The sequence below is a fragment of the Neovison vison genome, chromosome 1 (assembly GCF_020171115.1).
Source record: "Neovison vison isolate M4711 chromosome 1, ASM_NN_V1, whole genome shotgun sequence".
Taxonomy (NCBI): domain Eukaryota; kingdom Metazoa; phylum Chordata; class Mammalia; order Carnivora; family Mustelidae; genus Neogale; species Neogale vison.
In genome coordinates, this window is record NC_058091.1 from 139679852 (window position 1) to 139936197 (window position 256346).

The following is a 256346-nucleotide window of genomic DNA, read 5'->3' on the forward strand; positions in this document are numbered from 1 at the left end:
TCCTGTGCTTTTGTAACCTCGAGGTATGCTCACTGTGTGATTGAGGGAGGGGACACTGGTAGGTATCTCATGGGGGGACAGATTCCCAGATTGACTTCAGGGGCTCCTTAAACTAGTCATAGACCTCCTAATACAAGAATGGCTTCTGAGGCAACACCCTAGCCTTTGGTCCTTTCCTGCTTTCCTTCCCAAACTGAGGTATTTTAGGCTGTCCGGGGTCTTCTGGACTCTTCCTTTCCCCGAGCCTCTAACGCTGCTGGGTTTCATGTGCCTTCCAAACGTATTCCTAACCCTTGCCAGACTTTGTGTAGGGTTCTGATATGCCAGGGAACTCTGCACTCTCATTGGTTGGCATTATCGAATGAAAACTATTAATGTAAAATCAGTGCAGAGACAAGAGTCCTATAAGCAGCCCTCCCTATCTTCCAGTGCATTCCACACACACACACACACACACACACACACACACACAGACTTCATCTTGTCTTTTTGTAGGCTACACTTACTTTCAGTTACCAGCCTTCATTCAAAGATAACCTGGTACCCTCCCACGGTCCTTAGAACTTTGGGAGTACAGGGGTTAACGGTTCCGTATCAGGGAGATTCATACTGGCTGGACTTCGCAACTGATAGATGTTTTACTTTGGCCTTATAAAGACATTTTGCCCGCTGGAAACCCTTGTCGCATGACAGGATCAAAAATAGCCCGGCTGCAGCCCCTGCTGTCCATCACCACGTGTAAACTGCCTTGAGTGGAGGCTCTCTTGCCGCGTCTGCACATTGCGGACCCGGTGGCCTCCGGGGACCGGGTTTCATAAAGCCACACCTGTCGCTGTGAGTGAGTCAGTCACCTGACCTAGAGAAAAAAGTCTGGAGTGTGTGTATGACCGCGCGTCTGGTTTCTGACAAGTAGCTAAGAACATCTCTAAGTGTCCTCAGAAACACTTGATGACGTCTTTTCTCCTGGCACTGGGAAAGATCTACAAGTCTAGTAAAATTGAGTGTATTTTTATCATTGGGGTCAAAGTTCACCACCCTTTGTGATAAATTCATCTTTTCCATGGGTGTTGGTTAATAAGGACTTTCTGTGAAACTCTGAAAAGGCAAAGCAAAAATCTGTGTTTTCAGAAATCTGAATGTGAAGTTTTCGGTCTTGAGTTCTTTAAAATTTTTTAAAATAAGGATCGTTACTTGTTGCTTGTACTTCCTGTTAAGCTGGTTTTGCCAACAACCAGATGGCATTAGAGTGTCATATTTTTAGAAATATAGGGGATTCTGATGGAGATTGCTTTAAAGAAAGATGAAAATAAATCAGATATTCATGGTAGCATTTAAAAGGGGCAGTAATGAATCGCAAGAGTGAGAATTGAAATGCATGGTTTTTATTTAAATACCTCTTGTGATTTTTTTTTTAACAAAATTAACTTTTAAGTAAGGTCCTTGGAATGTGTCTTGTATGTGATCTCTGAATGTGTAATTTATAAAGGTATTTGATGTTGCTTCTTGAACTTTTACAGGATAATACATAATACAATTGATATGTATTAAAAATCTGTGAGTAGGGCAGATTTAAAACAAACATGCTGATCTACTTGTTGATTAGGAGGATATAACAAGAGTTAGTATTTGTGCAAAAAAAAAATGTTTCCTTACTCGTTTTGTTATGTAAACCTTTTAAGTTTATATGAATTTTAGAGCTATTCCTATTCCTACCTTTTCCCTCAACCTCATCATTTCCCCAAAACCCCTTCTGTCTGTCTTGCATAGAGATAAACAAGCTGGCTGACCTTCAGGTGCCTGATAGTCAAACAGGTTTGGTTGACCCTTGTGTCCTTACGAATTTTATGGAGAGAAAGAAAGAAAAGAAAGGCAAAAAGCGTGCTGCACATCTCTTTGGGAATCACTGCCATGAATGTTAATAGCATTTCTGTAGCTTCCCACAACAGCCTCTTGTGATAGTGAGCTGCACTACAGTTCGTTTGAGAAGTGTGATTCTGCTGTGTTTACCACACTTGTGAACTTTTAAACTCCTTTTTTTTTTATTTTGTCGCCTGCTTCTTTTATCATCATTATTTTTAATAAGGGTGACTGAGGTTGCAGAGAGATTAATGTGTGCTGAGTCTGCCAAGCAATTTCAAGTAGGGTTGCCATGATAATAAACATACGGATTTTGTGGGAAAATTTATTTCAGTTTTGGGAAATCGGCCAACCCCCTCCCCTCTCCCCCCACCCCGCCCTGAATTGAATGATCACAGATTACCTTTGGAGTCCTCTCCTATCCTATTCATCGCTGAGCATTTTTTTTTTCCTCTTTGCTGCACAGTTTTACGAACTCGCTGCAAAATTTTCCAAAAGTCTCAAAAATCAATTAAGCAGGTATCTATCCACCCGGTGCGCAGCCCTCCCGAACCTGCAACTGGTTTGCCAAACTTCTGCTGAACGGTCAGCGCCGGTGCTCTTAACCGATCCTAAATCCGACCTCCAGCAGGGAGGGGCACCCCGCCCCCCCCACCCCAGTTTCTGTTCGCTCAGTTCCTTTCGGGGCGCCCCGCGAGGCCGGCTACCGCCGGAGCCCTCGGGCGGACCCCCGGGCCGGGAGATATTGTGGCAACCCTATGCTCGTAATAACCACTAAATTTGAGTCTGTCTGATCTCCGGACGCGCCGCGCTGCGGGCGGGAGGCCGGCGGCGCCTGACCCGCGGTCCCGTTCCTCCGCAGGATCCCCGCCCACTACGTGTACCCGCAGGCGTTCGTGCAGCCCGGCGTGGTCATCCCGCACGTGCAGCCCACGGCCGCCGCCGCCTCCACCACGCCGTACATCGACTACACGGGCGCCGCCTACGCCCAGTACTCGGCGGCCGCCGCCGCCGCCGCCGCCGCCGCCGCCTACGACCAGTACCCGTACGCCGCCTCCCCGGCCGCCGCCGGCTACGTCACCGCGGGGGGCTACGGCTACGCCGTGCAGCAGCCAATCACCGCCGCCGCCCCCGGGACGGCCGCCGCCGCCGCCGCCGCCGCCGCCTTCGGCCAGTACCAGCCGCAGCAGCTGCAGACCGACCGCATGCAGTAGGGCGGCCACGTGAGCGGAGCCGGCTCGTTTCCCCTCCCCCTCCCCCCGCCCCCACCATTGCCCGGTGTGTCGTAGGTAAGGCGAGGGAACGTCGACCTCACAACTTTTCAGGAGGGACTAAAAAAAGAAAAAAAAAGAAAAAAAAAAACAACAAAGCTATGCTCTCGTAAAGCAGAATTCTTCTTCTTCTTTTTTTTTTTATACTCCAGTAGTGTCGTAGATGAGAGAGAGAGGGGAGTGGGCGCCGTTTTGGAAATCGATCCCAAAGAGAGCCTGAGTCGAGGAAAGTGGGAGGAAACCGTGGAACTTCACTTTGAACACGGGGTTTTTATTTTTTGCTCTTTTTATAGTATCAGGGAAGCAAACTGCCTTTTACAAGTTAGGGGATGCTCTTTGAATCTAGTCGAACCAGGGAATACAGAGCGAGCAATATGTAGCTTGAATGACTTTAAAAGCAGATTTAAAACATACATACACACACACACACAATGGTGAAAGCACTGATTGTCATTCTTTTAGCAGTCACTACGGCCTCTAGAACTTTTTCAGGTAAGAAGATCACGTTCTTACTCTCTCAAAAAAAAAATGGGCATCGAACAATCAAGCTGGGAGCGTGGCAGTGGGTGAAACGGTGGACAGGCACCAAAGCGATTTTCTCATCTCTCCTGCGGATGAGCGGGACTGTGGAGCAAGTGATGTGGAATTAATGGGTGCAGCAGCTGTACAGACAATCAATAACACACACAGTTCTGGAAAGAACACATCACTTGTGCTTGTTTGATGAGCTTGTCACATTCTAATCCCTCTCCCCATCCTGTTTCAATTTTGGGAAACTTGTATCTGCTGGTGTCAGCAGTTCTGATTCTGAACTAGGATCAGGCTTTTACTATAACAGCCTTCTCTTTCTATTGATTGTGTTGACTCGTGGCTTACGATTAAAGGCAGGCAAAGTTTGCAGACTCTAAACCCTTAAGAACTGTCTTAAGGACGTTTATCCCCCCCCCTCCCTTTTTAAATAATTTTACACTTTTTAGTATCTATTTCAGAGTCATATTTAAAACTATTTATTAGTGAACACAGTACACGAGACAACAAGGTGACTGAGATTACAGTTCTTCAAAGGTTAATGATAATGTGGTTTATACTGTGCCTTAATAGTAATGCTATTTAAGATATTTATTTTTAAGTTTTACTATGCTGCACTCTAAAGAAAGGAACTTTAGATGTGACACTGTAAAATTATGTATTCATCTCATGGCATAAATTATTTAGTAGGTCTAGATGTAGCATATTAAATATTAACCTATCCAACGAAAGATGTTGACTTGGATTTATTTAAATTCATATGTGCACTGTATAAGAGAATACTCTTACATTAACACATTTTAATTTATTTTGTTTTTAGGTTTTTTTTTTTAAACGAGAGATACTGCTAGTTTCATGCTTCCTTCTCTAAGTTTTGCTCGTGTAGATCTCATTTATTGGTATTTCATTAGCGTGACACTATTCTTACGTAGTTTGTGCAGTTTTAAAATGCTGCTTTACTTTTTTTCTTCCGAAACTGCAATATTTGCAATTTTTATTCTTAAACTAAATTGAATACTATTTTACACTGTATTGGATTTTTATACTTGAACAATTTCATACAAGGGAAGACAGGTTAGCATTTTTATGGACTTTCTCCATTATCACTGGATTTACTTTAAGTATTCCCGTACTAGACAGTGTTATGTAACGTAGACATGACTCTCCTGTGCAAATTATTTATTCATTGTGTATATTGCTTTATAACATTTCAGATCTTCTAATCTATTCACTTGTATTAAATATAATTTTTAAAAACTTCTGTTGCATTGATTGTTTCTAATTTTGTCATAAGGGTAGGATGATTTCTCCTTTTAACTTGCATTAATGACCATGATTTACATGTAACATTTTGGGTGAGCAGAAAGCTTCCCAGATGCCCTGTTTTTATACCTTTTAAGTAAATTTTATTAACCCAGCATCTTTCTTACATTCAGCAAACGATCTAGGTCCTCCTCCAGCAGCGAACCCTAAAGGACTATTCATGTCACTGGAAATCGCTGAACTAACGGTCGCTCAAAAGAGTGGGCTGCAGAGGGGGCCAGTCCATCCGAAGCTGGAGTTGGGTAAACTGAGGTTTGGTGTTAGAGTCCATCACTTGCCGGCAATATGAATGGAGTAGGTTGCTTTTTGTTATCCAGCTTTGGGGTGAGGTTTTCACTGATTTCTATAATATTGGGACAGGAATCCTGGTCTCACATGGTTATTTAGATATTAAAATACATCAACGACTTGGCCCAAAGCCAAATACGGAGTCAGCTCTTGAAATGATCACTGGTGGTACTCGTCATACCCTACAGTAAAAGCTAATCAAAAAGAAAGTCACCTTTCAAATGTGTTCATTTTTAAATTTTTGTGCACATCGATGTGGCAATCTCTGATAATGTGGATTAGAACATCAAGTTGACTTTGATGACAAAATTCATTTGACTGATTGTCAAATTCATATTGATTGTCTTAAAGTGTATATGTTACGTTAATTATGGAATGGATTGTTAGTCAGTCCCTTAGTCTTAGCATTTACCAAACCTGTGATACAATGTCTTTTATTGAACTCCATTCCTTTGCGAAAATTAGGAGCAGCAGAAAGTTGTGATAACAGACTCTATGGTGCTTTCTTCTTTATGATGACCAGTAGTACCCTATTTAGAGCCATCTTAATCTCAAATGCTAATTGTCTCTAATTTTCCAAAGAAAAATAAAGACCAACTTGTTCCCAGGCAGGAGTATTAACACAACTTCAAGGTACTGTCTTGGGATATGCAAAATAATTTCTAAGCTACTTAATTCAGTCAGTGCATCATGGGTTATTTTACTCCAAAAGACACATTCTACCTTTAATTTTTCAGATTTGTGAAAGGTCACTTTTGACCTCAATAAGCCATATATTGATTGCTGAATTCTAGAATGAAACTTGAATATATCAGTGAAGAATAGGTCAGGGGGTTCTGGGAAAAGCTTGTCAAAAATAGCCACACTCAGGAAAATGGAAAACCCACCTACTCTTGGCTGTACCTTTCCTGGAGATATTTCTGATCTATGCTAACATCAATATTAGCAGTAGGAAAGAGGGCAAGATTTTTACTTTCTAATACTAGGCTAAATATCTATAAATAAGTAAAAGTTCTTAATATCTAATTAAAAGGGGAGTGTAACCATGGCCTAATGTCCACAGTGGTCAGGCAGGCCGGTTGTATTTGAGGAGGTACAGAAACCAATGGATCTGAAAAGCAAAGAGCCAGCTGAGTCCTGGTTCCTCTGCCTACCAGCAGGGTGATCTTGAAGCAGTTCATGCTGGTAAGATATGAGTCGATAGCATCCAACACAGTGGCTCTGTCTACCTCTCACCTTGTTGATTAAATTAATTATATGAGAACATTCTAAAAATTCTGAACTATTAGGCAAATGGAAATTCTAGCGAGGGAATATATACAATATAAATTTGGAAGCTGGTCCTTTGTCCTTTTCTCATATGGAATGGCCCTTCCAAAGGAGGACAAAACCATCTCTCAGGATGTTAATGTTCATTTGGTCCCAACCAAGTAACAGCTAAAATTGCTGTGCAATAGCAATGGTACAAAAATAACACTGGAAGATGGCAAGATTGCCCAGAGAGGGGAAGGAAGGGGGAAAGAGAAGATTCTGGAATACATTTCTCTCACAGGGGAGTTATATTTAGCTCCTTCCTCTCTCCTGTCAAATATTGTTCTTCTTAATTTCGTCTGAGGCTTGAGAACGTTCATGAAGATGACAGCCTGAGGTTTGGAGGGGCAGAGGTGAAGAGGAACCAAAAAATAAATAAATGCATTTTCATGCTTACTTTTGTCCTCTCTTCTCTTTCAAGAATTCTAGGCTGTTTCCATGGAAATTCTAACTTGTTTTGCTTAAGCACTTTGTACAGAAGAGGTTTCATTTGGGGTACTTGTTCCGAGTTGAATATCACAAGTTCAATAACGGTTTAAGCCAAGTCCTTTAAATTCCAGGCGTTGAAGCCCCAGTCGTAAATCAAAATGAGAAAAAAGTCAGGCAAGACGTGTATAAGCACTTTAGAAATTTTAGATAAGTAATATACATTTATAGCTTTGATAACATAAATTAGTTATGTCTTACTGCACAGTATTTGGTCATTCTTGACCCTTGACCAATTTCCAAGGAGAGAAGGTCTATCAAGTCCCCTTTTTTCTAGTTACTCCTTTCCTGAAAGATGGAAGCCATTGGTTTATGTCCACAAGGATCGCACTGAGCTATTAATACCCTGTGAGTTGGAGGGTGTGCTTTCTTTTTCCATTTTGCCACTGTCAGAGATAATTCTGATTGTAGTCCCTACTGCAATCAGAATTTTTCTTTTTTCTCATTTTTTTCTCATTTTTCTTTCTTTTTTCTCATTTAATAGCTTAGATAATGTGTTCTCAAAAGGCCAAATACCTGAATCTGACGTCCCAAATGAGTTTGAAATACAAAAATAGTTTTGCCAAGTAGAAAGTGTGTTTTTGCTGTATCTTAAAACTGTGTTGCTCTGACAGCCCCAATCAGGTAAGAACTCATTTGCAAGTCCTCTGACCCCTGCCTCAGATGAGGTGCAAGAAGTATAGCGGGTGACTTTGGAGAGCCTTGGGGTATGCATTTCCATCCTGCACTCACCTGTGTACCTTTTATCACTGGAGAAAAGAGGGATGTGAAGATGTAGAAGAAAAAAGGCACAAAGGTTGAAAGCATCTCTTAACAGCATCCCTGAAAGAGGATGAGATGGTGGAGTGCGAGTCACGTGGGATGGACATGTGAGGCGAGGGCTGACCACGAAAGGGGCCACATGCGGGGCCACGTGCAGGAGAGAAGGAGAGCTGGCTTGCTAGGTGTCGGGACACTTCATCTGGGGACGGGGACTGGGGGAATCACTTAAAAGACAGTAATTGGGGGCACCTGGGTGGCTCAGTCTTCTATACACCTGACTCTTGATTTAGACTCCTGTCATGATCTCAGGGTCCTGGGATCAAGCCCCAGGTCGGGCTCCACACTGGGCATGGAGCCTGCTTAAGATTCTCTCTCTCACTCTCCCTCTGCCCCTTCCCGCCCCACTTAAACAAAAAAAGACAGTGATTGGATCTGTTTGCAAGTTAAATAAAAGACATTTAGGACAACAGCTGAGTTTTGAATTTGGAAAGGTTTAGATATTTTTAAAAAATAAGAGTATATTCTTTGTAGTGGAAACATTTTAGAAACAGGCAAATATGGTGCCCCTGGGAAGATTCGATGGGGCTTCGCCATGGACCTTGCATGTCCAGAGACAGGGAACACTGGTGTTCTTTATCTGTTGTGACTTCCAGTCTTAGGCCAAGAAGCGAGTCAGAAGAGAAAGGAGGATTAGAGAAAGTGTACTTGCTCTCCAGTATCCTTTCCTCCAACAGATTAAAACGTCATTTGTGGGGCACCAGGCTGACTCCGTCGGTAGAGCGTGTGACCCTTGATCTCAGGGTCATGAGTTCAAGCCCTGTGTTGAGTACAGAGATGACCTAAACATAAAATTAGAAAAATATAAAACATCATCTGCGGCTGAGAGTCAGGCTTGCATCATCAGTATTCACTTGTGCTGCGCTGCTTCTGTCCTGCTGCGGGTCCGTGCCTGTCGGTGGTGGACCTTTATAGAAATAATGGCAAGTTTGCAAGGGGAAGCGCGGGAACAGGCTTGCAGCACTAACCACATACCATGTACCATGTACTTGTATTTAATCCTCACAGCAATGTGAAGAAGGGGATAGTAAACCCATTTTTCAGAGGAAGAGAAGAGTGCAGACGCAAGAAGCAGCAGCCTGCCCAAGGTCACGATGTCCACATGGTGCACAACCAGGGTTTCAAGGGGGGGTAGGGGGGTGCTGAAACTGCGTCCTGTGTGCATGCCACCTCACCATGCTGCTTCCTGACTCATCCCTTCCCAGCGAACCCTTTGCCTTAACCCTGGGGCTCCTGAGACAGAGCCGCCCACCACTTCCCTGTCCTCCATCCCCTGTTACCTACGTGCCAGCAACCCCTGAATTAGTGGAGGGGAAAATCCCTACACACCAGTAGGAATTCTTGGAAACAACAGGGACAGCAGGTTCCAGAGGAGCTGAAAAAACCATCAGGATTGCCCTGAACCCGTCTTGACTCATTCCCAGTCACAGCTGAATCCACCCTTTGGACCTTTAGCCTGACATCTCACTGTACTCACTGTACCTGCTTATCATCGGGGCACCATATTAAAGAAAAGTGCCATTTTCCACCCTATGCCTACTTCATCAATAATATTTCAAAACGCTCCCTATGCTCTGTCATTGGCCATGAGCGGCCATGGGGGGGGTGGTGCATAAACCACCACCCAATGGAAACAGAATGTGTTGGGAGTGTGGCTGGCAAATGGAAAGCTAACATAAGAGTCAGAAGTCCCACAAGGACATAGAGGGGAATTCTCAGTACGAAGCCTTGACCTCATGGATCTTTTGTTTGATCCTTTCCCTGTAGCCCTTGCTTTCTCTTGTAAAGAGGCATTCCATCTCGTAGTTCCATATCTGAGAAGGAAGACTGGTAATAGTCGACGTCAGATGGAACATTCTTCTCTGTATTCCTGTCATTCGCTTCTTTGCTGTAAATGTCTGCATTTTGGCTGGGCATGCCTTGACCAGACACTGCATTGTCTTAATTCCTCACAACCTCACAGTAGCTTGGCATTACCATTTTCATTTGACAAAGAGGCTAATACAATTTGCCCAAAGTCATAACCGAAGGTGATAGCACTGGGAAAGGAGCCCTGAGTCTGGATGACGCCACAGAAATTACCACCACTGGACTATTTTTGCAACCTCCTGTGTCTGAAGGAATTGTCTCAGAAATTCTCAGGGAGGCTTTATAAATATGCCTTGGGTTCAGTAAACTGTGGGGCTAAAACCAAATTTAAGGACCCCTGAGGCAAATTATACGCATGATTAAAACCCTTCATACAAGTCATAGAACATAAATGTCTCCATGCTTCTATTTTAAGTTTAATTTCTGTGGTCAACATTTGTTTAGTCATAGTGCCAAGGATTGTACTGATTATTTATCATCTTGACCTCCATCCACTTGGGCTTTTATGGGAAGGATAATATACAGTGATTTATCATTATGAGCTACTATAAAACTGAACAAGTCTATGTCAAGGGATGTCAATTAATTATAAACTTTGAACACTGCCAATTTTAACAACAACCACGTTGTATTTAAATGCAGAATGTCATTATTAAATGGGTATAGTTCAAGACATGTGCCATTAAAAGCCTAGCTGTCTCCATGAAAACCGAGAAGAGATGAAGGAGAAAAAGAGAACTTGAAGAAGAAATAGTGCCAGAAACAGGAGCCAGGGCATCTTGAAAATGGCTGAGCGAGAGGAAGACACGCATCCTCACTTGAAGAGAGTTTGAGAGGGGAAGCTGGCTGGCCAAAGGAGTCATTGGGTTTGTCCCCGAAAGCGCACATGGGGACCCATCTTCACCGTGCAGGGCGGACCGAGAATCTGGACAATTCACGCTTTCGTAACAGCTGCATTCCTTATCATCTTTGGCATATTTCTTCGGCTTGCACAAAGCCTCTTATCTCGCAAACAGTCTCTCTCTGGACTGCTGTCTCCTTCAGCTGCTTCGAGGCCACGATCCCTTAAACCTCCCAGCTGTCTTTCTTACCTCTCAGCCCATGCTTCCTTTATCTGTCTCTATTTTTTTAAATCTTTCCCAGCTGCCACTTTGGGCACAGGGGTTGTCCCCTGGTTCTCTGAGAATGAGACATTTCAGCATGCTGATGTGGGGAAGAGATGGAACGGTCAAAACAATGTATTTTTCAAAATTAGCCCCGCCATCTATCAGGAAAAAAACATTTCATCGCAGCTTTCATACAACCTGTGCTCCGTGAATCAACCTGTACATTTCTGAAAGGATGCCAGACGCCCCAGAGTCTTGCACAAAGAAAAGCAAGAATGAACCACGGGAACCTTAATTGTTCCAAACAGGATATTTCTCCCCCTTAGAAATGCAGATTCTCTGTGGCTGCAGGCTCACCAAGTTTATGTAACACCCTCTCAGTTGGATAAAATGTTAACTGGCATCCCCACTGTGTACAGAAATGTAAATGCTACAAGCTGGAGAGAAATTTCATTTCATATTGGAAACTATTTTGTTTCACTTGCCAACTCCCAACACCTCTAGTTGATTCCAAGCTTGTATAATCAATGTAATTGTCTCTGTTCTGGGTAAGTCTTTTTTTTTTTTTTCTTATCATATAATGTATTATTTGCTTCAGAAGTACAGGTCTGTGAATCATCAGTCTTACGCAATTCATAGCACTCACCATAGCACATACCCTTCCCAATGTCCATAACCCAGCCACACCATCCCATCCCTCCCCACTCCAGCCCCCCAGCAACCCCCAGTTTGTCTCCTGAGATTACGAGTCTCTTATGGTTTGTCCCCCTCCTGATCCCATCTTGTTTCATTTTTTTCCCCTCCCTACCCTCCCTGATTCCCCGCCCTGCCTCTCAAATTCCTCACATTGGAGAGAGATCATGTGATAATTGTCTTTCTCTGACTGACTTATTTCGCTTAGCATAATACCCTCTAGTTCCGTCCATCTTATTGCAAATGGCAAGATTTCAGGGGTTTTGATGACTGCATAGTATTTCGTGTGCGTGTGTGTGTGTGTGTGTGTGTGTGTGTATGACATATTTTCTTTATCCATTCATCTGTTGATGGACATCTAGGTTCTTTCCATAGTTTGGCTATTGTGGACATTGCTAATATAAATATCTGGGTGCATGTGCCCCATTGGGATTACTACATTTGTATCTTTAGGGTAAATACCCAGTAGTGCCATTGCTGGGTCGTAGGGTAGCTCTTCTTTAAACTGTTTGAGGAACCTCCATACTGTTTTCCAGAGTGGTTGCACCAGCTTGCATTCCCACCAACAGCATAGGAGGGTTTCCCCTTTCTCTGCATCCTCGCCAATATCTGTCATTCCTTGACTTGTTAATTTTAGCTATTCTGACTGGTGTGAGGTGGTAACTCACTGTAGTTTTGATTTTGTATTTCCCTGATGGCAAGTAACGCTGAGCACTTTTTCATGTGTCTCTTGGCCATTTGGATGTCTTCATTGCAGAAATGTCTGTTCATGTCTTCTGCCCATTTCTTGATTGAATTATTTGTTCTTGGGGTGTTGAGTTTGATAAGTTCCTTATAGATTTTTGGATACTAGCCCTTTATCTGATATGTCATTTGCAAATATCCTCTCCCATTTTGTCAGTTGTCTTTTGGTTTTGTTGACTGTTTCCTTTACTGTGCAAAAGCTTTTTATTTTGATGAAGTCCCAATAGTTCATTTTCACCCTTGTTTCCCTTGTCTTTGGCGATGTTTCTAGAAAGCAGTTGCTGTGGCTGAGGTCGAAGAGGTTGCTGCCTGTGTTCTCCTCAAGGATTTTGGTGGATTCCTATCTCACATTTAGGTCTTTCATCCGTTTTGAGTCTATTTTGGGGTGTGGTGTGAGGAAATGATCCAGTTTCATTCTTCTGCGTGTGGCTGTCCAATTTTCCCAGCACCATTTGTTGACGAGACTGTCTTTTTTCCATTGGATATTCTTTCCTGCCTTATCAAAGATTAGTTCACCAAAGAAGTGAGGGTCCATTTCTGGGCTCTATTCTGTTCCATTGATCTATGTGTCTGTTTTTGTGCCAGTACCATACTGTCTGGATGATGACAGCTTTGTAATAGAGCTTAAACTCTGGAATTGTGATGCTGTCAATTTTCGTGTTTTTTTTTTTTTTTCAACATTCCTCTGGCTGTTTGGGGTCTTTTCTGGTTCCATATAAATTTTAGGATTATTTGTTCCATTTCCTTGAAAAATATTGATGGTATTTTGATAGGGATTGCATTAAATGTGTAGATTGCTCTAGGTAGCATAGATATTTTCACAATATTTGTTCTTCCAGTCCATGAGCATGGGACATCCATTTCTTTGTGTTCCTCCATTTCTTTCATGAGTACTTTATAGTTTTCTGAGTACAGATTTTTTGCCTCTTTGGTTAGGTTTATCCCTAAGTATCTTACAGTTTTGGGTGCAATTATAAATGGGACCGACTCCTTAATTTCTCTTTCTTCTATCGTGCTGTTTGTGTATAGAAATACAACAGATTTCTGTGCATTGATTTTATATCCTGATAATTTACTGAATTCCTGTATGGAGTCTTTTGGGTTTTCCACATAAAGTATCATATCATCTGCAAAGAGTGAGAGTTTGATTTCTTCTTTGCCATTTTGGAAGCCTTTTATTTCTTTTTGTTGTCTGATTGCTGAAGCTAGTACTTTCAGTACTATGTTGAATAGGGGTGATAGTGGACATCCCTGCCATGTTCCTGACCTTAGGGGAAAAGCTCTCAGTTTTTCCCCATTGAGAATGATATTCACTATGGATTTTTCATAGATGGCTTTGATGATCTTGAGGTATGTGCCCTCTATCCCTACACTGTGAAGAGTTTTGATCAAGAAAGGATGCCGTACTTTGTTAAATGCTTTTCAGCATTTAACAAATTAACATACTCTCATTAACATATGAGAGTATCATATGGTTCTTGTTCTTTCTTTTATTACTGTATTGTATCACACTAATTTGATTTGCAGATGTTGAACCAACCTTGCTGCCCTGGGATAAATCCCACTTGGTCATGGTGAATAATCCTTTTAATTTACTGTTGGATCCTAGACTAGTATTTTGGTGAGACTTTTTGCATCCGTGTTCATCAAGGACATTGGTCTGTAATTCTCCTTTTTGATGGGGTCTCTGTCTGGTTTGGGGATCAAGGTAATCCCTTGATGGATGGCCTCATCAGATGAGTTTGGGTGTTTTCCTTCCATTTCTATTTTTTGGAACAGTTTCAGGAGAATAGGTATTAATTCTTCTTTAAAGAACTAATTTAAATGTTTTTAAATTATATAAATGGAATATATGTTTGGTAGAATTTTTGGTAGAATTCCTTAATTCTTTAATGTTTGGTAGAATTCCCCTGGGAAGCTGTCTGGCCCTGGGTTATGTTTGTTGGGAGATTTCTGATGACTGCTGCAATCTCCTTACTGGTTACGGGTCTGTTCAGGTTTTCTATTTCTTCCTGGTTCTGTTTTGGTAGTTTATACTTCTCTAGGAATGCATCCATTTTTTCCAGATTGTCAGATTTGCTGGTGTATAGTTGCTCATAATATGTTCTTATAATTGTTTGTGTTTCTTTGGTGTTGGTTGTGATCTCTCCTCTTTCAATCATGATTTTATTAATTTGGGTCCTTTCTCTTTTCTTTGGGGTAAGTCTGGCCAGGGGTTCATCTATATATATATATGTATATATATTAAAAAATATATATTTTTTAATATTTAAACTTTATTTTATTTTTTCAGTGTTCCACGATTCATTGTTAATGCTTCACACCCAGTGCTCCATGCAATATGTGCTCTCCTTAATACCCACTACCAGGCTCACCCAACCCCCCACCTTCTCCCCACCAAAACCCTTGGTTTGTTTCTCAGAGCTCACAGTCTCTCACAGTTCATCTCCCCCTTTGATTTTCCCCAACTCCCTTCTCCTCTCCTTCTCCCACTGTCTTCTGTGTTATTTCTTATGCTCCACAAGTAAGTGAAACTATATGATAATTGACTCTCTCTGCTTGACTTATTTCACTTAGCATAATCTCCACCAGTCCCCTCCATGTTGATACAGAATTTGAGTATTCATCCTTTCTGAAGGAGGCATAATATTCCATTGTATATAAGGACCATATCTTTTTTATCCATTCATCTGTTGAAGGGCATCTTGGTTCTTTCCACAGTTTGGCGACTGTGGCCATTGCTGCTATGAATATTGGGGTACAGATGGCTCTTCTTTTCACTCCATCTGTATCTTTGGAGTAAACACCCAGTAGTGCAATTGCAGGGGCATAGGGTAGCTCTATTTTTAATTTCTTAAGAAATCTCCACACCATTTTCCAAAGTTGGCTGCACCAACTTGCATTCCCACCAACAATGTGAGAGGGTTCCCCTTTCTCCACAACCTCTCCAACACTTGTTGTTTACTGTCTTGTTCATTTTGGACATTCTATGTGGTGTAAAGTGGTATCTTAATGTGGTTTTTATTTGAATCTCCCTGATTGCTAATGAGGTTTATCAATCGTATTAATTCTTTCAAAGAACCAGCTCCTAGTTTTGTTGATCTGTTCTACTGTTCTTTTGGTTTCTATTTCATTGATTTCTGCTCTGATCTTTATGATTCCTCTTCTCCAGCTGGGTTTAGGCTTTCTTTCCTGTTCTTTCTCCAGCTCCTTTAGGTATAGGGTTAGGTTGGCTACTTGAGAACTTTCTTGTTTCTTGAGAAAGGTTTGCATTGCTATATACTTTCCTCTCAGGACTGCCTTTGCTGTGTCCCAAAAATTTTGAACAGTTGCATTTTCATTTTCATTTGTTTCCATGAATTTTTAAAATTCTTCTTTAATTTCCTGGTTGACCCATTTATTCTTTAGTAGGATGCTCTTTAGCCTCCATGTATTTGAGTTCTTTCCAACTTTCTTCTTGAGGTTGAGTTCTAGTTTCAAAGCATTGTGGTCTGAAAATCTGCAGGGAATGATTTCATTCTTTTGGTACCAGTTGAGACCTGATTTGTGACCCAGGATGTGATCCTTTCTGGAGAATGTACCATGTGCACTAGAGAAGAAAGTGTGTTCTGTTGCCTTGGGATGGGATGTTCTAAATATATCTGTGATGTCCATCTGGTCCAGTGTGTCATTTAAAGCCTTTCTTTATTTGTTCATTTTTTGCTTAAATGGTCTGTCCATTTCAATGAGGAGGTTGCTAAGTCCCCTATTATTATTGTATTATTGTCTATGTGTTTTTTTTATTTTGTTGTTAATTGGTTTATATAATTGGCTACTCCCATGTTAGGGGCATAGACATTTAAAATTGTTGGATTTTCCTGTTGGACTAACACTTTAAGTATGAGATAGTGCCCATCCTTATCTTTTATTATAGTCTTTGGCTTAAAATCTAATTTATCTGATATAAGGATTGCCACCCCAGCTTTCTTTTGCTGTCCATTAGCATGGTAAATTGTTTTCCACCCCCTCACTTTAAATCTGGAGGTGACTTTGGGTCAAAATGAGTTTCTTGTAAACAGCACATAGGTGGGTCTTGTTTTTGTTTTTGTTTTGTTTTGTTTTGTTTTAATCCATTCTGATACCCTTTGTCTTTTGATTGGGCCATTTTGCCCATTTACATTAAGGGTAACTATTGAAAGATATGAATTTAGTGCCATTTTATTGCCTAGAAGGTGACCATTACTGTATTTTGTCTCTGTTCCTTTCTGGTCTGTTACTTTTAGGTTCTCTCTTTGCTTAGAAGACCGCTTTCAATATTTCCTATAGGGCTGGTGTTTGCAAATTCTTTTAGTTTTTGTTTGACCTGGAAGCTCTTTATCTCTCCTTCTATTTTCACTGACAGCCTAGCTGGATATAGTATTCTTGGCTGCATATTTTTCTTATTTGATGCTCTGAATATATCATGCCAGTTCTTTCTGACCTTCCAGGTGTCTGTGGATAGGTCTGCTGCCAATCTAATATTTCTGCCATTGTATGTTACAGATTCTTACCCTGAGCTGCTTTCAGGATTTTCTCTTTGTCCCTGAGAGTTGTAAGCTCTACTATTAGATGATGGGGTGTGGACCTATTTTTGTTGATTTCGAGGGGGATCTCTGTGCCTCCTGTCTTTGATGCTGTTCCCTTCACCAGATTAGGTAAATTCTCACTATAATTTGCTCCAGTATACCTTCCCCCTCTCTTTCTGCTTCTTCTGCAATCCCAATAATTCTAATATTGTTTCATCTTATGGTATCACTTATTTCTCAAATTCTCCCCTCATGGTCCAGTAGTTTTTTGTCTCTATTTTGCTCAGCTTCTTTATTCTCCATCATTTGGTCTTTTATATCACCAAGTCCCTCTTCTGTCTCATTTATCCTAGTAGTAAGAGCCTCCATTTTTTGTTGCACCTCATTAATATCTTTTTTATTTCAACTTGGTTAGATTTTAGTTCTTTTATTTCTCCAGAATGGGATTCTATTTCTTCACAAAGGGATTCTCTATTATCTTCCAGGGTTTTTGGAGCCCAGCTAACACCTTGATAATCCTCATTCCAATGTCATATTGATTAGGTCTCTAGCCATTGGTGCTGCCTCTTGTTCTTTTTTTTGAAGTGGGTTTTTTCACCTTGTCATTTTATTCAGATAAGAATAGACGAATGAGAGAACAAAATACTAAAAGGGTAGCAATGTCCCCAGAAAAATATATACTAATCAAATCAGAAGAGACCTGAAACTGGGTGGGGGGAGGCAGGAGAAAGGAGGGTGGGGAAAAAATACATATATATATAATATATATAATATTATATTATATATAAATTATTCATATATATATGGATAAAACAGAGCCACACACTTGATTTTAGGTGTATTTTGGTCTGTTAGAAGAAACTGCCTCCCAAATTTTTAGAGGAAAAACAAAACAAAACAAACAAACAAACAAATATATATATATATGTAAACACAATGAAGAAATGAAATATGAGTGTAAAGATGAAAATTTTAAAAGATTCTAAAAAAGGAATTGAAAAGTTAAGAAGTTGATTGAAAAAAGAAGGAAAAAAAAGAGGAAAAAATATGATCAGGCTGGAGACTAGAACAAAGCCATGTGCTAGATTTAGGGTATATTTTGATCTGTTAAAAGAAACTGTATCCCAAAATTTCAAAGAAAGAAAAATCTATACATATACAAAAAATAAGGTTAAATACAATGAAGGGAGAGAGTATGACTATAACAATGAAAATTTAAAAAGATTTTTAAAAAGCTACTGATAAGAAAAAATAGTTTAAAACATTAAAATAGGAAAAAGGAAATTTTTTAAAAAATAGAATAAGAAAAAAATAAAATTAAAAAAATTTAACTATGAAAAACTAAAGAACCATGGGGAAAAAGCCTTGAAATTTATGGGTTGCATTGCCCTACCTCTTGAGTTCCGCAGTTCTCATTGATCAGTGAACTTGGGCTTGGCTGGGTGTTCTTGCTCATCTTCTTGGGAGGGACCTGTTGCCCCTGTGATTCTCAAATATCTTTGCCGGAGGTGAAATTGCACCGCCCTTGCCAGCGGGCCAAGCAATCTGCTCAGGTTCGCTTTTGGGAGCTTTTGCTTTCCAGTAGAGCTCTGGAGGAGGGGAATGAAGATGGCGGCCTCCCAGTCTCTGGTTGGAGGAGCCAGAGCTTGGGGCCCCACTCCTCAGTGCACCCTCCCCAGAAGAGCCTTCAATCCCTCCCCTCTCCCTGGTCTCCCGCCGCTGGCTGCTCTCCGAGCTCACCCAGCCTGTGAGCGAGTGTTTCTGTCTCTGGTGCTCGGTGCCCTTTGGAGTCTCCAAACCCAGCTGATTCCTGGCATGCGCTCCTCCCGGAGGAAGGTGAGTCTCCCTGGACCTGCCACGTGGGTCCCTGCTCCAAGAGCAGTGGCCCAACTGTGTTTTGGATCATGGTTTAAGGGAACCCCAAGCTGAGAGCCCCCTTCTCAGCTCTGTCTCTGCCACAGTCTCCCCCACTCTGATACCTGGGGTCTCTGCCACCCTCAGGCACTCCTGGTTTTTCTGTGACCCTGTGGGTCCTGAGATCCCACCGTCCTGGCAAGGGCTCCACCACCTGCTTAGCCTCTGGAGCCACGTCTCCCAGTAGAGCAGACTTCTAACAGTCCGGATTTTGTGCTCTACTGCTTGCCAGGAGCCAGCCCCTCCCGCCACGGTCTATTTTCCTGTATGTCCCCTTGGACTCACTTCTCTGCTGGTCCTACCTTCCAGAAAATGGTTGCTTTTCTGTTCCTAGAATTGACGCCCTTCTTCTCTCCGATCACCTGTTGAGTTTGTAGGTGTTCAGAAGGGTTTGATAACTATCTAGCTGAACTCCTGGAACCCCACGATATTTAGGTCTCCTACTCCCCTGCCATCTTGCTTGAGTCTCCTCAGGGTAACTCGTGTAAGAGAGTTTTAGTGGTTCTGTAGGTCTACCAGGTTTTTCTTAACATGATGGGTTCTGGGTGATTAAGAAAGTTAGTATAATCTTAGTTTGGGGGATTTTTTAAAAAGATGTATTTATTTATTTTGGAAGAGAGAGAGAGAGCGAGCCTGGGATGGAAGGGGGAGGAGGAGCAGAGAGATAGAAACTCAAGCAGAGCCTGGAGCCTGAGGAGGGACTTGATCCCACCACCCTGAGATCATGACCTGAGCTGAAATCAAGAGCAGGACACATAACTGACTGTGCCACCCAGGCACCCCTATGGCAGATTTTTTTTTAAAAAAACTGTATGACAAGGGCTTTAGGACCTCGGCAAAGCAGAGAGGGACAACTTCTGGGCGCCACGCTGCTAGGCACAGCTAGGAGATTCTAGCTTGGCACTTGAAACTCCTTTATTTCTCCTCAAAAACAAGCTCAAAAGGTACAAATGTCTTGGGTAGTCCCATAATTCCCTTTGAGGTTAACCAGTATGGCTCTCTTCTCCATTAACCCAGGAAATTTGGACAAATTTGTTAAATATCTTTGTGTTGCTAGTTTGCTGTGAAGATTATGGTTCCAAGAATGATATCAACCAATGTGAAAGGCAAATCTCTTAATCATACAAAAACACATGCCCACCATGCTCTGAAGTAAATGGTTACTTTATATACTTAATTAAGTCCAGGTTCTTGGGTGAGGGGAAAATCAAGAGGCAGGGTCTATCCAAGTTGGGTTTACTCATTTTGACCACTTTCTCATTCAGAATAAATAGCTGTGTCTGAATGGATTCTGATGGAGTCTGCATCCATGAAAGTCCACTAGAAAGAATGGTTGAACTGATACCCACGTGCACACACACATCTCCGGGTTATAAGGTACGAGCTCTTTCTAGAGAGTACTAATTAGATAAGAGTTTGTGTTCTGATAGAAATAGTTTGTGTTAGAATAGAACTCTATAACTCTGAAAGATGAATTGGGATCTTGCAGTTCGAGAAATGTATAATTTAACTGAATCAGTTCAGTGCTTCCTAGCCCTCGGACAGACAAATCATGCAGCTGATGATTTGGATGCTACAAATTACAATTTAAAAGTGAAAAGTGAAAAGTTGTAATTATTTTTCATTTTCAGAGTCATTCTTACTCTTTTTTTTTTTTTTGGTTGTAATTGAATTCCATTATCTTGTTTTATTCCAATGATGTCAACACTAAAATCAACACTTTATTGGGCATTTTGGGGCATTTACTATGGTTAAGACATGTGAAATACACTATGTTTCTTCAGTTTTGCTTCTAGGTAATAGCCAGTAGGTAGCAGCTAACATCCCCTTGACATTATTTTTAGTGAATCTCTGAATACATTACTTTTTAAAATCCCTCATAGAATAAAGTAGGAGTAACAAAAATGGTGGAAACAGCTTTCTTAAAATTAAACTTTTCACTGTTTTATAGATCAATTATCTTTCTCATAAATATTCCAGAGGAATGATTTGCAGTGGTCCTCGCAACAGTTTAATCATCTTCATGATTTCATTTGTGTCGAGTTACGTATACCTCGGACTTGTTTATAGAGAGGAGATGTCAGTTAATACAGACACGAATCTCAGCATGAACGCTATAAAAAGACTGTAGGAATATGCAAGCGCAGTGAAGAATGAGACAAAGTATTCTCTAAGGGTGGCAGAATAAAAATAATGTGCACCACGGTGTGAAGAATTATGAATTTGCACAAAGAGAAGCATTGAGCTATTGAAATGCCTCAGTGGCCTTTGCAGTATGCTAGGATCCCTCCCTGCCCCAAAAACCTTAGTGGCGTAAAATTAAAAAATAGCAAAAAACAAAAAAGAAATCTGTTTATACTCGCTGCCTGTGGGTCAGTAATTCAGAAAGGGCACAGTGATGACTTCTGTGCCCTGCAGTCAGCAGCCATGATTAGAATGGCCAGGCCAACTGGGAGGCCTGGTGGTCTCAACCATTGTAGCCTGGTGGGTTCCTTGAAGGATGGCCTCCAGCATGGTGGTCTCAAGGCTGGTGAGCTTCTTACACAAGAGCCCAGCACGGCAGTGAACAAGGTGGGGACCACAGGACTTTTCTTGGACTAGGCTGGAAGCTTCTGCCACATCCTGTGGCTTCCCAGTGAGTCAGGAAGTCCCACCCAGACTCAGTGGCAGGGAACTTGGGGGAGGAATCAAAACTAGTTGGTTCCATCTTTAAAACTGCCCCATTAACAACATTTTATTTTCGGTGTGAATTCGTTTATCTTTAATGCCTTTTTCATCCCAATAGCCAGTGTGTAAAACTCATCATTGTCGCACTAAGTTCTCTTCCTTTTCCTATAGCTATATTTGCTTATTTTTTGAAATGGAGGCATTGGTGTGTTGTAAGTGGTACCTTATACCCCCAGGGATATAAGAAAGGTGTAAGAGGTTTCTTCTGACATATCACTGATTTAGTTTTGGTAATAAAATAAAAATGTAGTTGTTGGGTATCTGGGTGGCTCAGTTGGTTAAGCGACTCAATTTGGCTCAAGTCATGATGCTGGGGTCCTGGGATCGATTCCCACATCGGGCTCCCTCTGCTCTGCAGGGAGCCTGCTTCTCCCTCTCCCTCTACCTTGCTACTTCCTCTGCTTGTGTGCACTTTCTCTCTCTCTCTCTATCAAACAAATAAATAAAATCTTTAAAAAAATGTAGATGTCAATAGGACATGTTAAATAATTATCACATGTAATTTATCACCCAACTTTTGAGGAGACCAACACTTTTCCTGAACTTGGTAATCAGTCTGCCACGTATTAGGATATAGGGATATAGGGCAGAGAAAAAAGAGCTAGATCTAAAGAGCAGAATGGTAGAGGGCAGGAACCCACGTCCAGAGGAAGCCCCCAGGCTGTCCAGTGAAAAGGACCCAGGACTGGGAGGCCAGAAGCTGCAACTGTTCAGTCCGTGCCCTCTGAGCCACCAGGATGGGCTTGGGCAAGCTGCTTGACTTCACGGTCTTGTTTCCTCATCTGTAAAGAGTTAGGCCAGGATGCCGTCCTTCCGGTTATAATAACACATGCCTGTAGTTCAAGACCCTCCTTATTGTGCTCTTCACAGAGCAGCTCTGAAAATATCTATGAAAAGAAGATAGGAAAATAATTGAATGAACAAATCCTTTGGTAACCAACTTTATTTTGCATGTACTTTGCATGTTTCGGTGCATTTTTACATGTAACAAAAATGCCTAAACTAAGAAAAGAAAGATCTAAGAGAGCTTGAAGGGAAGGTATTTCAGTGCAGATGGGTTACAATTAAGATTTTGAGTCCGGAGAGAGCTTCCGGGTCAACTTAAGAGACATTTGGTAATGATGTGTGTTTAGGGCAATGACAATTGCCAGTGTCCCTCCCCTCTCCTTTCCCTTTTTCATTTAGTCAAAGAAAAGGCTCTTTTATTTTGACATGTAGCTTGAACTACAGCCGTCCTCACATTGCCTTGGATAAGCATGCACATGGGTTGCTGCAAGGGGACATCTGTGCCGGCCGAACTGAGGCTGAGGAACGGTGTCATGTTTGTCTAGGGTGACAGGGGTCTTGCCTAACCATGAGCTTTATCAATAATCCATGGCCCTGTGGAGAAAGAGCCCTATGAATAAGAAATGTTGGCTGTTGGTAGAAGACAGAGCCAGTGATGCCCTCGTTCCAGGGAAACAGAATATGCTCAGACTGACACAGCACTCTCCGAACTTTCCAGTTACATCACCAGGTAGCTTAGATCAGAAGCAATTTTAGAAGATGCACTCAACATTCAACTCTCCTTTCTGCCAGCCTAATTTGTTAGGGTCAAAGTCCGGTCAGAAACACTCTTGACCAATTTGTCAATTATACCTCCTTAAGAAGGGAAGGAAGAAGGAAGGAAGATAGCAGACCAGAGTTTTGTTTGTTTGTTGTTAAGACCAGGCAAGGTCCCTAAGTTATTTTGGAGCTTTAGGCTTTATGTTAGGTCACTAAGTATGAAAACATTATCTGGGTGGTTTTACATACAAAATGGAAGACTGAGAATCAATAGAATTCTGAAATCTTTTTTTATTCCATTTAAAGCTCATAATCTTCTAGGTCTGTCTACTTCTTTTTTATGGTAACATTTAATTATTAATCCTTCCTTACTTTTGGGTTCTAATTTAAGAGTGCATTAACAGATTGCTCACCAGGGGATTTGCCAAAATCACACCAGGACAAGGTCATTAGCCTCTGATGGTTAGGATCATGGACTTGGAGGCAGACTGATGAGGGGCTGAGACCAGTCTCCACATTCTGCCAACTGAATGACCTTAAGCAAGTTACAGCCTGCTAAGTGTCTATCTTCTCCTCTGTAAGTGGAGATGATGCCTCATCAAGTACAATAATGTAAAGCATAAAGCAAGGCAAGGAGTAAGCACTCAATAAAGGTTAGATATTTTAGTTGTTTTTCTTAATTATCCATCTGACAAATACTTGTTGACTTTTTAATAGGTGTTAGGCATTGTTTTAGGCATTGGGGACATAGGACTCAGATTTGGTGCTCATGAAGCTTACATTCTGGGAGCAAGGGGGACCACAAGTAAAGAGTTTAATGACTATACTTTTCTAGGAGATAAAAAAAGTAATAACAAAGTATAAAGGAAAAAGGGAGATTAAGAATGATAGAGGTGGAAAGCAGGTAGTAGCATATTATCAGTTTCTCTGATAAGATTATATTTTAACAGGGAATAAGAGGATATAAGGGAGCAAGCCATGTAGACATTTGAGGGAAGACCATTTGTGCACAGAAAAGTAGATGTGCAAAGGCCCTGAGGCAAGTGTGTGCTTGGTGTGTTCAAGGAAGAATAGCTAGAGTGGGGACAGGAGATGAGGTCAAGGAGGTGGCAGGAAGCAGAATGTTATCGACCGTAATGACTTCAGATGTTACTGCAATGAACTAGGGAGCCACTGACAGGTTCTGAGCACAAGAGAGTCAAGATAAGACAGTTTCAAAAGGATTGCTCTTCTATAGAAGGAAGGATACAGGATATACATAGGAAGGCAACAAGGGAAATAGGGAATCCCATTCATACAAGAGATGATGGTAATTCATGCTAGAATGGCCATAATAAATGGTCAAGAAGAAGTCCTATTCTGTATATATTTTAATTAAAGTGCCAACAGAATTTACAGATAAATTGTGGATCTGGAAAACAGAAAGTAGTCAGAGAGGACTCCAAGGTTTTGGCCTGAGTAGCAGGTAGAATGGGGTTGTTACTATCAAGAAGTCAGTCAAAGGCAGTGACAAATTTGGCAATATGAGGTGAGGGTGAGCAAGAAGCCAGGGATTTTGGTTTAGATATATGAAGTCTGAATTATCTCCTATACATCCAAAAGATGTCAAGTAAGCACTTTGATCCACCCGTCTGGAGTTTAGCAGAGATGTTGAGAGCAAACTGTCACAGGTGCAACCATGAGAGACATTGACCAATATCCCGAGACCCATTGCGGGACTGTACTTTCTGTCTCCTTACCCTTTGGCAGAGCCATGTGACTCGAAATGGCCAATGACTCGGGAGCAGTAATGATTATGTCACTTCAGGCAGAAGCCTTAAGCGTTATGAGTGTGAGTCACGGTGGCCTCTTTCCCTGCCTAGGGGGTTGTGCACACGTGTGTCAGCCTGGGTCCCTGAGTGACAGACGCCTCTGCTGACTCGGGATGGAAATTGACAATGAAAGAGAAATCTTTGTTGTTCTAGCCCACTGAGACTTGAGGGTAGTTTGCAGAAAGACCTAACTTCTTCTGAGAATTGTGCACGAAGCTAAAAATGTCTTTACACCATGGATCTGGAGAAGACCACCCGCGGCATGAGCGTTGATGATAATGAGAGAAGGGCTGAGGCCTGAGCCCTGCAGAGTCCTGACACTGAGCGGCGAGGAAGGAAAGGGTGTTCCAGGGAAGGAGACCGAGGAGGAGAAGCTGCCAGGGGGAAGTAAGAGATCCCAGGACGAAAATGCCTCAAAAGGGAGGACCTCTCTGGTGCTACTGATCCGCTAAGAGCGGTGAGATTTAGGAAATTAACAATGGGTTCAGCAGCATGGTGGCTACCAGGACCCCAACAGGAGAGATTCTGGGAAGCCGTGAGAGCACGTGACAGCTTGTCCTGGGTTCAGGAATGGATGTGACAAAAGGAACGGAGATGGATAGACAAGACAGGCCAGGGAAATGTTTCTGTGAAGAGAAGCAAAGAATGGAGGGGTTCAAAGAGGGTGTTTAAAAACAGAAGATTGTAACAAGAAAGAATTGCCTGATAGACAGGAAAATACGAGCAGCGCAGGACAGTGAACAGCACTGGGAGTGATGTCGTAGGATCAGGCCTTCCGCTAGAGACACAGGAATATGGGCAGCCGTCCGAGGCAGGAAGAGAGAAGTGAAACTCTAAGGACACAGATGCAGATAGGCTGTAGATGTGGTGGTGAATGAGGTAAAAGTTCTGTTTTGATTGGTTCCTTTTTTTTTTCAGTGGAATAAGAATTGAGGTAATTAGCGAAGAGTGAGGATGATGGAGGTGAGGATGGTCTCCAAAATTCTAAGTGTGCTGGCTGCTCCTTGCCCCCTCTGACCTCATCTCCTACCACTCTCCCCTTACTTTTTCCACTTGTTCTTTTTTAAAGATTTTATTCATTTATTTGACAGACAGAGATCACAAGTAGGCAGAGAGGCAGGCAGAGAGAGAGGAGGAAGCAGGTTTCCTGCTAAGCAGAGAGCCCAATGTAGGGCTCAATCCCAGGACCCTGGGGTCAAGACCTGAGCTGAAGGCAGAGGCTTTAACCCACTGAGCCACCCAGGTGCCCCTTCACTTCTTTTTTTTTTTAAGCTGCACTTTCTTCCTTTCTCTTCCTTGATTAGAACCATCACACTGCAGTCTCAGGACCTTTGCACGTGTAATTCCTTATGCCTAGAAGGATCTTCCTTTGCATGTCCACATGGGTAATTCCTTTATATCCTCTTGTTCTTTGCTTAAATGTCATTTTATCGGAGAAACTTCTAGACTAGCCAGTCAAAAACAGCCCCTCCTCCTGCCCACCTCTGTCATTCATCTTCTGTCCCTTTTCCTACTTCATTCTTTGTCATTATCTCTTATCACCTATCTGAAAAATATATTTGCTTCTTTATTCATTTTTGGCCTTCCATGTCCCCAGAATTTAAGCTCCATGAGTACCCAAACTTTATGTATTAAGAAGGGAGGAGAAGGTCTACAATAAAAACTTAGAAGAGTGGGATTGTTGAAAAAAACAGAATAGAACTACTAGGCAGGACATCAAGACCTGTATCATGAATTTAAAGCACTGTATCTCTTCTTAAGTATGCTAATATTTACAATTATCTTTTCTACCTGGAAAAAATTCAGTTTCATGAGCAAAGAAGAGAGGTAAGAAGAAAAAAATGTAATGAGAGCTCTAATGAAATGCTTTGATTGTCATCCCAATAGAGTTGTAGAAGGTGTTCTGAGAACCCCAAAGCCTGGTATCTTAGCTAACTTCTTTGCTCCCAGATACATTTCCACATCATCCACTTCCTATTAGATGGTAGTGGGTTTTTTTTAGGAAATTCAAAGGAGCAGTCTGAACCGAGGAACAGCCTTTTCCTGTCTCACTTCTAAAGGCTGGATAACAAGAGATACTGCTTCATTTACAGCTCTTTGGGTCTCTCTGTGTGAAGTTGAGTGTTGGATTTGCCCCTTTTAGGAATGAGCCACCCTGAAGACAGGGACAGGTCTTGTTTACAGTATGGCTAATTTATGTATACGGTTAGTTTTGCCATCATGGCAACTGACTTCATGCACATCATGGCAGCTAAACTCCCTTTTTTAAAAAGAGGACTATGGCAGGAATTGTTTCCTTATCGCTTGCTGAAGGAGAAATGCATTGTCCCCTGCGACAGAGGTGAGCTCTCATAGAATGTGCTGTCCTTCCTGGTATCTATCTTGAGACTTCTCACCCATGAAGGATATGGTTTTGGTGCTCCTGGCCCCTAATATGTTAGTAAGTTATAGCCTGGCATTTCTTGGTTTGGAAGACTCAGCCCCCTGTCATTGATCAGCCACAACTGTGAGTGACTCAGGGACTTATTCTCACAAAGTTTGAATCCCACTCAAACTACAAGGCCATCATGGTTGCCCGACACCAGAATAACCTGGCCAAAACCATCTGGGATATTCATTGATGAGGGAAGACATGTAGCAATGCCCACACTATTCTGAAACTTGCATGAATGTGACACACATCGCTTCTCCTACTCCAGTGGCAAAGGTGTCTCATGACCAAGTGTGCCTTCAGTGAGTTGGGAACATGGAATTTTCTCCCAGGAAAAGCAAGCAGATATTATTGGTAAACTGTGATGGGGGCTACCAGAGAACTGCGTACCTCCTGTGTCCCCCTTCCCCCCTCCCCGGGCTTCCCAAACAAGCTCATCACTGCTTCCCCTGTTTGACCTCTAGGACCTCTGTATTATTACCGAGGGTATCATAACTGCTTGTGTGACTACATCTCCAACTACAAGGAGTCCTTGTGAGATTTAGGACCACCTTTTATTGTCTTGTCCCTTCCACGGTACCTGGGACGCAATAGACACGCTGTTGATTAAATGGTCTTGGATGAATTGAACAGAACTGGATGGATTGGATTAGAATGATATAAATCAGAGTATTTGAGTCCATGTGTTGATATGTGGTATAAATAAATAAGCCTGGATAGAATATGGCATCAGGTAAAATTCGTCTAGATAAGAATTTGAATATAGAGGTCCATTTGCTGAGGGATGATGCTTTGTGGTTAAGAAGATGAAAGCTAAAGCAGGAGAGAGGGCTGTGGCCCCACATCACACACACAGCCAGCAAGGAACTCAGGGCTCCATTCCCCCGGTTTAGCTCTCTTCCTGTCATCACCAGAAGCACCCTTTGAAAACACACAGCCACCACCACAATCACCACCATGGTATTTACTTACAAATTACATATTCAAAGTTAAATTTAAAATAATAAAAAAAGGATACGCAAAATCCATTCTCCCCATATCTTACCTCTACCCCACTTCTGGACAAGTAACTGTGTTGACACATGTTCATGTATCTTCTAGAAATTTGCCACCCATGCATAAGCATATAATGTGATTCTTTTTCACCCAAATCATACAACACATGCGCCATTTGCTTTTTTAACTTAATGCTATATCCTGGACACCTTTAGTATCAGTCTGAGTGAAGCTGTGCTGTTGTTCAGTGACTACTTGGGGTTCCGTTATGGATACTATAATTTATATCAGTAGCCAGCTTTGATAAACATTTAAACATTTCATATCTTTTAATATGACGGACGATGAAATATCACTATTTGCTCAGGACTCCCTGAGGTACATCTCAAGCCGTGACCTCTCCCCCAGATTGTTCTACTCTCGGTCTACTTGGAGTCTTCATTTTGAATATGTAGTACGTTATCAAAACCGTGGTAGTCAGAAAGAGAGTTCTTGCCTGCGCTCATCAAACTTTTCCTTTCCCAATCTACCTCTTCTCAGTGACATCTCCATCTACCCAGTCTTACAGACTGAAATAGTAGCAGCCCTTCCCATGTCCTATCTTCTCCTCAGATTTCAAATTCGATTTCTCATTGGCTCCAGCTCCAGAATGAATCATGAATTCAGCCACTTTCTCGGATCTCCATTACTGTCGCTGCAGGCTAAGCTCTTCTCCTGCTTCATTTGTTTTATTGAAAGAGCCTCCCCGTTACTTTCCCTGCTTCCACCCTGCAAAGTAGCCGGAGTGATCTGGTGGTGTTTTTATTATCAAATAACTATATATGTGTCAAATAAATATATATATTTATTATCAAATAACTATACACACATACACACACATGTAAATACATACACAAATACATAAATACCTGTATATGTGTATACACACACTAATGGTCAAACTATACTTGTTTTATAGATTATATATTTATTCATATATTGTTAAATTTGTATTATTTCAATATATATTTTTGTTGGATATTTATGTATGTACTATGTCTCATTAAATATAGATTTATCATTCCAGGGGGGCCTGGATGACTTAGTCCGTAAAGCATCTGACTTTTGATCTCAGCTCGGGTCTTGATCTCAGTGAGTTCACAGGGAGTTCAAGTCCTGTGTTGAGAAAAATATGTGTGTGTGTATTTATTTCTATATATTATAAATATTTATATTATATTTTATAAATTATTCTTAACACCAAATTTATATGTTGTAAATGTAATAAAACAAACACCAGATGCACCCATCACCCAGCTTAGGACAGAGAATATTACCAATAAATACTTTTGAAGAATACAGAGGTATGCCTTTCCTCAGTCATATATCCTTCTCTCCCCCAAAGGCAGCATTCTCTTGAATTTTTTGTTCCTAATTTGCCTTGCTTTTTACTGTTTTTGCCACCTCTGTAATTTGTTGTACATAGTCAAGTAGCTAATGGTAATCAAGATTTCTGATTCCCCTCTCCTGCTGGACACCCAAAAGTTTGATATGACGCATAATCATCTCAACTGATTTGGCCGGTGAAATGTGAGCAGAATGACACAGCTGGAAATGTATTTATTTTACACTCGTCCTGAAATATAGTTTCGCAATGCATATTAATCTGGGTTTTGCAACTGTGCTCTAAAAACACATAAGATATGTTTCTCTTGTCTTCTGGCTCCTAATCTCGCTGTGACGGAGTCACTGGTAAATCTCACTTATCATTCTTTTGTGGTAATCCACCTCTTCTCTTTGGCTTTCTGCAATTTTACTCCGATATAGTGAAGAATGCATTTCTTTTTAATTTATTCTACTTGGAATACTTGGGGTATCCTGAGTCCAAGGGTTGATATCTTTTAATAATTCTGTTGTCAGTTCTCAGCATTTGTTTCAAATCATTTCCTCCTCTGCCTTTTGCCTCTGCCTTTTTACAAAATGCTAATTTGGTGTATGTTGGACCTTCTCTCTCTATACTCCTCGACTTTGAATGTATTTATATATCATCTGTCTAGCTGAGGTGTAGCTATCTTCTTTTTAGCTCATACTCTCTTCAGGTCCTCCCAGTCTGTGTATCACTCCATCCACTGACTTTTAACCTTCTATTTTTTTTCCTTTTGTATCTAGATATCTTTTGATCTAACCTACTTGATAAAATCTTATAGTTTCTTGCTCTTGGCTCATAAGCGTACACAAATACCCGTATATGTGTATACACACACTAATGGTCAAACTATACTTGTTTTATAGATTATATATTTATTCATATATTGTTAAATTTATATTATTTCAATATATATTTTTGTTGGATATTTATGTATGTACTATGTCTCATTAAATATAGATTTATCATTCCAGGGGGGTCTGGATGACTTAGTCCATAAAGCATCTGACTTTTGATCTCAGCTTGGGTCTTGATCTCAGTGAGTTCACAGGGAGTTCAAGTCCTGTGTTGAGAAAAATATGTGTGTGTGTATTTATTTCTATATATTATAAATATTTATATTATATTTTATAAATTATTCTAAGCCTCTAAGCATCTCATACTTCTTTAAACATAGTAAACATTAAACATATTCTATGCCCTCATTCAAATGCTCTGTTTCTGAAATGTGGTTTTTTCTCCTGCTTCTCATTCATGGCCTCTTGTTTCCTTGTGTTCTGAGAGACTTGGGTTTATGAGCTCATCATCTTTAAAACTTTATCTATGAGAATCCTTTGAGTCCTGGGTTGAACTAGGATTCTTCTTGCCTTTGTTTCTCCCAGTTGTATTATGGGCACTGACAACCGAGGACCATTTAAATTAAACTCTTCCTTTGGGATACTGTGAATTATTTTTTATTTTCCACCTACCATCAAAGTCAAGATGGGCACATTTTCACACATTCTTTTCTTCTTCTCTCATTTTTATTATGAACACTTTTATTACACTCTATTTGTTTTATTTACAAATCTTCCCATGCATCCACTCCCTTATCTGTCCACCACCCCAAAGTGTTTTTGATGTGTTTGAAAGTACATACCACTTTGTCATACATGTATATTATTAATTGAGTCAATATTTGTTTATTGGAGAATAACATTTAAATTACATGACATGCACAGATTTAAAATTTTCTGTTCTATGGCTTTCAGTTTTATGAAGATATAGAACATTAACGTAACACCAGAAAGCCTTCTCCTACCCTTCCCATTGAGTCCATGTTCCCTATCTCTAACCCTAGAAGCATGAGTTGTTCTGATTTTTGCCTTCTAAGATTAGTTTAGTACATTCTAGAATTTCATATAAATAGAATCCTACATTTTGTGCTCTTTTGCGTGAGGCTTCTTTCACTTAGCATAATGTTTCTGAAATGTATTCATGATGTTAAGTGTATCAGTAGTTGGTTCTTTCTTTATTGCTAGCTAGTATTCTATTGTATACATACACCACAACTTGTTTATCCATTCTTGTGTTGGTGATCACTTGAGTTGTTTCCAATTTGGGGCTATTATAAATAAAGTTTCTATAAATATTCCCATACAAGTCAATTTGGGGGCATATGTTTTCATTCTTCTGGGTAAAGACCTCAGGAATAGAATTCCTGGGTCGTAGCATAGGATTATGTTTCATTTTATAGGAAACTTCCAGACCATCTTACAAAGTGTTGATACTGTTTTATATTCCCATCGACATTTCTGTGGGAGTGTCTGCTTTCTCCTTCTGCACCATGGTTTCTTTCCTTCTTCACTCTTTAAGATCTGTTCTTTTGGGAACTGAGCTTTATACTGGGGTGGGAGGTAGTTTTATTACCCTCCCAGCTTGGGTGGGCCCTAGACTTCATCTCTTTCTGCACACCTTGAACATCAAATAAAACAAAAATTAAAGTTCACTAAAGTTGAGCAAACACCCTTGGGACGAAAGCCATTTCCAAGGATGTACCCTCTAGGATTCCTGTTTTTCTTTCATTTGGTCATCTGGAAATTCCTGGCCTGTTTGCAATATTTTTAAATATTAGAAACATAAAATTATCCAGAATTTTTAGTTATTTTTAGGGCAGGGATTCATTTCCCATTTTGATGAGATTAGATTTCATTTAGGAAATCTGCCATGCTATCACTAACTGGAAGTCTCCAGAACATCCTTTTTAAAATGCAAATCAGATCACACTACACTAGTGATTAAAAATTTTCAGGGGCACCTGGGTGACTCAGTGGGTTAAGCCTCTGCCTTCAGCTCAGGTCATGATCTCAGGGTTCTGGGATCTAGCCCTCTCTGCTCAGCGGGGAGCCTGCTTCCTCCTCTCTCTCTGCCTGCCTCTCTACCTACTTGTGATCTCTGTCAAATAAATAAATAAAATGTTTAAAAAAAATTTTTTTTTCAGTGGTTTCCTATGGCACTTAGACCAAAACTTCAACTTCCTATTTTGACCTTCAGGGCCCTACATGATCTAATATGTATTTCCTACTCCTTTTTCACCTTAACACATGACATTCCTGCCACAACTGGCCTTCTCTGTGGTCCTCAGACATACCCAGCTTCACTCCATCGTAGGTCCCTGCTGAGACCTTCAGCTGGCCACCTCTTTCTCCTCTTCCAGGGTTCCAGAGAGACTCTCCCTGACTTTGCGTCTGGAGTAGTTCCCCTCCCCCACCAATCACCCTTCCTCCAAGGAGTCTGTCATTTCCTCAGAACTCTCATCACCGCAAACAATCATATTACTGTTAGGGCACCTGGGTAGATCACTCGGTTAAGCACCTGATTCATGATTTCAGCTCAGATCATGATCTCGGAGTCCTGGATTGAGCCCTGTGTTGGGCTCCAGGCTGGGCATGGAGGCTGCTTAAGATCCATTCTGTCCCTCTGCCCCTCCCAGCTTGCATGTTCTCTCTCTTGTCCCTCTCTCTTCTCTCTCTCTGTCTCTCTCTCTCTCTCTGTCTCTCTCTCTGTCTCTATCTCTCTTTCATAAAAAACACATTATTATTCACTTACATGTTTGCTTGTCTGTCCTGCCCTGGGAGAGAATGTAAATTCCATGAGAACAGAGACTGGGGTCTTTTCATTCCATGGCTGTTTTCCCAGTGCCTAAAACTGTATTTGAGAACTTGAAGACACTCGGTCAACAGCCGTTAAATGAATGAACAAATGAATGTGTTCTGCGGGAACTAATCTTATCTACATATTTTATACATACTTTCACTGTAAGTGTAGTCATGCCTGATTCTATAAATACTAAATTTTCATTTCAGAAAATAAACTGATTTCCTTTTATTGCTCCTTTACCTGGTGTTATTTGGATTCTTTTTTTTTTTAAGATTTATTTATGTAGTTTAGAGTGAGAGAGAGAGTGTTTGCAAGTGGGGGGAGGGCCAGAGGGAGAGAGAGAGAGAAGCTGACTTCCCACTGAACACAGAGCCCGTCACGGGGCTCAAGTCCACGAAACTGAGATCATGACGTGAGCCAAAACCAAGAGTCAGAAGCTCAACCAACTGAGCAATCTTGGCACCCCTATTATTTGGATTCCTAATATATATATATGATATATATATATACTATTTATTTATTGCAGGGGAATTACTATTTGTCACATAAAGGAGATGCCGGTTTTCAAAGGGTTGAGAACCACTGTCCTAAGTACTCGTGACTCTCTGTACTCTAAGCACCAGACCTACACTTGTCCATGTTCTACTGAACGTCTCGCCTCAGATATGGCTTGGCTTTCTAAATCAAACGTGTCCAAAGCAAATCTCATCATCTGGCTCAACAGAACTTCCTCCCTGGGCTAAGTTCCCCAATATCATGCTCTCACTCATCATCCTCCCTGCCTCTTCCCCTAACTGGTTGTCAAGTATTATCTCCTGCCGTCTTGGCATCACTTACCATCATCCCTTGCAACCCCATCCCCGTGTCTTAGTTCATCATCTTATCCCTGGAACCTTCAACATTCTCCATTCAGGTCTTTTGCTACCTTTCTGTCACTCTTAGTTATAGACTATATACACATGAATCATTTTATGGACATTAAATTACAGGGAGGTTACTGTGCCTTAGCCATTTTCCAAAATTCATATTACAAAGTGAACTTTCTAAAGTTTCGCATCTGATCCTGTCCCTGGTGCCACTTTGCCTACCAAAGAAGTTCATTCCCCTCAGCCTGGCTGTGCCACCCTCTATAACTAGACACCATCTTCATGCTCCAAACTGTTCCCCAGAGACCCCCCCCCACCCCCGACACCCCATGCTTCAGCATCCTGCAGTTCCCAAACTTGCATTACGTGCCTGAGTGACCCTGGACACATTTCCTCAGCCAGAGTCATCCCTGCCCTGTCTCCTTTTGGTTCTCTGTTGAAATCCGTAATCAAGTCTCTCAAAACTTAGCTCTCACTTCCACTGAGGAGCTGCCTGGGTCTTTTCTCTTTCTCTCTGTGTCCTTGTATCATCACACTCACTGTGCTGCCCTGGAAGTTTTTATGCACATCCCCCAAATGGAATGCCACCTTTTATAAAATCCCAACCAGCCGCCTGCTCATAAGAGACCAGACTCACGAGAGATACCCAACAAACATCCCTTGAGAAGATGAAGGCATCTCGTACTTGTAGGCTATCTTTCTTCCTAAGGAGTGTTTCCAGTCTCCAGTTGATGAGCTTGAATTAAGATTTCCTCATAACATTTCCCCATGGTACTTTAGGCCATCCTTTTTATGCTTCTATTATAGGTCTTTAGAGAGGAAGCTAATTAAACCATCCATACTCAATAAAATGACTGCCTCTCTGTCATGGGCAGAGCAACATGGGCTTGAAAACAGAGACACCATCCCTGGTGTTGTGAAGCTTACAGTCTTGTGAGGACATGACAGCAGCACTGGACTTTAGGACTGGAAGAGACTTTCATTTTACAGAAGAGGATATGGAGTGGAGGAGAGTCCTTGAGGGCAGGCTATAGTAGGACTAGGCTAGAATCTAACTTTTCTGGTAGGAATAATACAACACAGAGAGAGAGAGAGAGAGAGAGACAGACAGACAGACAGAGACAGAGAGAGAGAGACAGAGAGAGAAGAACCCTACAAGTGCATGAAAGCATTCATGTTTCGTCAGCAAATGAAACCTATGTGAAAAGTTGGAAACACTAGCAAAGTGATGAGACCATCGTGTAGTCTCAGACAAGCAATTTAAATGGTTCATGCCCCAGTTTCCTCATTTATAAAGTAGGCTTCCTTGCAGGGTGTTGTAGGAATTACAAAAGACACATGTAAAATACTCAATCAGCTCAGGATGCGGTGATTGCAAACAACATAAAGCTCCAGTTGTCGTATCTTAAAAATTTTTTCTTCATATTGAAGTTCTGGAAATGGATGAGTGCTGGCATTCATCCAGTGGCATGTGTTGTTGAAAGTTTCTTGGTCTTTTCTTATGATTGTGGACCCAGACATCATGCTTGCATTCAAGACAGCAATGAGGGGGAAGCACGAAAGTTCTTGCTAGGACATCTAGTCTTTAAAAGACAAGATAGGAAGTTTGACCTAGAAATGCCGGCAGAATTCTGCTTGTCACATGAGCCCTGTGCTATCATACCCTCCCTAGCTAGACAAAAAGCTCAAAAAGCAAACATTGAGCTTTTAAGCCTCTGTGGTAGGGGATGTCCAGGAAAAGTGAGTTGGGAATAACTTTTCAATAACCAATGAACAGAACCTTCCATAAGAACCTCCCATATAGAGGTGCCTAGGTGGCTCAGTGGGTTAAGTGTCTGACTTCATCATGATCCCAGGGTCCTGGGTTGGAGCCCCACATCAGGCTCTCTGCTCAGTGGGGAATCTGCTTCCCCTCCACCCCGTCACTCCTCTGTCTCAGCTCACTCTTCTCAAATAAGCACATAATCTTAAAAAAAAAAAAAAGAGTCTACTGTATAAGAAAGGGCTTAATTAAGGTTAATTAAGGGTGGGTTTTGGAATGCTGAATAAGCCTTTGAGGTTTGCTCTGAACCTGTGTAGTCGTCTTGACCTTTGTGCTCTCGATAATGACTTTCTCATTACAAAGAATGAACAAGAAAGTATTTGGTGGTTTTGGTGCGTGGTTTGTGTCTCCCATCACATCATTGGTGCTTCCCATCTTACATATTGTTTGAGATTATCCTGAGATTATGGTAATTTGGTGACTTGGGTCAAGAACTCCATTATGGTGGCATTAACCTTCAGGGTATGGATCCAATAGCAAGCTGGTCTTTGTATCTATTTTTAACATCTTGGATTTGGAAGTAGAAGGAGATAAGGTGAAACCCCCAAACACATTGAAGATTGTGAAGGAATGGGGATATTAAGTTGGAAGCATGAGGAATCAATGTGTTCTTTATCATCTTCAACGGCTTAAATAAAATGACTGACTATTCTCAGAGTCAAAAATAATTCAGGATTTAATTGGCAAAGGTATTTTAAGGTTCTGTCTTCTTCTATTTTTCTCCTGCCTTGGTGAAGCTATGAATTATGTTGCAAGCCCTGAGCATCTTGAAATAGGAGTTACTAAGACAACGTCTTGAATTAAGAATTAATTGAATTTTAAAATCCTCCCATATCTGCACACAAACAAACCCTACTGGTATTGTGCCTCTCCTTTTGCCTTGGCCCATCTTCCTAAAAGAAACCTATATAGTCTTCAAATTCTGAAAGGCAACATTTTCCCACCTCCGTATGTAAGCAGAATCCTTTAAACATGATAAAGGATCTTCTTCCTAAGAGAAAGCTACTTATTACATATTACGGAGTCCCATTATATCCTTGTTAGCAGGCCTCCAAGCTGGCTTCCACCAAATTATAGTAAATAGCTACTTTCACTTAAAAGTTGATTCCAGAGTTCCCAGGATTATCTGTCAGAGATGCTGCCTTGTTTTCTGCGTGCTTTCCTGAATTTCTCATTGTGAGTCCGTGAGGTTCTTCTAACACGGGAAATTAGGAATCTTGGTTTTGAGCTTTGAACATGCTGACGGGTTCTCCTGATACTATGAACTGAATATTCCAATAGGATGTTACTCTTCTCTCTGGAAACAGAAGCCAGATTCCTGTGGACACCAAAGGTTAAGGGCAAAGGCACTGCCAAGAACACACAATTCAGCCTACTTATGTGTCTCACAGAGAATCACAGCTCAGATCCACTCATTTTTCCAAGACCATAAACTCGTGGCAGAAGTAAAATTACATCTCAGATCCTCATAAGCTTAAAAATCTCTCACACCCTTTTACGGCAATAGTACGGCCATGGTCCTCTCCCCATGGCCACATTCCCCGACCCCCTCAGCTGGGTTCAGGCTCTGTTCTGGGATGCTTAGGATACAAAAGGGACCGAGATGTGATCTTGCTCTTAAAGAACCACCTGGTCTTTCTCCCTCAAACCATTTGCCCTGCAGGGCTACAAGAAAACTTGCCTCCATTCCCTTCCTCTTGTGTCTCTGGGATCTGGGGACTGCCAAAGCCGTTGACAATGCAAAACCCTTAGAAATCACCAAGAGTGCAGTGTGGGGAGGGATGAGAGGGGGGATGGCTCAGCAGGTCGTGTAGCATGGAGATGGGAGAGGCAAGTTGTAGCTGCGACCACCGTGCCCGCTGCAGAATCCTGGGGCCAGGACTGAGGGCGGGCTGTCAGCCCTTAAACCCAGGCCACCTCTAGAGCAGTCGATGAACAGGGAGGGGCTTTCCGCCCCAGTGTTCAGGATTTTCACTCCATCCTCCCTCTGGTCTCACTCCCTGCCCTGTGGGTAACCAACAGTGCCTGGGTTAGCATGTTTGGGACAGATGTCATTCTCTCTGATAGGACTAGCTGCGATCTTCCTTGATTTTCTCAAATTATAAAATAATACATGTCATTTTCTTTTAAGATTTCATTATTTATTTGAGAGAAAGAGAGAGAGAGCACAAGCAGGGTGAAGGACAGAGGGAGAAGTAGACCCCCCGCAAAGCGGGGAGCCAGACACAGGGCTGGATTCTGTGACTCCAGGATCGTGACCTGAGTGGAAGGCAGGAGCTCAACCCACTGAGCCACCCAGGCGCCCCAATACATGTCGTTTTTAACAGAAAAAGAAAAAATATCGAGTTATAAACACTGAGTATTTTGAAACGCCATCATCTTTTAAACGCCAAGCATGGCAGTGAATTGTTTTAAAAAGTTTTGATAAATGAATACCAATATTTTACCACTGTTTAATGAGAAATGCTTGTCTCGGCTTAAGCTTTAAACTATCACAAGAATCATAAATATATTCAGAGGATTCACTTGAATCATTTCAGGTATCTTGATTGGTTCGTGTTTTATTATATCTATTTAGTATTACATGTATATTTTGTGCCCATAAATTTGGAAAACGTAGGTATACCTTATGGCAAGGACATCTTTAATCTGTAATCGTAATAAATTAAGGTCTAGTACTCTATGCTTTCTGGACATTGTGCAAGACAAAAATAAATGCCCTCAAAGAGCTCACAGTCTAGTTGGGGAAGCAACCATTTCATTGCTGCCAGAAACTGACCTCATTGTCTTGCTAGCAGCTACTGACTGTCGTCCAAGATTCTAAAAAAAGACATTCCAACTCACAAGTCAGCTCCAAATTATAGAATAAATACAGTTGCCCACTTAGCCACTGATTCTATTGTCTTCTTTCTGTATTTCTTTTGCTACACACTGTATCGCGCCCTCACCAACAAACACAGAGCTGCCGAGATGTTCTACTGCTCACACATTAGGGTGTAAGATGGAAGAAATTATTCCCGTGGGTCAAGAAATTTAGGTTTTAAATTATTAGATTATGTATTCATAGACATTTTTGCCCTGAGTTACCTAAAGATCCGCCTTGGTCCTCTCATTCATTTTATAGCTACACCCATTGGAGAAGATTGAGTCATTTCAAAAGAATGTTTGTTTATCCACTTATCTGGTATACTAGAAAAAGGAGGCATATTTCTCCAAATCTGCGTTGCTTGGCAACTACATCAGCTTTCCATTCTAGTTAACCAGCAGTGGATGAAGCCTGTTAGAATCCAAGGTTTGAGCTCACACTCGCATATTCACAGGTGGCCGAGAGCCAAGGTCAGTCACAGAGCTACAGTTGCAAGAGAATTGCTGCTTCTTGCACTTGTAAGATAATAAGATATAAGGCTCTCGGGTTGCAAAAGAACCCAAAATGTTCTTTAACCTAAGTGCCATCCTGTCTGTAACTTCGATGTGGACTTCTGGACCAACCGCTGTATGAACATCTGCCAAGTTTAGTGAACTATTAAACTCAAAACGTTTTTCAACAATGTACTAGCACGCTGGAGTTTAAACAGATGGTGAGGTTTAAAAATATTAACAATGTTTATATTCCAACATTTTTTGTTTTCTAAAAGGACATGCATTCTTTTTTTCTTTATTTTATTTTAATTAATTTATTTATTTGACAAAGAGAGACACAGCGAGAGAGGGAGCACAAGCAGAGGGAGTAGGAGAGGGAGAAGCAGGCTCCCTGCAGAGCAGGGTGCCTGATGCAGGGCTCCATCCCAGGACCCTAGGATCATGACTGGAGCCGAAAGCAGACACTTAACAACTGAGCCACCCAGGTGCCCCCATGCATTGGTTTTACAGTGAAAAAACAAACAAACAAACAAAAAAAACACAACACTATTATTTACCCCATCAGCTTTTCCCCATCAAAATTCTTCCTTAGACTGAAACAAAATCTCTCTGTTAAATCTCCCCATCAAAGGGCGCCTGGGTGGCTCAGTGGGTTAAGCCACTGCCTTCGGCTCAGGTCATGATCTCAGGGTCCTGGGATTGAGTCCCGCATCGGGCTCTCTGCTCAGCAGGGAGCCTGCTTCCTCCTCTCTCTCTCTCTGCCTGCCTCTCTGCCTACTTGTGATCTCTCTCTGTCAAATAAATAAATAAAATCTTTAAAAAAAAAAAAAATCTCCCCATCAAAGATAGTTTACTTGGGGTCACCTAGGTGGCTCAGTTGGTTAAGCATCCTACTCCTGATTTCAACTCAGAGCATGATCTCAGTGTTGGGATCCAGCCCCAGTCTGTTGGGCTCTGTGCTCAGTGGGCAGTCTGCTTCTCTCCCTCCTCCTCTGCCCTTCCCCCAGCTCCTGCACACACACACACACACACACTCTCTCTCTCTCTCTCTCTCTCTCCTCTCTCTATCTTTTTCTCTCTCTCAAATAAATCTTAAAAAAAAAATGATAGTTTACCTGTTTGTACCTTGTTGATCAAATCTAATTTCTTTCTCATATGACAGCCCAGCAATAACTTAACCTCCTTGAAGATTTTCCTTCAGGCTAAATTTTCCATTTCTTCAATCAAACCTCACACACCTAGTGCCAAGTCTCTTCATGGTCCTGATCAGTCATCTCTAATCTCAAATTAATTTTTATATCTTGTTTTTGAACTGGGATTCTGAGAGTAGGATATAGCCTTCCAGGAATCACAAGGGAAATTGTGACCATGCCCTAACTTGAGTTGACACCATGCTTCCATCAATGCAACTCAACATCACATGACTCGTTTGATGCAAGCAGTATTTGAAGTTGGTATGTGTCCAGTTTATTGAAGACAAAAACTTCTGTGGCTTGTCCCCATACATAGCTATTAAACGCTGTCTCCCACATCCTGTACGTGAGTTTTAGGGTTTTGGGGGCCAAACGCAAGACTTTAAATATATCAAATTTAATTAAATTAATTTAGTCAAATCTCATTTAATTCTGTCCCTCAAGTTAATCAATCAAAGTTTATTAATAAAAGTTTATTTATAAATTAATTTAGTCAAATCTCATTTAATTCTATCCCTCAAGTTAATCAATCAAAGTTTCCTGATTCTTTTCTCCAGTATATCCTTTCTTACAGCTTAGAGTCATATAAATATGTGATGAACCATACCATTTATACTCTTACTCAAGTCAATGACAAAAATGTTTAATGGGGTAGAAAGGACAGAGTCTCATGGGAAGTCCTGAAACCCGTCACCAGACTGGCAGTTTCCCATTCATCTACCCTTGATCAGAGCCAGTGAAGAAGATACTCATCCTTGCCTCCAGCCCATAGTCCTCTATCTTCATGGGGAACAGATCAAGAAGAACCTTATCAATTGCTCTGCAGGACCAAAAAAGAAAAGTAATATACACTTGTCACCTCCTACATCTGAGTTGCCTTATATCACCACATTTCATATATTCAACAGCGATGTATTGAATACCTAGAGGCCCAGTGCTCTTCTGGGCTCTGGGAAAATATAGCAAAGCCAGGTATTTTGTTTTAGCACCCATTCAAGTATTATCACCCTCATCTTACTGAGTAGAAAAATGAGGCTTGAAAATGTGAGCTGACGCCCCAGGTGAACATGTAAGCATCAGAGCCAAGATCCAAACCTAATGTTGACCACAAAAATTCTTGATGTTATTGCCAACATCCACGCTCACCGTCGCTACCCAAACCTCTTTCACTTCAATTTCTTCACCTTTTGCCTTCCACGCGTAATGGTTTCCTCTTCATTAAAATCCTTGCCTTAACGCTAAGTGGTGACTATTGGTGAGAATTACAGGCATCACAGGAAACTGATTGGGAAAATGTCTGGGACAACCAGGCTATCAATTTATAAGGAATCACTGGCTTTACATGTTTTCCCTGTAGCAACTCACTTTCTGGTTCTGTTGTTCTCCTCTTAACAAGGATCCACATCTCGCAAATATGAACAAAACTCCTGAAGGAAGATAGACAGATGGAAGCACGTTCCATTCCATACCTAGAAGTCATCAAATGCACCTCAGGTCTAGTGAGTTACTCACTCTGCCATAGCCCCACATCGTGCCTGGGAGAAGAGGACGAGGATTGAGGATTTCCAGGGCCAACTTTCAGTTCCCGAAGAAAATACTAACGTTGTGTTTAAGGCAAACAAAACCAGCAAAGTAGTCTAGAATCTCCTGTTTGTCTTTATCCTTTTAGGTAAATTTAAGTTCACATTAAGTTCTTTCACGATTACTCTTTTTTTTCCTGAATAAAATCATAATGAACTACATTTTTATTGAGAAAGTAATAACCAAAACTGGATTAAATTGGTTTAGTAGAAGGATGGGTATCTAATGAAATAGAAGCCTTCTGGATTTCCACATCTCTCATTGTCACTCAGGAAAAATTGTTGATTATGGTTACCTGTGTGTTCTTCCGGACCTCATTTTCTATGTGCATATTTTATGTATGTGGGTTTTTTTTTCTTGAAGATCTTCCCATATTGAACAAGGGAACTTGCCATGCTCTTTTTGATATGTTCACTGTATGCTTCTGTACAAATGTAGTATATCTTATTTAATCAGCATCCTACTGAGGGGCATTTAGCTTGTTTCTAGACTTCACAATTGAAAGCAATTAGTTTAACTTTACTAACTAATTCAAAATATATAACATGTACCAAGCGCCAAGCTGTGATCTAAGCCCTTTCCAAAAGTCAGCTCACTGAATCTCTAAAATAACCCATGAAAAAATAATGAGAAAATAACCCTTTGAGGTAGGCACTCATGCCATGCCCCTGTTTCACAGATGAGGAAACAGAACAGTATGAAGTAACTCATCCCAGGTCACAGGGCTGTTAAGAGACAGAGCTGGATTCAAATCCAGCCTCTTCCGACTCAAGAATCCGTGTAACCTCCCATGAGAATCAAAATTCCTAAAAAAAAAAAAAAAAAAAATCCTCTCCTTTGCCGCAACACAATTGCCTGTTCCTGAAGCAAATCAGTTGCTAGGCATAAGGAATGAAAGATGCTTTTAGTAGCCCGCATTAGCATCTGAAAAAAAAATGAGAAAGAAGAGAAAAAATAGATGACAAAATGCCTCTAGAGCCTCTTCCATTCCTCTCTACATGCTCCTTCTCAGTGGCTTCTGCAAAGCTTTCTGAAAGGCAGACAGACCCAAGCGTCCTAAGTGATCAATTCCTCTGCAGGGTTAAGTCACTTCAACCAGGAGTGGAAGCGACAGCCCAGAGCATCAGCTTTTAGATCTTGCAGAAAAATAGCAGAGAGGCTAGTGCACTTTTGCACAAAGCTTCGCTGGCGTGCATGATTTTCAGTGAAAGGTAAACAATCCAATCAAGACTGTTAAAAAGAAGAATTTGTCTCAAGAAATCTTTCTATCAGAGCTACAATTACAGCTTCTCAGTCAGAAGAGAAGCAATTTCGTTGCTCTGAAAAGCTCAAAAGCCGAAACGCGCTCAATTCTTTCTCCCAGATGCAGAGCAACTGGTTCTTTGGTGCCAATTTTCGTATTTCTTAAAGATGATGTTGCATGCTGCCACTAGTGATTCTACTTGAATCTCGAGATTTGAGGGGAACCTTGTCAATGCTTTAGGTTTTAAACGTGACAAACCCCCTTCCCTTCTCAAGTGGTAAATAGGAAAACTAACTGCCAGTTTCTCTTAGTACACACAATGCTAATGAGTTCACTGCTCTAATTTTATTTCTAGTCTTGGATCCAGCTGAAGCTTTGCTGATATATTAACAATGACATAAATGTTTGCACCGTTTTTTGAGAGTCTGAGACTATGAATCACCTTGAGAGAACTAGCTTTGATCAGAATATGAGAGCTCCATCGGAAGTTGCTTTACTGTTATTATTGGTGGTAGGCAGGCCATTTGAACTTCAGGATGAAAAAATTACAGAGAATCAACAGAGGGAGAGAGTGTATGCCACATATATGCAACTCTTGGATCAGGCAGTCAAAAGAGAAAAATTCAGAAAATTCATCCTCCTCAGGGAAACACAAAGTAATTCGATGATCTGATAAAAGAAAAAGAGATAATACATTTTGCAGGGTTTAGAAGAATTTACAGATGGGTTTCTGGAAATACTGAAAATCTTTGAACTGCTTCTTGGTATTTCATTTGATGACCCCAGAGGGTAGACCCACCAAGGCTCCCCCCACTTCTCTCTCTCAGTTCTGACCCTTCTTCCCTGATACCTCCCCTTCTCTCTAGCATGATCTCATTATAATACCACATGAAAGGCACACTTCCACAGGGAATTAGAGGCCTCAATAGCCATCTTAATCTTCTGCTTCCTCAAATAAAAGATGACTCTTCCCCATTTGAAAATAAATGTACACCACTGCTCTTTTGGGTAGGACAAGGAATCTGACCAGGCTACATCTACATCAGAAATACTAAAAACTTTAGACAAGAATTAGGCATACTTGGGCACCAGGGTGACTCAGTGGGTTGGGCTGCTGCCTTTGGCTCGGGTCCTGGTCCTGGGGTCCTGGGGTCCTGGGATCAAGTCCCTCGTCGGGCTCTCTGCTCAGTGGGGAGCCTGCTTCCCCCTCTCTCTCTGTCTGCCTCTCTGCCTACTTGTGAACTCTGTCAAATAAATAAATAAAATCTTAAAAAAAAAAAAAGAAGAAGAAGAATTAGGCATACTTACGTTCGGTTTTACATCATCTATGTGGGAAAAAGTTGTGAAAGACTTTGAACTGTACCATGAGTTCACTGGGTGTTTTCCATGCAAAACTGTGTTCTGCTTGGAGAACATTCTTTTGGGTTATCTGTAGGGGGTCTCTGGGGCTTGTGTCTTTTATTGTCTTTGAGCTATTTTATTATTATTCAGTAAGTTGGAGGTAACAAATACAATGCAGTATTTTTTGTCAATAGACCTGCAACTAAATTCTGTCAGGGGAGAGACAGTTGCTCTCTCTCCTCTACCAGCAGAAAAAGCCAGTTTGGTCCACCTAAGCCTCCACTTTTTAAATTCTCCTTGAAACTGGTTGTAGCATCTTATTGGTCCCCTTATTCATCAATGACTTAAACTCTTTGATACTTATTCATTTTATCTGTACAAAAAAAAGTCAAGATTTTACATTTTATGAAAGTCATTTTGAAAAATTTAACAAACTGCTATATATTCAATTGTAATTGATTTTTAAAATTACCCAAGCCATCATTTGACTTTGCAAGAGACTCTCTAAGTTCTCTTTCCCAAGAACAGAATATGGAAATAAATTATTTCCCCCAGCTCTGCTCATCATCCTTACCTCGCAAGTGAATTTTTTTTTTGCATAATTTAGTAAGGTCTTTTGTTTCTCTTATAAATGTTTCACTCACAGACGTCCTTGGGGTCTTAAGTCCGGAAAACACATCAAAGAGGAATGTTATGGCATTCCATTAGTGAAATAGCTTTCCTTTTTTAATTTTTTTCTTTCCTTTTTGGGGGATAATTTTTATTTATTTAAGATATTTATTGATTTATTTATTTGAGAGAGAGCAAGTGAGTGGACAGGGGCAAGGAGCAGAGGGAGAGGGACAAGCAGACTCCATGCTGAACACATAGCCCGAGATGGGGCTCCATTTCAGGACCCTGAGGTCCCCACCTGAGCTTAAATCAAGAGTGGGACACTCAACTGACTGAGCCGCCCAGGTGCTGGGATAATTTTTAATATATACTTTATCTATCATTGCTATTCTTTCTTTTCTCTCTTTTTTAAAAAGATTATATTTATTTGACAGGCAGAGATCACAAGCAGGCAGAGAGGCAGGCAGAGAGACAGAAAGAGGGAAGCAGGCTCCCCGCCGAGCAGAGAGCCCGATGCAGGGCTCCATCCCAGGACCCGGAGATCATGACCTGAGCCAAAGGCAGAGGCTTAACCCACTGAGCCACCCAGGTGCCCCTCTTTTTATTTTATAATATGTAAGCCAATTGAACTAACAGAGTGAGCCTACCTAATATTTATGTAGAAAGTATGTTTATGATGGGGTTCAAATTCAAGAAATGCCTCCAAGGAGGCCTTCAAGTTATAAAGGCCTTGCACAATTTGTTCAGATTCTCTTGGTGCCTAAATTAATGCTGGGAGTCTATTGGCTATTTAGAAGAAGAGACTGTCTAGCTTTTGGGACATCTTTAATAAATGAATATCACCGATCTCTCAGCAATAATCACGAAGGTCTTATGCATTATGCTAAACACACATACCTATGCCTTCATCCCAAAAGTACCAAGAAGGAAATATGAAAGTTTTATTGAAGCTGATTTCAGCCCAAGACTTCCTTTGAAGTTGAAATCAGCACATCCCTGAAATGAGTGGAAACTTTGGGGCATGGCTGTAATCTCTGAGTCTCAGAAGCAGATAGAAGCCCAGCTGTTTGTAGTGATGAAACTGTATTCTATGTTCAATTTAAAACTGGGCTTATGGGACCTACAACTAAAGGGACGTAGAAGAGGGGGACTCACGGGCAACCGTGGAGGTTAGTGACCTCGAATGGTGAACCTGGCCCCTTGCAGCGGCAGCAACCTCTACAAGGATTGACAGTCATGAGTTTTTTTTTTTTTCCTTTAACTTACTCTTTCAGGAAATGTAGAAATAGGAAACTGTAGTCAACTCTGATCCTTAAGCTCCCCCAGGAAAGAGTATTTATAGGAACAAATAGACCCTGCTGAGTCCCTTTCTGACCCAGAGTTCCGTGGGTCGCCCGTAGGAGGTTTGGGTGTTATTTAGAAGCAAGTTCAGTTCTGCCATTCACTGTTGTTGGGTCAATCCCCAAATTCCCATTCTGGAAAATGACTAATAATGGTATCTGTCTTAGAGGGCTGCTTTGAGGATTGAGAAAATTGATGTGTGTAAACCTGGTATCTAGGAGGCAGTAGGCACTCAAGAAACATTTATTAGCAGCATGAAAGTCAAAGACTGACTCCTCAGGTTGCTGATATTTCATTTTAGTGAGGAAAAGACTGTATAGGGCAGTGCTTTTCAGACTTCAATGACCATGTGAATCACCTGGTTAAATGGTGGATTCCGATTCAGTGTGCCTGGCTGGGGCCTGAGAGTCTATGTTTCCAAAAAGCTCCCAGGCCGGCCAATTCCACTTGCCGGAGGACCAGACTTTGTATAGCTGGGCTGTAGGTTTACCAGGCTTACTCTTGAAAGAAATAGAAATTTGTTGAAAAATGTGTAGTATCCGTTAGGATTTTAAAGTGCGCATGTTTTTTAAGAGCGCAATTCCATGTCTGGGAGTCGACACTATCTAATTTCTTTCTCATATACCTAAAGATAAAAGGATGTTTGTAGCAGCATGGGTTATTAAAGCAAAAAATTGGCAACAACCTAAATGTCCCATAGTTGGGGAGTAGTAAATTGTGGTAAATTGAGGATTATTTTGAAGCCATTAAAGAGAATGTGTACCATCATGGGAGACCTCAGGAATTTTATTAAGTGAAGATATATAGAGCACCACCCAATATATATGTAAGGAAGTATGTATATTAATGCATATATATGGAAATGTGTAAGAAAGTAACCAGAAGGACACACATCGATTTTGCAGCGGTTTCCTCTAAGTAAATGATGTGGGAAACAAAGGCAGAAGAAAAATTAAATTTCCTTACTGTCTACAGCCCCTCGACAAGTTCCTGAAACAGACAGAGTGACCTTTGCCTTGATGTTAATACTTAGTTAAGGGCAAAAGGCAATCATAGTCCAACCCCCTAGGATCCTCTAAGTCTACTTTAACATGTAAAAATTCCTTTGGAGGGCACTTGGGTGGCTCAATAAGTTAAGAGTCCGTTTTCCCACTCTGGTTTTCATCTCAGGGTCCTGGAATGGAGCCCCACATCAGGCTCTCTGCTCGGCAAGGAGCCTGCTTCTCTTTCTCTCCCTCTGACGCTCCCCCTCCTAGTGCGCTCTCTCTCCCTCTCTCTCCCTCTCTTTCTCTTTCTCTGCCTCTTCCTGTCAAATAAATAAATAAAATCTTAAAAAAAAATTCCTTTGGAAACTTCCTTTATCTCCACCCTTCAACATGTATATTGGTAGTCCTCCCCCAAACAGATGACCCACTGATACACATCCGAAGGGTCTCATGATTAAGGTTTTATTAGACAGTAATAAATGACCTTTTCCCAACGACAGCTGGCCCCTTCACGATCCTGGAAACCTTGCTTCCAAAATTCCTTAGAAACTTACACTCTCCCTAACCCCCTCCCAACCTGAAAATAATCCGCCTCTCTTCATGACCCCAGTGCAGCTCTTTCTGCCCACAGGACCTATCCCCATGCTTGAATAAAACCACATTTTTGCACCGAAGACATCTCAAGAATTCTTTTTTGGCCATCAGCCCCAAATCCCAACATCTTTCCTCCATTATAAAGCCATGAAACTGGAGCAGGGAAATAAAAAGGGAAGCTTCACTTTTTAGACATTTTCATTCTATATTTTTACACTTCAACACAGACACAAACAACCATATACTTGTTTTTAATAGGAAAGCAAGAGGTGGGCAAGGGAAGTTGCCATGGGTTCATTAGAAGTATCCTCATGAATGAAGTCTAAAAGAAGACTTCTGGCTTCTCTACTGCTACTACGGCTCACGCCACTTTTTCTTTTTCTTTTTTTTAAGATTTATTTATTCAAGAAGGGGGGATGAGGGAGAGAGAGAGAAGCAGACTCCAGCTGTATGCAGAGCCCAATGGGGGGATTGATCTCATGACCCTAGGTCATGACCTAATCAAAAATCAGGAGTCAGACACTCAACTCACTGAGCCACCCAGGTGCCCTTCATGCCACTTCTGACAGCAAAGGCGTGGGTTATCCTGACACTGACTGCCTGGAGTTGGCATCAGACCCCACAGGTGAAGGGCTCAGTCCCATTCAGACTCGCCCCACTGCAGTGCTGAATCGCAAGTACAGGTCCCCAGTCTGAGTCCTGAATATAAATCAGAGGTTCCCAAGACCCCCTCCTAAGGTTTGAGAATTTGCCAGAAAAACTCACAGAACTCGGGAGAACAGTGTACTTACTATTACTGCTTTATTTTAAAGGCTGCAAGTCAGAAACAGACAGATGGGTAAGGGGTACAGAGTACAAGGGATGTGGAAGAGGTTTGAAGCTTCCATGCTTTCTCTGGGAGCATCACCCTCCCAGCCCCTCCATGTGTTCACCAACCCAGAAACTCCCCCAAGCCCCTTGGTTAGGGTTTTATATGGAAGCTTCATCAAGCAAGTGGGATTGATTAAATCATTGGCCATTAATGATTAACTCAACCTCCAACCCCTCTCCTCTCCCTAAAGGTCAGGAGGTGGGGCTGAAAATTCCTAGTCCTCAGATCTCCTGGTTGGTTCCTCTGGCAACCAGCCCACATCCTCACAAGCTTTCCAGAAGTCACCTCATTAGCATAAACTCAGGTGTGGCTTGTTACAAATAACAAAAGACACTCCTTTCTCTTTTCTTGCTTTGGAGCTATTTCAGGAACCAGGGATAAAAACCAAATATTTTAACAAAAGATGCTCTTATCACTCTATGCTTAGAAAATGACAAGGGTTTGAGAAGCTCTGTGCCAGGATCTGGGGACAAAAACCAAATATATAATCTCCTTATATCATAACATCACAATGTCCTTATGGATGGATTGGATTCAAGGACAACAAAGTGGATTTGTAATTGTTAGAAAAAACCAAATCCACAATCTATTCACCAACAAGAAGGAACTCTTGAGGCGTGCTCTGGGACTCTGCTCTGGTCCATAGAAAAATGTTAACTGACGGCTTGCATAGGGGGAAACAGGGTGTTCAATCAAATATTCAAATGATGTAAGGCTGGGGGAGAATAATTCTTTGAATGATAAAACTAGGAATTCAAAAACATCTTGACTGGGTGGAAACATTGATCAAATCTGAAAGAATGAAATTGATTTGAGATAACTGTAAAGTCCTACAGCTAAGTTTAAAAATCCAACAACACAAGTACAAAATGAGAGAAACGTGGTTTCATCAAATCTCACCTGATAAACTGGAGAGTTTAGCTGCCTGTCACTCTGAACAAGCTAGAATATAATGTGGCTGTCACAGATACCAAAGGTTAGATAGCTGGAAAAAAAATGTTTCTTAAGATCCACATCAGGACCAAAGAGGGGAACTTTCATGAAGACAAATTTCAGGTCAATATAAGGTAGACCTTTAGCCCGTCTAACAGTAGAGTACAGCATCCTGAGATCTTGCATTCCTGCTTTGTGGAAATGTTCAAGCAGAGATCAGGCTACCTCTTGCTGGACAAAGTGGGAAAAGATGAGGCAGACCACCTGAAAGTCCAATTCTGGGATTCCAGAAATGTACATTTGTATGACATGAAGCCCTAATCGACTTGTGATTTTTAATGTTCAAAGACAAGATAGGATACCATATCTTAAACAGAAGAATTTTGTTCATTTGATCAGTTCTGCCAAGAGTGAGTCTTTTGACAGGCACAGGAAGTATAATGGGGGGTCCAAAGGTTTTCTGCCTTGCTGGATGTGGTGCATACTCTCTTTATTAAAGGTACTTCCTTAAGTCCCAAACTTGAAAGAAATTAGGAGCATCTAGTCTAGAATCATCTCACTGAAAATGAAATAGAATCGTGTGCCTGATGTACATAGAATCCTTTGTGCTCAACCTCAGCCTCACACTCACATTTCTTCAAGCTTCTACCCTGGCCCCAATCATTCAAGGGCATCTAGGGTCAAAGAGAGCTGCTACCATCTGGGATACCAGGAGTAGTAGGAGCAGTTCCTCTACCATACTTCTATGCTCTGATAGTAGCTTTTAATGATATTCAGGAAACAAAATCCCTCATTCCTGGACACTGGGGACCAGGGCCATAGACTAATTTTCTGCCCTGGTCCCAGCCCCCTGTGGAGGACTTTACTTTGGCCTAAGTCTGCTGACTTGATAATACTAACCAGAGCTTTCCCACCAAAAGATTTCCATATTGCCCTTGCACAAATCCACTGTGCCATGAATTATTTTTTTTTAAGTATATCCTGCACACACACATGCAAAATTACCTCTCCCAGTATTTTCATGGCTTAATTTTTTAAAAGATTTATTTATTTGAGAGAGAGAGAATGAAAGCAGGGGGAGAGGGAGAGGGAGAGGGAGAGAGAATCTTAAAGCAGTCTCCCCATTGAGTGGTAGGCGAGCCAGACAGGGCTGGATCCCATGACCCTGAAATCGTGACCTGAGCCGAAATCAAGAGTCTGATGCTCAACAGACTGAACCACCCAGACACCCCTCCTGGCTTAATTTTTTTTTTTAAGGCCAGAAAATTGCCCCTGACCACCTTAATTCTGGTGTTAATGTCCGTGTTGCCAGTTAGGAAAAAAAATAATCCCGCAAAGAAAAAGCAAATAGATAATTTGGGGATTCATATTGTGTTACAGGAGGGGAAGAGTTTGTATGTGCGCATTATCCTGTCACCCCAGAATTGCTATAGGTGGACGGAAGTATGCTAGTCGTTTTTAACTGCTCTTCAGGAAGAAAAAAACACAGATATGTACATTGGCCAGTTTCTATGGTATAAATATTCCCACCATGCTTGGTTTTGAGCTTCCAGTACAGACACCCCTGGACTTGGGGGCAGAAGGAGATACACTGATAGACTCTGATAAGTCAAGCAAACCTCTTCTACTGGAAGTTTAGTTGGGTATTTAGAGTACAACAAATGCTTACGTTTGATACCTCATGTGACTCTTTCTTCATAAAAGATTTTGCAGACGTATTTAAGACTGGTTTGAGCCTGGCGCATTAAAATAAAGCAGTATTTGTTTCTTTTTTCTGTCCTTACGCCAACTGTTTTGATCATCTGTCTAAATTTCTTTCTTAATAAAGAATATTTAAGCATGAGAATTGCAGCTATTCTAATAGTTATCTTGAGGTCCTTCCCATTATTGTGACGCTTAATCTGTATTTTATACCAAAGAGGAAACTGCAATAATGATTAAAGCTGTGTGGTTGTAAGGAGAAACATAATTATATATCTTTAGGATAATTCACTTATTCTAAAGTGATATCACCTCTCCTCCACAAAATAGCTACATAAATGATTCGATCCCATTCAATGTAATGAAATCTGTTTTTTTAGGTTGACATTCTTTCTTTTTTTTTAAGATTTTATTTATTTATTTGAAAGAGAGAGAGCGATCACAAGTAGGCAGAGAGACAGGCAGAGAAATGGGGAAGCAGGCTCCCTGCTGAGCAGAGAGCCCAACATGGGGCTCGATCCCAGGACCCTGAGATCATGACCTGAGCTGAAGGTAGAGGCTTAACCCACTGAGCCACCCAGGCGCTCCTACTAGGTTGATATTCTTTGATGGAAAAGAAGACCCAGAAATTCTTGGCTGAATATCCTAATACCCATTCCCAAACCCTCTTCCTTGTCTTCCTACAGAGAGAGGAGACACGTAAATGAACACTTTCTCAGATTCCCTTGGGAATCCCGGGCAACTCCATGCTCAATGGAAGTCTGTTCAATAACATGCAAATGAAACCTACTTACAGCATATGGGAGAAAAGTGAATGGACACAACTGCCAGAATCCTGTTTCCTCCCACCCCCTTCTTTCCGAGTTGAGTGTGAACATAATGCCTACATCGATGGCAGCCGATGTCATAGGGTAGCTCACAGGAGGGTGAAGGCCAGCATGGGAAAGACGGCAGATTGGCAGGTGAGATTAGATGGATCCTGACAACACGGTCAAACCACTGATGGGACCTTGATGTCTTAAAATGAGAAAATGGCCCTATTATTTTTTTACAGCGTCACTGAAGTGTAATTTACATAACATAGAATTCACTTGTCATAAGTAAAAAGTTCAGTGAGTGTTAGTAAAAACTAACAGAGTGGTGTCCCATCATGATCCATTTTTCCCCTCAACCCATTTTCAGTCAGTCCCCATTCCTAGGACTGGCCCTGGGCAAACACTGGTGAGTTGTCTAAGTCTAAACTTACCCTCCCTGGACATTTCCTATAAATAGAATCATGCAACCAGCCACCTTTTGTGTCTGGCTTCCTTCACTTACAATGTTTTTGAAGTGTCCATGCTGTAGCCTCTACCAGTATGCTATTCTTTGTCAATGCTGAATCCCATTCTACTTGTATAGATAAATCTCAGTTCGTTTATCCATTAACTTATTGATTGATAATTGGGTTGTTTTTAGTTTGGGGCCATTATGAATAACGCCAATCAGAACATTTACCTATACACCTTTTTTGCAGATCTATGTTTCCATTTCTCCTAGGAATGAAATCTGGAAGTCACACAGGAAGTTTATGTCTCCCTTTTAAAAAAATTGCCGAACTGTTTCCCCAAGTGGCTGTACCATTTTATGTTTCCACCAGCAGCGTATAAGAGTTCCCATCTCTCTACATTCTTGCCAAAATACTTGGTGTTGTGTGTCTTTTTGATTATAAGCATTCTTAGTGTATAGTGACATCCGATTGTGGCTTTAACTTTTATTTCCCTAATAACTAATAATGTTGGGCACTTTCTCATGCAAATAAGCCATTCATGTCTTCGGTGGTAAAAATGTCTATTCAAGTCTCTTGTCTACCAGTAACTGGGTTATTTATCATCTTCTCAGTTATAAGAGTTTTTTTTAATAAATTCTCAGTTCATGTTCTTTATCAGACATATGGTTTGCAAATATTTCTTTCAGTCTCTGGCCTATTTTTTCATTTTCTTAATCTTTTCTTCTGAAGCACAAGTTTTTAATTCTAAAGAAATCCTTAATTTTAAAGAAATCCAGGGACACCTGGGTGGCTCAGTTGGTTAAGTGTCCTCCTTCGGCTTGGGTCATGGTCCGGGGGTCCTGAGATTGAGTCCCATACTGAGCTCCCTGCTCAGCTAGGAGCCTGCTTCTCCCCCTGCCTGCTGCTCCCCCTGCTTGTGGGCTCTCTCTCTCCGACAAATAAATAAATAAATAAATAAATAAATAAATAATTTTTTTTTAAGTCAAATTTATTCATTTTTCCTTTTACGGTTTGTGTGGTTAGTGTCATGTGTGATTCTTTGCTAACCCAAGGGCATGAAGATTAACTCCTGTGTGTTTCTATAGAGATTTAACCTTTTTATTTCTTTTAGGGCTAAAAAAAAAGTACTCTGGAGTTAAGTTTTCAGCATAGTGTGGTGAAGTTCTGTTTTCTGGTTTATATTATTTATTTATTCCATTGTTTTCTTTTCTACCTATGGATATCCTATAGCCTCATCGTTATTTATTGAAAAGACTGTCCTTTCTCTATTTAATTTCTTGGCATCTTTGTTGAAAATTAATTTACCATAAATGTAAAGGTTTATTTTTGAACTTTTTTTTAAAAAGATTTTATTTACTTATTTGACAGAGATCACAAGTAGGCAGAGAGGCAGGCAGAGAGAGAGAGGAGGAAGCAGGCTCCCTGCCGAGCAGAGAGCCCAATGCGGGGCTCGATCCCAGGACCCTGAGGTCATGACCTGAGCCAAAGGCAGAGGCTTTAACCCACTGAGACACCCAGGCACCCCTGAACCTTTAATTCTATTCCACTGATTTATAATAGGGGTCACAAAGTTTGGTCTGTGAGCCAAATCAGCCCACACATTTTTTTGTTAATGAAGTTTTATTGAACACAGCCATTCCCATGTGTTTACATTTTGTTTGAGCTGCTTTTGCACTATGACAGCTGTGTTGAGTCATTGCAACATGGACCCTAAAGTCTCAAGTATTTACTATATGGCACTTTATAAAATCAATTTGTCAAACTCTGATCTCCGTGCTATCCTTCTGCCGTAACCGCATTCTTGATCACTGCATCTTTACAATAAGTCGTGTTATCAGACAGTGGAAGTCTTGCAACTTAGTTCATATTAATCAAAATTGTTGAAAAAGAATTGTTTTGGCTATCCTAGGTACTTCGCATTTCCATGTAAATTTTAGGATCAGTTTGTCAGTTTCTGAAAAATCATGGTAAGACTTTGATAAGGGTTGTGTTGAATCTATAGATCAATTTGTTGACTCTATTGATCAATTATAGATCCATCAACCATCTGACAATATTGGGTCTTCCAATCCATAGGCTTGCAGTATATGTCTTTGATTTCATCAAATATGTTTCTCTGTATTTTATTATTTAGGATGCTATAATAAATGAAATTATTTTCTTTTATTTTCAGGCTTTTCGTTGCTACTATATAGATAAACAATTCATTTTTGCACACCAATTTTGTATTCTAGGAAGTAGCTAAATATTGTATTGCCTCTTTTATGTTCCCTGGATATTTAAAACTTTTCCACATGCAGGCTCATGATATATGCAAATAAACACAATTTTATTTCTTCCTTCCCAAACTGGACTAGATTCTTTTGTTGTTTTTTTTTTTTCTCAAACTTTTACACTGACTAGACCCTCTAATATGATGTTGAACAAAAGTGTTGATAGTGGACACCTTGCCTTTTTTTCCCCTGATCTTATATGTGGAAAAGTTTTCAGTCTCTCACCGTTAAGAGTGATTTTAGTTGTAAATTTTTCATAGATGATCTTCATAAGGTTGAGTAATTTTCCTTCTATTCATAGTTTGTTGAGATTTTGTTAAGTAAGAATGGGTGTTGGTGCTTTTTTCACATGCTTTCCTTGAAACAATTGCAGTAATCATGTAACTTTTGTTTCTTACTCTTCTACTCAGATGGTAGTCTGTATTACGTGACTTCGAGTTGTTAAATCATCCTTGAATTCTTCAAACAATCACACTTGTTGATGGTGTAAAACTCTTTCTTTAATTAATTTATTTGAGAGAGAGTGTGAAGGGGCAGAGGGAGAAGGAGAGAGAGAGAGAGCTTTAAGCAGACTCCCTGCTCAGTGGGGGCTCGATCTTATGACCCTGAGATCATGACCTGAGCCAAAATCAAGAGTCAGTCATTTAACTAAGCCATCCAGGTGTGCCTTCCACAGACGGTTTTTGACTCTACATTTCACATTCTTTTTCAAAGATTTTATTTATGTATGTATTTGAGAGAGAGCACGCAAACAGGGAGGGGCCCAGGGAGAGGTACAAAGAACCTGCAGCAGACCCCGACTGAGAGCAGAGCCTGACTGGGGGCTGGATCCCTGACGGTGAGATCATGACCTGAGTTGAAACTTAGAGTCAGATACTTAACTGACTGAGACACACAGGCACCCCTACATTTCAGATTTTGTTTTTCCTCCACTATACATGTTGTATAAACTATGACGTGTCCATGACACTGTCTCTGGCCGTGCGCCTGTGTGTCATAAAGTAGAGTGATTCAGTATGAAACAGCAGAAATATTCCTAAATTTGTATCACAACAGCTATCAATAACTCTACATGAAAGTATTATAAACCATATATAAATATAGCCTTCTAAACCTAAATTAAATGTATCCCTGACTCAGCTTCTCTCTGGCTGCATTCCAGAACTGGCTGCAACCATTGTATCCCCACCCAAATGAGGGAAGACGTAATGGAGGAAAAGTTGGAGTGGAAAGAGACAGCGATCTTGCCATAGCTGAAAATATCTTATGTTTGCAACATTTACAGAAATAGGTTTCTTTTGTGAACACATTGTGAGGACCCTACCCAGAGCCTTAGGAAGGACTCAAAAAACAGTCTTAAATCTTACGCTTCATGATATAGGATAAATGAGACACAATGAACATGCACTAGAGATTTGGGGACTAGGATGGTAGGGAACAAGGGTAAGAGAGAGACTTTCCATGGCATGCCTTTTTATTATTTGAGCATCTGTGTACCTATTAAAAATTAGAATGTCTATATAAACCATTAGAGACCTTTAATCTCACAAAACAAACTGAGGTTTGCTAGGGGCACGTGGGGGTAGGGAGAGGGTGGTTGGGTTATGGACACTGGGGAGGGTATGTGCTATGGTGAGTGCTGTGAAGTGCATAAACCTGGCGATTCACAGACCTGTACCCCTGGGGCTAATAATACATTATATGTTAATAAAAAATTTTTAAAAAATTAGAGTGTTTAATTGGGGCCAAATATTATAAACTAGAAATGAGTAGCAACTACACTGAACACTAAGTGAGCCTAACTTTCTGATAAAAAAGGAAAAAATCAGAAAAAACTGTGATTGTAAGTAAACAGTTTATACCAAAGACTATGAGGGCTGGCAATAGACCCCCAATACTAAGTAAATAGTGATAAAACCATTTCTCATTGACCCTCAGTCCTGCCCTTTCTGGAGGGTCTTCACAATTATTATGTTAAGATATAGCCAAGCATCCCATAATGTAATTTCATGGCTGCAAAAATTCTGTTATAAATTCAGTTAAGTGTAGACCTTTGAAGTTGTACCACAACCCAAGTTCCATGTTTTTATTGAGCACTCAAGTTGTGGCTAACACATCTTGAGATATGATGGCCACTTCTTGAGTAAAAGTATGTAAAGTGCATACTGTGTTTTAAAGATTTCATACAAACAAAAAGCTCAGAAATAAATTTCACAGAAAATTAAATGATTACAAGTTGAAGTAATATTTAGAATATGCTGAGTTAAACAAAACATTAAAATTAATTTCACCCTTTTTTTACTATTAAAAATATGACTACTGGTAAAGTTTAAATTAGATGTGTCTTAGGTTATATTTGTTTTGAAACATGCTGCTCCAAAGGCACACTGCCCAGCTCCTACCATTTGTAGGACTGTTGAGGACATCACTTGACACAATTATGCCAGCTTTATTACTTTTAAAGAGAAAGTTAAATTTCAAAATATCAAGAGCTTAAAAACTTCCAGAATGAGAAAATTACATATCTATCACCACAATTGAATAGATCCATTAAAGTGTTACATAATTACATTGTTTCACAAGTTTGAAATCATCTCAAGAGTTTTCTTTAAAGTAATAAGTAGTTTCTCCAAATAGTTCATTCTAGTTTTTTATTACCAATTCATTTTATGCCTTTCCAAAATACTTCAAGTTACATAAAATGAGAATAATGGACTTCCATAGTCATTAAAAATAATCTTATAAGAAAAAAATTATAATCGGGTGCCTAGGTGGCTCAGTGGGTTAAATCCTCTGCCTTCGGCTCAGGTCATGATCCCAGGGTCCTGGGATCGAACCCCAAATTGGGCTTTCTGCTCAGCAGGGAGCCTGCTTCCCTTCCTCTCTCTGCCTACTTGTGATCTCTGTCTGTCGAATAAATAAATAAAATCTTTTAAAAAAAATTATAAGCAAGAAAGACACATACAAAGTGGAATGATTTCTCAAGTAAACTAAATTATTTATTATGGTAAGTATTCTACTAGCTTGCCCTTCAATATCAGCTAGTTTTCAGATCAAACACTCATGTGAAATAGTTCAATATATGAAAATTAGTTAGTGTCATATAGTATACCACATTAATAGAATGAAAAAAAAATCCTCATCTCAACTGATGCAGAAAAAGCATTTGACAAAATTCAGCACCCTTTCATGAAAGCACAACTTTCAACATTCTAGGAATGAGAGGAAATTACCTAAACGTAATAAAGGCCATTCATGAAAACCCACAATGAGTATCATATTCAGTGATGAAAGACTGAAAGCTTTTCCTCCAAGATCAGGAAGAAGAGTAGGATGCCCATTTTTGCCACTTCTATTCAACATAGTACTGGGAATCTTAACCGGAGCAATTAGGTAAGAAAAAGAATTTAAAGGAATCCAAATTTGAAAAGAAGAAGAAAAATTGCTCCTGTTTACAGATATCATGATCTTAGATATCAAAAACCCTAACAATCTCTCTCTCTCACACACACACACACACACACACACACACACACACATTAGGACTAATAAATAAATTCAGCTAAGTTGCAGGATACAAAATCAACACTCCTAAATCAGTCATATTTCTATACACTAACAGTGAGCAATCTAAAAAGATAATTAAGAAAATAATTCCATGTATAAAATCATTAAAAAGAATAAAATACTCCGGAATAAACTTAACCAAAAGAATTGGACACAACTGCAAAATGCAGAAAGAAATTAGAGAAAACACCAATAAATAGAAAAGGATCCTATGTTCATGAATTGGAAAACTTGTTGTGCTGTTAATACTACCCAAAGTAATATTTGCAATTCTTATCAAAACTAAATGCAATTCATATCAAAATCCCAATGAAGGTGCCTGGGCAGCTCTGTCATTAAGTGTCTGCCTTAGACTCAGGTCATGATCACTGGGTCCTGGGATCAAGCCCTGCATCAGGCTCCCTGTTAACAGGAACTCTGCTTCTACCTCTCCCACTCCCCCTGCTTGTGTTCCCTCTCTCGCTATGTCTGTCTCTGTCAAATAAATAAGTAAAATCTTTTAAAAAAAGAAGAAGAAATCCAATATTTTTTCTAGAAATAGAAAAATCCACCCCAAAATTTGTATGAAACCTCAAAGAGAGCTAAAATAACCAAAATCATCTTGAAAAACACGGTTGGTCTCACATTTTCTGGTTTCCAAACTTATTATAAAGCTACAGTAATCAAAATAGTGTGGGGGCATCTGGCTGGCACACTTGGGAGAGCATTCGACTCTTGATCTTAGGGTCATAAGTTTGAGCCACACATTGGGTGTACAGATTGCTTAAAAAAAAAAAAAAGGTTAAAAAAATATCAGGGTAGCACTGACATAAAGACAGACATCTAGATGAATGAAAGAGAACAGAAAGCCCAGAAATAAATTATATATAATGTCAAATGATTTCAAAATGTGTACGAAGACCATTTAATGGGGAAAGACGAGTCTTTTCAGCAGAGGGTGCTGGGAAAATTGGATATCCAGAAGAAGAAAAAAATAAAGTTAAATCTTGGCATTGATCCATATACAAAAATTAACTCAAGAAAATTGAATCCTAGAAAACCCCCAAATAAACTCTATAGCCATTAACAATCATTCCCCATTTTGCCCTTCTCCAGTCACTGGCAACTACCAATCTAGTATCCGTCTCTATGGATTTTCCTGTTCTGAACATTTCACATTAATGCGATTGTACACTATGTGATTTTCTTCGTGTCTGGATTCTTTCACTCAGCATAGTATCTTCAAGGTTTATCCATGTTGTGTCCTGTATCTGTACTTCATTTATTTTTAGGGCTGAATAATATTCTATTGTATGTATACACAACATTTTGTGTATCCATTCATCCATTAATGGATATTTCGGTCATTTCCATTTTTTTGGATATTATGAATAATATTGTCATGAACATTAGCATGCAACTTTTTATACAACCATAGGTCTTCATATCCCTGGAGTAGATACCTAAATGTGGAATGGCTGGGCATGCAGAAAACTATACTTAGCATTTTGAGGAATTGCCAAACTATTTTCCAAAGTAGTTTTCATAATGTTAAATCTGTAGATTGATTTGGGAGTATTGTTATCTCAACAATATTGAGTTTTTTAATCCATGAACATGGGATGTCTTTCCATTTACTAAGATGCTCTGTAATTTCTTTCAATAATGTTTTGTGGTTTTCAGCATACAAATCTTACACTTTTTTGGTTAAATTTACTTCTAAATATTTCATTGTTTTTGATGCTATTGTAAATAGAATTAATTCCTTAATTTCATTTTCAGAATTTCCAGTGTTAAAAAATAAAATAGATTTGTGTATGTGTGTGTGTTAATACTGTATCTTTCAATCATACTGAACTTATTTATTAGTTATAATAGCTTTTTGTGTGTACCTTTCTTGGGATTTTCTATATACAAGATCATGTCATCTTCAAGTAGAGATAGTTCTACTTCAATTTGAGATACTGCTACTTCCTTTCTTTCTTCTACTCCTTCCCATCAATCTAGATGCCTTTTTGTCTTGTTGCCCTGGTTAAAATTCCCAGTACAATGTTGAGCAGAAATGGTGAGAACAGACATCTTTGTCCTTTTTTGGGTCTTAGAGAAGCTTTCAGTCTTTCATCACGAGGTATGATGCTAGGTGTTATTTGTGTTTATTTGTTTGTTTGTTTGTTCTTGTAGAAGCCCTTTATCAGGTTGGGAAAATTTTCTTCTATTCCTAGTTTGTTGAGTGTTTTTGTTTTTGTTTTTGTTTTTTTATCACAAAGGAGTTGGATTTAGTCAGATTTTTTTTTCATCTATAAAGAGGATCATATGCTTTAGTTTTTTTCTTTTTGAGGATAATATCTTTCTCTGCTTTTGGTGTTGAGTTCATACTGGCTTCATAGGATGAGTTGAGTAACGTTTTCTACCTAGCACTATTTTCTAAAAGAGTTTGTGAAGAATTTATATTGTGCGTATTTATATTGTATATGTATTTGCAGCTATTTGATAAAATTCACAGTTGGAGCCATCAGGACTCAGACTTTTCTTTGTGAGAAAGATTTTACATACTAATTCAATATCTCTTTTTATAGATCTATTTATATTTTTTTCTTATGTCAGCTTTGGTTGTTTGTGTCTTTCTAGGAACTTGTCCATTTCACCTAGGTTATTTAATTGGTTGGTATAAAATTGTTCACATGAGTCCTGTATAATCCTTTTTATTTCTGTAAGGTTGATAATAACATCTTCCCTTCCCTTCCCTTCCTAATTTCAATAATTTGAATAAATTGAGTAATTTGAGTCTTATCTCTTTTCATCTTTCCAAGGAAATTACTTTTGGATTTGTTGATTTCCTCTCTTATTTTTCTATTCTTTGTTTTCTTTCTTTTTTAAAAAGGGATTTTATTTATTTATTTGACAGAGAGAGAGCGAGGGAGAGCAAGAGAGAGAGCAGGGGGACAGTTAGAGGGAGAGGGAATTTCAAGCAGACTCCCTGCTGAGTGGGGAGCCACATGCAGGGCTTGATCTCACCACCCTGAGCCAAAAATTGAGTTGAATGCTCCATTGAGGGGCCCCATTTTGTTTATTTCTGCTCTAATCTTTATTATTTTCTTCTCTTCTTATTTTACATTTAGATTTTTTTTAACTTTCTTAAGGTAGAGATTTGATTATTGATTTCTTTTTTTTTTAATATGGACATTTACTACTATACATTTCCGTCGAAGAATTTCATTGGCTACATCCTTTAACTTTGGTCTTGTATTTTCTGTCTTTCATCCCAAAGTATTTTCTAATTTCCCTCATGACTTCTTCTTTGACTCGTTGGTTATTAAGGAGCAGAATGTTTAATTTTCATGTATATGTGGCAAATTCCTTCTTCTATTAATTTCTAATTTCATTCCATTGTGGCCAGAAAACCTAGCTTATATAATTTCAGTCTATTTAAATTCATCAAGCTTGGTTTTTCGTTTTTTGGGGTTTTTTTTGCCTAACATATGTTCTAGCCTAGATAAAATATCTTCTCTAGAAACACATTCCAAGTGTAATTGAAAAGTATGTGCATTCTATTCTCCTGGTTTTGGGTAGAGTGCTCTATAGGTATTTGTTAGATCAGGTTGTTGTTTTTGTTTTCTTTTCTTTTCTTTTTTAATTCATTTAAGAGAGAGACAGAGAAAGTGCGAGAGCACAAGGAGGGGGAGGGCCAGAGGGAAAAGGAGATCAGACTCCCTGTCAAGGAGGGAGCCTGTCATAGGGCTCAATCCCAGGACCCTGGGATCATGTCCTGAGCTGAAGGCAGATGCTTAACTGACAGCCACCCAGGCGCCCCTCAAGTTGGTTTATAGTACAGTTCAAGTCTTCTGTTTCCTTGTTCTCTAGTTCTCTCTGCTATTGGAAGTGGAATATTGAAGTCTCCAACTGTTGTTGAATTATCTGCTCCCTCCCATTCTAGAAAAAAATGTTAGTTTTTCTTCTCGTGTATTGGTGCTCTGTTGCCAGTTTTATATATTTTTTAAGATTTTATTTATTTATTTGACAGACAGAGATCACAATTAGGCAGAGAGGCAGGCAGAGAGGGAGGAAGGGAAGCAGTCTCCCTGCTGAGCAGAGAGCCCGATGTGGGGTTCAATCCTAGGACCCTGGGATCATGACCTGAGCCGAAGGCAGAGGCTTTAACCCACTGAGCCACCCAGGTGCCCCAGTATTGTATGTTTTTATTGGTTATATCTTCTTTCTAGATTGACGCTTTCCTCTTTAGAAAATTCCCTTCTTTGTCTTTAGTAACTATGTTTGTCTTGAAGTCCATTTTACCTGTTATTAGTATAACAATGACAACTCTCATTTGGTTACGCTCACACAATATTATTTTTTCCATTCTTTTATTTTCAAATTACTTGTGTATTTGAATCTGAGTGTTCCTCTTGTGGAAAACAGGTACTTGGATTATGTTTAAAACTCATTTTTCCAGTGGCACCTGGGTAGCTCTGTCGGTTAAATGTCTGCCTTTGGCTCAGTTCATGATCTCAGGGTCCTGGGATGGAACCCCCTGGTTAGGCTCCCTGCTTAATGGAGAGTCTGCTTCTCCCTCTCCCTCTGCTCCTCCCTCTGCTCTCTGCTTATGCTCTGTCTCAATCTCAAGTAAATAAATACAATCTTAAAAAAAAAAAAAACACATTTTCCAATATCTCTCTTTCGATTAGAATATTTGCTCCATATATATTTAATGTAATTACTGATAAGATAGGACTTATGGCTGCCAATTTGCCTTCATCAGTATATGCCTTATGTCATTTTTGGTTCCTATATTCATCCCCTGTTGCCTGCTTTTGCATGAAATAGGCATTTTCTTGTGTTTTATTTTAGTACTTTTTAAAAATTTTATTTATTTATTTGACAGACAGAAATCACAAGTAGGCAGAGAGGCAGGCAGAGAGACAGAGCAGGAAGCAGGCTCCCTGCAGAGTGGAGAGCCGGATGTGAGGCTCGATCCCAGGACCCTGGGATCATGACCCGAGCCGAAGGCAGAGGCTTTAACCCACTGAGCCACCCAGGCGCCCCTACTTTAGTACTTTTTAAACTATATATTTGCAGTTATTTTCTGTAGTTGCCCTGGGGATTATAATTAACATCTAATGGGTCTAGATCTCGGTAGTCCAAGTTTTAGCCTTCACCTCTGTGACTTCTGTCGGTGCTTCTCTTCTCCCTGAGTAAGACATAGATGAGCCAAGGCTCTAGACGGTCTCAAAGCAGGAAAGGCATAGCCGATCTGAGATCATCACCTTTTACCACTCAAACCACCTTCCTCTTTTCAGAGTTCTTGCCTCCTATTGCAACAGTCTCACAATTCACTTTCCATAACCTCCTCGAGGCTGGATTCCACCACCACCTCATCTCACCTTTGCCACAGAGTGATTAAGTGACCTATTAATGAACAAATCACAGGACTTTTTTCCACACAGCCCCCATCCTGAACAGACCTATTCTGTTGTGAAGCAATGAACTCGTTCCTCCCTCCCAGGACTCGTTCGGTTATAGGAATTCTTGTGCAACTTTCTCATTCTGAATGCTGCTCTGCCTAAGGTACTGCGGACTACTTCCTTTTTCCTTGAAATTCTCTGTCCCTGGTTCCTATAAGGCTGTTCTCTCCCGGTTCTTTTTTTCTTGTAACTTTGTGTTTCCTTTTCCTTTCCCTCGTTGACCTGCCGACTTGAATCCTTGAGGTTCAACTCTCAGTTATTTACATGTCTTCCGTTTATGCTTAAAGAGTTCATTGATCCTGGAAACCCAGTTCTGATACGGTGTTATGTTAATTATCACATCTCTTCAGCAATAGCTAAGGGACTTCTGTTTATGTCCCAGAACACTCGTTTGAGCTCAGACACACTTTTCTAATCGCCCATTAAACATGTCCATTTAGCTATTCTCCGCTCACCACAAATCCAACAGGTCTAAAAGTCAACTCATTTCCTTCCCTTCCTGTTACTAATCCCCCTCCATGCCCTCATGACTTTTTCTATTTCTGTGAACAGTGTCCCAATTTTCTCAGTCCTTCAAATTTCAGAATTAAAAACAAAACAAAACAAAACACGATTTTCTTTTGTTTTTAAATTATTTGGCTATTTGCCCTCTGTACATAATCATTTAATTTTGCTGAGTGTCCCTTTAATCTCTTGATTCACTTTTTTGGTGGGCGATTGGCAATATCTATTACATATTTTCATGTGCATGTTCTTTGGCTCAAAAATTATATTTAAAAGAATTTATCACATAATTTTTCTTAAACACCTGAAAAAAGACTTACACGTATAGGTATGCTTATTTCAATGTTGTCAAGTAGGAAAAAATTGGAAACAAGCTAAATGTCCCCCACTCACTGATTCTGGATGTAAGTTATCTAAAATACTCTTTTCATGAAAAAAGTAAGTGATGAGATTAAACTCATACTATTATTTTATTTTGCATAACAAAACCACAAAAAGATACATACATAAGCACACATACTTATATATATACATAAGCACTTTTGTAATATATTTTTCACCATTTAAAAAATAAAAATATAATTTATATTACAGTAAGATTTATGCTTTTTAGTGTATAGTTCTGAGTGTTTTTGACAAAGACGTACAATTGTGTGATCCCCTCATAGTGGAGATATAGAATAGTTGTGTCAGTCCGAAAATCTCGCCTGTGCCATATATGGTCCACTCCAATTGTCACCCTCAACCTCTGGCCACCAGTGATGTATTTATTTTTTTTGTCTTACATACTTTTATCTTCACCAGAATGTTGTACAAATGAAACTATGCAGTAGACAGCCTCTCGAATTTGGTTCCTTTAAGCTATCGATGCATATTTAGATCTACCCCTATTGCTAGGTATAACAGTAGTTCCTTTTTAATCACTCAGTAATATTTCATGATATAGAAAGACTACACTTTGTGTATCCATTCTCTGGTTGAAGGACTTTGTATGTTTCAGATTTTAGTACTTAGAAATAAACGTCCATGTAAATTGTAAACATCCATGTTTAGGTATTTGTGTAAATGCAAGTTTTATCTCTTTTGGGTGAGGAAACTCATGGGAATGATGGATAGATCATTCATTATCTTGACTGTGGGGATGGTTTTGTAAGTACAAAGAGATGTCCAAATGTATCAAATTATCCAGTTTAAATATGTGCTATTTAATTTGTGTCAATTATCCGTTGGTAAAAGCTGTTAACAAATTGAACCCTAACAATATCTGAAAAGCATTTTGCCTCTTTATCATATAAACATATTATGTAGAAAAGAAGCCATGTTGATGAGTTTAGTCTGCAGACCCGTGGATTTTAAGACTTAAGGCATCAGATGATGGTGATGATAAGAAAGGGTCTCAGAGATGTGCCATTTAAGTCATCAGGGATGGGGTTTTCTCCTCTCAACTCTTTTTCTCCTGCTGAATGGCCAAATACTGCACTGTCAGAACAGTAGCCCCTGGCCACATGTGGCTGTTGAGCACTTGAAATGGATCTAGTGAAGAAGTACTCCATTTATTTTATTTTATTTTCATTAAATCATAAATTTAGTTAACAGATTTAAATTATAATAGCACATGTGTCTAGTGGCTCCATACAGGACAGAGCAGCTCTAGAACACTTGTGGCTAGAAATCTGTTTCCTTGTCATTCTTTCCCCGTCTGAGCACCATCTGTGTTCTTCCGTCCTCACAAAAGGGAACTGTTAATATCAAGATGATTCCTGGCAATGGTGGTGGAGGCTTCTGCTCTGGGAGATGAAGCAGGAAGCCAGAAGCAGGGAGGAACACCTAAACTTTTCTTTCTTTCTTTTTTTTAAATTTCTTTTCAGCATAACAGAATTCATTGTTTTTGCACCACACCCAGTGCTCCCTGCAATCTGTGCCCCCTCTAATACCCACCACCAGGCTCCCCCGACCTCCCACCCCCCGCCCCTTCAAAACCCTCAGGTTGTTTTTCAGGCTCCATAGTCTCTCATGGTTCACCTCCCCTTCCAGTTTCCCTCAGCTCCTTCTCCTCTCCATCTCCCCATGTCCTCCGTGTTAAACACCTAAACTTTTCAAATCGAACTTAGATGAACACCTGCAACATGACAGAAAGTTCTTCCGGACAGCTCTGCTCCCTGGAGGGTTGCTGAAGCTGTTTGAACATGACGGTTTGAACTCACATGCAAAATGAAATTTGCTGTCTGCTTGCTTCTAAAGCCAGGGACAGGGACAGTCACTGAGTTCCACTGGCTACAGGTCTTCAGATGCAGAGAGCAAACGCTGTAGTGAATCAGACTTCATCAGATGGGCTCAGCACATAGCCTAGTCATCACTGCTCCAGGCACGAGGGAAAGATGAGCTCTGGGACTTTGGCTGCTAGAGCTGGATTTTATGTGGATGGTTGAAAAACTATCTACAGAATGTACTCTTACATAATGAATAAGCTTCACCACTGATAAATGCCAATTTTCCAGTGGACCATGGAAAATTGGCTATTTTTGGCCACTCTGTGGGAGGCCATGGAGCTCTTACTGGTGCTTTGAAGAATCCTGGAAAATGCAAATCTATGTCAGGACTTGCTCCAATTTGCAACCAGTTTTCTGTCTTTGGGGAGATGGGAGGGCACAAATCTCTCAATGGGTATTTGGAATTAGATCAGAATAAATGAAAGGCTTGTGGTGTTGCTGTACTTAGCAAGTTTTATTCAGGTTCTGGTTTAGATGTCATCCGGAAGACGATGACTAAACATGTCAGCAACTAGCGACTTCCTGACATTAATTGTTTTTAGACTGTAAGAGGGTTAGGACTAGAGTTACTTTTCATTACAATCCTCATTAATGACATCGGACTTCATGAAGAATTTCTGAATACAGGAAAAATCAGATACAGGAATGTCTTCTGAGTTAAAGAAGTTAGAATAAGGAGGGGCACCAGGGTGGTGCAGCGGGTTAGGTGACCAACTCTTGGTTTGGGCTCAGGTCATGACCTTAGGGTTATGAGATCGAGCCCAGCATTGGGATCAGGGCTCAGTGTGGTATCTGCTTGAGATTCCCTCTCTCCCTCTCCCTCTGCCCCTCCCCTCTGGGCAGGTGCATGCTCTCTCTCTAAAATAAATAAAGCTGGGGCGCCTGGGTGGCTCATTGGGTTAAAGCCTCTGCTTTTGGCTCAGGTCATGATCCCAGGGTCTTGGGATCAAGCCCCGCATCGGGCTCTCTGCTCAGCAGGGAGGCTGCTTCCTCCTCTCTCTCTCTGCCTGCCTCTCTGCCTACTTGTGATCTCTGTCTGTCAAATAAATAAATAAAATCTTTAAAAAAAAATAAATAAAGCTAGTTTTTAAAAGTTTAGAATAAAGAATAGTTATCAGATTTTAAAAGACGGGTTTTCATGCCTCTAAACGAAGCTTCATTCTGTAATCGAGTCATTTAAAGAAATGTGCCTAATCCAAACAAACAAATTTGAAGAGTGTAATTACAATTTCAGAACGCTATTGACCATCAGATATGTTTGGATGGCTCTGCACCATTATTCAGAATTTCTGTAGTTACTTTTTTAAAAATGTGGGCATCCTGGTCTTATTTTATAGATCTCCTTGACACTTTTTATGAGGTTATAGTAAATCATTCAAGACTTGTCTGAAGATCAGGTTTGTTAAATGAAGGATGAATTTTCATCGCTGCATCTGTGAGATCTAAGGTATTCATCCCTTTTGTTCCCAAAGCCAACTTAGATTTAAGCCCTCAGTCTTCTCCTTCTTCCTTATCATGTCAGAAACTGGAAATAGACACTCTGCCCCACTCTGTGCCATAGAATTCTCCCCCTTCCCATTTATGGCATTTGCAGAGGTGACATTGATTTTTTTTTTCATCCGCTATTATTTCATTACAACTAGGAGAAATTCACAAAATAGTCATGAGATACTTTTTTAAAGTTCCAAAAATGCAGACTTTCACCCATGAATGCTTTTATTATTCTTAAAACAGGAAATCTAAAGTAAAGGAGCCTAGCCTGTCCAGGCTCCTTTGGTTTCGATTCAGGACAACTTTCAGTGAGACCTGCCCTGTGGTCATGGATGGTGGACCAGAAAGGATTTCTTCTAGCCAGGTGTTGGTTCCATACCCCCTGTGGCACCTGCAGCCCATCCAGCCACTTTTCCCACCAATGCCGGCCACACGGGCTGGCCCCGGCTCTGGCTCTGCCAATCCTCTCCTCCCCGCACAGCACCCCACCCCTTTCCTGCTATCTCCTCCAGAGCGTCCCTGCACTGCCAGATGGATCCATGGGTCTCCTGGCCACTCCCTGTCATTCACTGCACCTCTACTCTCTCCAGCCTCTAGCCCTACTGATCCCCCAAAAGGAGAAGCTGGGAAAAGAACCCAGGCTGAGCAAGGTCCCACACCTCACTTAGAGCTGCCCCCTTCCTCCTTCCACCAGATGACTATTAACCGACTCAACAGGATGCAGAGAATTTCTGAAATGGTGTTAAGATGGGCAAGGTACGCTTTCTCTCTATCATATGAAACCCAGATGCTAATGGTTTCGTCCCACATGAGATCTCATTCAAAAGAATAGTAATGCAGAAGCTCAAAGAAAAAGCTAAGAAAGCCAAGCCTTTACTAAAGGTTCAGGCATCCTTCCGGGAGCACCGGTGAGTGCAGGCGAGGTACCACCCCCCCCCCCGCCCCCACTACTACCACCAGATGGTATAACCAAAAGTGTGCATGGTGACTCTGTTTCCTTAATTCAGGAATTTCCCTCTGTGTGATCAGGTTCTTGTGTTGGCAGCTGAGCAAGCCGCTGACAGCTGGGGAGTTATTTTCTCCTCCAGTCACAGGATGATGGAGATAATCTAGGATGGGAAGTGTGGGGGAGAGGAGGAGGAGACAAATGCTCCCTGCTCGGAGCAGAATTGGGAAAGATGGCTCATAGATCTTCCTTTCGTGGAGATCAGACACCTAAATAACTCATGACTCTATCCCTTACATCTGATGAGGACCAACGGGATCGCATTTTTGTCGATATCAGACATTTGAGGTGTCGGAAAGAAGGGTCAGATCTTAAACCAGCCTTATTATTCTTCTCGGGATCATTACAACACACCGAATCCAGATTGCATTGTTTCAAAAAACAAACCAACCAACCAGACCTCAAGAATGCGTGAAAACCAATAGAACACTATTTTCCAAGTATGCGTTCTGGCCAGGGAAATTACTTGAAGTTAATCCTTCCTGTTTTGTTGATGAGAGGTGAACTAAAACAGGCAGAAACTTGGACATCTACAGTTGTTCATTGTAAAGAGTTTTCCAGGATGAGTGTGTGGCTCAGTCAGTTAAGCACCTGCCTTCGGCTCAGGTCACGATCCCAGGGTCCTGGGATTGAGCCCCTTGGCAGTCTCCCTGCTCAGTGGGGAGCCTGCTTCTACCTCAGCCTCTCTTCCCTCCCCCACCCCACCCTACCCATGCTCACTCTCTAAAATAAATAAATAGGATCTTTAAAAAAAAAAAACAAAAAAACAACCCTTTCAGCTGCCCTGACTAGGAATATGCCTTCTTGGAAGGAAAGTTATTGTTTTGGATTTTTCCACTTGCCAGACTTAGAGATTCCATGAAATGGTGGGTCAACACACTCTTTATTTGTAGGTATTAAACACATTCTGTATTTAATACACATTAAATATACATTACATACATATATATCACATTAAATTCATAATGATGATTATTTTCTTGTTTAAAATTATTTTGAACAAGGAAAGTTTTTTCTAGATGATTGCATATTTTCGAGATTGTTCCCTTAGCACTGGGTGCCACAATATGCAGTCCAACCAGTATCCAGCGAGAGCCTTCCATGTGCCAGGTGGATGGAGAGATTAACATTTCTTTTTTTTTTTAACATTTTATTTATTTATTTGACAGAGAGATCACAGGTAGGCAGAGAGGCAGGCAGAGAGAGAGAGAGAGAGAGAGAGAGAGAGGGAAGCAGGCTCCTCGCTGAGCAGAGAGCCCGATGCGGGACCTGAGATCATGACCTGAGCCGAAGGCAGAGGCTCAACCCACTGAGCCACCCAGACGCCCAACATTTCTTTTATTTAACAGGTCGTTGTAATTTTGACAAAGTCCTGGCTAGACTTCTCCATATGCCTCGATTTTTCTTACTTTGCCATTGTTCACAGCCTTGTCATGTAGCAATAGTGTAAGTACTTACTTCTGCCATAATTAAATGAGAGAGGCAGGAGTATTCCACTTAATAAACAAAATCTTATTTTAAAAACTGAAATCTAGGGGCGCCTGGGTGGCTCAGTTGGTTAAGCCTCAGCCTTCGGCTCAGGTCATGATCTCAGGGTCCTCGGATTGAGCCCCGCATTGGGCTCTCTGCTCAGCAGGGAGCCTGCTTCCTCCTCTCTCTCTGCCTGTCTCTGCCTACTTGTGATCTCTGTCTGTCAAACAAATAAATAAAATCTTTAAAAAAAATGTATTATACATTTTAAAAACAACCTGAAATCTAATTCTCTATTGTAGCTATATATTATGGCTTCACTTTTAACTTACAACTGCAAAATATATCACATAGAAGATATGAAAAGAAATTAGAAGATAGAAAAATACTTGCATATTGTGTTAGAATGATGTAATTCTTTTTATCTGTTCTCTATTTTTATTATTTTAAGATACTACACCAAAATGAAGAATAAATAAGCTTGTCATCTTACTAATAAACTCTTGTCTAACCATTGGCATCTGGCAATTTCACCTTCCCAAATCTTTTTTATACTCAGAGTATAAGGCTTAAATGCAATATTGTGTTTTTTTCCTATTCACTCTGGATTCAAATGGGCCTCCCAGACTCTTAAATTCTCTTGGTTAGTCTCTCTCCCTTAGGCTGTCTCTAAACTTCTGAATCAGGCTTTTCTCTTACTCTGTTTTCAAAGTCATTATCTTATTTCTTCATAATAATAGGAATTTTTAATATTAAAACATTTAAAAATAATAGGAATTTTAAAAAACACTTTTTGCAAAACTTTGGTTATTTTCCCCCCCACACACTATTCTGGACAAACTTACCTATTTTTCTGAGCTCTGACTTTAGGTGTAGATTTGTTTCAGTAAGCAAAGCAATGAAATCGTGTTCTGACCACTGATTACACGTGATGCATGGTCCTCAGTTAGGGCCGCTGTGTATAGCTGCGCAGGTGTGCCCAACGTGAGGGTACCTGGCTAACAGGTAAACAGAGGTTGTTTGTTAACATGTTTCAGGAGAATAGACTATGGGCAGCCTTTTCCTTAGCATTGCATAATGATATAAAATAAATTTGAAATATGTAGGGTTCCACTTTTAAGCATTATAATACAGATAGAGAAGACTTGGAAAGTAGAAAGCAGAAAACAATTTTTAAGAGGGAAATTTCTTGGTGCGCCTGGGTGGCTCAGTGAGTTAAAGCCTCTGCCTTCATCTCGGGTCATGATCTCGGGGTCCTGGGATCGAGCCCCGCATCGGGCTCTCTGCTCAGCGGGGATCCTGCTTCTTCCTCTCTCTCTGCCTGCCTCTCTGCCTACTTGTGATCTCTGTCTGTCAAATAAATAAATAAAATCTTAAAAAAAAAAAGAGGGAAATTTCTTTCTACTTTAATGCATAAACTATCGATTTCAAAGATATTCAATGAAGGAAGAAATTAATGTGGACTGGAGTGTTTGGGAATAGCTCAGTGGAATATAAAAAGAATCCTTACGTTTAAGACCAGCGGTCTTCTCTATTTCTAGTTACATAAAATTTTCATGCAGAGTCATCTTATCCGCAAAGTGGGTTCTTAGAGGCATGCCCTGTGGTTTGAGTGGTGTCCACCAGCCCCCTTCATCCTCTCAAATGCGTCTGAACCTCACTCCACGCCCACCTCATTGCCTGGGATTAGCAAATTATCCTTTTGAGTTAAGGTCTGACCATCACAAGATGCTCTTTAAAAAAAAAAAAAAAAAGCTATTCCCAGAAGGTTAAACCTACCCAATATAATCTGCATGGATGATTCTGCTAAAACAAAGCAGCCTTGTGCCTGGGCTCTGGAGAGAACCAGAGCCTGTATTCACCTGACACTGAGGTGCTGACTTTGCTGTGGGGGACTCAGGTAGCAAAGGCGGGGAGGAATCATTTGTCTCTATTTTGCACTTCTGTAGATCCCTGATCTCTTGATCAATGATTAGACATGGATCTGAATTTTTTTCAGAGCTGACTCCAAAAAAAAAAAAAAAAAAAAGCAATGGATCACCTTCTCAGATAGATGCGGTAGCCTGAAACATCGCATCTAGTTCATGGGGCTCACGGAGGCCTGAAGCCTGTCTGGAGAACCCAAGTTAAAAATCTCTATTCACCGAACACATAACAAGTGGCATTTTGGGGGTCTGCGGTGCTAACGAAACTGATACTGTTCACCTGCCCTTTCTTCTAGTTAAGTTCATCACTCCTCTTCCATGCTTACCCTTCCCTCACCGCTCCCCCCGCATTTGTGGGTGGACAGACCAAGAAAGTCATGACTAAGGATCCTCACATTGGAAAAAAGATGGCTGTGTGCCATCTACCTCCAATTTGTTTCCAGGTGCTAGAACTATGAGACCAAGAGCAAGGTGTGGCCAAAGGAGGCGGGGGCTGCGTGGGGTTGGTGGTGGAGGGGAAGGTGGCGTGGAGGGGGTGTCTCAGAGGCTATGTGATGTGGCCGGCTCCTCCATATTTTGCAGCTGTTCAGTCAAAGGCAAGCTCAGTATAATTCTTCCATATCAGAGAAAATCAGACCATGTAGCATAGCCATCCAAGAGTTCTCTCTTTCATAGATGCTGGGTGGGGGCATATGGAGGGAGATGAGAGAGGAATCCTTACTAAGGATCTTCACATGGTGAAAGATGGGAATATTTAAAATTTGTTTCCAGGGTCTTTTACTTCTCTGGCACAAGCTCCCAATGCGTCAGTGCAAAGACAGAAGGTCAGGATGACAGAGCTGAGCTACCCTGGTTTCCTCTTTGAGAAGAAAGGATAAAGAATCCATTCATCCAAAGCAGCCGATGACACACTGTTACCTTGCCAAGGGAGTTCGTATCACAGAAATGGGGCGACATTTAACTTACATAATTTCTCTTTGTCCATAGCTCACGAACTTGAGGGAGTATTACTCACCTGCCCCTTTGTCTGCACGGCTCACTCCGTGATACTAGAAAGCTTCATCGTTTCCTTTGTCGGGTTTATTCATTCCTGATACATGAGCTCAGTGGAAGTGGGGTATCAGTTTTATTCCTAGATATTCTTGATGATGCGTAGACATTAACTTCTGTCACAACTCTTTAGACATCTAGTCTTATAGTAAGTATTTGTGTTATTATCCACTGCTACTTTTCTTTCATTTGTTTATTTATTTATTTAGTAATCTCTCTGCCTAATGTGGGGCTCGAACTCACAACCCCGAGGTCAAGAGTTGAAGGTTCTTTCAACTGAGACAGCCAAGCATCCCCCACCTCCACTGGTAATTTCCCATTCATTCCCATTTGTTCCTATGCATTCGTGTAAAGCATAGTGGTGAAGGGCACAAGGTCAAGCCAGATTCCCGAATTCAAAAATCGCGCTACCAATGTTGTGTTGGGATCCCGAGCAAATGGCGAAAGTTCTCTTTGCTTGGTTCTTTATTGATAAAGTGCAGACAAGAACATACCCACTTCACGAGACTGGGGAGTTAGTCTGTATAAAATGCTTGGAACAGATCTTGGCCCATGGTATGTGTTCAGAGTTAGCCGTGGACCAAGGAACGCTCCCCAAAAGGACATTGTGTTCGCTAGATGCTCTCCATTTGCCAGTCAAGGAAAGGGTATGAGGGCAGAAGAGCATGGGGGCGATAATCTCGTCTTAGGGGTCTCAGCAGCCATGTGGGTGGAGAGGGGCTCACAAAGACCTGGGGCCCTTGCATAACCTCATTTAGGGCACCACTTGGAATCCAGAGACCCATTCCCTTTCATGCACCAGCCTGGGTACTGCTTAGAAAGGAGGGTCTCTTCGGGTTCCTTGGTTTCCATTCATGATGCCCCTTTAGGGGAAACTTCATCAAGCCAGCTCAGAGACCGGTGGCCTCCTATATGTCAGACTGACACGCAGATACACTTGGACCTCACAAGTAGGTTCTAGCAGAGGAGCACGGAAGTCTGGATTCTGCCTGATATTTGTCTGAGTTTTATAGACTATGGATTTTGACATCCTGAGTCACCTACTTACTATCAAGATTCTAGCAAATTCCTTCACTTGAAGTACTTAATTTCAAGGTTTTACACTATATACAGAACGGCAGAAGAACAGTAGAATCATTCCAACAATGGGGCCCCTCCACTTGGCCGTGTGTCTACCATGTTATCAGCTCTCGGATACAGACATGGCTGGTGGCAACAGGAGTGTTGATCCAGGGGACCAAACCGATGGAGAGGAGGAGGCTCAGGTACAAGAGTACGAGCCCAAAGTGGAATAAGACAAGAAAATTATTAGCTTTGGCAAGGAAGGGGACGTTAATTCAAGTGAAATATAATGAGCAGAGAAGAGGAGGGGAGAAATTTGGGGGCAGAAGGGAGCTCACATGGCATCCGCCTGGTGGTATAGCAGATAACGAGATCATTGGCTAAGGAGAATGGCAGGTTTGGTTTGGAATCTCGAGGAAGGACTGAAAAGATTTAAGAGAGCCTAGCTGCCCTCCTTTTCCTTCCAACTCCACAACCTTCAGAACAAGTCCTGCAAAAGAAAAAATGTATCGGCAAATATGGACGCAATGGTCTTTCTGTGTCAGCCTTGGGGACATAGCCTTAAACATTTGAATAGACATGATCCTTGCTTTCTTGGAACTTTCTGGTCTAGATGGAAACTATAGACAGTAAAATTAGGGAATTATTTAGGAAAATGAGTTCACTGGGGGTTAACCCTGTTGGGACACAAATCCACAGACCTATGCTGTTGGTGAAATTAGTTCTAGGAAGAATTCAGGCACCGGGTTAAGACTATTTATTTTTCCTTTCAAACTAGTGAATAATTTCTTAGAGGAATTCCCTGCTTTTTATCTCTTTCCAATCCTAGATGACACCAAATTAACCATTATCAAGGCTCAGCTCCAAATCTGTGAATAGTTCCCCGATGCCTGCCCCCGTGGGGCTCAGTCATTTTAGGTTATGATTGAAGGCCTCCACCAGCTAGCATCTACCCTTCCTCCTCTATCCGACTCCTGCAGCTCTCCATCCCAGCTGAGGTCACTGCCTGTCCTTCAGACCTGTCCTGTCCTTTATCACTTCTTCACTTTTGTCCCTGCAGTTTCTTTCAATGTGAGTGTCCTCCCCAGACCCTCCACTTGTATTGTTTTATTTCTGCTTGAAAGTTCAACTTCAGTTCCACCAGGATGAAGTCTCTGATCCCAGTACTAGAAGCAACCTCCCTCTCTTCCGCAGGACCACAGATCTTCCAACGTATTTCTCTTGGGACATTTATTACAGCCTTCTTTATACTGTAGTTATTTGTGTATTCTCTTCTTCCTACTATATCATGAACGTAAGGGCAGGATTTGTGCCTTATTCACCTTTATATTCCATAATACATTACACTCAAATGCAAAATATACTCAGCTAAAGCAAATGCCCTGTTGGTATTTGTTGACATTAATGTTAGGGGGAAAAAGATCCTATCAGACAGGAACCTTGGATGTTTCCTATAAACCTTTACAAACTGGTTCTTACAGATGTATTACTTTTTATATAGTAATATATATAGTTTCTTGGAACATAAATATTCTAAATACAAATATACTTCATTCATCCATTTGTTCATTTATTCATTACTCAGTATCAGATACCTACCAAACGCAAGGCACAGGCATGATAGGGAGGGTTCTGGCTCTTGGATATACATAGTGTACGCATTCACATGTCAATGTTTTGTTTTAAAGATTTTATTTATTTATTTGACAGAGATCACAAGTAGGCAGAGAGGCAGGCAGAGAGAATGGGAAGCAGGCTCTCTGCTGAGCAGAGAGTCTGATGTGGGGCTCCATCCCAGGACTCTGAGATCATGACCTGAGCCGAATGCAGAGGCTTAACCCACTGAGCCACCCAGGCACCCCATCACACATCAATGTTTATGCCATTTTGTTTCCCTTCTTTTCAGACAAAGGGAACCAAAGAGGCATCTCCCTGTAGACTAAAAGCAATGTGTAATAGCAATGACCTTTATGTAAGTTGTGACTATTATAGGTCAGAATAAGCCTTGTAAGGCACAGAACCAAACTAAATGTGATTTTACCACTGACAGAAAATACTAGGTTTTTAGACATTCATCCTCTTATTTGTTTGAAAATTTTTGCTTTAAGAAGTATCAATTTCCACCCCCCTCCTTCTCTCCTCTGTAATTATTTTCCTGGCATTTATTCAATGAAGAGCTTCAAGTCCACTTTCTCAGATTGAAATCAATGATGAAAATTGAAAATCAATGTTTTCCTTCTACTCATGTTAACAAAAATGTAAGAGGCCTCTAATTTTATACTTATAATCAATCAACATATAAAGGGGAAATGGCCACAAATAGACATAAAAGTAGAGTGCTTTGGGATAGGTTTGCTTTTCAATAATTGGGCATTTATTCTCTTTTAAAGATGCTGTATGTTAGATGTATTTTTTAAAATATGCTAGAAAATGTCTTTACAAGACCTGAATGCATCTGAGCCTGATGGCTAGCTAGTGCGTCAGACGTCCACCTCCCTCTCCAGCCAGGACCCTTTTTGACGTATGGGGGTGTGGGGGCACACAGGCCCGTCTCCTGCTTCTTAAGTACCGGTCCTATCTCTGCAAAGTCTTGGCGGAACCAGCCTATTTGCGGCTCTTCGGCCCGGAGTCTCCCGGATCTTTCCAGACTTCGCGAGGCTGCCTGACGCGGTGAATCCATTTCTTCCATAGCCGGGCGCTTGGCAGGCGCTCTCTCCCCCTTCCCCTGCCTTCCCCGCGTCCCTCTGTCTCCCACGGCCCATCTGCCCCTCCTTCCCTCCAGCCCCCTCTCCTCCGGGCTCGCCTTTATTTCCACCCCGCACCCGCGGGGCTCTGCCCTCCCTCGCTCGCCCCCGCGCTCGTCTGTATTTGGAGCTCCCGGAAGCCGCCGGCGACTCTCCCCGGGAGCGGCGTGACTGACACCGGCTCCGACTCCGGGGGGAGGAGGGCGCGGGAGGAGGGCGCGAGTGGCCGGACTCGGATTTGCGGCGCCGGGGACTGGACCCCGGGACACCCGGCAGGTAACCGGGAGCTGCGGGCCGGCGCGGGCGGGGAGGGCCGGGGGCAGGTGCGGGGGGCGCCCCGCGGCCGGCCGCTCGGAAGTTGCGCCCCCGGGCGGGGGTGGGGAGGGGGCCGGGACGCGGCGGCGGCGCGCGGGCGGGGAGGCGGCGCGGGAGTCTTCGGGGCCGGGGGCCGGGGGGCCGGGGCCCGGGGCGGGGAGGGGGGCGGGGCGGGGGCGGCCGCCCCATCTGGGTCAGTGCCGCGCCGCCCTGCCCCCGCCCTGTCCCTGCTGCGGGCGCCCCGGGGCGGGCGCGGGGAGGCGGGGTGCGCGCGGGAGCCGGCCGGGGCCTACCCGCCCCGCGCTGCCGCCCCAGGCCCGCCTGAACTTTGGGGGTCCTCGCCCGCTGGGCTGCGAGCCGCACGAGGCGGGGGGGGGGGGTCTGGGGGGAGAGGCGGGAGAGGCGGGAGACTGTGACCGGGCCGGATCCGACCGGCACCGCGACTGGAAAGTGCTGGAAAGAAAAGGACCTGGCTTTTCTGCAGAACCTGTCTAGAGGCAATGAGTCACTTTGAAAAAATGCAAAGGCAACTGAGACATTGAGGGGACAGCCCGGAATAGGGCCTCTCCCCACCTGGGTCCCTAACTGCTTTGGGTCGAAGGCTGTCCGGCGGCAAGCAGCACTTTCAGGGCTAATGATTGCATATGCAGATGGCCTTTCCTTTATTCTCCTCGGAGTGCTGTCCGGCTTCACAAACAGGCTGCAAGTTTTAGCTGTATTTGAACTGATGCATTCTGTAGAGTAGATATGGGTGACAGCATTTAGGACATGGAGCTAGGATTGGGTCCAAACTGCCACATCGGAGCTTGAACGTTTAGCGAAACATCAAGAACCTTTGGTTCTGTTGAGTCTTGGCAATGCAGAAGCCTGTGGGACTCAGGCACCATGGTTTACCAGAATTATTGGCAGGTACTATTTCTTTACTGCGTATGTAGGTTTCTTTTAATTTAAGGAACGTGCCTTAGAATTCTTGGTAAAATACCTGAGCTCACTTAATGTAAGATTAAGGAAATTGTTCTTAAGTTACTAAAGTCTAACTAGACTATAAGCCTTTTGAGGGCAGGGGTGGGGTTTTTGGAACTTCTTTCAGGCGGAAACAGTATTTGACTCACAGCCTGTCCTGAGCAGGGAGTCAAAGTTTTTCAAAGTAATTGACTCAATAGCTTGAGTGTGGCTGAATCACGACTTGTTGAAGATAAAGTGTATTTTGCAAAGAAAGGCTATTCCGTGAATTCCCATATGTAAAAATCCTTAATAGAATTAGAATCAAGGTACCATATTTATTCAAGAGAAAAAGACATTGAGAAGTCAGGTGGGTGACCATCGAAGTGGCCATGACTTGTAGAAAAGAGGTTTTTGGTGCTTCTTGTTGACGTGGTGAAAATTGTATGAACTTCAAATTTCAGAGTCCATAAGTTTCAGCCGCACCATTCCTTTGTGTATTGTCTACGGCTGCCGTTTTTCACTGCAACAGTAGAGTTGAGTAGCTTCTGAAGAGATCACATGGCCAGCAAAACCTCTAGCCCTTGGCTCAAAAAATTTACCAACAAATTTGAAGTTCATATAATTTTCACCAGGAAAGAAATAGCCTTTTTTTTTTTCCAGGCATTTAAACATGTAAAAATAATTCTTAGCTTGAGAGAGGAAGGGGAGACATAAAGACAGGAGGAAATTGAGGCAGTTTCGTTCTGTTGGTAGGACTTTGCTACTTCCACGAGCCTAGTGATAGTTTGAGGAAGAGCTTTTGAAGGGATTCATGGGCCAGATTATTTGAGTGCCTGAGTCATACCCTAGAGTTTTTACATACCTTCAGAAGTAGCATTAACTGATTTGGGTATTAGAGTGTTTCATTTTGTCTTGAATATTTCCTAACAGACATCTTCGTATGTGAAGTTCTGTTTTTTTACTGTTATATAATATTTTATACATAAAAATAACAGCCTAAGCATATATAAGCTATAACCATTGTGTTCAAATGGCCACCATTACCTCATTAAAAACTAGGGTTTAAGAGCTAGATAATTGTGAAAAGATAACCTACAGAGTAGGAGAAAATATTTTAGAATTATGAATCTGATAAAGGGCTTGTATCCAAAATATGCAGCGAGCTCTTACAGTTCAGTAATAAAAAGATAAATAACCGATATAAAAATTGTCAAAACCTCTGGATAGACATTTCTCCAAAGAAGATAAACAGATAGCCAGTAAATAAGGAAAAGATGCTCAACATTATCATTCATCAGAGAAGTACAAACCAAATCACACTGAGATACCATTTCATACCCAATAGGATGGCTAGAATAAAAAAATCAGCTGGTAAGTGTGGGTGAGGATGTGGAGGAACTGGAACTCTTTTACTCATTGATGGTGGAATGTCAAATGGTGCAGCTGCTTTGGAAAACAGTTTGGCAGTTCCTCGAATTAAGCTGAATTACCATATGATAGAGCAATTTCACTTCACGGTATATACATCCAAGAGAAATGAAAGTCTATATGTGCACAAAATCCTATGCACAAATATTTATGCCAGCACCATTCATAATAACTAAAAGCTAAAAATGTCCATCGACTGATGAATGAATGTATACGATGTGGTTTACCCACGGAGTGGGACAGTAGTTAGCCATAGAAGGAAGTGAGGGGTGCCTGGGTGGTTCAGTGGGTTAAGCCTCTGCCTTCGGCTCAGGTCATGATCCCAGGGTCCTGGGATGGAGCCCCACATCGGGCTCTCTGCTCGGCGGGGAGCCTGCTTCCTCCCTCTCTCTCTCTGCCTGCCTCTCTGCCTACTTGTGATCTCTGTCTGTCAAATAAATAAATAAATCTTTAAAAAATATATTCTAACTTAAAGAAGCAAGTCACAAAAGATCACAGTTTGTTTAGCTCTGTTCCTATGAAAATGTCCAGAACAGGGCAATCTATGGAGACAGGAAGTAAATTAGTGGTGGAGATAGTTATAGGCTACAGGGTTTTTCTTTGAGCTGATGAAAATGTTCTAAGATTGACTGTGGTGATGATTACACATATCAATGAACTGTACACTTCAAATGGGTGAATTGTCTCCTATGTGTTACATCTCAGTAAAGCTGTTAAAGAGAACAAACAGCAAGTAGGCAAAACAAAAACCTACTATATTGTTACCTGTCCTGTTGCGTCTTCATGCTCCTCTCCTGTGCCATTCCCCAGGTCCCTCCAACCCTGAATTTTGTGTCAGTCAATCCCTAGTTTTATTGTAAAACTGCTTTATGACATATGTATGTATTCCTAAACAATGGGATGTTTAGGTTTTCTTGGTGTTTGACTTATGAAAGGGGTGTATATATTCTCACTTAAAAAAAACCTCAACCTTAAACTTTTAAGAATTGTCTGTATTGCTGCAGGTAGCTACGTAGCCCTTGTTGGCAAACATTCCACAAGTCATTTATCCATTCTCTTACTGGCGAGCATTTGGGATGGTTCCCATGTTTTGCAAGGTGCATTGCTGTGAAGACTTTTTCTTTGTGTCTTGGCACAGATGTGCAGGGGCTCTTCTGTGTGAATGTGACTGTATGTATTTTAATGACGAAAAGAAGAGATGAAGTTGATTCTTCTTCTGACTTGTACATTAATGGTATGTCTGCAGCTTCCTCATTCCCCCAAACCAAGTGAAAAGAACTGGGATCCTATTTACTTGTTCCATTTAGATTCTAATTGCAGTATCTATTATGTGATGTCCCAAGAAGTGTGGAAAAGCGTGGGTCTGAAACTGTACAGCTGATTTCACAGCAGGACCCGTGCCCCACGAGCATCTTCATTCCCTTTTATCACTTCCATTTAGGATGGGACAGAGAGCAATTTTATTAACTCAGAGGGACAAAACTTTCAGCAAGGTCCTAAGTGGTTTCTAAACCTTACTAACATTTTCCTTGTATGTGTCTCCCTGCTGGGCAGGCCAGTATTTCTGACATGACTTAGTTTGGTTATTCTAGTAACAAGGAGCCAATTGGAAACCTGGCATGTTAGCCCTGGGCACTTTCGAAGCCTGCCCTGATTCGGGCTGTGAGCTTTTGGATTTCATCCTGGGTATTTCTACTTTTACTTAGGAAGAGAGGAAGCAGGTCAGAGCAGGCCATTATAAGGGATTTTTCTAGGGTTTTCTTTTCCTGTTTTAATTATGGTAAACAACTTAAAACGTACCGTTTGTATCATTTTTAAGTGTACTACAGTTCAGCAGTATTGAGTACATTCACAAAGTTATGTGACTCTCACCACCGTCCGTCTCCAGAACTTTTTAATCACCTCAGACTGAAATTCTGCTCCCATCAAATGATAACCCCCATTCCTCCCTTCCCAGCCTCTAGTAACCACCATTCCACTGTCTGTCTCTAGGGATTTGCCTATTCTCAGTGCCTCCTGTCCGTGAAATCACGCAGTATTTATCTTTTCACATGAGCTTTTATATCAGGGGAATTTCATGTTGTTTTGTTTTTCCTAAGTAGACCCTTTTCTCACTTATGGAAAACATCTTCTTTTACTGAGCAGTTATGTCAAGAGGACAGTTTCCTTTTCAGGATACAGCCTTGTGGGGGGTATAGCCCAGGGGTAGAGCATTTGACTGCAGGATACAGCCTTGTGTACGAATTGACATAGCAAGTGTTCTAAAACCAGAGGAAGAACTTCTGATTATTATGGATTAGTAATAATAATTTCACCTGACCCGTCTCATCAGTTAGACATCTAATCATCCTAGCTTCTCATTGACCACTTAACCCAGTGAAGGAGGTCCAGTAGTCCCAAGATAGAAACTCACATCTATCTAATGAGAGGATAAATTAGGTAACTTGAAGTTCCCATAGTCCCCAGCTTCTCAAAATTTAAAGGCCATTCTACAATATATAAGTCTGATCCAAAATCACTCGAGTTTTGATAGGGTATTAAGGAGCAGGAGGGGGGCACCTGGGTGGTTCAGTTGGCTAAATGTCTGCTCAGGTCATGATCTCAGGGTCCCCAGATCAAGTCCCATGTTGGGTTCCCTGCTCAGCAGGGAGTTTGTGCCTCCCTCTGCCCCTCCCCCCTTCTCGTGTTTTCTCTCTCTCTCAGATAAATAAATAAAATCTTTAAAAAAAAAAATAAAGGAACAGGAGAGTTCTGGGAGTCTGGAGATTGAAGCTCGGTGATCTCTGTGTAGTTTTGAAGAGGCAGGTGGTCCCTGGAGAAGCTAGATGCTGGAGACGGCGGAGACAAACATAGTAGCACGTAGACGAGCACAAGGAGGGACAGTGAGAGAGAGAGAGAAACTCTAGCAGACTCCTTGTTCAACCTGGAGCCTGACGTGGGGCTCAGTCTCATGACCCTGAGGTCATGCCCTGGGCTGAAACCAAGAGTCAGATGCTTAACCTGACTATGCGACCCAGGTGCCTTCAGAGTCTCTGGATTTTGTTTTTTTAAAGATTTTATTTATTTATCTGACAGAGAGATCACAAGTAGGCAGAGAGGCAGGCAGAGAGAGAGAGAGAGGGAAGCAGGCTCCCCGCCAAGCAGAGAGCCCAATGTGGGGCTCGATCCCAGGACCCTGGGATCATGACCTGAGCTGAAGGCAGAGGCTTTAACCCACTGAGCCCCTCAGGCACCTCAGAGTCTCTGGATTTCTATGAGATAAATTGAGTACTTTATTTTAAGGCAATAAGAAGCAGTCAAAATGGACCACGCTAAGACAACTAGGGGATTGAATGTTTCCAGAATCAGGTGCAATAGGCTTTGTAGTGGCGAGAGCATATTTCTGTCTGATTACAGTCTGATGTGTCATGGAGGCTGTCCATTCTATGTATCCTCAGTTTAGAAGCCCGGAGCGTGTACGTAGGGGGCTGGTGAGGTAGGAGGGTGGCCTTTTCATCTACCGAACACTGTTTGGGCCTGTGCTCAGTCCCATCCAGTGTCAGGTGGCTAGTAGGTTGCTGGAAGAAGACTCCATCCAGTTGGCAGCTTGGCTTTCGGCTGACCACAAGTTTCTCCTGGTATCATCATCTAGCATGCTGGAAGCTGTGGCTGGAGATCGTCAGGGGTCCCATGCAGGTTCACAAGTATTGAGCCAAAATCCTTCAAGTTGTGATTCTGATTCCCCGTTCATTTCCATTTCGCTTCTTTGTCCCTCGGTGCTCTCGCGCTACGCTCCCTTGTTCAAAGTTCCCTCTGTGGACGTCCCTCCGGCCCCCCTTCTTCTGTCCTACTTCAGAAGAGTCTCTCCCTTCGTCCTTCCCTCAGTGTCTCGTCTGCATGGAAGGTGGACGATTATCTAATGAAAGTTCTCCAGCCACTGAAAACTTTGAAAAAGAGGTTTGCTCATGCCCATGAGTCTAGGAGGGCTGGCATTAGGGGTGGGGCTCATTATTGTGCTTCTTTAGGCCAAAAGTCTTCAAACTATGTACATTAACTGTATTCAGAGACTTTCCCCAAGGTACCTGCACACAAGTGTTTTGAGAAAGTAAATTTTCAAGTCCTCCTCTTCCTTTTGTCCTTTTTCCAAAGGAGTCTTCTTGAGAGCTGGCCTGCCCCAGAGATGAGGTTCTGTCTCCCGCCTTCTTTTCCATAAGCCCCTTTCTCTCATTCTGCCTAAGAAAATCCTGTATCTCTAATCCATCTTCCTAATTCATTTGACTAAGAAGTCCTATTTCTAACCTATTTTTTACTAAACTCCACTATCCAAGGATATCTTCTAGGGAGTGGGGAAGGAAGAAAAGGGGGACATTTCAGAATATCAGCCTTAGGGGTGTGAAAGTGAATGATTCCAATGCCCAGACATCACAGATCATATGTTTTCTAAATCTCTGGTGGGTACGTGCTATGCTGAGTGCTGTGAAACGTAAGCCTGATGATTCACAGACCTGTCCCCCTGGGCTAATAATACAGTATATGTTAATGAAAATAATTAAAACAAACAAAAACCACACACACACACACACATATTGAAGATCAATCTAACTAAATTGTAAACCGATATTAAAGGACAAATTTAGAAAGGGATGAAATCAGGACTTTCATACAAATGAAAAATGAACTTTTTTGAAAGATTTTATTTATTTGAGAGAGAGAGAGAGAGAGTATGCACAAGGAAGGGGTGGAGGGGCAGAAGGAGAGGGAGAAGCAGACTCCCTGCTGAGTGGGGAGCCCATGTGCAAGGGGCTGGATCCCAGGACCCTGGGATCATGACCTGAGCCAAAGGCAGACACTTAAATGACCAAGCCACCCAGGTGCTCCCAAATGAACATTTTTAAACATACTAAAAAATTAGAGAGCTGGAAAGGTCTGTAGTCTGTTCAAAGGAGATCATTTACGGGAAGGTTCAAATGAATTTGCTTAATGGGTGTTAAACCGGCTTCTTCCGCTGTGGGAGAAGGAAGTGAGTCCAACCTTCACAAGGCAAAACTCTTTACGTGCTTATAGACAGTAATTACCTGCTTTCCCATCAGTTTTCTACAAGTTAACTGCTATGTCTGCAGAGTTGTAACTGGCCCTCGTCCAAGACAGTGACGGGCAGAGAAAAGGCAGAGGGATGAGTGGGGAGGAAACTCACTCATCAGTCCTCCTGGCTTCTCCGTACACTGGTGACTCAAATAATTTTTGATGTTTCTTCACCATGTGATGTTAGTACACTCAGGAGTTCAAAGAACGGAGTGACATTTCTATGACAAAATGTCACCCCTTCCCATTTTCTCATTTATGTGAACATAGTTTCCCAGCATTTACTTTGATAAAAACAAAAATTGAGAAATTGATGTTCAACCTTGAATCATTCTGGTAATAAATTTATTCATCCACAGATGCATGAAAAAAAAACACTGAAAAATGAAAGTGCTCGAGAGAGAGGGTTTTCCAATAAAAATGACTTTTTACGTACATTTCGTAATTATTGGTCACCATTTGTAATATGTGTGTTGTCTTGATAAGTGGCATTCAGAGTTACGATGGTAGCAATCAGAAGAGCTTTTTTCTTTTGCCACTGAATTTAAAGATTTTATTTATTTGACAGAGAGAGAGATCACAAGTAGGCAGAGCAGCAGGCAGAGAGAGAGGGGGAAGCAGGCTCCCTGCAAAGTCTGATGCGGGGCTTGATCCCAGGACCCTGAGATCATGACCTGAGCTGAAGGCAGAGGTTTAATCCACTCAGCCACCCAGGCACCCCTTGCCATTGAATTTAAATTGAAGTTTATAAACATAGTTTTGCTGCAGAAGAGTATGATAGAGTAATGAATAAAAGACATTAAGGCATAAAATAAATAATACTGGGATACATTTCTACAGGGCAAGAAGAATGGAAATAAAAGTTTGAGGAGAAAATGTAATTATGCAAAATTTGTGATTGTCAAAAAGCAGCCTGTTCCTGTATATATTTTTTTTTTGCAGTGAGTGTGAATTCCAGTGGCTGAGAATGAGAATAGAAATAATTTTATTTTTATGCATCAATGGTAACAATGCTAAAGGTTACATTCTTTGCAGCCATTCATATTTTGGTGACATTTTTTACATGTCAATCTAAAAATGGGCAGGAGGGTTTTTAAAAAGTGGATATCTACTAGTGAAAATTTGGAAATCCCTTTTATAGCCTATCCTTCCTCTGTTTCCAGACCAAAAATCAAGGGGTCAGTAATACGGCAAACCTTTATGCACGTTCAGTGTTGGTAAAGGAACCAGTTTGCTGACTGACAGAGTTCTAGGGACTCCTGGTTCTGCTAGATTCAGGGAAGACATTTCAGAGCGAAAGGTCTTGATGCTTGTGACACCTCTCCAAAGGGGAATGATGGATAGCCCCTCAGGTTTTATTTATTTTTAAGCAGTTACGTCTTCACTTTACTGGTCTTTCTTGATCTCCCCTTTGGAGGCCCTCAGTGTCAATGATGTGTGTGCGTGCCTGTGTTTAATAACCAGACAGATCGTATTGTTTGGATCTGTCAACGTGTGGCTTTCACCAAGTTTGGGAAATGTTTGTTCATTATTTCTTTGGGTATATTTCCCATCTCAATCTCCTTGTCCTCGCCTGGGATCCCAAGGACACCATATTAAATTATTATTATATATACATATATAATATATAGAATATATAAAATATCCTATATATATATATAGTGAGATTATTTAATATCACCCCACAGACCTCTGGAGCTCTGTTCATTTTTTCCTTCAGTTCCTTTTCTGTCTGTCCTTCAGATAAATATCGCTACCACCAAGTACACAGTGATTTGCCAGGGCAGTCGCCATCCTGCTGTTGGGTTCATCCATGCATTGTTTTGCATTGTATTTTTCAGCTCTAAAATACTCACTTATTACTTTTTTATACGTTCTGTGCCTCTGCTGAGAATGTCTGTCGTTCCATTCATTTTAAGGGTGTTTGCCTTTATCTCCCAGAGCACAGTTAAAACAGGTCTTAGAAATCTATCTGGTGGGGCGCCTGGGTAGCTCAGTGGGTTAAAGCCTCTGCCTTCAGCTCAGGTCATGATCTCAGGGTCCTGGGATCGAGCCCCACATCGGGCTCTCTGCTCAGCAGGGAGCCTGCTTCCTCCTCTCTCTCTGCCTGCCTCTCTGCCTACTTGTGATCTCTCTGTCAAATAAAACACACACACACACACACACACACACACACAAACCATTAAAGAAAAAAAAAGGAAATCTATCTGGTAATTCCAACATCTGTGTCACTGGGGTGGGGGAGGGGTTGCCATCAATGGACCGTCTTTTCTCTTGAGAATTAATCACATTTTCCCAGTCCTTTGCATGCCAAATATTTTTGGGTTGGACTCTGGGCATTTGGGGCATTGCATTGTGAGACTCTGAGTCATTTTGAAATGCATATCTATATATTTTGTTTGTTTCTTTGTGGGTTTGTTTTCTTTTGTTTACCAGGCAGTCAGCCCAGTTCTAGCTTGCTTTCTGTGGGCAATGGTTCCAACATCAGTGCAGTTTTGCTGTGCTGCTTTGGGTCGCATGGAGAAGTGCTTTTTAGGGTTTAGTCCGGGCTTGAGGAGTGGATTATCCCACAGCCTGTCCCCCACAACACCCTGGACTTTCTGTTCATTTTTCCATTACAGAGTCTCCTTTCCAGGTCTTCTGGCCAAAAAGAGGAGGGTTCTCTCAGAGATTTGGTTGCCTGAACCCCCTGCATAGGTCAACCCTGGGGAGAAAAGAGGAAAAAAAAAAACAAAACAAAAAACACCCAGGAACACATTCCCAAATAAGTCTCCTTTTCAAGTTTTGATTACTTTCCTCAGTTCACCCAACTGTCATTTGTCTTTCTGAGTCTGGAATTTGCTACTTGAGTTTTGAACGCCGTCTAGAGAGAGGCTGGAGTGGGTGATTCCCTCTTGACCCACACCAGTAGCTCCCTCCTCCTTTTGATGCTTTCCTGTGGCCCCTTTCCCCGTGACCCCACACCCCACCGTTCTCTTTGTTCTGCCTCGTCCTCTTGGTATCCCCTTTACTTTGGGCTTCCTAGTCCAAAGAGGGGGGGATAAAAAAAAAAAAGAGAACCTGCAATCTTTTGGTGGTCCACCACTCTATTTGAAAACACCAGTTTTGTTCCAAGTAATAAATCAAAGTCAAGAATGGAAGGAGAGCTGGGTCTGGAGACTCAGGAAGAAGCGGGAGGGGCCTGGGGCCAAATCCATCACTGGGCTGTTCCAAGTCAAACCATCATGTTCACATTTGTTACAAATGTCCACGCACAAAACTGGCCCTTTTCTCGAGAACTGGTCCTTGGGGGTTTTCCTTTTAAGAGAGTTGCTGAATCTGCTCTTCGACCATCTATAAATCTCCCAGTGAAGGCTAGAAAGTTTTGAGATCAGAAGGAGTTTCAGCAAACCTTCTTGCCTTCGTTATTCCTGAGAGACAAGGTATTCTGAACACCGAAACGACGGGGTTTCAGGAGTGAGGGGGTTTTTGTCAGGTGGTGAGAAATAACTGACCATATAAGATGCGAGCCCCTTTTCTGCTTCCTGTCACTAGTGTCCCCGCCGTTGAGATGCACTATGGCCTCCCCCTTAGAACTGTGGTGCGCAAGATATCCTTGGTCGCCGTGTTTGGGGGACTGGAGACGCGGTGACCTGTGCAATCACTAACACGTCCCTGTGCGGGGCGCTGGGGCACGTTCAGAGATAAATTATAACAGTGGCACTCAGGCATCATTTTCTAGTTCTCAGAGCTCACCTCATCATCTCCTCCGAGCTCTTCAAAACTTCCGTGGCAGTTGTTATTATTAGGTAAGGTAAAACTTATAATCCCATCCCAGAAGCCCCTCTGGGCTTTCCCTTTCCCTACTTGCAGCCACCAGCTATCATCGCGGTAGGCACTTGGAACTCAGTGTCTAAAACTGAGGTCCTCCCCTTAGCCGGCCACCTGCGAGCCTTCTCTGGGTTAGCGCCTGCACCACCGGACCCGGAGGGAAGGCAGCCAAGACATCCTGCCTCTCTCTTCCCCTCCCCGCCCTGCTGATCCGCGTGGCCCTAGATCTCCAGCACCCCAGACCTGGTCTGACCTTCTCCAGTCCACTGCCACCTTGTAGTGAATTCCCACGTCTCCCCTCAGCCGCATCCGCTGCTCTGGCCAGCTACTACCATCCATCCTGGGTTTTCCCCTGTGCTCTTTCCCCGGTGCTCTTCCCTTCTGGCACAGAGTGAGCGCTCCGGAGATGTTTTCTAGCTGTAAGACCTCAGTGCCTTGGCACGTGCATCAGCCCAGAGATGCTTTTACCCTCACTTACTTCTCTTCTTCCGAACTATGCCTTGAGAAGGCAGTAATGCCTCCTCATCCTCTGAGATTCCGCTTAGCGCCTAACTGAACGTTAAGAGCTTCCTGACTTCCCGGGGCTCACGTGAGTACTTGCCCTTCTCTACCCCCACCCCGTGCACATGTGCTCCCGCAGCATTCCTCTGCACTTCTATTACAGGATTTTTCAACGTGTGGCTCCTTTTACTCTGAAGTGTGTTTCTGAGAAATGCAGATCGCTGGGAGTACCCGGAACAGCTGAGTTAGGATTGCTGAGCGTGGGGCCCAGGAATCTGCATTTTGAAGCACTCTCTGCGCCGCCCCCCCCACCCCCACTGCTTCTCCTCAATGATTCTTTTTTTTTTTTTTAAGATTTTATTTATTTATTAGACAGAGAGAGACACAGCGAGAGAAGGAACACAAGCAGGGGGAGTGGGAGAGGGAAGAACAGGCTTCCCGCTGAGCAGGGAGCCTGATGCAGGGCTCCATCCCAGGACCCTGGAACCATGACCTGAGCTGAAGGCCGCTTAACAACTGAGCTACCCAGTTGATTCTGTGATTCTGAGGCAGTGAAACCACTGTTCTCCTTTGCCCCCTATTATGGCCCCTAGCTGTGGCCTCTCAGAGCAGTCTTTGGTTAAGGTTCATTGCCACCTAGGTCTTCTCTGGGAGATGAGAGCAGCAAAGCCATTCAGATTTAACTGGTTTTCAACTATATCTTTGTAAAGAGGAGCAGTGCCCTTGAACCTTGCAGGGCCGCTTGGTGAAGATTTTTTTTTAATAAATACGTACACTGCTGTGACTATATTTCTCTTCACGGTTTTCTTTTCTTTTCTTTTTAAATTTTATTTCTTTGACAGAGAGAGAGAGATATCACAAGTAGGCAGAGCAGGAGGCAGGGGTGGGGGGAGGGGGGAAGCAGTCTGCCTACTGAGCAGAGAGCAATGTGGGGTTCTATCCCAGGACCCTGAGATCATGACCTGAGCGGAAGGTAGAGGCTTAACCCACTGAGCCACCCAGGCGCCCCTCTTCACAGTTTTCTTAAGGTTTTCTTTTCTTGAGCTTATATTATTGTAAGACTACAGTATATAATGCAAATAGCATACAATATATAAGTTCATCGACTGTGTATGTTATTCGTAAGGCTTCCAGTTGGTAGTAGGCTATTAGTAGTGAAATTCTGGGGGAACTCAAAAGGTATATGCAGATTTTTGATAGCATGGAGGTGTTGGCACCCCTAACCTCTGCATGGTTCAAGGATCCATTGTACTTGTTTGTTTTTGAAAGCTTTATCGAGGTACAATTTTGCGTAAAATTCACCCATTTTAAGTGCACAATTCAATGTTATTAGTGTATTTCCAGCATTGTGCACCTGCCACCATGATTCCATCTTAAATCCTTTTCCTCACGTCACATAGAGATTTTGTGCCTGTTGGTACTCACTTCCCATTCCCATCCCCAGCTTAGGCAACTGCTAATCTTCATTCAGTCTCTAGACATTTGCCTTTTCTGGATATTCATATAAGTGGAATTGAATTCTGGATAGTCATATAAGTGGGATATATTCATATAAGTAGAATATCTGCTCTTCCATGTCTGGCTTTTTGACTTAGCATCATGTTTCAGTGTTCACCCCTGTTGTAGAATGTATCAGTACTTCTTTCCTTTTTCTTGCTAAATGATACTCTGTTGTGTGGCAAAAATTTTTATCCATCCATGGGCTGATGGGCTGTTTCCTTTCATGTTTCGCTATTATGAGTGATGATGCCAGGAAGATCTGTGTGCAAGTCTTTGTGCGTGTGGACATACGTTTTCACTGCTCTTGAGTCACTAACGAGTGCAATGGCTGGGTCTTATAGCAAACGGATACTTGACTCTTGAAGAAACTTCCAAACCGTTTGGATAGCTGCTGCACCATTTTGCATTCCCCCTGGAGGTGTAGGAAGGTTCAGATTTGCCCGCGTCCTCACTGGCACTTGTTATCATCTGTCTTCCTGGTCACAGCTATCCTAGCGGGTGCAAAGTGGTATCTCATGGTGGGTTTGACTTGCATTTCCCTGATTGCTCTTGATGTCCACCGTGTTCACTTACACTGCTGGCTGTGTGCCTGTTTTCTTTGGAAAAATGTCTATTCAAATATTTTGACCATTTTTAAGTTGGAGTTTTTGTCTTATTTTTGAGTTGTAAGAGATCTTACAACTGCGCACAGGGAGAGCAATTCATTTCGTTTTATGGAGGGACGGAAGGTCCCTAGAAACCCTTCCTAGGCTGTGGTAGTCTAGTGGGGTTTCCAAGGTTCCTCTTTTCCCAGTGCCACGATATGGCCCTTGAAGTCCTCCTAGAGACACCTTTTTGAACTACACTTGCCCCATGGCCTAAGCAAGAGCAAACGGGCAGCACCCGTTTGTTTGCCCAGCACCACAGGAGCTTAGAAAGGGCCTGGAGTGAGCTGAGGAGGGAACTTCTCTTCAGTGAAGGGTCTTTGCCTCACATTTCGCTGAGAGTAGTTCACATTTCATGATAGGAGAATGAAATAAGGATCTGTCCTGGTCCCACTCAGTGTTCAGACTCTAGCATTTTATGGCTCTGTCCTTACCCGTAAACACCACCACCCCAAGTCAGGGCGCAGAGCCAGCCTTCAAGATAGACTTAGACCTCCCCCACGGCCTCGGTTCCCACTGGGCTCGTTCCTGCCGAGATGGCCCCGTTCCCTGCTGCCTGGCATCCTGGAGTGCTGGCCTGTCCCCAGCAGCCAAACCGTCCGTTCCTGAAGGAGATCATGACGCCCTGAGGAATCCGTGTCTTCCCCGTCTGTGTAGCTCCGGCAGCCAGCGCGGGACACATCTCAAAAACACATTTGCATACAGTTCTCTTAAACTGGTCAATGAAGAAGGAGGAAGGAATCCATGTATCAGACATGAATAAATTGAGACTCACATGGGTTAAGACGTCTGCCCCGAGTTATGGAAGCTGCCAGTTAAGGGGCTAGAATCTGAAATCAAGGATCTCGGATGCCAAAATACTTTTTCCACGAGATCAAGCTATGAGTTCTCGCCTCTAATCTTCAGAGATTCCAACTTAGAGGAAAGATATTTTTATCACAAGACTGATCAGGGACCCTCCTGAGAAGTGATACTGCCAGAGCAGAGAGGGCAAATGGAAAGGGGAGGTCCTTTCTACATATGGTTGGTTGTTTTGCCCTTCTCTGCCCCACTCTGGATTTGGTTGTGATGACAGGGAGTAAATGGCAGGTGGTGAAGAGAGGTTACCCCTGACCTGTGAGGCCGTGGGTGGCCTCGCGGAGGAGTTGAGTTGCAGAGTATTGGTGCAGCAGTGTTGGGAAGGACCCGGAGGCAGTGGGAACAGCACGGGCGGGGGGCATGTTTGGGGAGGCGTGACTTGTCTCTGTGAGTGGGTCTTTGGAACCCGCTGAGATGGAGGGGGCTGGGGTGAGGTCCTTTCCCAAGTCCAGCAGAAGACATTTTGCCTTTTTTCTCTGCTCTAGAACTTTATTAGAGGGTTTGGAGGAATCCATTAGCCATTCAGGATCTTGTGTTTTCTCCAGTTCTGTGAAACATTTAAGGTGTTCTTTTATTTATGTAACTCTCTGATCTTTCCTATTCTGGTTTTACTGTTTCAAAATTCAGAGACTCTTGAAACTTCTTAGCAATGAAGAGAAAATGATGGCTTTTTTTTTTTTTTCCTTTTTGGTCAGAAACTGGCTCCAAAAATGCCCAGTAGGAGAGTAAGCAAAAATATAAAGGCAGGCATCTTGGCAACACGAACATATCTTCTTAGAAAAACAATTCCCCAGCTTGACTGAGCAAGGTCTACTGCCGCCCCATCGCAAGACAGCTGGGCAAGAATTGCATTTTGATCCCCCTTTATTTTCTACCCATGCCCCTTGTGTTTGGCAGATAGTGGGAACTAACTGACTGAACGAAACCAGCATATTGAGTGAGCCAATCAATGAATGAAGGAGGGAAGACCATGGTTTTTTCCTTCTACGCGTAACTATTATCCCATGGTTACATGATGGTTAACCACACAATTCCTTCTCCAAGTGATTGATAGCTTCTGGAGAAAGGAAAGAAGGCCATTGCTACACTCATGATAAAGAGAAATTAACACCTAGGGCAGCCTGGTTTGATGGTAGTTCAACAAATATATGTATTTTTTAATCTGGGCGGATTTAGAGAGAAAGTAATCCATTGTGACCTTACTGGTTTGGGAGAGCTCACATATAACCAGCAGCCCAATCTCAACATGGGAGAAGGTTAAAAAGTCATCTCCTCCTGTCAGTTCAAGTCAACTTTCTGTTTAAGCTTAGACTCATGATCTTTGGAAGCCCTTGGATCTAGGTCTCCCTTATAGATTCTGAGGAGAAACGCTCACCACAGTTATTTCTGTACCTTCAGCCTAGTGAGGTTGACCTCAACCAGCAAGCTAGAACCTGGAAAACGCAGCCATTGTGAACATAAAAATATTATCATAGTTGGGTTCTCCCCTGCTTGTTTTATGAACTTGCTGTAAGGAATTTACAAAACCCTTCGGACAATGTGGACTTTTTTTTTTTTAAAGATTTTATTTATTTATTTGACAGACAGAGATCACAAGTAGGCAGAGAGAGAGAGGAGGAAGCAGGCTCCCTGCTGAGCAGAGAGCCCGATGTGGGGCTCGATCCCAGGACCCTGAGATCTTGACCCGAGCTGAAGGCAGCGGCTTAACCCACTGAGCCACCCAGGCGCTCCGACAATGTGGACTTTTAAACATTCCTGAAGCCCTGAAGAAAACAGGTGCTAATGGAAAACGCAAGGTTCACATTCCAGAGAACAGGGGCGCTCGTGTGAACCATGGGAGGAAGCCACTGTGGTGTTCAGTGGGGAAAACTAAGCCAGTGTCTTCTTCAAAATGGAAACTGCTCCTGTGAAAATCTGGCTTGCCACCTGATCTGGGATTATGCCAGTGAGTGGGCGGGCAAGGGAAGGCGGGGAGTGGTAGCCAATTAATTAGTCAATCAAAAAATATTTATAGAATTCCCTGTGTACACGGCAGCAGGCAGGACTCCGCGGGCGATGCAGGAAGAGCAAAAGGTGAGACATCAGCCCGGGAAGGGCTCAGACTCGTCTCCTGGGGAGGCATGGTGTGCACGTGCTAGCAGGAAGCATGGCCAGAGACTGTTTCTTGGTTTTTGGTTTTTTAAAGATTTTATTTATTTATTTGACAGACGGAGATCACAAGTAGGCAGAGAGGCAGGCAGAGAGAGAGAGAGGAGGAAACAGGCTCCCTGCTGAGCAGAGAGTCCGATGCGGGGCTCGATCCCAGGACCCTGAGATCATGACCTGAACTGAAGGCAGAGGTTTTAACCCCCTGAGCCACCCAGGTGCCCCAGAGAGAGAGACGGTGTTTTAATTGAGCCGGGTGTCTTACGGATGCCAGGAATGTGACCCAGACAAAGAGGCATTATTCTGGGCTTCTCACCACGTACTCCATTCCCTAGGGGGTCGGTTTTCAAGGCAGCTTTGAGAATTGCTTTTTATAACTTTTTATACCGAAGTAGCTGGGTCTTAGCGGACCCCTTACCACGGAGCACAAGGTGATCTGGATGAGGGATGAAGGAGTGTTGTCTTCGAAACATGCTTCTGCAGAGTTTGGGTTTGTGTCCTTAGCAGAGGACGGTGTAAAAAGCAAATGAGTCATTATGAAAATGCGTCGGGGCCTCCGGTTATAGGATCAGTAAGTCCTGGGGGTGTCACGTACCGCAGGGTGACTGGGATTAACAGTCCGGTGTTGTATCTTTGAAAGTTGCTAAGGGAGGAGATGCCAGAAGTTCTTACTGCAAGACAAAAACTTGTACCTGTGTGTGTCGAGGGTTCATTGCGCCTCTCATGGGGGCCGTTGTGCAGCGGACAGTGGTCACCCCTCACCTGCGGTTGTCGGTTGCCTGTGGTCAGTCGCGGTGGGGAAGCGGGTGATCCTCTTTCTGATGCTACAAGGTCTGCAGTCCCTCGTGCTGTCGTCCTGCGCCTGCGTCACGCACTCGCTTCGTCTCATCATGTACTTGGACACCTCGCGTCGTCACAGGGAGGAGGGTGGGTACCGTCCGAAAGACCTAATGAGAGAGAGAAAGGTCATAGTTACCTAACTTCTGTTATAGTACAGTATATTGTTGTACTTGTTCTATTTATTATTAGCTATTATTGTATTTTATTGTTAGCTATTGTTTTTTTTTAAATGAGCACTTTCTATTTTTTTAAAGATTTTATTTATTTATTGGGCAGAGAGAAATCACAAGTAAGCAGAGACGCAGGCAGAGAGAGGAGGAAGCAGGCTCCCCGCGGAGCAGAGAGCCCGATGCGGGGCTCGATCCCAGGACCCCAGGATCATGACCTGAGCCGAAGGCAGAGGCTTTAACCCACTGAGCCACTCAGGCGCCCCTTAGCTATTGTTCTTAATCTCTTGCTCCGATATGTATATCGGAGATATATATACTCTGATATATATATCAGATATATAGTAAACTTGGTCATAAGTATGGACCTCTAGGAAAAAGCATGGTATGTATAAGGCTTGGCACTCTCTGTGGTTCTAGGCTTCCACTGAGGGTGGAGGAATGTATCCCGGTGGATAAAGGAGGATGCAGGGTACACATACATCAAATCATTATGCGATGCGCCTAAAACTGATACACGATCTGTTGATTATTTCTGAATTTTTGAATGCTTGGGGGAATATTTATGACTACAAAACTACTGATTATGTACCCCAATTTTTGTTTTGTTTATTTTAAGATTTTGTTGATTTATTTTGGCGGGAGCAGAGGGGAAGGTGGAGGGAATGTAAGGAGAAGGAGAAGTAGGCTCCATGCTGAGCAGGAACCCTGATACCCAGCTGGATCCCAGGACGCCAGGATCATGACCTGAGCCTAAGGCAGACTCAACCATCTGAACCACCTAGGCACCCCTAAATTTTCATTTTATAGTAACCATTACGCGTTAGAAATCTCAGTGAAGGGGCACTTGGGTGGCTCAGTCAGTTAAGTGTCTGACTTTTGATTTCAGCTCAGGTCATGATCTTAGGATGGTGAGCTCAAGTCCCATGTCCGGCTCCAAGTTAGGTGTGGAGCCTGCTTACGATTCTCTCTCCCTCTTCCTCTTTCTTTCTCTCCCTTTCTAAAAGGAAAACAAACAAACAATAAAAAAAAAAACAAAAAAAACCCTCGGTAGAGTAAGTATGGGAACAGAGGAAAATGAAACACTGAAAAAAAAAAAACTTAAGGGTATAATTATAAGGTATACCTGAAATTTTTAGCTAGTCATTTCCATTGGCCAGGTTTTTTTTTTAATGTTATGTTATTTTACTTTACTTATTTTTTTAAAAATTTTTAACTGAAGCATAGTTAGCTTCAGGTATACACCCTAATGATTTAACAACTCTGTTGACCCAGTCTTTTAGGTGATTGCTCAGCATTTAAAATAAACAAAGACTTGATATAGTAGATCCATTTCCACTGAGAGCAAAACAGATGGGATGACTTCATAACAGTAGCTAACACGCTTGTCACCGACCATGTGACAGACTTTGTATGCCTTTCTACCCATGTTCTAGCAACTCTATGGACGGGTAGTAACTAAAGCATAGCAAAACTAAGCTCTTCCCCAAAGACCTGCAGCTGGTGATTCCAAAACCAGGGTCCCCTATGAACAGCCCTGGTTAAAAATGGACTAAATGGGGGCACCTGGGTGGCTCAGTTCGTTAAGCACCTGGCTCTTGATCTCACCTCAAGTCTTGATCTCTGGGTCTTGGGTTTGGGCTCCACATTGGGCTCCACGATGAGCATGAAGTCTACTTTAAAGGGGGGAGGCAAAATGATTGAGACCTTATAAAATGTTTGCAAGTGTGGGGAATTCTCCCTTTCTGGAAACTACTGTGGGAAAGAATAGGAATGCTATCTCTTACTGTGTTAGAGTAGTCATTGCCTATTGACAGAACACTGGACATAAAACTAGTATCAGGAACTGATTATCTATGCTTTAAGTATGGGTCTTATAAAATGACCAATGAGGCAAAAATAATTTTTTAAATGATGACAACTATCTTTTCTCCTAGGAAAATGCCTCCAGAACGCCTTAGCCTTCCAAGACAATATATGAGAGAAAATTCACTGGCTATGTTCTTACTGAAGTGCATGAAATATTTGTAAATGTGTGCCATTGCTGAGAAAGGAGTTTAAATTGTTTAAATATTTAGAATCCTAACTACTTTATTTGAAAAAAAAAAAAACCCCACCCCAAAATGTAGTTTTTAAACTCACCCAGAGGTACAATATTGCAGTGCCCATTTTCCTATCTTTCCCTCACCTCTGGAAAATCATGTTTAAAGAAAACATTTGAGGGGTATCTGGGTGGCTCAGTCGTTAAACATCTGACTTGATTTCAACTCAGGGTCATGAGTTCGGGCCCCGCGTTGGACTCCATGTTGGGCATGGAGGCTACTTAAAAAACAAAAAACAGGGGCGTCTGCGTGGCTCAGTGTGTTGGAGCCTCTGCCTTTGGCTTGGGTCGTGATCCCAGGGTCCTGGGATTGAGCCCCGCATTGCATCGGGGCTCTCTGCTCAGCAGGGAGCCTGTTTCCCTTCCTCTCTCTGCCTGCCTCTCTGCCTACTTGTGATCTCTGTCAAATAGATAAATAAAAAAAATTTAAAAAAAAAAACAAAAAACATCTGGTCAACCACAAGGTATATTGCTGTGAAAGCCCAAACCCCTGAGGACAAAGACCCCAGAAACTCCCTCCAGAAGGGAAAACAAAGGTTGTGTCAAAAGGATGAAGAATCAGAAAACCAGAACGGCTTTAGACCCGTCCACAGTAACCTAGGAAGCTAGAACCTGGTGGAGCAACCTCTTGAAAATTCTGAGGAAGCCTTCCAGCCTGGAGTTCTACAAACCACCAATCAAGTGTGAGGGAAAAATAAAGATAATTTCCAACTTGCGTGTTCTCCAATAAACAATTGTGCTTTCATGTACTTTTTCAGAAGACAGTGCTCTGAAATTAAGAAGACAGTTAAGGAAGTACAAGAAATAGGAGGCTACAGAATCCAAAAAGCAGGCGATACTACATAAGAGAGAGGGGGAGATGCCTCACGGGGGAAGGTATACGCAGATCTCTGGTCAAAGAGCCTACAGAGCGCCCAAGCCCTCAGAGTGACTCTCCAAAAGAGAAAACCTCTGAGAAGAAGGACCTAATAGCATTCCAGATGTGTTTGGCATTTCCACAACTGGGGGAAGTGTTCAGAGGTGAATCAGGATTAAGTATGTAGAAAACAGTGAAGCTGAACCACATGGCTATAGAAAAGCAGGTTGAGAAAACAAAACAAAACAAAAATGGAGACTGACCTTAAGAGACGTCATGACTCAGCTGTGAATGGTCATAATTGTGTTGACACCGATGATGGGTCACACAGACATTGTGACACCATAGTCCCGGGGCACAGGGAAGTATGTGCGCATGTGATGGTGGGGATTAGGCAAGCAGAATGTGAACCCTCTTGGTTTTGGTGGGAACTCAGTGAATAATGCCTAGAACGGAAGAAAAACAAGACGTAAAGAGAGGAGCATGTTGCATACATAAGAGGTAATTACTAAAAGCAATAGCTCAGCTGCTGGAGATAGGTTGAGTCTCACAACGAAAGTGGAAGGGGGCAGCCGGGGGGACTGTTGTGTTTTTGTAATAAGCCTTGTAGAACTGGTGACTCTTTAAATTCTGTGCATGTTTAAAAAGTTAAACTTTAAAAGGGGAAAAGGGAGGGGAGAATTCAAATGAGGAAAAAAAATGGTAAGATGAGTTATTCGTCCTATTCTAAGGGAGCTCAAAAAAGAGTACTCCCAAATTAATACAAAACAAGGAATTGAGATTCACGTCAAGTGTAATTTCCTACAACAGATCATTCAGAAGAGAAAGTTGTGGACTTTTGTGTTCCTCTCCTTTTTCCTTTCCAGATACCCTCACACCTGACCAGATGATTGTGTTTATCTGCTGTAATCCAGAGGTTGTAGGAGACCTCAGATTGGCGTTGGCTTTTGCCTGAATAGGAGGACTGGACAGTGGGGGCCAAGTTGGGGCTCATCGTCTCCCCTAGGCTCTTTTAAAAAAATTTATCTATTTGAGAGACAGAGAGCAGGGAGGGGGAGAGCAGAGAAAGAGGGAGAGAGAATCCCAAGCAGACTTCCTGCTGAGCTCCAGTGGATCCCAACACAGGGCTCGATCTCATGACCCTGAGATCAAGACCTGAGCTGAAACCCAAAGTCAGACACTCAACCAACTGAACCCTCCAGGTGCCCTTGACCTAAGTTCTTGATTGTCCAGCTGTGTGTCTGGCTTCTCTCTGCTTCTCATCTGATTCTTGGAACATCTTATGTCCAACTCTCTTGTATCCCCCTCTTCGGTTGGCTTCCTGGTCCGAGCTCATCTGTCCATGGGCCTGGCTTCGACTCATTCCTTACCCTGACCTTGCTGTCTCCAGCCCCTGCCCTGTCCCTTTCCTCAGCCTAATTCTTAATCCCGGACCCCACCTCTTCATGAAAACTTGGCTCAATCTACTTTGAAAAACCAAGGCAAATGGAACTGCCTGGGAAGAATTTGGAGAATCTGCTGCCTTGTTCTTTCTTCATTCTTGAGAGCCAGGATAGCAGCTGAGGGCACATGTGGGGAGAAGCACGTGCGTGTGTTTTGGGAGAGGAGGGCACAGCCATCTCGGGCCCCGTCCTTCTCCCTGGGAATGCTATCGTGCATGTTTCCGACATCCTGGTGCGTTCTTTCATTGATACGTTCTTCTATTTCTCTTAGAAACGGTTCTCAAATTTTAAATCTAGAGGTATCTTTACAGCTTCCGTGCATGAGCTGTGTTTTGGTCTCTTAAGAGGCTGTGACCAGACTCCACAGTCCGTGGTGATTTTACACGAAGTGACATCTGATTTGCTTTTAGACTGCATTCCATACCAATCAGCCCAGCCCTGCGGTTTGTGGACTAACTCCTGTTGTCTCTCAACATATGGAGTGCTATTAGATAGTGTGAGTTGGAGTCTTGTCAGGGAGGCTGATTAAGCCACAGTCGGGGACAGTCGTCCTAAGTGTGAAATGTAACAGGCCCTCCGAGACGGCGCTGGGAGCCTCTGGAGGTGGTTGGTGCCTCTCTGTTGGGGCATCGGGAGGTTCGCAAACAAAGCAAACAAATTTTTTCCCCCTAGTATGGGCTAGGTCTATGACAGTAACATTTGGCAAGTTGAGTAACAGGGAACATAGATAACTGTGAACAGATGGACAACTATTAAAAGATTTGAGGGGCTTTTATCATCTCTCAAATGGCCTTCACCCACCTACAGGATACCCAGTTCCTTGCAAGATTACGTAAAGGGCTCAATTAAATTTCTTCTTCCCTTTTTTTCTTCTTCAATTGCAATAGAATCAAAAGTTCTGACGTTAAGAGGAAAAGAATAGATGAGAAACTTCTAATTTTGAATCCCCTTGGGATTAGATGCTGATCTCAGCTGTGCAGAGAATACTGCCCCATATTTTGAAGGAATAGCTGTTGGCAGCTTTAGAGATGACTTCCAAAATAGACAGTGAACTCCCCCATCCGTATCTGATGACCGTCTGACATTTAGATGCAGAGTAACAGAGCTATCCACGTGTTTTGAGGAGTATAACCTTGTTTTTAAATATGGCCATGGCAAGTCGTTATGTTTAAGCTCAAAACTAGTGAAATACAAAATGCCAAACAAAAAAATGCATTACCTGGTTCCTTGCAGAAATAAGACATGTTGCACGTCTTAGAGCGATAATATTTATGCACCCTCTGGGGCAGCACTGTCTCTGATATGGGAGCATGCCAGTCCTCCTTGGCTCAAGATGATGCTTGGAAAGTTTGCAAGAGTGAGAACGAGAGATACTGATTAAGATGAGGCATGGGTTATTCTCTCTGAGGCAGGAAACTGATTTTGCCAAAAATAGTTATAAGGTGGTACAGTGGGAGCTGTGGTACCTCAGCATTGGATCTCATGAGCTCGGCCATATTAGATTGGGTTCCATTCCTCAGGGGTCGCCTCCGTAGCGTTATGTTATAGGGCCAACAAATTTCAAGGTACTGGGGCAGCTGGGTGGCTCAGTGGGCTAAGCCTCTGATTTCGGCTCAGGTCATGATCTCAGGGTCCTAGCATCGAGCCGTGCATCGGGCTCTCTGCACAGTGGGGAGCCTGCTTCCCCCACCACCCGCCTCCCTCTCTGTCTACTTGTGATCTCTGACTGTCAAATAAATAAATAAAATCTTTAAAACAAAATTTCAAGATACTACCTGTGTACACTCAGTGTAGCTCTTGAAGGAGTGTTTGGAAGTAGGAAGGATAGATACCCAACCCCACTTTTATCCAGTGTCCATTCCCTTATTCAGTGTCAAACCCAGTTGCTCCCCGCTGAGACTGCTGGGTCACTGAAGCTCCCTGCCTCCAGAAACCACCCCCTGCCCCCGGACCTAAATATTGTCCAAAAACAAACCGCAGCAAAAGGAAATAAACATTCTTGATATTTTAATTTAAAACCTCCACCCTTCAGAATAATTGTAATCTGAAATAATCCAGCAACAGCAATGCTAAAGGTAGTGGTATATAGAAAACAGGTAGCTCTTGGAGGTAAAAACCCATTTGCCTGCTAAACAATGCAATTTTATAAACTCGTAGTTTCGCACTGGGCTGTTCGACTTAAGGTAATTGAGTAAATAAACAATTGTCAGTAGGTTTAGTATCCCTTGGAGAGTTATACTTGCACAGAAAGAGTCATTGGAAGTAGTTAAAATATGTTCCTACCATTTAGTAGGATAAAAGTTGGCAACATTAACCGTGAGATACATGTTCACAGGCTTTTAAGTATATGCTAGACATAGATTGTATCATAGCCCAGGAAGCATCCAACCAGACACTTGTTAATGGCGTAGGGAGTGAATTTCTTGTGCATTACATATGGGGCTTATAAATGCCATTGAATTGAATGAATAATAAGAATATTTTCATTGAATTGAATATAAGATCAATATACTTGGTGGGGTTTTTTTGTTCCAAGTTCTATGTTTTTTGGAATTTCACCTGTTTTCCTGCTGTGTAGAAATACTGTCTAGGTAATTAAAGCCATTCCGAGCAATTTTTATTTTCCTTCTTGCTGCTGTTAAGTTTACTGGCGTCGGCTTGCTAATCCTCCCCGACATTCACACGGACTCCCGTTTGCGCCTGTGTTTTTCTAGAATGGCAGAGATGCAGGCACTGATGGAGAGGCTGGAGCAGGTGGTCGGCCGACTGGAGCTGCTGCTGTCTGCAGGGTCCCACCGGCCTCCTGGGGACTGCGGGGAGATTAATGGTGTCATTGGAGGTAGGGACACAAACTGTTGTCATTACTGGTCTCCGTGAGGGTCGCTTAATGTTTGTCCCCATCACTTAGTTCTCCAGAAATATTTTTGCCGACTTGCTTCAGCTTCTGTACCCCTTCCCTTATATGTGACCATGACATTAACCAGATGCAAGCCACCCCCGAAAAAGGGAAAGGCAGAATGTTCCAACCCACAATCCACAAAAATTAACCGGTTATCTGTGCCTATTAAGAGCATGATCTATATGCCAAATATCATTATTCTTTTGTTTTAGTGTTTATAATGTTCTGCATTCCATAGTGACTATAAATATATTATCTGAGTAATTATCAAAGAGAAATTAACGTTCTCAATTACAGTGTCAATGGGAAGGAATTATCATTCTGTCGATTTTAATTTTAAAGAGAACAAGTCATTAAATTTAAGTACTATAATTGGGAAGGAAAGGAGTCTGAGGTGAAGGCAAACATTGGTTTCAAGTAACGGTTACATCGCATTGTTTTACTTGTGCTTATTTCTAATCAAATATGCCTTTAACCTTATGTGCCAATGCCACATTTGAAAAAAAAAGATTTAAAAATATTATATGATCAAACATAAAAAGTTAACTACATAACATAAGAAGTTAACTCTAAGGACACATATATGGCAAACTCTCTAAGTTATCCACAGTCATTTTTTCAGTTCCTTCTTGTCTGAGGTCATACACTAGGCAAAATTAAAATACAGGACACCCAGTTACATTTGAATTTTAGATGAACTACTTTTTTTTTTTTTTTTTTTTGGCATAAGTGTGTTCCAAATACTGCATAGGATATACTGCATGGTTACACACTTATCCTAAAAATGTATTCATTGTTTATTTGAAATTCAAATGTAACTGGGGGTTCTGCATTTCATCTGGCAGCTCTATTCTTGTGTCAAGTACATTTCCTCCTTATCTGACCCATTTTGAATCCTATCAGGCTTTGGGGGCTGGGAAAAGCCTTGGGGAATGGGGGCTTCAGGAAAAAAAAAAAAAAAAAGCTTTCACCAGGCAAAGTTCACATTGGTGCTTCTAGAATTTCAGGCATATTTGGAACCTTGCCTTGTGTTGCACGCCTTGGGACAAAAATGACTGTGTGAGCACAAATGTAGAGGCTGGTCCCCTCCCCACCCCCCCGGAACAGAATGAAAATTAAAATGCTTTGAATGAGTTGAAAGGGGGTGTTGTTTAAAGGGAGGCTGCCAGGGGCCTGCAAGTTTCTTCCACATCAACTGAGATACATCTATGATTTCATTTTAAGCCTCTTTTTGTTAACGGTATGGTTGGTATATGAGATCCAGTCAACCTCCTTTGTAAGAAAATATTTTCATGTTCCCTTCAGTAACTTGGTTTCCTTATGTCTTTGACATAAGTGATCAAAAGACATTTCTTTACAAGTGCTGACCACGAATGTAGAGCCTGTGAATGCAGAAAATAAAAGTTAAACTCCAACTCTCAGGAGACCGTGAAGTGTTGTTGAATGAAGGGGGAAAGAAGTCCCTCCGTAGTTTGAACCTCACGTGACTTAAAGAGGTGCTGAGCTGCACTTTGTATTTTCTTTGTTAAAGAAATAATTTGGGGGGGGGGATTAATAGGTCAACAAAATCGGAAAGCAGGTAATTAAATTACTTAGGTATTTAAACAGGTACGTTCTGATACAGCAAATCATTCTCAACCATTTATTAAAGTTAGGTGTTTCAAAACAACTTAGCCAGTAATTTATTATCCTGCTTGAAATGGAGTAGGGTCGTTTGGGAAGAAGGATAAGTAGCGAAATACCTGGAAGATACCCGTCCTTTAAAGTTCGCTCATCCTCAGCAGCACTGGTTTCATTTCTTCTTAATTTCGTGAGCCTTGATGATCTCCTAAACTCTGTTTTTAACAAATCCTTGAGGACAGCCTCTTGTTTTAAACATAAACATCATTATAACAGTGATGTAACTAAAGTTTAAGGAAACATTTGAAGGTAAAAAGAAACTTTTAGATGAAATCCCATCCATTACACATCTGTAATGTGCACAGATCAGAGGACTGCCTCTGCATAAGCCTGGGGCTCTGTTGGGTTTTACGATGTGTTTTCTTTCTTTTTTTTCCCCCTGACAATCAGGTAAGTTTGGTTCAACCGCTGAAGAAGTATTTCTGCATGCCCGCCAAGTGACAAGTACTATGTGTTACGTGCGAGGAAATCTTAAGATGAATTACATACAGTCACAACCCTCTAGACTCTTTAGTCTCTGTGCATTGCCATTCATGGCCACAGATGCTTTGATTAAGGTGCTCACAAGGTGCATGTTGTAGGGAAAGACCGATCGTTAAAGGCTGCCCAGAGGAGGTCTGAGCTGAGCCGAGTGATGAAAGGAAACTGGAAAATAGTCCCTTTTCTCACCATTCCTTCTGCTAGGTAGAGTGCTTTGTCGTGTTCCTAAAACTCTCCCACTTTAGACACGTAGCAGATTCCTCTGAGGCATCTCCCCCAGCAACAAATGGGTTGATCTGTTTCCAGATGGATCCATAAGGAATCTTTGGGCATATCTCCCCTTTTATGTTCAGTAGTGGATAACGTACTATATTGTGAACATTAAGGTAACTCAGCTTCAGTAGCCTCCTTAGATGTTAGATCGTAGGTGCATAGCACTGTCGAAAACTGTTTGCATCACCCTCTGGGCCTCTGGGAAAGCAAGGAAGCTTTATCCTACACGTTTATGAGGAGGGATACTTCAGTAGAGTATGAGAAGGGAATCTTAGGTTTTGGTTTGGATATTTTTTTAAGATTTTACTTAATTTATTTATTTACTTACTTGAGAGAGAGAGAGAGAGAATGAGTGGGGGGCAGAGGGAGAGGGAGAACCAGACTGCCCACTGAGCAGGGAGCCTGATGCAGAGCTCCATTCCAGGACCCCAGGATCATGTCCTGAGCTGAAGTCAGATGCTTAACTGACTGAGCCACCTGGGCACCCCTGATTGGAATTTTAATTGTCTGTGGGGTTGAGTTTCTCAATATTAGGGTCCTGAAATCTGGGACTAAGACACAGTTTTTCTGTCAAAAGGCAGGAGAAGAGAAGCAGAGCATGCCAGGTTGGACTGATGTCACTTGGTTTTGACAATAAGTTGTCAGATCAAAACTTAATATGAGGGGCGCCTGGGTGGCTCAGTGGGTTAAAGCCTCTGCCTTCGGCTCAGGTCATGATCCCAGGGTCCTGGGATCGAGCACCGCATCAGGCTCTCTGCTCCGCAGGGAGCCTGCTTCCCTTCCTCTCTCTCTGCCTACCTCTCTGCCTACTTGTGATCTCTGTCTGTCAAATAAATAAATAAAATCTTAAAAAACAAAAAAAAAGGAGAAAAAAAAAACTTAATGTGAGTTAGCTCAGCAGTCCTTTCCATGCCTCCAACTCCACTTCCTACCCCCCCAGAAAGTGAGGACAGGGCAGAATGGAACATGTGACACTGGTGTTCTTTTCCCATTTATTTGCCCGGAGTTTGTTATTGCCTTTTCATTGTCCTGGGCAATCTTGGTAACTGTTTGCAAGGTCGTATCAATAAGGCTTGTGTCAGTTCTTGGATCTGCCGCTCAGTTTGACCTATAGCTTTGGTCAAGTCATGTGCCCTGATTGTATCTCCCATTTCTTCGTGGGTAAAAGTGTGATGCTACCTACCTCATGAGTTTGAGGCAGAAATAAATTAGTATGTAAGTGAAGGTGCTTACTCAAGTGGATGAAAAATAGCAAAGCATTGTTTTCTTGAGCCTTGAGCCGTTGAGAAATGTTTCCTAAGTACTGAGTGAATGAATTCCCGGTGAAAAGAATGAGCACGGCATGAGTGGTAGGAAGCTTCTGTAGTTCCTATGGCAAAGCAGTACTAGCTTTTCTTTAAACTCTTGGGAACTGACAAATGTGCTTCTTCCAAAGGTGTGGCACCCTCGGTGGAAGCCTTTGATAAGCTGATGAACAGCATGGTGGTGGAGTTTTTAAAGAAGAGTAGGATCCTTGCTGGTGATGTGGAGACTCACGTGAGTACTTTCCTCTCTTGTTGTCTGTGGAGAAGATGACTACTATTAAAAAAACCCAAAATGACAGAGGCGGGTGAAGATATGGGGAGACTGGGACCCTGGTGCCCTGCTGGCGGGAATGAAAAATGGTGCAACCAGGATGGAATCCCTGTAATCCCACTGCTGGGCATAGACCCAGAGAATTGAAAGCAAGATCTTTTTTTTTTTTTTTTTTAAACATCAGAAAGCAAGATCTTGAGGAGGTGTTTGTACACCCAAGTTCATAGCAGCATTGTTCACAATAGCCAAGAGGTGGAAGCTACCCGAGTGTCTGTTGGTGGAGGAAGGGTAAACACAATGCGGTCTATACATACAAGGGAATATTATTCAGCTTTGAAAAGGAAGGAAATTCTGACATGTGCTACCATGTGGATATACCGAGGATGTTATGCTCAGTGAAATAAGCCAGTCACAGAAGGACAAATGCTGTATGATTCTATTGCCATGAGGTATCTATGATCTCATTTATTTGAACTATCTGAGTAGTCAAACTCATAAATGCAGAAAGTAGAATGGTGGCTCCTCGGGGTTGGGGGAAGGGAGAAATGGGAACTTGTTTAATGGGGACAGAGTTTTCATTTTGCAGTGAAAACTAAACTCCAGAAAACGTTCTGGAGATCTGTTGTGAAGCAGCATGAATATACATAACACTACTGAACTGTATGTTTAAAAATGGTTAAAATGGAAGCTTTTGGATTATGTGTGTTTACCACAGTGAAAAAGTGCAACCCGAGGAAAAGCAAAGCCATGGAATTTAAAAATCCTTGGATTGGGAAAGACCTATAATGATATCTCGGCCATCTTCCCAGTTTTAGACATTTCTTTTTTACATTTAAAATGTTCAGCATCATCCTTGAGAGCAGTCATTATTTACATGCATTGAGTGAAAATCCAATGTAATAGCCAAACCAATTAGAAACCTAAAAGAAATCTATCACCAGGTTCTTCTTTTTTATTTGCCTTTGTTTCTCACAGAGGATTAAATTCCAAATCCATCTGCTTATGGATTTCTCAGCAATGGCAAAACCATTTTCAGTGTAGATTCACAGAAAATCTGATTCTTGAATAAAGCTGTGGTTTGTGGTAAAAGGAAAAAAAAAGTAAAACATAAAAAGGGACTCTCTCTTACTTGTCCCCCAATTAGACATTACCTGCAACACCCAACACCAGTCTTCCACACGATCTGGTGACTCGGGTTATACCAGAGTTTCCAGAATTGTAATTAATAGGTGCTTCTCTCATCACATTTGCAATGCATTTGTTCATCACATCTGAGAAAAATGAAGATTCTCCTCATGACCTCTGTTTTTATTAAATATGCCTATTGAAATGCCATTGGCAAAAGAGGGGAAGCTCTGATGTACATGAGTTCTAGAAAAGTCTGCGTAGTAAGACGTGTTCGCTTCATATGTGTCATAGAGGTCAGTAATTGCTCTGGCCTGCTCTCAAACTTGAATGGGTTTGTTCGTAAGAAACGGTGTACCCAGTAAGATAGTGGCTGAGCTGCTTCTGTTCTGAGGAGTGACGGTACCTGAAAACCACACATAAAGTGGACTATTGCTGCCAATACACTGAAAGAGATGCTCGAGTGACTGACAGACCTTTATTGTCTTGAACTGTATTACAATTGGGTCATTACTGTCACTATTTTTTAAAGATCTTATTTGTTTATTATTTTTTTAAGATCTTATTTAGGTATTTGAAAAGAAAGAGCCTGGTGGGAGGGGCAGAGGCAGAGGGAAATGGCGGATCCCAAGCTGACTGCACCAGGCGTGGAGCCCAATGCAGGGTTCAGTCCCACGACCCCGAGATCATGACCTGAGCCAAAATCAAGAGTCAGCCACTTAACTAACTGCACCACCCAGGTGTCCCTCATTATTATTATTAATTCACATTGACATTGCATTTCTGAGATGCAGAGTACATTATAACTCTCGTTAGTAATAGCTCCCAGAACCATGTAGAGAAGTGTTTTACTAAAGAATAAAGAGGCCTATTAATAGATATATTTAATTTTGCATTAGAAAACGTGTAGAGTTTGCATACTAAGTAAGTCTCTCCAAATTCCATAGTAAACAGTTCCTTCCTTTCAATTCCTTTCAGAACAAAGCAAGTTATAAATAAAGTGTAGCTTCATTCATATTAAGCTTTTTCTTCTCTCCACTCATCAGCCTGAAAACAGTATGACTTAGTTGGACTGTTCTTGATAACGGATGCAAAATGCTTTAAAAAATTATTTTTCACTAGTGGGTTTTTTTAAAGTGAAAGAAGGAAGGTAAGGAGAGAAAGAAGGAAAGAAAAAAGAGAGGGAGAGAGAGGAGGAAAAGAAAGGAGGTGGGGGGAGAAGAGAGGAAAGGAAGAGAAAAGAAGAAAAAAGAGAAAAGAAAAGGAAGAAGGGCAGGAAGGAAGGATGGAAGGGAAAAAAAGCTTGTCATCCAAAAGTTTAGCCTCTGATTCTACAACACAAAGAGAGCACAGGCAGCCGTTGTCCATCTGCCCATGACTTTCATACATTGAGCAAATGGTTTATTTTTTCTCTCTTACGGAACCATGTGTCATTGACATTGAGCTTGCAGCTGCTGCCTCTCACATAAGCCAGAAGTGGGGGGTTGAACTTTGTTCCAAGAACACACCTGTTGCCTAGAAAAGAAAAAAAAAAAAAAAACCCCTCACATACCTGATTGTACAGTATGGAAATTTGAGAATGACACAAATGTGCGTCACGCTAAATCCTAGCCCTGTGTTTAGAAGCTATCCCACAGATACTAATGATGAATAAGGGCAGCCGAGCTATGATTTAACGTCTGCTTCGATGTGTTGGCTGCTGGTTGGGCTTAATTTACTGATCACTCAATACTCTATTGACAGAACAGACCACAAAAAAGGGGAACTAATAGCTACAATTAGGAAGCTCTGCTGAACCAGAGAGCATAACAGGTTTAGAGAAGATTAGGTCTTGTAAAGCCTTCTTGGATGCAACATAAACCCACGGGCTTATTTAAACTGCTCTTCAATCCAGGGACACTGATGCAGCTTGCAACCCTTTTAAGAAAAAGGTGTAATTTTATAATAGAGGGTTAGATTAAATGGGGTCTTCAGTGTCAAAGGAAAGGGTCATCCGTAATACCAAGCCCTTGGTCAGACATCATTTATCTTTGACTGGAGTAATGCGATTGTTGCTTACAAAGCTGTCCTGTTGTTATTCATGGTCTACGGACCCAACCTCAGGCTAGTTCTAAATGACTTGACAGTCATGAAACAGCTACAAGCCATGTAGATCCTCATAATGCAAACCCTTTTTGGAGATTTATGGAATTTACATTTTTAAAATGTCTCTAGAAGTCTGGAACATTTATTTTCTGCCCTTGATTAAAATGGATAAGAAAGAAACACTCTTTTATTCATCGTTTCATAAAAATGAAAGAACCATAATTTGAACAAAAAGGCAATAAAATTCAATTAAGAAGTATAACACATTCAAGCATCGTGTGATTAACTCACTCTGCACAATGTTAGGACCTTGCCTTCCCTGCCATCATAAAGGATGCACATTTTTAGCCAGTTGTGGTAGCTGAACTCTGGGGTCACCGTCATGGCTCTAGATGTGTCTAGTCTTTGTCATTGATGCAAGTCATCTACAAAACCTTGTGTTCATTTTAAGCTGTGCTGGTGGAGTCACGTGTTCAAAGAGAGCCTGACGAGGACTAGCAGTCTGTATCTGGGTCTTAGAGCTGGCTCACCTTTTTACAGCGTAACCTTGAGCCTCATCCCTTACCCTCCTCAGTAATGAGGCTGCACGACCTCACTCCCAGGGGCCTTCCCTTTCTGGCAGCCGGTGGGAGTGACCACCTGTTGTGTCGGCATTAGAGCAGGAGGGAGGGGCTGGTTGGTTTCCAGACGGAGCTTGCCACAGGACATCATCACAAATATAAAAGCATCTTGGGCCATGCCAGGGAAAGTACTTCAGTCATCTGAACATTTGAAACAAACAGTAGGAAACATGTCAGGAAAAAGACACACAGAACACTAAAAGACAAACTATCATCCCGCTTTACTATGCTACAGAAGACACTCAGACGCCTTCATTGGAAGAGACCTTGAGGCCTCCCTGAGTCTGTCCTTCTTGGTCTTACAGGTTGTCACTTACTCCTTTATTGGACCTGTTCTCTGAAAGTAATAACTGTCTTTGGAATAAATAATACAAAATGTGTGCATATTTATGTTTCTAATTGTATCCTTTTCTTCCTTAATTCATACTCATTTAAAAAGTGATCTTTTGGGCTGCCCAGGGTGCTCGGTTGGTTAAACATCTGTCTCCTTTTTTTTTTTTAATAAATTTTTTAAAGGTTTTATTTATTTGACATACAGAGATCACCAAGTAGGCAGAGAGACAGGCAGAGAGGAGGGAGGGAAAAGCAGGCTCCTTGCTGAGCAGAGAGCCTGATGTGGGGCTCGATCCCAGGACCCTGGGATCATGACCTGAGCCGAAGGCAGAGGCCTAACCCACTGAGCCACCCAGGCGCCCCTAAACAACTGTCTCTTGATCTCAAGCTCAGGTCTTGATCTCAGGGTCCTGAATTCAAGCCCATGTGGGGCATGGAGCCTACTTTAAAAAATACATATTTTTTTGCATTTTAAGTGCTTTATAACCTGGGTCAATATAGGAACCCTTCTGCCCTCACTCCCCTCCCCCACAAAATCATCAGAAGCAGAGGTCAGGGGTTGACTCCACCAACACCCCATTCTACACAAACCTCCTTTACTCTCCTGCTTACCTTCAGCCAAGTCGTTTCTCCCACTAACTTCTGGTTCCTTGCTAATTGCTTCATTTGAAACATTTATTTTTACAGTAACTAGACATAGAGTACTTTGGCAATTCCAAGCCCGAAGGATCTGTAGGTCTTTCACATTCTCCAAATGGCAGAGATCCAAAAAATGACATGTGGCAAGAATTCTGCCCCGAGATTTCATACAGACTTCGAGTTGGGACTTTTCCTTCTTACTGGCTTAGCCAGTTAACGATTATCAGAATTATTAGAGAAGGAGATGCATTAAAATTATCGCTTCTAATATATATCCCTTTCCTTTTTCCTTCTCCCTCCCTCTCACCTTTCTTTCCTCCTTCCCTCCCTCCCTCCACACGCTGGAGAGGTTAGGTGACATCGGTGACGGGCTGAGTGATGAGCCATGGTGCGGAGTGGAGAGTCTGGTCTCCCCAGTTGCAATCCTTTGGGTGGAGAGACACCCGTCTCTTGACTCTCGGCAGCTGTGTCTCCCATCATCATTGTGGGAAATGAGCCCTAGTGAGAAGCACGTGGCACTGACTGCCCTCTTCCTCCGAGCGTCTGCACTCCATAGTGGTTCCCACTTCCCCCTACCCAATGCCCACTGTGCGAGGAAAGGGTGGCCAGACAGCTGACTCCGACGAGGGCTTAGGAGGGGGCGGCACACCGTCACTGCTCATGTACTTCAGGCTTCTCAGAGCAGTGCTGAGTGAGGCGACAGGGCAAATGGTGGCCTGCAGGACAGATGCATGGTGTCCCTCGAGGATCTTGGCTTCCGCCCCATCACACCAGCCTGGTCTCGGCCTGGTCCTCACTCACTGCGCTGTTGGGCATCAAATTTGCAGAATTCCAGAAGGTCACAGATAGATCCGTTTCTGTCCTCATTTCTTCCCAAGAATGTGAAGAATTTTTATTCTCAGCATTGGACATATACTTTGCAACCCAGCCCATGCTCTTGACACACAGCCCACTCCTGCTAGGTCGCTAGCCTTAGTGGGACCTCCCTGGGACCCCTTTTCAACTTAAGGACCTTGTTGTTTGGAGCGTAAACCCCTGTCTCTTCCCTTGCACATTCTCATTTCATGGTGCACTGAAGGCTTTGGGGACCAGCTGGTGAGAAACTGGTCTTAGAATCCAGACAATCTCCTGAAGGGCCCCCAGGCATCGCTAACCCCCGGGATCTCCCCATCTACCAAAAATAAAATGCCACCCAAAGTTTTTGCTGAAGCAATGAATTAGGTGCCGTGAATCTTGCAGGTTAAGATTTTTTTCTGCCTTTCTTTTTTCCTTCCTGAACAGTAAACAGTAAATTTGCTTTCACTAAACTTTTGCCTGAATTTTTTTTTTCTTCTTCTTCTTCTTGAAGGAGAACCATGGAATGCTACATTGGTTATCCCTGTCTGTTCCGTGTTTGCTAGTACGAACCACATGAAGAGCAGGGATGCCTTCTGAGCCTGCCCAGGCCTGCTGTGGATGGCGGGTGGGCTGGGGCACGGGCTGGGGAGTGCTGGGCAGACCTGTCCCCCAGCAGCTGGCTGCTCTTGGCCTCTACCTGGGGACAAAGTAGATGACTGAGTCTCACACGAACGGCACTACTCTGTGTAGAAGTCTAGCAAGAGTGTGCAGCTCAGGTCGCTTTGTTAGGAGTTCCCCAGGGTAACCAGCAACTTCTCTCTGGCCTTTTTTCTCCCGGGCAGCGCCCTCTCCGAGGATTCTTGCCATGTCAGAATGGAATCATGGTACCTAGAGCCACAAAAATTCATGTCCTTGTCGTCACCCTTCTCTTTCCCTGCCCTTCCTTCTTCCTAAAACTCTGCCAATAGTTGAAACATTTGTTGTTTGTTTTAACTTAATTGTCCGCCCAGAGGCTGCTTCAGCATCTGAAAATTAATACTTTGTCTAAAAGTAATGGACTGATTTCATTTAGATTATCTTGTTATTTCTATCCATGCTCCATCCCCACAAAGCACATGCACGCGCGCTCGTGCATATCCATTATGTGCCTAAGAATTCCTCGTCACGCTGTATTAGCTACGTATGAGAAAAAAATAGTCTCGGGCAAATATATCAGATGTCAGGCCCAAGACTCCCTCAGGTTGTAGGAAATGTTTGCAGCTTTGTCAGTTGTGTGGAAGGCAAATACAAAATGTGCTTTCTTGCCTTTACTAGTAGTATTTCTATTATTTTTTATTAGTATATTTAGTATATTTTATTAGTATAGTTAGGTTGTGGTTTACCAGTATAAGTCTCAAAATACGAGGGTTTAAAAAAAATACGAGAGCTTATACATTTTATAACATATTACAACCCAATTCTTTCTAATGTGTCAAATATAAGATCTTTTAGTGATGTAAAAGAAAAGAACGTTCTCAATGAATTCATAATTTATTGTCCATTAAAGGAGATGCATATATATAAAATAATCCATTGTATGTGTGTGCATATGCCTATATATACTGAGCCATAAAAAAAAAAAAAAGCGAAAGCGAAAGAAGTCAGATGGAAGGACAAATACCATAGGATTTCACTTACATGTGAAATTTAAAAGGAAAACAAACTAAGCAGAAGAGAAACAGACTGACAAATGCTGAGAACAAACTGGTGCTTGCCAGCGAGGACATGGGGAGGTAGGCAAACGGGGTGAAGGGGATTAAGAGGTACGAACTTCCAGTTAGGAAATAAATAAGACATGGGATTACGATGCACAACTTAGGGAATACAGCTAACTAATTTATTGCAGTGACCGTTTCCTCGTGTATAGATACCAAATCAGTATGTTGTATACCTGAAACTAACACAATATTCTATTTCCATTATCCTTCAAAAAAATAATCATTAATCACTCATATGTGTTTGCAGTAGAAATCTTTTCCCTTTCAGAAGACTCTTCTGTTTTCTTTTCCTTTTTTTCTAAGATTTTATTTTATTTACTTGTTTACTTATTTTTTTTTGAAGATTTTATTTATTTATTTGACAGAGAGAGATCACAAGTAGGCAGAGAGGCAGGCAGAGAGAGAGAGAGAGGAGGAAGCAGGCTCCCCACTGAGCAGAGAGCCCGATGCGGGGCTCGATGCCAGGACCCTGAGATCACCACCCAAGCCAAAGGAAGAGGCTTAACCCACTGAGCCACCCAGGCGCCCCTCTAAGATTTTATTTTTAAGTGATCTCTATGCCCAACAGGGGGCTCAAACTCATAACCCCAAAATCAAGAGTCACATGCTCTACTGACCGAGCCAGCCAGGCGCCCCAGGAAAACACTTTCCTAAGGCAACTGGAATATTGATATTTGAATTTCGGTCAGTTAATTTTATTAAAACCAGTTAATATACAGGAAAGGTCGTATGGTTTACTGATAATTCGGTGCTGGGGTTTAGGACAAGGTTCTAGAAGTACGCTGCTTTCCTCTGACCCTCTCAGCTCCTAGCACTGTACCCACAGGCTCATCCGTGCTTGCTAAGTGAATGAATGAAAATGAATGTTTGATAATGAATCAGATCATTAATTAATTATTGAACCAATGCATGGACGAACATACCGTGGCTGAAAGTGTAAATAAAATAATATCCCAGACTAACAGTTGAAAAGAGATCAAGGCCAAGTTTAAAGTCATGAATCATGTGAAATTTGGAGAAACATAGACTCCATAGATTTTTGTTTATCTCACACACACACGCTTGTATCCTGAATTTCTCAAAGACCTGACAGTTTATCTGGTACCTCCCTCATTCCCTTCATTCTCATTAAGAAAAGCTAGATGAGAATTTTCTGTAATTTATTTGAGGATAGTTGACTCACATGCTACATAGTTTTAGGTGTGCGGCCTAGTGATTCAGCATCTCTACTGGTTACACTGTGCTCACCACAAGTGCCCCTGCCATCTGTCCTAATCCATTGTAATGCCATTGACTATATTCCCTGTGCTGTGCTTTTTCTTCCAGTGACTTAACTCACTCCATACCTGGTAGCCTATATCTCCCACTTCCCTTCACCCATTTTGCCCATCCCCTCACTGGCCTTCCTTCCGGCAACCATCAGTTTGTTCTCTGGCTTTATAGGTCTGCTTCTGGTTTTTGTTTATTCATTTGTTTTGCTTTTTGGATTCCCTATATGAGTGAGCTCATATGGTACTCATTTTTCTCAGTCTGACTTACTTCATTTAGCGGAGTGCCTTCTAGGACCACCGCATCACAAATGGCAAGATCTCACCCCTTTTTATGGCTGTTTGATATTGCTTATGTGTGTGTACCTTCTTGGTCCATTCATCTATCAATAGACAGAGGTTGCTTCCATATCTTAGCTATTTATTGTAAATGCTGCAGTAAACATAGGGGTGCGTGTATCTTTTTGAATTCATGTTTTTGTTTTCGTTGGGTAAATACCCAGTGACAGAATTATTGGAGCACATAGTATTTTTATTTTTAATTTTTTGAAGACCCTCCATACTCTTTTCCTGAGTGGCTACCCCAATTTACATTCCCACCAGCAGTGTGCAAGGGCTCCCTTTTCTCCACATCCTCACCAACACTTGTTGTTTCTTGTCTTTTTTATTTTAGCCATTCTGACAGGTATAAGGTATAAATGAGAATTTATGAACATGCGAAAATCCATCAATGTAGTGACTTGTAGTCACTGCCAGTAGAAATCCCATGAGCTCTGAGACAAGATCTTTTTGTGAACTTTACTGTGTTTTAAACTAAAGCCCAGATTTTAAAAAGCAATAGAATGCTGTCTGTGTTCTCTGTTTGGATTGGGTTTTGGCATATTACTTTCCCCTTTGATCATGAACATTCGCAGTGATAGCGATCGGGTGAGAAGTAACTTTGTAGAGTCCTAAGAGGCCAGTTGGGACATTAAATTTTTGTATGGACTTCATCATATAATTCCCAATAATCAACTCTCCCAGGATCCAAGAGTCTTTAGCTGTCTTTTTATAATTTTAAACATCTGGATGAAAAGTAAAAAACTGACTGGATTGTCTCAATGTATCAAAATAATGACCATCCCAAACTTTGAAATGGGGACTCTCACCCCAGAGTTCACTTTTAAATTAGTTCATAGAAACTTGGAAGACATTTGCCCATAGGCCTATTGTAAGCAAAAGGGGGTTCAGTTCCTACTCAAAGACATGAAAGAACATTCTTCCAAGTGCAGTACTCGGACCACTGAGATCTACAGTCTCGTTGCTAACGGTCTGCCATGAGAAAGGACAGAAATTGTAGGATTTGAACACTTTTGCTAGCAATCCCACAGAGTAATTTTAAGTCTGCTAAATCCGGTAATTTAAAAAACTAGGACTTGTACTTTGTCTGGTTCTTCTTTTTATTTTTCCAGTAAGGCTCTTTTATTATTTTACAAAAGTATCAGTCTGTGACAGATGAGAAATTAAAAAGAAAAACCTTTAACCAAATGTTTTTTGAGCGGCACTTATGTAATGCAAAATGCTAGAAAAAGGAAAAAAATTCTTCCACTGTGCTTTTAGTTAAATGAAGCAGGAAAACAGTAATATAAACTGCAAAATGGTTAGTAGTTTCAAAGGCAGAAAAGTAAATTTTCTGAGGATAATTGAGCCGAAATTGAGGGGAGATTAAAGAAGTGGTACGTACACTTTAAGAAAGATTTGTCTTATTAAAAATAAAGTCTGAAAGGATATTCATTGAATTGCTGACAATGGTCATTGGGCTGGGGGGGTCTGAACTTAATGAAAACTTTTACTTCCTAAACATTAAAATCTTTTGAACTTTTTACATCATGTGTGTGTTACTGTTATCATCAAAAGAGAGGAAAAGGAATATTTGACAGTAATGGGAAAAAATCTTGGAATCAAGGTTTTGCCTGAAAGGGAGTTCACTGAGCTGCAAAAGACGAATGAAGAGAAAATGCAGGCACCAGGTGGCCCCCCTGATCCTGAGCCCTTGGCTGCAGAGCACCCTGTGGTCAAGGGTCCAGGGTGCCTGGGAATCCATGGGGAGTTGGGGACAGGTGTCAATCAAAGAGCATGCATGGATTGAGTGTTCCTAATAAGAGCTCAGTCTAGATTGATGTTGGCTAGATATGGTTGATGAATGAACAAAATCTGATTCTTAGCTAAATTTTGTAGTTGCTAGAAATCAATCTTACTTCCCTGACTTATTTTCATTTTCCATATTAGTGAGCTAGGCAGTGTAAAGAAGGGGAACGAGAACTAGCATTCGTTGAGAGCCTACTAGGTGAGGGCACTTTGCGTAGTGACTGACAAACATTCCTCGGTCAGTAGGAGAACCATTTAAGATGGAGAAAGATTGGATAACTTGCTTATGGCCATGCATCTAGGAAAGGATAGAGTTGGGTTCTATCTCAGGCCTGTCTAAAGGTCTAAAGCTCATGAGCTCTGCACTACACCAACCCACTATCCAGTAATTTAAATCATTCATTATTAAGCAGTAGTCACTGAGCTTCTGTACCATTTATGTAGGTACCCATGGGCCTCATCTTCAAGACCTACTCGGAGACACAAGGCATATACACATGCGTGGAAGCTAAATAAGAATATGGCTTACATAACACGAGTGAGGGGACACTGCTTAGTGTCACAGTGCATTGTAGAATAAGGATAACCTTGTTGTCCCTAATTTTTTGGAGTGATCTTAGAGCAACCAAGTGTCCTTCACAATCGTGTAGACCCAAAGTTCATTAACCATGAAGCAGTTCTGACTTACCAAGTCGAAAGATTTGGTTTAAACATGTTGATGCAATGCATTGGATTCCTTAAGTGTTAGGAAAAAAAATTAGAAAATTTGGAGAAGGGCGCCTGGGTGGCTCAGTGGGTTAAAGCCTCTGCCTTCGGCTCGGGTCATGACCAGGGTCCTGGGATCGAGCCCCACATCGGGCGCTCTGCTCAGCAGGGAGCCTGCTTCCCTTCCTCTCTCTCTGCCTGCTTCTCTGCCTACTTGTGATCTCTGTCTGTCAAATAAATAAATAAAAACTTTTAAAAAATAAAAAAAGAAAATTTGGAGAAGAGCCAATCTGCCAAGTATTTTTTAGCTACACAATGATTGAATTTGAAAATAAAGTTAATTTAGGAGAATGGTTCTGTGCAGAATACAAACTTGGAACAATATTCATACCTGTCAGAAAAGCAAATGGATTTAAACATACAGTGGTATTTTCTTTTTTCCCCTATTCCCATGCCTCGAGAAATACTGAATGTTTTTCTTTCAAATCTTTGGCCTTTTTAAATATAAACTGCAACAGTGGATTATTTAGAGGACTTTTTGTTGTTGTTTTTTTTTTTAAACCACAGCTATTATTTTTATATTAGAGATTTTGCAAAGTTTTCTGCACAATCTATTTTTGTACACTGCTTGTTTAATTTAGACCACATGTTCTGGACCTCTTTCCATGCCAGTGCGTTGGGGTCTCCATTTTCATTTTTAATGACTATGTAGTATTTCATTATACGGCTACACCATAGTTGATTTAAACAATCAAAATCATATCTAGGTGAAATAATGTACCTACAAGAATTCAGGGCCTGGACTAAGGTGACCCAGGTAAGATGCAAGTGAGGAGGGAACGTGCCGGCCCTCCTCACCAGTGTCGCCCTGGTCCCATCCCTGCAAGGCTGGGCATCCAGTATCTTCATTTATCGTTATTTTAAAAAGTAGTAACGTTTGACTTGTTTTCAGTTTTTCCCCATTAGAAACAAAATTTCAGTGGATATTATTTTCTGAAAGAAAATTCCTGCAGTTGGAAGTACCAGGTCAATGGCAAGCATTCCCTAATACTTCCTGTTCCTCTTTACCCTTCCTCCCCACCCCCGCCACAACACACATGGTTCTGATTCATACTCTCATGGTGTCTTAAAGTGCTTTATGAAATTTGGTGGTAGTTACAAACGAGGAAAATAAGAATTTTAGGGATGATTTGAATGCACGTTAATATTCATGGTATTGGCTCTTTAAAAATGCTTTGCCCCCTGCTGGATGTGCAGGGAGATAAAAGCAGAGCTATTCTTCCCCATATAAATCATCTTTTTTTGCAAAAGAAAACCATCTCTCAGTTCTTTTACATAGTATTTGACGTACCAAGTAATTTATTTAACTTCCCTCTTTGGGACTGGATATATGACGTGTTTTGGGTGGGGTTGGTTGAGTGTTGAGTCACTTGAACTGAGACCACTAAGGCAGCTGAACCATATAATAAAAGATTTCAGGCTTGGATGTAAGAAGGGACACGTTGGAGCTGTTCCCTAGCATCAGAACTGTGCACCATGGTTTATGTAAATACTTATGTGAGTTGGAGTTGCCAAGGCAACAATCCTATTAATGAAGAATAAACCTCTGTTATTATCAGTGCCTGAATGATTACTTTTTTTATAAACTGTGCCTGGTAGTCTAACATTGACATTCTTAATCTACCTCCTCATCTTCGCTTTCCAGACTGCAGAACTATTTAGCTCTATTCAATAAGCGTGCCTTCTTTCTCTGCCAATAGACGTGGAATTATTGGGGGAAAAAAATTAGCCAACTATAAGGGCAGTAAAAATACTAATTTATAACAATTATCTAATCTAAAATTATTGCCCTTTTGATATATACTTTGACAAAGGTAGAGCCTGAAATTGACTGAACTTGTTTGTATTTGAGTGGGCCAGTCTTGAAATTCACTTGTCTCTATGATTTAACAGAGCATTGCCAACATATTTTTAAATAAGTGGAGTGTGACATTACTGCTTCCTTCCCCTAGTCAGACTGTAAATTTAGACTCCATTTTATTGCATGCACACTGGATACTTGAAAAAGGCAGCTGTGGCTGAGTCATAGGGAGCTCTGTTGTCTTGAAGGGCCAGAGAACCATATTAAGGGGAACGGGAATGATACCTAGAAATGAGTGAATTTGAGGCAGTGTGCTTCTTGGGTTCTAGAGAGAAGGAAATCTTTTCTTCAAAAAAGAATACATTCCCTTTTAACGAGAATGCTTCTTGTGTGTTGTCGAGCTAACCAAATGTTGTCAAGCTTACCTTTTCAGTCGTGGGTTGGTGATATCAACAGTTCATTCCTTTCAAGACTGGATGTTTGTTTTCTGTTCCGTACCACTACCGCCTTAACACTTAACCACGCGTGTTCATTAACCATTCTCTGTATTCATGATCCATTTCCCTGATTTAAACTTGGTAGCACCCAGGCACCTAGTAGGTACTCAGAAAATACATTTTTTAAAAGATTTTATTTATTTATTTGACAGACAGAAATCACAAGTAGGCAGAGAGGCAGAGAGAGAGGAGGAAGCAGGCTCCTCAAGGAGCAGAGAGCTGGATGCAGGGCTCCATCCCAGGACCCTGGGATCATGACCCGAGCTGAAGGCAGAGGCTTGAACCAACTGAGCCACCCAGGTGCCCCCAGAAAATACTTTGATTGTGACATTCGATAATAAACTTCAGTCTTACTCAGTTATATCTGTTACATATTTTCCCGATAATAAAATTTTAATGTTTGTTGAAGAAAAATTTGACAACAAATGTATAAAGAAGAGAACAAAATCCACTCACAATTTCACTACTCAGAGATAACTGCCATTGATATCATGGCATAATTATTTCATAAGGACTTTGTTCAAAGTCCTGTTTTCTCCTCAGTAAGTTGGAATCAGCACTGTAATCTGTGACAGCCGTATGTATAAGGACAAATGACACATGCCAGGCCCTGACGTGCACAGGTAGTCCGGGTCAGACATTAAGATGTTGACTGAAATGTTGGGACCAGTCATAGTCCGAGCAAAGTTTGGCCCCTCTCCCATGTCACTGTGGCAGTTTGAGGTTCAACAACAAATAGTCGATCTGATTTCTCAAGTCTTCATTTTTAGCTTTAGATGACATCCCTAGCCAAGCAAATATGCCCGCAGAGCAGGTTTTAACATACACAGATATGCACGTTTCCTTATTAATGGCAACTCGGCTGGCTTGCGTTATTCCTCTTCCTGATGGCACATTGGGAAGAGACAAGGCTGTTCCCCAAACTTATATAGAAAGGCCAAAGGTCCGTGGGAACTCAAGAAGTCATAATGAAGAAACAACCCTTCCTCGCATGCTTTATTCTTGGCTGTGACAACATAAAGGGGCAGTTTGAGTGTTGCTTTCATTCCCTGCCTCAGTAATCCCTGTAAGTACCTCCAAGTACCCCAAGATAATTGTGATAAAAATAACCATAAGCACAAAGAATAAAATCTCATGTAATGAGGACAAAAGCATTCAACTTTGTTATTTTAACAAACAGAAACAATCCAAGTAAAAATAGTTTTTATCATGGTCTCTTAGTGACCCCTCCCCCCATCATCATCGTTCTGCTACCCTTGCCACCAGATAACTGTCCCCAGGCATTTCTCATGTAGGAGTTCATAACACCTCTGTGTTCATAACCCCACACACACACCTTACCTGCAATCCCATGTAAATATCAATATAGCAGGTGATGAGGAGATGCTCTGTCACCAAGAGGATGAAGTGGGATGAAGTTCAAAAATATCTGAAAATTTAAATAGAATAAGTTTTTTTCTTGCTTTTAAAAAAAAAAGTGGAAGGACTTCTAGTTTCTGATTCCTTGTGTAAAGAGCTTAAAAATCACCACACCATCCTGAACAAGTCAAAAGCTGAACAGACTAAAAGAACAGCAACTCTTTTTGGATCTATAAGAGAAGGGAGGACATAGGGCAAACTGCTGTGCCCAGGATCAGAGAAACAGGTGATACACGGAATGCCGGTGTATTGGAACAAAGACTCAGGAGGTGAAACTGCCACCAGTGCTTGGGTAGGAAAACAACGTGAACTGTAATTGGTGGATTGTTGCAAGCTCAGTGCAGACAACTCTGGGAGTTAAGAACTCCAGGAGGACCCAGTTGTTGAGGTCCCCCACAACACTGGGAGATATACCCATAGCATTTCAACCAGGTTCCCATCGTAAATGTGGAAGAAAAGTATCCCCAGACTTCTGGCAAGGGGAGGGGGCAAGTAAGCATTTTGAAATTAGCCAGAGCACTCTGTTCTCAATAAGGCCTGTCCTCAGTGGAAACTAATCAGGGCGTACCCTGGTGCAGGTTATTGTCAGGTTATTGTCAGAGCCCTGCTGACCTCAGAAAGAGAAATCCTCAACTCCAGCTAGCTCTAGTCTTCCACATAGGAAAGAGAAATCAAGTCTAGCTGACTATGGCCACCCTGTCCCATCTCAGGAGGAAGGGGGAAAAGTGAGACACACTTAGGAAGTTCACAGTCCAGAGGCATAGGCTCACTAAAAGATCAGGACCTAATTGTAGGATTAAAGTACACTTCCTCATCTTGCCTCACCACTCCGTTTCTAAAGTCCTATTGACAGCAGTTTCTTCCACTCAGTACATCATATCTGGCCATCCAAAAAAAAAAAAAATTATCAAAAAAATTACAAGGCATACCATTAGACAAAAACCAGAATTTGAAGAGACAAAGCACACACTGGAACCAAACGTAGTAGCAGTGTTAGAGCTACCAAATTGGGAATTTAAAATAACTGTGATTAATTTGTAAAGGACAATAATGGAAAAAGTAGAGAGCATGCAAAAACAGGTGGGTAATAAACAGAGAAATCCTAAGAAGGAATCAAAAAGAAATTCTGAAGATTAAAAGTACTGTAACAGAGGCAAAAAATGGCTTTGATGGTCTTATTAGTAGTCTGCACACCACTGAGGAAGAAATCTCTGAGTTATAAGATATATCAGTAGAATCTTCAAAAAACAGAGAGAACAAAGACCAAACAAAACAGAACAGAATATCCAAGGGCTGTGGGACAACTATGAAAGGTGTAGCATATGTTTAATGGGAATAACAGGAGACTAAAGAGAGAAGGGAATAGAAAAAAATACTTGAGGGCACCTGGGTGGCTCAATGGGTTAAGTCTCTGCCTTTGGCTCAGGTCATGATCTCGGGATCCTAGGATCAAGTCCCACAAGTCTGCTGAGCAGAGAGCCTGCTTCCTTCCTCTCTCTCTCTGCCTGCCTCTCTGCCTACTTGTGATCTCTTTCTCTGTCAAATAAATAAATAAAATCTTTTTTAAAAAATATTTGAAACAATGGTTACCAAGAATTTCCCCCAAATTGATATCAGAAACCAAACCACAGATCCAGGAAGCTTAAAGAATACCAAGCAGGATAAATACGCAAAAACTACACCCCAGTATATCATTCTTAAATTATAGGAAATAAAAAATAATGGAATAATCCTGCACGAAGCCAGATGAAAACACATTTTCTATAGAGGAACAAAGATAAGATACATCTGACCTTTCCTCAGAAACCCACAAGCAAGAAGAGAGTAGAGGGAAATAAAGTGTTAAGAGAAGAAACCTACCAATCTAGAATTTTGTACTCTGAAAAATTATTCTTCAAAAGTGAAGAAGTACTTTCTCAGACAAAAATTGAGGAAACTTGTTTCCAGTAGACTTGCCTTGCAGGAAATGTTAAAACAAGCTCTTCCAAGAAAAGGAGTATAATATAATTAGCTCAGAAACCTGTATCTATATAAAGACTAACATCAAAAAAGAAATAAATGAAGGTAAAATTAAATCTTATTTTTCATATTCTTGATTGATCTAGTGTGTAACGATTCATTCAAAATAATAATAATAGAAACAGTATATTGAATTACTACACTTCTGTATATATCATCTATATGCGTATGTATTGTATATATATGTATATAAGTGAAATGAAAAGACAGCAGTGATACTCAGGACAAGATGAAGAGATTAAGATTATTTTATTATAAGGTATTTATGCTACTGTGGTGTAATGTTGTTTGAAAGTGATCTTGGATTAGTTGTATATTGCAACCTCTCGGCCAACCACTTAAAAGGAAAAAAAATATGTAACTGATATGCTAAGAAAGGAGAGAAAGTGAAATCATCTAAAATGCTTAGTTAAAACCACAAAAGGCAGAAAAAAGAGCAGAAGACAAAAAAAAAATAGGAACAAATAACAAGGGCCACAAATGGAAAACAGCAATGAATATGGTAGATATTAATCCAGTGACAGCTGTAATCACTTTGAATGTCAGTGGTCTAAATGCACCAATTAAAAGATAGAGATTGTCACAGTGGGTCAAAAAACATGGCCCAACTACATGTTGTCTACAGGAAAGCCATTTTAAATGTAAAGACACATACAGATTAAAAATAAATGGATGCAGAAAATATACCATGCTAACATTAATCAGAAGAAAGTAAGAGTACCTGTATTAATTTCAGAAGAGCATACTTCCAAGTAAGGGAAGTTGCCAGGGATAAAGAAGGGCATTGTGTAGTGATAAAAGGTATTATAAGACAAGAAAACTACAGACCAATATCTCTCATGAACATAAGTGCAGAAATCCTCAAAAAAATTAGCAAATCAAATCCAAAAAAGTATAGAAAGAATTATACACCATGGTCAAGTGTAATTTTTCCAGGATCTACAAGGCTGGTTCAATATTGAAAAACCAATTAATGTGGGGCATCTGGGTGGCTCAGTCAGTTCAGTGTCTGACTCTTGGTTTAGGCTCAGGTCATGACCTTAGGATAGGAAGATCCAGCCCCATGTTAAGCTCCACATTCAATGGGAGTCTGCTTGAAGATTCTCTCCCTGTGTCCCCTGACTTGTGCATGCATTCTCTCTAAAATAAATAAATAAATCTTTAAAAAAATTAATGGTATTAGGGTAGTACTGGCCTCCTGGAATGATTTAGGAAGTGTTTCCTCTGATTCAATCTTTTAAGAGAGATTGTAGGAAATTGATATACTTGTTGGTGGTCTACGGCCATACCACCCTGAATGCGCCCAATCTCGTCTGATCTCGGATATACTTGTTGGTGGAATTCACCAATGAACCCATTGGGCCTGGTGGTTTCCATTTTCAAAAGGTTATTAATTATTAATTGAATTTTTTAACAGATAAAGACCTATTCAAATTATGTGTTTCTTTTTGTGTTACAAATGTAAGTTCTCGGGCTCACTTAAACCTACCAAATCTGAAACTTGGTTGTAAGGCTCAAAAATCTGTTTTAACAAACCATCCAGGTGATGGGGTGCCTGGGTGGCTCAGTGGGTTAAAGCCTCTGCCTTTAGCTCAGGTCATGATCCCAGGGTCCTGGGATCGAGCCCCGCATCGGGCTCTCTGCTCTGCAGGTAGTCTGCTTCCCTCTCTATCTGCCTACTTGTGATCTCTCTGTCAAATAAATAAATAAAATCTTAAAAAAAAAACATCCAGGTGAATATAATGCACACTTAAGATTGAGAAGCACGGTGTACACCCTCTTTATGGTTCTTAATATGTCAACCCAGATGCCTTTCATAATCTGACTTTATAGAGTTGGTGCCTTTGTTCATTTTTACAAAATTAGACATCTCCAATTTGTTTCCAGCAAAATTATGAAGTGGTGATATTTTGTCTTCATTATCCTATGACCTCTTGTCATCATTTCATTTTCTTGTTTTTCATTCGTCTCTCAGGTCCATCTTTAAAGGCTCTTCATTGGCTGAAACTCAAGGAACTTCCGCTTTAGAGTTCGAGGCCCCTGATTAGAGGTCCCTAAGGAATAAAATCTAAAAATACATTATCTCTAATTGTAAAATATAGGGCATTGGCAGATTAATTAGGGAGGAATATAGGGATAGCATTGACCATGACCTTCTCAGCAAGCATATTGCTCCCAAAGAACAGGTGCTCATTCCCCTGACCTTAGAAGAGGAGAACCCTCTACCCTTCACTGTCGGGTCTCAAGAAAAAGGATAATACTGTTTCAGAAGATCTGGAAATCCCTTCATTACAGGTACCCTTGCTGGATACTTTTTCATCTCTTCCGTGTCTCTTACAATTTTCCCCCAGTTGTGCCTATTCCCCTTTTTCATCCACATAGTACTTTGCAGCCTGTAGCATTCCCAGTGAAGCAATGCAAAGATCTGATGGCTATTTAGAGATCACTTAGGCTTCCCCCAGGAGCCAGCTCTCCTGAAGAGATTCAATGGAAATAAGTCATATTTGCCCAGATCTTCTAGTCCCAAGGTCTGCTTTAAATTGACTACCAAAATTCATTCTCCTACTCTGTCCCCTAGGAGCACAAAACAAGATGGTCCACCATTCCATCTATCCAAGAATCCCAGTTACCTAGATGATAATTGATTGAGTTTAAATAAAGTGTGTAGCCTTGACTCTTACTAAAGTCTCCCTCTTCTCTCTGCACACACGTGCTCGCAGGAAGATAGATGCACATAGACACCCACAAAGGTCACTGAGGCTCTTGAGCCTGGCACACATGTGATGGACAAACTCAGCAAAAACCCTCAATTATTTGTTGTTACTGAAAATCCCTACGTTTGGCTTTTTCTTTCACAATGTTTCGAACTGCCTGAGTGAGCCAAATTCTCCCTTTCAAGTTATCAGAACTCAGCAGGTTTAGTAAAATTGCTCCTAAATAGGATGCTGTCTGGTAGAGGGAACTCACAGAACTTTCCTGTAGAAGCAGGTGGACCAGGATATCTCAAGTGTGGAATGAAAATCCTTTGAAACATGGACCGATGAGGTTAAACATGAATGTGGTTTACAATCTGATAATTATGCCCAGAATTCCAGGGAACTGGAGGGAGAAATCTTTCTGAAGATTCTGTGGATTCTGTAGATTTCTCTGCATAAGCAAAGTGAAAGTTGAAGAGAGTTGAAGCAAGAATCTAGGTATTGAGCCATTCTCTGCTCCAACCTCCACCCCTTTTGTTGAGTGAAAGACTGTTTAGGGAAGAACTCTAATTAATGAAATTGGCCATTTTGCTAATCAGACCACCAGAAAATTACTAGCACAGGCTAAACATTCTTTCTAAGGAAAGTAAAAAAACGCTACTGATAGTGTTCATCTTAGGATAACTACAAAAATATTGTCAATGCCCCTCAGAGCTAGCAGTTATAACTACAGAAGTCAGGTAATCCTAAATTACTGTTCCACAGCAACTACAATTCAGTCAACTCTGCAAGGCTTGTCATAGATGAGAACAATACCTCTGTGTTATTGTGGCCAGGAGAGGTACAATTATTTTATTTATATCCAAGCTAGCTTTGCGCAGTGGCAGTATCGTAGCCAATGAGGTTTATCTGAGGCACGATTATTGCTAATTGAAAATTTATATCCAAGCTGTGGAAAGCTGTATCTCATAGTTTTCTTTCATTTCATCTTATTTTATTACTTTTCATTGTTCCAAAACTCATTGTTTATGCACCACACCCACTGCGCCATGCAATACATGCCTTCCATAATACCCACCACCAGGCTCACCCACCACCCTCCCCCTTCCCTCCAAAACCCTCAGTTTGTTTCTCAGAGTCTACAGTCTCTCATGGTTCATTTCCCCCTCCGATTTCCCCCAACTCACTTCTCCTCTCCAACTCCCAATGTCCTCCATGTGAAACCATATGATAATTGACTCTCTTTGCTTGACTTATTTCACTCAGCATAATCTCTTCCAGTCCCGTCCACGTTGATATAGAAGTTGGGTATTCATCCTTTCTGATGGAGGCATAATACTCCATTGTATATATGGACCGCATCCTCTTTATCCATTCGTCTGTTGAAGGGCATCTTGGTTCTTTCCACAGTTTGGTGACTGTGGCCATTGCTGCTATGAACATTGGGGTACAGATGGTCCTTCTTTTCACTCCATCTGTATCTTTGGGATAAATACCCAGTAGTGCAATTGCAGGGTCATAGGGTAGCTCAGTTTTTAATTTTTTGAGGAAACTCCATACTGTTTTCCAAAGTAGCTGCACCAACTTACATTCCCACCAACAGCATAAGAGGGTTCCCCCTTTCTCTGCATCCTCTCCAACACATGTTGTTTACTGTCTTGTTAATTTGTGCCATTCTAACTGGTGTAAGGTGGTACCTCAATGTGGATTTGATTTGAATCTCCCTGATGGCTAGTGATGATGAACATTTTTTTCATGTGTCTGTTAGCCATTTGTATGTCTTCTTTTGAGAACTGTCTGTTCATGTCTTCTATTTTTTGACGTGATTATCTGTTTTGTGTGTGTTCAGTTTGAGGAGTTCTTTATAGATCTTGGATATCAGCCCTTTATCTGAAGTGTCGTTTGCGAATATCTTCTCCCATTCCGTGGGTTGCCTCTTTGTTTCGTTGACTGCTTCCTTTGCTGTGCAGAAGCTTTTGATCTTGATGAAGTCCCAAAAGTTCAATTTCTCTTTTGTTTCCTTTGCCTTTGGAGTCGTATCTTGAAAAAAGTTGCTGTGGCCAATGTCAAAGAGGTTACTACCTATGTTATCCTCTAGGATTTTGATAGATTCCTGCCTCATGTTGAGATCTTTTATCCATTTCAAGTTTATCTTTGTGTGTGGGGTAGGAGAATGGTCAAGTTTCACTCTTCTAGACATAGCTGTCCAATTTTTCCAGCACCATTTATTGAAGAGACTGTCTTTTTTCCACTGTATATTTTTTCCTGCTTTGTTGGAGATTATTTGACCATAGAGTTGAGGGTCTATATCTGGGCTCTCTACTCTGTTCCACTGGTCTGTGTGTCTGTTTTTGTGCCAGTACCATGCTGTCTTGGTGATCACAACTTTGTAGAAAAGCTTGAAATCAGGCAACATGATGCCCCCAGTTTTGTTTTTCTTTTTCAACATTTCCTTAGCAATTCGGGGTTTCAGCAAAGGTGGTCCTAAGGGGAAATACATAGCCATCCAAGCCTCCCTCAAAAAAATTGAAAAATCCAGAATACACCAGCTCTCTTTACACCTTAAAGAACTGGAGAATCAAAAACAAATTAAGCCAACCCCACACACAACCCCACATAATAAAGATTAGAGCAGAGATCAATGAGATAGAAACTAGAGATACTGTAGAACACATCAATGAAACTAGAAGCTGGTTTTTTTTTGAAAGAATCAATGAGATCAATAAACCATTGGCCAAACTAATCCAAAATTAGAGAGGACCCAAATTAATAAAATTATGAATAAAAAGGGAGAGGTCACGACTAACACCAAGGAAATAGGAACAATCATCAGAAATTATTGTCAATAGTTATGTGCCAATAAGTTACGCAACCTAGATGAAATGGATGCATTCCTGGAAATATCTAGTAACGAGATTGAAGCAGTGGTCAAAAATATTCCAAAAAACAAGAGCCCAGGACGTGTCGGATTCCCTGGAGAATTCTACCAAATATTTAAAGAAGAAATAATACCTAGTCTCCTGAAGCTCTTTCAAAAAATAGAAACAGAAGGAAAACTTACAGACTCTTTTTATGAAGCCAACATTATCCTGATCCCCAAACCAGGCAAAGACCCCACCAAAAAGGAGAATTTCAGACCAATATCCCTGATGAATATGGATGCCAAGATTCTCAACAAGATCCTAGCTAATAGGATCCTACAGTACATTAAAAAGATTATCCACCATGACCAGGTGGAATTTATCCCTGAGATGCAGGGTTGGTTCAACATTTGTAAATCAGTCAATGTGATAGAACAGATCAGTTAAGAGAAGAGAGAAGAACCACATGGTCCCCTCAATTGATGTAGAAAAAACTTTTGACAAGATACAGCATCCATTCCTGATTAAAATGATTCAAAGTATAGGGATAGAGGGAACATTCCTCAACTTCATAAAATCTATGAAAAACCCAAAGTGAATATCATCCTCAATGGGGAAGAACTGACAGCCTTCCCTTTGAGATCAGGAAAATGACAAGGATGCCCTCTCTCACCACTGTTGTTCAACATAGTTTTCTTTTTGGAAATGTGGCCATTAGAGACTGACAGAAGTCCTACTGAAAATACACATTTTGATACATGGGTGAACTTTCATGCAGCTCAGAACTTGACATTCCTAAGATCATAATGGCCTCCAGAAGAGTAAATATTGAAAATCCTCTGTTCCTCCCTAAGGAACATCCAAAATTTTGAGCTTTTGAGCAATATAATCCCAGCATTCAGAGTACCAGGACAAATAATAGGAGATGGTATACTCCAAAATGGAAAATATATCTTCATTTAAATATTCATGAGACCAACTTCGGCTGCCGTGGTCGGGTCTGTGGCCTGCGTTGTAGCCCTCGCTGTTCCTTGGAAGCAGCAACTTCCCTCCCCCGCCCTGTTCCCGGTCCCCGTCCAGCCGCTGATATGAAGATGAGCAGCTCAGAGGAGGTGTCCTGGATTTCCTGGTTCTGTGGGCTCCGTGGCAATGAATTTTTCTGTGAAGTGGATGAGGACTACATCCAGGACAAATTCAATCTCACTGGACTCAATGAGCAGGTGCCTCACTATCAACAAGCTCTAGACATGATCTTAGACCTAGACCCTGATGAAGAGCTGGAAGACAACCCCAACCAGAGCGACCTGATTGAACAGGCAGCCGAGATGCTTTATGGATTGATCCACGCCCGCTATATCCTCACCAACCGTGGCATCGCCCAGATGTTGGAAAAGTACCAGCAGGGAGACTTTGGCTACTGTCCCCATGTGTACTGTGAGAACCAGCCAATGCTTCCCATCGGCCTTTCGGACATCCCAGGTGAGGCCATGGTGAAGCTCTATTGCCCCAAGTGCATGGACGTGTACACACCCAAGTCATCGAGGCACCATCACACGGATGGCGCCTACTTCGGCACCAGTTTCCCTCACATGCTCTTCATGGTGCACCCGGAGTACCAGCCCAAGCGGCCCGCCAACCAGTTTGTGCCCAGGCTTTACAGTTTCAAGATCCATCCAATGGCCTACCAACTGCAGCTCCAAGCTGCCAGCAACTTCAAGAGCCTAGTCAAGACAATTTGCTGATTCCCCATCCCACCTGACCCTCAGTCTTTGACACCTCCGATCCTTTGCTGCTACCCTTTCAGGATCCCTCTATGATTTTTAGTTTAAATTAAAGGAGTAAATATTGTGGTGGGAATATGAAATAAAGTGGAAGAAAAGGCAAAAAAAATATTCATGAGACCTATTATGCTGGTGATTGAATTTGTTGTTTTATTGAAATGGTCTAAGGATCTTGGTTTGAGCTGAAGCTTTGTATCTCAGAAAAAAAAAATCCTTGAATGAGAAATAACAAGAAAAATTAGAAACAAGAATAAGGTGCTCATGTCAGTAAAAATTATAGAAAATTTGTCAAATGTCAGAACATGTTAATGAAGTGGAATGACAAAAACTAGTCATTTCCCCCTACTTTAGTCACTTTTCTTCAACATAGTTTTGGAAATCCTAGTCACAGCAGTTAGGCAAGAAAAAGAAATAAAAGTCATCCAAAATGAAAAGGAAGAAATAGAACTATCAGTGTTCGCAGATGATGTGATACTATATTAAAAACACTAAAGACTTCACCAAAAACTATAAATGAATTCAGTAAAGTTGAGGACACAAAATCAATATACAGAAATCTGTTGCTTTTCTATATACTAATAATGAAATAGCAGAAAGTGAAATTAAGAAAATAATTTCATTTACAACTGCACCAAAAAGAATAAAATATTTGGGGATAAATTTAACTAGGAGGTGAAATTCCTGTAGACTTCAAAGACAGTCTCTTCAATAAGTGGTGCTGGGAAAACTGGACAGCCACATGCAAAAGAATGAAACTGGACCACTTCCTCACACACTATACAAAAATAAATTCAAAATGGATTAAAGACCTAGATGTAAGACCTGATGCCATAAAACTCCTAGGAGAAAACAAAAGTACTGAACTCTGACATTTGTGGTAGCAATGGATTTCAGATTTGGCTCCTCAGGAAAGGACAACAAAAGCAAAAATAAGTGGGACTATGTCAAACTAAAAAGGTTTGCACAGTGAAGGAAACCATCAATAAAATGAGAAGCAACCTACTGAATGGGAGATTTTCACAAATGATGTATCAAATAAGGGGTTCATGCCCAAAATATATAAAGAAAACTCATGCAACCCACTATCAAAAAAAATTTGATTAAAAAATGGGTGGAGGTCTTGAATACAGTAATTTTCTAAAGAAATACAGATGGCCAACAGGCATATGAAAAGATGTTCGGCATTACTAGGTACGAATAAAATGCAAATCAAAACCACCAGATATCACCTCACACCTGTCAAAATGTCTGTTATCCAAAAAAACAAGAAATAAGAGGTGTTGGCAAGGATGTGGATATAAAGGGAACCCTTGTGCACTGTTGATGGGAATGAAAATTGGTGTAACCACTGTGGAAAAGAGTATGGCTGTTCTTCAAAAAATTAAAAATAGAACTGTCATATAATCCAGCAACTTCCCTTCTAGGTATCTATCCAAAGGAAATGAAGACAGTAATTCAAAAAGACACATTCACCCCTATGTTCATCACAGTGTTATTTACAATAGCCAAGATGTGGAGTGAATCGTGGTTTAGGATACTCAAAATACAACCAGAAGATTGAGTAGCATCCAAATTCTCAAAGACTGGACATCTCCTCACTGAGCCATCCCTCTCCTGTCCCAGTCTATCAGGCCCTTAAAGAGTTTGATAGAGCACAAACCCTTGATTGAAAGGGAAAATCAAGAAACCCACAATATGATAGCGAAGGACTCATGGACACACCTTCATGGCAGTCAGAAATAGTGTGTCGGAAAGGAACATTGCATGCTAAGGGAAGGCATCGGCTCACGCTCAGAGAAAATGGAACGTAAGAAACAGAAACAGATTCCTCAAAATGGCTTAATTAGAGCATAACTTACACTCTCAGAATTAATGAGAGTATAAATGTATTTTTAAGTAGCTTAAAGATGGGGCGCCTGGGTGGTTCAGTGGATTAAAGCCTCTGCTTTCAGCTCAGGTCGTGATCCCGGGGTCCTGGAATCGAGCCCCTCATTGGGCTCTCTGCTCAGCGGGGAGCCTGCTTCCTCCTCTCTCTCTCTCTGCCTGCCTCTCTGCCTACTTGTGATCTCCGTCTGTCAAACAAATAAATAAAATCTTTAATAAATAAATAAAGAGCTTAAAGACAAGGTGATAAAACTTTGGTGGGAGTGAAATGCAAGAGAAGTTGAAGGTCTAACAAATGAAGAACAAAAATGATATCCATACAGAAATGATACATAGATTAGGTGAATGTATGTATAAGAGATCCTGTTGGAAATCTGTTCACTCACAGTAGAAAAATCGTATTCATGTGATCGCAGTAAATACAGATGAAGACAAAGAAATAGAAGGCAGAGAGAGAATGTAGAAGATATGAAGACACTCAAACATCACACGATCTGAAGATAATAATTGGAGTCCCTAAAGTTCTATTTGTAACTTTTTAAACTTGAAAAAGTAAAGCATTAATAGTGAAGGTGCCATCATCATTAGCCCTCAGGGAGATTCAAATTAAAACCACATTGAGATATCACCTTACACCAGTTAGAATGGCCAAAATTAACAAAACAGGAAACAACATGTGTTGGAGAGGATGTGGAGAAAGGGGTACCCTCTTACACTGTTGGTGGGAATGCAAGTTGGTGCAGCCTCTTTGGAGAACAGTGTGGAGATTCCTCAAGAAATTAAAAATAGAGCTTCCCTACGACCCTGCAATTGCACTCCTGGGTATTTACCCCAAAGATACAGATGTCGTGAAAAGAAGGGCCATCTGTACCCCAGTGTTTATAGCAGCAATGGCCACAGTCGCCAAACTATGGAAAGAACCAAGATGCCCTTCAACGGATGAATGGATAAGGAAGATGTGGTCCATATACACTATGGAGTATTATGCCTCCATCAGAAAGGATGAATACCCAACTTTTGTAGCAACATGGACGGGACTGGAAGAGATTATGCTGAGTGAAATAAGTCAAGCAGAGAGAGTCAATCATCATATGGTTTCACTTATTTGTGGAGCATAACAAATAGCATGGAGGACAAGGGGCGTTAGAGAGGAGTAGGGAATTTGGGTAAATTGGAAGGGGAGGTGAACCATGAGAGACTATGGACTCTGAAAAACAATCTGAGGGGTTTGAAGTGGGGGGGGTGGGAGGTTGGGGTACCAGGTGGTGGGTATTATAGAGGGCATGGCTTGCATGGAGCACTGCGTGTGGTGAAAAAATAATGAATAATGTTTTTCTGAAAATAAATAAATTGGAAAAAAAATAGTGAAGGTGCCGTGTATTTGAAACACACTCTCCCGCCTGGCTCCTTTCTAGAGGGGATTCAGTCCAGGTAGTGCTGAAATCTCTAGATCTGTCTTAATAATTGGAGAAGCCACTGCTCACAGTGAACACAGGTGTCTGGGGGTGATTTAAGGGACAACTTCCTTTCCAGCAGAAGGCATAGAAGAGGTTTGGGCACACTGCAAACAGACAGGGGAAATACCCTTTGAAAACAACTGCGTTTTGGGCTCAGACATTTTTCAACAGCTTTATTGAGATGTCATTCCCACAGATAACATTCACTCTTTTAAAGTGAACAGTTCAGTGGTATTTTAGTAGATGCCCCAAGCTGTAAAACCATCATCAGTCTCTGCTTCCCACTTCACCCCCAAAAGAAACCTCGTACTCCATTCCTCTCTCCCACCAGCCCCAGGCAAGCACCAATGTCCTTTCTGTCTCTGTAGATTTGCTTATTCTGGACATTTCATATCAATGGACTCATACACATGTGGTCTTTTTTGACCGGCTTCCTTCACTCAGCATGTTTTCAAGGGTCACCCACATGGTAGCACGGATCAGCACTTCACCTCTTTTTAATGCCGCGTAACATCCCATTGTATGGATATATCACATTTTGTTTATCCATTCATCCCTGGATGAACATTCTGGTTGTCTCTCCATCTCAACTATCGTGAATAATGCTGCTGCCAATATCCAGTAGCAAGGCTTTGTGTGGACGTATGTTTTCAGTTTGGGGTGTGTACCTAGGGATAGATTTGCTGGATCTTATGGTCATTCTTTGTTCTGAAGCTCAAACATCTAAACCTCCGTCGTCTTCTTTGTTCCCAGGCGGAGATGGTACACAGCGCTTTCCAGGCCCAACGGGCGTTCCTTCTGATGGCCTCGCAGTTCCAACAACCCCAAGAGGTAAGAGTGTATTTGGAGAGGCAGGGCTGCCTGGAGAACGAGCAGTAGTGTAAGAGAGGCAGGAGGCAGCAGAACCACTCACTTTGAGAGTCACGCCCGAGATGAGTTCTATAGCACGTAGATATGTTTCTAATCGAGGTCATGGTGTGGAACGTTCCTTCTGCTTCGTCATCTTATTGTGGTCAAATTCCTACTGTAACATCACCTTTTTAAAAGGTCAATTCATTTATGTCATCTGCAGCCTATTATTATTCTTTTATTGAAATATAGTTGACGTATATGATGTTATATTGGTTTCACGTATAGGACCCAATGAATTGACAATTCTGTGCATAACGCAGTGATCACCACGATTAAGTGCAGTTTCCCTCTGGCACCGTGATAAAGAAGATGTGCTGAGATAGATAACTGGATGGATGGATGGGTGGATGGACAGACGGACAGAGAGACACCATGGAGTACTAGCCATAAAAGAGAATGTATCCTGTTCTTTTTACTAGTCTCACAACCATTTTATAACCACGGAAGTATTTACTACTTTTTAGTTCACATTTTGTGCTATTTTGACATCAAAACTTATTCACATCTCTCATCATCTGTAAACTGCATGTACGGATTTGGTTAGCTACTATTTCGTAGAGTGGGTAGGCTAAGCCAGTGCTTCTGAAATGTATTGTGTATGTGGGTCATCCAGAGAGAGTCCGTGCAGTTTCTAACAACTTTTACTACTTTACTACTACCTACTGTCACATCGCCACATAAGGCCCAGAGTAAACCTGTATATAAACATAGTGGTGGGTATTAAGAGCAAAGTGGTGGTTGGCAGGGGTCCTTCCCATTCCCCAGGCCATTATAAACTTCCCACTTTCTAAACCAGTGCCCCCCACTCCCCACATGGCCCAAACTACAGACATCACATTGTGTAAATAATCCCATCATGCTCTCTACCAAGGCTTCATAACAATATTTTGACCTTGCCTATTGGGTTGTAAATGAAATTATCCATTAAAAAGTAGATCTATGACCAGCATACATTGCTAAAAAAGAAAAAAGAATTCTTTTTTTTTTTTAAGAATTCTTGTTTTGACTAAATATTCTGATTCTGAAGTTTGGTGACAAACTATCTAAAAGATAATTGGAGGGGTGCCTGGGTGACTCAGTGGGTTAAAGCCTCTGCCTTCGGTTTAGGTCGTGATCCCAGGATTCTGGGATCGAGCCCCACATCGGGCTCTCTGCACCGCGGAGAGCCTGCTTCCTCCTCTCTCTCTGCCTGCCTCTCTGCCTGCTTGTGATCTCTGTCAAATAAATAAATAAAATCTTAAAAAAAAAAGTCACTCATTAAATATTGGGTGAATGAGGACAAGTGAGCACACAAATGAATGCAGTGGAATCGTGGCTTCCCCAGATGAGCTGTAGTTGGGGACACGTGTGACTATGCAGATTCCTGGGTGTAGCCACTGTAGTTCCCCCTTCTTACCCTATTGCTTTCTTGATAAAAGGGGGTCACACCCAGGAAGTGTTTTCTATAGTACTCACCACAGTGCTCCAGCAGGCCCAGGGTAGCACAATGCAAAGCCATTTTTGTTGTCTGTCCCCTACATCTCTTTTTTTTTTAAATAATTTTTTTATTTTATTTTTTATAAGCATATAATATATTATTAGCCCTTAGGCTAATTAGGGGTACAGGTCTGTGAATCACCAGGTTTACACACTTCACAGCACTCACCATAGCACATACCCTCCCCAATGTCCATAACCCCACCCCCCTCTCCCTACCCCCCTCCCCCTGGCAACCCTCAGTTTGTTTTGTGAGATTAAGAATCTATTATGATTTGTCTCCTTCCCAATCCCTTCTTGTTTCATTTATTCTTTTCCTACCCTCCAAGCCCCACACATTGCATCTCCACTTCCTCATATCAGGGAGATCATATGATAGTTGTCTTTCTCCGATTGACTTATTTCGCTAAGCATAATATCCTCTAGTTCCATCCATGTTGTCGCAAGTGGCAAGAGTTCATTTCTTTTGATGGCTGCATAGTACTCCATATATATATATACCACATCTTCTTTATCCATTCATCTGTCCATGTTGATGGACATCTAGGTTCTTTCCATAGTTTGGCTATTGTTATCCCCTGCATCTTTATCCACAGCCTGTCCTAGCACATCCACTAGACAAAAAAGCAGATTGGAGAGGTCATCAGTGCAGTGGTGAATATCGTAGTCCACAGCCAGGCCTTGATATTCCCCATGTGCATTCTAGAAGATACAGCATAAAGGAAGTCACCGTGAACAGGTGGAATTTCTCATAGCAATGATGTGTTGTAACCATCCACATCTTCCTCTCTTCCTTCTTTTAGCAGAATAATAATCCTGTAATTTTAATTTGCTGGTTTGTGGCAGTAGCTCCAAAACGTTAGTGTGTATGAGAATCACATCTGGTGTTGTTAAAACACAGATTTCTGGGCCCCTTTCATAGTGTCTGATTCAGGAGCTCTTGGTCGAAACCCACGCATCCACAATTCTTTAAAAAGTTCCTGTGTGATGGCGAGGTAGCCTGTCCAGGGACCACACACCTGAGAAACCTGTGGAAGGTGGGTTGCAAATTTATTTTAGATGCTTCAGGCTTTCATTTCCAGTTGCCTCTTGGTCACTAATTCTCAATTTTAATCTTCCTTGGAATCACCTGAAGGTCTTGTTGAAGGGCAAAGTCTGGTTTAGTAGATCTGGGGTAGAACCTGAGAGTCCGCATTTCTAGCCAGCTCCTGGGTAATGGTAATACTGGTCGTTTGTTGCTAAACTGTGAATAGCAAGAATGTAGACATCACCACCTGACATCCTCACAAGCACAAAATCCTGTAGTAGTCAAATATCCAACCTTTGCTCTTTTCTCCTGACATTTCCGTATTAAAGCAGGCAGGGTTATGCGGCAGTAACAGACATCTTCAAAATCCTAGTGACTCACAACAGCAGTGGCTTATTTCTTACCCCACTACATGGCTGTTACAAGGTGGCTTACTTTCTACTGGCTGAATTACTAAGTAATGAATCCTGTATTTATTTCCTTAGAGTTGTAATAGCGATCCAGGAGAAAATGGTAGAGAATGAATCTTTAGTAGGAGTTTCAGGCATTGGGAAGGGAAAGTATGTTATTTCGTGTGTGTGTGTGTGTGTGTGTGTGTGTGTGTGTGTATAATTAACTACTTTATTATTTGAGGAAAGAATACTGTGGATTCCCTGTAGCATATCTCCAGGGGCATCATAGTTGATTAGTACTATTTTTTTATGTTTATATGTGTGTGTGTGTGTGTGTGTGTATATTTTATTGTGTTATGTTAGTCACCGTACAGTACATCATTAGGTTTTGATGTAGTGTTCTATGATTCATTGTTTTCATATAAAACCCAGGGCTCCCTGCAATCCGTGCCCTCCTTAATACCCACCACTGGGCTAACCCATCTCCCAACCCCTCTCCCCTCTAAAACCTCGGTGTGTTTCCTGAAATTCATAGTCTCTTATGGTTCTTCTCCCCCTCCTATTTCCGCCCCCCCTTCATTTTTCCCTTCCTTCTAATGTCCTCCGTACTATTACTTATGTTCCACAAATACGTGAAACCGTATGATAATTGACTTTCTCTGCTTGACTTATTGCAGTTAGCATAGTCTTCTCCAGTCCCATCCATGTTGATGCAAAAGTTGGGTATTCATCCTTTCTGATGGCTATGTAATATTCCATTGTATATATGGACCACATCTTCTTTATCCATTCATCTGTTGAAGGGCATCTCAGCTCTTTCCACAGTTTGGCTGTTGTGGCCATTGCTGCTATGAACACTGGGGTGCATATGGCCCTTCTTTTCACTCCATCTATATCTTTGGGGTAAATACCCAGTAGTACAATTGCAGGGTCATAGGGTAGCTCTATTTTTTAATTTCTTGAGGAACCTCCACACTGTTTTCCAAAGTGGTTGCACCAACTTGCATTCCCACCAATAGCTTAAGAGGGTTCCCCTTTCTCCACATCTTGCCAACACTTGTTGTTTCTTGCCTTGTCAATTTTTGCCATTTTAACTGGTGTAAGGTGGTATCTCAATGTGCTTTTGATTTGAATCTCCCTGATAGCTAATGATGATGAATATTTTTTCATGTGTCTATTAGCCAGTTGTATGTCTTCTTTTGAGAAGTGTCTGTTCATGTCTTCTGCCCATTTTTTTACTTGATTATTTGTTTTGTGTGTGTTGAGTTTGAGAAGTTCTTTATAGATCTTGTGGCTATCAGCCCTTTGTCTGTAGTATCATTTGCAAATATCTTCTCCCATTCTTTGTTTTGTTGACTGTTTCCTTTTCTGTGCAGAAACTTTTTATCTTGAAGAAGTCCCAAAAGTTCATTTTCACTTTTGTTTCCCTTGCCTTTGGAGATGCATCTTGAAAGAAGTTGCTGTGGCTAATGTTGAAGAGGCCTGTGTTCTCATCTAGGAGTTTGATAGATTCCTGTCTTCTGCTGAGGTCTTTCATCCATTCTGATTTTATCTTTGTGTATGGTGTCAGAGAATGGTTGACTTCCATTCTTCTGTATGTAGCTGTCCAAGGGAAAATATGTGATTTCTAACTCACAAGCATGAAAAACAAAGTTCAGGGACACATTAATGACCAGGCCACCAGACCTAGTTGTGGGCCTATTCCCTTACTCACCATACAAAGCCATTTTCATAGACACCACATGCAAGAAGAACCACCCTGCACAATCATTTATAGGAGATGTTTGTCAAACTAAAACCTTAGAAGACATCAACTTGAATTGGGAGATGTGGGGGTTTTTTGGCATTGAAACATCTCACATTACCTGGGAAAGATGTGGAAACATGAGCTAAATTTAATCATCTCCACTCTGGGTGACCCCAAAACTCTGCCCTGAACTGAAGATATAATCTCCAGTAGACCAGTGCTTCTGAAGCCATGGATAGGTATCACCCCCAAGGAAGGTTATCACCACAGGCTTACCAGGAGGCTGCCCTCCCAGCTCACCCCCTGTAGGCCTGGTTAACTTGCAGGAGCATTTGGTAAGCAGTGGGGTAGTGAACTGTAGCTGCTGTGGGTAACTACAGCAGGCATTCTTGTTCCCTCCCAGATATACTTTCCTTATTTCCTCCAACATTTCTCATGCTACTAAGGCCAGACAATGAAATGGGGTGTTTATGTGTGTGTGTGTGTGTGTGTGTGCGTGCGTGTGCACGCATGTGCACTCAAATGGAATTAATATCCATCAGTACATGGGAAAAAATTAAATCTAAGTTTCCAAGGTCAGGAAACATGGCTTATAGTCATTGACTGCCACTATGGACTTTATTCTATGGAAAAGACCAGAAAGTCTGGGTTTTTTGTGCCTCTGGAAGTAGGAGAGAGAGAGAATTTCTTCTGATTGCTTTTCTTTTCTATCTCTATTTGGACTTGCACTTTGAAAGGAAATATGTATAGAGCAGGAATCTAGAACTGATGGTTTGTCCTTTCATTGTTTATACAGTCTGAAAATTAGTAGGAAAGGGAGATGAGAGATTCTTCTGGCCACTTCTCCATCTATGAGTGAATATGCATGGCCCCACCTGGTGTTCTGCTTAAAGCACTCATTTAATGGATTTTCTTTTTTTTTTTAAGATTGTATTTATTTATTTGAGAGAGAGAGACAGAGAGAGTGAGCATGAGCAGGGGGAGGGGCAGAGGGAGAGGCCCTTGAGGTCACAACACAAGCCAAAGGCAGGCACTTAACCAACTGAGCCAGGTAGGTACCTGTCACTTAACATATTTTTTAACACATGAAGAAGGAATCTAATTTATTAATAACTTGTTCATCTTAAATTAAGCAAGAAAGCTTCGTGTAGTAACCTTAGGACTTTAGATAATTACATGGTGCATGACAGATCCAGACTGCTAGTGAGTATAAATATATTTGACGCTTCCATAAAACGTATTAATTTGTGAGGGTCATCAGCAGTAGAAACTTTGGACGTGGATCTTCTCATTAGCAATCTAAATCCAAATGCAAAAAAAAAAAATCCAAATGCAAGACAAATTCATCAGCGTCTCCTCTTTCTTTCTACTCTCTCTTTCTGAGTGACCACCAGCAAACTAATCTGGTAGAGCCTACATTATGTTTCCGCTGAGCCATTCTAACCAAACCAGCATGTTAAGTTGCCCACCTGAGGGAAGAGAAAGTTAAACTCAGCCATGTTTCCTTCTCTTTAAAATGTGGGGAGCTTCTGGCTGGCTCCGTTGGTAGAACATGTGGACTCTTGATCTCAGGGTCATGAGTTCGAGCCCCACACTGGGTGTGGAGCCTACTTAAAAAAAGTAAGAAATAAAATGGGGATGACCATTGCTACTTCAGAGAGGAATTGTGAGAATTAAATGAGAAAAAGCATGGGAGTGTCAGGGGACTGAGTAGAAGAATTTGGTGTTAGTCAAGGGAGTCCAACCACTTTAGGAAATAGTCCCCAAATCTCAGAGACATACTATAGTGGACATTTTTTTCTTGCTCATGAGAGATCTGCTCTGGTGGTTTTGGCTGACAGTTTTCTACACGGCTATTCAGGGATCCAAGTTTCTTTTATCTTGTGGTCCCACATCCTATAGGTCCTCAGCCATTAAATTGGAAAGGAGAAGGCTGGACCATTCCTGGGAAGGTTTGATGGGCCAGGCCTGGAAGGAGCATAAGTCACCTCCACCATCATTGAGCTCCCTGACCATTCCCGCTCCAAGGGATGCTGGGGAAATGTCATCACCCTGTATGCCAGGAAGGAAGAATTCATAGGTTTGGGGGTTGTCTAGCCAATCAGCCAGCATGAGTAACTTAATTTGGCTAACATGAAGTCTAGCTCAGTGTCTTCCTAAACACTCATTTGGGCTTTTCCAAATTAATCCCCCAGTAACCATCCAAAGAAGGACAAGTAAACTTTCAGATGTTTTTATTGTATCTGGATATATATAGAGAGAGCTAAAGATGTAGATACATGTACATAAATATCTTAAAGGTTTTTTTATTAGACTGATTTCATCCTTTTTCCTTTGTAGTGTTTTACCCTAACTACAAGGTGTCAAATTATGGTCCGATATTCTAACAGGCCAAACAAAACACTTACGTGACTTTGATCTCAGAGCATGCCTTGGGTGAATTAGGTGGTACTGGTGGCAAGTCTGGAAATTGTAAAAGAAAAGCAAATGAGTGAACAATGCCAAGCTCACAAGTGTTCCCTAAGTCCATGCCCAGAAAATGTCACCGCGTTGCTCAATCGAAGTTGCTTGATTTTCTTGAGAGATTTGGCCATGATTAATGCTGCTAAGTTCTATTGTTAGGGGGCATATGACAGATAACATAATGCAATAAAGTAATTCTGGCCCTAATGTAAAATGAATGCCTGCTTTAAAATATTGCTATAAAGCTCCCCCCCACCCCAAGGACATTTAGAAATCAAGACATCAAGAAAATATTCTGCTGAGTAACCATTGTTAATATATGTGCCAAGCAAGTATTTCCAATGGACTTTTAATATGCAATTCTACATTTATCTTGAAAATAGAAAAAAAGCCAGAAGAGAAATAAAAGATATAAAAAGTTTCTATTCTTTGTATCAAACTCAGCTATGTTTTCATTGAGTAGTGGTGTCTCCCCTTGTGACCTGGGCAGAGGAACACTTTAGAATCTAATCAGCGGCTTACCCTATAGCCTTTTCCAAATTAACTCTATATTCACACTTTATAAATATGCATAAGTTTCTGCTCTTTCTGATGTTGCTAAATGGACTGGTCCTCTCTTCACTAAGAACTCAAAGGCAACCATAGGCAATATATGCTTTTAATCTCTGGAGAAGCGTGTAGACGTAAGTCCAACTAAAATCTTCCAACTAAAAACTTCATTGCTGCTGGCACCCTCCAGGTTGCTTTCTTGTAACCAGCAGCTTTCTGAGTTGCATTTTGTGTTGTAGCTGGAGAAGTGGGGGCAAAAAGAAGCCTTTGCTTTCCGTGTGAGCCTTTCCATGGCAAGAAAATTAACCCGGTAATTAGTACCACTGCCCCTCCCAGTCCAGCCAGCGTGTGTGAAGTCTGGACATGGATGCTCGTTCACAAGAAATAGAGCACCAGGGAAGGAAGGGGAGGAAGAGGTTTATGTGATATCATCAGGGTCTGCTTGAGCTGACAGCCTGAAGCTACGCAGTCAGTGCTGAATGCCCACAGGAAAGCTAATCATTAGTTATCAGGATGCAGAGAGGAGGATAATCAGAAAGGAGAGTAATTCTGTCATTCTTCTGCCCAGACTGTTTATTTTAGCAACATAAAGCTGTGAATGGGCCTGTGAGTTAGTAGCTTTAAAGGTATTTAGAAACCCAGGACTTTGGAGGCAGAAAGGATTTGCTAAGATCCTGTCCTGTTGGATGTCACTCATGGTGACTTTTTTTTTTTTTTAATCTGATAAGGCACATTAGCTCATCTCTCTTTTTGTAAGACATGAATTAGATAATGAATGGCTGCCCAAAGGAAGTGAGGTGGTTATCACACACAGGGGATTTGGGGGATTATCTGAGGGGTAAAGGTTAATAAAGAAGGATAACAGTCCTTTGTTTTATCAACTATTTCATATAAAGTTTGTGCCATTCCAGACTGCCTTGAAGGCAAATTCTCCATCAAGGCCAGAACTCTGTGTATGTCCAGGGAAATGTTTCATTCTCCTTCTGTCCAGTGTTGGGATCACTTTGCATCTTTAATGAAATAGTTACTATTTACCATTCTCCATTGTGAAGCTAAATATTTGGTTGCTGGGGCGCCTGGGTGGCTCAGTCCTTAAGTGTCTGCCTTTGGCTCAGGTCATGATCTCAGGGTCCTGGGCTCGAGCCCCGAATTGGGCTCCCTGCTCAGCGGGAGGCCTGCTTCTCCCTCCCCCACTCCTCCTGCTTGTGTTCCTTCTCTTGCTCTCTTTCTCTCTGTCAAATAAATAAATATTTGGTTGCTAGTCACCATAAATCTGCTGGGGAAAAAAAAAAAAAAAAAAACCTCGCAGGCTTTTCTTATAGTACTTGAATCAGAAATTAATTTAAAAGCAAGTGGTTGAGCCATTCGACAGACCTTTTAAAAAACCACAAGTGTCTTGGCCTGCAGATTTGCCATTGCTCACGGCTTTGGGAGTCTCGCGGGAGCCCCCTTTGCAAGACCCTGCTTCTGTCAGCTTGTGTGTGTGGACAGAGCGGACAGGGAGAAGGTAACTGCAGCTGGCATTCCAGTTTGGGTGCGCCGTCATAAATTACTCTGTAGAGGGCATGGGCCATTACTTTTTATGGTCATGTTCTATATTTGTATGTGCCGGGGGACGGATCACATGATAAAACCATCATTTGATATTAGTGTTTATGTGCACCGACAAGCGAGAGGGCTAGATTTAAGCTTCACTGTGCAGTACTTTTAATTTGTGCAGTTGGCTCTTAATTGAAAACGCAGGGGCTTCCCTAAGTACTAACACTACAGATAATCCAGAATAAAGTTGACGTAGTCGTCCCTGGAAGACAGGTTACCACCCATCCTTTCTGAAATGCCCAGTGCCTTCCAGAGGTTGTAAAACTTAAATTTTGAACATGAGCAAGTCAGCCCTGCTAGAAAAATAAGCTAAAAATTCACCGATTTGCATCCTCTAGCCCCTCTCCTAACTTGAGCAAGAGAGCATCTTATGAATGGCAGTTTATTTTGAAGGAGATGCAATTCCCAGACATGGAAAGAGAAGAACACACACAGGCTTTTTTCCTTTTCTTTCCCACATTGTTTCCCCCGCTGTAGCTTCATACCTGGGTTTGCAGTGGCAAACACCTAGAGAATGTACTTCTTCCAGGGCACCTGGGGGGCTCTTTTGGGTAAGTGTCTGCTTTTGGCTCAGGTCATGATCCCAGGGTCCTGGGATCGAGCCCCGCATCGGGCTCCCTGCTCCACGGGGAGCCTGCTTCCCTCTGTCCCCTCCCCTTACTCATGCTATCTCTCAAATAAATAAAATCTTAAAAAAAAAAAAAAAAAGAATGTACTTCTTCTTTAATGATTATTTCTTTTTACAAATTAAACACGAAGAAGATGTTCTTTTCTTTTTTTAAAGATTTTATTTATTTATTTGACAGAGAGAGATTACAAGTAGGCAGAGAGGCAGGCAGAGAGACATAGGAGGAAGCAGGCTCCCCGCTGAGCAGAGAGCCCGATGCGGGACTCGATCCCAGGACCCTGAGATCATGACCTGAGCCGAAGGCAGCGGCTTAACCCACTGAGCCACCCAGGCGCCCGTTTTTGTTTTTGTTTTTGTTTTTGTTTTTGAAGAAGATGTTCTTGTCAGGTTTTGGCGGCTTGGCTGCTGCGGGAACTCGTGTGTTCGTATCCTGAATCACTTATTCCATCAGGTGGCCTGTGAGTAGTTGCTTCGGATCTTCATTATGGCCCATTCACCTAATGTACTCAGGCCCTTTTTAATTTTTATTTCTTTGGGCCCTTTTTTTTTTTTTTTTTTTTTTTTAGCCCAGCATTAACTGAATACCTGCTATCTAGCCATCATAGCATTTGGCACTTCTGTACCTACCATCAGCTCATTTCTATATGAAAATGTATTTTGGAAAATCATGTTGTGAGTGCTGCTGTTTGTCCTGATTCACGGATTCCGGTCATTCACGCAGGTCTCAGCTGTTACCACACTCCTGCCCCCACTACGACCACCATTCCAGGTTCCTTGCCCACTCTCCCCTATGAAGATACTTACTAACTATGTCTTCTTTTTTTTTAAGATTTTATTTATTTATTTGTCAGGGAGAGAGAGAGAGAGCGCAAGCGGGCAGAGTAGCAGGCAGAGGCAGAGAGAGAAAGAGGCTTCCCTCTGAGCAGGGAGCCCGATGCAGGACTCGATCCCAGGACCCTGGGATCATGAGAGCCTAAGGCAGTGGCTTAACCGACTGAGCCACGCAGGCATCCCTAACTATCCCTTCTGATGGTCTCTTCATAGCTTTCAACTTCCTGAGCGCCTGTAGACTAGTTTCTATCAAAGCACAGGGAACTTAATACTTTTATTTTTTCAGAAACATTCCCCTGTTATTTTTTATGCATATCTTCCATCCCCTCAACAAGATTCTAAGAGCTTCAGAAATCTTTAGAGTTGATGTCTCTTTGCTTTTAGGACGAAGTGTGGTCCTAACTATATATATTTTTTAAAGATTTTATTTACTTACTTGAGAGAGAGAGAGAGCACAAGCAGGGGGAGCAGCAGGCAGAGAGAAAGGGAGAAGCAGGTTCCCCACTGAGCAGAGATCCCAACATGGGACTAGATCCCAGGACCCTGGGATTGTGACCTGAGCTGAAAGCAGATGCTTAACCCACTGAGCCACCCAGGCACCCAGTCCTAACCGTATTTTATTTGAGGTCTCATTTGCTCAGAAGGGAGGCCCAAAAAGAGCTCAATATGTGGAGTTCTGTTGGGTGGGGATTGAGATACCACTGAAGGGTATAACTGGGAAAACATAAGTCATGGGTCAGCCATGTAGAATTAGCCTTGAAAAAAGTATTCCTAACGGGAATTTTGGGGAAGGTAAGTTAGAGGAAGAGCAGGTGATACAGTGTTGGTAAGGCATTTTATTTCAAAAATAACCACTTCCTTTATCTACCCTTTCACAAAATGAGTGCCTTTGAGGCCTACCACAGAGTGGTTCGTTCTTGGGTTGTGTGGAGCATTTAATGACAAGAAATGATCACAACTAGATTTGGGTGACAGATGTAGCTCAGGCATTCAATGATTCTAGAATATAGGTTCTGGGAAGAATGAGCTGATTAAATTCACAGAGGCTGTGGAGATCCAGCTGGCCTGATATTTAAATGCTGGTGAAAAATGTTCCAATTAGGTGGCTTCTTCTCAGTTCAGAGTTTCCATGTAATTGTGAAAAATGGTCCTTTCTTGAGGCTGTGAAGTTGTCCTAAGTGTCCACGGTCAGCCCTCTGAAGCCGGTCACAATGCATTTGGAACCAAAGGCTGCAGTGCAGAATTTCCAGCTTTATCCCATCTCTGCACCAAAGGATCCTCTCTACAGAATAATGGGCTAAACATCCCACAAATTGGATTTAAGTGATTCGGACAACAGGAGTCCCATCATTTTCTTTGGCTGAACAGCCTGTGGTAGACTGTGTGCAGGATTCCTCTTGGAAGGTCATAAATTGGATTCTCTTTTCCCATAGGAACAGGGATATCATTTGCAACTTCATATTTTACAAACTTGACAGCAAATAAACCACAGACAGGACAAACTGTACCTCATAAAAGCCCAGATACAACTAAAACATTAGAATTATTTAAAATGGGAAAATGTGGCTCCAAGTCCTGTCGAGTGGTCATAAATATACTGTTCACTTTAATTACAAGTCCCAAATGAATTCTTACTGCATAGACAGCTCATAAAAAAGTCCATATCATAACTTACCTATCTGAAATTGACGGTAGCTATAGTAGAGATTCATCAGTAATGATCTTGCTTGACTTTATAGAATTTGGAGGGTCTTGCTTTTTTGGTAGAAATATGCTGGATAATCCACATCTTTAAAGGACATTGTGTGGGAAAATGAAAGGTCTTGACTTTTCTTTTCCTTTGTTGGCAGCATTTCTCTGGCCCAAAGACATGCAGAAACCTTCTGTAATTCTCTAGGACGATCCTTGAGATTGAAGTTTCCTTTTCAAAAATAGCAAACAAAGAATCACAGCCTTCAGAGAGCTTACCAAGAAATCCACTTGGGACCATTCTTTTGGCCCTGGTTTTCTCAGTCAACTTTTCTTTGTTCTTCCATCTCCCCAGATTTAAGCAGGGGTAGGCACCTGGGTGGCTCAGTCGGTTAAGCATCTGCCTTCAGCTCATGTTATGATCCCATGTGAGTCCCCCATCGGGCTCCCTGCTCTGTGGGGAGTCTGCTTCTCCCTCTGCTCATGCGCTCCAAATAAATAAATAAAATCTTTGAAAACTTTCTATAAAAGAGAAAACGATGTAAGGTGGGAAAGGAGTCCACGAAGAGCAATGGGAGGGACGTGAAGAAAGAGGACAGAGAAAGACGACAACATCCCTGTGGTTGATCAGTTAAAAGCTGGGGACGGAGCTGGGAGCCGAGCATGTGACTGTACACCTTAGAACTTTCTAGCCCTCTGAACCACTTGGCTCTCATTTTCTTCTTTGTACCTTTGTCCACCATCCGTAGCCTCCAACATGGGGGGAAGGAAATCGTTGGTGTTACTCAATAAGAAGGCAGGGGTGGAGCTGTAAGATATGGGGCCACCTGTGCTGTTCCAGGGTGTCATCGAAACACCTGTGCTGTTCCAGGGTGTCATCGAAACACTTTAACTTCCTTTGATTTGTTTTTAATGTCTTTATTTTGAGTCGGGTTACCCCCCCCCCCACTTAGTGGTTTTCCCTGTATTCATGGAGTCTTCATGTTCTCATGTTGTCCCTGGTGCGGAATCTGTTTGATTGTTGATGTAGGTCGTGAGTAATCGCTTGGTCCCAGGGAAGATCTAAGATAGTAGCATGTGATTATCGGGCGGTTCTGAGCAATGACTACCCCCCCGCTGCCCGTGCCCAGTGCCGATAGTCGGTGTTCTGTAGGACAGAGTGAGTAAACCACGTAAAACCACCCGGGCCCTGGATATTCAGAGCCTTAAAACCTTCCTCTCTGAGAGCCTTCTCTTATCTTTGTGTTTGTGGAAAAAATACATAGAAAGTCAACCCTAGTCACTTTTTACAGATTTTTCTTTCCATATTTATGGAATGTATGTTTTCTAGCAAAAAGGAGATTCACTCTCAACAAGACCATCGTGAAAGGCCTTAGCATGATTATCCCTGCCTGTGGATTGGTAATGAACAAATACACTTATTCCCATGTAGATAAGGAATAAAACACAGAATGATTACTTGTCTGGTATCCTTCAGTAAGAGACAAAAAGTAAAAAGCCAAGGTTTTCCAGTTCTGAGCATGAATGTATCATCCCAGTCTCTCTTTGGTTTGTTTTTTTGTTTTGTTGTTTTGTTTTGTTTTCTTTAAATGCTAATTAAATTTTATTCTTCCCACCTGAACATCAAGATAACTGGCTTATATGGTTTTCCCAGTAGATATCACTACAAATTTCACCAGTGAGCTATTCATTTGCTCTGAGATGCTTTATGTGGTTTTAATCTTGTTTGGATTGTCTAAGTGGAACATTTATTTTACTATCGATGGGACCTGGAGATTGATTTCTTCCACTTAAAAAGAGTACTTTTGCTGACTTTTTCCAGAACCTGTCAATTTTCGAACACCATGTTATAAGGACTTAACAGCACTTCACATTCTCCTCAGTTCTGTGTCAAAGTACTTTTTTTGCTCTTTGTATATAACATAACTAAAAATTGACATTTTCTCTTATCACCCTAATCTATGTATTTGTCATTGTAGTAGACATTCTGTATTAAGTAATTATATATGACATGATTTGATTAGGCATTCTATTTTTGAGTTACTTTTGGTTAATCATAACCAAAAGATCTGTTATGATCTGTATCTTCCTTTTTTGATTTGAGAAAGAAATCTGAGCCCATGTATATAAAACATAATTTACATTTTTAAAGAAGATTGACTAGAGAAGACCATCAAACAGATCATCCTTTAAAAAGAGCAAACACCACCCAATGCCCTTAGCCAAGCATGGGGAAAAATCCTGAAGAATTGGGACCAAAAAAAAAAAGTTTAAGGAATCAGGTTCTAGAAGAAATGTAGGGACAGAAAAAAAAATTAAAAATTAAAATAGAAGAAATGTAAGCGCACAGGGGTTGGACTGTGGCTTGCTTCTTCTTATTGCTAAGAAAAAAAATTTCTAGTTGTACGGTATTACTTAAGAAAGATTCAGTAGGCTTAATGTGTTTATTAAAAGTGACTTTGTCTCCTTTATTTAACAAGTGGTGGGGAGACGTCTGTTTTTAGTGAAAAAATATTTTTAATTCTGTCACTTAGGTTGTTTCCTAGGTCTGTTAGTTTTTCCTTAACTTTTGTAAATTTTGATTTCTCTATCCTTTGTCCAGGCATGTCCTGAATATAGTTTGTTTATGCCATTACTCATTCATTTATTTCTCTTTGCTCCCCCCCCATCGACTTCTCTTACATACTTTTTTTTATGTTCCTTAAGGATATAAACATTAACTATTTTAGGTAGGTTGTGTCTATGGCAACCTCTCATTTTTGTTCATTTTTGTTCTCATTTTTGTTCAGAATCCTCTTTTTAATCTGGTAACATCGTAAGTACCCCATTTGTGTGACCACCTCCTAATTTCTCTGGAAGCTTATCTAATCAGTCATTCCCTTCTTCTCCCTACTGGCTCCTTCTGTTTGGTCTACAAATCAAATCAGGATTCTTTCTCCTTTAAAACAAGCAAACAAAAAAACCTGCCAAAATCCTTGACCACCTAAACCATCTCTTTCCTTCCCTTCGTCGCCAAACTTCTTAGGAACTCTGTGCTCCCTGATTTCGTGTCCTCACTTCCCTGTCACTCTTCAGTCTCCTGTCATCTGTCTTCCCTCCTTATCATTTTACCAAAAAAAGACTCTCAGTGCCCTGGTATCTTCCTGATTGTCTTCAGTCCATTCAACTTCCTGAAGGAAATTTTACCACTGGCCATCACCCTCCTCAAAGTACTTTCTTCCCTCGCAGATGAAACTCCATTCTTTGTAAGTTGTCTACTTTGTTTAAGTTCTTTTCTGACTTCTCTTTCTAACTCTACCTCTGAATTGCGTGTATTCCCACAAGATTTCATTCTTCATCATCAGAAGAGGATTTTCTAGAACCTACTCTTGCCCTGATCAGTATTGTCAGTTTCCATGGTGGTACCCATCACCCCTGTGGTAATGGTATCAGACTTGGCACCTCCAGACTCAGGCCCTTAATCCTTAATCCTTAGCTCCAGGCCTGGATGCTGCATGTGGACCTCAGTGCGCCCAGTCCAGAACCACACATACACACTTTAACCAAACTGTGCCCCTCTGCAGTTCTTTCTCTCAAATGATAGAACCATGAACCATCTGTCGCTTGAACTCGAAATTCCTAGCTCTTTGGACTCTTCTCCTTTTCCTTCAGCCCCCACATCTACCCAATGACAATACCCTGACCACAAGAGTCTACAGGATCTGAAACCTTTGCTCCTTTCCCATTACCCCAGTGCAGAGAGGAAGAAAGGATGGGAGGGTGGGGAGGGGGGAGGTGGTGCAGGTGCAGAGAAGAGGATTTAAAAATTTTAATATAAATGTATTCCAGGGTGCCTGGGTGGCTCAGTGGGTTAAGCCGCTGCCTTCGGCTCAGGTCATGATCTCAGGGTCCTGGGATCGAGTCCCGCATCGGGCTCTCTGCTCAGCGGGGAGCCTGCTTCCTTCTCTCTCTCTCTCTGCCTGCCTCTCTGCCTACTTGTGATCTCTCTCTGTCAAATAAATAAATAAAATCTTTAAAAAAAAAATAAAAATAAAAATAAATGTATTCCAAGCTTGCTCTTTAAACAGTTGTGAATAAAGGACAGAGGAGAGAAATGCCGTTGCTCACTGACACACACTATAGGAATGGACTGGCCTAGCTAGTCTCCCTGTCTGTGCCCCACTCTGTCATTGTAGGTACTGTGACAAAGCCAACACGCAGGAAAGAAATAGTCAATCCCATAGATTGCAGTCAACCCCATAGGACTCATTCGGGGCCCCTTGCAACTGACTGTTTCAGCATCTGAGTCCCCTCCCCTCCCCAAGCCCTTTTCCTGAACAAATGTAATACCCCCATCACACTGGGAAACCAAAATTCTCCAGAACAGTGTACTTTTATGTCTGTGTTAAAGCAATGAGAAGCCCAAAAGTCCATCTTTCTCTTCCTGATTCATTTATGTTTCCATCATTTGACTAGCTCTGCTTAGAGACACCAAGAGTGTCTTTCTCCAGGAGCTCAAGGTCTCGTGAAAGCCAAAGATCCGTCTGATGTGATGCGCTGTAATCAATGCTGAGCTGATGGGGCCCCTCAGTAGCAGACTTGAGCACTGCCTAAGGGTGGGGTCATGGAGAAGGGGCCTTTGGACCCAGTCTTGCAAGATAGGCAGGATTTGAGTGTGTGAAACTGCATCTAACGAATGGAAAAGCCCAGAGTATCTCTGCTCTTGTGGTTAAGTGGGTTAAATCTCAGACCATCCCCCCCGCACCCCATTGATCAAAATGACTTGGTGCTAAATATATTTCTTTTCAGCAACAGATTGCTCAATTTTATTTTTTTTTATCTCGTCAACTACTTTTTTGTTTTTATAAGCAAGTTCAGGCTGTTCATATTTATCTTTGAGACAGGATGTATCCTTAAGCCCAAGTCACTTTGTCTTTTGTTGTGGTCATTTACTGCTTTCTCTTTTCATTGCTTCGTTTTCTGTCATGGATTTTACATTCTTTGTTTCTTTTTGAGCTCGGCCAAAGGCTAACCTTAAGTGGTCTGTTTGTGAACATCTTAACATTAATGAATTTCAGAGAAACCATTTTAATTGCTTCTATTTATTTCTACTATTAACTAAATAAACTTTGATTCCCTTTTAGGAATCAGAAGGAGACTTTTTGTTCCCCCTCCTACTTTGTAGCTATTATCTGAGATCCTTTTGAGGTTCTGCTAATACCTGATTGCTCCAAGAATGTATTTGCTAACTTACCAAATGTTTTCATTATTAGTGAAAGGAGTATTAATTAATCCTTGCTTAATACTCCAGTTCATTTGTTTCTCAAAGAGATCTTTAAATCTCTGTCTAGCCTTAATTATCCCCTGCAGTGACATAATGGGTATGAGTCTTTGTGACCCACTGTTTCTATTTTTAGGTGACCAATTGTTTCAAGTCCACGAAATCTTAAAATATTCTACTCTGCCCTCAAAGAGCAAGGTGACCCTGGTCAAGTATTTTTTCTCGGCTTTGTCATAGTTTCTCCACCCAGGTCTATTCTCTCCCAAAGTCTAAGGAGGGAAATCGAATTGCTTGTTATCCTTACAGCATTAAGTACTAATTTCCTTATTTGTGGTCACTCTGATACTTTGCCTTCGTCTTCATATATTTTTTAAGTGATAGGCAAGCCTGTGAAGGGGAATTTGGGCACAGCAGGTCACTCACGACTGAGCAGATCTGTCTGGATTCTCATCCTATCCATGCCAAAGGTCTGTTTCCAGTCAGGAAATTTTGTTATCTCTGTTCCTAATTTTGTGCTCATTCCATCCTCTCCTGACTCCACTGTGGGCCTGTTCTTCAAAGCTTGAAATTCTCTCTCCGATCTTCTAGGTGTGAGTCGGCTAGGGCAGCCGTAACAAATACCACAGACCGAGTGGGTTAAAGAGCAGAAATTTATTGTCTCACAGTCCTGGAGGCTAGAAGTCCAGAATCAAGATGTCGGCAGAGCCACACTAGGGAAGGGTCTTCTCCAGACCTCTGTCCTGGCTTGCAGTGATTCGCCGGCGACCTGGTCGTCCTTTGCTAGTCGACACATCCCCTCGATGTCTTCGTGTTCACATGGCATTCTCCCAGAATGTGTGTCTCCCAGTATCCAAATTTCCCCTTCTCATGAGGACCCCAGTCAGAACGGATTAGGAGCCCACCCTGCTCCAATGTGACCTCATCTTAACCAGTTACATCAGCAACACCGCTGCTTCCAGATACGGTCATGTGCGGTGGTACTCATGGTTAGGACTTCAACATCTGAATGTAGGGGAGACGGTTCAGTGGTTAACACCAGGTTGGTAGGTGCGGCTCCCTTGTTGCCATCTGTGTAATGCAGCCGTAGCGTGGGCCCATTATTCCGGCATGTAAGGTAATAACACTCATCACCGGGGCTGTACCAGTGCTCCTCTTTGGGTTTTTATTCATTTATAATATTTCCAAGTTTTTTTTTTTTTAAAGATTTTATTTATTTATTTGACAGAGAGAGATCACAAGTAGGCAGAGAGGCAGGTAGAGAGAGAGAGAGAGGAGGAAGCAGGCTCCCTGCTGAGCAGAGAGCCCGATGCGGGCCTCGATCCCAGGACCCTGAGATCATGACCTGAGCCGAAGGCAGCGGCTTAACCCACTGAGCCACCCAGGCGCCCTATAATATTTCCAAGTTTTGCCGAGCTTCGTATCGCTCCTGATTCCTTTGTAGTGATAACTGTATCTTCTGCCTCTCGGTAGCTGTTGTCATTGGCTCACTCAGACTTCTTTAGGTGAATGGCCCCAGGTCCCCCTTTAAATTGTTATGTAGGACTCAGGCTGCTAATCGGTGAATTCTATCTGTTTGACTTACCTATTATTTATGAAGCCCGTTATATTGCAGTGTCTTGTTTCTCTATTTTAAATCTTTTTATTGGGGTGGGGGGATGCTACCATCCCCAAAATTCCTTGTTGAGAGTGCAGGGTACTTAGTAAGCAGCTCTTTCATTTTTTTTTTCCCCCTCCATGGTTTCTTTTCTAATTTTCTTTTTTTTTTTTTAAAGATTTTATTTATTTTTTTATTTACTTGACAGCCAGAGATCACAAGGAGGCAGAGAGGCAGGCAGAAAGAGAGAAAGGAGGAAGCAGGCTCCCTGCTGAGCAGAGAACCCGATGCGGGACTCGATCCCAGGACCCTGAGATCATGACCTGAGCCGAAGGCAGAGGCTTTAACCCACTGAGCCACCCAGGCGCCCCTCTTTTCTAATTTTTCTGGACGGTTCTGTAAGAATCTTTGTGACTCCTCTAAGATGTCATGTGTACACACTTGGAAATGTGCAGAAAGAGCCTGCTGCTGTGCGGGGGGCCACACCCTGCGGAGACACAGCCCACAGCAGACCAGCTCCGTGGAGTGCAGATAAGCAGAGATAAAAGATCCAGTTTGACTGGGATTCATCATTACAATGGATATGGTTAGGCTTGGGCCTCTGTGTGGAAGAACCAAATACTACTCCGTAATGGGAGGGCATGGAAAGATGGAAATTCAAGCCTGCGTGGAACGCTGGGGCCCTCTGATATAGCCTTTGTCACATCCCCAGCTCTTGCCCCTGGAGCTCGAAGCCCTCAGGAAGGCCACCCCTCCAAGCAGGTTAGAGGTCTTTCCCATACATTTCATGTTTCAGGAACCACCAGCTCATTGGTCAGTAAGAGAAGTGGGCCACGCTCAGGCTCATTAACTATGGACAAGGGGACCCTGGAAAGAACCAGTGGCACTTGCCCTAGACTGTCACCCTCTGGGTTCTCTCCTGTGTCTCCCCTCTGTGCCATCCGGACACATACAAGTCACTCTTATTTGGAGTTGTGGGAAGAGAAGTCTCGTGAGTCCAGTAGGAGGAACTGACCGTTTCCATGTTTATGTCCCTGGGGACATATATCGTCTGCTAGTCCGAGACAAGAACCATTTTTGCAAACCCAGATCCAAGAGGATGATGCATTTGTTTTCTTCCCAGAACTCTGCCCTGACAGTGAAGATGTTGGTGGGCAGGGAACGGTAGAAGAGAATCCTTTCTGTACCACGTCCAAGAGTCGGCTCCCATGCATTCGACCCCTCCCTCTCAGGCAAGCCCTGGTAATGAGCTCCCTCTGTCTGAATTGTTGGAACCCTCTGCCTGGCTCAAATGACCACGGGCTGCCTCTTTGTCAGACACACACTGTGCATCTGGCGGCCTCGCCGGGGGTAATGTGATCCGGCTCACAATTTTAATTTTAACCAAAAATACATCTGTCAGGCTCATTTCAGCTGACAGGATAAATATCATATTTCTTTACTAGTTTGTAAACACCTTGCTTTTTATCTGAATCTAACATGTTCCCAGGTGCTTTACCAATGGGAAAACTGAACAGAATACATATGGGGCTGAGGGTGTGTGTTTTAAGTATCTGTCACGTGTGGGGGTAGCGTTATGGGCAACTAGGTCCCGCGCATGCAACACACAGGTGCCTGACCAGGAGGTCTGACCGTAACAATACCAGAGAATTGTCTTTTGAGTCAGAAAACTCAGTAGGCAAGTGGTTCTGAGACGACCCCAGCTGCCTGTAGACGCCTGGGGTTTTCCCTAGTACAGGGGAAGGAAGAATATGTCATTGTCTCGGGATCCACGTCCCCATTGTTTCTCTGGACACAGACTGTTCTTTTTTTGTTTGTTTCTTTGCTTGGACATTTTTTTTTAATAGGCTCCATGTCTAGCGTGGAGCCCAGTGTGGGGCTTGAACTCATGACCCCGAGATTCAGACCTGAGCTGAGATGATGAGTCAGACTGTTAGTTTGTTTTTTTTTAAGGTTTTATTTATTTTAGAGAGAGAGAAAGAGCATGAGCATGAGCAGAGGAGAGAAGACAGAGGGAGAAACAGACTCCCTGCTGAGCTGGGAACCCGATGCGGGACTCGATCCCAGGACGCTGGGATCATGACCTGAGCTGAAGGCAGACGCCTAACAGACTGAGCCACCCAGGTCCCCTCATGAGTAGGACTGTTAACCAGCTAAGCCACCCCGGTGCCCCAGGACACACAAGGTTCTTAACCAAAACCAGCTTTCTTTCACTGCCTTTGAAAATCATTCTTTCTGATTTTCTAGTGTGAAGATTCTTCTAAATGAATCCAAAATGCAAGACCAAATGCTATTGTCCCATATCTCTGCTCACCGTGAGAGTGCAGATACAGCAGGGACAGTACCCGTTTTGTGGAGGAGTTCAGCAGGGAAAGAGTTGGAGAGAAGTAGAACAGCAAATAGAAATAGTAAAATACACAGATTTCCCAGTCCTGAGGAACTCCCCTTCCCCAGTCCTAATATAAACAGCATAAATACTGATGGCGTGCTATGTGGCTGTGGAGAAAGAACCTTTCAATTCAAGGATCTCAGAATGCTTTTATCACCTCTTAGTTTGTATAATGTCCCGCCGGAGCACATGCACAGTCATGTTACACACCATCCACAGATGGAGACACCAGAGCCCAAAGATGTCCTATCACAGAACTTGCCAGAGACCTGCAGTGATCGATGAGGCTTTTACCAGCCTAGGGCACAGGTTTCTGGTCACCAGTGCCACCAGCTTCCCCCAGCCAGGCTTAATAGCCAGGGACACTCTGGCCCAAGACAGCAAGGGAGCTAGTCCTGAGAACTGGGCCCAGGGCTAGCCCCGGGTACAGCGGGAACAGTGAGTGTGGGTCTCACTCTCTCAGCAACCATCATCGTTACCCTTTTCCCGCCAGGCAAGCTCCCACCTCCCGTCTGCTTGTCCTCTCTTCTTGTCAACCCTTTTATTGCTCTTGGTTGATTTCCAGGAACCCTGAAAAAGGGCTAATTGATCACTAAAAGGGTTAATGATTACATTTTAAAAATCTTTTATTTATTTGCAAGAATCTCAAGCCAACGCCTTGCTGAACAGTAGAGCTCGACTCGGGGCTTGATCTCAGGACCCTGAGATCTTGACCTGAGCCGAAATCAAGAGTCAGATGCTTCCCCGACTGACCCACCCGGATGCCCCAAGGGGCTAATAATTATTAACAAAGTCATACTTTTCCAAAAAGCATATGTATTTTGAAAGAACAGTAGGAGACAGCCATGTCTCCCCAGTCTTGCCTCCTATTCCCTGTTCCAAATGCTCTTTCTCTTCAATGTCAGGAACCGGAGACTTCTAGAACCTTCAATTGAAGTAGCCCACAAACCCCACTTCCATGACAGGCTCTTCTGCTGTAGTGCAGGGCTTCTGGCAATAAAGAAGGAGAAAGGAAGAAGGGATGGGGGAGGGTGAGCTCTGCATCTTGCCACCATCCACAGTGCCACACTGCCCACAGAGTGAGGGAGTATAAATGGGGCGTGCCAGTTCTGAGAACATAAAATTCCTCATCTTACAGCAGTGTGCCATGTTTATGGCCAAACATGTTCTAAGAAGGAAAAAAAAAACAAAAAAACAAAAACAAACAAACAAAAAAAAACCCCTACAAAACAATAAGAAGTAAAACTCTAGGAATGTGTGAGTGTTTGTAATTTAAATTTCTTCAGGTGAGAAATCTAAGTAAATAACATAATATTTGAGCATGGCCAAGGATATCATAAAAACACTATAGACTGCTTATAAAAGATCCCTAATTGAGGGGGTACCTGGGGGCCTCAGGCAGTTGAACATCTGCCTTCAGCTCAGGTCACGACCCCAGGGTCCTGGGATCGAGCCCTGAGTCAGGGTCCCTGTTCAGCGGGGAGTCTGTTTCTCCCTTTCCTTCTGCCCCTCCCCCTCCGCTTGTGCTCTTGCTCTCTCTCGCTCTCTCTCTCTAATAAATAAATAAAATCTTAAAAAAGAAAAAAAAAAAAGATCCCAAATTCCATCACATGGGAAGATGAAAGGCTCGGGAATCTAAAAATATTTTCCCTTATCAACTTGACCATAACCCAGAGGCTAGCTGAAGTCACTCTGCGCCTTTGGTCAGGCAAGATGGGCTCGAATTCTCATTCCGGGTCGTGCAGAAAGCCCAGCGTGTCTGGAAGTCCTTGTGGGCCATATTGTCATGGTCACGCCTGGCTTGCAGGATGCGCTGCTGCGGACAGAGGGTGCCGTGTCTTTGGTGCTCATGGGATCCAGCAGTTTCCCTTGATTTGATCAGCTGGAGGCAGCTGCGGTTTTAAATAGCATCCCCAGGAGGGAGCCTCGGAAGCCTCCATTCTCCCTCTGGCCCTACTTCTCGTTTCATCTCATCCGTCAGCTCAGTGATTGAGCGCCTACTGTGTGCCGGCTGCTTCCGACATGGCAGAAAAGAGACAGAATCCATCCTGTCTGACATTCGTCTCAGATGTGTCCCCTTCTCCTGGTGGCCCCAGCTCCTGCCTTCCTCCCTCCCTTATCAATACCTTATAAGCGCCCCCTACTGGCCGTGCTGCGTCTGCCTTGGCTCTGCCCTCACCACCCCCAGTCTTGCTCTGAACCTCTCCTCCCTGTCAGGTCGGTTATTCCAAGCTTCCTGTTGGGGCCCTGCTCTGCCTAAAATCCTCCCAAGGATCCTCACAAAATCCGCGTTTCTCAGCACCCCATGGAGCAGATCCCTCCTTGTGTAGCTGGACAGCCTCATCACCCCAACTCCCCCACCCGATTCATGTTCCATGCCACCCTGGAAGATTTGCTGTTCTCTACACACTGTGACTTTGAATGCCTCTGTTTTTGGTTTTGGGGAGGGGTTGTTTTGTTTTAGAATGCCTTCACCCCTCACCCCTCCCATTTCTTCTCATTCTCTCTTTTTTTTTTTAAGATTTATTTATTTATTTATTTGACAGAGAGAGATCACAAGTAGGCAGAGAGGCAGGCAGAGAGAGAGAGGAGGAAGCAGGCTCCATGCTGAGCAGAAAGCCCCATACGGGGCTTGATCCCAGGACCCTGAGATCCCAGGACCCTGAGATCCCAGGACCTGAGCCGAAGGCAGAGGCTTTAACCCACTGAGCCACCCAGGTGCCCCTCTTCTCATTCTTAAAGAATAAGCAAACATGGCCCTTCTGGATTGTCCCACCTGCCCCCCACCTGCCTCAGACCCACTCCTCCCCAACCCCACCATGGACCACATCTCACTGCGTGTAACTGTGCATTCAAGGCACCGTCTCACCGCTGTTAACAGTACGGTGGTGGGAATGTGGTCATTGAGGCAATTACTGGTAACTGTTCAGTGAATTTCATTCCCTTTTTTAAAAATCATTCTTGATACGGGCCAACATTAACTTCAGAGATAAAATACGAAGTGTGCCTCGGTCTCAGTCTTGTCTGCTGAAACATGGGATAATAGTACTTCGCTTCAAAGTCATTACGAGGGCGCCTGGGTGGCTCAGTGGGTTAAGCCGCTGCCTTCGGCTCAGGTCATGATCTCAGGGTCCTGGGATCGAGGCCCGCATCGGGCTCTCTGCTCAGCAGGAAGCCTTCCTCCCTCTCTCTCTCTCTGCCTGCCTCTTTGCCTACTTGTGATTTCTCTCTGTCAAATAAATAAATAAAATCTTTAAAAAAAAAAAACAAACAGTCATTACGAGAATGAGCCTCTATCAAGGCAGAAGCCATAGTACGGGTCGCTAGGTGGCATCTCACTAAAGAGTAGCTCTTGTTGGTCATTGGAGTTTGCACTCCGAGTTAGTGCAGTTGGTCTCAAATTATACCTTCCAGAAGTGTCAGGAGGAAGGCCTTAATGACTGCAGCACCTGTGGCTTCACATCTGCTCTCTGAGGCGACTGGCTTAAGAAGGGGCGGAGTCAGGACTAAAATCCAAGACTGACTCTGGTGCCAGCGGCATGTGGGAACTCCACTGTCCGATGGATCCGAAGCAAACGGGGCCTTCAGCCCCTGGAGGCGGACCTCCATCCTCTGCCCGTGGCCCGCTCTTGCAAACACAGGAAAACACAGACGCCAGAAAGCTTAGAAATGACATTAATTCTAAAATTTATAAAACCGAAGGCCATGAGAGAAATCATCTCAAAGAGAATCAGCAAGACAGTAACGACCCGTCAGCGCTGACAGCAGGGAGTTCTCAGAGTCTGGCGTGGCATCAACCGCTGAGAGGTGGTATGGTCACGCCTGGCATTGAGCTTGGGTGGTTTCTCCCAACGACTGTTCCTCCGTGCTCCCGAGATTGTCAGGGTGCCCCATCTGTGCTCCAGCGTGTGGAGTCGGTACCAGGCGCACAAGAGTCAGTTGCATGGGAGGCTCCAGAAGAGAAGACCCCATCCAGGGGGCCTGTTCTTGTGGGCAGTTTAACGGAGCCACACCATCCTGTGGGGCCATCAGTGACCTACCGTTTCTTCGGTGTCTGAAGTCCGTAAAAATGTTCAGATGACTGTGAAAATGGCAGCAGCTCCCGTGTTTCGGCTTCTTTGGTCTGTCCGATGTTCTACACACACTGTCTTATATGGGCGTCATCAGAGCTTCATGGATGAGTCTTTCTTACTCCTTTCCTAGAAGAATTCTGGGGCTCACAGAGGGGAGTTAACCCCAACTGGTGTGAAAGATGCGGTTTAAACCCAGATGTGTTCAGCTCCAAAGTCAGTGCTTTTTTTGTTATGCCTAATGACAAGCTTTGAGCGCCATATATATCTGTGTTCAGATCCCACTTCTAGCCAGGTGACTGTGAGCGAGTCGCTAAGTATTTATTGACCTTATTCCCTCGTTCATAAAACAGGAATAATCATGGCAGCTTTTCCAAGTTTTTGTGGTGTTTTTTAAATGAGAGGTGGAATGCAGAGTACAGTGCCTAATCGATAGGAGGCAATCAATAAGTCGTGGTCTTTGTCCCCCTGAAACTGGTTTCCAGATGATGCTCACCACCAAGGTCTTAGGCAGACTTTCGTGGGCTTCCTAACATGGCCTCCTGATGAGGAGGAACAAGTCCCATTGGCTGTCTAGCTCAGCTGCTCTTGGCTTCAGCCTGTCCCTATCTTTATTCTAGAAGGAGCATTGAATGTGCAGGAAGGAAAAAAATATCCCAAAGAAAGAACCTTTCATTTGCAGAAATTGCGTTTTGTAGTTTGCAGTGGGAACGTGTGATGTTGGAAAGAGAAATCTCCTAAAACCAACCAAGGGAAATGTTTGCATGTTTTCCCTCTCTGTAAGTGTACCAACATCTTATGATGTTGCCCAGTGGTAAGGATACATGTATTCACATTTTAATTTTGCATGTTGGGGGTCGCCAAAAAAAAAAAAAAAAAAAAAAACCCTGAGTATATTTAACATGATAAAGTAATGCTACGGACTGAAGTCAGAAGGGCCCAGAGCTGACCAAATGTACTTCAATAATGAAAATGATGACGATTGGTAACACACTAGTGTTAACACAAGGTGGTCAAGCAAGTGGGACTATAACTCGCATATTCTATTCTGTAATACTCGTCAGTAGCAAGCGTGCTGTCCTCTACTGCGTGCCAAGGTCAAGGGTGTCTGGCATTGAAAGTGAACGGTAGCTTATGAGTGTAGCTTACGAGCAGCTGAAGTCAGGTTAGCCAGTCGGGTGGAGTGTGGGGGTGGTAGTGGCAACTTTGATCCCTTCCAGTTCCTGTTTTCTCCTCACTGATGTTTCATATTCCACGCTGATCGGCTGCTACCTTGTGAGCAACTGACTAGAACAAGCAGAATTAACCCGATTCTCGGTCATATATTTCAATCAGCCAAATATTCTCACCCAAGCCTTTTTACGTTAATAAAACTCCCCAGCACCAACCCCATTCCTTTTTACTGCTTTATTCCTTTTTTTCATAGTATGATGTGTTGATTACGTGTATTTTTATGATCAGTTTACCACTTTTTTTTAAGATTTTATTTATTTATTTGAGAGAGAGAGAATGAGCATGAGAGGGGAGAGGTCAGAGGGAGAAGCAGACTCCCCGCTGAGCAGGGAGCCTGACGTGGGACTCGATCCCTGGACTCCAGGATCATGACCCGAGCCGAAGGCAGTCACTTAACCAACCCAGGAGCCCAGTTTACTACTTACAAACCTAGAGGAAGTCTTTCTTGTCCACTAATGTATTCCGAATAGCTAGGATTATAACTGGCCCTTATCGGGGGCTTGAGATACATATATATATTTTTTAAGATTTTATTTATTTATTTGACAGAGATCACAAGTAGGCAGAGAGGCAAACAGAGGGGGGGGGGGAAGCAGGCTCCCTGCTGAGCAGAGAGCCCGATGTGGGGCTCGATCCCAGGACCCTGAGATCATGACCCGAGCTGAAGGCAGCGGCTTAACCCACTGAGCCACCCAGGCGCCCCTACTTGAGATATATTTTAATGGATAATAAGGACAAAAAAGCTTGATAAGGTCAAGATGGATGCTATGCAAGAAAAAGAGGAAGAAGACATGAAAGAAAATATCTGATAATTTTGTTCACTTATGAATTAAAAAAACATATCAAAATAGGATAAACTATTGCCACCTTAGGTAGATATGTTTATTTCTACTATCCAGATCACATCTCACGTCTCAGAAGGTTCGTTTTTACTTATTACTTCAGCATTAATTTGTCTGTTCATTCATAATGTGACGAGCGCTGTGGCATCAAAGTGTGAGGGGCGCCTGGCTGGCTCAGTCGGTCGAGGGTGCACCTGTTGATCTCAGGGTTGTGAGATCAAGCCCCATGTTGGGTGTTGAGACTACTTAAAAATAAAATCTTAAAAAAAAAAAAGCAAGCTAGATCATCAGCACACACTCCTACAACATGATTGGGTCTGCCCCCAAATCAGCCATATTTAACAGTAGGTCTCCATCCATGACTCTGATTAGTTAAAATACAGTACAGGGGTGCCTGGGTGGCTCAGTGGGTTAAAGCCTCTGCCTTTGGCTCAGGTCATGATCCCAGGGTCCTGGGATCGAGCCCCAGATCGGGCTTTCTGCTCAGCAGGGAGCCTGCTTCCTCCTCTCTCTCTGCCTGACTCTCTGCCTGCTTGTGATCTCTGTCAAGTAAATAAATAAAAAAACAAAAAAATAAAAAAAATAAAATTTTAAATAAATAAATAAAATACGGTATAGATGCAGCTAAGCCCAAAGGTTTAATCTCTCTGTGGGCCAACTAGTTTCAGGATGTAATGAGTAATTGACCTTGGAAATTAATAATCTTTCCACCAACCACAGAGTGTACCCATTATCCAGGCTAATTGTGTCACAAACATTTGCTGCTGGTCAGAGTGGATGACTCAGACAAGCCATCTCCACGAGAGAAATGGCACAGAGCTCACCTCCTGCTGATTGTGAACCAAGGGCACCATCCTTATTTCTGAGCAGCAACACCGTTATACCCTGTGTTGCCCTGACCTGAGATGGAAGGACATGCTTCCAACCAAAGGCAAGTTGAAGAATGGAAAGCAAAAGGGGATCGAGCTTGGGAGTGAGGAGAAGAGTTAAGGACATCAAGAGCCACTTTGCAAACCATATCAGTGAATTGTGGCCCCTGGGAAAGCATGGTTAAGGGTAGACTCAACAGTGTGTCAGATTTGAACTTCGGGTCTCCCTCCCAACATCTTTTCCTTCTCAGTGTCTGCTTCTCAAGTGACCACGTCATCCTAGTTGCTCAGGTCAAAAACCAAGGAGTTATTCTTGACTCCTTCTGTGCTCGGGCAGCCCACATCCCTCCCGGAATCTAGTTCTCACAGTCTCCCCTACAGTCACCCTGGCCCCAGCTGCTTCCATCCCTCATCCACACTGCTGCAAACAGGATCTCCCTGCTCCCGCCCTCCCCAACCCTCCGGCCTTCTATTCTCAGCACAGCGGCCAGAGTGATCCTTAGAAAAGAAAAATCACATCATGTCATCCCCCCAATCAAAAAACTCTGTGGTGATTTCCACTTCATTCGAGATAGAAGCCAGAGTCCTTTCAACAGCCTGTGTGAATTGCTCCCCTGCGCCCCACTATTTCCTCTTTGACCTCTTGCCCCACGCCTTCCTCCCACTCCTTCCAGCCCCACGGGTCCGCTGGCTGTTCCTTGAACACCACAGACACATCCCAGCCTTGGGACCCCCGCAGCGGTGGTTTCCTCCGGCGACGGTTGTATCTGCTTCCCCCAGACAGCCCCATGGCTGATGACTCCTACAAGGATTTATTCAAATGTCACCTTCCTCATGAGACCAACTCTGGTCGCCCTATTTTATTTTCTTTTAAAATTTTTTAAAGATTTTATTTATTTGAGAGAGAGAGAGAGCAAGCACAAGGTCGGGAGGGGGGGGGCAGCAGGCAGAGGAAGAAGCAGACTCCCTGGTGAACTAGTAGCCGGCCTTGGGGCTCCAATCCCAGGACCCTGAGATCCTAACCTGAGCCGAGGGCAGCCACTTGACTCCTGAATCACCCAGGCACCCCGGTCGTCCTGTTTTAGACTGAAACTCATCTTCACGTGTATTTCTGATCCCCCTGACTTGACTCCAGCTTTTCCCCCAGTGGCTTTTAATACCTAACATCCTATATAATTTAGTCATTTATTACTCTTTGTTCTTACTGATACTTTCTCCAATCATCCTTAATCAGAAATCTGCTTCCCACAGAGTGTATTTGCCCCCTGCAGGGCTTACTGTTGTCCGTGTCCTCTCGTTATGGTTAATTGTATATGTCAGCTTCACTAGGCCATAGGGTGCTCAGATATTCGGTCAAACATTATTCTAGCTGTTTCTGTGAGGGTGTTTCTGGATGAGATTAACATGTAAATCAGTAGGTTGAATAAAGCACCCTAGTGTGGGTGGGCCCCATCCACGAGTTGAAGGCTTAAATGGAACAAAAATCGTGACCCTCTCTTGAGTAAGGAAGAATTCCCGCTGTCTGCCTTCCTTCAAACTGGGACATCAGCTTTTCTCTGCCGTTGGACTCAAACTTAACATGAGCTCTTCTTTGTCTCAAGCCTGCTGGCCTTCTGACTGGAACACTGCCATGAGCCCTTCTGGGCCTCTGGCCTGCCAACCCATCCTGCAGATCCTGGGACGTGTCAGCCTCCAACATTCTGTGAGCCAGTTCCTTCCCCACCCCACTTGAACAAAAGAGGGCAGGGACAGAAAAGTCTCTGTATCGTTCGCTGCTGCATATGGTCCGTTGTATCTGTTGCGCCACCCCGACATGTCTGACCAGCCCTAGCACATACATTTGTTGAATAAATGAAGAAACAAACACGTAACAAGGGGACTCTCTCTAGAAGTATAATGAAGACAATCATCTCCGTATCTCCTAGTCAAGATCTATGGGCTTTATACCTTCCAACTGAGTCAAAGGTAAAAGAATGGTCTTCCTAGCTTTGCGCAGTGGCAGTATCATAGCCAATGAGGTTTATCCGAGGCGCGATTATTGCTAATTGAAAAGAATGGTTTTCCTGCATATGTTTCATAGAAAGCCATCCTGGCTGTATAGTTTTATGCTAGCTTCACACACTTTCACACACTTTCCCTTGGGGGTCATTGTGAAAAACCAGGCTCAGCAATCTCCAAGCACGGGTAAGACTGAACCCAGGAGATGTGTGGTATAAGGAAACCTTAAATCAGGAAAAGCTCGGGGACTTCTCTGGACCTGGAAGTAGCCAGAAACCTGTCCTGGATACCAAGAAGCTTCCCATGGCCGTGGGGCAGCACAGGGAGGAAAAGACAGCTTGAGACATGAAGCAAACGTCATTCACCATCATTTTGCTCTGCAGAAGGAAAAGAATGCTTTTGTTTGTAAATAGTCTGCCTTTGTGCACCATGGTTTCACGGGCCAGGGGAGAAAGACGATGAGGAGAAGGGAGAGGAATGAGACTGGTGGGAGCGATTAGAAGTGGGCATGGGGCTGGTCAAAAAAAGCCTGGCGGGGGGTACGGCAGTAGAAGACAGCAGCTCAGTGCAGAGGGGGCGCGCTGCATCAACAGCCCTCCCAGAGATTATTCTAGCTCCTGAAGACGGAGTGTGTGTGTGTGTGTGTGTGTGTGTGTGTGTGTGTGAGGGAGGGAGATGAGGAGAAGAGGCTTCTTCACCTCCGTTAAATGCCCTGGGAAGTGTTCCCATGGTAATGAGCAAGGCTGACTGGAGAGGAGGGGACCGTGGATACCCAGTGAGCAGCCCCGCAGACTTCTGGGAGTCCTGGAAGCCTCCCACCCAGACTTCCTGGAGCAGGATTTCCCACGCTCTGTCCCACAGAATATCAGATTCCCTAGAAGAGGGCATGGGGGAGAGCAAAGGTTCCGTGGGCAAAAAAAAAAAAAAAAAAAGCTTTAGGAACATCAGGTTAAACAAAGCTAAATAGATTCCTTCAGTACCTCTTTTAGTATCCTGAGATGAATGAATCATGAAGTGCCCAAAGGGGGATACCATATGTGGAATTCTCCCAATCTCCCTGGACCAAGAAGCACTGTTGGTGCAGAGCTGTTCCCCATACTGGGGCCAGTGGTCTGTTGGATTCCCAGCGGGAAGCATAATTCTTGATAAAAGCAGACAGTAGAATCTTACAGAGATTGTGCTAATCTTAAAGAAAAAGCTGGTTTCTAATTAAGAATGATTGGAACTGGGGCGCCTGGGTGGCTCAGTGGGTTAAAGCCTCTGCCTTCAGCTCGGGTCGTGATCCTGGGGTCCTGGGATCGAGCCCTGCATCGGGCTCTCTGCTCAGTAGGGAGCCTGCTTCCTCCCCTCTCTCTCTCTGCCTGCCTCTCTACCTACTTGTGATCTCTCTCTCTCTGTCAAATAAATAAAAAATTAAAAAAAAAAAAAAGAATGATTGGAACTAAGCATCAGTACCTTGATACAGTAATGGTTCACTTACCAGATGGGTTACCTTAAGACTTCCTGGGTAGTTGTTGAAAGACTTTGCATCTCTTGAGTTTGTAATGGAAACGATGGGTTTATGTCATCTCAGCAACATTCTGCATAAATCAATCTCAGGGAGATCTGGCCAGCCTTCTACCATGGGCTGCTTATCCAGGGGGAAGACAGTGACCCAGTAGATGCTGCTGACTGGGCTAGGATTTTTCACATAGAGCTTGGGTAGTTTAAACTAAGAGTTAGTGGCCCCGGGTGGCTCAGTCAGTTACGCATCAGGATATGATCCCAGGGTCCTGGGATTGAGCCCCACATCAGGCTCCCTGCTCAGTGCTCTCTCTCGTCAAATAAATAAATCTTAAAAAAAAAAAAAAGATACTTTAAAAACTGAGATTTATCATGGCAGAGTAGACCCAAGTGGTATGGTGTTGGCATATAGTCAGTGCTCAACAAATGTTGGTAGAGAAACTAATGGCAGTACAGTATCGTATGTTTATGTTTTTGTTTTTAGCAATTCAAAGAACGAATTTCTGGTCACCGTATATTTTAGATTTTATAAAGCTGGTGAATTCTAACAGTTTTGGTGATTTTCTCCAGGTTTTATACCCCGTAGAGATTGTTGGTGAAGTCCCTGTGCTTTTAAGTAGAGCACAAAATGAGATCTGCTGTTCAGCATTGATGTTCAGTATCCTGTACAGTAAAATTATAGGTGATTACAAAAGTTGTCACTGTCACAAGCCAGGTGATGCCTCCCCAGATAGGTTAAGAGCTGGTATCTTCTCAGCTGGGCCCATAAAATAAGCCGAAAACATGACAAAGTGCAAGATGAGATCGTTCCTGGTCTCCCGGTCTACTGTCTCAAGCTTGTTGTGGATAACCATCTTAGGCTGTTGCTTTTCAACTTAGTGTGTTTTTCTGGTTTCTCTCTGCCATGATTTAGTATGTCATTGCCCATTGTTGACCCTCTACTTTCTTTCTGTATCTCAAATAATGCAGCTAATCCCACATCCCTGCCATGAACCCAGCCTTTTCGAGGAACCCATTTTGTCGAATCCGATCGAACAGGAGAGATACACTAGAGCTTCCTGGGTATCCCACGTTCGTTTTTCAGCCTGCACACCCACGCGTAAATGCAAAAGACGTGTTTTCTCTGGCTCAACTGATCTCTTTTTGCGCTACCAGTGAAAGAAAGACTACCTATCAGAACAGCTATAATGAAAACAATAAATCTCAACCTGAGGGAACAGTTAACAGTTTTTTGGTTGGTTGGTTGTTTTGTTTTGCTGTTGTTTCCCTCTCCTGACTCCCACTGTTGCAGCGGCATTCAGGATTTCTAAGGTATTATAAGGACACAAGCTGTTGTGGGTCATTGTGTAAACAGTGAGATTTCTACTGAACTCTGCTTTTCATATGGCGCAGCTCCTCTTCTGAGACATGTCAAAACTGAGAGCTTAGCGAAAACTATGGCCCGCATATCATGTCAGCAGAACTGTGCTCTTGTTCTGATGAATCAGTTGTAGGTTTTAAAGTGAAGACTCCTTCAGCTACTGCACACAGAAACTAGAGATGATGAGAGCTAAGGTTCACACGCGTGAACAGTGCCAAAGACAGAAACTCTAAGTGGGGATTGACAACGTATCTATCGCCCAGTGTCAGTGGCCCTGAAATCATAAATAAGGCTTTGAGTGTTAAAATATATCATTTAAAAATATATTGGCAACAACAGTGTAAACTCTTACTTGTATTATTATCTGAACAGTTAAAAAAAAAAATGACTTTGGAGAAAGCTCGTTAGCCAGGGGTTTGCTGAATGCTTTGGCAGGAAAAACTTTACATTAAAAATGCCCAATTTGGGGGCACATGGGTGGCTCAGTGGGTTAAGCCTCTGCCTTTGGCTCAGGTCATGATCTCAGGGTCCTGAGATCAAGCCCCACATTGGGCTCCCTGAGCAGGGAGCCTGCTTCCCCTTTTCTCTCTGCTGCCTCTCTGCCTGCTTGTGATCTCTCTCTCTCTCTCTCTGTCAAATAAATAAATAAAATCTTTTTTTTTAAATGCCCAATTTGGGGGCGCCTGGGTGGCTCAGTTGGTTAAGCATCTGCCTTGGGTTCAGGTCATGATCCCAGGGTCCTGGGATGGAGCTCTGCATCGGGCTCCCTGCTCCACAAGGAGTCTGCTTCTCCCTCTGTTTGTCACTGCCTCTGCTTGTGTCAGATAAGTAAATAAAATCTTTTTTTAAAATTCTAATTAAAAAATGCCCAATTTGTGGGAATGTAAATTGGTGCAGCCACTGAACAGTATGGAGGTTTCTCAAAAAATTAAAAATAGAATTACTATATGATCCAGCAATCCCACTTCTGGGTATTTTTCCAAAGGAAACGAAAACATTAATATGAAGAGAAAGCTGCACCCCCGTGTTCATTGCAGCATTATTTACAATAGTCAAGGCTTGGAAACGGCCTGAGTGTCAATCAGGACAGATGAGCAAATTGAAATCTGTATACAGTGGAGTATTATTCAGCCATAAACAGGAATGAAATTCTGACGTTTGTAACAACATGAATGGACCTTGAGCCCGTATGCTAAGTGAAATAAATCAGGGAGAGAGAAATACCAAATGATCTCACTTATATGTAGAATCAAAAAACAAAAACAAAACAGAACAAAAAAAAACCACACAAAACCGAAACATGAAGCTCATAGAGAAGACACACTGGGAGTTGCCAGTGGGGGAGGGGAGGAGGGGGGCAAAACCAGTGAAGGGGATTAAAAGATACAAACTTCCAGCTCTATTATAAGTAAGTCCTGAGAATGTAACAAACAGCATGGTGACTACAGTTAATAATACTGCATTGCATATTTGAATGTTGCTAGGAGAGTAATCTTAAAACCTCTCATCATAAGAAAAATATTTCATAACTATATATGGTGATGGTTATGAACCAGACTTGGGGCGATTTTTTAGCAATATACAGAAATATCACATCATTGTTACACACCTGAAACTAATATGATGTTTCACATCCATTATACCTCTGTTTAAAAAATGTGCAATTTGCAACCTCAAATGCCCTGTTCTACCTTTATGAGAAAAATAGAAAGTTTGACATCAAGCTTCAGTGCCTTCCCTGGGGTTCAGTCTAAGTAGTTTGTCCCGGGCTCCAGAACTCTGTATTTGCAGCTGTTCCCCAGCAAATGTCAGTAAAGGAATAGCATAGTGATGATCCTGGACCCTGATGCAATATTTTTTTAAAGATTTTATTTATTTATTTATTTATTTATTTGAGAGAGAGAAAGGGAGAGAGAGAGCAGGGACACGGGGAGAGGGAGAAGCAGATTTCCCGGTGAGCAAGGAGCCCAACATGGGTCTCGATCCCAGAACCCTGGGATCATGACCTGAGCCGAAGGCAGTTGCTTAACGAACTCAGCCATCCAGGCTCCCTGCTATGCAATATTAAATTATGTTTCATATACATGGATGCCTTTCTTTTAGCCTCTATGCTATTATGTATGTCTGAAATTGTTTGCTTTTAAAAAAAACTACTGAAAAAGAAAGTGCTGATGAGTATAATGGATGTTGAAAGATTCGCATTAAAAATTTAAGTAGGAGTTTTCAAACGTTGGAAGCTTCTCTCTTAGGTATCAGAACAATGCAACTCTCCGAAACAGTTCATTCCCCCAAGGAGACCAAGTCTTTATGGCTTTACTCTTTAAAAATGATTTTTAAGAAATACAAGCAAAAAAGCCTTTGGGATTCTTAGGTATATTTTTAAAGAGAGTTTAGCAAACCCTAAAATGAGATATACGCGTGGAATGTAAATCCTTATGAGCATATAAAAATATTTTCTAAGGAATATAATGCAGTATATTCCATTATAGTGCAATATAATGACAAATGACAATAATATAATGACAGCTAACATGGCATCGGGTACATTTGCAGGCTTCATGAGTTTTGTTTATTGAGGTTCACTCCTGTGACAGTTTTGCAGATGTTTTAAATGGACAAGTTGTCCTAAATGTAGAGACATTTCTAAAGTCTTTCCATGAGGTATATTCTTGAACCTCCAAAGTGTTCCTGGACAGTGGGAAACTTTTATGTAAGAGAAACATGAAAGGAAATGTCTGTAATTGCACCAAAGCAGATTAGGCCGAATTGATGATTCTGAGAAAAAAATACTTGCTCCTAACTTAAAATGGTGAAAACAATCACTTCATTTATTAGCACGTCCCAAATAAATATATTTTTAGAAGCAAATACTGTTCCTGGTTTGGTTAACTTTTGCCTGTTCTTCATCTGCATAATTCATTCTGGTAATTTCTGATAATGTTTTCCTGAAGCTGCTTTTCTCCTAGGAAGGAAGAGGCTAAATACTTTCTGATGTGTGTAAATTTAATAGTCCCTATTTTTTTAAAAAAAGATTTCATTTATTTATTTGACAGAGATCACAAGCAGGCAAAGAGGCAGGCAGAGAGAGAGGGAGAAGCAGGCTCCCTGCTGAGCAGAGAGCCCGATGCGGGACTTGATCTCAGAGCCTGAGATCATGACCTGAGCTGAAGGCAGAGGCTTAACCCACTGAGCCACCCAGGCGCCCCCAATTTAATAGTCCCTATTAAAATTTTTTTCTATCACTGAAGGTACAAAAGTGGACAATGTGTTTTAAAATGTTTCCCTTCATCACAGAAGAAATGCATGTATGGATTGAAAAATGTAGAATATATGAATAAGCCAATAAAATTTGATTAAAAAATCTTTGTTACCTCTTTGATATATATCTTTCCATAAATATCTTCTAGGCTATAATTCATCCACATGTAGAACGAGCTGATAAAACTTTGCACAAGAACACATTAGCCAGTAATAATGATTGATAATTGACAGTATGGTTGGCTAAGAATTACTGTTTGGTGTGAGTTTTCTTGAATTTTAAATGTAAGTGGGATTCGAGTTATTTAAGATCCAATTTTTTCTTTGATGCTGTTGAGTTTGCCTGAGTCATAACAGTAATGCTTTTATAGTATTTACATTTAAAACATTCTTTCTAAAATTACAGAGTTCTCACAGTACTTGCCAAGAATATATATTAATGGGATTTTATTTGTTTTAATGCTTGCTTGTTTTAATTGAACTGCTCGAATTCAAGGACTCTTGTTTATGTTCTTAATAACCAGTGTTTTTAAAGTAAATTATTCTTATTTTTGAAGAAATCTCTAATAAGCATATCCACCAGGAAAAAATAAACATTTAGCATGCTTTTTTTCATGTGGTGGAATTAATTATGTTTATTGTCACTTACGTTTTCCCATCTGGTTTTTTCCCCCCAGTGTTTCACAAACAGCATCTCTATGTTTTATAATCCAAAAAAAAATTATTTAAAAAGAAGTAACGATGGATGGATCCATTCTCTACCTGATGTAGAACCACATAAAAACCCTGGATTCCAGAAACAGGCTTATTTCCTTTCACTCAGTGACACTTCTTTGAGGTCAAAGTCCCAGAGTTTACTCCATCCCTTACAAAACAGCATGTGTGGAAATTTGGTTTTCCTTTTTGGGTAAAGTTTCTCCAGCGCTTGCTGATAAAGCTCTTTAATTTTACTTTCTGCAAAACAATTATTTCTGGAGCTAAACTGAGATGAAGCAGATAATGGGTCTCAATTCTTCAACCTTAACCCACTGAGCCACCCAGGCGCCCTCAATTCTTTAACCTTAAAGCAGACACTAGGGTCATAAAGACATTGAATCTTGAAATGTTCTCTCATTCTGTGGAAGCCCAGAGAACCAAGGGGAAGGACAGGCAAGACTTTCCACTTACTCTTCCTTTGAGTCTTGCAAAATGGTTTCCTTTCTTTCCGAGGTCCTCCTTGCAGCGCAGTAACTGCTAGATGTTTCTGAGGGGCCATCGCCAGGACGTCCATTTAAAAAAAAATAAAACAAAACCAGGACGCCTGGTAAATGTATCTCCTCCTGTGATTGGAAAGCCCTTTTGCAGTGCTGATTGACATCTGTCTTTCAACCTGTATCTATCAAGTGTGCCTGATACAGGCTCACTCCCCAAACAGGTGGAAATACCTCTAATTAATCTCCTCTCCTGTTTGCATTTCCTCTGACATCCCCACATGATCAGCCTTGACAGAAATCTACACCATCACCCGAATATTCTCTCTGTGTTTGATTCCAGCTGTGAAAGTTCAGGATGAGCTGGAGAATGTAAGCCTAGTTCGAAGTAGGGGAGAAATCTACTGGCACAGAATTAAAGCTATACTGTTTATCGAGGTTGTGCAAATAGCCGTCGTACTTAGATCTCTGAGCCTGGCTTTTTTCCTTTTCTTTTCTTTCTTTCTTTCTTTTTTGTTTTCTTTCTTTTTAATGAGGACAGTTCTTAGAGCAATTCCCAAACTAAGGCACAAGAAAACTTTCTCAGTCTTTATGATGCTTTCATCAGCTAAGCAATATAAAATATCTTCCAGAATACCCTGTCTCCTCAGACCTTAGAGTTTGTTCTTAGGAAGTTGAAGATAAACGAAGATGGCCTTAATAAATCTATCTAACATTGTAAATACAGTGTTTCTGGTTATTTTTCCCCTTGAGGCAATAAGCCAGTTATCACCAATGATTCAGATATTCTGGCCTTTCTCAAAATTGTCACTGCAGCAAGAATATCATAACTTAGCCAACTGTTAGACAAAATCAGAATAATGCTTTTTAATAGTTATGCCATAAATAAAAATCAGCTGCCTTCTGGAAGTACCTATAACACACCTTCAAACGGGTATTGAATTTGGACTAAAAAGGAGCCCTTGAAGAGGGAAATGTTTCCCTTCTCAAAGTGGATTTCCAGGGGCACCTGCCTGGCTCACTCTATAGAGTGTGCAGCTGTTGATCTTGAAGTTGTGAGTTGGAGCCCCACGTTGGGGGTAGTGTGTACTTAATTTTTAAAATGTTGTAATAAATCAATAAAAAGTGAAATTCCAAGGAGAGCTTTCAAACCTGACTTTTGGCAGCCATTAAGAAGCAAACAGGGAAGAGTTGTGTTTGGGCAGGGAATGTTTGGGAGGGGGTTGTTTCATGGAGAGGTTTGTTTGCTGTTGAGGGTTCAGAGTACCTGTTCTCCTCTCCTGTAGAGCCGTTATCCCCTTACACTAGTTTGCTAGAACTGCCAGAATGAAGTACCACAGACTGGGTGGCTTAAACAATAGAAATTTACTTTCTCCCACTTCTGGAAGCTGGAAGTGGGAAATCAAGATGGCGGTTGATTTCTTCTAAAGCTTCTCTCCTCAGCTTATGGAAGGGGGGCATCTCCCTGTGTCTTCTCATCATCTTCCCTCATCCACGTCTATGTCCTTTTGGGTTAGGGTCCACCCTAGTGACCTCATTTTAACCTAATTAACTCTTTTAAGACCTCACCTCCAGGAGTGCCTGGATGGCTCAGTGCATTAAGCCTCTGCCTTCTGCTCAGGTTATGATCTCAGGGTTCTGGGATCGAGCCCTGCATCAGGCTCTCTGCTCAGCGTGTAGCCTGCTCCCCCACCCCTCTGCCTGCCTCTCTGCCTGCTTGTGATCTCTCTGTCAAATAAATAAATAAAATCTTAAAAAACAAAAACAAAAACAAAAACAAAAAAAAAAACCTTACCTCCAAATGCAGACATGTCCTGAAGTACCAGGGTTAGGACTTAAACATCTGGATTTGTGAAGGACACAGTTCAGCCACTAACAACTCTGAGTCAGGGTCTCCCTGCCAGATCTATAAAATCTTTTCTTTTGAATGGTTCTAAGGGTAAGCAAGAAAGCAGAAAGGTATTCTTGAATTTTCCACAAGACCTGGCTAGCTTCTACTGCAACCTTTTTTGTTTTTCTTCTCCTCCAACATGGATAAATGTAAAAAGTACATATCCCAGCTAGGAAATCTCTCTCCCTGTGTTTGCATATAAGTGATAGGAAGGAGCTGGTCAGTGAATCTGGTCAGTCAGAGGCTTCACTGGCAGATACCCAGGATCACCCCCCACCTCGTTTGCTGAACACCCAACATACCTAACTCTGTACCAGGTGCTGACGTGTCCTCTCATTTACTTCTAACAGTCTTGTGAAGTAGGGACCATTCCCAAGACTATTTTGCAGAGGAGATCATGGAATCACATGTGTGGAAAGGCCTAATACCCTGGCCAGGAAGGACTTGAACCCCACTGGTCTCATTCCAGACCTGAGCCCTTAATATCTTCACAATACCTTTCCTTAGTCTTGCTGGCAGAGAAGAAACTTGTGTTTGGGGAGCGAACCGTATTTTTCTGAGCACCCAATGCAGAGAATTTTCTCGGGGCTTCTTAGAAGGCCTGGGTTCCAGCTTCAGCTCAGCCAACGCTTGCTAGCTAATCTTGTCTCCTAGTTATGTGAGATCAGGGAATTGGATTCGATCCATGCTTATGAAACTTTCAGACTGAAATTCATAACGAGAAATACATTGTACTGTGTGGTTCAGTACACACATGCACACACACCAGTACACGCACACACACACGGCCACATACCTATGCAAACAGACCAGTACACACGCATACATGTGTGGGCCGTGTAACTGAAACAAATGTTCACGAATCACGCACCCACGTGAAATACATGTGAACGACCCTCTGGTCGTTTCTTTTCTCTTTCAGTTACTTTTGGAAACACTGATGGTGACCTACTCGAATGGGTCGGTCAAAAGCTAAACTAGATGACCCGGTTTGGACTTCCATAATCCTAAAACCCTGTTAGCCTAAGTGGATATTTCTTGGGAGCCTCTCTTATCTTGAATGCACAGACATTATTTGAGTGTTACCTATTAGAGAGAGGACAGCCCTTTTGCCTCCAGTCTGAGCGAATTGCATAATAGTAATAATAATCATATCCACTTATTGTGTACCTCCCATGTGCCAGAAGCTTAAAATGCTGTATCTCCTGTAGCTATGGGCTATAGGTATTACTATCTCTGACTTACAGATGAGGAGACCAAGACTCAGATTAAGGAATTTGATCAAGGTCGCTTGGGTAGTAAGTGGAAGAGCTGAGATTTGAACTGATGTCATTCTAATTCCAAAGCCCTTACATGCATTTCTTATAGGGGAAGGGATAAAGAAGGAAAGTGAGGTCTGGAAACGGCTGTGGCTGAAAGCGATTTCTTCCCTAATGGTCTGTCCCTGGCAGAAAAAACTGTCTTTGGGGTCCTAAGCCACCACCATAGCAGTGATTAAAATCTGCACCTGGGGAACGTTTCCCAGCACCGTCCCCCCCCACGCCCCCCCACACCCTAGGCCACCTCCAGACCAGTTAAGTCACAGTCTCGGGGGGTGGGACCCAGGCCTCTGTTTTTCAAAGCTCTCAGGTAATTTCAGTGTGTGGCCGAGGTTGAAAACCTTTGCTGTAAATTCTCAGTTAAAGACAGGAAGGAGTTTTAAGGACTTTTCCACTTTTCTTCCTGCAAACGAGATTTAGTGAAATATTGCCAGAACGTCTTCAGTGACTTTTACGAAGCTGAAGTACAGACCGTTTCTAGTTCTTTGGAGCACATTAAAAAACAATTGTATATATATATATATATTTGCTAGAAGGATGGATGGGGAGGTGTTCCAGTCACCTCTTTACCTCAGCTCACATAATTTTGAAAATTGTTTTTTATATGACTAAGGAAGTTAGTTTTTGAATTAATTAATCAGAAGCCAGAGTAACCAGTGGTCATTGGCCAAGTTCATGGGGCACAACGTAGAAAGCCAAACCAGACCCAGATAACAGTAAATATAAGCAAATCCATTTTCTTGAAAAGAACCTCATGGAAGATTTCCAGCTTCTCACATGGATTACAGGAACTGTGGTCCAACCGAGGACGTTCCCTCACATCGGTGCCCCCAGGAACGAGAACACACCTTTTGACTAACCTCTCACCCAGCCTGGTTTTCGACCAGTGTCATTCCAGCATGTGATCTGTGCATTTCATTTGGAAATAGGACTGACCATGCTCCGTGTCCCTGTGGTCCCTTCCGGATTCTCTAAAACAGGGGCTGTCTCATAGGGCTGGGTTTCGTCCATGTCTCCAGAGGACAGTTGTAATAATCTTAAAAATATGCACCATTTTCGTACTTCTGAGAATGAAAATACAGTATTCCCCCTAACAACAACAACAGCCCATCCTATTCTGTAAGCCCCTGACAGATAGATGACAGGTCCCAAGCACTCCTGCTGAGGCCATGCTGGGTAGATGCCCGAGCTTCTGTTCTGCCCTTAGTCACAGTGCTCAATGTTTGCTTGCAGAAGGACGTAGCTGCGCTTCTGAAACCGATATCCGAAAAGATTCAGGAAATCCAGGCTTTCCGAGAGAGAAACCGGGGGAGTAAAATGTTCAATCATCTTTCAGCCGTCAGCGAAAGCATCCCTGCCCTCGGCTGGATAGCTGTGGTGAGTCCTGTCCCCGTGGAATGGCACCCCATTCCAAAGTGCAGTGTTTCAGAGATCTCCTAGCTACCTTCGGGCTCCTTCTGTCTGTTACACTGCAGGGAATTCCTCTCAGGGTGAATGCCCCAGACCTTTCTTACCATGTTACAGTTCAGGACTTTGTGTTCTGAGATGTGGAAATGTCTCACCCCCCACCCCTTTACAGAGCAAAATGTTTGCCTCCTGACTTTCACTTAATATTTCCATGGCTTTTCTTCATCTTGAAGGCATGTTCTTTCTTATCCTATTTTTCTTTTTCCTTCTATGCTTGGGTGATGGTCCTGTTCTCTCAGTCCCCTAAGCCTGGTCCTTATGTCAAGGAGATGAATGACGCCGCCACCTTTTACACTAACAGGGTCCTAAAGGACTACAAACACAGGTACGTACCTTCCTTTACTAGCCAAATTCTCAGGTGCTTGCTTTTCAGACATTTGTCCCAAAGCTTCACGTAGTTCACCCCTGATTCCTTTCAAAGGTGAGTTTATGGTAAATGTTAAGGAAATATTCCATCTTTGGCCAAAGCCAAGTGGGAAGTGAGATCCGTTATCCAGATAATGTATGTGCGTTAGAAAGTCTGGCTCAGTTCTCTTGTGATGATAAACTCCCTACTTGAGTCCGTGTCGCCCCATGTGTGTTTCCGCAACAGCCACAGAGCTCTGTGATGGCTCGGGAGGGACCCGCCCTAAAGGGTCACAACTCTTTATGCTGCCCAAGACAGGGTTGGTGAGTGCAGAGAGAAGAAAGGAGACATCAGGAAATGAAGTGTAAATGAGCAGCAGAAAGGAGATGTGACAATTAACCAGGCCACTGGAAAGGGGACCAGCGAGTGCGTTAAAACGAAATACAATTGGGGTGGACAGAGAGACGTCTATAAAAAAAAGCAGTGCAGATGAGTCCAAACCAAGCTGGAGAACCAGCTTAAAAAGACATCACATTCTACAGTACGAATAATAGATCCTAGAGACACTTAAACTGGTATTGGAATGGAAAATGGGATCAAGTAGCGACCTATGCTGTGTCTCTCAATTACTCAGGGGACGTCATAGGATTTCTTCCCCTCTCCTACTTAATGTCATGGCTGGCCCTGTGAACACCTAGCTAAATGTGATGTGGCTGATGGCTAGTCACTCTGGGCAGGAATGGGACAAAAATAAAAGCAATAAAGTTTCATCCCCTGGGCACCGGGCTCAAGAGTGGATTCCCCTTTGAGTCCTTGGTGGTAGAAGCGGCAGTGCTCCTCGTCCAGCAAATGCATGGGCTCCTGCTTCTCACTCGCTGGCCCAGGTTGAAGGAAACTTGAGGGCCAGGTCATTAACCAATATTACATATTCAAAATTTTGCGTAACTATTTCTCTTTTAGGTTATTTTTTTTTAAGATTTTATTTATTTATTTGACAGAGATCACAAGTAGGCAGAGAGGCAGACAGAGAGAGATGAGGGGAAGCAGGCTCCCCGCTGAGCAGAGAGCCCGATGCGGGATTCGATCCCAGGACCCTGAGATCATGACCTGAGCCGAAGGCAGAGGCTTAACCCACTGAGCCACCCAGGCGCCCCTAGGTTATGTTTTATTTTAATAAACACAGAGTAGATGTGAAAGAATATTTGTAAAATATACAAAAGATACCGCTGAAATGCAAAAAAGACTTCTATGCCCACCACTCAGTTTAAGAAATATGTACCGATATTTTTTACTGCAAAAAGCAGACACACTCAGCAGTTCTACTCCCAGGTGTATTTCCAAAAGAAATGAAACATGTTCGGGGCGCCTGGGTGGCTCAGTGGGTTAAGCCGCTGCCTTCGGCTCAGGTCATGATCTCAGGTCCTGGGATCGAGCCCCGCATCGGGCTCTCTGCTCAGCAGGGAGCCTGCTTCCCCCTCTCTCTGCCTGCCTCTCCATCTACTTGTGATTTCTCTCTGTCAAATAAATAAATAAAATCTTTTAAAAAAAACAAAAAAACAAAAAAAAAACATGTTTACACAAAACCTTGGACACAAGTGTTCGTAGCAGCTTTATTTATGATAGCCAAAAAGTGGAAACAATCCAAGTGTTAGTCAATGGCAACAGATAGATAAAATGTATAGCCATAAAATGGTATGTTATTCAGTCATTAAGAAAATGAAGTATTGATACAAGAGCAACATGGATATACCTTAAAATATCCTAAGTGAAAGAAGTCAAATGCAAAAAAAAAAAAAAAAAACCAACACCAAAAAACCACATATTGAATGATTTCATTTATACGAAATTCCAGAACAGGCGAATCTAGAGAGACAGAAAGTAGCTTAGCACCTCTCTGGGGCTGGGAAAGTTTGGGGAAAATGTGGAGTAACAGTTGATGGATATGAGATTTCTTTTTTGAGGTGATGTAATGTTGTAAAATTGACCGGTGATGGTTGCATGACTCTGTTGACCTAATCTATTGGATTATACACTTTAAATGGGTAAATTATATGGGACTTGAATTATATCTCAATAAAGCTATTATTAAAGCAAACAAACAAACAAACAAACAACAACAACAACAAAAAACACAGCCACAATGCTGAGCTCCCCTCCTAGAGTTCAGTCATTCTGTGTTTGGGAAACACGTGTTTGAGCGATTGTGCCCAGCCCTACAACTCCATGTTGAATTAGGGACTGGGTGTTCCCTGTTTGTAGGAAACCTTCTCCTTGCAACAGCACCCTCCTTACCGCTCTAAAATACTCTAATTTCATGACTCTCTTGGCCAAATAATTCAGTCAGATTATTAGAAAACCAGGGGTGCATGGGCGGCTCAGTGGGTTAAAGCCTCTGCCTTCGGCTCAGGTCATGATCCCAGAGTCCTGAGATCGAGCCCCGCATCGGGCTCTCTGCTCAGCAAGGAGCCTGCTTCCTCCTCTCTCTCTCTGCCTGCCTCTCTGCCTACTTGTGATCTCTGTCAAATAAATTAATAAACAAATCTTTAAAAAAAAAGAAAGAAAGAAAACCAGCCAAGGGACTTTTTTTTTTCCAATGCCATTCTCCTTTCTCAAAGCACTTTGCTTTTCATTTTGCATCAGAAACAGTACAAAAGGAAGTGGCCTCCCTCCATATTCATCTCCCTGTGAGAGATCACGTGAGGACGCATGGCCTGAATTGCCGGGTCCGCTCCCAGTGGTCCTCTCTGCCCCATGCCTGGAGCTCGGGGAGGACACTTGGCTCATCTCAGGAGAGACCTGGGTCACCGGCCTGTCGGGTCCTTTTTAGAATTGGTTCACGGGGACTGAACCGGAAGGACTATTGGCCCAGCATCCTCCAGGGTCTTAGTTACTGGATTACCATGTTCCCACCAATCTTGTTTAAATTTTATTTTCTATCCTAACTCTACTCTTTTCCACCCTCTTTTACAACAAAGTGATTTGCGCCACGTGGACTGGGTGAAGTCATATTTGAGCATTTGGAGCGAGCTGCAAGCGTACATCAAGGAACACCACACCACCGGCCTTACTTGGAGCAAAACCGTAAGTGCCACACCTTCTGCTGCCCAGGGAAAGAAACTCTGTAGAAATATTCATTCCTGGTAGCCTGGAAATGTCACACCTTAGAATTGACCTCAAGGAAAGCGTAAGATAGAATAGGTATGTGGAAACTGTGCAAGTGTCATTTGTCATGGAACAATCTGGAGATTGCCTACAGGACAGCAGAAAGAAGGTGGTTATGCTGTCCATGGTAAGAACCCAATATTCTTCAGCCGTTGAAGGTAACATATAGGACAGGCACCTGGCTGGCTCATTCGGTAGAATCAGTAGACTCTCGATCTTGGGCTCATGAGCTTAAGCTCTGTGTTGGGTGTGGAGATTACTTAAGTAAATAAACATTTAAAATCTAATATGTATGATGTCTATATGGGAAATGATTGACCAGCCAGTGTGATAGAATGCAGAAGGGTTTGAGCACTAAGATGGATGTATATTAAGAAACTGTGATAAACATTAAAGGAAACAGGAAGGTTTTGAAAAAGGTTTGAAAATTTTTAAGGAGATAGAATAACTAATAAAAATGTCTTTTTATATGTTTTAAATTTCTCTTTTGGCGTTCAAGATTTTTTTAATAATATTTTTGAATATTACTTGGGCAGTCCTGGTGCTTTGAGTAGTATCTGGGTCACAAAATAAAGTCCCAGCCTTTGAGATGTTGCCCATGACCTTGGCCCTGCCCTCATCTTCAGCCTCGTCTGTCCTCTCTTCCCGCCTCTAACTGCTTCCCAGCACTGCCAGACAATTATGGAACCCTGAATACACGCAGATCAAATCAGATTGTTATCGTTTCAAAGTCTGCAGATCTCAGATGGTTTAGCCCTTTTTGCAATGTCCCAAACATATGTCGTGCTGTATGACCTTCCTGGGAATGGATGCTTCTCCTCTGTGCTTCCTTCGTATCTTGAGTATAGCTCAGCCATAGCCGTGAGCTCATACGGTTGTCGTTTGTATGCGTGTGTTTTGGAGGCTCTCCCACTCGGTTGGAAACTCATCTCTGTCTCCAGCCCCTAACATAGTACCTGGCACAGAGCAAGTACTCAGTATATGGTTTGAAATGGTTTGAGGGGCGCCTGGGTGGCGCAGTCAGTTAAGCATCTCACTCTTGATTTCAGCTCAGGTCATGATCTCAGGGTCGAGATCGAGCCCCACATGGGGCTCCACACGCAGGGCAGTCTGCTTGTGATTCTCTCTCTCTCCTCTCCATCCCCCCCTCCCCCGCCCTCAGGTGCACACGCATTCTCTCTCCCTTTAAAATAAATAAATAAAATAAATATAATCTTTAAAAATTTTGGAAGTCGGGGACTCTTAGACTCTTCCTTGTCCTTTTAAGTGTCTGCACTTGTTGTAGAAAGCCTTCCCATGGAAACTTCCTTCCGTTAGAAATGAATGTTACCTTTAAATGGTCAAAGTGGATGGTCCGACTGGAGTTAATATTGAGAAAACAAAGTGGCAAACTTGTGAATTCCCTTCAGGGGTAGGGCTCTCGTTCTCCCAGTGGTCGTGGTCTAGGTCCTAACTCTCATCTGGAATGTTGATGTCTGTGAGGTTGGCTTAATACCAATACCAAGTCTGTGACTTTTCAAAGGAGCATGGGACTTCTGCCTTTGCTCCCCAACACTTGTACAAACATTAACACTGACCTCCGTAGACTAATACTTCCTCTTATTTTCTACTCTGTTTTCTCCATAAGCAAAAATGCACAGTTGCAAAGTACAACTAAATTGATTATTTTTCATCTGCCTATGATATTATGATTTTTTTAAAGATTCCACTTATTTGACAGAGATCACAAGCAGGCAGAGAGGCAGGCAGAGAGAGAGGAGGAAGCAGGCTCCCTGCTGAGCAGAGAGCTCGATGCGAGGCTCGATCCCAGGACCCTGAGATCATGACCTGAGCCAAAGGCAGAGGCTTTAACCCACTTGAGCCACCCAGGTGCCCCAGATATTATGATTTTTGAGAAGAGTTCATAAACACTTTTAAGTGTTTTAATATGGAAAAGTATAATGGGGATGCAGGTGTGTGTTTGGGTGGATGGATTAGAATTATTTTTCTTACACTTCCAATGAGATACTGTCTTGTTACAGATCAGTTTGTCATAAAGGGGAATTGTCGTGTGGTTGCCGTGGAAATAGGTCATCACTAGAGAGTAGTAAACTAAACAGCGAGAGTCCTTGGATGTCTTCTCATTATACTCATAGTAAATAAATGGAAAAGGAAAGAGAACCCACTTGTGGGAAATAGTCATGTTGACAAAAGCTAGGCAATTAATTTTCTTTTTTTTTTTGGCAATTAATTTTCTAATGGCACCCATAGAAAAGAAAATTACTTTTAAATGGTTTCAGTACCTTTTACCACACTGTACAAAGCTGAGTAATGGTGTTTTGAATATATAAGATAAGAATCAAATATTAGGGGCACCTGGGGGTCAGTCGATTGAACGTCTGACTCTTGATTTCTGCTCTTATCATGATCTCAGGGTCATGAGCTTGAGCCCCATTTCGGCTCCATGCTGAACACGGGGCCTGCTTAAGATTCTCCCTCTCTCCTTCTGCTCCTGCCCCCTCTAAAAAGAAAATCAAATATTAGTTATTGAAAAATAAGCATCGATGCTTTCCTTTATTCTACAGTGAATACTTACGTTTTTACTATTTTCATTAGAAATATAAGCCTTGTAACAATAGCTTTCAAATTTTTAAAGGCAACTAACAGTGAGAAATACAGTTCATTACTACATACACACCAGACACAACCAATTCACAACACTAAAACAGGTTTTACAGAACACTTCTGTCTCTTAACATGTGAAATGTATTCAAATATTTTTTTTCTATTTCATTTCGTTTCTTACAAAATTCTGGCTGAGACCCACTGAACCGATTTCATGACCTGACACATGGTATATTTTTAAAAACATGTTATAAAACATAAATGGCATATTTATACATGTGTGTATATATTTTACATAAAATATAATCCTTGGAGCAGGCATTGGGTGGCGTGGATTGCCATAAGAGTAGTGGCAGCTATTATGTATGGAGCACATGTTATGCTAATGGGAGAATATGATTTAAAATGGTAATTGTGGGCGCCTGGGTGGCTCAGTGGCTTAAGCCACTGCCTTCGGCTCAGGTCATGATCTCAGGGTCCTGGGATCGAGTCCCGCATCGGGCTCTCTGCTCAGCAGGGAGCCTGCTTCCTCCTCTCTCTCTCTGCCTGCCTCTCTGCCTACTTGTGATCTCTCTCTGTCAAATAAATAAATAAAATCTTTAAAAATAAAATAAAATAAAATGGTAATTGTAAAAATATAAAATAAAATAGTAATTGTAGGGGCACCTAGGTAGCTCAGTCAGCTAAGCGTCCAACTCTTAATTTTGGCTCAGGCTGTGATCTCAAGGTGGTGGGATTGAGCCCCGTGTCGGGCTCTGAGCTGGGCACGGAGCCTGCTTAATTAAGGTTCTCTCTCTCCTCTGCCCTTCTCCCCCCGTGCTCCTGTGTGTGCACACAGGTGCTCTCTCTTTCTCTCCCTCATAAATAAATAAATAAATAAAATAGTAATTGTTATAAACCAGAGCACCTGCTTCACTTCTTTAATGGGAAGGTTGTGGCCAGATATTAAAAGTGGAGAAGGATTACAGTAAGAAAGTGTTGGTTCAGAGAACATCCTATATGTAAAATCTTTTTTTTTAAATAAATACTTTATTTATTTATTTGACCGAAAGAGACAGTGAGAGAGGGAACACAAGCGGGGGAGTGGGAGAGGGAGAAGCAGGCTCCCTGCAGAGCAGGGCGCCCATACGGGACTCTGGGATCATGACCTGAACCAAAGGCAGACACTTAATGACTAAACCATCCAGGTGCCCCTGCAAAATACTTTAACAAGCTTTAAGACATACATATAGAAATACATTTCCTAATATGTTAGTCCTCTTCTTCTAAGGTTTGGGGTTAAAAAAAAAAAAAAAACACATGTATTACAAAGTATATTATAAAAATCAAAGATTTTGGGATGCCCGGGGGCTCAGTCAGTTAAACATCCACCTTCAGCTCAAGTCATGATCTCTGGGTCCTGGGATCAAAGCCACATTGGGCTCCGTGCTCCACGGGGAGCCTGCTTCTCCCTCCCCCTCACCTCCTCCCCCTGCTTGTGCTGTCTCTCTCTCTCTCTTTCTGACAGACAAATAAAATCTTAAACAACAAAAAAAAGTTTTTAATTTTAAATCCAAATGACTAAAAACTATTTAAAAGATTCCATAGTCCGAAGTAAGCTCGGACAGACCGTAGTCTATCAACATAGTGGCAAAGTGAATGGTAAACGTCTACAGCCAGAATCACAGCGTTCTTGCGAAGGCTGTTAGAATGCTCTGATCAGATGGCCTTTGGGAAGAAAAAATAAGTAGGAATAACTTCACGTCTTTGCCCGCTGATCACAGCCACACAGAATGTATTTATGAGACGACGGGGATCCAAGGGGACGTAGCAAGACGGGGTGTTGGCACTCATTGACACCCCCGTGCTCAGAAGGTTGAAGAGACACGTTCTGTTGTAAGGGACACAGTCAGAAAGCTTAGGGTGACTTAACATCTCAGTATTTGGAGCAACCCTTGTGTTTTCTTCATTTTCAAATCAGATGTGGAGGGTTGAGCCCTCTGGGGGTTTGGGGGCCCAGCAGCAGCTGCTTGAGGCTCCGGGCTCTTAGAAGTCATCGCTCCGCCTGAGCTCACGGCTGGGACCGGCCTTGCCAGCTCCCACCTCCTGACATTCGCCCTCAGACCACAGCTGTGTCAGGCAACTGTTGTTCCCTTCAGTTGTCAGGGCGAAATGTCAGACTCGGAGGCTGGCAATTCTTGGGGCGCGTGCCCGGAGCCAGGGTCTGTGCACAAGTGTGCGGGCGCGGCGGGGCGAGCAGCAGCTGTGGGCTCACCTCTGTGGAACGTCCTGGGACGTTGACTGCGGGAAATGACATCTCATTTCTGCAAACTGTCCCTTTCCAGGACCGTGATCCAGAAGGACCCGGCGCCAGAAGCAACCTGCAGTTCTCCATTTAATTACTGGCGACCCTTTACAGTATTGATTCATGTGGTGTCCCCAGCGCTGCATCTCACACGCACTTTGTCGAATAAATCGGCCCTTTGGCAGGAGCCCAGGGGAGACCCTGTTACTTGTCATCCCTCGCAGTTGGTCAGATTTGTAATATCGTTGGCAGTTCCTGTAGGTCAGATAACAAGCGCTGAACAGCCAAGGCCTTGTCCTTACACTGAAAACTACCAAAAGAACTGATTTTTTTCTATGAATTGGCCAGATCGACTTGGAGACAGTTACTGTGTTCTGTGTGGCTCTGGCCAGGAGGGGGTCATGGAAAGGATTCCATGAATCGGACAAAACGTGTTTGTCGTCTTAACTTTTTGGTATTAAACGTGTTGACTTCTTTCTGTCCTTTTGTAGGTCTCCCTGGGTTCCTTTGGCTTTGGGAACCAGTGGGGTGTAACGAGTCGTAGAGAGGAATAAAAGTGCACGTAAGGGACCGTGCACGAAGCCTTATGTAACGGGGACGGGACTCCTGTTAGGAATGTGCCTTTAATCCATCTGTGCTCTACCCCAGCTGCCAGGCATCGAACCTCCAAAAAAACACAAGTAGTTGGGAGTGGCCCAGTGACAGACGAGGGGGCTTTTATTTTTCTCAAAGCAAAACATTTTGCCATCACTCCCTTTTCTGGGCGCCGAGCTTTCTCTTCGGCCTCTTCCTCAGCGTTAAAGGCCAAACGTCCGTTAACAAAACGCAAGCGTAACAGTTCGCTGTGAGCAAATTAAAACTCAGCCAGAGGGCGTTCTGACTTATAAATAATGTAGGCCCTGTCGCATGTCATTAAATATGTATGTCTTGTAAGTTTTCCCGTCTTCTGGCCTCTCTGGCTCCCTCTTGATTCTTACAGAAGGAAACTGTTCTCAATCTTTTATATCAAAATTTTTATCGAGAGCTTGTACCCAACCCGTGCCTTAGGTTTATTGATCAAAGTGAGTCGGTAGTGTCATTCACGGTGTGTCTCTCGCCTGGGTCACAGAGCTCCTTGATCTCCTCCGCGGGGCTCCGGGCCTCGGAAAGTGGCTCCTTCCAGCCTACCTGACCACAGCTGTGTTCAGTCGACTTAATTGCTCCTGGGTTTTTAGGTCCCTTTTGGGGCTTTGGGTAACCAATTACTTTTGTTCTCCTACGGAGAAGATCCAGACTGCTCTGAGGGAGTCAGGAGTATCATTGACTAGCAGAGTCGTTCCAAATGCACAGATAATGAAGGAAGCCAGGCATTGGCTTTGAACAGCCTCAAAGAAACTAGTAATTAAACAAACATAGCTTAAGCACCTACCATGACCCAGGTTCTGGGCAAGGTGCCGAGAATGCAGAAGCGGATATAAGACGTGGTCGACACCGTTCCTGTCCCCTGAAACTCACACTCTTGCTGAAGGACGTATGAACGGATGCAGCCCCGCTGGAAGTAAGCACGAAGCGCGGCGCTCACACAGAACGTGGGGCAGGAGCAGAATTCAGGCCCCACCCCAGGCCTCCCGAATCAGAACCTGCATTTAACAAGATTGCCCCAGGTAACTTACCTGCGTGTTAAGATTTGAAAAACATTGCTGTAGTATATTCAAGTTGGACCCGAGGAGTCCAACTGGAGGGAGACTCAGGAGAGATCTTTCATTTTTACTCTTCCATTTATTTAGCAACTCATTTACTTAATAACCATGTGTTGGCTACCTACCAGGGACAAGGCACACACCAGACATTCTATTTATGCTACAGTCTCTGCTGGCAAGCGGCATGTTCCAATTATGATGTGAAAATAAGTAACAATAATATAAGGCTCTGTTGGAAACTAAACCTTGCTAATTAGACTTCCTAGGTGAGAGGAATGGACAACAAAAGGGCTGACATTTGGTTTGGGTCTTGAAGGATGAGTAGGAGTTCGCAGAGCCCTAGAAAGATAGTAAAGGAAAGAGCAGTTCTTAACAGGGAATTTGGCTTATGCGCATAGGACATGAACAAAATACTTTGAGAGAAAACCTGTGAATTTTGCAGAGCTGAACATGGCAAGAGTTGAGGCCAGAAAGACAGGCGGGGGCCAGGTGGTGAAGTCTGTCTGCATGTCTTAACCCTAAGAAGATAAGTCCATATGTAGTATGCAGGGTTTTTTCCTTCACCACAGGTTTTTGAGCAAAAAGCAAGCACACCATAGATGGTGATTCAGGAGTTGTGAAAGACAGATGGGAAAGAGAAGAGATCAGAGGCCCTGATCCATGTTGGGAAGCTTTAATGGATGGCTGGGGCTGTGGCAATCACTTTGTGACCTGGTGAGTGGGGGCGAAAGTGTAAAGAAAGAGAGTGGACACCAAGTTGAGGACAAAGCTGAGAGAGAGAGATCAAACCTAAACACGAAGTTTCCAATTTAGAAATCTGGGAGAATCCTAGCAACATTAGTACAGACGGGGAAATCCACACGAGGACCCAGGAGAGGAGCAAGGAAGCCTTGACAGGAGCCTTCACTGTGTCTTTTCAGGGCAGGTGAGATGCTCTTCGTGGAGGGGCGTAGCAGGCAGGTGGAGTCACTAAGCAGGGGTAGGGTCTGAGGACCACAGTTAAATGGATGCAGGGACCAAAAAAAGAGGACCTGATGGAGGAGAAACCCTGGGGGGCAGCATTGTCTGGGAACATGAGAAGAGTAAGGACTGGGAAGAGGCGGCCATCATCCACCTTATTGGTGGCCTTCATGTTATTATTTTATTGCAGCATAGTTGACACACAGTCCTCTGTTGGTTTCGGGTATACAACACGGTGATTCAGTGTTTATGTACATTAGGAAGTGATCACCACCATGTCCAGTGACCACCTGCTGTCCCACAGAGTTAACGACATTAGTGACTATATTCCCTGCTGTGCTTTTCATTCCCAAGACTTACTTGTTTTATAACCGGAAGCCTGTACCTCCTAGTCCCCTTCACTTGTTCTGCTGATCTCGTGCCCACACCCATCAGTTTCTTCTGTATGTATGTATTTTATTTTATTTTTTTATTTGTTTTCTGTATTTATGAATCTGTTTCTTTTGGTTTGTTCCTTAGATTCCACATGTAAGTGAGATCATATGGTATTTTTCTTTCTCTGTCTGACTTACTTCATTTAGTTAAATACCATCTAGGTCCATCCATATTGTCACAAATGGTAAGCTCTCATTTTTTTATGGCTCAGTGATATTCCTCTGTGTGTGTGTGTGTACCACACATTCCTCATCCATTTGTCTGCCAGTGGACAGTCCGGTTGCTTCCGTATCTTGGCTATCCTCGAGAATGCGGCAGTGAATCAGTGATCTCTAGAAAACAGCTGCTGGGGGTTGGAGGTAGCTGCAGTTTTATAGAAGGAAGGAGTATGCTTGACTTTGTGTTATGAACTCTGGATGGTTTGTAGACCAGTTGTCTGATTGGATGAATTATTGCTTCTAACTTCGATTTCTGCCTTTTGAAGCTTAGGGATTATTTGAGGATTTTATTTGTACTTGAGCTATATCTTCGGTGGAGTAAGTATAGGTCAAAAATAAACATCTACAGGAGCGCCTGGGCAGCTCAGGTAAGTGTCCAACTCTTGATCTCAGCTCAGGTCTTGATCTCAGGGTCATGAGATCAAGCCCCATATTGGTCTCCACGCTGGGTGTGGAGCCTATTTAAATAAAAAAATAAAATAGATAAATAAATATCTACAATTTCACACACAGTGGCTCAGTGTTAGCTACACTATAACACTCTACATGTTTTATATTTAAAACCATGTTTATTATGTCAAATACCTGAGTTTTATTAGTGGTTAATAAAAATATGTAAATTTTTTAGAGTTTTTAAATTTTTCCCTTCCTAAATCAAAAGAGTAATAGCTTTTAAAAGTGCCAACCTTAACGATCAAGATTATTTTAGGGGTGCCTGGGTGACTCACTGAGTTAAGCATCTGCCTTTAATTCAGATCTTGATCCTGGGGTCTTAGAATCAAAACCCACATGGGGCTCCTTTCTCAGCAGAGAGCCTGCTTCTCCCTCTACCCCTGCCGCTCCCCCTGCCTGTGCTCGCTCTCTCTGTCAAATAAATAAATAAAATCTTTAAAATTAATTAATTAAAATTTTAAAAGGTTATTTTATTTACTAGCACTTTTTCTCAATAAGAACTTTGAACTCTCTTAACCTGAGGGCTAGCAAGTTAATACACCTTCCTAATTTATTTAAACCATCACCTTGGGAATATTTTAATTAAGGTGTGGGCTTTTAAAATTCTTTTGTGTGTAACGTTGAAGGCAATGGTGCAACTGACAATGTCCTGTTCCTTACCCTCTCCTGCAGCAACTCTTAGGAAAATGAGAAGGTGGTGGATTAGGCTTGCAGGCAGAGGTGCTCCCCAGAACAGAACCGGGGGTGCCTGAACCAGAGGAGACGTTGAGTGAGCTCAGCTGTCACTCCAGCCCAGAGTTGAACAATGCTGGGTACCCCGGGGTTCACATTCATCGCTGAGGAGCCGCTCCTCTGGGTCGAAGTTCAGCCCTCATCGTTCCCCCGGGGGGACTTGCCCACTTCCTGAGACTGGGCCCCCCATTAATCATGACCGTGGTTGTATTTTTTGTCCATCTCCCTGTCCTTCCCGGCCAGGGCAAGAGCCAGTAAAGCCTTCCTTCAGCCCATCTCTTTTAGGGTATTAAATGATAGCAAATCCTCCTTCTTTAAAAGTGAATTTTATCTTTTCAAATGGCCAAAAGCCATTAAGACCCTTTTGGGGGGGGATTAATTCAAGTAATACTCTTTTCAATCAAAAGGAACAGAGTATAGAGCATGAGTGATTGCTTGGTTTGTATGTTTTTGTAAATAGATCTGAAGGCAATCTTCAAAGATAGTTTCAAGCAGTGGTAGTTTGATTAAACAAATGTGCCACATGAGAAGGTAATGCCTACAGGGGCGCCTGGGTGACCCCGTGGGGGAAGCATCTGACTCTTGGTTTGGGCTCAGGTCATGATCTCGCGATGGTGGGATCAAGCCCCACATCTGGCCTCATCCTGAGCTGGAGTCTGCTTCAGCTTCTCATTCTCTCCCCCTCTGCTCCTCCCCCTGACTTGCCCACTTGCTTGCTATTTCTGAAATAAATAAGTAAAATCTTTAAAAAAAAAAAAAAAAAAAAAAGAAAAGGAGGTAATGCCTAGAAAGACATCACTCACGTGGGTCTGTAAATTCTTGCATGATGCTAACACTCAAGTTGCAAATAGTTGTTGTAATGACAAGGCTCGTGTCCCCTCCCCCTTCCTCTTGCTTCCTTGTGCCAAATCCAGTCCAGGCAACCTTCAAAGCCTATTTCAAATGGTCTCTCCAAGATCCTCTCCCGTCTCCTCTGCTTGTGTCCCAAGCTGGAAGTTCCCCTTTCCCCCACAGAACCTCCACAGCACCCCTTAACATTTGTGCTGCTTTTATGATGCCTAGCACTTTCCGCGTTGTGAAGCAGTTCCTTATTCACGTCAGTAAATATTTATGAAGCACCTGCCATGTTTCGGGCACTGAGTCACATTACCGGGGACCTGCAGATGAAGAATGAGTAGCTCTCCTGTGCTCAGGCTCATGACCAAATCTGAACTCACTGACAGATTGGCAGATAACTGCCGTATACCAGGAACAACCCTAACACGGGGGTTCCTAACGGGGGCTCGCAATAGAGAAACAGGAAATCTGCACTTGGGAGAGAAAAACCTACGAAAAGGAGGAGACGTTTGAGGTGAGCCTTGAAGGATAGGCAAGGGTTTTCCAGACTGGTAATTGGGGAAGTCTTCCAAACAAAGGCACAGCCTGAGCAAAGACACAAAGGCTGAGAGCTGAGAGCCTGCCGTCTGGGAACACCGAAGTGCTTCTCTCTTTCCTCTCTTTCCCCTCTTTTCCAGGGCTGGGAGCTCATGAAAGCAGGGCTTTCTACCCACCCCCTCACCGACCTCTCCCACCCCCCCACCCCCGATTCAGCCTGGAATCTGCAGCAGGGACTGGTACGGGACCTTAAACGCCATGCCCGGTGGCATTGGCTACATTGAACACATTAATTTGTAATTACAGTTCTTCAGGATGAAATTCCCAGCATGTTACTCCATTACCCACAGACTCTGTTCCTTGTGCAAGAGCTGCATAAGTAATATCTCTTTGCTTCTTCTCTCCAAAGGTGGTAACCAAAATGGACAATGCATTTTATAACAGGCAGCAGACTATTGGTCCCAAACGCCTCCCCTGCACCTGTCCCTTGCCACCTGCTCGCCACTAATTCCCAGCTGGTGTAAACTCAGTAAATGCACGCTAATATTAGATGAAGCCAGAAGGATTTCTTAAGGAAAGGGAGGAAGGTGCAGGTAGGACAAACCCTGCCCGGAATGTAGCAAATGTAGCACAGAGCCCCGCCCAGACCACAGTCCACTGGTCTGGGTTGCATCTCATGATGCAAGCAGAGCTCCCCACAGACCTCTTCCCAGACTTGAGCACCAATTAAACTTCCCTGTGAATTTTGGAGCCTGCGGTTGAGACAAAAGCTACTCTTCGTGTGTTTCAACGATAAAGTTCAGGAGATGCTAAAGCTTCTTTTTAAAAAAAAAAAAAAAAAAAAAAACTCTTTCATAGAGCCAAACGTCAATCATTTTTCTAACAACCGTTATTTCCCTCACCCCATCATTTACCAAGCATATACTATAGGCTTGATATAGAAATATAAGAAATTTATATAAATTTAAGGAATATCAGAAGTTATAAGAAATATTATCATTTCATCAAGACCCTAACATCTGAAAGAAAAGCAAACACTTTAATTCGATGAGAGTTCAGACCTAGGATTTTCTGGCCAAATGAAATAGTTGAACAGATAATTCAAGTCACATGTCACTCTCAGTCTTCCTATAACTATTGGCTATCTATAGTTTGCCTCTTTGATGGGTATACTCTGCTATCTTTAACTCTGGAAAATTTTCCCATGGAAAATTTATCTTTCTTTTTTTTTTTTTTTTTTGTTTGATGAGAAATTATATTTTCAAGCTGCCAGTGCTGGCAAACAAGAAGACAAGACAATCTGGAAATGCCAGATTTGTTCCAGATAGCAGTAGCAAAGCAAGGGCAAACTAATAATTAAGGCTACTTACCAAGACAATTTATGCAAAATAGCTGCATCAGTTGAGCAAATTAGATGGTGCTCAATAGATCCTTCTAGACTCTGCTGCTCTGAAGGCTTGGTCTGCTTTCACTAAAGCATTTCTGCTTCGCACGTGTAAAGCAGAAAACATCACCTTTTTGAAGGGCCACATCTGGATACATAAGTTAGGAGTAGAACAGGCATAAAAACCATAAGTTACTGGTTTTTACAAACTAATATAGACTGTGCATGTTATTCCCAGGCTGTGTTCCCACTTAACCCTGTTACTCCTCCTCTGAAGGGACTTTCTTCTGTTCTGTTTCTTCTTCATCGGCTTCCATAGCTCACATCCCTCCAGTTCGTCAAAGGAATGATGAGAGGTCACGTGAGGCGGGAAGAGTGGGCAAGACAGAGACCATCAGAAGTCATTGACGAAACCATGCAATGTATCTTCATGACCCTTCTTCTTGTGCTTCTTGAGATGAGGGTGTTTGGAACCTTGCCTCTGCAGAAAAGTGATCAAAACAGGCCCCACATTTCCTTTAGAATTGTGGGACCATCTTTGTATTTCATCCCTAAAATTCAAGTAGTGTTCTGTTACCAAAAATGAAATAGGAAATAGTCCCAAAATTGACTTTTTAAAAAATTATTAATAAACATATGCTTAAAATATTATACAGCACTTCATTGTAATATTTTTAACTTTTCATGGAAGGGTCCCCAGAAACTTTGTTTTCATTGGCAGAAGAAGTCTCAGAATTATAGGAAGTGATAAAAATAAGAAAATAGAGGCGAAAGTCATAATTCCCTTTGGCTTCTACTTATATTGTGCAGGATGATCATCTGTTAGTTTATGTGCAATCTTTTTTCTTGATTATAGTTGTCTGCCAATGAAAGCGTGATATAAATATGAAAGTAAAATTCACAAGCACTTATAGAAATTGACAAATTTGGAAATGTATCAATTCACTAAGTTCTTGATCAAAGTACATCTTGCAAAAAATAGAAAGAAATTAGTTTTGATTCTAAAATATAAACAAACCCTAAATCATGAATTTGTGAAGTATTTTTTTTTTTTGCAACAAGAACAGTTGGTCATGTGTATAGGAAGTCTTTAGTTCTGAAACTGGTATTTCCTTCATTTAGCCCCTCCCTCCTATTGTGGTATATGAGTGGCTCTTCACCCTCATATCTAATTTTATTTTGTTTTATTCTATTAAGATCTTATTTATTTGGGACGCCTGGGTGGCTCAGTGGGTTAAAGCCTCTGCCTTCAGCTCAGGTCATGATCCCAAGGTCCTGGGATCAAGCCCCACGTCGGGCTCTCTGCTCTGCGGGGAGCCTGCTTCCTCCTCTCTCTCTCTCTGCCTGCCTCTCTACCTACTTGTGATTTCTCTCTCTGTGTCAAATAAATAAAATCTTTAAAAAAATTTTTTTTCCAATTTATTTATTTTCAGAAAAACATTATTCATTATTTTTTCACCACACCCAGTGCTCCATGCAAGCCGTGCCCTCTATAATACCCACCACCTGGTACCCCAACCTCCCACCCCCCCCCCCGCCACTTCAAACCCCTCAGATTTTTTTTAAAAAGATCTTATTTATTTGAGAGAGAGAGAGAGCAAGGGCACAAGCAGGGGGGATGAAGGAGGAGCAGAGGGAGAAGCAGACTCCCCCCTGAGCAGGGAGCCCAACATGGCTCCATGCCAGAACTTCAAGGTCATGACCAGATGTTTAACCAACTGAGCCACACAGGCACCCCATCACCTTTGAATTTTAGATGCTATATTAGGAAATTAACAAACAGCATTTGAACAAAAATTTCAGTTGTAAAACAATTAGAATTCCCGCAACTGTGGCACGTTAACGTAAGCGTATTTGTGACTAAAATGGCTTTGCGATTTTTACACTACTTCTGAAGTGTGTAATTAGGCACATGTACATTGTCACTGCTACCTAGAGGTCACTAACTGTAAACCAGGGGATGGATGGGTCAGATTGGCTCCAAGGAGGGCAGCTAGAGAAAGAATCTGACCCAGAATCAGAAGGCAGCTGTGTGTGTGTAAGTGTGAAGGGGACCTGGGGTGGGGGCCATAAGGAAAGGATGGCTGGCAAGGGACGGGGGGGGGGGGGCATAAATAGTACCACTGCATGGCAGATGTTTCATTTTGTAGCTTTATCTGTGACCTTCACAAATACTTGGCCAGACAGGTGGCTCACTAAGCTAGTTTCATAGAGGAGACATTGTAGCAGAAACTGTGTTGTATGGGTCATAGTCCACTGGTTCCAAGAGTCTGTTGCCTGGTATTTTTATTTTCTTAGTCTCTGCTTTTTTAAAAACTGGTAAAAACATGGGCCAAGATGTAGGTTGGCTGACCTATTCTTAAAGGTGGATGTTATCCACTTTCATGTTATCTGCATGTACGTTTCTCCCTCGGCATCTCTCTTTATAGGAACCCATCCTCTCCCACACATGGGATGGTGCAGCCCAGGCATAGGCCACAACAGCCCTTCTCTGGCTCCCCTAACCGCACTGTCCTGGGGAGAGTCGGTCATGCCCTCGTTTGTACCTTTCACGCCCCAGTTCCTTTTACACATGGCCCACATCAGGCTGCGTCGTCTGTGATTACTTACTTTTGCATGTGACACCCCTGCTACATTACGTGTTTCTTAATAACAGGGTGCATGCTGACCTCACCGTATACCAGTTCCTTGCAAGGAGGCACTCGGGAAACGTGTGCTGAGTGGACTGACCGATGAGGCTACTCAGCCTAATTCACTTTCAATCTATCTGTTACAGAGTTAGGTTCTATGGAGACCAAACCATCTGCTACTATTATTGTTGGCTTTGAAAAATCTTGGAATTTAAAGTGTAAGATTTGAAAAGTTCCAAATCCGTTATTTAATAAATTTATTTATTTTTAAAGGTTTTATTTATTTATTTGAGAGAGAGAACACATGAGTAGGGGGAGGGGCAGAAGGAGAGCAGACTCCTTGCTGAGCAGGGAGCCCAATGCAGGACTCAATCCCAGGACCCTGAGATCATGACCTGAGCCGAAGGCAGATTCCTAACCAACTGAGCCACCCAGGCGTCCCCAAACAAATCAATTATGAAGCAGAGAAATTTTAGATGGAAAACTTAGGGCCAAGAGACAGACAAACAGAGATGATGTTGGTAGGTTTGGTTTTTGTTTTTTGGGGTTTTTTTACTTAAGCAGCTATGTTTCACTTTTTTGCCTAATTTTTCACAAAGATAGAAAACCTCTGTCTAAAAGTATCCCCATTAGACCCACTTTCTACAAATCTAGCAAAATGGATAATCGGAGTGGAATCTTTTTTGTAAATTATTTAGATCCAAAGCTAGACTGTAACCTAACTAACTAGATCACTACGGCAATGGTTTGCCATTGGGGATAAAAATGGGTTGTTAATGACATCGTAATTGCCACCAGCAAAACAATAAGGAGGTTTCATTTAAGAACCAGAAGTAGTTTCTTCTGCAGAATAAAATCTAAATTCTAAAGTAATAAAATGATTAGTAGCTAATTTCAAGTAACATTTAATGAAAAAAATGCAGTGTATATTAGTTCATAACTGTATTGCACGTTATATGTATGGCATCTATATCCAAAACATTACAAGCCTTCCACATGCTGCATACAATGGTTTCATTATTTTATAGTTCGTATATTTAAAATCAGAGGAAGCAGCTGTTCCCAGGACAGTTGAAATTAATTTAGAGGACGAGATTCACAGATAGTCCTTGTCCATCCCCCCCAAAAAGTATAAATCAAACATCCGCTCTCAAAATTAATCTTAATAGCTCTCAAAAACCAGCATTTCTAGGTTTTGTGCTGTGCTATTGCTGCAACAGAAGCGAACTTTTGCACCTTGAATATGGCCATGTAAAGTCATAAATATGCTGCTTTTCTTTCTTTCTTTTTTTTTTTTTTTTAAGTTGCAGGTCATTTTTAACAATGACTTTAGTAAAATGGGTTTTCATTTGTTTCCAGTCTGGGGCTCTAAGTTATTTGAGACTTGGTTCATCAACATATCAAAATAGTATTTTTTTTTAAGATTTTATTTATTTTAGAGAGAGAGTGAGCAAGTGGGGGGAAGAGCAGAGAGCGAGGTCAGGTCCCCATGCCAGAAAAACTTGACCATTAGGCAAGGAACCAAGATTTGGGTGCAGATGCCCCATTAATGGAACCAAGTACTCGGGAAAGATGAATAAGGCAAGAGGCCGGTTTCTCGAACCAACGGCATAGAGTCACAACAAACCCGTACCAAGAATGACTTGATGCTGAGATGTGGGGTTCAACACCCAAGGCTTCCAGAGCAAGGCATAGTGGAGATAAAGATTAACCCAGTTACGACAACACCCCCCGTACTTCCGTTATGTGTCTTTGAGCCAAAACCCCAAGAGCAACATACTACATATGTGCTGAGGTAGCCTATGTCTCTGGTTCTTAAATTATACTAGTGACTTTTTTCTTTTTTTTTTTTTAATTTATTTATTTATTTATTTATTTATTTATTTATTTATTTTTAAGATTTTATTTATTTATTTGACAGAGAGAGATCACAAGTAGGCAGAGAGGCAGACAGAGAGAGAGAGGAGGAAGCAGGCTCCCTGCTGAGCAGAGAGCCCGATGCGGGACTCGATCCCAGGACCCTGAGATCATGACCTGAGCCGAAGGCAGCAGCTTAACCCACTGAGCCACCCAGGCGCCCCCGTGACTTTTTTCTTTAATCCCGAAAATAATATTCAGGATTTTGCTGAAGAAGACTTTGGAATCAAGCAGATATGTGCTTGAATTCTGTCTCTGCCGTTTACTGGCCATTTACTGTTGGGTCAGTCTTCCTCATTTCCTGCTTTGTCTTCAGTTAAATAGGGATTTCAAGGCAGTCCTAGTAATATTATTATGAGGACTAAGATTAATCTCAGCAGGTAGCCTGGAATGATTCTTCCCACACTTGAAGGCCTATTGGAATCGCCTCGGGAGCTTCAACCGATAGAGATGCCCGTGTCGCACCTTCCCAGAGTGTGTTTCTGGGATGAGGGCTGGGCTTTCAAATTTCTAACAGATCCCCTCAATGATTCTAATGTTCCCACAGGTTTGGGAACCTCTGGCATAGAGCCTCTCCTATGTCCTATATCTGTTAAATGAATGGAAACAGTCAGCACTTGGCAAACACTAGACTTTCCAGAATTCTTGGCTCCCTTCCCTTCCCCGACCATCTTCCCTCTCTTTTCACTTGGGACGCCTGAAGATCCGTGCTGGGCTGTGATTCCAGTGGGTGGGGCTGGCCCTCAGGAGGGTGCGGAAGTCCCTGGTACCCTGTGCTGGGACATGCAGTGAGGGAGAAGGAGAGGAGGGAGAGGCCAAGACCGGTTGCACAGCAAGGGACAGCCCCCGGAGCCCTGTCAAGGGAAGGGCTAACCCGTTTGCTTTTGAGGATGCTGTCTGCAGTGGGGGCTGAGCACTCACTGTTAAGCCTCTTGGAAACCAGAGCCTCGTTCTGTGCCCTCACTGGGCGGGCAGCAGGAATGTGCCAGAAGCTACGAAGAATCAGTGGAGTTTCAGCTGCTCCTGAGTTCTCTTCGTTTTTGGCTTTTATATCCAGCCATTGTTGTAGTAAATCCTTTGTTTGGTTCCTGGTCAGTCCTCTGAAGGTATCGAAGTTCCAGAAAGTTGTATGGGACGTATTGGTTTCAGTGTCCCCTAATGGCTCTTGGAAGGAGACTCTGAATTCTGAGAACAGGGCACCATCCCAATCATTCTAAGATGTAGAAACCAGTATCCTCTCTCCTTTCCTCAAAATAGGAGGACTAGAAAGCTGTGGTGTTTCAGATGTGAGGAGAGGGTCTGGCCTTTCACTCCCTGTATTACGTGTTTAGGGGTAAAAGTAATATTTGGGGGCTCCTAGCATCTGGAACGAAGCACCAGAACACATTTGGTGTGCAAAACTTAGATTATACGCTGTTCATGATTCAGAGCAAATTCTCAGATTTCACCCCAGCGAAATAACAGTGAACATTTAAGAGACTTTGAAAAAAAAAAAAATTGGCCAGTCTCAGGAATTGGGTAGTGGTTCTCTGCATGACCCAAGGATCCTGTTGGAGTCAGGCTGAGGCTAATCTTAGAAACAAGAAAACATCACAAATTATCGCTTCAGGAGACAAGACCTCCAGCCTACTCCATTTTTAAGACATACATTCTGAAGAAGAGAAGAATCTTTTATCTTTAATACGAGTAATTCTGCACGTAATAAGGATTAAATAAGTACTTTGAAAATAGCACTTTTTTTTATTTGAACTGGAAACTACTATAGATTAAAACTTCCCGATATTGATACATTGAAACACTGAGTTGTTCGTGCAAATTAAGAATATGCCATCTTTGTTAATATTTAGCACTTACATGTTTTATATTTTGTACTTGGTGTTGGAAATATATGAACCTAAACCACATTTCCTTCACTCTGAATTTTTTAAATTTTCTTGACTATTGTTGAAAGATTTGTATTTATTTGAGAGAGAGAGAGAGAGAGCACACAAGCAGATTTCCTCCTGAGCACAGAGCCTGATGTGGGACTCGATCTCACAGCCCTGAGATCATGATCTTAGCCGAAACCAGATCGGACACTTGGAGGTGCCTGCGTGGATCAGTGGGTTAAGCCTCTGTCTTTGACTCAGGTCATGATCTCAAGGTCCTGGGATTGAGCCCCGCGTTGGGTTCTCTGCTCAGTGGGGAGCCTGCTTCCTCCTCTCTCTCTGCCTACTTGTGATCTCTCTCTCCATCAAATAAATAAATAAAATCTCAAAAAAAAAATTTTTTTTAAGTCAGACACTTAACCAACTGAGCCTCCCAGGTGCTCCTAATTTTCCTGACCATTTTTTACTTGATCTAACTTATAATTCCTTATCATAGGTCTACTGTTCTACTTCAGGTTGTAAAGTAAAGTGCTGTTTCACCCAAGTTTGTGGCATACGTGTGCTTCTATCCTACTAGTTTTAAGTTCCTCTATTGTCTAGCACCTTTTACTGTCATGTAAACTTTATTAGAACTTCCTACTGAAAACAGTATTTGAATTTCATGGGACACCTGGGTGGCTCAGTCGGTCAAGCATCCAACTCTTGGTTTGTGCTCAGGTCGTGATCTCAGGGTCATGGGACCGAGCCCAGCTAGCACCCGTGTCGGGCTCCCTGCTCAGCAGGGAGTCTGTGGGAGATTATCTCCCTCTGCTCCTTCCCCTGCTCATGCTCTCCCTCTCTCTCTCTCTCTCTAAAATAATTAAATATATTTTTTAAAAATTTGAATTTCACACAGCAGCAAAACTGAGAGTAAGCATAGCTCTTGCTCAGAAAGGATTCAGGTTCTAGTCAGTTCACTGTCAGCATCAGATGAACGAAGCCATCAGGTGGGTCCTGGATGCTGATCACCTTCAGATCTGATGGGCGTCCAGGTCATACAACGCCCTTCCTTGAAGGTCAGTTCGAGGCATTAAAAAATGAGCTCCAGAGGAAGAGTTGGAGTATCTCTTTCTTAGGCTGCTCCAAAAGGTTTCAAAAACACCTAATAACCACTGAGTATTTTCCACGACTCTCTCTCTCTCATTGGTGTTTGCAGTTCCCAGTGGCCCAGAAAGTCAGATCCTCTTGTCAGTCGGATTACATTTTTCTTACAATTCTCAACTGGCCAAGGCTGGTTTGTTTCACGTCCTGAGCTTTGGACATGACCCTGGAAATGAGGCTTGGCTTGCCCCTACGTTGGCGGCATGAACCCCATTTCCACCAACAGGGCTGTACCTCTCAGTCATCTCCACTCCCAGGGTAGATCCCCACCTCGGTCCCAGAGCTCCCAAACAGACCCAGGATGCGCAGATGTGCCCCCTCAGTGCCCGTTTGTGAATGTTGAACCCCGTTTCCTCACCGGTAACAGGTTCTGAGTGACATTAGCAAAATCCCAACTCAAGTGAGGGCATCAGTCTGAAGGCAGCGCTTCCCCTTTTCTCTCTTCCCGCAGGGTCCAGTGGCCTCGACAGCATCCGCATTGTCAGTCCTCTCCCCTGGGCCTGGCCTTCCTCCACCCCCTCCTCCTCCACCTCCCCCCGGGCCACCGCCACTCTTTGAGAATGAAGGCAAAAGAGAGGAGCCCTCCCCTTCACGCTCTGCTCTATTCGCCCAGCTTAACCAAGGAGAAGGAATTACAAAAGGTGAGAAAACTGGACCTTGATGCTGTCTCCCTCTGGCTCCAGGCACACAGATCCCCAGAGCCCATAATGCATCATTCCATCCCCATGCCAACACACAGGGAGCTGCTGCTGGGAAAGCAGAAGCCTGCAGCCTTCTTCACCTTGAGGCAGATGGGCTCAGTGGGCTGTTGCATGGACCAGAAAGAAAAACTCAGAGACTCTGGGTTCTAAGTGGACCACTGCACTGCATCACCACTTAAGCCTCCAACGCTCCAGCCCCATCTACAACCAAGGCATTAAGATGAAGTGAAATAAAAAAATAAAATAAAATAAAAAGATGAAGTGAAATAAAATGTCAAACAATCACATCTCTGTCCTCAGGCAGTGTACAGGCTTGCCAAATAATTCTATCACTAAAGTACTTTTGTTCTCACCATGAACAGTTTTGTTTTAAATCATACAACATTTAAAGTATGTGAGGATGTACATGCATTCTATACAATAAGGTTTATACAAATGCATTTTTGCTTTAGACAGGTAATAGGAGTTATTTTACAGTTGTCCTTGTGCACTGGGCTAGGAGCTAAGAGCACCAAATTCTAAATTTTTCTCTGGCTTCAGTTGGCTGGACTGTTCCCTTATCTGCAAAGTAAGAGAATGGATTCATAACCCTAAAGTCAATTTTGTACTCTGACATATACCTGCTGGGATGCCATATCCTTGCAGGTTATACCTGGGGAATGATTTAGCCATGAGAAAAGAAGTAAATCGTGTCATCCCATTTGTCCATGTGCTTTGCTTTTTGTAGGATTTTTATCTGTCATCTCCTTAAAGAAGAGGTTCCTCCAATTTAAAAAAGTGTTTACAGAGCTTCTAATTAATACTATGTTTATAAGGTCTTAGACTCTGCCTGTCATTAACCTTGAGAGAACACTAGACTACTAGGAAATTATCAAAATTCCTTGTGCTCTTTGCATCACATTGATCTAAGGAGTGAGGGACATTTCCCTTTACGTAAAACACAAAGACACGTGGCTGTGTGTTACCTTCCCAGGGCTCCGGCACGTCACAGATGACCAGAAGACGTACAAGAATCCCAGTCTACGGGCTCAAGGAGGGCAAACTCCATCTCCTACCAAAAGCCACGCTCCAGGCCCCAGGACCCCCCACTCTCATTCTTCTCAGAAACATGCTCCTGTGTTCGAGTTGGAAGGAAAGAAATGGAGAGTAGTGAGTGAAGCCCTTTCTTCTTTATTCCCGACGTGCTCCTGGGACAGGACCGTTGCTAAACCGTGGGACTAAGGTGGAAGGGTTACCGAGGCTGAACCGTTGACTGAGGTCTTAAGGGTTTCTGAGAGACGCGACAAAGACGCAAGCCACCGGCTACAGTAGAAACCAGGGCATTTCTGAAAGCTTCCATCGACTTGTTTTGGGTGTTTTTTGCTTATTTTTTGTACATTGTTTTCCGCAGTGTTTTAAAATTATTTTTTTTAATTGTGGTAAAATCACAAAACGTATCATTTGCCATCTTAACATCTAAGTGTATCTAATGATACATGAAGTGCATGTCCATCAGCCCACCATCGGCGGCCATCAGCCCGCGGCCATCAGCCCGCGGCCGGGCTGTGCGGCCATCAGCCCGTGTCCGGCCGGAGAACTCCTCCCATCTTAGAAAACGGGACCCTTGTGCCCCTCAAGTAACCACTCCCCATTCCCTCCTCACTTCAGCCCGGCACCCACCTTTCTATTTCTTTCTCTCCTTGACCACTCTTTCCATCAACTTCTAACCTGCAGTTGGAGGTTGGCGGACGTCTGTCCCACTGACAAAGAAAGAACGGAACCTACCGCACCACCCAGCACTTCCAACCTTTGTGCAAACAGGACCGAGACCCTTCAAATGTGCATGAAAGCTGGTGCCTCCTGCCAGGCCGGGGAGCTTCCCCGAAGTTGGAGGGCCAGAGTCCCCAGTATAGTGACAGTACACACAGGCTTACACCAACATCGTCCCAGCCCGTTTGCCCAGCTCGTTTTTGAAGCTGCTGCATGAAGTCCAGATTCAGCGTAGAGACTGAACGGAAAGCTCCCACCCCGCCCCACCAGCCCGGGTGCCTGATATTTGACTGTTTGCAGACAGACCCTGACCCCCTTCTAGGCCGTGGTTCCATCCATCCCCATCATTACAATAACAGAGGAAGACCTGGGTTTGCTCTGTTAAAAAAAAAAAAAAGGAAAAAAAGTGATTTGGAAAGAACATGTCAGAAAGCTGTAATGACTGTTGAACCACATGGTAATTTCAGCTTGTCAGGGACCTCATCTGTCTGTACGTCCTTAGATTCCGTATGTGCGTGTGTTTTCATTTTAGGAGTACCAAGAGGACAGGAATGACCTGGTGATTTCAGAGACGGAACTGAAACAAGTGGCTTACATTTTCAAATGCAACAAGTCCACTCTGCGGATAAAAGGAAAAATCAACTCCATTACAATCGGTATGGCAGCGAGTCGGGGGGTGGGAGGGCGCGGGTGGTCACTGTGGGCCCCCTCTGGTCACTGTGGTCGCTTTGCATAAACATCCTGTGGGCGTTGAATGGAGCTTTGCTTTGTTTTGTTTCTCCTAGACAACTGTAAGAAGTTCGGCCTCGTGTTTGACAACGTGGTAGGCATCGTGGAGGTGATTAATTCCAAGGATATTCAAATGCAGGTACGGGGCCTTTTCTTTCCTTCCAAAGATTTTATTTATTTATTGTTATTTATCTATTTCCTCACAAGTGAGTTGGGGGAGGGGCAGAGAGAGAATCTTAAGGAGAGTGTTTGCTGAGCATGAGCCTGACGCGGGGCTCGATCTCACGACCCTGATAACCATGACCTGAGCAAAAACCAAGAGTCAGATGCTCAGCCAACTGAGCCACCCAGGCGTCCCCATATTAGTGGCCTTTTCAACCCTGCCTTATGCCCGCTTTGCAGCTTTATTCAGACCATCCAGCTGCCTGCACAGGACTGGCCATGTCCATCTAGAGAGTTCCTCTTCCCGTCCCATCAGACACAGCTCTGTCATCCGGCCGTCTCTTGGACCGTGTTAATTCCGCCTCTTCAGTCTCTTACAGCACACCCTATCTTGTACCACCGTCGCTGTTTACCGTGCCTGTTCCAGGAGCACATAATTCGTCTTTACGGCCACAGAAACTGGCACAGCACCCCTGCACACAGCCGGTGTCCAATAAATGTTTGGGGAGGTGGTGATTGGGAGGCGTCCACTAATGAATGAACACAGATACTAAGAGATGCTCCCAGCCTAACAGCACCATCCCAAAGAGAATTTTCTTTGCTCAGGGAGCATTGGCTCTGGGTAAGAAGGAGGAGGAGTTTGTCTGAAGTCAGTGAGGTAATCAGACCAACAACCTGGAAAGTAGGTTTGGAACGGAACTTGCAAACTAGGGAAAAACGTGCATTCCTTTAGTTAATTTTTATTTAACCCAGTGGGATTTTACAGTATGCCAAAAGCTAAAGGACCTCCTGCCTTTGGCCAACTCTAACTTCCACCTTTGATTACACTCTCTTTGTACTGTTTTTTTTTTCTTTTTTTAAGATTTTTTAAAAGTGATCTCTGTACCCACCGTGAGACTCAAACTCACAACCCTGAGATCAAGAGTCCCATGCTCTACCCACTGAGTCAGCCGGGTGCTCCTCTCTTCGTATTGTTAATTAACCCCTTACGATCCCATGTTTCCTGATAACGTTGGTTAAAACTGGATTCTGGTTTTATAGATCTCTCCCTCTTATTTCACCGGGCTTTTTACTGCTGTCACTTTTAACTAGAGTGCGTTCGAGTGTTCATTTTACATTGCACTCGCTTCTAGTTAAGACATTGGTCTGTGTGTCCGGTTAATGCACTGGGCAGGTGAGCCCCGGCTCTGTCCTCACTCACCACGTGCACTTGGGCGGCTGGCTTCACCTCTGACCCCGAGTTCCCTGCCCTGAAACACAAGGTTAGCTGGGGCTGGGGGTCTCAGTCCTCTGCAGCCCAGATTCCCAGTGGTCTTGCCGCCCAGGCTCTGTGGGGACCTGTGACACTTTCCCATTCCAGTTGCTTGTGTTCTCTGCGGCGCATCTGCATATTGCCTTGCCCCCTACCCATTCTGCTCCCGCTGCTTCCCAAATCCCCCTCCTGGACAGAGAGCCACTTTGGGAGAGGGCAGCCAAGCAAGCCCACCCAGGCCTTTACCATATCATTGTCTTCGCGGTGGAAACCAGAAACTCGACCATCCTGGGCTCCTGCTTTAGGTCCTAAAATGTGAGCCATAGCATAGAGCACGCCCTTGGTCATTCATTTGCCAGATGTTTACTGAACGCAGCTGATGGGCGGGGTCCTGCTGTCATCTCTACAAAGAGCAGGAAGCAAACGAGATAAACATCCTCACCCTCATGAAGCTTGTGTTCCGTAATACCAGCTCCCAACTTAGCATTTCTGCCAACCACATATATTCACTAATTGGACAGTCCTGCTTCTCCCGGAGTACCATCCATGAAAATTTTAAGGACATCACTCATCAGAAGAAGTCCAGTTCCTCAAGGAGAAATACAGCTTACATAAACCTAATAATGAGGCCACAATTTCTGAAGAACTCTTTTGGATACTGGGAGTTCCTGCATCAAAGATCCGCGCTTTCTCCCACTTCACATTATTTTTAACCAACATCCCCTCCACCCCACCAGCAAAGTCACAGAAATCATATTCTGTGACCAAGGTGAGAATACCTGTTTATTTCATCAGGTGAAAAGTATCCTAGACATACTCTCATTGATCCATCCAGGTGCCCCAGGAGTCAGCATTTTTCAATGAAAATATATCACATTCAAAATTAAAAACCAGTTGAATGACGTATAAAATATGAAGCTATACAGAAGTAGAAGAAAACAGTTCTAAATATTCATCAGATTTCTGGAGGGAAAAATAATTCTAAATTGAGAAGTAATAGAAATTATCCAAAAAGATATGTCTACTTAAAAATTCTAAATTCCTGAATTCTAGACAAAAATAGTTACCAGGTAACCATTTTTAAAAGCGATCTAAAAAGAGGGGCACCTGGGTGGCTTAGTTGGTTAAGCATCCAACTCAGTTTTGGCTCAGGGTCGGGAGATCGAGGCCCGCATCGGATTCTCCCTCTCTGGGCACCTGGGTGGCTGAGATGGTTAAGCATCTGCCTTTGCTCTGTTCCTGGTCCTGGGGTCCTGGGGTCGAGTCCTGCATGGGGCTCCCTGCTAAGCGAGGAGCCTGCTTCTCCCTCTGCCTCATTTTCTCTCTCTCATGAATAAATAAATAAAATCTTAAAAAAAAATATTCTCCCTTTCTCTCTGCCCCTCCTGCCCGGGGCACTTGCATGTTCTTGCTCTAAAAAAAGAAATAAATAAGATAAAATAACTCTAGTTTTATGTACAAAAATGACTGTAGTTTTATGAATAATAATAGGTAGATCTCAAAAAGCAGCACTGAGCAATGAAGACAGATGACAGAATGGCAGGCACTAGACAATCTGTCCCTTTATGTAAAAGACTGAAGGGGCGCCTGGGTGGCTCAGTGGGTTAAGCCGCTGCCTTCGGCTCAGGTCATGATCTCAGGGTCCTGGGATCGAGTCCCACATCGGGCTCTCTGCTCGGCAGGGAGCCTGCTTCCTCCTCTCTCTCTCTCTGCCTGCCTCTCTGCCTACTTGTGGTCTCTCTCTCTTTCAAATAAATAAATAAATAATCTTTAAAAAAAAAAAAAAAGACTGAAAACATGGAAAATACACACCTGTTAAGTATACTTGTGAGGACCTGAACAAATATCACGCTGTATGTTAACTAACTACAATTTAAATAAAAACTTAAAAAGAAAGAAATTATGCTTCTGAGGGCTCCAGGTCACTTGACTCAGGGGTAGTCCTGGGTGTGAATGGTTAGCACAAAATTCAGAAGAGCGGTTTCATCTAGGGAAGGAGAAGGGAGTGAATGAGGTGCCGGATGGTACAGGGAGGCCTTAACCGTGCTGTAAGATAATTGTCCTAAAAAAAAGGCCAATAAGCCAAAATGTTAAACTCTGATAAAGCTGTTTGACACATATGTTTAAGTATTTGGTGTATTTCTTATGTTTCTAAGTTTGAAATACATCCTCATTTTCTTAAGGATGGGCATGTGTTCTAAAAACAATCTGGTTAAAAAATAATAATAATAAATAAATAAATAAAAACAATCTGGAAGGATATGCCGTGGTTATCTGTCCAAGAGGGAGAGGAACTTGACTGCAGGGTTCAGAGGTGAGAGAGGTATTTTATTGAATACTTTTCAAGGTTTGGGTGTTCAAACCAAGTGAATGTCATTGCCTGTTTAAGACATTTCATACATTGTTTCAAAAGGGCTGCACACAACAGAAATCAGTGTTTGCTCTCGGGGTGAGGACAGGTATTGACTGGGCATTAGGGATATCTAGGGAGTGATGGAAATATTCTAGAACCGAAGGGATAGCTTCACAGCTCTGTAAACCTACTAAGTATCATTAAATTGTACACGTAGAACAAGTGAATTGTAGGGGCGCCTGGGTGGCTCAGTCGGTTAAGCATCTGCCTTCTGCTCAGGTCATGATCCCAGGGTCTTGGGATGGAGCCCTTCCTCATCGGCGGAGCAGGGAACCTGCTTCTGCCTCTGCCCCTCCCCCTGTCCCTCGCCCCTCCCCTGCTCCTACTTCCTTGCTCACTCTCTCAAAAATCTTTAAGAAAAAAAAGTGAATTTTATGTTTGCAGATTTTACCTCAATTACTTAAAAGACTGAAAGGAGGAAAAGGGCATGCACCAAAGTTCACATGATTTGGGCCAGTTATTCTGTTTTTGGCAAACTACCCTCAAAAAAAAGGACAAATGATGAGGAAGAGAAGAGACTAAGGATAACATGGAAATTCTTTAAATTTTTATAGAGAAATAGGGGCGCGTGGTGGCCCAGTCGTTGGAGCATGCGACTTTTGATCATTACGTTGTGGGTTCAAGCCCCACATTGAGTGTCGAGTTACTTAAAAATAAAATATTTTTTAAAAGCCACTTTTTTAAAAGATGTATTTATTTATTTGACACAGAGAGAGAAAGCACAAACAGGGTGAGCAGCAGAGGGAGAGGAAGCAGCAGACTCCCCGCCGAGCAGGGAGCCCAACACAGGACTCCATCCCAGGACCCTGGGGTCATGACCTGAGCCGAAGGCAGATGCTTAACCCACTGAGCCACCCAGGCGTCCCCTAAGAAAAGCTTGTTATAGAGAAACAAATTTCTGAAAACCCTAACTAAACTAGAAACATATCACATGCTAGAGCATTGGCTTGGGCAAGGTCACACATCACCTGTCACGCAGCAGAGGAGATACTCTTTGGCCCAGTTCTCTTGACAAGAAACCAGTTCTGTTCGCAAAGTGTTCCCAGACCACCAGGGGCAAAGCGCGTGGAGATAAGCTCATCTCGTGCAGCACTGACCGAAATGCTGTGGAAAACCCCATTCTCACCGTTTATCAGGGCGATTGTTTTAAAGTCTGCTCTTGCTTTTTCAGACTTTCAGGTCCATGGGGTATTGAGGCATTTTTAATATAGCATAGCAGTATATAAATACAAATAAAGTGTATTAGCGTCATGCACTTGCCTCACGTGTCCCCATTCTGCCTCACGAACAAATCACCCAAGGCAGTTTATCCTTTCTCTTGTCTTGCCTCGCTCCCCATACTGCTCTGGCAGCGTGTAGATGCTCTTCCTCACTCTAAGATAAACAAATCTAGAAATTACCAAAACATTACTGCTGACACATTCTTGTAATACAGCTACATGTATTATTACTGTAGTCGTGTATTTATGGCAAAGCCCTGGGCTTACCTGACCTTGAACTACCTTTACCTTTTTTTTTTTTTTGGGGGGCCCTGGGGCTCATTTCTAACTCAATGTCCAGTTTCTATGGAGAGAGGAGAAAACAGAGAAGTGTGGCAATCTGGCTAGACTCCCCCTAAGGAATTCCTTACATCATCTGCCCCATCAACGGGAGTTGCCCCTTGGGTTTGCAAACCAGCCTTTTCTTTGGGGTGAAAGAGGAGAGGTCTTTATCACGTCAATTACCATGACAAGAAGGAAAATCATAGAGTTGTAATATGGTCATTGGGGGAACAGTTGACCCCTATAGAGACTGGGGGAGAGAGGAATGTCTGAAACCTGTTCAAAGAGAAATGTGAAACGGGACCGGGACTGAATTTTTATAGCACATAGATATTTGTAAACAATATAAAGGAGGTTATTCTTTGTCTATGTCTATATTTGTCTATGGTCCTGTTTATCCATGCAATGAGCGGCGTGAACCAAGTCCCCACTTCTGGGTCCTGCAATTAATACATTTCAAAATACCTAGACACTCATTGTCTTACTCAAGCTTCACATTGAGCCAGTGAGTGAGATTTTTATCTGGCGAAAGATTTCTATGAAAAGAACCGTACTGTTTCTTATTTAGGTTCAAGAAAAAAAATCTACTCAATTACAGAATAATGTATTTACTCTGAAATGACAGTATTAGGATTGTTTTAACCCAAGATTCATAGATTTGTCAGAACTAACATTTTCAGCAAAGAAAAGCAAATGCGTCTTGTTACTTTTATCCATGAAATCAAATACATGTTTCAAATCCACTAGAGGGTTGTGAGACTTTTTCTGAACACTTAGCTGCTGTTTTCGCATTAATCCCTTCCCTTGGTCTCAGGAAAAGAGACCCTGAGGCTTGAGAATCCCTTTGTGTGGTCCTTTCATTCTGTCCCCAAATGACACCCACCGGTTCAGCCTGGAGACGAGGCTACTCACCAGCCTTTCCAGCGCTGACCGCGCCCTTCCTAGAGCCGCGGGCAGCCCACGGACTGTGCTGTTTTTCTGTATGGTGGTGCCAGGCTGTTCTTTTGCCTGTTTCAGGTAATGGGGAAAGTGCCAACCATCTCCATCAATAAGACAGAAGGCTGCCACATATACCTCAGTGAGCATGCGCTGGGCTGTGAGATCGTGAGTGCCAAGTCTTCTGAAATGAATGTCCTTATTCCTCAGGATGGGGATTACGTAAGTACCTTTTCAAAGCCTGGGAGCTTCGTTGGTGGGTTGATGCGCAGGCAGGAGAGGAATTCGATTTGTGATTGTCCTCATAACTGACCTACATGGGCTAGCCTTGGTCAGATAGGACCTCCCGCATATGAGTTCATGGTATTTAGGACTGAAGATTGTCTTTTGCTATGGTGGAGGCAAACATGAGGGAGAAATCCGAGGGAGGGGGTGATAGTAAGTCGACCTATTTCTGTAGGTATACTTGGGTCAGGGGTTCTCAAACTCAGCGGAAGGACCCGCCAAGAAGCTCCAAGGAAATGCCAACTCCCAGAGTCTGCGCCTTAGGGGCTGGATTCAGGAGGCTTCGGGTGGGGTCTGGAGAATCAGTATTTTAATAGGCATCCTGGAGGATTCCGACGATGGCAGTCCACCCAGCCCTTCTGAAGTGGCCACCACTTGCTTTCTGGGCCTCCTCTCCTGCAACAAAGCAGCTTCTAGGAGAAGCATGCAGATACCCTCCCACGCTGAAAAGGAAATCCAGGGGCGCCTGGGTGGCCATGGGTTAAACGTCTGCCTTTGGTTCAGGTCATGATCTCAGGGTCCTGGGATGGAGACCCCTGTTGGGCTCCCTTCCCTGTGGGGAGCCTGCTTCTCCCTCTCCCTCTGCTACTTCCCCTCCGTTGTGCCCTCCTACTCTCGCTCTCTCGCAAATAACTGAACAAAATCTTTAAACGGCAAACAAACAAACAAAAAAAAAAAAGAGAGAGAAGGAAGTCCAAAAGAATCCATCGTCTACATCGCTCAGTGTGTCGGACTTGCCAGCTGCGGCTCTCTGGAAGCAAGTCGTTACTTCCCACTCACTGTCCCTTCTTGGACGTGCAGATAAACCCAGAGGTGATTCCCTCTGATTCTGACTGTGGAAGCGACTTCGAAGACACAGCCGTCAGCCTGTGGGCCAGTCACCATCCACATCCTTAGGCAGACAGCAACCGTGCTCGAATGTTCTCTCCCCGTCCGTAAATTCCTCCGCATTACCCTCGTGCCACGGGATGCAGCCTAGAATCCATCACATAAGGCTGAAAAGCAAAAGTCTGCCAGCACTGAGCCACGCTTCACGGCTATTTGCTTAACCTAACCCCGAGCTTGGGAAGAGCCCTCTCACCTTCTCTACCTAAAAATTACTGAGCAGTTAGAGCTGATACAGAGCAGCTTTGCACAGGAGAGCCAAATCTTAGGCTGGTCCCTGGCCTTTGCAGCTGTTCCGGCAGAAGGCTCCGCTACATGGGAGCTGGATCCGCTGAGAGAAGCCGTGGGTCTGGACCAGCATTCCAGACTAAGTCAGCTAGCCTCCCTGGGCGCAGTCCCAGGCATCTGTGCTTGGTAGAGCTTCTCAGGGCATGCCACTATAGGGCCAAGCTCCAGATCCCCGGACCAAAGGTGGGAGTATGGGTCAACACCCGAGCTTTTATGCTGAAAAAGGAGTCTTTCCCCATCAGTAGGTTATCCTGTGTCCTCATCCCATGGTTCTCTTGATACATTTTCTAGTGGGAGCTAGTAGGGAGCAGGCAGAGGTCCTACCATGGACCTTGTAATCTGGGAGTGGGTGGTGGGGAGGACTCATCCTGAAGGAAGTCCGTCGCCCAGAGAAGAATGTCATCATATTACTGTCATCATATTACTTCACCGCCAAAAGAGATGGGGAACGGCTATCTGTAGTATGGTTAGCTGTCAAAGAAATACCTTCACTCTGGGGCATTCTCTACCTGGTACTTGACAGCAAGCACCAAGCCTTGATTACTTCCAGAAGAGGCAGGTGGATCCCACATCTAAGAAAATACGTACTCGTGGGTGGGTTCCACGGCAGGATGGCATCGTGCTGATGGAGGAGCTGAGACATGGCTTATCAGACACTTGGGGCTTCAGCCGTGCTGTGTGCACATAACATCCCAGGAGGGCCCAGAAGCCGGGGCCAAGGGGACTGCCTCCCAGCTTCCTCGGGGATCCTTTTCTTAAATGACTGCAGAACCACTTTCTGGGGACTCGAGAGATCCCAACCTACTTTTACTTTGGCTCCGCCCCCTGCCCCCCTGCCAACCCCCACCCTCTCTCTCCCTCTGTGATGCTCATGCGTGTCTTACTCCAAAGGGAGGAGTGAGGTGGCAGGATGCAGGGTAACACGTCGGTATATAACCCAAAGCACATCTTCATAGTTCATTGGAGAGTCTACAGAGAACGCCAGAGCGTTCAGTGTGACTAGGATCCGCAGCCTCAGTGTCCCCTCGGAACTGGTTGGAAATGCAGATTGCCATTCTCTTCCCCAGATCTATGGAATCAGAATCTGCATTTTAACAGGCTCCCCCAGATGATCCTGTGCAAGTTTGCATGTGGCGGAGAGAGGGTTGAGAGGCAGGCTTCAAGTCTGGCTGCTCCCGGCCATACCATCTTTGGCCATCGGTTCAACTTCTCAGACCTGCGCCCCGTAGATGGCATCTCAGGAATACCCAGCTTCTGGGGCTATAGACTAACGGAGCCCATATATATCTCGTAGTTAGAAGAATGGTTGGTTCTTAGTCGATTCTAGCTTTAATGATGATGCTAGCAGTCAGTCACAGACCCGAAAGGCAATGATGCAAATCTCCACGGGACCCGGAAGACCTCGCCACAGCACAGGTTTGGATTCCATAAAATGTCTTTGTCCACCATGTGATACAAGTTAGCCTTTCCTCTGTCTGTTTAAGTAAATTCGTTCTTCTGCATTTTTTCCAGAGAGAATTTCCTGTTCCAGAACAGTTCAAGACAGCCTGGGATGGATCCAAGTTGGTCACTGAACCTGCAGAAATTATGGGCTAACCTCCGGAGAGACCGACCCCTTGACCTGCATCAACTTAAAAAAAAAAAAAAAAAAAAAAAAGGCAGCATTAAACACCTAGAAGTGGCAGTTATACCTACGGCTTTAGTTTTGGCCTCCAACAATTCTGTGTTCTAGAAACGACATCATTTCTGGCATGTCTTCATGGGCATTTCGAAGTATTTAACGGGTCTTCATGATTTGCCTTTGTGTGTGATTTGAGTTCCACATGATGACTTGTGAGCATTACACATTTAAAGGGGGTAAAAATAGTATTCTGTCCCCCTCATATTATTAACACGGTAGCTGATAGGTAAAAATACTGCATGATTCAATTTGACACTTAGGTTTAATTGCTACTTGGAAAATAAAACCTCTGAGAATCTAAGATGTACATTTTTACCTTTAGGCAATTTCTATATGATGTAGTACTAGTTGTGCTCTGAAAAATCTAACATTTTTTTCTCATTTTTACCAAATGTTCACCTTTATTAGCACGGATACATCATCAGCATGAATACATATTTCAACCCAGTTTTTACAAAACATGAGAAAATTCCATCCCAAGGACGATATCCAGTTACCTGGTCCTTACAAGACTTGTTTTCTTTATAGTTACTAAACACTGAAAGTAGATTCTAATGATTTATCTTAAAATATTCTTCTGCCATGTCACACGGAAAACTTTTACTTCTCTGCAGAAAGGTTTTTATGCCAAAACATGAGTAGGAGGAAGCAGATGTATGTAGTACCTCGAAATTTTTCTCGAAGATCAAGCTCAATTCTTTGTTTCCCAATTTTGAACCTGTTGAATATCAGATGCCTTGTAAATTATGTCATTAATGTTGTATTATAGACTTTTCTTTTTCACTTGCCAGACTTCTAACCAGTCTCAAAAAACAAAAACAACAACAAAAAAAATGAATGAATGTTAAAAAGCCATAGCTGTAATACTTCTTTCAAAACCTGAATTCTTTGTTGGTTTGACTTGCTGCTCCTATTTTGTAGTCTTGAGTACCTGCTTTTTCAACATAAAAGAAATAGGATATTCCTTTATACCTTTTCAGTACATAGTGCTGAAAAATCTGCAACTTATTGCATCACATGTAATGAATTTTAGTATAATGCTTGCAGACCCAATACAAGCATATATATTGTGCCTACTACAGCCTTTGGAATATGTCATTTCCGTTTTTTAAATATCTTCTATATCCATATAGTATTCAGATTACTAATGCTCATGTACCAAGGTTTTGCTATAAAAGTTTTATTCATATGAATAATGTGGCTTTAGTAAATATCTTTTTTTTCAACTGTAAACATTCTGAAATAAAGTAAAATTCTAATTGTTTAAATACTGGGATGAATTCTGCTTGTTAAAATTATTTTTTTCCACTCTGATTTGTCCCCTGATCATATGTCAGATATATTACATTCAGGAGAGACAGCTGAACCCTTCCGGTTGGCTTGAAGAATGTATCCAGCGTGCCATCAGCTTCCTTGAAGAATAGCTTCTTTTAGATTCCAGATGAAGCCATTTGCAGTTGGCATGACTGTCAGAAATTCTGGAATCCAGTTGCATAATTCAGGTCCACTGAGAAAATGCTCTGCATAGATCTTCATTAATGTAAATATCCCAGAAAATAAATTTAGCTTTTTTGTTGTTGTTGTTGTTAAGATTTTATTTACTTGACAGCGAGAGAGGGAGCACAAGCAGGGGGGTGATGTAAGCCAAAGGCAGACACTCAATCACTGAGCCACCCAGGTTCCCCTAGTTTTTAATAGGATACAGTATGTATACTATGTGTTTTAATGTACAATAAAAATAACAGATTTGTAAATAAGCTTCCGGAGGAAAGATTTTAAGTGGGAAGAAAAGACCCTAAAAAGGACATGCTACATACCCATTAAATAGTAATAATTTTATATTGAAGAAGTTCACTCAAAATTCATAGACTCTGTCGACTGTCCTCGGGCTTGCATCAGGCTTTCAAAATGCTTCATCGTAGATATTGAAAGTCTGGACTTGAGGTTCAATTACTTTCTCACCCCTCGGTCCTTAAGTCACCTAACTGGTTTTATGAGTAGTAGGTTGACTTTGTTGAAAAATGGGGTGGGGTGGGGAAACCAGTTTTGGCAATGTATAAGAAAATGATTAACCAGACAATGCTGGAAATGCAGTATGCTTTCCTTCTTGCACATTATGGAATTCCAAAGTAACCAATGCTATAACCTAAAAAAATAAATAAATAAAAAACAAGGATAAGAGATCCATATGAGCAGAATTGCATGTCTTGTACATTGACTAAAAATCAAAACAAACGTGTCAGAACATTAAGTGCCAAGGGTCTCCTGTACCTGTCTGCTTTGCAATGTTACAAAGTATCATTTTATAGGATTGAATGATAAAATAATCAAGAATCTGTTGTTTTGAAAAACCTTTTCTTGATAGTACAGTTTCCACCAAATAATCTATTACTGATTGATTTCCTTTCACAATAAGACATCTTAGAGTGAAGGATGGATATTAACCACTTTTTATGTACAGAAATTCTTTCTAGAACTGGTAGGAAGTAGATACAGTGTTATTCATTTATTCTTTCATTCATTTCATTCATTGAAAATGTCTACTTCAACTTCTTAGAGTCTGGATGAGTTTCTCTAAAGAATCCCTTCATTTTAAATACGACAGAGCTGAAGTCTAGTGACATTAACAACTTGCATAAAGCAACTCGTTAGAGATAAAGCAAGGACTAGAACACACACGCAACCTTTTTATAACTACTGTAATTTGGCATTGAGTCGCACCATGTTTCTGAAACTCTCAAGGACACAAATCTAGTGGCTTTCTGTCATTCCTCATCCGCTGAGATTTGGACACTGCTGTTTTCTTGTTAAACTCCATTTGATTTTGCAATGCACAGTAAAGTTCTCTGACTCCTCTTCCTTTTTTTCCTCCCCCTGTCAAATGCTCACTTATCTCCCTTCATCTATCACTCTTATGTAGCTGACTGCCAAATCCACATACCTAGTTGGAATCCATCTCCCCAGTCTTCACTCCCAGTTGCCCAGACAGTATTTCTACCTGCCTGTCCCCACTGCATTCCACATGGCGAAAATGAACACACATTTGCCAAACATATCCATGTTTTCTTCATCAGCCTTTCTAGCTGCTGTCATTTGTCCTCTTAGATCTACAGCCAGACATTTCCCTTGATGGGAACCGCTGAAAGAGAACCAGATCTGGAGGGAACCATGGTTTAGTCTGAACGTGTTTAATTCAGGATATCTTTGTGACATTTAATTGGAAGAAGAGTGCGCCGTTGGATGTGGTCTCTTCCATTGCCTCTGACATGAAATCTTTAGGAAGCATTTCTAAGTTTCATATTCCAAAAATGACTTCCATTAAACATGTTCGTTTCAAAACAATTATTTTTAAACCATTGGCACTTTCGGTACCATTTCAGATACAGAAACAACTTAAGGGCTTTAATTGCTTTGACTGAGACAAGTCAATTTAATAGCATTCACAGACTTCTTTGGCAAGTTTAACCATTTCAGTGTTTCTGTGTGTGTTGCAGCTTATATCTGTACTACAAGGGAAATGTAAGCCAGCTCAAATTAGCCAGTGATAATCCAATCAGATTTCTCCAAATGGTTTTTGTTCTTTTATTGTTTATTTAGGGACTTGGCAGAGAATATGCAATTAACAGAGGGTAACAGTTGCCTATCAGTAGAGAATCACTTTCATGTTTCCCTCTAGTACAATCTATCACTTTATATTTAAAAAATGATTTTGGCCCAGGGACACGTGGGTGGCTCAGTTGGTTGAGTGTCCTACGCTTAGTTTCAGCTCAGGTCCTGATCTCGTAGTGCTGGGACCGAGCCCCGAGTGGGGCTCTGCGCTCCGTGCTGGAGTTGGCTTTGGATGCTCTCTCCTTCTTATTCTTGCCCTCTCTCTCTCTCTCTCTCAAATAGTCTTTTAAAAAAAATTTTAAAAGGTGATTTTTGCCCAAAGGTACAACTTTGAATATTTGAGTTCTAAGTCCACTTTATTTCCAAAGAATTTTTCTTATTTTTGCATCTTTTTAAAAAATATTTTAAATTTATTTTCAGCATAACAGTATTCATTGTTTATGCACCACACCCAGTTCTCCATGCAATCCGTGCCCTCTCTAATACCCACCACCTGGTTCCCCCAACCTCCCACCCCACCCCCCCGCCCCTTCAAAACTCTCAGATTGTTTTTCAGAGTCCATAGTCTTTCATGGTTCACCTCCCCTTCCAATTTCCCCCAACTCCCTTCTCCTAACTCCCCATGTCCTCCATGCTATTTGTTATGCTCCACAAATAAGTGAAACCATATGATAATTGACTCTCTCTGCTTGACTTACTTCACTCAGCATAATCTCTTCCAGTCCCATCCATGTTGCTACAAAAGTTGGGTATTCATCCTTTCTGATTGAGGCATAATACTCCATAGTGTATATGAACCACATCTTCCTTATCCATTCGTCCATTGAAGGGCACCTTGGTTCTTTCCACAGTTTGGCGACCGTGGCCATTGCTGCTATAAACATTAGGGTACAGATGGCCACTTTATTTCAATATCTTGCTTTTTAAGGCCATCATGGTCAAAAAATGGTGTCACATACTCACATGAAGATCCAGATGAAAGAAATGCATTCTTGACCACACTTAATGAACCGTGATACATATTTTTAAGTCCCGTTTGCCAGTGTCACAAAGGTTTCTTTCAGTCACATTCAGTTTACAATTTCCCATGATGTCAATAATTCATCTTCGAAACTAATCAAAAGGTGTGCATTTAATAAGTATTTTTTGTTATTTTTTAATAACCGTATGGCCTCATTTCTTCAACTTGTAAGTCAATAGTCTTACCGTGGAAAGTCTTCCCATGAACGTAACAGTTTTGCAGATTTATTTGGGAAAGTGATATTTGTTTGGGAAGACTTTTTCACCCCTGCTTACTGCCCCTGTGGGGCAGAGTCATGTTTACGCATCATGAGTGGTTCACATCTCCTAGCAGGGGGGAGCCAATGACACATGTCCCCCAGCAGCCTGTCCTTCAGGGAGCCAGTATCATGAAACCTCTGCTTTAGGCATTCTTCTTCACTTTAAAAGCCATGGAGGAAATATCCCAGTTACGGAGGTGCAGACTGCTAGTTTCCAGGGAAGTTACTGCCTTCTGCCATCAAGCACAATAGAATCCATGATCCTTTACGGATATTTAGAGAGACAGTCCTACAGCATTACTGAAAGACGTCCAGAGATCTAGAGAAAGATTTTACAAGAGCCACGTATAATATGTATTTTCAGGAAAAGGACCTAAGTGTATGGCAATATGGTATTTATGGGAGCCGTAATTTACATGTATCCCATATCCTAGGATAAAGAGAACCTGGAGGAAATCATCAGGAATTTTCCTCCCTATTAGAGATCTTATTTCTTTAGATCTGACTGCAATGATGAATTGAAACAGAAATTTTTCTATTTATTGAATTGAGACAAAACAATTGGTTAAGCCTATTGGGAAAAAATCATATTTAAAAGCCTAAATTATCCAAATTATCTGTCCACATTCACTAAATAAGTGGCCGAGACTTACCTATACATCCTCAGTCACGCTGATATGCCAGGATCTGAAGAAGAAAGAGGGAATATTTTAATGTAAGCCCATTCAGTGGATGTGGAATTCAGGGAATGATGTCCCATTCATTAACAACTAAAATCTAGCTCTCTAGAGAGTCATCAAAATGTTCTCTCATTTGCTAGCATCTAAAATAACTACCCCAGCAATATGGTCTACATTCTGCATGCTGCTTCTTCCAAATGGCTACACAACTATTTTATCAAATTAATTCCATACTCTAGTTTTCAGAAATAATTCTCTCCTCAACATCTCACCAGATAGGCATATTTCCAGTAGGGTTTATCTTCTGAGGAAGAAAAAAGCTCCAATTTCGTTAACCCTTCAAGATAGTAAAGTAGGTCTTACACTAATTAGAAGGAACTTTGGAATGGAAGTCAGATCTGGTTTCCATTTGGGATCTGCTACTAAACTGAGGTGTGTCCATTTGAAAACTCTGGTGACACTTTTAATGACGTGTCATTTTTTAAAATTTTTTTATTATTTTATTAATATATAATGTATTATTGACATGTCATTCTTTTAAAATGAGATCAGTGTGTTACATTTTTTCAGACAGGATTAAACAAATATACAACAAAACTGCCAGTGATAAAGTCTCTAGCTGCCCTCCAAAATCTATTCTTTCATTAGCAGACTACATTTCCCAGCCTCTTTTGCAGTCCAATGGTCATGTGACCAGGTTCTCTTTGAAGGAAGGTTGAGTAATGTAAATCCCACTTCAGGACTCGGTCTTCTAAGACAGCGTATTTTCTCAGTGTTCCCTTTCCCTTCCACCAGTCAGATCCTGGACACAGCAGCCAGCCTCAATAATGCCGATGACAATACACTCTGAACAATTCAAAAATACCAAGTTAGAAAGTTGTGTCCCTGAGCCACAATATGGAATTCAGCCGCTCACTGACTCAAACCTGTTTGAGGTAGTTAAATGAGAAATAAATTTCAGCCCAAGTGTCCACTGATAGATGCACAGATAAAGAAGATGTGGTATGTGTACACAATGGACTATTACTCAGCCGTAAAAAAGAATGAACTCTTGCCATTTGCAACAACATGGATGGATCTAGAGGGTATCATGCCAAGCGAAATGTCAGTCAGAGAAAGACAAATACCATATGATTCCATTCATGTGAAGAGTTTAAGAAACAAAATAAACAACCAGAGACAAACAAAAAAACAGACACTTAACTATAGAAACTGTTGTTACCCGAGGGGCAGTAGGTAGGGGGGATGGATGAAACAGGATGAAGATTAAGGAGTGCCCTTCACCAGGATGCACACTGAGTAATGTGTAGAAGTGTTGACTCACTATATTGTTTGCCTGAAACTAATATAACACTGTATGTTAACTCTACTGGGATTAAAATTTTAAGTATATATATATTATATATATACACACACTTAACTATATATATATATAATATATATATAACTATATATATATTGTGTTAACTATATAAAGTGTGCGTATATATATAATATATAATATATATATAGTTAAGTATATATAGTTAAGTGTGTGTATATATATAATATATATAAAATTTAAGTATATATGTATACTTAAAATATATATAAGTATATATACTTAAAATTTTATATATATATGTATACTTAAAATATATATAAGTATAAAATTTAAGTATATATGTATACTTAAAATATATATAAGTATATATACTTAAAATTTTATATATATTATATATTATTTATATATTTGTCTATATTATTTATATATTTATATAAATAAATGTATATATTATTTATATATTAGCTATATATCTAATTACTTATATATATAAATATATATATGTGGTGAATTAAGGAATAAAATAATTCTTGCCAATGATTTTTAAAAAGCAATGTTTATATTGTGCTTAACTATTACATATTTGAATTTACTTATCACAAAATTTGCCTACCAAAACTTACATGCCACCTAATGAACCCTTTGATTTACTAGTTCAAGCACCAGAAACACCTTCTAGTAATTTGGAAAGATGTGCACATTAAGTCAAGTGAGCATATATCAGAAAAACAGATTGTAAGAACATTTTTATTAAAATGTTATAAAATGAATAAGTCACAGAGATGAAAAGCCAGGGAATACAGTCAATAGTGTTGTAATAAGGTTGCTTGGTGACAAATAGTGGCTACATCCATTACAGTGAGCATTGGGCAATGTATAGAACTGTCGGGGGCATCTGGGTGGCTCAGTTGGTTAAGCCTCTGCTTTTGGCTCAGGTCATGAACCCCCCCACGTCCGGCTCCCTGCTTCTCCCTCTCCCACTGCTGTTTCCCCTGCTTATACTCTCTCTCTCTCTCTCTGTCAAATAAATAAATAAATAATCTTTTTTAAAAAATAGAAGTGTTGAATCATTACGTTGTACAGCTGAAACTAATAAAGCACTGTATGTAATTATACTTCAATTTAAAAAATTAAATAACAAAACAAAGGTTACCCGAAGGATCTTTTGACAGCCCAGCTAAAACAATGTAAAATCAGTTTTAAAATCTTAAAAACTAAAAATGTATGCTCATTAAAAGAACTATGTTTAAGGGGCACCTGGGTAGCTCAGTGGGTTAAAGCCTCTGCCTTCGGCTCAGGTCATGATCTTAGGGTCCTGGGATCGAGCCCTGCATCAGGCTCTCTGCTCGACAGGGAGACTGCTTCACCCCCTCTCTCTGCCTACCTCTGCCTACTTGTGATCTCACTCTCTATGTCAAATAAATAAATAAAATCTTTAAAAAAAAAGAACTACGTTTTGTTTCTATAGAGAGGTATATAAATATATATGACAAGAAATCATTTAGTATAGTGTCTAAAACATGGATCATAATTTTATAACTTTTTAAATTTTTTTGAAAAAATTACTTCTCTGCTCTTCAGTTTGTTCATCTTTAATATAGAGATGATGATAATAACAGTATTTACTCACCAGATTGTTTTGAGGATTAAATTAATATTGATATAGCACATAATCAAGGTTATATAAGTGTTAGTTAATATTATCATCATCATTATAGCCTTAAGACAAATATGGAAAGATACCAAAATGGCAGCAATGGTTATCTGAGTAAGGGGTTGAAGGAAAAGACATTTTCTCTTTCTATTCTTCTTTATTGTTTGAATTTTCACAATAAGCTTATATGCATTTCATTACTAAAATTCCCATAATTCTCTATTATTAAAGACTCATTAATTTTTTCAGAATTTTATTCTTGAGTAATCTCTACACCTAATGTGGGGCTTGAACTCATTATCCTGAGATGAAGAGTCACACCTTCCACTGACTGAGCCAGCTGGGTGCCTCTAAACACCCAATAATTTTTTTTATTAATGTTTAATGTATTATTTGCTTCAGGGGTACACGTCTGTGAATCATCAGTCTTACACATTTCACAGCTCTCACCATAGCACATACCCTCCCCAGTGTCCATAACCCAATCACCCTATCCCTACTCCCCTACCCCCCAGCAAACCTCAACTTGTTTCCTGAGTCTCTTATGGTTTATCTCCCTCCTGATCCCATCTTGTTTCATTTTTTCCATCCCTACCCTCCCACAACCATTTGCCCTGCCTCTCAAATTCCTCATATCAGAGAGATCATGTGATAATTGTCTTTCTCTGATTGACTTATCTCATTCAGCATAATACCCTCTAGCTCCATCCACGTCATTGCAAATGGCAAGATTGGGGGTGGGGGTTTGATGGCTGCATAGTGTTCCATTATATATACATGGAATATATATATTCCATATGTGGAATATATATGGAATGTGATATATATATCTCATATATATATACATATATATATGTATATATATATATATAAAGAAGATGTGATATTGATACCACTCATCTGTTGATGGACATCTAGGATCTTTCCATAGTTTGACTATTGTGGACATTGCTGCTATAAACATTCGGGTGCATATGCCCCTTCAGTTCATTATATTTGTATCTTTAGGGTAAATACCCAGTAGTGTGATTGCTGGGTCATAGGGTAGCTCTATTTTCAAATTTCTTTTTTTTTTAATATTTTTATTTACTTATTTGACAGAGATCACAAGTAGGCAGAGAGGCATCCAGAGAGAGAGAGAGAGAGAGAGAGAGAGGAAGCAGGCTCCCCAGCGAGCAGAGAGCCAATGCAGGACTCAACCCCAGGACTCTGGGATCATGACCTGAGCTGGAGGCAGAGGCTTTAACCCACTGAGCCACCCATGCGCCCCTATTTTCAAATTTCTGAGGAACCTCTAATATTGTTTTCCAGAGTGGCTGCACCAGCTTCCATTCCCATCAACAGTGTAGGAGGGTTCCCCTTTCTCTGCATCCTCTCCAACATCTGTCATTTCCTGACTTGTTAATTTTAGCCATTCTGACTGGTGTGAGGTGGTATCTCACTATGGTTTTGATTTGTATTTCCCTGATGCTGAGTGATGTTGAGCACTTTTTCATCTGTCTCCTTACCATTTGGAAGTCTTCTTTGCAGAAATATCTGTTCGTGTCTTCTGCCTGTTTCTTGACTGGATTATTTGTTCTTTGGGTGTTGAGTTTGATAAGTTATATATATATTTTGGATATTGGCCCTTTATCTGATATGTCATTTCCAAATATCTTCTCCCATTTTGTCAGTTGTCTTTTGGTTTTGTTGACTGTTTCCTTCACTGTGCAAAAGTTTTTTATCTTGATGAAGTCCCAATAGTTTATTTTTGCCCTTGCTTCCCTTGCCTTTGGCAATGTTTCTAGGAAGACCTTGCTGCGGTGAGGTCGAAGAGATTGCTGCTGTGTTCTCCTCAAGGCTTTTTTTTTTTTAAGATTTTATTTATTTTCCTCAAGACTTGATGGATTCCTGTCTCACATTGAGGTCTTTCATCCATTTTGAGTCTATTTTTGTGTGTGGTGTAAGGAAATGGTCTAGTTTCATTCCTCTGCATGTGGCTGTCAAATTTTCCCAACACCATTGTTGAAGAGACTGATTTTTCCATTGGACATTCTTTCCCGCTTTCTCAAAGATTAGTTGACCACAGAGTTGAGGTTCTGTTTCTTGGCTCTCTATTCTGTTCCATTGATCTATGTGTCTGTTTTTGTGCCAGTACCTTACTGTCTTAATGATGACAGCTTTGTAATAGAGCTTAAAGTCTGGAATTGTGATGCCACAATTTCTTTTTCAACATTCCTCTGGCTATTTGGGGTCTTTTCTGGTTCCATATAAATTTTAGGATTATTTGTTCCATGGCCTTGAAAAACATTGATGGTATTTTGATAGGGATTGCATTAAATGTGTAGATTGTTGTAGGTAGCATAGACATTTTCACAATATTTGTTCTTCCAATCCATGAGCATGGAACATGAGCATGGAAACATGGAATATTTTTTCATTTCTTTGTGTCCTCTTCAGTTTCTTTCATGAGTACTTTATAGTTTTCTGAGTACAGATTCTTTGCCTCTTTGGTTAGGTTTATTCCCAGGTATCTTATGGTTTTGAGTGCAATTGTAAATGGGATCGACTCCTTAATTTCTCTTTCTTCTGTCTTGCTGTTGGTATATAGAAATGCAACTGATTTCTGTTCATTGATTTTATATCCTGGCATTGTAATGAATATACAAGTTCTAGCAGATATGGAGTGGAGTCTTTTGGGTTTTCCACATAAAGTATCTTATCATCTGCAAAGAGTGAGGGTTTGACTTCTTCTTTGCCAATTTAGATGCCTTTATTTCTTTTTGCCGTTTGATTGCCAAGGCTAGGACTTCTAGTACTATGTTGAATAGCAGTGGTGATAATGGACATCCCTGCTATGTTCCTGACCTTAGAGAAAAAGCTCTGGTTTTCCCCATTGAGAATGTTATTCGTTGTGGATTTTCATAGATGGCTTTGATGATATTGAGGTATGTACCCTCCATCTCTACACTGTGAAGAGTTTTGATCAAGAAAGGATGCTGTATGTCCTGGAAGCTTTTTATCTCTCCTTCCATTTTCAATGAGAGCCTAGCTGGATATAGTATTCTTGGCTGCATGTTTTTCTCATTTCGTGCTCTGAATATATCATGCCAGTTCTTTCTGGCCTGCCAGGTCTCTGTGGATAAGTCCGCTACCAATCTAATATTTTTACCATTGTATGTTACAGATTTCTTGTCCCGAGCTGCTTTCAGGATTTTCTCTTTGTCACTAAGACTTGTAAGTTTTATTGTTAGATGACAGGATGTGGACCTATTTTTACTAATTTTGAGGGGGATTCTCTGTACCTCCTGGGTTTTGATGCTGGTTCCCTTTGTCATATTTAGACAAACTCTCTATTATAATTTTCTCCCATGTACCTTCTGCCCCCTCTTTCTTTCTTCTTCTTCTGGAATCCCAATTATTCTAATATTGTTTTGTCTTATGGTATCACTTATCTCTCAAATTCTCCCCTCGTGGCCCAGTAGTTCTTTGTCTCTCTCTTGCTCAGCTTCTTTATTCTCTGTCATTTGGTCTTCTATATCCCTAATTCTCTCTTCTGTCTCATTTATCCTAGCAGTAAGAGCCTCCGTTTTTTATTGCACCTCATTAATAGTTTTTTTTTATTTCAACTTGGTTAGATTTTCGTTCTTTTATTTCTCCAGAAAGGGATTCTCTAGTAACTTCCAGGCTTTTTTCAAGCCCAGCTAGCGACTTGATAATCCTCATTCTGAACTCTAGTTCTGACATCTTACTAAGGTTGTATTGATTAGGTCCCTAGCCTTTGGTACTGCCTCTTGTTCTTTTTTTTTTTTGAAGTGAGTTTTTCTGCCTTGTCATTTTATCCAGATAAGAATAGATGAATGAGAGAACAAAATACTAAAAAGATACCAACAACCTCAGAAAGATATACACTAACCAAATCAGGAGAGACCTGAAACTGGGGAGAGAAGAAAGGGGGGGAGGAAAAAAATGATAAAGATATAGATATAGATATAGATATATTAGACTGGTGAATATAACAGAGTCACACACTTGATTTTGGGTGGATTTTGGTCTGTTAGAAGAAGCTGCCTCCCAAAATTTTAAAGAAAGAAAAACCTATATACACAAAAATAAGGTCAAACATGATGAAGGGATGGTATATGACTGTAAAGACGAAAATTTTGAAAGAGTCTAAAAAAAGGAATTGATAAGTTAAAAGTTGTTTGAAAAAGAGAAGAAAAAAAAAGAGGAAAGAATGTGATCAGGCTGGAGACTAGAACAAAGCCATGTGCTAGATTTAGGGTATATTTTTGACCTATAAGAAGAAACACTATATATATATATATATTTTTTTTTTAAAGAAAGAAAAATCTATATGTATACCAAAAAAAAGTTTAAATACATTGACGGGATAGATAGAATATGACTATAACAATGAAAATTTTGAAAGATTTTTTAAAATATGTTGATAAGATAAAATAGTTTTAAAAAACTTTAAAATAGGAAAGGGGAAAATTTTTTTAAACAGAATAAGAAAAAATAAAATTAAAAAAAATTAACTTTGAAAAACTAAAGAACCATGGGGAAAAGAGCATGAATTCTATGGGTTGTGTTGCCCTACCTCTTAACCAACGGAGCCACCCAGGCGTCCCTGCCCTACCTCTTGAGTTCCGCAGTTCTCATTGATCAGTGAGCTTGGTCTTGGCTGGATGTTCTTGCTGCTCTTCTGGGGGAGGGGCCTGTTGCTGTGATCCTCAACGGTCTCTGCCTGGAGGCGGAATTGCACCGCCCTTGCCAGGGGCTGGGCTAAGCAATCTGCTCAGGTTCACGCTGGGGAGGTTTTGTTCCCTGAGCTCTTTCCGTAGAGCTCTGGAGGGCTGGAAATGAAGATGGCGGCGCCCAGTCTCTGGCTGGAGGAGCCGAGAGCTTGGGGCCCCACTCCTCCCTGCACCCTCGGAGAAAAGCCGTCAATCCCTCCTGTCTCCCTGGTCTCCCGCTGTGCTGCAAGCTCACCCAGCCTGTGACCCAGCGTTTCTGTGTCTGGTGCTCGGCCCTGTGTGGAGTCTCCAAACCCAGCAGATTACTGCCATGCTCCTCCCAGAGGAAGGTGAGTCTCCCCAGATCTGCCACTTGTGGTGACCCTGCTCAAAGCACAGTGACCCAAACTGTGCCTCAGGTTGCTGTTTAAGGTAACCCCGAGCTGAGAGCTCACTCCTCGGCTCCCCCACTCTGATACCTGGGGGCTCTGCTGCACTCAGACACCCCCGACACTTCTGTGACTCTGCAGGACCTGAGACCACACTGTCCCTGCGAGGGCTCCATCTCCGCTTAGCCTCTGGAGTGATGTCCCTCAGTAGATCAGACTTCTAACAGCCCCGATTTTGTGCTGTGCTGCTCCACCACTGCCCCCTCCCCCCCAGCAGTCTCTCTTCCCATTTGTCGCCTGGGACTCACTTTTCCGCAGGTCCTACCTTCCAGAAAGTGGTCGCGTTTCTGCTTCTAGAATTGCTGCTCTTCTTCTCCTTGATCTCCTGTTGAGTTTGTAGGTGTTCAGAATGGTTTGATAACTGTCTAGCTGAACTCCTGGGATCCGACGATATTTAGGTCTCTTACTACACCCCTATCTTGCTCCTCCCCCAACACCCAGTAATTTTTAAAACACATTCAAAAGAAAATAACCACATTTTGCTTTATCACTTTCGTTTGGTCTGCTATATATTACAGGTTTCGGTTTCAAAAGAGCACACATGAAGAAAATGTTTTGTAATCAATATGAAAAACTATAACCCAAAAGGAAAAATCAAATTGTTTTCAGTGCTTATTTTTTAAAAAGAGGTAAAGGCTATTTAACCAACACAGTTGCTCAGAACCTGGTGATTTCAATTCAGCAAATTAAACATTTTTTAAAGATTTATTTGAGAGAGAGAGAGAGAGAGAGAAAACAAGCAGGGAGGAGAGGGAGAAGCAGCTCCCTGGTAGCAGGGAGCCTGATGCGGGACTTGATCCCAGGACTCTGAGATCATGACCTGAGCTAAGGGCAGACACTTAATAAACTGAGCCACCCAGGTGCCCCTAAATATTTATTAAACACTTCTATGTGATGGTACTGAGTATATAAGGGGACAAGTGTCACAGTCCCTACCTCAAGAAAAAATATAGATTCTTTAGAAAAACTTAAAATTGTTTTACCTCCTAAAAGGATTATTAAAAAATAACGCATGCTTTCTAAAACATGAGGAGAAAAAAAGTCATACACCAAAGTACAGCAAATAAAAGATATGAGACAGAATAGAGCAAGACGAAACCTAAGACCAAAGGTATTACAGGAATAGGTATAAATGTGATACATTATAGCACAAGAATATAGAAACTCTATTCAACAAATATACACACAATTTTTATTTTATTTTATTAATTTTTTTAAAGATTTTATTTATTTATTTGACAGAGAGAGATGACAAGCAGGCAGAGAGGCAGGCAGAGAGAGAGGAGGAAGCAGGCTTCCTGCCGAGCAGAGAGCCCAATGCGGGGCTCGATCCCAGGACCCTGAGATCATGATCTGAGTCGAAGGCAGCGGCTCAACCCACTGAGCCACCCAGGCGCCCCTACACACAGTTTTTAAAAGCACGTCTAAAACAAGGCATCTCAGGGCACCTGGGTGGCTTAGTCAGTTAAGCATCTGCCTTCGGCTCAGGTCGTGGTCCTGGGTCCTGGGATCGAGCTCCATGTCCAGCTCTCTGCTCTGCAAGGAGCCTGTGTCTCCCTCTGTCCCTTCCCCTACTTATGCTCTGTCTAGCTCTCTCTCTCATGCACCATTCTCTCAAATAAATATTTTTTAAAAGTTTTTCTTTTTTTAATTTGAGAAAGCATCCACAAATGTGAGAACTAGGAGGATGGGTAAAGGAAATTAAATGAATGCAAACAAGAAAGGAGGCACAATACTAACCCTATATAGTAAAATTCAAAGTAACTCTATTAAGCAGAAAATTAAAGGTTACTTTATAATGATGACGGATTGAAGTCACAGTTAAAATACAACTCTCAGGGGCCTGTCAGGGTGCCCGTCAGTTAAGAGCCTGACTTTTGGCTCTGGATTTTCGCTCAGGTCATGATCTCAGGGTCGTGAGATTGAGTCCCAATGTAGGGCTCCCCACTCAGTGGGGAGACTGCTTGTGGATTCTCTCTTTCCCTCTTCTCTGCCCCTATCCCCCACCCCTCTAAAAATAAATAAATCCAAAAAAAAAAAAAAGAAAAGAAAACATAACTCTCAGAAGTCTTTCTGTGGTTGTGTCAATTTTCTCTTGCTGCACAGCACATTACCTCAGACTTAATTGTTATCCCACAGATTCTGTAGCTGGAAGTCTGAGCATGACCTGGTAAGGGCTCCAGTCAGGGTCTAACAAAACTGAAATCACGTCAAGATGTCCTAGAGCTGTGTTCTCATCTAGCGCTCGTCCAACACTGGGGGTCGTCTTCTAAGCTCATTCAGATTATTAGCAGGATTCCATTCCTTGAAGCTGTAGGACTGAAGTCTCTGTTCCCTTGTTGGAGATTGGCTGGGGATCCTTCCTAGCTTCCAGAAGCCGCCCTCAAGTCCTTGCTGCAGGGCCCCTTCCATAGGTGGTTCACAACAGGACCATTTCCCTCTTCAAGGCCAGAGTGAGGCTCACTCTCCACATATCTTTTTTTTTTAAGATTTTATTTATTTATTTGACAGACAGAGATCACAGGTAGGCAGAGAGGCAGGCAGAAAGAGAAAGAGTGGAAGCAGGCTCCCTGCTGAGCAGAGAGCCCGATGTGGGGCTCGATCCCAGGACTCTGGGATCATGACCTGAGCTGAAGGCAGAGGCTTTAACCCACCGAGCCACCCAGGTGCCCCCACTCTCCACATATTTTAACAGCTTCCATCTCTGACCTTTAAACTCTCTTTTAAGGTTCACCTGATTTGGTCAGACCCACCCAGGATAAGCTACCTTTCTATTAAAGTTGGCTGCGCAGGTATGTTCATATTATCTGCAAAATCCCTTCCCCTTTGCATATAATGTGGCTTAATCTTGGGAGGAATAACTCGTCATATTCACAGATCTCTCTCACACTCAAGGGAGAAATTACACCCAGTATGTACACCAGGAGGCGGGAATTTTTGGAAACATTCTTAAGAGTTCTGCCTGCCACAACATGGAATTGTTTTTCATGAAAATGTGTTCAGCAATAACTTAAAAATGCAAAAAGACGAATTTTATAAAATACAAAAGAGGCGGGCTCTAATGTGTATTTCTCTCTTGGACAGATTGGGCAGGCAAAATTACTGTGACCCTGATATAAAAAAATCTAAATCATATTATTGAGATTGATTTGAAAGATCTTTAGCAGTCCAAAAATAGAGGAAATAGGTGTTTTTCCAGTTTTTTGTGGACTTAATCCTTTATTAGGGTGAAATGAAAATTTAAGAGCCTAAAAAGTAAATATTATATGGGCCATAGTATTTGAGGGCAAGGTAGTCAAGCCAAAATGGAAAAGGAAAAATTTTTCTCTATTCTAACCACTGAGAAATTTTAATCTAATGCTTGAATTGAAGAAGAAAGCAATATTGCAATAGCAAATTTACCGACAACAGAAGCACCGAGTATGAAGGATTTTAGAATGATTAGCATGCTGGCAAAAAAGTTAGAAAAAGGAAACAAAGCTTATTAAAGGAATAGTGTAGGCATAAATTAATAAAGCAAATATTAAAGAATCATAGCAATATTTTTTGCATTTGAAAAAGTAAAAGAAAATGTAGAAAGATCTATAGAGACAATGTGACAATCCTTTGGAGTGCAAAGATATTTCTTTGTGGCTTGAATTCATTATAACAGGCAGATTTTACTTTTGCAATTAAAAATAGATGAAAGGTAGGCAAAGAAGGAATATTCTGGCTTCTGCAGGTTAGCTAGAAAGTGCTAATTATATTGACTATTTTTCCAGTATCTTATGAAACATTTAAAAATTGATCATTCAGTAATTCAAAATTAGAATCAAATTCTAAAATGCAAAAAATACACAGGCATTGTTTCTGAGCTCAAAACAATGAGGCTAGAAAACTAGAATTTAAAAATAACAGAAAGATTAGCTCTTCTTTGATTTTTTAAATTTCTTCAGGTATAAATATCTTTAGGTTTTTGTGTTCTTGAGTCAATTTTAGCAACTTTTTTTCTTTAAAAACTAATCCATTTGAGGGGGGTCTGGGTGGCTCAGTCATTTAAGCATCTGCCTTTGGCCCAAGTCATGATCCCAGAGTCCTGGGATCAGCTTGAGCAGGGAGTCTGCTTCTCCCTCCCCCTCTGTCCTTCTCCACCATGCTCTCTCTCTTTCCCTCTCTCTCAAATAAATAAATAAAATCTTTTTAAAAATCCATTTGGATTATTTAGAATGAAACTAAATGTCATATTGTGGGATTTTTTTAATTGTTTCAGTGTTTTCAATTATATATTCTTCCGTAATGTTCTATAACTGTAGTTTCTTTTTTTCTTAATTAACATTGCCAGAGTTTTCATTGTACTGTTTTTTTCTTCAAAATACTAGTTATTGAATGTGACAAATTACTCTACTGTTCTTGATTTCTAGCTTTTAATTTTTGATGGCTACCTCATGTATTTTCATTGGTTTACTTTTACAAATAATCCTACAGGAAATATGCTTGCCTTCTATCTTTTTACGCTAGTGCTCATATTTCTGAAAGGCAGATTCCTAAGAGGGGAATTCAGGAATCGAAAACTGAGACATTCTGAATGTTGGTGGGTGCTACCAAAATTTCCTGCAAAAAAGTCGTGCAAGCGCACACTCCCTTCAACCCTGCAGGAGTGAACCTATTTCTCCACACCTCATCAGCATGGGGTACCATCAAAAATTAAGAAGTTAATTTTTCCAGTCTGATAGGCAAAAACAGGACATGGCCTATTTAAGTACACAAAATTGATTAGAGGTGAGGGGGTGGCAGAAATTACTATATAACGAGAAGATAAATGAGGTGCCTGGGTAGCTCAGTTGGTTGGGGATCGGACTTGTGACATCAGCTCAGGTCATGACCTTGAGGTCATGACCTCATGACTGGGATTGAGCCTGAGTCAGGCTCCCTGCTCAGCCCCCAAATAAACAAAATCTTTTATTGACAGATAATGGATAGATAGATAGATAATAAGTTATCCTGGTGAGAAGGAAGTGAGTCAGGATATTAAATTTAGTAGAGCATACAGGTCAACAAAACTCCATAGACAGAGAGAAAGTGGAGAAGCAACCAGAACTGAGAACTTTTTCATTCTTTTGAGCCCCAAGAGCAAGTAGGCCAAGAGCAGAGTGGGCACTGGATGGAGTTGGGTTGAAGTTTCAGTTCACGTCTGGCTTAATGATAGGTGGATGGTACAATGGGGAGAAATCATGTAAATAAAGTAAATGATAATGAGGAGGGAGACAGGGGCCCTAGGCTAGTTGGCTCTGTCCTGGAGGGAGTTCAGGGAGAAATCTGGAAGGAGCGGTGCTGTGGCCAAGGAGTGAACTCTAAGGAAGGCTGTGAGTTGAGCACCAAAGGGCTGTTTGGAACTGGCTGCCCACGAGCTTCTGTGGGCCCAGCAAATGAAGGCCCAGTGAGCAGAGGCAAACAATGGATGTTTCCAACATTCATTTGTACTAACACTTTATAAACATTTGTCCTCTGGTTTTCATAATAGCTTTGCAGTGCAAGGCAGCCACGCTCTGCCTCCCCACCTGGACCTTTCTGGGCACCACACTGCTCTCTGACCTGTGGCTGGGGCACCTGTTGGCTCCTTCCCTCCTGATGTCGCTTCCTGCACATGTCTACTTATTTCCAGCTTTTTATCTCATGCTATCCATACCTTAAAAGCTTTTATTTCGGGCGCCTGGGTGGCTCAGTGGGTTAAGCCGCTGCCTTTGGCTCAGGTCATGATCTCAGGGTCCTGGGATCAGTCCCGCATCGGGCTCTCTGCTCAGCAGGAAGCCTGCTTCCTCCTCTCTCTCTCTGCCTGCCTCTCTGCCTACTTGTGGTCTCTCTCTGTCAAATAAATAAATAAAATCTTTTAAAAAAAAAAAAAAAAAAAAAGCTTTTATTTCTCCCCCAGTTCTCAAATTTCCAAGTAAAACATAATTCTAGCCCTAAAACAGTCCTTCGTTTCAGGCATCTCAAGGGCACTAGGTGTATACGTACCTATAACCTGAATTGGTCAGCACTCCTTGGTTTCCATTAGGATCAGATGAAGACCAGATCGATTATTTTTACGATCCCCAGGTTCTGGAGTTGCGTTTGGACGGTGTGGTGGAGTTTTTAGCTTTGGAAATTCCTCCACCTACTGGTTGCCTAAAGTCAGTTTCCATTATATAAGACTTGGGTTGCTTTCTGAGTTCTGCCTGCTTTCAAGAACATGTGCGTCTTGCAGATGCTGAGGTGTTTATAAATCTCTTTGAATTCCTAAAATCAAAAATTCTGTTATAAAGAAAATATATCCTTCTAAAATATTTAAAAGCAGAGGATACGTTTCTTAGTGCCTTTTTCACAACCACTAGAGGGCAGAAAAGCATCATATTCGCTCCCAAGTTTGGCTAGAGAAAAAGGATGCCTTATTTTATATGTATTTCTAGAATTTAGTACTAATATCAAATTATTATCACTATTATTATTATTATTATTATTAATTTTAGGGGGGAGGGGCAGAAAGAGAAGTAGAAAGAGAATCCTAGGCAGGCTCCACACACCCAGGCCCAGGGCAGAGCCAGACCTGGGGCTCAATCTCAGTCATTATCTGAGCCAAAATCAAGGTCAGATGCTTAACCAACTGAGCCACCTAGGTGCCCCGAAAATCAAAGTATTTTTAAATGTCATCTTTTATTTGGTACACTACACATCTTTCGGGAAGAAAACTTTGGTGGTGGTGGTTTTATCATTTTTTTCAAATTGTTTTCTACCCCTGTATCAAATCAGCCAAACTTTATTCCTGAAGTGGACATTTTAAAGAGCAGTTTGCCCGTCATGGGGTGATTCTGTCATATACGATCAGTATGAACAGGTGAAATACATTGATAGACTAAATCTCACTAAAAATGAGAGAAATCAGTATTAAAACAACAGATTCGTGGCTGCTCAGTTTTCAAGAACTCTTTTCCATGGTCCTAGCAAAACGTGGATTCAGGCATAGCAGAAGCAGTTAGCTACTCTCCTAACGTGGTCTCTTCTAAAACAAACTCTTGAAGAATTCGCTTACCTCCTCTTCCTTCCCTTCCCTTCTCTCTGCCATCAACCTTTCACCTTTCCAAACCCTCAAGGACCTCCTACTGGCCATATCCAGTGAAGGCTCTTTAGCTAAAAAGACAATAAACCAGCCCTTGCTAAGCTACACAGAAGAAGAGTTTATGGGGAGGGCGCGGGCTGGCTCCGTTGGTAGAGCTCGTGACTCAGTCTCCGGGTTGTAGACGTGAGCCCCATGTGGGGTGCAAAGGTTACTTAATACTAAAAATCTTCTAAATATATATATATGTATATATATATATATATAGGAAGGCTATCACAACCTCTGAAATTAAAGGAAGAAGTATAGATAGCAAGAGATAATCAGCGGTCTTATCAGGGGTTGATGCTGATAAGAAGTGCATACTTGTTCCAAGTCCCAAGTGCCCAATCGGCTGAGCGTGGGTGCGTGCCCACCCCACCAGCAGAAGGCCCTGACACCCCCACCTCAGCTACACAGAGTGGGAGAGGGGCATCAGGAAGGGGAGACCGGCGTGCTGCTATTTCCAAAGGAGGGAGAAATCGGGAGCGGCCCGCCACCATTTTCATTCTTTTTTTTTTTTTTTTAAAGATTTTATTTATTTGTCAGAGAGACAGAGAGAGAGCACAGGCAGACAGAATGGCAGGCAGAGGCAGAGGGAGAAGCAGGCTCCCTGCTGAGCAAGGAGCCCGATGTGGGACTTGATCCCAGGACGCCAGGATCATGACCTGAGCAGAAGGCAGCTGCTTAACCAACTGAGCTACCCAGGCGTCCCCACCATTTTCATTCTGCTTGGTTTCCTTCACGGCTTCAACACCAGGCATAGCTCCCTTCCCGTGGAAAGTCTCTGCTGCTCAATCAATCCCACTTTCCTTCCCACCCCACTATTTTCTCTCTCTCTTTTTTTTTTTTTTCCTTCTTCAATAGGACCCTGGCCTCTGTTCTTGGCTTTCTTTTCTTGTCATTTCAGAGTTTTCCACCTATTCATCACTTGCAGGCTTAGGAGTCCACAGTCTGTATTTTTCCAGACACACGACAGTCAACAGCCAGGACCCCTCGGAAATCCCAGGGCCATCTCATGGTCCTGCCTTTCACCATCTTGTGCTTCCTTCCGCCTTCTTTTATTTCCATGGATGGCGTCACCATCCACTCACTCAGGCATCCAAGCCAGAGACTCTGCGGCTTCTCTCACTCTTGGCAAATCCATGCAGTCATCAAATTCCCGAAGCTGGCCTTCCTTACTGTCCCTCGAATGCCTCCCCTCCTCTACATCCCCCTGCTGCTGTCCTGGCTGAGGCTCTGTCCACGCATTTAAACGACAGTCTCCTTCTGGAGTCCTGCCTTCAGTCTTACGCCATCCCATCCCCCACCCCCCCCACCCCCGCCCACATGGCCACTGGAGAGATGAGTCTAAAGAAACAAATATGACTGAGTCTATCTCCCCAAGTTTCTATCCCTTCAATAGCTTCTGCTGTCCCCCAGATAAAGTCCTAAACTCTCTTATGAGGGACCAAAGCCCTTCCTACCCTGGCCCCTCCCTGCTTTTCCAGATTTATCTCTACTCAGGCCATCCCAGACCATAAACACCAGCTTAGCTATTTCCATGAACTTTGTTCCTCTCGCCTCCTCTCCCTGAAGCCTTCCTTAGTTGTCTTATAATAAATACTTTAAGACTTAGCTCAGCCCAAAGTCACCTCCTATATAGAGCCCTTCCCGAGTCACACCTCTATCTCCTGGAAAATAGAACTGGCCACTCCCTTCTTCAGGCTCACACTTATTTTGCCTAGTACTTGTCAATTTTTCTCACCTACTACATCCCCTAAACTGCAAAGACAGGACTTAACTCACCTTTGTACTCCTCAGACAAGGCATAGTGTCTGTACCTTAAAATGCTCAGGAAAGGACTACAAACAGTTCCTGACTTAGGATGGTGGGACTTTTTGACTTTACAATGGTGCAGAAATCACAGGCATTCAATAGAAACCGTACTTTGAATTTTGAATTCGGCTCTTTCTGGGGCTAGCAATGTGGGGCGTGATCCTGTCCCATGATGCAATGCGGCGGCGGCTCCTGGCCAGCCCAGCGACCCCCAGGGTGAACCACCAACGCACCCACAACCAACCACTCCGTCCCATATAGCCGTTCCATTTTCACTGTCAGTATAGTGTTCCACCAACTACACGAGATTTTGCCCAGCTAAAGGATAATTCTAAGCCCATGTAAGGTAGGCTGAGTATGATACTCTGTAGATTATATGTATTAAATGTTTTTCCCCCACTTAGGCTGGGCTTCTTGGGACCTAACCCCATCGATGCAGTGGAGAAAATCGACATACTCGCTTGAGGAACCCACAGAGAACAGAATCCCCAATACCTTCTAGCTAGAATCAATGAGGCCAGTCCAGAGATGCACTGTGTATCAGCGACTCTTCCAAATCTACTTGCACAGTAGAATTGCCTTTGGAGTTTTTAGAAAACATAGGTGGCTAGAGCCTAATCGAGACCTGTTAGATTAGAATCTTTAGGGGTGGGACCCGACATGGATGGCTTTTAAAGGCTCTTCAGAGACCATAGTGTGCAGCCAGAATTGGGACCCACTGGTGCACAGCATTCCTGAAATGACTATAGCCAGACTGCAGGAACAAGAGGAGTGGAATGCCCAGGTAACTAGGGGCTACCCACCCAGGAAAGAACATCGGCATCACTGGCCTCTGACCTGGGCACTGGATCATCATCAATGAGGAGAAATGCTTTCAAGAGCAACTTAAATCTTATATGTACCTCTTGAAGTGTTTTATGACCCAGCTCTAAGGAAGTTTGTTGAAAATGAATACTTGTAAAAAGCTATAAACAGGGATCGACCTTCCTTCTTCTCCTGGAAAACGTTGCAGGAGAGAAACTGTAAGCTATTTAGTTCGCAGACAAGAACGAAAAAGGGAATGTGAGGAACTCTGGAATCCCACCTGGTTTAGGATTCTTTTGGTTATGAGTAACAGAGACAAAGGAAAAGGGACTTACTAGCTCGAGCGACTCTAAAATTCAAGGAGATGGTTTCAGACATCGCTGGATCCAAGAGAGAAACAGGTCACAAGAGTATTTTCTGTGTTTCTCTATCTGTCAGTCCTACCTTTCTCTACGTTGGTCACTTTCAGGCAAAGTCATTCATGTGGCATCAAAAATGGCCACCGACAGCTACAGGGATGGCAGGAACCAACCTTGCATGCAGCTGGCGTCCAGTGAACCTTGGGCGCCTCCTTTTAGATGGCAAAATCCCAGAGATGACCCTATCCCTGATCCTGTGGCTGGCGGATACTCTGAGGTGTAGGACCAGAGGCCACAGTCAGTCTCATCAGAACCACAGATTAAGAATGGGCGGAGGCATGGTTCTCCCGTGAGACGCTGAATAATGAAAAATAAGTCTATTTTGTGTGGTTCAACTGGTACAGAGTTTTGTGGCTATTATCCTGTGATGGTTCCTATTTCTGGGTTATAATCCAAAGACTCTGACTCTGGCTAACAAGGGGCTGAGGAGGTTGACGAGAATAATGGGTGATTCACAGAATCAAAGGGAAAGGTGAGCGGACTGTGAAGCGATTAGGAACCGGGACACTCCAAGGCTCCAGTAACAAGCTCACGGACGATCTGTTTGGACTGATGGGTACCCGGCCACTGCAGTCATCATTCAAGATTCAGGTTCTACCGAGACAAAAACCCATTGGCCCAGCTGTGGGGCAGGTTGGTAGAACGATGCTCGACAGTCCCGCTGCCACTAGTATCGAAAGAATGGGGGGGTGGGATGGTTTTCCAAATCATGAGCAGGATGCTGTTGCTCAAAGGAGAAAAGGGTCCTTGGTAGTAAAACCCAAAAGCGAATGGATATAAAGTTTGTTAGGCAGGATGTATAGTTCTAGAGACCCACTGTACGATACAGCATCCACAGTTAACAATACCGTATTGTACACTTACAAATCTGTGACGAGAACAGATCTCGTGTCAAGAATTCTTGCCACACACACACACACACACACACACACAGCCAAACACCAAACCCAAACCTCAGAGGCCAGAGGAAGGATCAGATAAAGACCCTTTTCCGCCATCTTGTTACTTACAGCAACTAAAACTATCGATTGTGTTTAAAGTAAAATTTTCTAGTCTGGATCTGAAATCCCAAACATTTCATACCCAATACAGAAGAAATGAAATGAAAATGGCCCCTGGATACTAGATGTGCACGACTCTGTGATGTCAGCTACTGCAGCTCTTACCGAGCTTTCAAATACCTGTTCTGTGCAGGGAAAAGGGGGTACGTCTTTTTGGGTATCAATCACGCAGGGATCGTACCCTGCCAACAAATTTTAGTGTGTCTCAGAACCGATTGGAAATCTTACTAAAACACAGCTTGGTAAGCTCTCAGGTCCAGAGCCTCTGATTCAGAAGGTCTCGTGTGCAACCCAAGAATTTGCATTTCTAGCACATTCCCAGGTGCTGCTTCTATTTCTGGTCCAGGAACCAGACCTTGTAAATCACGGCAATGGATTGATTTGGCTTCCACGGCTCCATGGTACCGTCCTCTCAAAGTCAGCCGTGTCCTCTTCAATTCGGTGCTCTTTTTTCCATCTCTGTCTTCCTTGACTCTTCTGTTATATTTCAGACATTTTCTTTCCTAACCTTCTACTCTTGTTTGATTCTATAAAAATTCTTTCCCACTACCATTGTCTTCTTTCGCTGACTCTCCTGTCCCTCGACTGATGTGCACACAACTTGTGTTAGCACACAACTTTTCACCCACAGAAAGTGTACAACTGCAGCTACATACTACATACTAGGAATATGGAATGTGAAGGCGGAAGACTTTTTTTTTTTTTTACTCTAACAGCAGAATGTGCTTTGCTGACACGGAAGCCAGATCCCGAGGATATTATTTGAATCTTCTCTTTTGAGTCATGAAGTCAGCCCCCTGCCTTCTTTCTTCTTTTCTTTCTCGTCCATCCTTCCTTCCTCGCCATCAGAGTAATATAGTTGTTGTTTTTTTTTTAATCAAACAGTAGAAGAAAAACAGCAGAATTCTGCCCCACCTTTCCCTACTCTGGGCACCCTGTCCCGCTCCCTGGAAGGAAGCTCACTGGAGTATAGGGTGTGCACTGCACAAACTCGCAGATGTGTTCACAACACAGATATTGTTTATTTTCTTGCTGGCAGCAGTGTTTTTTGTTTTTGCTTTTACAAAATCAGAATATTACATTAACTTCCTAACAGGTTTATGTGTCTTGAAAAAAGGGAGCCTCCACTTAATTTCCATGAAGGTAACCGTGAGTACTTCCAAAGTTTTCAGCTGTTTCATCCGACATTTGCTTCCGTATTTCTAAATACATTTACTTCAACTTCTTTATAGCTCAGCTTTAGAGGTCATGTCATTTAGGAGTCTGTCAGCTCTTCCGTATAGGAGATCCATGTTTAGCTACCTCATGCCCTCCCCCACCTCCTCTGTTTCCCATCCTCTCAAAGTTATATGCCACAGTTTGGGCTAAAACAACAGTACTGCTTTTAGGACTCTTGTAAATATTCCTCGAAGATGAGCCAAGTCGCAATTATGACTGTGTTTCCTTTCCTTTCTTGAGCTTTTTTTTTTTCCTGATTTTTTTTTTTAACTGTTCATTTTCCATCACCCTTATTTCCATTTCCTGCTTGGAAGTCTGTAAAAGAACAGCTGGAGACTACTCAGCGATCATTTCTACACATCCGGTAGTGTGCGTAGTGGGAGCCCAGACCAGCATTGCCTGGCAAGCTGAGCGTGCCAGGCCTCAGTAGGGAACAGGTGCGTGGGCAGAGGGGGCCTCCTTGCTCGCCTCTGACCTCAGGCAGAGTGGCAGTAAACTTGGGACATGCAGCAGTCCACTTAGGCTGGAATTCCTCCCAGGCCGCCGGAATTCCTCCCTGCCCTTTCTGGCAGCAGTGTGACTTTCAAGCTCTTCTCAATCTCTTCAGGATCTCTGGAGTAGAGATGAGGCGTGATCTGCCACGGGAGTTCACAGGAGATTTTACCGTGTGTGTGCAGAACCTCCAGGGCCAGCATCTGCATCAGACCCGCTCAGGGAACTCCTTGTTGGTGCTGGGATGGCGGCGTCCACTCAGCACAGAGGAGAATCTGTGTTTCACAGAACAATGGAGACAGGTTCCCTGAAGACAGTTCTCTGAGAGGCTCGTGGTCAGCCCTGGGATCAGTATCTTCCAGAAGGAATGACTCCCAGCAGTGACCCAGATCTAGCTGGGGAGGGTTCCAGGAGGGAAGCATCCAGGAACAGGAGTGGCCCCTGTGGCAGCAGCACCCTTCTGCCCAGCTCGCCGGCCAGGATTCCTAGAGGGTATGACATGACATCAGCTGGGTTTTCAATGGAAACAATGGCCGGAACTGGCAAGCAGAAGCTTCTATCTTGTGCTCTTCAGATTTGTGATGTAATCCTCCCATTTTCTTCTGTAGATGTACTGTTCCATTTGGAAATCAAGGTCAGTGCCATCCAAGTTGTACTTCCACAAGGAATTGAGGACATCTCCTTTTTCTGTAGGACAGCAAGAGCTCCAGACACTGTAAACATTTCTCTTTGAGTTATGACTGGAACTCAGAACACCAGCATACAGACCTCGTTCTGGGTAGCAAGGAGAGGCTTGCTTTTCCTGGTAGTTAAGGTGGCCTTTCTTTTTAAAACATTTGGTTTTTGGGGCGCCTGGGTCGGTCAGTGGGTTAAAATGCTTGGTTTTATACGTATCCAGCTATTTTTTTTAACTGCCAAGTGTTCATCAATATTATTCTCTACAACTCTAACATATTAATAGATTTGTTTTTAGAAAGCTCTTTCCCTAATCTTCTACTTTTATTTTGATCTTCTGGTAGGCTTCAGGATAAAGTAATAAGCTGGCAAACCAAACTTCTTGTTCTTGGACCCGTGAATGGCAACAGAGAGGCTTTCTCTGGGACCATGTCGTTTCTCGAAAGAAGAATATTGCTATATCTAGCTTGGGAGGCATAGGGTTACCTGACGGGAATTTCAAAAATGGGGATGGGGGAAAAACTGGGAATGAGGAGTCACTGATAGACTTTTACTTAATCTCCCTCCTGTCAGCGCTGTGTTCACTTCCACTATGCAAAAAGTACCTTGTACCTCCTGTTCCAAGCCTTCCTCAAGTCAGTGACCTTCTTGCAAAACTACCTCTATCTTGTCAGTTTATAACTTTATTCCTTTGTTTCATTTCAACAGGTGTTCTGGAAAAGAGATGAGTACGTGGAGTCAGTTCACCATGCTTAAGATGATTTTTCTCAATCTCATTTAACTCAGCAGTTAGACCTGTGCGAGGATCTAAGGTTTTTAAAGCCATTTCTTGGGCGCCTGGGTGGCTCAGTGGGTTAAGCCGCTGCCTTCGGCTCAGGTCATGATCTCAGGGTCCTGGGATCGAGTCCCGCATGGGGCTCTCTGCTTAGCAGGGAGCCTGCTTCCTCCTCTCTCTCTCTGCCTGCCTCTCTGCCTACTTGTGAACTCTGTCAAATAAATAAATAAAATCTTAAAAAAAAAATAAAGCCATTTCTTTTTCGCATTGCCTTCCTTGTTTCTGTGTTACATTTCCTTTTTGCTGAAGTATACCCTTCGGCGTTTAGGTGTGAATGAAAAACATTCCATTTCTATGTGATGGTTTATTAGAAGGGGAACATCCCTGTAATCCCTTCCCAAATCAAGAAACAGAATTTTGAAGCCTGTCTGTGAGCCCCATCCCAATTACCAGCCCCTCCCTCTCCCTTGACTTTGATCACTTTTTCAGTATTTCTTTCAGTGAATTCCCCTAGACATTATATTTTAGTCTTGCTCTTTTCTTTAATCAGGTGCCTTTTCAGTCTCCTTTAATCTAATGGTCCTTCCCATCCCTTTCTTTTCCTACAATGTATCTCTTGACGAACTCAGCGGTTTGACTTGTACAGTTCCTTAGTCTGGATTCTGCAGATTGCATACCAAGGGTGTATTTCAACATGCTTTTTTGTCTTTTGTTTCCTTATAAATCGACAGTTAGATCCAGACACTTGATCAGACTCCAGTTTAGTTTCTGTATTTAGTTTCATATGTGACGTGTTACTGTTCATTCTAATTATTACCTTTATTGAAACTCAAATTATCCCATCTTTGGCCAAAGGGAACCTCTTGAAGTTGGCTTCTGGGTCCGTTGGACATGACCTTAGAAGGCTTTAATAGTTCCTCTGCTCTCTGGTATTACAAGACATATCATGTTCATTCTATGCATTTCCTGCCCCAGATATAGAATCATCCAACCCTCCAATAAGCCCGTTTCTTGTAGTGGAACATGACACTTGAAGACCACCGTGTAGGTGATAAGGACAATGACTTCCTGAAAAGAATCAGAAAATCAGACAAGAGATAGGTAAGAGTTCAGACTAATGATGATTACTCATTTTATGCAACATTACACACACATTCTCAAAATACAAACATTACCACCATCATTATACTGAAAAGTTTAAAATTTTTTGCCTATGCTCTTCCCATACTCCCCTCCAGTTTTATAAAAATTTCGTATCAATATTTCAGAATATATATCCATCTCAGATGACACTCTCTTTTTTTTTTTGTGTGTGTGTGTGTGTGTGTGTGTGTGTGTGTGTGTAAGAAGTGCTTTGCTTTGCTTAAAGTACATAAATGGTTCCTGCCCAGGAAGTTTGCAGAGGAAGGAGACACTCTCTCTTAACCCTGTATTAGATGTCTGTTTTTGGACTCTGGGCTCCAAATCTTTACTTGTTCTGCAATAATGGGGCTGAACTCTGTAAATACTCCTTCCATGCCAGTTGGTCAGATGTTAGGTTTGGTTAGTAGAAGGCACTGGAGAGCCACGGGGGAGGAAGAGGCTTCCCCTTCCGGTTTTCATGTGCTAACCTCCTTGGGCTCCCACAGAAGGCAGGGTTCCTTCCGGTACTGCCGGGGGGGCCAACACGCAGCAGCTGCCCAGGCCACCCCCTCTCTTGGATGGCTTCAGAGTGGCAAGCTGCTGGCCAAGTGCCTTCCAGAGAAACCACTTACAGGAAGGCGCTCTCTCTGGACCGTGGGAGATTTCTAAGAAGTCCCACTGAGGCCCCACTTCTGTGAGCTTGTGTCCAGCAGTGAGCCCCAGTCATGCGCTCCCCAACAAGGTCCAGACCTCAGCCCCAGGGTGGGGGTGAGGAGCCCTTCCTCGGGCATTCAGTTTCGGTGCTGGGAGTGGTGGCTGCTCCCCAGATCTACTGCTCCTACGTGGTAGGACTTCTCTTGGCTTCTTACCCTCCAACTTCCCTTCACTCCAATTCCATTAATAATGCTTTATAGCAAACGTTCTCCATTCCGATTACTCTGTGGTTTCTGTCACTTGAACGCACCCTGACTGAAACACACCCTCATTTAGTCTTAGAGCTACACGTAATTAAAGATTTAATGTTCATCACTGTCCTTCTGCCTTTGTCTGTTTTTATTGCCTGTTTTTATACTTGAAAATCAGTTTTGTTGAATATAAAGTCCTCAGTTCCTGTTTTCTTTCTTTGAATATTTTAAATGCTTTACCATTTTCTCCTCTTATGAAGTGGTAATGTTGAAGTCCTAGGATAATCCAGTTTGCTTTCTCTTTCTCTAATAAATGTTGGCCTTAGAGGCACCTGGGTAGCTCAGTCGGTTTAGCGCCTGCCTTGCGTCACCGTCTTGAGCACACACGGCCAAGGCTGATTACTGGAAAGAATGCAGGCGGAGTAAGCAACAAGCCCTGTGCCTGGAGACCCGCAGTCGCGGCTCGTCACCGAAACCTGGGACCCCAGACCTCCCTCGGAAATCCTGCTCCTCCCTCCGCAATTCCTCCTGGGACAGCCTGAGTCCACCTCCCAGGGGATGATGTGGGGAAGCCACGGGCCTTAGACTTCATGAAGACCGCGAGAGCTGGCGAGGGAGCGGACAACCTGGTCCGAACAACCGAGGAGCCAATAGCGCCTGTCAGCTGAGACGCCCGCCGCCGGACGCCCGCGTAGCTGCACGTAGCCCCTCCTCCACGCCCTCCCTCCCCGGCTCCGCCCAGCGGCCTGCGACGCCGGGGAGAGGCGGGGTTTCCGCTTCCGGTGGCGGATTGTTGACGCTTGCGGCTGCTGCGGTGGCGACCCGGCCGTTGGGGAGGGGCTAGTGGGGGAGGGAGACGGCGCAGTGACAGGACCGCCGAAGGTGCTGCTGAGGCGACGATGGCAGAGGGGCCGGAGGAAGCCCGAGGCCGCCCTCCTGGGCAGGACGACGGCGGAGGAGACCCCGAGCCCGTCCCTTCCCTGAGAGGCTCTCCTGCCGCCGCCGCCCCACGGCCCCGGGACGGGCCGCAGGCCGAACCCCAGGCCCCGGGCAGGCCCCCTGTCCCGGGCCTCGCGCCCGCCGCGGGCACCACTGAGGAGTCGCAGCCGCTGCGCGAGCCCGGGAAGTGCGGGGAGGCGGCCCCGGGCCCTCGCGCGGGGCTGCAGGAGCCGGCAGGCCGCGAGGTGCCCGAGGCCGCCGCGCCGCGAGAGAGGCCGGCGCGGCTGAGCGCCCGCGAGTATTCCCGGCAGGTGCACGAGTGGCTGTGGCAGTCCTACTGCGGCTACCTCACCTGGCACAGCGGCCTGGCCGCCTTCCCCGCCTACTGCAGCCCCCAGCCGCCCCCGCCGAGCTACCCCTCGGGCGGTGGCGCCGCCGTCCCCCAGGCCGCGGCGCCACCGCCCCTCCAGCTGGGCTATTACAACCCCTTCTACTTCCTGAGCGCCGCAGCCGCAGGGCCTGACCCGAGCGCGGCTACCGGCATCACCGCCGCTGCTCCGGCCGCGGGCCTGGGAGCCCGGGCTCCGCACGGGCAGGGACCCGTCCGGACAGCCCCAGTGACCAGAGTGGGATCCGGCGCCCCTTCGCGAAGCCCGAGCGAGACCGGGCGGCAGGCAGGTGAGAGGCGGGGCGGGGCGGAGCGAAAGGGTCTTAGGGGAGCTCTCCGGAGGGTAGAGCGGCCGCGCTTTCGACTTCCATGACTGCTGCTGCCGCTCTGGTTGGTGTTTCTCTGCGTTCTGCAGCTGTCGTCCGCCCAGGCTGGAAGTTCCTGAAGTGTGCGGCGAGGCTGTACGGTTTCTTTTTCCTTTAGACCTGGTCCTCCGACCTGATTCCCTTATTCCTGGGACTAGTCGTCTCCACGTGTAAGGAGATAACTGTGCTCAGGGGACTAGCCGCTTGATCTCTGTGCTGTGGAGACCGAGCTCCCACTCTGAGGGCAGGGGCAGGGTCGGGGGGTGCGGGTAGTGCTGGGAATAATCCAGACGTGGATTTATTATGTATGATGCGGTCTATGATGATAAATGGTAGTATCGGTGTCATTGGTAGGGGAATTAAGGAAGCTGACGGATATGAAAGGAGATTTCCATGAATGCAGACGGAGTTACGAACCTTTGAGCCCTACCTGATGTTCTTTGTAATATTGTCTGTTTACTTCTGTATGGGAATTAGAACACTAGTTACACTTTTTAGATTATTAGTTAGACGTTCTGTTTACCTTGTTCAGCCATATATATGAGACAAGATCTAGTTTTCCTGAATTTGATCCCACTCAGAACTTGCGATGTCAACTGATAATCATTGGATTTATTACCCAGAAAAGCAAGACAATCTAAATGAAGAGGGGGTAGAATGAGGAACGCGGGTGTTTACTTTGTAATTGTCTATACTTAACTTGGGGTTCTTACTAAAAAATGTTTAATTTTGTGTCACAGGCTTGGTGATCACCAGGGTATGCTTTTGAGTCCCTAGTGAAATGTATTGAGTGCCTTAAATAACTTAGTATCTGTGAAATCGTTTTTTAAACTGTAAGGTGGTGAAAGCAAACTTTAAGTTGTTCAGTAAATAGTGGAATAAATAGCATGTGGTACTGATAGACTCAATACCATTAACTGTTGTGAGGTTTTAACTTGTTTTTTTATTAGCTGGTTATACCTTGACTTTGTGTTCTCCATTTATTACCTAGCTTGGGTTCTGAGGCCTATGTGAAATAATTAGTTTTCCTCTTTTTTTTTTTTTTTTTTAATTTACAGGCAGAGAGTATGTTATTCCATCCTTGGCCCACAGATTTATGGCAGAGATGGTGGATTTCTTTATTCTCTTCTTTATAAAAGCAACCATTGTCTTAAGCATTATGCACCTCAGTGGAATAAAGTAAGTTAAGGTTATTTGCAGAAAGGTTTTAATATCGACTGCTTAGAAGTCTTGTTTTCTGAAGTTCTGGTCATGGCCGCAGGTGACTGTGTGGACAGTCAGTGTGCCAGTGTCATGATTTCTCCTACTGGGAGCTCCTCCAAGGAGCTTGGTCATATTTGTTTTCTTGCTTTTAAGAAATAAGTACAAAGAAGAAAAAACAATGAGTTCTGAAAGATCTGTGGGAATCTCACTTATCAAAAGAGGGTAAACATTTGATTTCTTTTTATTCAAACATTTTATTAGACTAGGCATTAATTTCCCTCTTACTATCCTATTCAGAGTAAAAACAGAAACATAAAGAGCTTTGGGTAGATGAAGTGTTGGTAATTAGTTAGCCGGCTTTTCCAAATGGGATAGCTTATACATCAAGGCAAGTCCCAAGAGAACTGCAAAGTGAGCCGTTTATTCGAATGATCCTGCTTTCACATTAATAATTACATAACAGTGACCACTTGCTCTGCCCTTTCTATATATGCTAAGCGCTGAGCTCATTTCATATGAAGTCTTCAGTTGTACCACCAACATGAGATGTAGACTGAAGTTTGGGTTTACTTCAAGAAGTGAAGCCCAGAACTTACAAATACAAAGGTAGTAGTGTGTCAAGATACAAACCCTTTGGTGAAATTTCAGGGTCCTAGCCAGGTACCTGAGTGTTACTTTGATTCTGCTGACTCTTCTCTCCCACCTCCCACACAGCCAACCAGGTACCGGCTCCTTTCTTTTCAGGCTCCCATTCAGTAGCCTCCGGCTCAGACCATTGTCCCTGTACTGTTTCGTTGTCACTGCTTCTCCCCAGTCCAGTGATTGTCATCTCTTATCTGGATCATAGCAAAAACCTCCTGACTGGTATCTCGGTCTGCCATCTCCTGCTCTATCTCAGTCCAGTCTCTGATAATAAAACCAAAGAGATCGTAAATTGATTCTGCCCCTCTCCCACCTTAAAACTCTTCAGCGATTTCTTACTGCCATTAGGATAAAGGCTTGTCTTCCTATCACTTCACAGATGCTCTTATTTCTTAATTGCTGTGACCTGCTGTACTTAATATTTGAGCCACACTGTCCTGCTTACAGCCTCCATCACAGCCTTGTTCTGTTCCTAGGCGCGCGCTCTCCCTAGTCTCTCCCTCCTGAAACTCCCCCCGCCCCCTTCTTCTGGCTAACTTCTCTTCCTACGCAAGATCTCAGCTCAAACATCCTTTCTGGGAAGCCTTCACTCCCTAAGTGAAATGTACCTGGTACATGTCTCCCTACTACCCTGTGGTTCTCCGTCATCACCCATCCCACTTCATTGGTACTTTGTTGTGCTCTGTCTGGTAGGTAAGAGTCTCCGTGAGAGCAGAGATCAGGTTGAGTCCCCGAGGCTAGTTCGATGCTGCTTGTTTGTTGAACAAGCTAATGAATGTTTTGTGAAACTAAAATGTGTGGAAACTAAAGATTAATTTAGAATTTCAGTTTTAGTTTGTGACACTGATGGAAAAAATACCAATGCAAATTGCTCTGATAACTAATTCTTTATAACCCCAAACTATTGTTTTGTGTAGGGATATCTCTAAGTTTGCTATGCATTATATAATAGAAGAAATAGATGAAGACACATCAATGGAAGACTTGCAGAAAATGATGATTGTGGCTCTTATATACAGACTGTTAGTTTGTTTCTATGAGGTAAGCTACTGACTCAGCAAATATTCACATTTAACAAGTTATTTTATTTATTTATATTTTAACAATCTAAATTTAGATGATCAGCCCAACATAAAAAGTAATGGAAATTTATAATTATGCATGTTTCTGTCAAATATCTCTTTAATTTTTTCCACATGTTCTTTAACGTAGTATTCTTCTAGTCAAAAAGCAGAACTTTTGAGTGGAGACAATTTCTTTATAACATATTTGAGCCTTGTGGTCCAAAAATATACTTGTAAGTTGGTTGTGGAACTTGAAATGTATTTTCCATAGAAACAAATTGCTAAAAAAAAAAAAGAAAGAAAATGGGTCACAGAGAAATCTTACAGTAGACCTCTTGTGGTACTGAGGGTATAAAAGACTTGCCGAGAAGCCTTACAGCGTTGACCTCCCAATATTCTGAGATTCTTTCAACTTAAAATTTTAAAACATGAGTAACATGGCCAAAAAACTTATCTTTAAAATTGGTAGAGTTGAGCTAGTAAATTATTTTTAAACTCTCCTCTCGGGGTACCTGGGGGTCTCAGCGGGTCAAGCCTCTGCCGTAGGCTCAGGTCATGATCCCAGGGTCCTGGGATCAAGCCCCGCATCCGCATCGGGCTCTCTGCTCATCGGGGAGCCTGCTTCCCCCCTCACCCCCCGCCTGTCTCCCTGCCTACTTTTGACTTCTCCCTCTGTCAAATAAATAAATAATCTTTAAACTCTCCTTCTTTCCTTAGATAATTTGCATTTGGGGAGCAGGTGGAGCTACCCCAGGGAAGTTCCTGCTCGGCCTTCGCGTGGTGACATGTGACACATCAGTGCTTATTGCACCGAGTCGGGTTTTAGTGATTCCTTCCTCAAATGTTAGCATTACAACGTAAGTTCTTTTCTTGGCTTAATTTCCTACATACATACGAAAATAATTAAGTGTAGAATTCAATGTTAGTCCTAAGTTATACCATTTGAAATAGTATTTTTAGGATGTTGGTATTTTTTCCCCATGGCATGTAATGGTATTAACCTGTGTTAAGTTTAAAACGGAAAAGGTGGAGGTTTTCAACTGTTGTGGAATTGTAGACCCCTCTTCAGTGTACAATTTCAAGATCATCATTTTATGGAATAAAAGTTGCAAGCGGGTTTGGGTGGTGGCGGGGTCTGATCAGTGCTCTGTATACCTAGTTCGGTTTTTCTCTAAATCAGTGGCTGCTGGGCCAGTTACTAATCTGCCTCGCGCCTCCAGTTTCCACGTGGTAGTAATCCGTGTCCTCATCCCATCGTGAATGGGCAGCAAGGGTTCAGGCAGAAACGCCTGCACACACCCAGCTCCAGCTCTCAAACCACACGAGAGTGCTTGTCCCGCTGGCAGGACACAGGGCTGGCTGGCGGCGTCTGGCTGTGGGGAGAGGTACACATTGTGCTCATGGGAGTTGTAGAGACTTAAGTAGGTGGCAGTCAGCTGAGCAAAAAACAAGATACAGGCTGGAATTGCTGCCAGAATGATTCAGAGCTGGGGTGTTATATAAAGGAATAGGAGAGACTCTGGAAGCCTCGATTTTGCAGATATCCTCAAGTTTCCTTACAGTTTTGTGATTATTATAATCCTGGTTGCTACTTTTAATGAGAGTCAGTAATGGCTGTTTATTGAGCACCTCTTACGTAACAGGCCTTGTTTAAAACAATACGTATTAATAAGCCAGGTACCATCCGTAGCGTTATCCCCTTTTTACAGATGTGGAGCGCGAGTGAGTGGTTGAAAACCGATCTGACAGCAGCCAGTCTGCGTTCAGAGCCGCACTCAGCCACGCACTTTCTCTGTAGCCTTTCCGTGCACAGAGAGGCAGAAATCTAACACAGATAGAATTCTCCACTCCGAGCCACACTTGGAAGCTTTGTAAAGCTTTCTTTAATCACAGCATCCCCCAAAGAGAGAATACACAGGAATTTCAGCTGTCAGAGCCTCACAGAAGGTAGAAGAGGGGATTGCAGGAGGCATATTAGTGTAGAAGGTACTAAACCCACATGAGTGAATATTCAAAAGGTAAGTAAAGGGAACAGCTATTCTTCTAGCCAAATATCGGAGAAAATACTCTAAACCTTTAGTTCGCATTCTGAGAATACTCATCAGTGCTCTTCATGTGGAAGTTCTGAAGTCTTAGTCTTACTCTTCTGTTGATGTTGTCTTTAGAGCCCGGGTGGTTTGATCAGAATATAATGCTATTTCAGAGTAACTCAGATTTCGAAGGTAAAAACGCTCAATACTTTGAATGTATATTTTAAATATATATATTTTAAACTTGGTGTAGGATAGTATTAACCTCTAAGTGGTTGGTATATAATTTATCTGGTATTTTTTACCTTAATTTTTTAGGTCTACTATACGAGCTTTGATCAAGAATTTTTCTATTGCTTCTTTTTTTCCTGCTTTCATCACACTGCTGTTTTTTCAGCATAATCGAACAGCCTATGACATTGTGGCAGGAACCATTGTGGTAAAAAGAAATGGGGTCAGATGATGCCTCCAAAAGCCCTGAATTCCATACTCTCTGGAGTAACAAGACTAAATTATGTGTCAAGGCCATCGGTATCCCTGAGTTACACTAATTGATGATTTAGAAATTAAAGCAGTCGCTCCAGTGTGATGCAGGTGACTATTCTGAAAGTATTGACTTTACTTGAATGCCAAAGAACTTTTCCAGAAGAAAAACCTGTTAAATTCAAGTGTTAAAAATTTTCAGATCGAAAAGGCGGCAAGTGGTTTTAAAATCAACAATGGACAATATATACTTTCTTAAGATCTAAGGCTTTAGAATTTGCTGAAAGCATTTTCAGCTGTGAAATCGCCAGATGAAACTTTCAAAAATTTATTTTGGTTTATCCCAAAATGATGGAAAAAGTCCAGTTGTGTTTTGTAAACACATTAACTCATCTTTAGTTAACACTTCTTGGGGTAATTGTTTTTGCTTTTGGGGAGTTGGGAGTGGAGACACAAATTTGGTAATGCACTTGGCCCCCGGCCTAGGAGGAAGTGAGTTAGCTGCAAGACAAAGGGGCAGACAGGCAGGCCTAGCAGTTCCCTCACCTGAAGTTTGCAGATCTGGACTGCAGTGTATTGCAGGAATGATGTCACTTTACAAGTACTGTTCCTGTTCAACACGTGTTTGGGGCAAGTTTTGCATGACGATGAAAAGTATTCAGCCCTACTGCTCTACTATCATTGATTATTTTTAAAGAAAAGGTAAGTTAGTGATTGCTTTTAAAGGGGGAGGGGAGGGTCACCTAAATTTTCACCGTAAATTTAAGTTGAAATTCATGTGCAAGTGTTTTTAGTGCCCTAAATCAAATGAGAAGTATGTGGGGGGAAGGACTTCATCAAATTGTTGCATATTTACTGTAAAACAATATTCCCAGTATGTGTGCGGCATGAAGCAGGTGTTAGTGCTGTTCAGTGTCCTGAATGTACCTTCTATTTCTACACCAGGTAGTCACATACTAGCTAGTTTCTTTTTATTATATTTTATATAGTTCCATGACTTTTGAAACATCAAGGAGTTAAATATTAATCTTAGTATTTCATGATAAAATACTAGTAGCCTGTGAAATATTAGCAGTTTTCCCATTATGAACTGTTCTTTCTACAACAAAGACAATTACCATTTCCATACATTTTTCTAAGTTTTGGGGGCCTGCCAGGGATGATGTTTTGAGGGAATTGTTAAGTAACACTTTGTGTATTACATTTTAATTTATTCTTCTACTGAAACAAAGCTTAGTGTTTTAAATACGTGTGCATGCTTTTGTTAAATGGCCCAGTTAACAGTGTTGAGATATATCTGAGAAATTTTATTTCTTTGGCATTTTTTCCAACCCTGACATTGTTTTCCCAAAAAACACTAGCCTGTCTTGGATACTTCATAATTAGATTGCTTAAAAGATCAATCTGGACTTTATTTTTGGTCTCAAATAGCAAACACACGACATGTGGGTTTTTTCTTTCACTTTAAAACTGAAAATATTCACATTTGATGTCTATAGAAACCTGAACAGCACCCTTATTAATCTTTTTATTGTAAAATTTCATAAACCATGTTTTTCAAAATTTTTTATTAAATCAACATCACAGAAAGCCTATTAAATGTGTCAAAGTACTCAACAGATCACTCACTTGTAGCCCCTGGGAAGATGCGCTATTTCCCCCGCTATTTAGGATTGGGAAAAAAGTACATATTTGAGGGCCCCCTTATTTAAATGTTTGGCCCTTCACAGTAGAAAGACACAGTAGGAAATGTTACGTAAACTTACCACTCAGTACTGTATACGTTAGCATCAGTGGATACCGCTCTCTTGGCCACTGATGGAGAATTCAACTTGAAGTATCCTTCAGCCATGTAGCTCTGGAATAGATCTTTAATGTAGAACTTCCTCTCAGATAATTAGAAGGTTCACCATCTAGGCTATTTTTATTTCTATTGCCAAACAAAAGCAAGTAGCCCAGTTTAATTCTTACAGTATTGCACATTTGCTATATATGAGTTATTTAGAATCCTAGCTGGATGTAGGTTCATTTAGATCCATCTTGGGATCCAAGTTATATACCCTGATAAAATAAATACAAGTTCTGTTACTGCTATTCTGCCTTTCTAACAAAATGCAAGTGTGTTTGTATTTTCAATTGGGCACACAGGAAAAGAGATTTTGATTTCCAAATCATTGGGGGGAAAATGACAAATTAGTGGGGAAGAAGGGAGAGTCACTTTTTTCTCTTAGGGCTGTGAGGGGTTGAGCCTCCGTCTTTTCAAAAACACTTCTCTATTTTTTTCATTTCTAGAAATACTGATTTTCTCTGTCCAAGTATAATTCTCATGCTGAAACTCTAGCCTAAAAAGGCAAAAAGAAAGTTGTTTTCATAGTACAAACATTATTCATCACTTTTACAAGATAAGTCATAAGGGAATAAATATTAGAAGTCAAGCCAAGTAAGACCACTTGCAGTGAATATGGCCTGAATAAAACCGCAGAACAGGCAGTTAGCGTGGGCATCTAGAAAATCTCCATACCCAGGACTACGGGCGGCTGGTGCACCTTGAGAAAAGTCTGACGCACTAAGTCCATGCTGGGCTTAGGGAAGTAAATGGGAGGGTAGTAAGCCTTGATTTTTAGAACAAGCTACGGCTATAAAAATAAAGCCAACAACTTTTTGGACAGTAACGCGTTATAAAGTATTACCCAGCTGCTGCTTGTATCGCGCTGGTGCAAAAGTCACTTGTTTCCACCTAAACACTTACTTTCCAGTTTTCCCCCGCTATTTAGGATTGGGAAAAAAGTACATATTTGAGGGCCCCCTTATTTAAATAACACGATCAGGTCTTTAGTGATTATTGCTTTACATGACAAGTAAAAGTTGTTTTAACTCTGCTTTAAAAGGACTTGTTCCCTTAAGTGACTTGTGTGGGGGTTTTACTCATGCATCAGTATTTCCAGCAACAGGAAAGAAGAAAGGAGTTGAAAATACTTGCGAGTACTGGGCTTTGTGAGAGAGACAGGGATATTAAATATTTTCAGTCCACACTTAGCCCTATTAAAACAGGCTGTTGTTTCTTTTGAAAAATATGCCCAAATAATACAAGTATTCCTAAAACCTGACAAGTACCATTTCAGGTACTTGCCATTCCCCGTCCCCTGTACCAAAGGCCAAAATCTTCGCACTCTGTGCTTGCCTGGGTGAAGTTCCTCATTCCAAACTGTGTTATTTGTATATCCTCGCAGCTCATTAGAGTAGGGCTTGACCCACGAACAGTATCTGATGGCCTGCCTATAAATAAAATTCAGCATTCTATTTTTAATAATTTGTATGCCACCTTTGTATTCTTTATCTCAATAAATACTTGATCACCAATGCTTTTGTTTTGACTGTTAATTGAAGTTTGCTCTAGAATCTCCTGCTTAAGGAAACCCTTGCTTCCAAATACAAATTTCTAGCATTCCCGGCCTTTAGGAGAATGGCAGTCAGCTAGAGTGCTTTCAGAAATAAGAGGTCTTACCCCCCCCCAAAAAAGAGTCTACCTTTTGGGGTATATTCTTTAGGCAAGTCACTCAGAAGTTACCCACAGATGACAGATGACTATGCTTAATGTTCAACTAATTCTGTCCTTAAAAATGGTTAACCCTCCCAACTACTAAGCAAGATACTAAGGACCCATTTACACATGGGGAACCGGAAGTTCAAAGGCTCATAGCTGGTAAATGACTGAGCTGGGCAGTTTAAACCTCATTCTGATCTTACAAGCATTTCCTGTTCTAACACATCTAGAGGAGGAGGACAGGATACAAAACAGGTTCCTCAAGAAGAACACAGATAAACTCAATGTAGCTAAACAATGGCCGGGTCTGAGTTCTACAGACAATGTGCTGTTCGGAGCTGAAGCACAACCTACATTTCTGGAACTACGAACGACCGTGGACGTCAAGGTAAGCTTTTAAGAGTTGCCCCACAGCGCTAGTCCATTCAGTTGGCATGTGTCACTAGACCCAATATACGTATCTTCCCAGTTTTACCACACCAAGTGTCAGTTTCCATTCAACACGCAGGCTAACCTTTGTAAACATTTTCATTGAGTTTCAAACTTTAAATAGACCCAGGAAACAAATGAAGTCATGGAGATGAAAAGGACAGCACAGGAAGGAGTCAGTAATTCTATAATCACGTACGGTGACCACACTTACGGTGGTGAGTCACTAAGTAACGTACAGAACTGTCGAATCCCGCTGTACGCCTGAAACGATTGTAACATGGTATGCCATGAGTACTTGAATAATAAAAATTTTAAAATTAGGATTTTATTATTTGAAATTAAAGTGGTGGACTAATTTATAGCCTGGTTACAAACTTAAAATTAGTCCACTTTAATTTCAAATAAAATCCCAAATACACGAACAATTTCGGGAGAGAATTTGTTAACAACTATTAATAAGCAGCTAGCTTGA

The 256346-nt window shown here is 42.3% G+C and overlaps 4 protein-coding genes and 2 pseudogenes across 6 annotated transcripts in view; all 6 read left to right on the forward strand.

The window, feature by feature from the left end:
• Positions 1-3071, forward strand: part of RBM24 (RNA binding motif protein 24) — a 10451-nt gene extending 7380 nt beyond the window's left edge. For all 3 annotated transcript variants that reach the window (XM_044238605.1, XM_044238613.1, XM_044238623.1), the window contains exon 4: positions 2720-3071. In XM_044238605.1, the coding sequence (XP_044094540.1) occupies positions 2720-3071 (352 nt within the window). The remainder of the gene's footprint in view (positions 1-2719) is intronic.
• A 74896-nt stretch (positions 3072-77967) lies between these two features.
• CAP2 (cyclase associated actin cytoskeleton regulatory protein 2) lies at positions 77968-216871 on the forward strand. Its single transcript, XM_044259402.1, has 13 exons — positions 77968-78094; positions 103146-103270; positions 107199-107299; positions 136063-136140; positions 178632-178775; positions 179105-179190; positions 182187-182292; positions 202503-202692; positions 203726-203901; positions 205034-205157; positions 205287-205369; positions 211616-211756; positions 214505-216871. The coding sequence occupies exons 2-13, from the start codon at positions 103147-103149 to the stop codon at positions 214586-214588; spliced, it is 1437 nt and encodes a 478-aa protein (XP_044115337.1). The 5' UTR covers positions 77968-78094; position 103146; the 3' UTR covers positions 214589-216871.
• Positions 128196-128326, forward strand: LOC122897020 (annotated as a pseudogene).
• Positions 131163-131929, forward strand: LOC122894389 (casein kinase II subunit beta-like). The gene has a single exon (XM_044232132.1). The coding sequence runs from the start codon at positions 131276-131278 to the stop codon at positions 131927-131929; it is 654 nt and encodes a 217-aa protein (XP_044088067.1). The 5' UTR covers positions 131163-131275.
• LOC122897379 lies at positions 166864-166987 on the forward strand (annotated as a pseudogene).
• A 28763-nt stretch (positions 216872-245634) lies between the features above and the next one.
• Positions 245635-255258, forward strand: FAM8A1 (family with sequence similarity 8 member A1). Its single transcript, XM_044259453.1, has 5 exons — positions 245635-246401; positions 247535-247655; positions 249239-249362; positions 250103-250242; positions 251734-255258. Exons 1-5 carry the CDS (start codon positions 245684-245686, stop codon positions 251876-251878), a joined length of 1248 nt encoding a protein of 415 aa, XP_044115388.1. The 5' UTR covers positions 245635-245683; the 3' UTR covers positions 251879-255258.
• The last annotated feature ends 1088 nt before the right edge of the window (positions 255259-256346 follow it).

Excerpts from the sequence above, each read along its gene's own strand:
- CAP2 (XM_044259402.1), top strand. The coding sequence starts at position 103,147 with ATGGCAGAGATGCAGGCACTGATGGAGAGGCTGGAGCAGGTGGTCGGC. Across the intron at positions 182,293-202,502 it reads GCCTTACTTGGAGCAAAACC|GGTCCAGTGGCCTCGACAGC; the intron begins GTAAGTGCCACA and ends CTCTTCCCGCAG. Across the intron at positions 205,158-205,286 it reads AATCAACTCCATTACAATCG|ACAACTGTAAGAAGTTCGGC; the intron begins GTATGGCAGCGA and ends TGTTTCTCCTAG.
- LOC122894389 (XM_044232132.1), top strand. The coding sequence starts at position 131,276 with ATGAAGATGAGCAGCTCAGAGGAGGTGTCCTGGATTTCCTGGTTCTGT.
- FAM8A1 (XM_044259453.1), top strand. The coding sequence starts at position 245,684 with ATGGCAGAGGGGCCGGAGGAAGCCCGAGGCCGCCCTCCTGGGCAGGAC. Across the intron at positions 246,402-247,534 it reads CGAGACCGGGCGGCAGGCAG|GCAGAGAGTATGTTATTCCA; the intron begins GTGAGAGGCGGG and ends TTTAATTTACAG. Across the intron at positions 247,656-249,238 it reads ATGCACCTCAGTGGAATAAA|GGATATCTCTAAGTTTGCTA; the intron begins GTAAGTTAAGGT and ends TGTTTTGTGTAG.